The 223534-nt window shown below is 35.9% G+C and overlaps 24 protein-coding genes and 3 pseudogenes across 32 annotated transcripts; 14 read left to right on the top strand and 13 right to left on the bottom strand.

Moving 5' to 3' along the window:
* Positions 1–7995: 7995 nt before the first annotated feature.
* Positions 7996–9599, top strand: MAKR1 (membrane-associated kinase regulator). The gene has a single exon (XM_059598936.2). It carries the CDS (start codon positions 8325–8327, stop codon positions 9300–9302), a length of 978 nt encoding a protein of 325 aa, XP_059454919.1. The 5' UTR covers positions 7996–8324; the 3' UTR covers positions 9303–9599.
* An 11254-nt stretch (positions 9600–20853) lies between these two features.
* LOC132167198 (uncharacterized) lies at positions 20854–21801 on the top strand. The gene has a single exon (XM_059578106.2). It carries the CDS (start codon positions 20882–20884, stop codon positions 21587–21589), a length of 708 nt encoding a protein of 235 aa, XP_059434089.2. The 5' UTR covers positions 20854–20881; the 3' UTR covers positions 21590–21801.
* Positions 21802–22394: 593 nt separating this feature from the next.
* On the bottom strand, positions 22395–29672 carry LOC132168186 (Leucine-rich repeat (LRR) family protein). The gene is made up of 8 exons (XM_059579305.2): positions 28829–29672; positions 27747–28201; positions 27130–27265; positions 26970–27041; positions 26819–26887; positions 26400–26471; positions 23023–23094; positions 22395–22934 (listed from the first exon to the last, which is right to left on the bottom strand). Exons 1-8 carry the CDS (start codon positions 29455–29457, stop codon positions 22886–22888), a joined length of 1554 nt encoding a protein of 517 aa, XP_059435288.2. The 5' UTR covers positions 29458–29672; the 3' UTR covers positions 22395–22885.
* Positions 29673–30632: 960 nt separating this feature from the next.
* ARIA (ARM repeat protein interacting with ABF2) lies at positions 30633–41191 on the top strand. Of its 3 annotated transcripts, none has more exons than XM_059579302.2 (20): positions 30638–30984; positions 31129–31286; positions 33109–33281; positions 33370–33490; positions 33571–33645; positions 33765–33859; positions 34001–34076; positions 34420–34527; positions 36258–36386; positions 36504–36572; positions 36788–36847; positions 37070–37193; positions 37313–37452; positions 38405–38468; positions 38625–38704; positions 38936–39000; positions 39082–39199; positions 39302–39426; positions 40626–40870; positions 40965–41191. In XM_059579302.2, the coding sequence occupies exons 1-19, from the start codon at positions 30744–30746 to the stop codon at positions 40717–40719; spliced, it is 2115 nt and encodes a 704-aa protein (XP_059435285.2). In that variant the 5' UTR covers positions 30638–30743; the 3' UTR covers positions 40720–40870; positions 40965–41191. The 3 variants fall into 3 exon arrangements, with proteins under 3 accessions (XP_088369296.1, XP_059435285.2, XP_088369295.1); XM_088513169.1 differs by having other exon boundaries at positions 40960–41191; XM_088513170.1 differs by lacking the exons at positions 38405–38468; positions 39302–39426; positions 40626–40870; positions 40965–41191 and having other exon boundaries at positions 30633–30984; positions 37313–37456; positions 38629–38704; positions 39082–39172.
* Positions 41192–44027: 2836 nt separating this feature from the next.
* Positions 44028–45064, top strand: LOC132167515 (2-hydroxyisoflavanone dehydratase pseudogene; annotated as a pseudogene).
* A 4694-nt stretch (positions 45065–49758) lies between these two features.
* Positions 49759–50913, top strand: LOC132167247 (2-hydroxyisoflavanone dehydratase-like). The gene has a single exon (XM_059578154.2). It carries the CDS (start codon positions 49925–49927, stop codon positions 50906–50908), a length of 984 nt encoding a protein of 327 aa, XP_059434137.1. The 5' UTR covers positions 49759–49924; the 3' UTR covers positions 50909–50913.
* Positions 50914–53362: 2449 nt separating this feature from the next.
* Positions 53363–54391, top strand: LOC132178550 (2-hydroxyisoflavanone dehydratase pseudogene; annotated as a pseudogene).
* A 7220-nt stretch (positions 54392–61611) lies between these two features.
* On the top strand, positions 61612–63059 carry LOC132167692 (GDSL esterase/lipase 2-like). Its single transcript, XM_059578702.1, has 5 exons — positions 61612–61888; positions 61971–62092; positions 62170–62391; positions 62462–62723; positions 62824–63059. The coding sequence occupies exons 1-5, from the start codon at positions 61618–61620 to the stop codon at positions 63057–63059; spliced, it is 1113 nt and encodes a 370-aa protein (XP_059434685.1). The 5' UTR covers positions 61612–61617.
* Positions 63060–65756: 2697 nt separating this feature from the next.
* LOC132189857 (small ribosomal subunit protein uS9) lies at positions 65757–66546 on the top strand. The gene has a single exon (XM_059604676.2). It carries the CDS (start codon positions 65922–65924, stop codon positions 66360–66362), a length of 441 nt encoding a protein of 146 aa, XP_059460659.1. The 5' UTR covers positions 65757–65921; the 3' UTR covers positions 66363–66546.
* Positions 66547–71106: 4560 nt separating this feature from the next.
* Positions 71107–75828, top strand: RANGAP2 (RAN GTPase activating protein 2). The gene is made up of 2 exons (XM_059602451.2): positions 71107–71356; positions 73927–75828. The coding sequence occupies exon 2, from the start codon at positions 73938–73940 to the stop codon at positions 75561–75563; it is 1626 nt and encodes a 541-aa protein (XP_059458434.2). The 5' UTR covers positions 71107–71356; positions 73927–73937; the 3' UTR covers positions 75564–75828.
* Positions 75829–76061: 233 nt separating this feature from the next.
* On the bottom strand, positions 76062–87101 carry CHR23 (homeotic protein regulator). Its single transcript, XM_059594161.2, has 12 exons — positions 86678–87101; positions 86011–86164; positions 85516–85580; positions 84890–85081; positions 84214–84363; positions 82991–83386; positions 81903–82162; positions 81556–81774; positions 79773–79980; positions 79543–79696; positions 78230–78835; positions 76062–77284 (listed from the first exon to the last, which is right to left on the bottom strand). Exons 1-12 carry the CDS (start codon positions 86912–86914, stop codon positions 76584–76586), a joined length of 3342 nt encoding a protein of 1113 aa, XP_059450144.1. The 5' UTR covers positions 86915–87101; the 3' UTR covers positions 76062–76583.
* Positions 87102–88585: 1484 nt separating this feature from the next.
* Positions 88586–97074, bottom strand: LOC132167496 (methyltransferase C9orf114 protein). The gene is made up of 11 exons (XM_059578491.2): positions 96661–97074; positions 96491–96538; positions 96150–96326; positions 95964–96030; positions 95305–95366; positions 93921–93999; positions 93401–93519; positions 93203–93282; positions 89626–89695; positions 89030–89107; positions 88586–88929 (listed from the first exon to the last, which is right to left on the bottom strand). The coding sequence occupies exons 1-11, from the start codon at positions 96895–96897 to the stop codon at positions 88870–88872; spliced, it is 1077 nt and encodes a 358-aa protein (XP_059434474.2). The 5' UTR covers positions 96898–97074; the 3' UTR covers positions 88586–88869.
* Positions 97075–97816: 742 nt separating this feature from the next.
* On the bottom strand, positions 97817–109885 carry KAPP (kinase associated protein phosphatase). Of its 2 annotated transcripts, none has more exons than XM_059594937.2 (13): positions 109649–109885; positions 108363–108543; positions 108073–108246; positions 107790–107965; positions 107532–107690; positions 106228–106371; positions 106079–106140; positions 104898–105033; positions 100090–100184; positions 99316–99431; positions 99093–99222; positions 98715–98769; positions 97817–98578 (listed from the first exon to the last, which is right to left on the bottom strand). In XM_059594937.2, the coding sequence occupies exons 1-13, from the start codon at positions 109784–109786 to the stop codon at positions 98426–98428; spliced, it is 1719 nt and encodes a 572-aa protein (XP_059450920.2). In that variant the 5' UTR covers positions 109787–109885; the 3' UTR covers positions 97817–98425. The 2 variants fall into 2 exon arrangements, with proteins under 2 accessions (XP_059450920.2, XP_059450924.2); XM_059594941.2 differs by having other exon boundaries at positions 107532–107687.
* A 5156-nt stretch (positions 109886–115041) lies between these two features.
* Positions 115042–120211, top strand: LOC132164960 (Tyrosyl-tRNA synthetase, class Ib, bacterial/mitochondrial). Its single transcript, XM_059575480.2, has 10 exons — positions 115042–115255; positions 115353–115500; positions 115967–116253; positions 116332–116428; positions 118210–118315; positions 118425–118507; positions 118645–118790; positions 119007–119112; positions 119699–119758; positions 119890–120211. The coding sequence occupies exons 1-10, from the start codon at positions 115137–115139 to the stop codon at positions 119908–119910; spliced, it is 1173 nt and encodes a 390-aa protein (XP_059431463.2). The 5' UTR covers positions 115042–115136; the 3' UTR covers positions 119911–120211.
* Positions 120212–121689: 1478 nt separating this feature from the next.
* On the bottom strand, positions 121690–125190 carry LOC132168053 (uncharacterized; annotated as a pseudogene). The gene is made up of 2 exons (XR_015911475.1): positions 125038–125190; positions 121690–123395 (listed from the first exon to the last, which is right to left on the bottom strand). The product of XR_015911475.1 is annotated as an uncharacterized LOC132168053 (transcript).
* A 12385-nt stretch (positions 125191–137575) lies between these two features.
* FAF3 (FANTASTIC four-like protein (DUF3049)) lies at positions 137576–139025 on the top strand. The gene has a single exon (XM_059577782.2). It carries the CDS (start codon positions 137789–137791, stop codon positions 138800–138802), a length of 1014 nt encoding a protein of 337 aa, XP_059433765.2. The 5' UTR covers positions 137576–137788; the 3' UTR covers positions 138803–139025.
* An 11866-nt stretch (positions 139026–150891) lies between these two features.
* Positions 150892–156705, bottom strand: NP3 (NPK1-related protein kinase 3). 3 transcript variants are annotated; one of them, XM_059596255.2, is made up of 17 exons: positions 156266–156705; positions 156147–156188; positions 155920–155985; positions 155720–155830; positions 155557–155637; positions 155386–155463; positions 155217–155299; positions 154554–154635; positions 154328–154428; positions 154173–154212; positions 153906–153977; positions 153788–153834; positions 153464–153692; positions 153139–153375; positions 152661–152998; positions 152499–152566; positions 150892–151264 (listed from the first exon to the last, which is right to left on the bottom strand). In XM_059596255.2, exons 1-17 carry the CDS (start codon positions 156548–156550, stop codon positions 151161–151163), a joined length of 2064 nt encoding a protein of 687 aa, XP_059452238.2. In that variant the 5' UTR covers positions 156551–156705; the 3' UTR covers positions 150892–151160. The 3 variants fall into 3 exon arrangements, 2 of the variants coding, with proteins under 2 accessions (XP_059452238.2, XP_059452246.2); XM_059596263.2 differs by having other exon boundaries at positions 153921–153977; XR_009440338.2 differs by having other exon boundaries at positions 151247–151264; positions 152642–152998.
* Positions 156706–158978: 2273 nt separating this feature from the next.
* Positions 158979–163377, top strand: LOC132165299 (peroxisomal adenine nucleotide carrier 1). Its single transcript, XM_059575800.2, has 5 exons — positions 158979–159361; positions 161011–161242; positions 161832–161978; positions 162525–162685; positions 162885–163377. The coding sequence occupies exons 1-5, from the start codon at positions 159219–159221 to the stop codon at positions 163165–163167; spliced, it is 966 nt and encodes a 321-aa protein (XP_059431783.2). The 5' UTR covers positions 158979–159218; the 3' UTR covers positions 163168–163377.
* A 499-nt stretch (positions 163378–163876) lies between these two features.
* LOC132162245 (bifunctional protein FolD 2) lies at positions 163877–166946 on the bottom strand. 2 transcript variants are annotated; one of them, XM_059572508.2, is made up of 5 exons: positions 166723–166946; positions 166240–166556; positions 165625–165861; positions 165387–165554; positions 163877–164199 (listed from the first exon to the last, which is right to left on the bottom strand). In XM_059572508.2, exons 1-5 carry the CDS (start codon positions 166880–166882, stop codon positions 163993–163995), a joined length of 1089 nt encoding a protein of 362 aa, XP_059428491.2. In that variant the 5' UTR covers positions 166883–166946; the 3' UTR covers positions 163877–163992. The 2 variants fall into 2 exon arrangements, with proteins under 2 accessions (XP_059428491.2, XP_088369535.1); XM_088513409.1 differs by having other exon boundaries at positions 166240–166295.
* Positions 166947–167635: 689 nt separating this feature from the next.
* Positions 167636–171582, bottom strand: LOC132191924 (putative GPI-anchored protein At3g06035). Its single transcript, XM_059607062.2, has 2 exons — positions 171346–171582; positions 167636–168503 (listed from the first exon to the last, which is right to left on the bottom strand). The coding sequence occupies exons 1-2, from the start codon at positions 171428–171430 to the stop codon at positions 168004–168006; spliced, it is 585 nt and encodes a 194-aa protein (XP_059463045.1). The 5' UTR covers positions 171431–171582; the 3' UTR covers positions 167636–168003.
* A 2291-nt stretch (positions 171583–173873) lies between these two features.
* On the top strand, positions 173874–180192 carry APL1 (ADP glucose pyrophosphorylase large subunit 1). Its single transcript, XM_059596276.2, has 15 exons — positions 173874–174191; positions 175044–175157; positions 175278–175451; positions 175640–175732; positions 176867–176950; positions 177047–177102; positions 177268–177361; positions 177548–177660; positions 177874–177946; positions 178126–178206; positions 178822–178908; positions 179066–179170; positions 179470–179576; positions 179680–179740; positions 179915–180192. The coding sequence occupies exons 1-15, from the start codon at positions 173958–173960 to the stop codon at positions 180014–180016; spliced, it is 1578 nt and encodes a 525-aa protein (XP_059452259.2). The 5' UTR covers positions 173874–173957; the 3' UTR covers positions 180017–180192.
* A 6624-nt stretch (positions 180193–186816) lies between these two features.
* LOC132165087 (uncharacterized) lies at positions 186817–187865 on the bottom strand. Its single transcript, XM_059575592.2, has 2 exons — positions 187643–187865; positions 186817–187535 (listed from the first exon to the last, which is right to left on the bottom strand). The coding sequence occupies exons 1-2, from the start codon at positions 187769–187771 to the stop codon at positions 187293–187295; spliced, it is 372 nt and encodes a 123-aa protein (XP_059431575.2). The 5' UTR covers positions 187772–187865; the 3' UTR covers positions 186817–187292.
* A 1351-nt stretch (positions 187866–189216) lies between these two features.
* On the bottom strand, positions 189217–195994 carry ECR1 (E1 C-terminal related 1). Its single transcript, XM_059573454.2, has 9 exons — positions 195744–195994; positions 195475–195638; positions 193351–193553; positions 192871–193103; positions 192715–192777; positions 192571–192627; positions 192201–192322; positions 190912–191029; positions 189217–189899 (listed from the first exon to the last, which is right to left on the bottom strand). The coding sequence occupies exons 1-9, from the start codon at positions 195843–195845 to the stop codon at positions 189612–189614; spliced, it is 1350 nt and encodes a 449-aa protein (XP_059429437.1). The 5' UTR covers positions 195846–195994; the 3' UTR covers positions 189217–189611.
* Positions 195995–197436: 1442 nt separating this feature from the next.
* Positions 197437–202569, bottom strand: TBL11 (TRICHOME BIREFRINGENCE-LIKE 11). Its single transcript, XM_059578320.2, has 4 exons — positions 201617–202569; positions 200035–200424; positions 198299–198457; positions 197437–198198 (listed from the first exon to the last, which is right to left on the bottom strand). The coding sequence occupies exons 1-4, from the start codon at positions 202060–202062 to the stop codon at positions 197838–197840; spliced, it is 1356 nt and encodes a 451-aa protein (XP_059434303.2). The 5' UTR covers positions 202063–202569; the 3' UTR covers positions 197437–197837.
* Positions 202570–207791: 5222 nt separating this feature from the next.
* On the bottom strand, positions 207792–209388 carry LOC132192365 (uncharacterized). The gene is made up of 2 exons (XM_059607686.2): positions 209276–209388; positions 207792–208559 (listed from the first exon to the last, which is right to left on the bottom strand). Exon 2 carries the CDS (start codon positions 208557–208559, stop codon positions 208074–208076), a length of 486 nt encoding a protein of 161 aa, XP_059463669.2. The 5' UTR covers positions 209276–209388; the 3' UTR covers positions 207792–208073.
* Positions 209389–210865: 1477 nt separating this feature from the next.
* LOC132167410 (pfkB-like carbohydrate kinase family protein) lies at positions 210866–216004 on the top strand. The gene is made up of 11 exons (XM_059578378.2): positions 210866–211164; positions 211512–211588; positions 211815–211924; positions 212024–212138; positions 212439–212501; positions 212630–212793; positions 213470–213531; positions 214685–214751; positions 215133–215198; positions 215315–215443; positions 215538–216004. The coding sequence occupies exons 1-11, from the start codon at positions 210924–210926 to the stop codon at positions 215563–215565; spliced, it is 1122 nt and encodes a 373-aa protein (XP_059434361.2). The 5' UTR covers positions 210866–210923; the 3' UTR covers positions 215566–216004.
* A 378-nt stretch (positions 216005–216382) lies between these two features.
* Positions 216383–218883, bottom strand: LOC132184616 (nuclear transcription factor Y subunit C-3). 2 transcript variants are annotated; one of them, XM_059598323.2, is made up of 2 exons: positions 218618–218883; positions 216383–217390 (listed from the first exon to the last, which is right to left on the bottom strand). In XM_059598323.2, the coding sequence occupies exon 2, from the start codon at positions 217293–217295 to the stop codon at positions 216537–216539; it is 759 nt and encodes a 252-aa protein (XP_059454306.1). In that variant the 5' UTR covers positions 217296–217390; positions 218618–218883; the 3' UTR covers positions 216383–216536. The 2 variants fall into 2 exon arrangements, with proteins under 2 accessions (XP_059454306.1, XP_059454297.1); XM_059598314.2 differs by having other exon boundaries at positions 216383–217327; positions 218618–218882.
* Between the last annotated feature and the right edge of the window lie 4651 nt (positions 218884–223534).

Here is a 223534-nt window from a genome sequence, read left to right as displayed (position 1 = left end):
CTTTAGGAATAAATGCAAAATTAGTCATTGTGGTTGGTCAAAATTACAAATTACTCAATGTAATAAATAAAATAATTTAGAAGTCTTTGTAGTTGGCTTAAATTACAAATCATTCACTGTGGTATAAAAATAATTTATAGATCCTTAAGGTATGCAAAAATATCAGTTTACTCCCTTAAATCAATTTTTGTCAAGTAACTTGACAAAATTCATTACTTTCCCACGTCATAACCAATTAAAAACGCAACACGTATTATTATTAATTTATGACTTTCAAAAAATGACAATTAGGATTTTTCACATCGTCTTAGGATGACAGCTAAGATTATACATCAGTCCTCACTCCACGTCATATAACTACAGTAAATTAACATAATATCATCAGCCGCTTCACAGGAATATGAAAACGAGGGAGAGTTATACACGAAGTAAAATTTTGGGGATATAAGAAAATAGGTTAATTTATTGTAGCAGTACAACGTGGAGTGATGACTCATGTATAATCTTAGCTGGTGTCCTAAACTAATATACAAAATCCTAGACTCCTAGTTGTCATTTTTTAAAGTTAGAAATCCACAATAACATGTGTCATATTTTTATTAGGTATGACGTGGCAAAGTAATGGATTTTGTTAAATTATTTAACGTAAATTGATTCAAGGTAGTAAACTGTTATTTTGGCATACCCCAAAGACCTATTAATTATTTTTTATATCACATATAGTGATTTATAATTCAGGCCAACTATAGAGGCTTATAAATTATTTGTTATACCAAAGGGAGTGATTTGTAATTTAGACCAACCATAAAGACCAGTTTTACATTTATCCCTAATCTTTATTTGACTGCTTTGTTGGGCTTTCAAAAAATTTGCCTCTTTGATGTTTGTGAGGACTCAAATGAAGTTGGTATCCCACTTTAAAGGATTCTAGGTTGGGTCCATCTCTACTAAAGGTTGTATATGAGAGGATGGAGCTGATTTTTTTGCTAAGGAGATGGATGAATGAAATTTATGTGTAAACTAAAGTTTCTCCTATAAGCATCAATCGCAACCTCCCTCCAAAAACTCTAATCACTTAAGCATATAAGTATCACTTAGATCTCTAAGCGAAGAATTTTTCTTTTCTCTTTTTTTATATCCATTGGGCTTTATTGCTCTATTACAAAATAGTGATCTCACACTGAATCACTTGAACATATGTTCAAACATATTCTCAAACGACAAAATTAAAAGGTCTTATGAGATTTTAAATATAACTCAAATAGAATCGATTATGTTATTGTTAGGAATTGGGCCATTCGAATGATCCAAATGCCAAAATGGGTTGGATAAAATGAGTAGAGTAAAAAGCTTGAAAGGTCACTAAGAGCCTGTTTGCGTTTGAGGGTCCTAAAAGTGCTTTTAACATTCAAAAAGCCGTTTGAATAAAAAAGTACTCGTTTTGTAAAAAAATTAAAAGTGCTTTTAAGGGTCAAAAAAGCCTAAAAATGACCAAAACGCACTTTTGACAAAAGCTTAAAAATGAAGCTTTTACTCAAAAGTTATTTTTGACTTAAAAACTCTATTTTTTAAACGCAATCCCAAACAGGTTCTAAGACTCAAAAACCAAACCCAATGTTTATACAATGAGTCAGTGTGAATGGCTTGAATCCACACGGATAATTCAGACACGCTGATAATAAAATTCTCGAGAATCATTGCGTTGCTCAAAAATAAGACACAATCTTCTGTTAGTTTTTAACATAATGTCCAACTTCTGGAATTTTTGGGATCATGCCAATCCCGATAATCAGAGGATTTTATCTGATGTTAACTATCACACCTTTCTATATAAAGAGGCCTTCATTCAAGTAAAAGGGATTGACTCTTTGACATTTTTTATTTGAGTTATAGTTCATAAAAGATTACTGGTTTAGGTATCAGAGCTATCCCCTGCCAGTACTTCCCGACAAGCTCTTTTGTCTAATTTCTTAATTGTTTTGCATGTATCCAATGGTATTCACATTATTCGGAAACTGTTCTAACATATTAGCTTATCAATAAAAATAATAATTATAATTACATTGGAGTTCATCGTCACTTATACTATCAAGCACTGTCGAATTGAGCTGAAGTAGCATAAGACCAAGAAAGAAAGAAAGAAAAAAAGAAGAAGCTGAAATAGAGAAACGAGGTGATCAAATAGAGAAACTATACCCAATGAGCAGAGCATGACTTTCAGAATAAAGTGGGCTTTCTTAGAATGGTCATAACGTATGGCCCACTAATTAACAGTAGGATGTGCTGCCACAAGTTGAATTGTGATGGGCTTTTAATTAACCTAAGCCTCATTTATGCCCCGAGTGATTTTTTTTTTTTTTAAACAAAAAACTAAGCAAATGAGGTGAAAGATTAGACGGTGAAAATCACATATACTCCTTCAATGAAAATCAAAGTGATTTACACTAATCAGGCATGAAAATTTCTATTGCGGAATTCGAACTCATATCCGAGTACTGCCGCCGTCCACCGCCTCCGGCTGCCCAACTCCGGCAACACTCCGGCGGCGTTTCCGGCGACCTAAAAAAAATTTTTTTCCCTTTATTTTTTCAACCTCAATTTTATACATTGAGTTTGAGGGGAGATATTATAATATTTGATATTATTTACTTTATTATGTTTCCTTACGACCGTAAGTAAATTGTTTATTTGTTGACTTTATTTTAAGATTATTAGATTAGCTCCCACCTCGATTGCAATGTTTGAGATGCGTTGTTTGTAATTACATCGGAGGAAACTCTCATACTAATTCACTTTGGTCTTGACTGAGCAAACATTTATTTATGCAGAAGCTACATATTTTTTCGTCGAGAAATAACTAGAATTCGGAGACTTTTTGGACGCACACCCAAAATCTAATTGTAATTAGATGATTAAACCTTCAAGTTTCAACTATTGCTGCTGTGCATGTACCCCAAACTCTGTTCTATACAATTAATATGTTACCTCTAAACCAGGTAACCATCTATTGACAGCTCAATAATGATCAACATCAGGCTTTTATAGACTGGATCTTTGGTCAAACATGCACAACAGAATGTACTCATACCAAAATTCTCTAAACATCAAGTCTTAAAAGTATTTTTTGGTGCCATTTTTCTTTCCAAATTTCCACACAAGTTTAAGCTTCTCTCCAAACATTGGCTTTTCAATGCCATGGACAGCTCTTGGCATCTTGATGACATGGTCAGTAGTGTACCACCTACTTAGGGTAGGTCGGTTTGACCAGAATGCTCTCTAGGCTCGTACGTCGTACCGAAAGTTATAAAGGGTCGGTTGGACCAGATGCCCACATGCTTTTACAACAAACTAATTCCCATCAAATCATGTGCTATGCCTTGTCAATTATGCTAATGTCCCGTTTGATTTGTAGAATAGGTTTTTAGATTAGATTAGTTAATACTTGATATAATTAGTTTTTTTTTGTTTAGTAACACTCTTCTTGGTTTATTTTCATAGGATTACTAATCTTATACACACAGGATTAGTTATGCCACTTCATTTGATTCGCGGAATGTCTAGTCCATCATAAAATAATTAGCTACTACAGAGAATAGAAAAGTGTGAAATAGATTAGCTATTCTTATTTATTTATTTGGTTGTAATGCTGGAATAGACTAGCTAATCTTATTCCTTCGTTTGATACAATACAATATGTTGGTGATTTGAATCATATTGTGATCAAATTTCCTAAAATACCCTTATAATACAAATATAATTTATATTATTAAGGACTTTCATTATTTTTTATTTTTTTTTTAAATATAAACAACTTTACTATTTTTTTTTTTAATTATGTCAGGTTTGTAGCCTTTTTTTTTTTTTTTTTTTTTTGCAATTATGCTACAAAATTATTTATATTAAAAAATATATATATAGTTTGAGGAAACAGAATCAAACCCAATCTTGAAATCAAAAAAATATAGTTGGAGAATGTAAAGAGAATCAAAAGAAATCAGAAAGCATATTATATATTTGTATTTTATAAAAATCTTTTAGATTTTGTTTCTCCATCAAAGAAAAAAAAAAACTGAGAAAAAACAGATTCGGAGAAACAAAATTAAAAAAAAGAAAGAAAAAAAAGAAAGAAAGAAGAAGTACGTAAATAAAAAAACAGAGAAACAAAGAGAAGAAAATCAGAGAAAAACAGTACAGAGAATCAAAAGAAATAAAAAAACATAATTAAAAAAAAAAAAAAACTGAGAAACGGTACAGAGAAGGGAGACGACATAGAGAAAAAAAAAAAAAAAAATCCATTTGCACTTGCAGAAAAACTGTACGAGAAGAATTAGAGAGAAAATAGAAAGAGAAATAGAAAAAGAGAGAACGAAATATAGAGATGGAGAAAAGAGAAACGGAGATATATATATATATATATATATATATATATATATATATATATATAGAGAGAGAGAGAGAGAGAGAGAGAGAGAGATAAATATAAAAGAATCAGAGAGAGAGAGAACGAAATTTAATCCTACAAGTGGGGTTTTTTGTGGCAATTTACACAATTAATTTAGGCCCCGTTTGGTTTGCGGAATAGACCTTTGGATTAGACTAGCTAACACTAGGTATAGCTAGTCATTTGTTTGGTAACACTCTATTCCTGGGAATAGTCTATTCCCATGGGACTACTAATCTCATACACACAGAGTTAGCCTATGCCACTCAAATTACTTGTGGGATTAAATTACTTGTGTAAATTGCCACAAAAAACCCCACTTGTGGGATTAAATTTCGTTATCTCTCTGATTCTTCTATATTTCTCTCTCTCTCTCTCTCTATATATATATATATATTTCCGTTTCTCTTTTCTCCGTCTCTTTATATCGTTCTCTCTCTTTCTATTTTCTCTCTGATTCTTCTGGTACAGTTTTTCTGCAAATGCAAACGAAATTTTTTTTTCTCTATGCCGTCTCCCTTCTCATTTTTTTTTTTATTTTTTTTTATAAATTCTGATTTTTTATTTCTTTTGATTATCTGTACCGTTTCTCTATGATTTTCTTCTCTCTGTTTCTCTGTTTTTTTTTTTTTAATTTATGTACCTTTTTTTATTTATTATTATTATGTTTCTCCGAATCTCTTTTTTCTCAGTTTTTTATTTTTTTTCTTTGACGGAAAAGCACAATCTGCAAGGTTTTTATAAAATACAAATATATAATCTGTTTTTTTATTTCTTTTGATTCTCTGTACATTCTCCAACTATATTTTTTTGATTTCAAGATTGAGTTTCCAACTATATATTTTTTTTTTATATAAATAATTTTGTAGCATAATTGCAAAAAAAAAAAAAGAAAAAAAAAAAGGCCACATACCTGACATAATTAAAAACAAAAAAGAAAAAGAAATTATTGTAAAGTTGTTTATGTTTATTTTTTATTTTTTTAAAAAAATGAAAGTCCTTAATAATATAAATTATATTTGTATTATATGGGTATTTTAGGAAATTTGATCACAATATGATTCAATTCACCAACCTATTGCATTGTATCAAACGAAGGAATATGATTAGTTAGTCTATTCCAGCGTTATAACCAAACAAAAGAATATTAATAGTTAATCTATTCCACACTCTTCTATTCCCAGTAGTGGCTAATCCTTTTCCAATGGACTAGACATTCCGTGAACCAAACGAGACCTTAATCCCACAGGAAAGGATTAGCTAAGCCACTCATTTTTTAGTGGCTTAGCTAACCCTGTGTGTATAGAATTAGTAGTCCCATAGGAATAGACTATTCCCAGTAATAGAGTGTTACCAAACAAAGGACTAGCTATACCTAGTATTAGCTAGTCCAATCCAAGGGTCTATTCCGCAAGCCAAACAGGGCCTAAAAAATGAGTGGCTTAGCTAATAATTTTCTATGAGATTAAATTAATTGTGTAAATTGCCACAAAAAATCCCACTTGTGTGATTAAATTCCGTTCTCTCTCTGATTCTTCTCTCTCTCTCTCTCTCTCTCTCTCTATATATATATATATATATATATATATATATATATATATATATATCTATTTCTCTTTTATCCGTCTCTATATTTCGTTCTCTCTCTTTTTCTATATCTCTTTTTATTTTCTCTTTGATTCTTCCGATACAATTTTTCTACAATTGCAAACAATTTTTTTTTTTTTTGTTTCCCTATGCCGTCTCCCTTCTCTATACCATTTCTCAGTTTTTTTTTTTTTTTTTTTTAATTTTTTTAATTTTTTTTTAATTTTTTAATTTTTAATTTTATTTTTAATTCTGTTTTTTGATTTCTTTTGATTCTCTGTACCGCTTCTCTCTGATTTTCTTCTCTCTGTTTCTCTGTTTTTTTATTTATGTACCATTTTTTTTTTCTCCGTCTCTCTTTTTTCTCAATTTTTTTTTATTTGACAGATAAACATAATCTGTAAGGTTTTTATAAAATACAAATATATAATCTGTTTTTTGATTTCTTTTGATTCTTTGTACATTCTCCAACTATATTTTTTTGATTTCAAGATTGAGTTTGATTCTGTTTTCTCTGACTATATTTTTTTTTTTATATATATATAAATAATTTTGTAGCATAATTGCAAAAAAAAAAAAAAAAAAAAAAGGCCACACACTTGACATAATTAAAAACAAAAAAGAAAAAGAAATTATAGTAAAGTTGTTTATGTTTAAAAAAAAAAAAATGAAAGTCCTTAATAATATAAATTGTATTTGAATTATAAAGGTATTTTATGAAATTTGATCATAATATGATATCATTCACCAACATATTGCCGTACCAAACGAAGGAATAGGATTAGCTAGTCTATTTCGACATTACAACCAAACAAATGAACTATTCATCTACACTCTTCTATTCCCAGTAATAACTAATCATTTTCCAATAGACTAGGCATTCTGCGAACCAAATGAAACCTAAAAGGATTTGTGGTTCGATAAATATCCTTTACGCACTTGTGCAAACAATTTATCATTCAATTTATTATATCCTCACTCTCAAGCAAGGGGAAATAAAGTCCCTTAAAGACTTCATGGCCCGCATGCAGCTCCTTCACATGAAAGGGATTTGCCCCAAGAACTCCCTCCAACCTTCAACAATTCATGTATACAATATATATAACAGTTGGCTACTTGATTTCGATGTATTTAAGGTACAAATGATAATTAGTTAACTATTAGATTTTGGATAACTAAAGAGACTGCATGCTTATGTTGGGATTATCGTGAAGGCTTGAGAATCTAATCTCACTTGTAATACAATAACTGTCCCACCTAAATTAATTAATCTTCCTTATTTTTCTTCTCCCTCACGTGAAGTCTTTTTAATTTCCTCGATATATACTGAGATAATTTGCACATCGTTATTTTAGAAGGCTAATTAAAGCTGTACGTAGACTAAATCGATAAAATTCCAAAATTAATATTAAAATAAATTAATTAGTCTCCCTTATATGCAAAGCATCTAAGTTAATGCTGGGGATCCACGGGTGAAAGCATCGATCTGATCTCCCATTTAATTGATTTCACATAAAACCATCCGAAACTTTCTCATCAAGTTCTGTAACGATCTAAAAAAATTATATATATGAAGAACAGTGGAGAATTAAAGAGGCTAATTAGTAATAAACTAGCTAGAAAGTCACGTTGACCCACATCCATGCATGCAATATATATAATAATAAAAGTCACCACTTACTAATTATCAGTAATCATCATAAAAATTCACATTTTGTAGAGCCTAAACAGCTGTGTAAACTGTAAAGTGCCTAAACTCACCAAAAGATTATAAAAAATATTCTTGTTTGATCTGAGCCAGCACATTGCTCACACTAATCAGTAATTAGAGCACCCTCCCCTTGCTTTTGTGCCATATTATCCCTACTTAATTAAATATTAATCTCAACCTTTTTAACCCATGATCTCAGCCCCACCTTTCACGTTTGAGGCACGTGAGACCTAACTCTATGTAATCACGACACATGACTCTATCACACACATAGCACAGCCCACACACACACAGAGGGAGAGAGAGAAACGTTTCAAAATCAATCCCATGTGAATATGTGACCCATTTGAGAACCCAGATCCAAAAATCTCCAAGACCAGCAATATAAAACGTACGAAAGTAACAAAACACGAAGACTGGTGGCACGTCGTGTCCAAGCCCCCACCTCTGCGCGTGGGGCAGCAACAGAGTAGTACGCTACTCAAAACCATTATAAGAAACGCCCATCTGGTCCCTCTCAAACTTTGCTCTCAAAAAATCCATCGTCTCTACAAAACGCAGGCTGATAATGTCGTAGCATCAACGATGGGGAGGAGAACAGAGAGAGTCACGAAATCCCACACTCTCCCACCCTCGCCATCCCACTCTTTCTCGTCCTCATCATCCTCGGACTTCGAGTTCACCATTTCCGTTTCCCCTCGCAAATCCTCCACCGCTCTCTGCCCGGCCGACGAGCTCTTCTACAAGGGCCAACTGTTGCCTCTCCACCTCTCCCCACGCCTCTCCATGGTCCGCACGCTCCTCGCCTCCTCCAGCACGTCCTCCGCCTCCGACACGACGGCCTCGCGCGACTCCACCGGCAGCTCCAACGACTCCCACTCGTCCTTCAACAGCGACCTCGCGTTGCTCGCCGAGTGCGACTCGTCCCGGCCCAGCTCGGCCACCGAGGACGACGAGTTCAAGCGCCTTCACAACAACCACAACACACAGATCAAGAAGAGCAAGTACTTCTCACTCTCGCGATTCTCATCGGTATTCCGAAAAGAACCCAAGAACCGCGACGCCGACAACGTATCCGGATCGTCCGTTAAAAGAGTGAGCTCGACGGCTAAAGAGGTTATTAGGAAGTACTTGAAGAAAGTCAAGCCGTTATATGAAAAGCTGTCGCAAAAGCAGCAGCAGCAGCAAAAACTGGGAGCAGTTACGACGACTACTATGCCTTTGTCAGTGAAAGCGGAGAGATCTGCGAAAGACACGGAAATATCTGGCAAAAGCGCGAGCAAAGAGAATGGCGGTGGGTTTTCTCACTCTTTCTCGGGAAATTTGAGGTACCCACGAAGGAGAAGCTGCGTCTCGAGCTGCCCGTCGTCGATGCGGTCCTCGCCGAGTCACTCCGGCGTGCTTAGTCGGAATGGGTTTATGAGTACGGGTAGGGTCGGAGGGGTGTACCACGCCGACGCGTCGTCGATGGAGGAGTTGCAGAGCGCGATTCAAGGCGCCATTGCTCATTGCAAGAATTCAATGATCCAGAGCAAGACTATGGTGGTCAGTAATGAGATTTGAAATTTGAGAATAAATATTAACTGATATTTAATTCAGGTTCCTTCTTGTATCGGTGTTCAAGAAAAAAAAAAAGAAAAAAAGTATTTAACCTTTTTTCTTTTTCTTTTTCTCTTTCACGCCTGAGACGTAAAAGATGCATGTGAATGTGATGGCACTCTCATTTTGGCATCAAAATCCAAGTCTATGACTGTGACTGACTGTTTGTCATTGGAACTCGAAACCTTTCTAGGTTTTGATTCTCTCTTTTCTTTTCTTTTTTCTTTCTGAGTTTGATAACAACTGCTGAACCTTTTTATTTATTTATTTATTTTTCGAATCTTTTCTTCTTACGGCATAGTTGTTGGGTTGGCTGAAGCTCCAATCTCCAGGCTGAATTTATTTAGATTTATCTGTATGTTAATATAGGATGTGCATATTAAATTTCTCTTCCCTATTAGAAAAAGAAAAAGAAAAAGAAAATCCTTTCCTCTTTGCTCCTTCAGTCCTTTGGAAATGTTCGTGTATTTTGTGTGCCTTTTCTATGTGGATCTTGAATTTCAGAGAGTTTCTGATGCCCTTTTTGAGAAAAAGACAAATGTGGGGTTTCTGGTGCCCGGAAGCAGCCTCCATGTGCTTCAGCATTAATGAACCTTCAGCTTTTCTCGTCGGATAAGACGGTGGTATTATTGTACGGGGGCTGCTGCCATGAACTTTCCATTTATAACATCTTCAACATTGAATTTGAATTTTAAAATAATGTTAGGTATAGAGCGGCGCTATCTGTTAAGGTTGCTACTAGTCCAAATTATTGATCTTTTATATTATCTCCACCACAAGATATATATATATATATATATATATATATAATTTTCCATTAATTTTTTGCTTAATTGCTTGAGTTTAAACTAACAAAAGTATCTTTGCACATTTGTATTTTTTTATTTAGTGTAATGTGAACCTCAATTGACGGTGATGGGTGGGACTAGTGCAAGTCCCAATGTGTTAAGGACAAAATTTTCTTTGAAATTTGTTTGGAAGTAATTCTTGAAAATGCACGTGATATTTGAGAAGTACTACATTATCAAATTTTGTCCTTCAAAGGTTTTTGAAAAATATGTCATCACACTCTTCATGATATAAAATAAATGCATGAAAACAAATAATAAATGATAAAAAATATGATCATGTTATATATTTTATGTCTTCCTGATATAAAATAAATACATGAAAACACATAATAAACACCAAAAAATATGATCGTGTTATATATTTTATGATCTTTGCTTTGCGTTGCGCTTTGCGCCATTAAGTAATGAATCTATACATTAATATAGTGAATAATTATAAATACCTATCTCTTATATTATTTTTAGAAATGGTTATTACTTCTCTAGATTTTTTTTCTTCATTTGTAAGACTACAGTAAATAAAATAATCAGTCACCTCTTGGCACAATCGATCATTTTTTGTCGTTGAGACGCAAAAGAATTTCAACACGTAACCTCTTTGGTCTAACCATTGACGTGTTAGAAGTGCATGATGGGACGTGAATACACGCGCATTTAGGGAAGTGATAATGATGCGGTACTAGTACGGCCAAGTTCATGATTGTGTGTGTATTCTCCAAAAAAAAAAAAAAAAAAAAGTTCATGATTGTGTGACGCAATCGTAACCATTCATTTGGCATTGTCGTTTAGCTGCTCCGATTAGTTTCTGTCGGTTCAGATAATCAGGATGGATAGCCTGAACAAATCATCATCATAAGATCAGATTGATCTGAGACCGGGTCCCGGACAAATGACACAGCGGGGGTTCGGGAAAATGCAGCATTGAAATTTAGCCACGTAATCAGTGGGACGTACTTTCTGCGGTTTGGGTGTTACTTGCGGTGGACCAATCATATGCTGATCTTTCTTGGTCTGTCCACATCCCTGTGCCCCCACCAAACTTTAGTGCGACCCGGGACATTTGTGTCCTTGGCGGGTCTTGACTGGGTAACGTGCTGCGTGTCGCTTTACCTTATCATTATACTGTTTCTTTGGACTGTGTCCTATTAAACGTGACATTTAACCATTCATAATTATATATATATATATATATACTTCAACATATTTTTGTGGAAAAATAGGAAATGCGTAAGATTTTGTTTTACATTGGGGCAAAACCAAGACAGAAATGATTAATTAGAAAAGGAAAAAGGAAATTAATTGTGAGATGTTACAAAACCATAATAAAGGTGGAATTTCTGAACAATTATTTTGTTTAGCAATTAGCAGATGTTAACGTCAAAGTTTGGAAGTCTCTCAGCCAGTTGCGGATGAAAAAGGGGTTCCACATGGAGGAGGCAGAGACAGTTCACATGCCTGCAATTGACGTGGTCCACTGTCTTCTCTGATGGGTTTTCACGTGCTTGAGTAATACTGTATATCGTTAAAAAGCGGCGTTTGAGGACCGTCTGATTTCCTCCAAATCACATGCCACTGGTAAATGCTCTCTCCTCTTACTATGAAGCTTGGCCGGACTGTTTAGTTTATGGAATAGATCTTATAATTGAATAGCTATTTAGCTATTTATTTTTCTAACGAAATACTCAATCTACAAACTAAACGAGGCCTAAAGGTGTTGGGTCTGTTGACAATCGACAGTTAAATTGAATTAATACACAAAAAAAGAAAAAAAAAATCCAATGAAATAATTGACCTATAAACTAGTAATCAACTTATTTCAATGTGCAAATTCATCCAATAAAAAAGTGTAAAAGACATTGTGAAAACCAAAGAAAAGATGTTCGCTGCGATTTTAATTTTAGAATTAGTTACTGCTTTTAATGTAGCATAGATAACAAGTGATAGTCGCTGATTGATTTGACGTGATATACCGTTTAATTATTAAACAAAAAGATCAACCGAGTTTATCATATGTTCACAAGTAATATTTACAATACTTTTTAACTAGAAGAGGCAGTTTAATTTTGCATTAAATCACATGTCCTGTAAAAGGATTTAATGGTTCAAATCTAATTGTCCGACAGAAACCAAAAAGAAAGAGAGGGAGAGATAATGGAACCTGCTTTCTATTAATCGACTTAATTTGGGTTCAAAGAAACCAAAGTTCTCAAACCCAAATCAACCAAATATGGTAATTAAAGTTGATTTTGTTCCCTGGTCACCTGTCACCTGTCACCTATTATAATTGAAGAAATTACCCAATGGCTTAATTGGGTGAGACCAAACATCATAATTAATCTTTCTTTCAAAGGTTTTAATTAGCTCATAATAGTGCAACTCCACAAGTAGACACCAGATGAATTGCTACTCGAGAGTTGCATTAAGATGTTTTAAACTGTCTCCATTTGTCACATTCTTGTCCTAATTTCCCCCCCATAATCATAATCCAGCATTAGAAAAAAGCAGCAATCCAATCAATAATTCTGTCCCTGTGGTAATTGTATTATAACATGTTTGGAAGCATTAGAGATCTTTGGGCGAGACAGCAAGAATGGTCAACTGCTCAAATCCTTGACATTCTTGAAAATGTGCCTGGTTAATGCTAATGGTGATACATTGAGTACGTTGTACAATGAGATTCCTACATTAAGGTTGTTCCAAGGTAATCATGATTGTCCTCTTTTCCAATGGCTCGGATATCTCAGAGACTTGCATTGTATCGAAGGTGCTTGCTTTGTAAAATCTATAATAAATATGTCAGAAACTAGAAAATATATAAATGTACAAGTCAACTTCTTGATTTTGTTGAATCCGGTGTGGTACAAATAATATTATTAGGAGGGACGAAAATATAATTTTTTATTGAAAGATTTGAAATCATTAATGAAAAATATATTAAAATATAGTGACCAAAGTATAAATAAAAAATATATTATAATTGAAAAATAAATTAGTATATAAAAATAAAATTAGTATATATTTAATATTAATAAAAAAATAAAATAATTTTTTCTTAATAAATTTCAATTTTAATTCAAACACTTATCAAAATAGAATCCGACTTTCTGTCATAGCCGTGTCGCTTCAGCTTCTATGTTGCCTCTGATGCGTTAAAAATGACTTCACTCGGCACCGGGAGTCTGTTGGTTATGCTTAACTTTTTTAATGACAAATTTGAATATATTGTTGCTTATGATATATTTTAGTTGCTTAACGTTTGAAGTAATTCTATAAGTCACTCTTGTGTCACTCTAAGAGCCTGTTTGAAATTGCGTTTATGAACCTTAAAAGTACGTTTAACACCTTAAAAACTCGTTTGAAAAAAAAAAATCCGTTTAGTAAAAAAATTCAAAGCGCTTTTGAATGTCAAAAAGCTTAAAAATTGCCAAAACACACTTATGACAAAAACTTAAAAATGAAAATTTTTGCCTAAAAGCGTTTTTTTTTACTTAAAATCTCTATTTATTAAACGCAATCCCAAACAGGTTCTAAAAATGATATGTCTTTTAAAATCACAATTTAATCAAAATTTAATAATGATCAATTATAAGACCAGTGGTGATTTAAAAAGCCTTACCATTCTTAGATTGACACAATAGTGACTTAGAGCATCTCCAGCAATAAGAGGTATTCTACCTAGTCAAAAAGCACAATTATCTATTTTAGCTACTGATTTTTTAATATCAATTCCAACAGATTCTTTATATCATTCTCTATTTTTTTTTTAAATATTATTTTTTAATCTTTATTTTATTTTTTTCACTTTTCTCTCTCTCTCTCTCTCTCTCTCTCACTCTTCCCTCTCAACCCAAACCCAATCCTCCCATGACCAGCTATTCCCTCTCAACCCAAACCCCCCATGGCCAGCTCTGCAATTTTTTTGGGGGAGTTTTTAGTTATTCAAAAGACTTGAATTTATATCATAAATTCGTGAACAGAGAAAAGAGAAGAGAGAGAAACGTTGAGGGTGGAGAGAAGAGAGAAGAGAGAGAAACGTTGAGTGAGAGAGACAAGAGAGAAAATAATGAGGAATAATATTATATTCAACAATCTAGTGTGCTACAGTGAATAACAATATGAAGCTATTCACTGTAGCAGTTAAGGTATAATAGCTAATATGAAGCTATTCTGTTAGAGCAAAAAAAAAAAAAAAGGGCAAAAATAGCTAAATGTAGCTAATATCTTCATTTTAGCTACACTACTGGAGATGCTCTTATAACATTATTTGTTTGGGTGTAAGGTGATTTTTGTTATAATATGGTCAAGGGTGTAGGGTATTTTTTTTAAATGGGTAAGGGCTAAGCTTGATTATTTTGGCCAAAATTTATAGATAATACAATAAATAGGTTTCAACAGGAGAGACTTGGTAGAAGAATTGGACAAAGATTCTGGATCTACTAAGGTTGAAGACAAGCAAGTCGTTTATCAGGCTGCACATGATGTGTGTAATTTAATTATTCTATAGTGGATGAATTATTTGAATTTGGTTGCTCTATAGTAATTTTACCTTTGAAGAGTTATTTAAAGGATCTCTACTTCACACCAAATTGTTGTGTTTGATAGTTTCCTATTTTGGTTGATTATTGTGTGATTGCTAAATTGTTAATTGATTTAATATTTTGAAAAACACATATTCATATTCACCCCTTCTAATTAAGTATTGTTTGAAAAACATAAGGCCTGTTGCGGGCTCACAAGAAGCTCCTATCTCCTTTCATGCTTTAGAATTTGGCCCAAGTATCATTCACATCTACCCATGCTTTGGTATCACCAATGAGGAATTATATAAATATTTTTTAATATTATGATAGATATATCTTTTTTAATATTAAGAATATACGAACTTAAACAAAACCAAAAAAAAAAACAATAAAAAAAAGTTTCACCCCAAAGACTAAAAGAAGGTCTAATTTATTAGGAACTTGGGATTATAGGTGTTAAGTCAACCATGTGGCTTTAAATGAACAATCTTATAGCTGCTAAGTCAACCATTAGGCTTTAAATGAATCGATTGTTCATAAATCGCTAGTAAAAATTTAATAACTCGGGTTTTAATAAAAAAAAAGTCAGCTTTGAACATAAATTTAGGCTCATTTATGAAACAAGACAAATTTGTATAAGTTCGACTCAACTCGTATAACTTATGTGTGTCTAAATTATCACTTTTACCTTTACATTTTTTACCATTTCTTATCATTTAGATATGAGGAATGCTACGATTACAAACATAGTTTACAAAAAAAAATTTACAAACTGATGTGACATAACATGATTGGATATGAGATAAATTCAAATTGTGAGAAACCCAATCATTTTGTGCCACATTAGTTTGTAATTTTTTTTTTTTTTGGTAAATGTATTTGTAAACCTAACATTTTCCTTTAGACATTCATTCAACCTACCTAATACGCTCTTAGATTTTACAAATTTAATGGTAAATATGTTCTAAGTGGTGAATATAGTGTCATGTTATTTAATTTCTTTGGAAATAATATGACACCATTAAAGACAATAAAAAAATTATTGACCATAAAATAGATTATATTGCTACATTAAAAGGTCTCCCAAGAATTCCCTTAATTTATTTTTTCTAAGAAAAAAGGCAAGTGAAGGACCAACTGTAGTTATTCTATCTGAACGCAATCATAATAGTCAGAGGCGGACCCACGCTCGTCCCCCCAAAATTTTACAAATTTTCATAAATGTCCTTCAAATATACCAATTTTATAAATTTGTCTCCCCAAAAATCATATATTTGTCCCCCCAAAATATTATTTGTGTCTATTTTTACTTCTTTTTTTAGTTTTGCCCCCCAAAATAATATTTGTGTCCCTTTTAATTATTATTTTTTAGTTTTCAACCCCCCACCCCCCCCCCCCACCCCAAAAAAAAAAAAAAATTTGCCACCCTCTAATTTTTTTTTTAAAAAAATTTATTATTATTATTATTATTATTATTTTGCCCCTCTTTCAACATAAAAACACCTAAAATACCCAATTCATTTAGTTTCCCTCTATATTCTAGTTCACTTATAATCAAAAACTTAATTTGGTTTGGGATTCTCATTGAATATGTGAAAGACAAAGTTAAATGATTTTGGTTCTTTGAGTAGCTTCTAACTGCTAGCAATCAGTTTTTTGAGTGGTAATTTTGAGTCATTTAAGTTTACAATATTTGTTTTGACAGGACAAGTTAAATGGTTTACTAATTTATAATTGCAAAATTGTTTGGCTCGACTCTTGTCTCTTAGCATTGTTGCTATTTGGGGCTCTGGATGATTGTTATGAAAAAAAGTTCACACTCAAAGATACATTTTTCTTGGACCCTATAGATTGTATTTAGTCTATTTTGCTAGTTTTTTTTTTTTTTTTTTTTTCCTAAGCTATTAATTTGCTAATTGTTTATACTATTGTGTATTTACGATGACATGAGATTAAATGTAAGACTTTTATGCTTTATTTTATATAAACAGGATCAACCACATATAAAAAGATTATATGTATCTATGTGATTTTAAAGTTACATAAGTCGATCTATTTTTTTAAAAAAAAAATCATCCCCCACACTATAAATCCTAATTCTACTCTTAAATAGTAAGAACCGTATGCGTACTTTCAAACCCGATTGAGCTCAATCGCCTGGGCTGCTTTTTTTTCTTTGTAACAAGCCCTGACTTGTTTTAATTAACAAGAAGTTGGGCAATGCATGGTCAAAGCACTCTCTGTCTTGTCTCTGTCTCCATCTCTCTCAACACCAGTACTACACCAGAGAGTTTATTAATGTAATGTTTTAAAGAATAAAATAGTGATAAATTTACCAGCTGGTATTTGCATGAAACCAGACCCACCACTCTCCCCCAAATACGTGTTGAAAATAATAGAATGGGCAATGGTCCCCCACTCTTGTACAGCTGAAGCCACATCAATGTTCCTTGGAGTCTTTCCCAGGTCTCTCAAATTGAGCACAGTTGAGGCTGCTGAGCTATCTTCTTTTCCATCCTCAAAAGATCAAGAGGGGACTCTTTTGTGTTGTCCCCTTCCGCCTAAAAAGTAACAGAATTAGCTCAAACCCCTTACTCTTTTGTCTCTTTAACAAGACCAACTGTTTGCTCATGTCATTGGGGGTACTATGCCTTTCAGTCTCTAGGACACCACAAAACCCACCCCCTCCCCCCCCCCCCCCCCCCCCCAGGGCCCCACCTTATTACTTCATTTCAGAATTGCATTTTGACCGATCCTCAATATTCCTTTCCAGCTCCACTTTACAAACCCTACGGCTGTGTTTGGCAATGGTATGAAAAAAAGGAAGTGAAATGATTTTATAACAGATTTGATTAATATATATATATAAAAAAAGGGTAAAAATATTTTGTATAAAAAAGTAAAAAATTTATTTTGTAATGATTTTTTTATTATTTAAATAGTAATTAAAAGTGATTGATGTAATATAAAAAGTAAGAATGTTAGAGTTGATTTTGAGAATAATTTTTCTTTTAATATATTTTTGAGTCCAATCCAGTCCGACCCTTTGTCAAAACACAGTTTCTTTTATTATGTCACAAACCCTTGTAATTTTATTTATTTATTTTTAAATAGTAGTAGAAATTAAGGGAACCACAACCCCTCAAAGGCTCAAATGCTTTTCTTAAAAGCTTTTTCATAAAGGTTTTGTTAAAGCTATGGTGGCACTTTGTTTTGGGGTGTGCTTTTTTATTTTTTATTTAAAAAAATATTTTGATGTGACTTAAATGTGAAAATGTTTTGTGCATGTTAATGTTTTTAATTAACAACGAACCATGATGCTCTAATGTATACCGCAAACTTTGTTACCAAATACATGCGAAAAAAGTTGAAAAGGTGAATTTTTTCTTTTCAAATAGAGTTATAATATGATCATTACTACTCTTTATCTGGTTGAAAAGGTAATTTTAGTGCCTCAAATATGTAGCTAATACTTTGTAGGCCTATAATTTTATTTCGATTATCCGTTAAAAGATCATTATTTATTTTTCAAGATCTCTAACTCCTCCTAATTACTCTTTTTTTTTGGGGACTTCTCATAATTCCTCCTTTCCAAATTAAAAAGCTATTTTCTTAACAAAAAACTTGTTTTCAATATGGATTTTTGTTTTTTTAAAGGAAGAATATCAGTCTACTGCATCCTTCATGTATGAATCAAGTCTCTCTCTCTCTTAATTTGAGATTAGTGGTATGTTAATCAAGGAGAGGGTTTTTCTTTGGGTATTTTGTATATATATTACATGTTCAATGTTTTTGTTTATTCAAGTTCGTTAATCTCTCTGACATTGTTGTCTTCCTCAATTATTGCATGTAGGATACTGTGCTTGCTACTAAATAATCAAAATACCACCCATTTATAATAATCCAAAGAATTACTCTATGTTTATTAGCTGTCTAGACTTAATTAGTGCTGTCCAAATCTTAATTGGAAGCTTTTCCAGGCAACCAACCAATATGATATCTACCACTTGAAAACATTGTCAATGACACAGAAACCCATCCTAAGATGGTAAAAATAACTTAATGCACCAACATTGATGAAGCTCTTCAAAAGGGCAACTTGGTCAGAAAGAGTATCTTTGCAGATATCATTGATTCAGCTTTCACATGGCAAGAGAAATTACTCTCATGTGCCCACATGCTTAGGCCTCCTACCATGTTATAATCCCTCCAAGCAAGGGAGTCAAACTAACAAAGCTTTTTCTCTTTGACCAATGCAAATTTAATAATCAACTGCCACCTAGCTAAAGGATAACCTAAACTTAAATCTTAGCCACCCTATCAATTAACTCATTTGATGACTTTCTTCCCACTAGATATGGCGTGCCTAATTTTTAGCTCTGATATCACTTGTCACAACATTAACTCTTTCAAACTTATAAACCGTAACACCTTTTTAACGGTCCGTCGTAATAAAGTAAGTTGAAAAAACCCCAAGCAAGAAAATGGATGCACTAACATGCAGTGGCTTTTGTGTAGTAGTAGTAATCTTTAGTAATTTTGCTACTCGAATTGCTAATAATTTAGATTTTCCTTTCTTATATTAGGGTTTTTCCATGAAAACCCAATTCACCAAACAGATCAGGACAACCCACATTGACCTTTTACTGACTCATTCATGCTGCTGTTTGCTTTTTTTCACCCATAATCAGTAAAAGCCTGAGGTGTGTCATTTACTTCTCACAGATTTTAAACCGTATAAACAAGAAACTCCATGCACCTCCTCGACAACATCATATTACCCTCTTTTATTTTTTCCTTTTCTCATTGTATTATACTTCTCCCTTCCCCCGCCCCTTGCCATAAATTAGGGAACTTTCCTTGATGCTCTTTTCTTTTTGGGTTAAATACTAAATTAATCCCTAGGGTTTCACAACTTTATTTTTTTCCCTCTGGGTTTTCATTTTTATCACAGGAGGTCCCTGTGGTTTTGATAAGTGACCAAATTAGTCCATCCGTTAGTTGACCGTTAAACTGGACACGTGGACCAATCAGACGTCGACACGTGGCACATATATTAATTTTTTTTTTTAATTTTTTTTTAATTAAAAAAAATGTTTTTTTTTAAAAAAAAAAAATTAAAAAAAATATATTAAAAAAAAAAAAAAAAAGAAAAAGAAAAATCGGAAAAAACTGGGGGTGGCCGAGCCACCCCCAAATTGCCAAGGGGGTGGCTCGGCCACCCCCAGTTTTTTCCGATTTTTTTTTTTTTTTTTTTAATATATTTTTTTTAATTTTTTTTTTAAAAAAAAACATTTTTTTAATTAAAAAAAAAAATTAATATATGTGCCACGTGTCGACGTCTGATTGGTCCACGTGTCCAGTTTAACGGTCAACTAACGGTCAACTAACGGATGGACTAATTTGGTCACTTATCAAAACCACAGGGACCTCCTGTGATAAAAATGAAAACCCAGGGGGGAAAAAATAAAGTTGTGAAACCCTAGGGACTAATTTAGTATTTAACCCTTTCTTTTTTCCTGGAATCTAGAAAAAAAGAAAAAAAGAACAAAAAAACACTATTTTAAATGGAAAAATGCTAGAGATAAAGACTTTTTTATAATTGTTTTACAATTTTGACACTACATGTAATTAGAAGATGTTGAGGTTGTTAAATGAGTACTGGTAAATGTATTACAGTTTTTACTATAAGTCATTTTACAAACTGATGTGACAGTATATAATTGGTGAAATGATTAAGAAAAAAACTTGACTTGTCAATTATACACTTTTAATTTTTTCCCTAATTATCAACTGGCATATCAATTTGTATGTGAAGAATTATAGTAAAAAAGTTTGTAATAGCATTTAAAATTGCATACAAAAGTAGTGTAAAAACCTCTTTTGTCTTTAGTTCCCAAGGTGTCCATGTGCTGTTCCTATATTCTAAACACAAACTAGCCTCTCTTGTTTCGCCTTCACCGGACCAATTCATTTTTTATAATCTGACCGTCCAAAAATTTTACTACAATTACAAAACAAAGAGATTAAAAATAAAAAGAAGACACAAAAGCATCTCCTTTCCTTTATAAATCACAAATCTCATGCATCTGATCAAACACAACTCACTAGCCAACCACACAAGACACAACAACCTTATTATTCCCCTTCTCCCTGGATCCACACAACCAGGATGGTCTCCTTAGAAACTGTTCAAACCACCTCTACAGCCAATGAACCACATACAAGTCCCCGGATTTCTTTCTCTGCAGAATTCCTCGATGAACAGGATTTCATCTCCTTTAGCCCAAACTCTCAGGGTGAAAAAGCTAAAGAAAAGGAGATGGATAAAGCAAGAAATGCAGAATTTGAGTTCCTGTCAAGCAATGTAAGTAGCCATGCGATGTTGACTGCAGATGAGCTTTTCTTTGAAGGGAAGCTCCTTCCCTTTTGGCAAATGCAGCAGTCAGAAAAGCTCAACAAGATCAGTCTCAAAGGGAAAGACACCGAGGGAGTAAAGGAAGGAACCAAGGAGGAGAGTAACAGGGTAAGTTGGTTTGTTGATGATGACCCATCTCCGAGGCCACCAAAGTGCACCGTTTTGTGGAAAGAGCTATTAAGGTTGAAGAAGCAACGCGCTTCTTCTTTATCACCATCTTCTTCTTCCTCTTCCTCTTCCTCTTCTTCCAGCTCGCTTGCTGATATAGCTGCAAGAGATGAAGGGAAGGAAGGCAAGGGAAACAGAGAGAAGCATGTGAAGAGGATAAAGAAAGGATTGGAGAGGACAAGATCAGCGAGTATTAAAATAAGGCCCATGATTAATGTGCCCATTTGCACACAGATGAAGAGCAGTGGCTTACCACCTTTGTTTCCCCTCAAGAAGGGAAGATTAGAGAGGTGAGGATGAGAAAAGTGGCAGCTAAAGCCTACAGAGTTGTCCCTCTGATCTCTACAGAGTTGTTCTATATGTTCATCACTCTCATTTCTTTTATTTCATTACATATCTATCTCCTTTTGTGCTTAGATTAATGTTAATTATGGTGGGTTATTGTGGATCTGAAGAGTGACAATATGTAAATGCTGACTTCAATTTTTGTGAGAAATTTACATTAATTTTAGTTGCATTCCTTTTTTTTTTTTTTTTGGTTTGGCATGTCCAAACAAAAGGGGAAAGGAGAGAGGAATTCGAACTAGTGACCTCTGCTTTATAAGGCATAGTCTCCAGCCAATTGAGCTACCATTGGAGACATTTTTCTTCTTCTATTGCCTAGAAATAGAAGCACATTTTTCTGTCTCCCATGGATAGGGAACTAAGAAGTGAAAAGTCATCCCAGATGCAGGATACAGGGCCTGTATCAGACACACTGTGTACTTCATAGAAGAAAAGGGTCTAAAGACCATTTGGTCGGATTGTCCTTTATGAAAAATGTTGAACGGAGCTGAAAAAACTATGTTATTGTACATCTAATTATGCAGTTCCGAGTCTCTGTCTGGAATTAGAAATTTGTCTAATTCTTTTCATCCCAGTTATGAATGATTCCCTGATAGAGTCCCACGACTAATAATAGTAAAACGAACATACTGGTGGGATCTGGAAGGGTTTGAGGCGTCAATGTCAAAGTCTCTTCAGAGACATCCAGAATTATTGGAAACAGTTCAGAGATATATAGAAAATGGTCAACGAGCTACAACGCAAAACCTATACAGCAAGGGAATCAAATCATGTCACATTACAAAAACATGAACAAATATTGTTGTTTGTTTAAGTACAGAAACATGAGCCAGTATGGAAAAAAAAGAAAAGAAAAGAAAAAAGAAATCGTAGTGCACTAACAGACACAAGACAAGTATTTATAAATCAAAGAATAAGAAATGACTATTGAGAGACAATCACATAAAATTTTGGAAGCATGATCCAAACTGACAAAAAAAGGAATCAGACCGACTGAATATGAACAACCATTTCGAGTATCCAGTTTGTGGACTCTCCAAATTGCTTCAAAGAGCTGTCTCTGCCCAACTACAGAAGTCTTAAGCATGGAGGGCTTTCAATTTCACAGTGGGACAGCTTGCAATAAAGAACTTCCAGCAAAATTTGTGAAACAAAAGTGAGTTTTTTTTTTTTGAAAGGGAATATATCTATACAGGGATGAATGGTCAGAATCTCCTTTATTGTTGGGTTCATAGATGTACTTGCTCAAGAAGGCGCAGGAGCAGGAGATGCAAAATTATTTCCAGGAGAAATTCTGATAATAAAATTGAAACGATCAGCATAAGCAGCTGTGGATAAGATTAGATAGGGATAATAAAACTAGTGGATGTTCACACACTTACCTAAGGTTCAGTCCAGACTTTCCATCAAGGTTATTTGGAACTAGACCAGTCAGATTATTGTTCTGTAAGAAACTGAAAGACAGAAGGAACAAAGTTAGGTATGTAATACTCGAGAGTTGCCACATTTTCTAATCAAATATTAATATAAACACCAAAAAAACATCCAGTAGCATTGTCAGCAGCACAATTGAAAATTTGATTATCAAAATCTTCAGAAATTGAAGAATAAATTGGTGTAATAATCGATGGAATATTAAGTTTAAAATAGAAAGGTGAATATATACATCAAAAAGCATTGATTCCATGTCGGTAAGCAAGCAAATTGCTCTACCATATAAACCAAGAGCGGACCATAAGATAAAAGGTGATTGCTGCCCTGGAACAAATAGGACAGATCACATGGAAATCCTACAGTGTCTAGATGTAACTTATAGCACAACAAAAAGCACGTGCTTTTTAATTGTGGCTGTTCTCATTCTGATACGGGACAAAGAAATCATGTGAAGTAGATCAAGTACATGGGTCCAACCAAGTTAAGATTGGGCAGCAATTAGATGGTTAATTACAAGATGAATTATATATGCATGCATAAATATTAAATACATATATTAGGGCCAAAAGTTCAAAACTTCCAATACGTATCATATAGACCCATTGTTTTCATAGACTTTTCCATCATAATTTTATTTATTTCCCTCATTTGCAATGTAAGCTATTGATCTCATAAAATGAGATTGTCTCTGTTCAAATTACACAAAGGCATATTCTAAGTTATCTAGTCAAACTGTCCAGTATTCCAAGCACAAACGACAAAGTAAACCAAGATTTTATATATTCTAAAATGAAGAGAAAAACCAATGTTTAAATGTGAGATCCAAGAAGGGAACAATCAATTTTTGGATTGTTTAGGCCGCTGAAGGCTTCCATATCCCTCCTTTTCTCAGTTCATATTTTGCTAAATTTTAATCCACATAATGTATATTTTCAAGCAACCTAAGTAAAGACAAAAGCCTGTGAGATCTTGCGAATGTGTATATTGGTTAGCAGTAGCATCTTTGGTGCCTTGAACAAAGTTAAATTTGTAAGGCAGCAAGTCCTTGTCAATGTCCGGTGCTCAATAACACCCCATAAATATGAAGGTTCAACCCCATTACTTTGCTCTAAAAGGGGAAGATCAGAAGAGATTGTAGGGATGTGGGTAGAAGCACTAAGGAAAAATATGATCAGTAAATACACAGCAGACTATATTGGCTTTAAAACGACTCAGCCAGCTCCAATTAATTTAAAAAAAAGAAAAAGAAAATTTATGTAGTTGAGACTAAGGCTTATTAAGTTGAGTTCTATGACTACATTATATATCAAACTGCATTAATATATTAAAGATGGTTAGTTGGGTCAATGGAAGATAGATAGAGCTGAATTGTAGAAAAGGATTCAGGTAGCTGATCCTAAATAGTTAGACTTAAGGCTTCGTTGAGTTTAATTAGATAGATATCAAAGTACCAAAGAAAATGAGAATCAGTCATTATCCTTGTACCCAACCACAACTAACTTAGTGAGAGACAGATTTCTAATCTAATATTTTACAATCCAAATAATTGCAGTATGATATGCTAGTAGATAATGCTTATCACTCGTATTATTGCAATGACCGAGTGAATAATCCAATGCTTTATAAGAACCTCCTCAGCTTTAGAGACAACTCAATCTGATCAAAGTTAGTTCTCCTATAAAATTTTTATTACAGTACGTCCAAGGACTTTCAGTCATAACTCATAACTGCTCATGATAACTAAGAGCAGGAAAGTTAGTGTTTGACACAATTTGGCTTGGGATGTAGTATGTAGATTGGGCTGTAGGGTATCCTCCATAGCTATGAAGTACCTAGGTATTCACTTGGGTGCTTCGTTTAGTTGGGATGACATCATTGAGAAGGTGGAACGTTGTTTGGCTGGACAGAAGAAGATGTACTTATCAAAGGAGGGGGGGGGGGGGGGGGGGGGGTTGCCTAGAAAGTTACAGTGGGATTTTTTGTGGGGTGGTATGGGTGCAGAGTTCAAATTTTTCTTGTTAGCTCGATCAACATATGTACTCTAATATCTGAAGGAGAGTTGGGGGTTTGAAATTTTCTTGTATTCAATCGGACTCTTTCGGGGAAGTGACTGTGGCATTACCATTCATGAGAGAGAGGCCTTATGGAAGGTGATTCTTTATTTCAAATATAGCAGTACCTGAGGTGGATGGTGTTCTAATGAAGTTCATGAGTCGTTTGGGGTGGGGCCTTGGAAGAATATTTGGACGGACTAGAGGGAGCTTTCTAGACAATCTAGATTTGAGATGGGGGATGACTCCAAAATTCGATTATGGCATGATGTTTTGCGTGGGGATCAAGCTCTTAAGACATATTTTTCAGACTTGTTTAGCATTGCCCGTTTTAAGGATGCTGTTGTAGCAGACCATTTGGAGTTTTCTAGTGCCTCCTATCAGTGGAATACGTACTTTCTCATAGCGGCTCATGATTGGGAGATGAATCTCTTTATCTCTCTCTTTACTTTATTGTATTCCACTAGAGTGAGACGAGGTGGTGAGAATAGACTCTGTTGGATTTCTTCTAGGAATGTTCTTGTTCCCCATGATAACACTCCCTTCCCTTGGAGGAATATTTGGCGGGACAAGGCTCCCTTAAGAGTGGTTTTTTTTGCTTGGTCGGTCGTTTAGGGAAGATTCTCATCACGGATAATCTAAGGAAATGACACATCATTGTGGTTGAGTAGCGTTGCATGTGTAAGGAGAATGGGGAGTTAGTGGACCATCTTGTACTCTACTATGAGACTGTAGGTGCACTTTGGTATATTATCTTCAGCAGTCTAGGGCTAGCTTGGGTAATGCCTAGAAGGGTGGTAGATCTCTTCACCTATTGGAGAGCACTAAGGGGTAGGTTTCAGCTTGATGCAGTTTGGAAGATGATCCCACCTTGCTTTATATGGTGCCTATGTGGAGGGGAAGACACAATCATAGCTTTGAGGACCATGAGAGGGCCTTAATGGAATTAAAGGCTTTATTTTTTAAGATTCTTTCTTTGGATTGCTGCCTTAGATTTTAATATTTCAAACTTTCATGTTTTTTTAGACCCCTTTTCCGCTACTAGCTAGGCTTCTCTCTTGTATACTCCTTGTGTATTTGGGTTGTGCCTTTACACTTTTTAGTGAATTTACGATTACTTATAAACAAAAAACAAAAAAAAAAAGAAAAAAAAGAAAAAGGATGGAACTAAATCAATCACATAAGAAAAATATAGAAATTATAAAAAGAATGTGTAACATTTGATATATCTATAAAAACTAACGCGCATGCCATATCGGAGAAAAAAAACTTACAGTTCACGCAAGCTGTTAATGTTCCCAAGTGATGAGGGAATTTCTCCACTGAACTGATTATCTCCCAAATCCCTTGAAGGAAAATGGAATTGAAATTAGAGAAGGTCAACATTATTATCCACATAAATAGTCACATGAAAAGGTCCCAGGTTCTACTTTTTTGGGATGAATGAGGTTGCAGGTTCTAACCATTCAGATAATACAATGCAAACAATGGAATGGTTAAAGTAAAAGTAACTGCCAGAGGAATATGAATTACTTGATCAGACCATATGCACAATAAGTTTCATGTCATTGAAATACATGATACATTACAGATGAGACCCATGCGGTAATAATTTCCTACGAAATCATGTTTTTAAGCTCAACAACAAATGATAGTAGGCAATAGGGCAAAAATAGAAAATCCCACAACTTACAATGTCTCTAGCCTCTTCAATGAACTGAGATCAGGAATAGGTCCAGTCAAACTGTTATTTCCAAGCCAGCTGCCAGTAGCATTAGATCGTTAATCATTAAATCCCTGCCCCTCAATTTCATTAATCAATAAATTTATCATTGAAAACCTACATGTCAGTTAATGCTGTCATATTGGCAATGCCAGGTGACAGCGATCCCGAGAGACCCATGCTTGTCAGGTTTCTGGAAACAATGGGAAATAGTAAGCTTCCTGTTAAGGAATATAAAAGTATAAAAATTATCATGATATAGTGGGTCAAGTCTCACTCACAAGGTGATCACACGAATCTGGGGGCCTTCAGAGCACGTAATGCCCGTCCATGAGTACTTGCTGGGCAAACAAGGATCACCATTCCAATCAAGTGGAGAATTTTTGAGACTATCTTTTAGGTCATTCAAAGCAATAGCTGAGACAAGAAAAGCAATTCTCCTTTAAAAAAACAAATTCATATAATTGATAATGATCAACATGAAGTGTAATAAACAAATGTTGAAAGAGATTGGGCAGCGGGAGAGAAAGAATCAACTCAACACTTTATCCTGGTTAAAAGACACTTCACTTTTCTCAAAAGAAGCTGTTATTAAGGCTAGATTAGTTTGCTGCCCCATTAACTTGATAGGTCACTGCTTACATGAGCTGTACAGCCATTGCTTTGGGAATAAGTATGTAATGCCATAAGGTAGAGAGACCATGATTAAACTATCAAGTTTCCTCCCATTACTCACAACACATTCCTATATCTTACTTCGGCCATATATGTTTTAATCTAGCTCATCAAAGAAATAGCCACACTAGCAACTAGTAAACCTGGGAGAATATTGGAGATTTCCCACAGATTACTCCAGTTTCATTTCCTTTTTAGAAGATGCAATATGAAAATAACATACCATCTCGAGTAGCAGTTCTTCCTCCAAGAACCAGCAAGTCAAAAACCTCTCCGGCATTTATCAAGGGACCAATGTCTGAACCAGAAGGAGGGGTCAAAGTTATCTTTGTAGGACCAGCAAGAAGCCACCGAGTTGCAAAGACACAAGCACCAGCTGGAGTGACATTCAAATTGCGGTAATATGATATGTTATTTATGGTTATATCAAACACCCTTGAGCTCGAATTACGAGTATCGGCAAAGTATAGAGCAATGTAGTATGTTGAGTTTGGAAGGGACACTGGAGGCCAATTCCACTCTATGGGTTGTATTCCATTAGTTGTCTGAGCTGTCTCAAATATCTTTAAAGGAGGAACATTCCAGAAAGCAGAAACAGATACATTTCTGTTGCCTGCTACTGTAGAAGAAATTCCCACATGTGGCTCCCACAACCGATCAAATTGATCATCAGGATACCTGGTGATAATCCAAACAAAAGAAGATAAAGAATATGCAGCAAAACAGCTTAAAAACTTCAACGTTGTTAATAAGCAAATCCCATTTTATCGACAACTTGAAAGCACCCTTTGTCGCAAATCAATTCAAAAGCACATTCAAGTCTTCTGAAACCGAAGACATATTTCACACACGCACACGCACACTCACACATCAAATCTCTCTATTACAAAATTATTTCTTAGTCATTAAACTATTTATGGGAAACCAGTCCCTTCTAGTTCATGGGTATCTAGTTTTAAATTGTCTCTTCTGTACAGGTTAAATGATTTCTATAAAACAATTTATACATTAAAATTGAATAAATTTTGTTAATTAACACAATAAATAACATTGCCATAGCTTTTAATGGTTGAGAAAGTCAATTAATAAAAAACGAGCACATGACTTACAGATTAAACTTCCTTCTTGGTCTACGATCCCAAAACTCATACAACTTAAACCAAAAACCAGTACACAACCTAGAACAATTGTGTATATACCGTCTAAAAAAAAATTCATGCAAGTTGCTTGACCAACGAATAATCAAAATTCACATAGCGAGCAATTAACAATTCGCAAATGCAAAAGCATAGTAGAATTACATACCGAATGATTGGTCCCGAGTACCCAAAAGCGTGCCTTGCAACCAAGCTGAGGCCAAACTTGCCGAAATCCGTGGAATTGTAGAGCGAATCGGCGACTATCAGGAACTCCAACGCCGATATAAACGGGTCCGAATCCGTATACGTGTTCGCCCCAATACAGACGCTCATGGTCTTCCCCTGAGCGACAAAAACCCCTTCAAAGTAGGACGACATGCCGTTGGCGTAATCCTCCGTGGTGTTCACCACGCTCCAGAAAGTCCCGTCGACCATCTGATCGAACGCAGGCGGCGAATCCCGGCCGTTGATCCCTCCGTAGAAGTAGGTGGTCCGGATCAGGTACTTGGCCCGGCGGAACACCGGCACGACGTAGCAGAACTTCTTGAGGAGGTTGTTGCGGAGAGGAAACGATCGGACGGTGGAAAGGAAGGGAACCAGGACTGGGGTGGTCAGGTTCCTCGGGGTCCCACCGGTCACGAAGTCCTTGTCGGGGAGCCATTTCCGGCCGTCGATTGTAGACTTGGTAGTTGCACCGCAATCAATCAAAAGACCTTTGGGGAATTCGGACTGGGAGAATGAAACGGAGAGGAAGTTGAAGAGGACGAGGAGGAGGAGGGAGAGGAAGGGCAACATGGTTGAGGGCTTGGCATATGAGAATGAGAAGATATGATTTGGACGAAATAAGGATTGGTTTGAATTTTGTTAGACTTAGTTTTGGATTTGAATGGGTCTATTTCTTTGTTGGCTGATGCAAGCAAGGAATAGGAGGGGCCGGGGGGTTGGAGTTGGGGAAGAGAAAGGAATACGATGGGGGTGACGCGGGAAAACTAGGGCCAGGTCAGGGCCCCTGAGGGCGGCACTTGTTTATTCGGCTTTAGTTGGGTGTTAGGTACGGTAACTAAATGGAGCCGTTAGAGATTTTTCTGTTTCTTTTTTTTTTTCGAACCCCGGAAAAAGCTCCGGCATTGGAGTGTGAGATAATCATGGGCCTAGCACTGAAACTTGGGCCAAACCTCTTACCCGGCCCATTCGAACCTCTGCTCTCAAATCTCAAGCTCATCCTTCGTACTTCATAGGATTCTTTTAGTCCTGGTGGCAGACGTTGACAGCAGGGGCACTCCATTCTCTTTCTGTAAATATTTATATTTGGTTTGGGTTGTGAAAGTAATGCGGGCCCCATCCCCGTTGCTCTTTCCAATCGAGATTTTGTGTACCTTACGCAAGTGAACTCGAAGGGACCATAATCAGCATCCGTGTAAAACCAGGTCCTCATATCATCACGTGCACGGCTCCGTCGGTTGGGTTGGTTAGGGCTAATTGATGAGGTTACACCAATAAAAGTCGCGTCAAAAAAAAAAAATTCTAAATCAATTATTACCCGGTCACACCCGACATCAACCTGACCCGACTCCACCCAACTCAGTCTGTTCCATAACCATTTCATCTTTAAATATCAACAAATCAAACTATTCCATTCATTTCCTTACTTGCAAGTTGCCACCACGATGATATGCGCTCCACATTCTCTTATTCCAAACCAAACGTGCAACCAAGCGGACCCCAACGTTCTCGTGGGCCCAGCCCTCCCGCCCAGAGCATGCGGACGTTAGCTAATTTCACTCCCTTTCTTCGCTTCCCGGCGGGAGCGCACGTTAGCCCATTAATCAAATAAGAATAAAGGTGCGCAGTGTTGACCCTCCTCCTACACGTTCCGAAACCGGAAATCATGTGGCCGGTTTTAACCCGACACATTTCACCGAAAAAGAAAAAGAAAAAAAAAAGGGCAAAAGAAAACAAAAGAAGAGAAAACCTGTTTTTTGTTCCCAAAATACCCTCATCTCTCTCTCTCTATCTCTTTGTCTGTCTTCCGCATCTATTCAAATCTTTCATTTCGGATCAGCCTCTCTCTGCTGTTGTTCATGGAGCATCAGAGGCGCCAAGAGGAGGGCCTCCCGGAGAGGAAGGGGCAGAAGAGGAAACTGGAGGAGGATCTCGAAGAGGAGAGACAGATCTCCGTGCCCTCCGGGGACGCTAGGCAAGAGCTACTCGCCGACGTTGGTGCGCAGGTTAATATCCTCAACTCCACCTTCTCTTGGAAGGAAGCCGATCGCGCGGCAGCCAAGCGCGCCACTCACGTCCTCGCCGAGCTCGCCAAGAACGGTATGTATATCCGATCTCGCCGTATTTGCGAGTCCCTTCCCCTTCCGCTTCTCTACTCGCTGGAAGTTTCTGGAGTTCGCTCTTCTTCATAATTATGAATTTCTTTTGCGCTTTTGTTGGTTTTTGACTTTTGTTTTGGTGCAGAGGAAGTGGTGAACGTGATTGTTGAGGGCGGGGCGGTTCCGGCTCTGGTGAAGCATCTTCAGGCGCCGCCGTCGACTGAAGGTGACCGGAGTCCGAAGCCGTACGAGCACGAGGTCGAGAAGGGGAGCGCTTTTGCACTGGGCCTTCTTGCTGTGAAGGTTATTTTTTATTTTTTTTCTTCCAATTTTACTTAATCTTGTTGTTAGTTGTTTGAATTTCTAGCTCTGTGCTTAGTTTGTGATATCCTGGTCTTGATTTTTAGCGATTCAGTGGTTTTGATGCGAATTGAAGTTATTGTTAATGGCTTGCGGCCTCTAGTTTTCCACAAGTTTTGTTAAATTTGAAAAAGATTAGTGTAAGAGTAATTAATATTTGGTAGAGGTTACATAGTTGCAAACACATGAAGATTATCGTGAATGATTTCGTAGGGTTTGAATTACAGTGAGAGTAAATCAGTTAGTGCGAGTCTTCTTACTTCGTAGCATACACCGTCTAGCAGCAGTACTTGTATTTTTATTTCTTGGTTGTGGCATAAGTAAGATTTTTGATGTCTTAAAGATTTTTTTAAGAATCATAGGAAATCAGACGTGACGTGCATAAATTTCATGAAATTAGATTTAAGAATGGCAAGGATTTGAACAATTGAAATATATATTAGGGTGTCTTTGGCAGTTCCGTGGGAAATCTGTGTGTGCATTACTGCATTTAGTTTCATATATTTTTATTTTTATTCTTTTGTATGTTCTACATCTTAAATGGTGCATTTTTTAATTGGCAGCCGTTGAAATACCTTGTGTTAGAAACTTTAGCTGGTGATCTAAATCTCGTGGTAATAGATTTTTTTTTTGTAAGTAATTGAGACGTCATTAAAAGCATAAGCGCCCTCAGGTACATAGGGAGTATTCAAGAGGGAGCCACTTAACTACTAGGAGCAAAAAGAACAAGAAAATCATGGCAACTAATCGTCAAAGGGAAACAAAAGCAGCTGTCCAAAGATACAGGGTGTTGAAAAATAAAGACGTAGTCTCCTCCAAAGTCCTCTCATGGTCCTCAAAACTTCTATCATTTATTTCCATCCAAAACATCTTGTAATAATAGATTTACAGCTTTCATTAGTCAAGATGATGGATTTAAAGCTTCATATCATATTTTAATTTATGAATCCATACAATTTTATTAAATGACGAAGTGTGTTTTTAATCTATTAGTGAACAAAAGTGGTGTAGCTATGTTATATACAGTATTTGTTAATGCATCATAATTGGTGTATGATATGTCTAGGTGTTGTTAAAAATAATTCAATATATATATATTTTTTTCATTTGTTTGTAAATTTATGTAGTGTTCCTTAGATATCTTAGAAAAACAAAAGGAACGCTGCCCTTCATTTTACTGTTGGTCATACTATTAATCAAACATGGAACTCTGAGGCCCCAAAACATTGGTAGAAGGGAGCGCTAATCCTTAAAGATTCTTAATAATATAGAACTTTATGTTAAATGAACTTGTAACACTGCGTTATTTTAGTTTTGCTTCCATGACACATGAAGCATTAATGAGTAGCTGTAAAAAAAAGTAAAAATTGCACATGCTCTGGGAGAATCTACGAACTGCACTTTATTGCGGCAGTCTTCAATAGGGTACATGCACTATAGTGGTTACTTTTTGCCATTGTACTGACCGAAGTTGATGATGCCTGGTCGTGTCTGGACTCAGCCATGTTGTTTCTGTTTTGTAGGATATCTTGAGTGTTGGTTAATTAGGGCTAGTTGAGTTGCCCTTCGGTGACTTCTGCTTCCATTTATGATTTCTGCCATTGATCGACCTGCACCCTCACCTGTCTTCTGTTATCTCTTTGTGTTTGACCTTGCTTGGTTAGTTGTGCTATTGGGCAATTATGATCTAGGATTTATCTTAAAGATAATGCATGCTGTTAGTGTAGTTGCTGACCTGTGGTTGTTTTGTTTTATCTGTTAACAGCCAGAGCATCAACAACTCATAGTTTACACTGGTGCCTTGTCACATCTTGTGGATCTGTTAAAGAGACACAAGGATTGTTCCAGCTCTCGTGCTGTGAATAGTGTCATTCGTAGAGCTGCTGATGCCATCACCAACCTTGCCCATGAGAACAGCAGCATTAAAACCCGTGTCAGGTTTGATTGTTTTATGTGCTTTACTTAAAGTTTGGGATTCAACCACATTTCCTTTATGTGACCATCTAGAGTGGATATGGATATACAGGATGGAAGGTGGAATTCCACCTCTTGTTGAATTGCTTGAATTCACTGATACAAAGGTGCAAAGAGCTGCTGCTGGGGCATTGCGAACCCTGGCATTTAAAAATGATGAAAATAAGAACCAGGTAATGGGCCTTTCTTTCGTTGAAACTTTGGTTTTACGAGGTTGCACATTGTTAAACCATATAACATCATGACTTTGCAGATAGTTGAATGCAATGCGCTTCCTACCCTCATTCTAATGCTTCGATCTGAAGATACTGCTATACATTATGAAGCGGTAGGATATGAAGAGGATGCAATTTATATTATAAACTATTGAAATTTATAGTAGTGTGGAATTTGTTGCTTGCACTTTACATCATCTGCAGCATCAGATCATTTTTTTATGGCTCCCAGGTTGGTGTGATTGGAAATCTGGTGCACTCATCGCCCAACATAAAGAAAGAAGTTCTTCTTGCTGGAGCTTTGCAACCTGTTATTGGACTGCTTAGGTATGCCCCCAACTTTGGATTCTCTTAATTATTGTATTTTTTCTCTTCTTGTTTAGCTTTTATTTATCCACCAGAACTTGTACTGTTAAAATAAAAAGAGAGAGAAAAAAACACTTCTTAAGTTTTTATGCTGTGTAACAGTTCCTTCTGCTCCGAGAGTCAAAGAGAGGCAGCTTTATTACTTGGACAATTTGCTGCAACTGATTCTGATTGCAAGGTAGATTATATATTTGCATTTTGCTTGATTTTCATGTTTAGAGTTAGTTCCTTTGTTTTTTTTGGGCCAAGAAGACAGGGAAGTTGAACTAAATGATGGGCTACTGAATTTTTCTAGCTGAGATGGTTGTTTTATAACTCCAAACTTTTTTGTTCCCTTCTCTCTGTATTCTTAGTTGATAAGCAGAGCATCAGTCTTTCCTTGTTGATTAATTATGGCTTATTATTTTCCTTCTTTGCTCCATACCTTCTCTGATGATGCATCAATTGTTGTTATTTATTATTGGCCCATTTGGTTTCCTTTTTGCTTATCTCTTTTTATTGAAAAACTGAAAATTCTACAGGTTCATATCGTACAGAGGGGTGCTGTCCGACCTTTGATTGAGATGCTTCAATCTCCTGATGTACAGCTTAGGGAAATGTCAGCTTTTGCATTGGGGAGGTTGGCACAGGTTATCATTTGTCTATGCATTTTTTAATTTCTTCAAATCACAATTCATGGATACTATTTGAGTGATTGAGAGGCATTTAAGGTTTTCAAGGGTTTAGGAGAAACTCTTAATTTGACTGGTAAACTAAGGACCTAATAAAATCCCAATAAAGACTAACATGGACACAAAGGAAATAAACCCAAGACACTTAGACATGTATAGGAGTTATAGACTTGACTCAATGATCAAAATGCCCTTAATTTGAATGGCTTAGTAAAAAATTGCAGATCTGCCTCTATTACAAAATTAATCATAACTCATGAAATAGAAACCCAAATTAGGAACCCCGTACCCCTCTCCCCGAAAGCTGGAGCACTTGGGCATCAAAATCCGACATAGCCATACCCCGAGCTATCGGACAAGAAAACTCGTTTATGCACCTGCTTACTAGTGAGCAGAGTCTCTTTGATTTTCATGACCTTTTATTGATGAATTATTATGTTTTGATAGAATATAAGTTGAATTCAAAGGTTATATGTTTGAGCAGATGAATTCACCCTTAAACTGAAAAGCATATGGAAGTTATTATACTCTCTCCTACAGTTACAAGTTCTTCAGGTTTCTAATGGTATTGGAATTTGCTTGTTTATGTTTTCTGTTGCTTTCTAAATTCGGTAACCCCTCCCCCCCCAAAAAAAAGAAAAAGAAAAAGAACTGAAATCCTCTTGGGTTGCGCTCTTGCGCATTGTAATGAAATTCAATTACTTATAAAAATAAGTAAATATGATAATTCGGTAGCATTTTTCGGCCACCTTTTATCCTTGATCCATCGGTGGTTGACATTGCCACCTCTCCTCTAACCAAGTATTCAGATTTGGTAGAGACTTCGAAGGGGGGTGATCAGCAAGAGGGAGAGTCAAGGTTGGATGGGGCAGGTGATGCTGAGAATGGACAGAGGTGGGTGATTTCAGCTACGCCAAGGTTGTGCAATGTTTGAGGGAGATCTTTCCTATTTTGGGGATCTCATGTGGGGGTAATGAGAAAAAGCTTTGGGATCTTTTGACAGTTATTGAAGAGGAACAACGTCATGAGGTTTTGGTTTCTCCTTCAAAACCGAAAGGAAGGAGGGAGCTTAAAAACTTGGAGTGTTCTATAAATTTTGGTGCTAGAGGTGACTGTTCTAGCCGGGGTAAAGGCAAGAGGGTTTTTCATTGTTCTGATGAAGCCCAGGGCTCTTGTGCGGGTGTCAGTTTGTGGGTGTCTTGTTTTAGTTCTGTTGGGACTTAAGAGTCTCTTTGTAGCTCCTTTCTTTTGGGTTTTGTGGGTGTCCTTGGCTGGATTATCTTTGCTCTTTTTGTTTTGCTTTGTTTGTGTTCCTTTTGTATACCTCCCATGTCCAAGGCGCTTTTTATAATATTTGTTGATTACCTATCCAAAAAAAAAATGAAAATCTTCGCATCATGGTGGCAACTAAGTCAAATCATGTATAATGCGTTGAATTTTTATATAGCTTTTAAAATGCATGTGCTGAAGCAAATTGGCTTATGTTGGTTTTCTGCAATATATCATGTGTAACATATGTTGCATTGTTGTCGCTAAATGTATAATTACTAAACTATTTCGATTGTGAGCATTTTTTTTAAATGATAATAATCAAGAGCTTTTTAAGATAATTGCTTCAAGTAAATTTCCTGTTTGCAAGCTTTGATAGGCATAGTTCTTTTTGGCTTGATGGGAGTCTCTACTTTCAGGATGCACACAACCAAGCTGGCATAGCTCACAATGGTGGTTTGGTGCCGTTATTGAAGCTTCTTGATTCCAAAAATGGGTCTTTGCAACATAACGCTGCATTTGCTCTTTATGGCCTTGCAGATAATGAGGTATATTACAACTTATGAATCCTTATATTGTAACGGCTTAGAAAATTGAATTGCTTCAACTTGTCATTAGTAGACACCATTTTAATGTTGTATAGTGTCTATTCATTTCTCCTGTAGGATAATGTGTCCGATTTTATTAGGGTGGGAGGTGTTCAGAAGCTGCAGGATGGAGAGTTTATAGTTCAAGTATGTGTGTGTCTCTATTTATTTACAAACCTGAGCTGTTTTAATTAGGCTTCCTTTAAATGCCTCATGCTACTGATGGCCTATTGCAAACAAGAGCTCAATACGGTTGCTTCTTTATCATAATGATCATAAGAACCTGGGAACATTGCTGTTTTTTTTTTCCTCTTGCCTGGTGGGGCACCTTAACTGTATCGAGTTGATAATTTTATCTGCAGGCAACAAAAGATTGTGTAGCCAAGACATTGAAAAGATTAGAGGAGAAGATTCATGGACGTGTAAGTGTCTTATATTTCACTTTACTTATTTTAACTTCGTTGTTTTGTTCTTCTTCTTGTTGTTATTATTTGCTTTCAGACTACCAGGCATGATAGTGTACCAATTTGTTCATATGTATCCATAAATATCTATGATCAATATGTTTGAGAGGCTGATCCTTAATTTTCTCCATGCGGTTATTCTTTACTTTTTTCTTATCAAAAAAAGATTTCTCCATGCAGGTTTTGAACCATCTGTTATATCTTATGCGTGTGGCAGAGAAGGCTGTCCAAAGAAGAGTTTCTTTGGCTCTTGCCCATCTTTGTTCCCCAGATGATCAGAGAACCATATTTATTGATAACAATGGCATGTCATATCCTCAGTAATCTCCTTTTGTCTATTTTAATCAATTTTTTTCCTTGCACAGAAAGTTCTTTGTAGAATTATGTTCATGGTGTTTCTGATTATACTACACTTTCTTGCAGGGATGGAGTTGCTTCTTGGGCTTCTTGGTTCTACTAGCCTTAAGCAGCAACTTGATGGTGCCATGGCTCTATACAAGTTGGCTAACAAAGCCATGGCTCTTTCTCCTGTTGATGCAGCTCCTCCATCTCCAACCCGGCAGGTAGGTTTCCTTTTTTAAGCTTGACTTGTTCATGCTTTTTTGTCATAACATAAATCATATCAATGTGTTTTGGTCATAATGTAAACGGTAGCATGGCAAGAGAATAGTTTGTCATACAAATTTATATGGATTGTGTTTATTGTTAGAGCAAATAGATGCAGCCCCTTAAAGTTAGGGGCTTCAACTGTTGGTCAGTATGTTTGCTTATTAACTCAACTCAACTCACTAAGCCTTAAATTGGGCTGTTTGCTTATACCATTTTGGTCGCTGATTCTAACTGACCAGTGACTCTACCCCTCTCTATAAAATGCTTGTGGTAGTTTATTACTGTACTAGGACCCATTTGGCATCATGATATTAGTTAAACTGCTATGGAATGCACTTGGGGTTCTGTTTTTAAGGACCCGACCTACAATTTATTTGTTGGCTGAAAATTTATGGAAAGGTTGGTGATTAGTTATGTAGTTTTCTTCTGCTTTCCTTTCTTCTTACACATAATGGTTCACATAATTTATCGACTCACAGTTGCATTTGTATCTCTTATGGTGTATAGTTATTATGATTTTCTTTTTCTTTTTTCTTCTTCTAGCCAGGTATTTTCTCCTGTATAATTCCTGGATACCTTGGTGTGCCTTTTGCTTTTAATGATATCTCGGTTACTTAAAAAAAAAACATAATGGTTGGACAATGAGCTATTAAACTGGATTGAAGATTCATTTTGGGTGTGTAGTATCATTTAGGGGAGTCCATGTCGATCTCCAAGGATATTCCACAAATTGAAAAAGAAAAATATCTTGATGCCTGCTCCCTTGTGCATGTTTGCCTCCTGCATGAGTTCTGGGGCATGGCACCTCCAACTTTTGTACATGCTGTTGTTTCATACTTTTGAGAATTTCTTGAAATTTGACTTTGGTTTGAATTGCCTATGATGACGGACAATACGTTCCTGCAGGTCTACCTAGGGAAGGACTATGTAAACAATCCTACATTGTCTGATGTTACATTTCTAGTTGAAGGTTTGAAAAATTATTATTTTCATGAGTTTGATCTACTTCAAGCTGTGCTGCATAATTTTGGGAAACATTCTGAGTAATGTGATTGCAGTGATAAAACTTTCGTTAGCACTGATGAGCTCATTGAATACTTAGGTGTCTTTGCCTTTTCTGTTGCAGGTAGACGGTTCAATGCTCACAGAATCTGCCTACTTGCTTCTTCAGATGCATTCCGTGCAATGTTTGATGGTGGTTACCGGGTGAGTATCTATATATTGTGTTTGACCATACATTATTCCTTCCCCCCAAAAGAGAGCTGCATTATTGAACTTCCTTTGGTTTCACAAGTGACTTGATGTAAATCCGGATGATTCTGGTTTTTGTGCTCTTTAAGCTTTTAGTCTCTTTCTTAATGTGAATTCGAATGTAAATTTTGATGGATGTGTTGGTTAATACACAATTTAATTTATTCCGTTACATATGTATTACAGGAAAAGGACGCAAGGGACATTGAGATTCCAAATATTAGATGGGAGGTTTTCTACTTGATGATGAGGTTTAATGCACTGTAGTTTCCTTTTTGATAAAACTGTAATTGGTGAGCTTTTTTAGTTTACTGACTTTTCATTTTCTACAGATTCATATACACTGGATCTGTAGATGTTGCATTAGATATAGCACAAGATCTCCTCAGAGCTGCTGATCAGTATCTCTTGGAGGGACTTAAGCGACTTTGTGAGTATACTATTGCACAGGTGAGCTAGGGATGTTGGTTCACACACAGATACACCTATATATATATATGCGTTTTTGGATGGTGAAGTGGCTGTTTTATGACTATTCAATATAAATCTCAGGATATATCATTGGAGAATGTATCAAGCATGTACGAACTTTCAGAAGCCTTCAATGCGATGTCATTGAGACACACATGCATCCTGTTTATCTTGGAGCAGTTTGATAAATTGAGTGCTAGGCCTGGGTATCTACTCCTTTCAACCTGTCTTTTTCCTGCTTTTCTTAAATCTTCCATTGGCAATTTCAAATAAACAAAAAACTATAGTGTTTGCTTCTTGTTTACTATTTAAATCATTGAGAAAAAGTCTGAATAATTTCGGGAACTTTTCCAAGTTTTATGGGAGGTAATCATATAAAGAATAAGATCATTTAATGAACACCTTTAGCGACGTGTGGGTTCTAAGACTGCTTTTCTTCCCACGTACTTGCACATGCACATAGTCCTAGCTACATTATTGCTTGTGACGTTAGCTTGCTCACCGGACATTAGTTTAGATCTTAAATGTCAAATTATATTCCTTGAATATATGTAGGAAGTGGTGAAGCATGCTGATAGATATTGGAACTTTTTGAATTGGTTATGCTTTCTGTTTTGAAACGGAGATCCAATTGAATATATAGGTTTGAGATACATTTCATCCCTTAAAAAGAGAAAAGAGAGAAAAAATTATGTTGCGAAAAAAGATGGGAGAACAATTGGGAGATGGGAAAGAAATAAACACCCATGATGAAAGTTATGGCTAAAGCTTTGTTATAACCCTCATTAGTTTAAAACATAACAGTAAGAGGGTTTGTTTGTTTTAGTATAAATCAAAAAAGAGAGACCGATTAAGAATTCAATAAAGCTGTTTTTATAAATAGTGACAAATTCCCAATATTGTTAAGAATTCTAGCATATGTAGTATCACAGAAGCTAGGATCCTCAACTTTTAGCTGGCAAGCCGTAGATATTTTGAACTTTTCGATTGCATTCCATGTATAGAATGATTGCATAGGGTGTGTTTGACAAACGTTTTTGATGGCATTGGTTTTACACTGTAACAAAAATTGATTGATGTGAAAAAAAAAAAAAAAAAGAAAAAGAAAAAAAAAAAAGTAAGAATGTTTTTTTTAAAAAAAAAATAAAAAAGTAAGAATATTTGGTATGGAAAAATGAAAAAATTTTGTTTAGTAGTGGTTTTTTTATTTGAATAGTAATAAAAAAGTGATTGATGTGACGTAAAAAGGAAGAGAATGTTAGAAAAATAAATAAGTGGGGTTGCCTTTGCCTTGCCAAAACCCTTCATCAAACGGACCTAGAATTTATATTCATCGTCAGCTAAAGCTCTAGACTCAAATTTATTTGGCATCTGCTTAAATTGTCCTTAATGCTGGAATTTGCAGGCACTCTCATCTGATTCAGCGTATAATACCAGAGATTCGTAATTACTTTGCTAAAGCTCTTACTAAGCATAACCTACATGACTTGCGGCTGTAGATTGCTGCCCTTCTATTCTTGATCTCTAACCAAATACGATGTACAGAAATGGTAGTTCTTGTTGACGAGCCAGTCGAAGGTTCTAATTTGTTGATTGTAGTGAGGTTCCTAAACTTTCTGAGGCCAGAGTCCTGTTGCTTGTGAATACGCTGTAAGTTTCTTGTGTGACAATATTACCTTCACGAATATTACTATTTTTATGCACTATGATAGTTATATGACTTAATGTGTTGTCTCAAGTGTAGGGAATTTGGCATCTTTGTGCAATAATAGTAGGCTGCTTAAGTTCACTTTGAAGGCTACCTTTATAGTATTGCCATTGATTTCTTCTGTAAAGATTGAGAGAAATTGTTCGGAGAGAATTATCAATTAAAGCCCCTGCGACGGAGTCTATTAGGTTCCTCAATGCTTGGGATATGATGTATTACGTTAAACATTATGCTTATTCTCCTGAAAGACATTTTTTCTCTGACTCCATTTTTTTTTTTATTGAGAACCAACAAATTAAGAATGTTAAGAGCAGACTAATCCTGCGTCCCAAAGGCACTAGAATCCTTGAAATTGGAGAGCGTACAATTTGATGGTTTTGGGTTTTTATTTTGGAAATAGATTTCTGAGTTTGCATATTGAACTTAGTAACGGGAAATACTGCACTTATTCACTTAACTAGGTTGAAGTGATAGTGTCTATTAAATCTTTTGAATTTTTCTTTTAACAAGTGCTTTTTTAATGGCTAATGAACACTACCACATTAGTTCTAGTTCATGGGATGATGGGATATGAGTAAAATAATTGTGAATTTTTTATTTTAATAAAATTAAGTTCTGCATTTAAGAGGGGATTTTGGTTCCATGGACTCATGGAGTGATCTAACTTACTAAGTTAGAAGGTGCATAATAGAGGTTTTTTATTATTTTTTTGCACCTAATTTTTTATATAAGCTATATATATGTATGATGTTTTGTCATTTATCTTAACCATGTGGCATTATGTACCTAGTTAGATTTGTAAAATATAATCTTAATCATAAAATGACTTATTTTCATTTAACTTCAAATAGAGTGGATCTTATTTACATTCAAAGTAAATGAGTTTCATTTGCTTATATCCAAGAATCAATAAATGGGTTTCTTATGGTCGTCTTGGTAAGTAGAATGTTTTTCACATTGTTGACCACTGTTCGAATTCCTTGGCCCTAGTGAGGAACAGTTTAAATGTTACCCTACAATGAGCTAATTGTAAATCAGGTCTACCACATATACTGATTTTGCATTTTTTGTTTCAAGGTTTATAACCAAAATGATAAAAGGTAAGAATGAAATCCTATAATCATTGTCAAGTTAATTGCATGAATACGAAAAATCAAAATAAGATCCTCCTAACAATACGACTCTTGAGTCAATTTCATTGATTTTGAACAATTTTTTTTGTTAAACCATTCTTTCTTCTTACTTCTATTTTCAAAACAATAATTTTTACAAGCAAGTCAATACACAAAACACTAAAGAAACTACTTTCATTTTTATATCACATTAAAAACAGAAAGTTAAAGAAATTGGCTATCCCTAGCTCTCTCACGACCTCCAACCACCATACTCCACTACCTACTTCCAATGATATGAACCAAATAGTCCACAGCAAGAAAAATGATAAATGGCTATTTGAAGGGATCCTTAACCTATAATATATGAAAAATGTTAGGCTTATAAACACATTTTACAGAAAAAAAAATATATATATATATATTTACAAACTGATTTGGCACAACATGATTAGATATGAGATAAATTCAAATTTTGAGAAACTCAATCGTGTTATACACATCAGTTTGTAAATTTTTTTTTGTAAAATGTTTTTGTAACATTCCTCATAATATATTGGTAAAGGATAATAATATTAATGATGATTTTATTCTAGCACCAACTTTCTTGATTTTCCTTTCTGTTTTCTCCCTATGTAAGAATAGCCAGCTATAGGTTGAATAGATAAATTTTTTCTACTCTCTCAATTTTAATTCTTTTTTGATTTTTCGTTTTGGCCATTTATAAAATAAAAAAGTGAAAGAAATATTTTTATAATTTTTTACTAAATATATTCGATTTTTTGTTTGGGACAAATTTTTAGGTACTAAAAATATTTTTTTAAATTTTAACACAATTCTAAATAGACTCTTAGTAGTGCTTATCTCTACCTACTTCGATGAATTTCCTTTGTGTAAAAAGGAAATATTGAGCAGTAGCCATGCACTAAACCTATAAATCTTACATTCATCCTAGAAAAATTAGGGAGATGGACTGTGCATGAACAACATATTAGTTTGTTGAGGATATAATGATAGGTGAACCCACTCATACACCATACTACTTTGAATATAATTGTGCAATTGATTAAACAACTTCAACCCACCCCATGACAAGTATCTAAAGGCCATATATAGTAGCCTCTCAAGTTAAAAAGGAACACTCTCTTCAAAGAAAGATGAGGCTCAAATACTCTCACCATTGGTTATTTTGTCAAACAATGTATATATTAACTTTAACATCTAAATGTTTTCTGTCCACCTGACAATTGATTAATTTTTAGTGACTATTTTTCCTATTTTGGAAGTGCTCATCACCCACCTGTCCGTCTGTCCAAAAAAAATTTCATCATCACAACTATACCCTTATTTGGCTGGATATTTTATTTATAATTGAACTTTTATATTTTTCTTGTCTATTCTGAACCCTTCTTTTTTCACCTAAAATTAAAATCCCATGCTACCTTAAAAAGGCGATATTTTTTTAGAAGCAAATTAGGAAAATGTTACATGGGATCAAAATAAAATAAAATAAAAAGGAGTTGACTCCTAAATAATAAACCCAAAACAAAACAAAAAATACAATTAAAAAAAAAAATCCAAATATTTAAAAATTGGTAAAAAAATAACCTAGTCCTCTCTAAAAAGACCGCATTACTAGAGCAACGTGAAGGGACACGGGAATTCTGTTGGTCAAAAGTGTCTCAAACTTGTTTTCAATCGAAGACTTTTAGAGTTGACAACTTGACCAACTTCCACCGTCCGGAATCTCGGAGAATTATAAAATTCTAGTACAACAAACTTTCAAGGCCTTGTTTTTTTTCTCTAAAAGGCATCAACTTTCACGTACGGATGCTAAATCTTAAGGAGAATTGGGATATAGGCAGAGAAAGGTAGCTAAGGCTAGAAAATGCCCGCCAGGCGCCAGGCTTTGCACCCCCAGCTATTATATATTGTATAACTGCATACCTTCACATTCCCCGTACTTCAACAGAAATAGAATCAACACCTCTCTCACATGGGTTCCATTCCGAAGGAGCTAGACACAGAGCTTCTCCCTTTCGTCCGTATCTACAAGGACGGCTCGGTTGAGCGACTCATCGGCACTCCTTATGTGCCCCCATCGGCTCAAGACCCACTAACCGGAGTCTCATCCAAGGACATCACCATTTCACACAACCCCTCCATCTCCGCTCGTCTCTACCTCCCTAAACTCGACCAAACGGCTCAAAAGCTCCCCATCTTGGTCTACTACCACGGTGGAGGCTTCTGCATAGAATCCGCCTTCTCCTCCGACCACCAGCAGTTCCTCAACAGTCTGGTCGCCCAAGCTCAAGTTGTTGCTGTCTCGGTGGAGTACAGGCTAGCCCCCGAGCACCGCCTCCCTGTCGCCTTCGAAGACAGCTGGGCTGCCCTCCAATGGGTCGCTTCAGCTTCCGCTTCCAACTCTACTGACGACAACAATGATGTCAATGAAGAGCCGTGGCTGGTTAATCACGGCGACTTTAAACGAGTTTTTATTGGCGGTGACAGTGCAGGAGCCACCATCGCTCACAACACTGTCATGCGAGCCGGCGCGGAGAGCTTGCGTGGAGGTGTTAAGATTTTAGGAGCTTTTCTTACCCACCCTTACTTCTGGGGGTCGGAGCCGGTAGGGTCGGAGCCTAGTGAAGGACATGACAAAGCTTTGCCGCAGGTTGTCTGGAACTTTACTTACGAAGCGGCGCCTGGCGGTATTGATAATCCGATGATCAATCCGACCGGCCCGGGAGCGCCCAGCTTGGCTGGACTTGGGTGTTCACGGCTGCTGGTGGCGGTGGCCGAGAAGGATGAGCTGAGGGATAGAGGTGTTGTTTACTATGATGAAATCAAGAAAAGCAAGTGGGAAGGAGAAGCTGAATTTGTTCAAGTGGACGGGGAAGATCACGCTTTCCATGTCCTGCTATTTGGGAGTGAGAATTCTAAGAATTTGATCAAACGTTTGGCTTCCTTCTTGAAGTAATTGCTATTTTTTTTTGGGGGGAGTTAATTAACTGTGTACTTTTATTTTCTTGTTCATGCCTAGTTTGATTTATCAATATGTGGTTTAAAAGATTACTTATCCATTTGAAGTTATATATATCCTTTAATAATTTTCTTGTCCCAAATTGTCAAAATCTAACTAAAGTTGTGGTTGAAAAATTGGGGGTGTCAACCCGGGTTCTCGATTATTGGCCAAAACTAGGAATTAGAACTAGGGTTAATAAAAAAATCGGAACCGGTTACCCAGTTATACAATAACCGGCCGGTTCCGGTTGGTAACCGGTTATTCAAACCTGGTAACCGGTTTCTTTAAAAAAAAAAAAAAAAAAAAGGCTTATTTTAGGTATTGTGCATAATTTTAGGGCTTATTTGAGGTTGAGTCTAATTTTTGTGCTTAATTTAATAATTTTTTGCCTATTTTTTAAAAACGCAATTAGCATTTTTGTCCCAATAAGGTGGGATTTGTTGTGATTGTTCCCAAAAAAAAAAAAAAAAAAAAAAACCTAAAAAATCCTAAAAGGATCCTTAAAAAATCACTATTTTTGACTTTTTAGGCCTAAAAAAAATAAAAATCCAATGTTTAAAAATGTCCTAAAACTTCATTGTTTAAAAATGCCCTTAAAATCCAATGTTTACAAATGTCATAAAAATTTCAATGTTTAAAAATGCCTTAAAAATTAAAATTAAAAATAAAAAAAATATATTATTTTATATATATACCTGGTTATCCGGTTATAATCGGGTGCCAAAAACTTAAACTAGAACCGATTTTCTAGTTACCCGTTGGTACCTGGTTTCCCAATTGGTACCCAATTTTTTTTTTTTTTTGACACCCCTACTATTGATTGAAAAGTCCACTCAGCTTTGCTGAAAGACTAGAAATGCTTTCTCCTTCCAATGAATGTGTTTCCTATGCCAAGAGCCACTATCATTTTCCAAGGGATTGTATATTGGTTATCACTTTTTAGGTATTCCTACTTGCATTCACATTAGTATAAATGATTATTAACCGCATTTGCACGGTTATTGTAGTTATTGAATGCAGTTATTATTTGCTATCTGCATATTATGAAATGGAATTTGGCTTCTATGCGGTAGTGAAAACTACCGCATAGATGCTGTAGTTCAAAACGGTACAGTTTTGAACTACAACAGTTTTGGATAGTGCGCCTGCAATAAAAACAGTACTACAACATTAATTAAAAATTGAGCTCTTTTCCACGCCGGGAATCACGCCATTACAGTGCAAACGGTAATGTCTTGTGTTATTTTTTTTCGTCCAAAGGCTCTAAAACTGCTCCCAGGCCTTGTGTTTTTTGTTTTTTTAATATGCATATTCAAGGTGAATACAAGCAAAAGAATGGCATCGAGTTTACATTGCTCAGACTCTCTATTTCCAGCTACCCAGCAAAATTACGATGATTTTACGTTTGATGTCATTACAACTGTTTCTCTACAACAAAAATTATGATGATTTTATGTTTAGAGTTAAGTGTGTATAGTTTGTGCCATAAAAAACATTGATAAAATGCAATTGCATTTTTTTCTGTTAAAGTCAAAAACAGAGAGCAAAGTTTTATGGAGGCAAGTAGTAGTTGCCTCTTAGAGATCGAGTGAAAATAACAGAGCAAAGTTCCAGAGGAAGAAACCTGCAAAAAAAAAAAAAAAAAAAAAAAAAAGGCCGACTCTGAAAATTCCTAAAAAAAACTAAAAGAGACCAAAGTGGCAAAGTTCCAGTGAAAATATCAAACGTTTTGCACACATAAGAGGATTCTAAAAGTTCTTAAAAAAAATTAAAAAATGAAAAAAAAAATGAAAAAAGAAGGAGGATTCTAAAACATGGTTTGCCTCTTGTGAGGACTACTGGTAAGCTTAAACATGGTTTTCCGTTTGTAACGGCGTGATTCCAAGCGTGCAGAAGAGCTCCAGGCGTGCAAAAGAGTTATTAATGCTGTAGTGCCGTTTTTATTGCAGGCGCAGTACCCAAAACTGTTGCAGTTCAAAACTGTACCATTTTGAACTACAGCATCTATGCGGTAGTTTTCACTACCGCATAAAAGCCAAATCCTATGAAATGTGGCATTTTGTTTATATTTTAGTCTTTTGAACCTTCTTTGAGTCTCTATTAGGACATATTTTAAGTGATTTTAAAAATAGTTTTGGCATGGTTTTAATGTTTTGAATTAATTTGTTTTAGTTTTTTTAAGTCTTAATGTTATGGCATGGGTATGGGTGTGAGTATGTGAGATGCGAGATGAGAGAAAATAAAAACCTAAACATAGTTCTATACCTAATCCAAAACCATGTCTTTTGATATTAAACACCAAAACAAAGTCATGTTGGTGATTTATTAATGTAAATGTGTGGTGATATGATTATTAACCGCTTTCGCATACAATAAAATCGTTATCCGCATCCGCATATACGAACAATGGATAGCGAATAATTGCGATTAATATCCGCTCGCATGGTTGAAATTGAAACAGTTAAAATGCATTTCATTAGGTTTAGTCATGTCAAAGAAAAATGCTTTCCCGTTATGACAGAGAAATGTTGGTTTTTATTTTGTTCCTATCATTTAATTTATAGGAATATGACTTATGTGAGTTCCACTTTAATAATAATAATAAAAAAAAAAAAAAAAAAGACTAATAATTCGTGGGAGGATGATACCACATCTCATTTATACTTTAATAATGACTTCTATAAAGGTTTGGCACAACCCAAGCCTTTTGCACCCTCCAATGAGAACATAACAAGTCAGGTTGGACAAAAACAATAAAATGTTAACAAAACACCGTAGCACACCAAATCTAACAGGCATCGACTAAAAAATCTCTTCATTTACCTTTTATTCTCTCACCTCTCTTCAGACAATTTCATAGAGAAACCACCTGCCACCTGAGAAAAATCCATCTCCCATGCCAGACCCACCGCTATTATGGGATAGTTTCCAAAATTCACATGATCTTTGGACCATTTGTTTCCTTATTATTACGAGAAATAGTACTAAGCATTCTCAAATATCCATTTTTTTCAGTATTCTTTTTGTTTTTTTTTTTTAATTTTTAAAAAATGAATGTAAATGTGCAACGTAAAAGAGAATGCTAAAAAAAAAAGGATATTTGAAAATAGTGAGTATCATTTCTCTTATTATTATTATTTATTTACTATGTTGGTCCAATTAGAACTTTAGAAGCATCCACGCACCTCACCTTTTAGAAACCTCTTCAAGGCTTTAGAGCACTCTATAGCCTAATGGACCTTACTTGGGCTCATTGGCCTACACATTAATCGTTTGGCCCCTATAAGTCCAATCTCTTGAAACCTTATATTGTTGGGCCAAATTTTATATTTCCAAATCATTCTAGCTCCAAATTTTGCCCTCCAAATCAATTGGACTGTAAATTTAACCGTAAGGCCCCATTTCAATTCCTCTGGCCCAAAATTAATTCCAAAAAGGTATTTCTAGAGAGTGCATCTTCTGTGTGGATAACCCACGGAATGAATGACAACTCAGCATGTAGTAAATTAGAAAATAAGTATGCCTACATCTGATTATATTTTCATCAATTCATTATAAATCAAAACCAACAAAGAACAATCCTTCACGCCTAACCCAGTTCACCGTCCTTCACGCCCAACAGCCACCACACCCAGCCCACTGGCACCCCTCCCAGCCCACGCCTAGCCCGCCCAACCCGCCCAGCAATCAGCACCACGCCCAATCAATCGGTAAGCTCCCGGCGGACAGAGAGGGAGAGAGATCCGGCGGTCTTCTGGGGTGGCGCGTGGCCACCCCCGGCCAAATTTGGATGGCATCATCTAGGGTGGACCGCGTGGCCACCCCAGGCCATTGGGTGGCCGGCAATGCTATGGCTGTTTTGGAGATCCACGATGCCGTGGGTCTAGAGGTTCAGCAGTGCTGCAGCCGTTTGGAGATCAGCAATGCCGCTGGTTTGGAGGTTCGGCGATGCAGCGGGTCGACGATCGGCGATGTAGCGTGGCTGGGGCTCCGGTTGTCTAGGGATTGGTGGCTTTGTGGGCGTGGAGATTGGCGGCGTTGCAGTCCGGTTTGGAGGTTTAATAAGGTGGCTTGGGTCCTTGGCAGTGGTGGATTTTTTCTACTCTCTCTCAATTTTAATTCTCTTTTGATTTTCTGTTTTGGTCGTTTATATAAAAAAAAAAAAGTCAAAAAAAATTTCATCATCACAACTACACCCTTATTTGGCTGAATATTTTATTTATAGTTGAACTTTTTTATTTTTCTTGTCCATTCTGAACCCTTCTTTTTTCACCTAAAATTAAAATCTCATGCTAACTTAAAAAGGCGATATTTTTTTAGAAGCAAATTAGAAAAATGTTACATGGGATCAAAATAAAATAAAATAAAAAGGAGTTGACTCCTACATTATAAACCCAAAACAAAACAAAAAATACAATTAAAAAAAAAATCCAAATATTTAAAAATTGGTAAAAAATAACCTAATCCTCTCTAAAAAGACCGCATTAGTAGAGCAACGTGAGGGACACGGGAATTCTGTTGGTCAAAAGTGTCTCAAGCTTGTTTTCAATCGAAGACTTGTAGAGTTGACCAACTTTCACCGCCCGGAATCTCGGAGAATTATAAAATTCTAGTACAACAAACTTTCAAGGCCTTATCCTTTTTGTTTTTTTTTTTTTTTCTCTAAAAGGCGTCTACTTTCACGTACGGATGCTAAATCTCAAGGAGAATTGGGATATAGGCAGAAAGGTAGCTAAGGCTAGAAAATGCCCGCCAGGCGCCAGGCTTTGCACAATTGCACCCCCAGCTATTATCTAGTATAGCTGCATACCTTTACATTCCCCGTATTTCAACAGAAATAGAATCAACACCTCTCTCACATGGATTCCATTCCGAAGGAGCTAGACACAGAGCTTCTCCCTTTCGTCCGTATCTACAAGGACGGCTCGGTTGAGCGGCTCAAAGGCTCTCCTTATGTGCCCCCATCGGCTCAAGACCCAGAAACCGGAGTCTCATCCAAGGACATCACCATTTCACTCAACCCCTCCATCTCCGCTCGCCTCTACCTCCCTAAACTCGACCAAACGGCCCAAGCCCAACACCAAAAGCTCCCCATCTTGGTCTACTACCACGGCGGAGGCTTCTGCATAGAATCCGCCTTCTCCTCCGACCACCAGCGGTTCCTCAACAGTCTGGTCGCCCAAGCTCAAGTTGTCGCTGTCTCGGTGGAGTACAGGCTAGCCCCCGAGCACCGCCTCCCCGTCGCCTTCGAAGACAGCTGGGCTGCCCTCCAATGGGTCGCTTCTGCTTCCGCTTCCGCTTCCGCTCCCATCAATGAAGAGCCGTGGCTGGTTAATCACGGCGACTTTAAACGAGTTTTTATTGGCGGTGACAGTGCAGGAGCCACCATCGCTCACAACACTGTCATGCGAGCCGGCGCGGAGAGCTTGCGTGGAGGTGTTAAGATTTTAGGAGCTTTTCTTACCCACCCTTACTTCTGGGGGTCGGAGCCGGTAGGGTCGGAGCCTAGTGAAGGACATGACAAAGCTTTGCCGCAGGTTGTCTGGAACTTCACTTACGAAGCGGCGCCTGGCGGTATTGATAATCCGATGATCAATCCGACCGGCCCGGGAGCGCCCAGCTTGGCTGGACTTGGGTGTTCCCGGCTGCTGGTGGTGGTGGCCGAGAAGGATGAGCTGAGGGATAGAGGTGTTGTTTACTATGATGAAGTCAAGAAAAGCAAGTGGGAAGGAGAAGCTGAATTTGTTCAAGTGGACGGGGAGGTTCACGCTTTCCATGTCCTGCTGTTTGGGAGTGAGAATTCCAAGAATTTGATCAAACGTTTGGCTTCCTTCTTGAAGTAATTACATTTTTTTTTTTTTTTGGGAGTTAATTAATTGTGTACTTTTATTTTCTTGTTCATGCCTGAGTTTGATTTATCAATGTGTGGTTTAAAAGATTACTTATCTATTTGAAGTTATATATATATATATATATCCTTTAATAATTGTCTTAGCCCATATTGTCAAAATCTAACTAAAGTTGTGGTTGGGAAACCATATCATTATTGATTGAAAAGTCTGCTCAGCTTTGAGAGTGCTTGAAAGACTAGAAGTGCTTTCTCCTTCCAATGAATGTGTTTCCTATGCTAAGAGCCACTATCATTTTCCTAGGGATGGTCATTTGGGTAGTCATTGTAATTATTATTAGTTATCTGTATATTAAGTAATGTGGCCTTTTGGGTATATTTTAGTCTTTTGAGTCTCTATTAGAACATATTTTAAGCGATTTTAAAAATAGTTTTGACATGTTTTTAATGTTTTGAATTTGTTTTAATTTTTGTTTAAAACCTTATTATTACGGCATAGGTGTGAGTATGTAGATATGAGATGGGAGAAAATAAAAACCTAAACATAGCTCTATACTAGATCCAAAACGATGTCTTTTGATATTAAACACCAAAACGACATCATTTTGGTGAATTTATTAATGCGAATGTGTGGTGATGTGATTATTAACTGCTTCTGCATATAATAAAATCACTATCAGTATAGTAGTTTTTGCTAATTGTGTCCGCATATACGAACAATAGATAGTGAATAATTGTGATTAATATCCGCTCGCATTGGAACAGTTAAAATGCATTTCATTAAGTTTATTCATGTCAAATAAATAATGCTTTACCATAATAAACCGAGAAATGTTTGTTTGTTTTTTTTTTTTTTTTTTTTTTTTCTATCATTTAATTTATAGGAATAGGACTTATGTGAGTTTCACATATGTAATAATAATTTTTTTTTTCCAGGAAAAAAAAAAAAAAAAGACCAGTGATATGTGGCACAACCCAAGCCTTTTTGTCCTCCAATGAGAACTCAACAAGTCAGGTTGGACACAAGAAAATCAAATGTTACGAAGACACCGTATCACACCAAATCTAACAGAGATAGACTAAAAAATCTCTTCATTTACCTTTTATTCTCTCACCTCTCTTCTGACAAGTTAATATAGAAACCAACCTCCAGCTGAGAAAAATCCATCGCCCATGCCTGACCCACCGCCATAGTGGGACTGTGTATTTATAGGCATTTATAGTCCATAGTTTCCAAAATTCACATGATCTTTGGACCATTTGTTTCCGTATTATTACGTTAAATAGTACTAAGCATTCTCAAATATCCATTTTCATTATTCTTTTTGTTCTTTTGTTTTAAGGTTATTATTATTTATTTGCTATGTTGGTCCAATTAGAAGCATCCACCTTACCTTTTAGAAACCTGGCCTCTTCTAGAGCACTAGCCTAATGGGACCTTACTTGGGCTCATTGGCCTACACATTAATCATTAGGCCCCTTTAAGTCCAATCTCTTGAAACCTTATATTGTTGGGCCAAATTTGATGTTTCCAAATCATTCTAACTCCAAATTTAGCCTTCCAAATTTGATATTTCCCATTTCAATTCCTCTGGCCCAAAATTAATCCCAAAAAGGTATTTCTAGATCATTATAAATTCCTCTTAAAACTCTACCTTTCCAAAACTACTAGAATGCCCTTATCCATATCAATATTATACTTATATATTCCCAAAAGGTGTCTTTTTTTTTTTTTTTTTTAATTGTTTAATTCTTCCCATTTCAGGTTTCTCCCACCATCACACGTCCCTTTAATTTCCTCACCAAAAGCACACGGTCCTATCTATCATCTATCGCCTAATATTCCTCTCCTTTTATTCCAAAATATTAGGCTTTCTTTGGCAGTCTTTTTTTTCCTTTGTTATTGTTCACATTTGTTTTATAAAAAAAAATCAAACATCAAAATATTTTACTTTTTTTACTTTTTATATTACATCATTCACTTTTTATTATTATTCAAATAAAAAAATTACTACAAAACAAAACTTTTTCACTTTTCCATACAAAAAATTCTTACTTTTTTTTTTTTTCACATCAATTTACATCAACTATGGTATCTAAGAAAAATGCTTTGCCAAACAAAGCCTTAATTTTACAAGGATTTTGGTAGCTAGTTGAATTTTCCATTGATTCGTTCAAGTGGTCAAGAGTCTTGTGCATAACGTGCATAATTAATGTTTGCTAATTCGAATTTCTATATTCTATCTGCCGAGGGGTAGTTGGGCTCAACGGTGATCCAAGGGGTGGAGTAGGTGCATGTACTTGCGAAACAAGATCACCTAATCTTTGTTGTAAATTCCTTTAAATTTTGTATGAAAAATAGAGAAATAATTAAGACTGGTGGGTAGGAAAGGAAATGCCAGCCAGAATAATAAGAAAAGGACGTACATGATCATCAAGCTCAACAAGCAACCCATTTCTTAATTTCCCCTCTCCCAATTAAACATGGCCTCCATTGACAAGAAGGTGACTGCTGAGTTTCTCCCATTCTTCCGGGTCTACAATGACGGTTCAGTTGAGCGGCTACTGGGCTCCCCAACTGTCCCTCCCACGCCTGAAGACCCTCAAACAGGAGTCTCATCAAAAGACATCACCATTTCCCAAAAACCCGCCATCTCCGCCAGGCTTTACATCCCAAAACTCACCCAACCCAACCAAAAATTTCCCATCTTGGTCTACTTCCACGGCGGAGCCTTTTGTGTCGAATCCGCCTTCTCCTCCGACCACCAGCGGTACCTCAACAGCTTGGTCTCTCAAGCTCAAGTCCTCGCCGTATCAGTGGAGTACAGGCTGGCTCCCGAGCACTCTCTCCCTAATGCTTACGAAGACAGCTGGGCTGCCTTCCAGTGGGTGGCAGCGCACTCGATTTACAATGGCGGGGTCGGTGAAGACGCTAAAGAGAAATGGCTGTCAGATCACGGTGACTTTAAACGAGTTTTTACTGGCGGTGACAGCGCAGGCGCCAACATTGCGCATAATATAACCATGCGAGCCGGGGCTGAGAAGGTGAATAAGATTGGAGGCATCAATATTTTAGGAGCTTTTCTTACCCACCCTTTATTCTTTGGTTCAAAGCCAATCGGATCGGAGTCGTGTGAAGGACATGAGAAGTCATTGGCGTGTTCGCTTTGGGACTATATGTATCCCGGAGCACCCGGCGGCGCCGATAATCCGCTGATGAATCCGGTGGGTCCGGGAGCGGCGAGCTTGGCCGGACTTGGGTGTTCTCGGTTGCTCGTGACGGTGGCTGAAAAGGATGGGCTCAGGGATCGGGGTGTTTTTTACTATAATGCGGTGAAAGAAAGTGGGTGGGGAGGAGAAATGGAATTGATTGAAGTGGAGGGAGAGGATCACGCCTTTCAGATTATCCATTTTGGAACTGAAAATGCTAAGAATTTGATCAAAAGGTTGGCTTCTTTTCTCCTCAAGTAATTAATATTTATATATATATATATATATATATATATATATATATATATATATATATATATATATATGCATGGCTGCAGCCTGCAATATATTCTCTTTTTTGTTTTCTGGCTCTGGTTTTACGACTGCTTGGAAATTCATGCTTTGTGATGCTTGAAAGGCATGCATTATATTTAGGGGTACCTTGTTTGCACGCAACTTTGTGTCAAAGAGGGACTATAGAAGGAAGATTATTGAGTTTTTTCAAATGTGACGTGATTTTAAAATTATCATCGAATTGAAATGATTATTATTATATTTTAATTTATTGATGATTTTAAAAGTAACGTCATATTTGGGATGATACAAAAAGAACTATATATAGTCTTCATTCTATTATTACTCGCATGTTAAGTTGTTTTATGTATGTGTTCTTGTGTGAAGGAGCGATGTTTGGGACTCCTGTAATAATAAGAATGAATATTAATGTTTTGTTCGATTGTTTCAATTTTATAATGCTATTTGATTGAGATCAAGAAGGATATCTGTATCTGAAAAGGAAAATGTTTGAGTACTTTTTGCTATAATTTTTTTATAAACTCACGTAACAGTTTACACATAATATGAGAATAGAATCTTCTTTATTTCAAATTAAATGAATAATTTTCATTTATTAAAGAACCTTATAATATGAGTTTAAAAAATTAATTAACAAAGTTTAATTATTTAGTAACTTCATCAAAGTTTACATGTTTGCCTTTTGAGATGCTGTGTTATAAAAAATGATAGTAACCTAAAACTACTCATATAAAAAACGGCTTGTGGTAATTAGGTTATTTATTTTTGGGTTCTGATTTGTGATAAGAGCATTCTCATTCAACTTTTTAAATTTCTTCTTTATTTTAGATTAAAAAAAAAAATCATTTTTCCAATTTTTGCTACCAATATTTTCGAGGCACATACATTCGATTCCTCAAACCAATAATTCACTTTCACTATTCTATTTAAATATTATTTTTAAAGATTTATTTATTTTTGTGAGGAGAGAGAATGTCAAACAATTAAGGAGAAATAATTGCGAAGAAAGAGAATATCAAACTTTTAATATATATATATATATATATATATATATATATATATATATATTATGATTTGAGGAGTGAATAGTGATCATGGTTCATGCTTCCCAAATCTTCCCCCAAAATAAGGAACCCGTTAGATAGTAAAAAATGAATTTGTGGGGAAACTTCACTTAAACTCCTTAAACTTTCATCATTTTTATATATAATTACCCATAAAGTTAAAAAAAATTCTCAATTTAGTGTATTGGACTTCTAATTTATTGTAATGTCACTTATTCGTTAAGTTTTTTCATTAAATCCTAATGGAGGGGGTGTCAAAATTACCAAAAGAAAAAATGAAAGAAGAAAATTTTCAAATCAAGAGTTGGTCATGATTTAAGAGAATTTGTAAAAATATCAATACCTAAATCTTTGCAACTTTTTTTTTAAAAAAATTATATTAAAAAATAAGGGTATTTTGAAAATTTTCTCATGATTTAACGGAAAAATCTAATTGATGAGCGACATTACAAAAAAAATAAAAGTTTGATACACTAAATTAAGAATTTTTAGACTTTAGAGAGGTAATTATAAAAATAATAAAAGTTCACAAGAATTAAGGCTCCGTTTACTTCGACGTAAAATGGTTTCCTTCATAAAATATTTTCAGGAAAGCTATTTTCCTTGAAAATATTTTTCGTCGAAAACATTTTACGGCATTTACCTTGTACACAGAAAATAATATTTTTTTTAATATATATTTTTTATATATATATTTTTTCCAATAAGGTCCCCGTTGGGACCTGCACCGGACTTGTTCGAAACTCCGCAGGAACCTACCCGGGACTTGACCGGGACTTACCCGGGACCCGCCCGGGACCTAACCGGGACCCGTCCGAGACTTGCCCGGGACATGACCAGGACCTGCCTGGGACCTGACCAGGACTCGCCCAGGACCTGCCCGGGACCTGCCCGAGACCTGACCGGGACCCGTCCGGGACCTGCCCGGGACTTGATCGGGACCCACTTGGGACCTGCTCGGAACCCCGGCGGGACTTGCCCGGGACCCACCCGGGATTTGACCGAGACTTGATCGAGACCTGCTCGGGACCCTCCCGGGACCCAGTGAGGTCCCGGGCAGGTACCGGTCAAGTCCCGAGAGGGTCCCGGTCAGGTCTCGATCAAGTCCTGGGCGGGTCCCGGGCAGGTCCAGGGCGGGTCCCAGTCAAGTTCCGGGTAGGTTCCGGTTAGGTCCCGGGCGGGTCCCAGTCAAGTTCCGAGTGGGTCCCGGTTAGGTCCCGAGCAAGTCCCGGGCAGGTTCAGGGCGGGTCCCAGTCAAGTTCCGGGAGGGTCCCAGTTAGGTCCCGAGCGGGTCCCGGTCAAGTCCCGAGAGGGTCCCGGTCAGCTCTCGTGTTGGTCCCGGGCAGGTCCTAGGCGGTCAGGTCCTGGCAGGTCTCGGGTGGGTCCCAGTTAGGTCCAGTGTGGGTCCCGGGGAGGTCTAGGGCGGGTCCCTGTCAAGTCCCGGGTGGGTCCCGGTTAGGTCCCGGGCAGGTCCCACTAGGGTCCCGGGTAGGTCCCAGTCAAGTCCCGGGCAGGTACCGGTCAAGTCCCGAGAGGGTCCTGGTCAGGTCCCGGGCAGGTCCTGGGCGGGTCTCGGTCAAGTCCCGGGTAAGTCTCGGTCAAGTCCCGGGCAGGTACCGGTCAAGTCCCGAGAGGGTCCTGGTCAGGTCTCGGGCAGGTCCTGGGCGGGTCTCGGTCAAGTCCCGGGTAGGTCTCGGTCAAGTCCCGGCGAGGTTCTGGGCGGGTCTTGGCAAGGTCCATCGATTTAAGAATGAGATGCTTATAGTCGGAAAATGATTTACGGTTTTCAAAATCGTAAACTATTTTCTCAAAATTAAAGAAGAATTTTCGGTCAAAAGGAAAATATTTTCCGTTGACCACTATTTTACGTTGAAGTAAACACCGTAAAATACAGAAATCATTTTAAGTAAACGGAGCCTAAGTGAAATTTTTCCACCATTTAATTATTTCAACATTTTGGCTTCCTAAAGTAGGAATTTTCCTAAAAATAGAGTCTGATGAAAATATTCTAAGTTGGTCAACTATTGTTTTTTAAGTCAAGAAAAAAATTGGTAGGGACCATTCCAAATGGTAGGAGGTTAACTCTCTGTATCAGACGGTCAGACCATCGTGTTCTGAGTTGGGGCCGGTTTGTTCAATGATTGATTCTCCAAGTTTGTGGAGGACCAGCTATTATCCATTACATATAAAGAAAGAAAAGGCTCATCAACTACCTAACATTCTTGGAAACCTAAGATTGGTTGGCTTCCTTACTTTGTACTATGATTAGTTTGGAATTATAATCAGCCTACAATTTAAATAAAAACATTTAGTATACCATCGTTAAAATTTTGCTTTTTTAGAAAATAATATGTACTTAAGACTATGAAAACACTAAAAAAGCACTTAACATTCTCCTTATAACATTGAACAGTGAGTTGTTGGAAAATGATAAAATTGAAGATGAGGAAAAGAATTCAAATTTGAATAATACTTTTTTTTTTAAGGAATATTATAATATTTATTGTCTCAAAAGATCCAACAAAAGATCACACAAGAAAGGTGGTAGGTTGTTCCCTTCGTACAATATCACCTACACTTGGCGGGGCATTCTCCAACCAAATAAACATAGTGACATAGGTGGTAGCCAATTTTGCAAGCATATGTGCCGCAGTATTAGCGTCTCTCATTACATGCTTGAACCTGGTGTTTTCCAATGAGACTTGAACAGTGAAATACAAAGAAAAACAAAATGAAAAGTTAAAAAGAGATTAGTTTACACTACAAAAATGGAGTGAAATTTTAACTGAGTTTTTGACGTGCGCATTTGACGTTTCTCAACAGTTAAAACGGGGGTGTCAAAAATTTCAAGTTTTTGACGTGTCTACAGTGCCACGTCAAAAAATTTTGACGTGCTGAAATTTTTTTTTTTACGTGGCACTGTCGCCACGTCAGAATTTTCTAACGTGGCTGATTTGCCATGTCAAAAATTTTGGCCATCTTTTTTTTTTCAATTAAAATAATATATATATATTATAATTATTTTCACCCCAACCGTTTTTCTCCCTCTCTTCTTTTCTCCATTTTCTCCCCTCTCTCTCCCTCTCTTCTTTTCTTCATTTTCTCTTCTTTTCTCCATTTTCGTTACTTCCCCCTAGCTCTCTCCCTCTCTTCTTTTCTCCATTTTCTCACTCTCTCTCTCTTCTTTCCTCCATTTTCGAAAACCAAAACCCAAAAAATCTTCAAAAAATCAAAAAGCAAATAAAAAAATCAACCTAAACAATCAAAAATCCAAACGTGAAACTCAAAAAATCTTCAAAAACCCAAAAAAATCTTCTTATCTTCTATTCTTCTTCTTCTCTTCTCTATTTTTTTTTTTTTTTTTTTTTTTTTTGCAGATCTGCTTCTCTTCTCCTTTTCTATTTCTTCTTCTTCCTCTTCTTTTTCTCCTTTTTCTTCTTCCCTCTAGAGGGAGCTGGCCGGCTGCAGAGAGAAGAGGCTAGGGAGACTGAGAGAGGAGAGAAAGAGAGTTGAGTCTGAAAATGAAAGAAAAAGGACCAAAAAGATGAATATATAAAAGAATTATAAAGGGAAAAGAAGAGGGAAAGAAGATAGGGAAAAAGCTAAAAATCCCGCTCATTTTTTTTAGTGATGTGCCAACATTTAACACATCAGAAATTTCTGACGTGCTAATTTTAACACGTCAGAATTTTTTTTTTTTTTTTTCCTATATTACTGCATTGAGAATAAAAAAAATTTTGAGCAGAAATAATTTCTGACGTCTCCTTTGCTCACAAGGCGGCGTTACTTTTTTCAGTATCCTGTTTCCAATATCATCCAAGACATCACCTCCTTTTCGTCCAAGACATCACTTTACCATCTGCATGCACACCAACGCCATCACCACCAAATAAACATTTCAAATTAAAACTTCCAAGATAAAAAGTAATGGCAACATATGTTTCATGAATTCATGTCCATAAATCAAAAGTAGGGACCTTGTTTCTTCCCATCTAATTCTCCTGCATTGTCCCCAGACTCATAATTTGGATCCATTCTAGGATCAGTGGAACAGAAATAATTTCTGACGTGCTGGTTTTGGCACGTCAGAAATTTCTGTCGTGTCAAAACCAGCATGTCAGAAACTATGTAGATTTTTAATAATAATAATAATAATAATAATAAATGGAACTTTAATAATTTCTGTCGTGCCAAAACCAGCACATCAGAAACTATGTAGATTTATAATAATAAAAAAAAAAATGGAACATAAATAATTTCTGACGTGCTGGTTTTGGCACGTCAGAAATTTCTGACATGCCAAAACCAACACGTCAGCAACTATATAGATTTATTAAAAAAAAAAATGGAATAGAAATAAGTTCTGACGCGCTGGTTTTGGCACGTCAGAAACTATTTAGATTTAATATATATATATATATACATAAAATACTTAATTATAATTATAATTAATTGTAATTTTTTGACGTGTTAGAAATGACACGTCAAAAATTTTTGACGTGTCATTTCTAAAACGTCAAAACTTTTTGATGTGTTAAAATCTAACACGTCAAAAATGTTTTTTTTGACGTGTCTATTTAGACACGTCAAAATTGATTTACGTGGCAAACATTAGTTACTGTTTGCCACGTCAATAAAGTGCAGGTTTTTTGTAGTGTTATAATTGAATAAAATGCTTGGAGACAATTTCCATATTCTTAACATTTATTTATTTATTTATTTTTTTCTCATTTTGAATGAAGTGTAAAATGTAAAGGAGAATAAAAATTCATTTTTCTTTGCTTTGTTTCAAGAATGGCAAGTGACTCCAATCAATTTTTAATTTTTTTTTTTTTTTGCCTTGTTTCAAGAATGAAACATTTATACCTAAAAAAAATAAAAAGAATGAAACATTCATCTTCTTAGCATTTAATCCAATATTGAAGAATGACTTCAGTATTGTTTGATTCTCTTATTTAATGCTATCAATTTTTTTAAGCCTTGTTTCAAGAATGGAATGTTAGAGAATCAATTTTTAATGCTACTGATTTTTTCCCCATTTTGAACGTGTAAAGGAGATGAATGGGGTTTTTCCATCTTCTTATAGTATTTTAATACAATATTCAAGAATGACTCAAATATCTAATATTGTGTAATTCTCTTATTTAACGTGATCAATTGATTTAAAGCCTTGTTTAAAAGAATGAAAAGTTGAAACTTGGAGAACCAGTTTTTAATGCTACTGAATTGATTTAAGTTTTTAAGAGAATCAAATGATATTAATTCTTTCTCTAGTTACTTATTTATCATAATTAAGGGTCTTAAATAAAGAATATTAATTGTAATTAGCGCATTAATTTTTCCTTTTTATGAAATAAATTTGTTATTTAGTAATCTTAATTACTGGCCTTATAAATGAAATGGAGAGGATCCTAATTCTTACAAATATGCCATGGATCATTACTTTTCCCGAATGAATTCTGGAAAAAGTGGTGATCCTTAGCATTTTTTTTATTTTGTTTTTTGTTTTATTTTTGAAATAGGTGCTCCTTAGCATTAGCCTAGCTAAAAGATCTCTGACAATTTCATTTTACCATAATTTATGATGTAATTTTCTACGTATCATAGGGATTAGAGTATAGAAGGTGCATGTAACCGCAAAAAGAGTTCAAAATTTGAAAGGACATAAACTTATTACCTAGAGGAAATCTTCAAGTTTAAAAGGAAAATGATAAATTTCTTTCCCTGTATAACTAATCATTTTTATAAATTTAAGAAGATATATATATATTTAGCGGCACCCGATTTGATATGCTCTGCAATAAAACATGCAACGTATCTTTCATGCACCGACTATTGGAAATTCCTTCAATGACTTTTCTCTCTTTCCTTATCTTGCTAGGGTTTTTCAAGACTACCCTTCTCTGTGTTTGTTTTCCAAACCGAACACCCAAAAGAATGAACATATAGAAATATATAGTGGTTTCTTTTCTTTTGTTTTTTCTTCTTCTTTTTTTGTTTGCTGGTTGGTTGTTGCCTTTTGTTGTTTTGTTTTTCCGGAGATTTATATACTGCATAATCATGCGGAAAAAACAACCAACCAAACTGACGAGAAGAGTAGTGGAACCAAGTTAACATGGCAAGTTTAATGTTCCAATATTTTTGTTTTTTGGTTTTGTATGCAACCCTTCTCGATCCAACGGCCCACAGCTGCCCGGGTACGCTATACCTGCCACAAAAACATGTTGCCTTATTCATCTTCGGGGATTCATTTTTCGATGCTGGAAACAATAACTATATCAACACCACTACCGCTAGCCAGGCAAATTTTAGTCCCTACGGTGAAACCTTCTTTAAGTACCCCACCGGTAGATTTTCCGATGGCCGTCTAATCCCAGATTTCATTGGTAACATATTGCTATATACGTCTCATTTTCTTTTACATATTGATTATTGTTAATTAAATTAACTCTAAAAGCTTTGTTACAGCTGAGCATGCAAAGTTACCGTTGATTGCACCGTTTCTAGATCCTCGTAATCATCGTTATACTGATGGGGCAAACTTCGCATCAGCCGGAGCTGGTGCTCTCCTTGAAACTCACCAAGGATTTGTATGTGATCTTTCACATTAGCAATGGCTCCTTGCTTCAATTATATATCTTTTCTGAAATAAATTTTCCTTTCCCAGGTGATAGACCTAAAAACTCAACTAAGTCTTTTCAAGGACTTAGCAAGGCTGCTTAGGAGGGAATTGGGCGACAAAAAAGCCAATATGTTATTGGGAAGAGCAGTTTATTTATTACACATTGGAGCAAACGATTATGGAGTCTTTCCCACTACAAATTCCAATGTTCTTTCTCCAGAAGAATATGTAAATATGGTGATCGGCAACGTGACAATTGTGATCAAAGTAATAAAACTATTAAATAATTCTTCTCTTTTCCTTTCCATCTTGGTTCTCATCTTATCTTATGTGCTAGGAAATACATAAGGAAGGAGGAAGGAAATTCGGGTTTCTGAGCATGCAGCCATTGGGTTGTCTCCCATGCAAGCGTGAGATAACCCCAAAAACGGGAAATAATGGTGCATGCGAAAAGGAAATTACAACACTAGCAAAGCTGCATAACAAAGCTTTTTCTGAAGTCCTTGAAAAGCTAGAGCGGCAACTCAATGGATTCAAATATTCAGTAACAAATTGGTACACTGCTTTTAGTGAAAGAATCAATAACCCGTCAAAATATGGTATGTCATGCCAATTTTTATCGTACAGAATAAAATTTATAAATTGGTATTTTATATAATAATTATAAAATCTTTAATTTGCTCTAATTATGTTGTGAAGGGTTCAAGGAAGGGAGGATTGCATGCTGTGGAAGTGGTCCGTACAGAGGAATAAATAGCTGTGGTGGAAAGAGGTCTGTGGAGAGGTTTGAATTATGTGGGAATGCTAGTGAACATGTGTTCTTTGACTTTTCTCATCCATCCGAAAGGGCAAACCAGCAATTAGCTGAGTTGATGTGGAGCGGAACTCCCGATATTACTAAACCTTACAATCTCAAAGCTTTGTTTGAGCTCTGACAAATGTATGTTTATGAATTCAAATAATATAACTAAAAATTAAAAGCATGTTTAAGATTATGTTTGAAAAATAGAGTTTTTAAGTTAATTTTTTTTTTGAAGATTCCGCAAAATCTTCAAAAAGTGTGTTTTAGTCGTTTTTTTTCATTTTTTTTGGATTATTAAAAGCGTTTTCAATTTATTTTTAGAGGAAATTATTTTTTCCCCATGAACTACCATGCGATGACCATTTTCTTTCTATCAACTACCAACTTTACATTACGATCCCATCAAACTACCATTTCGTTACTAAAACCCTCCTTTCGTTAGTCAAGGTCATTAAATCGAATGGTCAACATGTGAATAGTGGCGTAAACAGTACGGTCAACGTATGAATAGTGTCATGAACAGTATGGTCAATGTGTGAACAGTGTCATGAACAGTACCGTTGACCATTCGACTTAACGGCATTGACTGACGGAATGAGAGTTTTGGTAATGAAATTGTAGTTTGATGGAATCGTAATGTAAAATTGGTAGTTGATGGGGAAAATGGTAATCGCGTGGTAGTTTAAGGGAGGAAAAGACAATTTCCCTTTATTTTTACCAAACGAGTACTCTTTTTTTTTTTAAATGGACTTTTTGAGAGTTAAACGCACTTTTAATATACACCCAAACAAACCCTAAGTTGAAGTGGATGTGTTGTTGAGTTTGAGTCAATCCTAACCAAGTTGTTGAAAATAAAATAAACAAAAATCTTCCTCATTTGATCCCACTAGTATTCATTGATGGTCGCTTTTGGGAATCACTCTCAGCCCAGCCCAGATTTGAAATCCATAGGCTCAAAGGAAGCAAGATCAAAGGATTCCCTCCAAATGCATATATGCTGCAAAGCCCGAAGATAAGCACATGCCTAGAAATTTCAATTTATCAGCCCAAAGACCCTTTCTATGTAATTTTTTTTTAGAGAGTAATGTTGAAGATTACATTTTTATCCTTTAATTATCTCATAATGTTGATATAATAATAGTTTCAACCAATTTTTGGATCAGTCTTCAATTAAAAAAAAAGAAATAAAGAAGAAAAAAAAAAAAGTTTATGTATTCCCCTCACACCACTATCCAATTGATAATATCCAAAAAAAAAAAAAAAAAAACTATGACTCTTATCAGGTATGAGTACGGTCATAGTTTTTTTTTTTTTTTTTTTTGGTAAGTACATAAAACAAGGATTATAATAATAAAAAATAAATAAATAAGAGTATTGAGCAATTCAATAGTAAGTCCGAAAACATATAAAGTCAACATATAATATATATCAAATGAATGACGTGGCCCTATGCATTCTTTATATGAAGTTTAAGAATTTTGGCTACCAATAAAGGTAATTAAACAAGGCACAAGCAAAGGCATGATCGTCCAAAGACCCTTTAGCCTTATCAAAACTCAGAGAATGGGACGTAAATAGGGACTTGACCCTCAAGATATCCCTCAACCCTATCTAAACGCTTGTTGGGTAACAACTACAACAGAAACGAAGAAACAGGGGAAGGGAAAGACAATAAGAAAGAAACAAGAAAAATAACAAACAATAACAACATCAACGGAGGGCAAGGTGGAAGAATGTAGTGTGAACATGGTGAAAAGTCACCGCACGTATGAGTCACTTGCCGGCATGTGAAAAGCATGTATCGGCAGTGACCGATGTGAGCCATAAAGCGTCCTTTGGAAACTGACTACAAAGGTGGAAGGTGGTGGATGGGAGGGAAGAGGCGTCACACACAATGGAGAGCTACCCACGTGTCAGCGCATGTAGGACACGCGCTAGCAAGTGAGATATACTTGTAGATGCGTGTGGGACATTCGCTGGTGCGTGGTGGGTGGATGGAAGAGTTTATAGTGGTGACTAGAAGCAGAAAGGCTCGGGAGTAAGGTGGAATTGTGCATGTGGGAGTGAGACTTCCTGAAGTAAGTAGTTTGGTTTTAAAAAAACCAAATCCAAAAACTTGAAAAGGAACTAGATTTGATGATAGGAACAACTAGAGGAGGCGAAGACCAGGTGACCTGGGATAAAGGAAGAGACAACAGAGCTGTTGAGACAGGATAAATTGCCAAGGATAGTGAGTAGGACTTTCGAAGAAGCAAGTAGGGCTTTTAAAAAGACAGTTTGAGCCTCAAAAGAGGCAGGAAAGAAAAGACAAGAAAAAGGAAGAGAGGAGTAGAAGGGAAGGGTGAGACTCCCTCCTCCCATATGGCAACTAGAGTTTTTCACAAAAAGAGAGAGGCGTTAGTGTGTTTAATTTTTCACAAATGGCTCGATAATTAAGAGTCAATTACTTATTTATTTTTTTTGGTAGTTGATAAGATTCACAAGTTTTAATTTTTTTTGGTAGATGTTACTTTGTTACTCTTCATCCCATTAAATGACATCATATTTCACCCTATTTAGGGCCACGTATCATAAATTTAAGAAAAATGTTTAGCTTCATTAAAAAGTTTTTTTTTTTTTGACCATTTTAATTTTAGGTGGTATGACCTATTTTAAAATTAATAGATTTTAATAGGCCATGTCACAATAAAAAAAAAAAAAAAAATCATGCCACTTAAAATTAAAATGACCAAAAAGATAAACCTTTTAATAAAACTAATCATTTCTTTAAATTTAACTCCAGCACCACGGATACCCCATGTGGTACCCAGTCACCCTATCACCAAATTCCGCAACGAATCGCAGCCGTCAATCGACTCCAAATCCCCGCGCTTGAAAACTCTACCACCAAACCCTAAAATACCCCATCACACCCTTCTACGCAGCCCCCAAAGCCTCGCCTTAGTGTTCCAAGAACAACACCACCTAAGCAATCACGCAGAGACCAGCAACAACCATGGCAGCGGCAGCACCAACGGAGTCGGTGCAGTGCTTCGGGCGCAAGAAGACGGCGGTGGCGGTGACGCACTGCAAGCGCGGCCGGGGACTGATAAAGATCAACGGGTGTCCGATCGAGCTGGTGGAGCCGGAGATCCTGAGGTTCAAGGCATACGAGCCAATCCTGCTGCTGGGACGGCACCGTTTCGCGGGTGTGGACATGCGGATCCGCGTGAAGGGCGGGGGTCACACGTCGCAGATCTATGCCATCAGGCAGAGCATCGCGAAGGCCCTGGTGGCCTTCTACCAGAAGTACGTGGACGAGCAGAGCAAGAAGGAGATCAAGGACATCCTTGTCCGCTACGACCGCACCCTACTCGTCGCCGACCCTCGCCGCTGCGAGCCCAAGAAGTTCGGTGGTCGCGGCGCCAGGGCCAGGTTCCAGAAATCCTACCGTTGATTTCGTATGCTTTACTTTTCTACGACTATCCCTGTCTGTCTGTCTTTTGTTTCTGATCGTTCTTTTTTGTTTTAGGGAGATTATGATTATGATTATTACTACGGCTTTGAAATTTTGGCAAGATTTTGGATTCGCTGTTATTTAAGTATTGGGATGTTATTGATAGTCTTTAATTCGCGATGAATTGGTTGCTTTTGGTTATTTATCTTTTATGGTTTATGGTTGTTTTGAGGTGTCTTTATTTTTTGGGGGGAGGGGGAGAAATGCCGGTGTCTCTACGTTGTTTGTTGTATGGTTAGCCTTTCGATTTAAATATACTTGTTCTAAATGCAGATAAAGGACGTTTGTGTTAATTTTATGATATTGTTAACTTGAACACTTTGCCGTTTAGAGACAATTTAGTGTCAGGATATAGCCAAGTCTAGTAGGTTGATCACTGTTGGTGCAATTTATGCTAGAACATAAGAAGTGAAGTATGACCCTGCATCAGACTATTGTCAGATCTAATTTCTCTCAAGGACGAAAATACATCATTCCTGTTTGTTTTGGCTTCTAAAGGCAAAGCATCTGGTTAGGTTTTATGGGTAGGCTTGCTTGTTTCTGTTTTATCAAAACTTATTTTTGTTATGAATTTGAAGTAGAACTTTTGCCGCAAGTTGTTTGAGGTCATGCAGATGTGGTGCAGTGGGTGTCAGGAACTCTTACTAGGTTTGTTAATTTTGGCTTCAAAAGCCATAGCATCTTGTTAGGTTTTATGGGTTGGTGCAGAGATGAGCTTCTCTGGTTAAGGCTTGCTTGTTTCTGTTTTATAAGAACTTATCTTTTGTTATGAATTTGAAGTAGAACTTCTGCTGTAAGTTGTTTGAGGTCATGCAGATGTGGTATTTTGGGAGTCAAGAACTCTTGGGGCATGCTTGGTACGCTAAATGTCTATTCCATTTGAAGGAATGGAATAAAAAAAAAAAAAAAGCTTTTATTATGAAAGGAAGAAGTGCAATATAATAGCTTTTAAGGAATAGTCATTAGTCACTCATGGCTATCTTCTTCTATTCTTAAATATAAGCTAGGGCAGCTTAACCGGCTAGGAAACATGCCTCATGAATTTGAGGTCACTAGTTCAAATCTCTTCTTCTCTTTTCCCTTGGAGACAAAAAAATATTTATCAAAAAAAATAAATAAAATTGCTCAGCATAGTGCCATGTTGCCCATCGAAATGAATGGGTGTCTTAGTTGTATGCATTTCATCAGGTCATCGTCAGTAAAACTAAAATTGGATTGCCAGTGAATCTTGAGATATATGCCATATGCTGGATAAGCTTTCTGCTTCAAAACCTGTTTTATTTTTTGTTCTTTTAAGTACTCTTTGGTTGTGTTGCGTTAATTCTTCAAGATGTGAAGGGTTTATGTGCTTGATTATTAGCCGACATATCTAACACTCTTTTCCACCTAAACAGAACCCCTCTCTCTTTTCGTTTGGGGCTTGTTTATATCTCTTTGCCTCTACTGTTTCTCCCTCACAGTTACATTATGGACGAGACCAAACGCCAGCAGGTTCTCCCTGCGATTAAAACCAATCAACATCACAAGATCAAAATCAGACCAACAATAACCAATGAGTTTGCCTCCAAAAGGCTTAGCTTTGTTTGGTAAACCCCTTGTCAGTGGATAATGTAGTTGAGTGGATTGATGTGAAAAAAAGTAAAAATGTTTGGTATAAAAAAAGTTAAGGAAAAATGTATAATAAGTTCCTGAGTCAACTCTCAAAAATTTATCATTCCATGAGTTTTTTTTTTTTTTTGAAAATTTATTTCCTTGGTCAATTGAAATGACAATAAAATTTTTACCGTCAAAATTTTTTAACAGTTGTTTGGGCCACTCAAAACGCACATTTTTACTTGATTAAAATATTAATTTTTTATTAATTTAATTTAAAAAATTAAATCTAAAAATTAAAAAAAAAAAAAACAAAATTTGAAATGAGTGATTTGTAATTTATAGGTCCTCAAAATAACAATTTGAGGACCTATAAATAATATTTTAAATCACAATGAGTGATTTGTAATTTAGGCTAATTATAGAGACTTATAAATTATTTTTTATATTACATGGAATGATTTGTAATTTATACAAACCACAAGGACCAATTTTACGTTTATCCTTAAAATTTAAAATCAACCAACTTTTAGAAAAACCATCTGATGAGCCAATCTCCCTACACTTCCCATAGAAATCAATAAGTTCGTTCGATTTAGAAACCCAATTTGCATTCATGTGTTTTATGGATGGGATTATGGCCTTTTTGGAGTAGCTGATGTTGTAGACTCGAGCATGGGTGATAAAATTTCGTCTCAAATAATAATAAGACGAAAATCTCTTGAGGGGATCCTAATCCCAGTTTTATGAATTTATGGCACGTACAGCAAGAAAATTAGCTGCTAGTTAACGTGGTTTGACATGGTGTACTAGAGATGACACAACTAGGAGATACAGGAAGGGGTATGAACTTTGAAAGGTCCTGCAACCTTTCCTGAATCCCTTCCTCCCCCCTCCCAAAAAAAAAAGAAAAAAAAAAGAACAAAACGTAAGTGGCATTTTGAAAGACTAACAAAAAGTATCATCAGTTGATAGTAGGCTCTGGCTTGTAAGATCTAAAATTTGGACCCCAAATTTGATGAGGGAGTGACAATTGAAAAATGTGATGTGACAAGTAGACGCCGGTATGTTAGGGAGAAGAGTCACAAAATGGACACAAATAGATCACCAGAGGTGATGTATAGGGACTCAAAAGAGGGGAAAATGTCTAGAGAAAACTAAAAATAAATGGGAGCTTATTTCTCTAAGAAAAGAGAAACTCATTGGTGGAGATTTCATGTAGTAGGGGTGGAGGAGGGAATTACACAAGTTCTTCCCTCCTTTAGCAGAGCAGCTATCTGTGAGCCTTTTTTTTTTTTTTCCTTAATTTTTTTTTTTTCATGGAGCTCAAGGTATTTTTAATCCATCATTGGATCTCTACATAAACACGTGTTTGACATCCATAAAAATATGGGAGGAAACGGAAGGAGAGCCTAATCCTAAGTTGTGTTTACTATTTTTTTTTTTTCTTAATAAGTACAACAAAATAACCAAACTTCATACACTCAACATTATAACAATAAAACTTAAAAAACAAATACTAGCAAATCAACCGAGAAATCCAATCTAATACCTCACTGCTCTAAAGGAAGACCTCCAAAGTAAAAATTGAGTGAAAATGGAGCCAATAAAGCTGATGGTTGTGGGCCTTGTGGCCCACAGGCATCTGCTGTAAAAGTTCGAGATTTACATATCAATTTGAATGTAAATTACTCTCTTACATCCCTTCATAAAATCTCCCAACCACCGATTGGTCCTTGTTGTAGCAACAAGAGATAAAGAGTTAATGTGAGGCCCATATGCACAATTGCACAACCATCCACCTGACACTCTCTCTAGCCTCTGCTCTATAATATTCCCTCAGACTCCCTCAAAGAGGGCTGCTTTCTCATTCTCCTCATCATCGTTAACTCTCAGCTTTTTTTCTTTTTCTTTTTCTTTTTACTTTGTATGTAGATAGTTGGATTTCAGTGTGGTGGGTCCGCCAGCTGACAAAGCTACCTACTAATCTTTTGGTGCACATTCAAAAATGATTGCGATCTTAATGCATCCTCATGTGCACTTTTAGGCGCTTGTCAGTCTCTGTTTTTTTTACAACTTCGTTGTAAGAAGTTATGAATCCGGAGTACATACAATAATTTTCAACTTGTTGTGGGACTTTCAATTTCAGAAATGCAATTCTAACCTCAATTCTTAGAAGTTTTTTTTTTTTCTTCTTTTATTTTGTCCATAACCTCATTGCTGTGAAAAACAAGTATGGGAAATAAATAATTAGATTCATTTTATTGTCACAACAACCATATTTAATGCTCAAAATCTCCACATCCCTTAAGTTACAATTGCCAACAAAAAAAAAAAAAAAAAACTCGATGAATAGCTCAATTAACAGTGAATCATACCTTATGAAATGAAAGTCATTAATTTATTAATTTATTTTTATTTTTGTTTTAACATACATGTCAAAAAAAAAAAAAAGTTAAAAAAACGACAAGAAACAGTCACTTAGAAACCGGACAAAGCGATGTTACAATGTGGTCGGCCCATCCTAAAGTTTTGTTTCTTTTTTCTTTTTTTTTGGGAAAAAAATTCACTTTACTCTTAAAGTTTCAGGAGTTTTTCAATTCGAACCAAAATGTTTAAAAATTGGTAATGTACTCCCTCATGTTTAAAAAAATTTTAATTTAGACATTTCGTTACTAATTTCTGTCTAATTAAACGAAAATCATCCCACGTGCATTTCACGTGAAATTTTGATGCCCTCTATTCCAATTTTGTACTCATTAAAACCTATAAAATTATGTAATTACTCTCAATTTCATAGGTTTTAATGAGGGCAAAATTAGAATAGAGGGTATCAAAATCTCATGTAAGACGTACGTGAGATGATTTATGTATAATTAGACGAAAATTAGTAACAAAGGGTCTAAATTAAAATTTTTTGAAACATTAGGGGGGCATATTACCAATTTTTAAACATTTAAATTCGAATTGAAAAACTTTTAGGGGATAAAGTAAATTTAACATTAAGAGGCTCCTAAAAAGTAAAGTTCCAAAGATGCCAAACAATACTTAAACCAATTCAGTTGCAGCCTGGTACAACTGCGCAGACAGAATTATCTTGCTTCCCAAACAGCGCCTTAAAAAGGGAACGCCCGTACAGGCACATCTCGAAAATATGTAATTCCCATTCCCATTCCCATACCATTTCGCTCTCTTCACTGCCAGTTTCCCTCCACACTTTAACTCGCTCACTCTCTCTCTCGCTATACAATTTGTCTCTGTTTCAGTGAACTGTTTTCATCAAAGTTAAAGCCACCAAGTACAATCTCTCAAGCCAAAATTACCCAAAAGGGGGAAAAAGGGTACCTTTTCTTTATATCCTTCGATTTTTCTTTCATTTCTTGGGTCTGCAATTCTAGGGTTCCATTGTGTTCTTGAGAATCTCTGCCACCTTTTCATGTTCTTTTTGTTAATATAGTAATTCTCTCTGGGTTTGAATTCATTTTCTTTTTGAACAAGTGGGTAATGTCTCATTACGCCTCAGATCTGTAACAATTTGTGTGAAAGATGGATTTTTATGATTGTTTCCGTGATTACTAGGTTGTTTCATGTTTGGTTCTGTTAATGCCGCTACTTATCTAAGATATTGTGTAGGTTCTTTGTGGAATAATATATGGATTTTGGCTTGGTTTGCTTTGTTGGTTATCTTTTCCCTGTTATATTTACCATTTTTTTTCTTCTGTTTTACATGATAGATTCGATTATTTAGGTCATTTGACAAGTCCCGTTTCTGGGTAATAAGAGTTACAATACGAGTTTAGCTCGAAAGTGTACGTAATTCCTGTAAGTGATTTCATATTTATGATTATTTCGAAAGGAAGTTGGGGGATGAAAGGATGGAGAATAAATATAAGAACGTCGTTTTAGTGGGATGGTAGAGACATAGGATATTGAAACGAAAGCTAGATAACAAGAACAATGTGTCTGCAATCCTAGTTACAGCTTTCTTTGTGGAAGGAATTTTTTATTTTGGGTTAAGCTGAGAACCTTGTTTGTGTGGAGGATGTCTTTTCTGATACTATTGTTGGTCTAAGTTCCGATTTGTTGATTTTTTTTATCATGAACAGTTTGATAAGCTACATTGTTCGGCAAGTTTAGAGATACAAACACATTTTCTTTATGTTACTTCAGCGCTGAGTCATGTACTTTGAACAACTTTTCTGGAAATTTAATGTTGTATGCTGGGGTGACAGCAATTTTTCCAATCAGTTTAGTCTTTTTTTTTTCTCACTTGTTTTGTGATTTTTGATGACTTCACCATATTACTCATCAATTGTCTTGAGGTTGCATAGATGATGGAAATTATCATTAATGTGAAAATAGAAGCGCTGTGTATAATGATTGCTGTTTGCTGGTTGTACTTTTGTTTTACGTCGAGATATTTCTGTGAGAGATTATTTCTTCTGCTCCTGTAAGCAATCTACAATTCTAGTGTTTTCATTTTATATGTGCTATATTGTCCTTTACTCTCTTAGGTTATGTATCTTCTCCTCATCAGGCATTAACATGATAATGTTTCTGTCAGTGGAAACTCTTTCCCTGGAGAAAATGGCTTTCTTATAATCATGGATATTCTGCATCATCAGAAACTCAGAGGAAAAATATAATATTTATCTTCATACATAGATATATGCTTGAAAAATTCTGTGTATGCTTCATGGACAGATATGTAAACATTTGTGTCTTTGCTTTTCTGAACTTACTTCCCTTGCCACTGCTTTTTGTTGGTGTCTTTTCATTCTCCTCCAAGGAAATTGGTAAATGTTTCATTTCATAGGAGATGTTCTAGTTTAAGTTATTTGTTTAATGATCCCTTTGATTCTGTATGTATGGATGTATATTCATATATGTTAGAAATCCGACTTCCTATTTTTTAACAATATTGTTCTACTCTGTTTCTTCCCAAACTATTCTTTTCTTTGTCCCCCTGGCAGTTTATACTGTAAGTAATGTTTCTCTTTTGGTCGTCCAAATGTTTTGAGCTTGGACCATAGCATCTTTTAAATATTTGGGTAAATTTAAAACTTAATCTTGAGTAATTGCATCAAAATTTCAATTTGTTTTTCGAATTTTTCATTTCACTTTTTTTGCCCAAAATCGTTTAAAACTGCTGATGTGACATTAACTCTATTAATGCCATGTTAGCATTTTGCCACATCAGTTAAAAAAACACAATTTTCTTTTTTCTTTTTCTTTTTTATTTATTTTATTTATTTTTTACTTTATATATATATATATATATATATATATATATACTATAAAAAATTAAAATCTAAAAAAAAATGGGAGGGAGGCAGCCACCCCAAACAAGCAAAGGGGGTGGCTCGCTCCTTATGGAGATGCATGGTGGCTCCGCCACCCTTCCTTTTTTTGGCCTTTTTTAGATTTATTTTTTTGATAAAATAAAAAACATTTTTTTTAGTTGATTTGGCAAAATTGCAGACGTAGCATTAACAGGGTTAATGCCACGTCAGCAGTTTCAGACAATTTTGGATGGAATGAGTGAAAAATTTGAAAAACTTAAAGGAGTTTAAAAGTCGGATTTAACCCAGGGAGAAAATTGAAATGGCGCGATTACTCGGGGAATAAATTTATATTTACCCTAAATATTTTTCATTAGTAATGATTAGGTTATCCTTTTTCTTGCATGATGACTAGAGGTCTTTTTAGCATATTAGGAGTTGGCTAATGTTCTGTACCGATTGAGTACAATATATTAAGTATTTGATACCAGCTAGACAGTTATATCACACCTATCATTTAATTCTTGAAGATTTTATTTTTAACTGTTTATACTTCTTATCCATCTGCTAATAGCTTTTTTTTAGTAGTCTTTGAAAACGGTTAACATACTTGTGACCTGCATTTGTAGGTTTTGTTGCAATGGATGCCACGACATTGAATTCCGAGCGCAGACAATTTTCAATTAAACTATGGCCTCCTAGCCTAAACACAAGGCAAATGTTGGTGGAGCGGATGACGAACAACCTTACCAGTAAATCCATATTTACCCAGAAGTATGGCAGTCTAAGCAAGGAAGAGGCTGAGGAGAATGCCAAACAAATTGAGGATGCGGCTTTTGCCACTGCAAACAAAAACTATGAAGAAGAGCCAGATGGTGATGGTGGTTCTGCAGTTCAGCTTTATGCTAAGGAATGTAGCAAGCTCCTCCTGGAAGTTCTTAAAAGAGGCCCTAAAAGAGAGGTAGACAAAGAGGTAGTGGCATCTGAGAATATTAGTGCACCTCGTGAAACCTTGTTTGATATATCCACGGGCCAACGAGCCTTTATTGAGGCAGATGAGGCTGAGGAACTATTAAGGCCATTGAAGGAGCCGGGAAACTCTTACACTAAAATGTGCTTCAGCAATAGAAGTTTTGGTTTAGGTGCAGCCCGTGTTGCTGAGCCAATTCTGGTTTCGCTTAAGGATCAGTTGAAAGAAGTAGATCTATCAGATTTCATTGCAGGGAGACCAGAGGTAGAAGCTCTTGAAGTCATGAATATATTCTCAGCTGCACTGGAAGGTAGTGTCTTGAAGTCTCTGAACCTCTCAAACAATGCCTTGGGTGAGAAGGGTGTCAGGGCATTTGGGGCACTCCTGAAATCACAGACTTGCTTGGAGGAGCTCTATTTAATGAATGATGGAATCTCTGTGGAAGCTGCTCAAGCGGTTTGTGAGTTGATTCCCTCCACAGAGAAGCTAAGAATCCTACAATTTCACAATAATATGACAGGAGATCAAGGAGCGCTTGCTATCTCTGAGGTTGTAAAGCGTTCTCCTTTGTTGGAGGACTTTCGATGCTCTTCTACAAGGATAGGCTCTGAAGGGGGAGTTACCTTATCGGAAGCACTCAAGACTTGTACCCATTTGAAGAAGCTTGACCTCCGGGACAACATGTTTGGTGTGGAAGGAGGAGTAGCTCTGAGTAAAGCTCTTTCCAATCATGCAGATTTATCTGAGGTATACCTGAGCTTCCTGAACTTGGAAGATGAGGGTTCAATTGCTATAGCCAACGTTCTCAAGGAAACAGCTCCTTCACTTGAAGTCCTGGAGATGGCTGGAAATGACATAACAGCTGATGCTGCTCCTGTAATTGCCACTTGTATTGTTGCAAAGCAACTTCTTACCAAGTTGAACTTAGCTGAGAATGAACTCAAGGATGAAGGTGCTATCCAGATCAGCAAGGCATTAGAAGGTCATCCCCAGTTAAAGGAAGTTGATTTGAGTTGCAACTTGATAAGAAGGGCCGGGGCTCGGGTTTTAGCTCAGATGGTGGTTCAGAAGCCTGAGTTTAAGTTGCTGAACATCAATGGGAATTTCATCTCTGATGAAGGCATCGATGAAGTGAATGATATATTCAAGAAGTCTCCTGACTTGCTTGGGGCCTTGGATGAGAATGACCCAGAAGGTGAGGAAAATGCTGACGAAACTGGAGAAGATGAAGGTGATGGGGATGGGGATGAACTCGAATCAAAACTGAAGAACCTTGAAGTCGGAACAGAGGATTAGAGGTTCACTAATGCAAGGTGTTTTGCTCTTGGGTTCTGTGCGAGTAGCCTTAATAATTGTAGGACACATTTACAACATTTTGGGTTGACTCTTCTTTTGAATCTCTAATTGTCTGCGTCGAGCAGCAGGCTGTGGCAATTTTTAGATCAGCGGGATGATAGATGGCATCATTAGTGTTCCATCTCTTCCTTTTTCATTTTGTTATGCAGTGCCTTTTAGGTACTTCTCTAGGTTTACTCATCTAATGTAACGGATTCCTGCTCTATTTTGTCGACTCTCTCTCTCTCTCTCTTTTTAGATCAATTCGTAACTGCCAGGTTGCTGCCTTTTTTTGGGGCTATTAATTAATATTTTTCAGGACAATTATGAGGTCCTGAAATCCGATGACAACAAAAAATGCCTGCTTTTAGTTCTTTAAAACAAGAATTAATTTGACAGTTAGTTAGAACTAGGAACTGCCTTCTCATCATTGTAAGATTATTTTAGGATAAAAATGTGATCTTTAACATCACTAAAAAAAATATAATTAAATTCTAAAATCTTGAAGATATGTTCTAATTATCACATTTATCAGATACTTCTTGAAGACATTTGATGGGCACAACCGCAAAAGAGTCGAGCACTAATAATTAATGGATTTGCAACAAGAGCCCTCTTATATTTTTCCCTAACGCGCTCTACGCTACCAATATATCCCTACTCTATCTGCACACTGGTTCAGACGTCTCTCTTGGGTTGGCTATGCAAAACCATGGAGAAATAAAAAACGTAAAAAGTACTTTCCATTAATTGGGATAACTTGGCGTTGCTGCTGATATGTGACATGTTTAAAACTCCCAGAAATGACTGCAATTTGTGGAGTGACTGAGCCCACCGTCATAGCCTGAGCTTGGGACCCTTGTATAAACACACCAGCACTAGCAGGCAGCAGCTAAAATGCAATGAGCCTCCCTCAAGTATTGATCTGGATATATCTAATAATATCCATGTTCAATATTTTTCCTTTTTGAGTGATCTTGATCAAGCCCATCCATTTCCTCTTCCATTGGAATTCTGCCCTCTAGAATCAGATGATGCGCTCTGGACAACAAAGCTTGATCTCTTTTTCTTGTGTGTACTACTCCATGTGAACATTTGCCCACTCCAGTTACTTCCTCCAACACCCTGGTAGTCCTGTTTCTCAGTATTTGCTCCCTCACACTTGGGTCCCTTCGGGGTTGGGGAGGCATCTTCACTTGTTCCCTCACTTGTCATAGGCTTGTTTTCATTCGCCAACTCTGATACCTTTTCCTCTGAACCTGCATTGTTTCTAATTGATGCAGTTGCCTCGGATGCAACATGATCCCTTCTCTTTCTTTTACCGGAAAGCCTTGACATGTCTTCTCCATTTTCCACAGCCTTCATCCACTGTAAATCACTCAGAGTATCAGCATAAACCACCTCCTTTCTTTTCCGCTTTCCAGTGACATTGCCATTATCATTCTCATCTTCCTTGATTTCAGGAGCAGAATATGCCCACTCAGGTACTTCATGTTCTTCCATAAGACGAGTTCTGTATTTCTCCTTCTGTCTTCTCTCCTCATCCATTTTCTCAAACAGCCAGAATTCCTCATCGGAACGGGCAGCGAGGCGGTTGATTTCTCTCTCACTTGGAACGTCTGTCCCAAGTGAACTTGTGCCTCTACGCATGATCTCCTCTAACATCTGCCTGCTGTCCTGAGCTGTACACATAAAAATTCACCATGTCAACAGTCTCTTCAGTAGGGTAAGGACCTTATCAGAGAATGATCAAAACATGAATATGAAGCATGCGACAGACCCGTCTGTAGCAAAACTTAACAGACGAGTAGCTGTACACATAAAAATTCACCATGTCAACAGTCTGTTCAGTAGGAAAAGGACCTCAAGAGAGAATGATCAAAACATGAATATGAAGCATGCGACAGACCCGTCTGTAGCAAAACTTAACAGAAGAGTAGCAAGTTTGAGATAATGCCTGAGGTACTCTCGCTCTCTCTACTTTCACAAGGGGAGGTAATCATCTCCCATCCCAAATACCTTGTTACCTGGTATAGGCGGGTTAGCTGACACCTCGAGGTAGTCTACTTCGCTCCTATTCATGTTTGGGGATTGACATGCACAGACACTTATATCCAGCACTACATTTTCCTGTTGATTAAGGAGGGGCACTCAAATGGCGATTTGGCCCTAAGCCATAAATTTTTCACCAGAATATAGGAATGGTATTCACGGAATAGGTGGCAATTTTTGGATCAGTGATGGCCACCCAGTTTCTCACTGAATATTCTAAAGCAGAGAATGGCAGTACAAAAAATAGAAAAGAAAAAAACGAGAAACATTTTCACCATGTGAATAAATATTCCCTGCCATTGGTTTCTAAAATGCAAATATTAAGGAAAAAGAACCAAGTATGGCAATCTTCCTTTTTTTTTTTTGATAAGTATGACAATCTCCCTTAAATAACCTACACTTTATTAAAAGTAAGTATGCCTTAACGGTAGAGCATACAAAAACAAAGAAATAGGTGCTTCCACTTTTAGAAAGTGGATATTTGTTTTTAGATGTTCCAAAAGGGAAAAGAAGACATTTTGGGATGGAGCAGGTAATGATATTATATGACATTGTATAGAACTTAATTAACAAACCTGTGGAAGTTGTATTGAACAGTCCCGCCTGGATGACCTTTTCATCAATGCCCATCTTCTGTTTTGCACGCTCCAAGATAGCCTCTTCAACTGATCCAACAGTAATCAACACAAATACCCTAACTTCCTTTTTCTGTCCTATTCGATGGGCCCGATCTTCTGCCTGTTGATCATTTTGAGGGTTCCAGTCAATGTCAAAAAGTATTACAGTATCTGCCGTTTGTAAGTTCAAACCAAGGCCTCCAGCACGAGTGCTCAAGAGAAACATGAAGTAAGGAGAGTCTGGGGCATTGAATTGGTCTACTAGAGACCCTCTGTACTCAGTTTTGGTGTTACCATCAAGTCTAAGATAATTATAATCGTGAAGTTGCAGATAAATTTCAACAATGTCAAGGAGCCGAGTCATTTGTGAGAAAAGCAGAACTCTATGCCCGCCTCTGTGGAGTTTTGGCAGTAAACGATCAAGAAGTTCAAATTTCCCAGATGCTCTGACTATTTCCTCCTTGCGCCACATATTATAATTTGCAGCAACAAAAAGGTATGGGTGGTTACAACATTTTCTGAGCTGCATCGTCAGATTCTGTAGACCCTTTGATTTCCCAGCACCTGCAAATTGTTTCTCTTTTGGTAAACTGGCGGCAACTTTTACACAACTTAAAATTTAAACTTATACTTTCAGAAGAAAGAGAAGAATAAACAAATATGGAAGATAAGTGCAATAAATTGATTCCAAAAGTAAAAATACAAATACTCCACAGTTCTTTCTAAGAAAGTTGCAGTTTTGAAGATAAAATACAATATTGGGAGCTTTTAAGCCTCTGGATGGCAATAATAAATTGTAGTTTGCTTCTTGAAACAAGATGGTAACTGTGTGTTGAAAATTTTGAAAAAACCACAAATGCTTTTGAAAGCCAAAAACTAAGAGAGGTTTTGGTAGTTAAAAAAAGAGAGGGGGGGGGGGGGGGGGTTGTGTGTGTGTGTGGAAAGAGAGAGAAAGAAAAAGAAAAAAAAAAGGCCGTTACTCATTGTTGATTCCATGAGAGAAGGTTCTTGGAGGGAATATGGATATATTAAACCTTCAGCATTTAAGAATGCTAAAAAAGGTGAATAGCGGAATAACAAATATATAGAAACTTTGAACACACCTACCAAATTGAGAACTTCTCAAATCAGAAGCATTTGGAAACACAGGATTGTTGTTTTGATGGTTTCTTTTTTTTTTTTTTGGGGGGGGGGGGGGGGGGGGGGGTTTATATATTTTAACTATAGGATGAAATGCAGATGCATGGCATGCAGGTGTAGAAGCAACAAACCATTATCCAGCCCAACTCTTCCCACATCTGTAATTTGTTGATAATATGCTTTCTGCCAAGATGATGTATCACATTTCAAAATGACCTGTGATTTCCCAGGAAGAAATTTCTCCACCTCATCTTTTTTCCTCCTCAATATGAATGGCCTTATAACCTGAAATCAAGAAAATATATCAACAAATAAGTTTTGAAAGAATAATAGAATACTCAAATTAGGAGACAATACCCACCTGATGCAGACGACGAATGATCAGTAGCTCTTCCTCATCAGACAGAGAAACATCACCCTTATCTGCAAAGGGTGCATTAAACCACTCCTCGAAATTCTGAACTGAATTGAAAATGTGTGGCAGAAGAAAATTAAGCAGGGCCCACAATTCCTGCAAACTATTCTGTATAGGGGTACCAGTTAACAGAAGCCTCCGTCGTATCTGATAGCTGCATACAAGTAAAAGTTCACTTAAAGAAACCTTTCACACTTCTGACTTCCATATAAAAACTATTTAAAAACTCAACACAGTTTAACCAAAATAGCTAACGAACAACTTGAGAAAATCAATCACAATCATTCTGGTACCAAAATTATCATCAAAACAGTTACTACAAAAATTTCAAATAGCATAGCTAGGATACCAGAGGTAAGACTGAAAGTGTAAGAGCAGCAACTTCTATGAATTGCATATTTTAGAACCTACATATATGAATTTGTATGGCATTTGTAAATTTATGTGATCAAAAGTGATAAATATAATACAAAGCATAAGATAATTGGCCTAATGGTTCAAAGGTAGATTCTTTGACCTATATGGTCGATTCAATCCTCAGCCATACAACATTCGTGTTTCTTAGATTAAAAGATTATGGTTGCCTAGTGTAAAATACAGTTAAATCCAGTCAAATCTGTGAATTTCAAATTGTGATTTCAGATGGATTTCACTTAGGAGTAAAACCCACAAAATATAAGGACAAGGATTACAACAATTTTCATCCCAAATACATCTATATTTCTTTAGAAATAATAAATTTCATTTAAAAAGCGCTATAAGGGGCACAAGCCTGGTAAACGTAAGTATACAAGAGAAATACCAAAAGTAAAAGCTAACATCTCAAATTCAAAAGAACTAAAAACTACAAGTTCGAAAAAAGAGTCAACTAATAGCCACTGTCCGTTCATAAAGAGACCTTAACAACAAAAGCTTCCATCTCACTTACCAGTATCTCACTCCCTTCATAAGTGTGTGCATTTCTTTTTATCCAAATAACTTCTGAATTCATAATTGTAGATCAAAATTATGCATAGTAAAATAATTGCCCAACTAATTAAACTAATTATGACAGATGTGTGCTTCAAATTATGTCTCAACACCATAATTTTTATGTGGTCTGCAAGCAAAAGCTGATCTTTTTCCATTATGTTTCTTCAGATTGAAAAGTCATAAACTAGATGCCACTTTGCAACCTTAAACTCAAAAAGCTTTGACATGACTAGGCTTTTACAGTTTACATAGCAGCAAGACTGAATTTTGGTTTTCAAAGGTGAAGTATTTCCAAAAGACAAGATTTAAATAAATAGAAAATCTCCACCCGAAAAGCAGGCAATAAGAAGCAAGTTTGTGAAGTACACAACCATCCCACAAGGCATAGCATAATTTATATAGAAATTGGTGAAAGAAAGAGTAATGCTACATACAATAAATATCCTATAAAGCTGATATTGTTATAAAAAAAAAAAAAAAAAATCAATGGCTACTAAACTTTGTCACATCAGCTTTGTGGGATATTTGTGTGGTATGTAGCATTACTCATGAAAGAAACTTCATAGGACAAACATAGATTCATGTCAATGGTCTTAGGACAAAATGACATCTCCTCTCCCCAAAAGAAAGGGTGGAGATTGAGGTCAATGGTTCAACCCCGTTTGGGTGCCTCACTTGTATTTAACAATAAGAAAAAAAATATAATTGATATAAAATGTACATAATAAAACATTGCAAGAAGCAAGGGAAATCATACCCTGAGACAAGAGTCCGTGCAAGAACACTCTCATGATTCTTCAACCGATGCCCTTCATCAACAATCATGTAGTACCAGTGAATTTTCTTCAAAAATGCCTTATCTCTCATGATAAGATCGTAGTGTGTGATCAACACATTAAATTTCCCCTCCCCTAACAAATCTTCTCGCATTATCTTTCTCTCATCTAGACGTCCGTCATAAAGAACAGCGCCAATACTGGACCACAAAGAAAATTGAGGAATGATTTAAAAGTAAATTTTACACAGAGATATAGAGAGAGAAAGTGCGCATGCATACACACACACACACACAGATGTTGGTTTCAAAGAATGCTTCCTGCATACCTAGGAGCCCACATTGAGAATTCATAAATCCAATTTGGTAATACAGCCTTTGGAGCCACTATCAAATGGGGCCCAGTCACACCCTTGTACTCCATGAGATATGCTATTAACGAAATGGTTTGTATTGTCTTTCCCAACCCCATCTCATCAGCTAAAATTCCATTCAAGTTGTTATTGAACAAGGAAAGCATCCACTGAAGCCCCTCTATCTGATACGGTCTTAATTCTCCACCTTGAAGCATGGATGGTTGCTCCGTTACCTGTACAATTCAGACTCTGTTAGATTCTCTGATCCCATTATAAATGATGTTTCCAGTGTTTTTTTTCAAAAAGTGAATCTGAGTTTTATATGATTAGCAACAAAGAAAAAGAAAATGAAATTGGATGGAATCTGTAGTCACTATTTCCACAACATCAAGCATTCTCAAATGAATTGAAGTACTTATCAAGAATTTAGCAATCTTCAGACTATTGCTAATGCTTAACTTAGGAGTTCAACATATTCATTCGCGCGCGCACACCAAAAAAAAAAAAAAAAATGAAAAGGAAAAAGAGAGAAGGAAAACAAAAGGAAAGAAAAGAAAAAGGACATTCAGGCAATATATGTCATGAAGGCCACACTTAAAACAGCACCAAGCAGAGACTCTTGCCCCCCTACAATGGAACCTGTTCAAAAATTATTCCTACCCCTCAAATCTACATTGATTTTAGAAAAATAATAAAATTGCAGAAACATACAAAATTAACCACAGAAGTTTGATAAGATCAAATGTTAGGACTAACAATACGGGCCATTGGATACTTCAGGAGACAACTGTCAAGGAAGGTTCAATCCCCTCACTAGAAGGAAGTAATATGGACCTCAACTTTGTACAAGTACCATACGACATTGTGCCATTCTTGTAAATTATACAACACCCTTGTTCAACATTCAGAATGCAACCAGTAATTAATGTGCAATATGGATTAAATGGAGGAAGAGGAGGGGGGGTTCTCAAACATAGAAACTTGCAAAAAGAACAAAACAAAAAACAAAAACAAAAAAAGCTAGCACAAACATGATGCAGATCATAAATTTTTATCATTACCTTTTCCTGAATTGCATGTATGGCTGAGTTATATTGCCGCTGACCTTCAAGTAAATCACTAGTTTCAACACTACGATTAGGATCAATGATGTCTATCTCTTCCTCAGGAAGTAAATCCTGAGGAGTTCCAATTTTTGAAGCATCCAATTCAGGCGAATCAGCTTCTGAGTCTTTGAAGGCCTCTATCCCATCTGAATCTTTAGCGTCTTTCTGACGCTGAACAGCAGCTCCCAAATTTGCAAGAAGTTTATTTGTTTCTTCCAGAAGCATTGTCAATCGTTCATTCTTGCTCTCTTTCACCATTCTCATGTATGCTTCTTGATCATCAGCCTTCAAGGCTTGAAACCTCAATTTCTCTAACCGTGTAGCACGTTGCCTTTGCCTTCCATGCCAAGCCTGTTAAATACCTATTAATGGTCCCTTTACCAGAAGCTATAGTAGCAATATTATACACTTCAATGTTCCTTACAAGAGTTGCTTTAAGTGGTAACTGATTACTCAATTAACAATAAATTTTAAGTTATAAGTAAAACAATTATTGCCTTCTGAAGAGAATTTCAGAAGATTGCAGTAACTTGTTTCTTCCAAGCATTCTTCATAGAGAGAGAGAGAGAGAGAGAGAGGTAATTTCCTCATCAGCTTGATATATAAATTATCATGTAACTTCTTTTAGGTTATTACATGACACAGATCCCGCGTTTGGTCTACATAATTCAGTTATTCTCATTATCAGGTTGCAAAGTATACCAAAACAAAGTTCTGAGTATATTTTTTCCATTTGATATATGGGTAAATGTTTCCCTGAAATGCTATTCTAAATGAAGGACAAAAACCCCTGGCAACAAAGCAAATATTAAAGTTGCATGGAAGATACCAAGGCTCATATAGCATTATTTTAAAGTTCAAAGTCCTTGGAGAAGTTCCCGAAACCCATGGAAAGCATGCTTACCATAATCAACAAATGGCTTTTTTGTTCTTTTTATATTTCCCCAAACCTTTCCAGCAATGTTTTATTAACAGATCTAAAGGTTCACAATTGCCATCTAACGTATCCACCAATTTCCTGGACATTTTCTAGATGACTCCTACTTAATCAATCAAACTTTCCCAGTAGTTTTTCCTGTAAATTTCCATATAATTTAACAGCAGCATTTCTGACTTCCATTTCCCATTTTAAATATGCATGAAATGTAAAAATGGACGAATAGAAGAAGACAGAATACCTGGACCCCATCATTCCTCTGTTTCCGGCGTTTCATAGATGCTTGAATTTGCAATTGGAATTCACGAACTGCATTGAGTATTTCAGCAAAAAATTTTCTTTTCCTAGTTTCCACTTGATTTTTCTCCTCCTCTTCTAACCTTGACAATCTCTGCATGAAAGGTTTTAACTATGTCAGCAGCATCTAGGTACACAGTACTTCGTTTTTCCACTTTGATGATCCATATTTTGGGTCTTCTGATCTATATCTTATCTGGCCAGGAAAATAAAAAGATTTTTTTTTTTCTTTTATGTCTATAAACTTATACTTTAAACACATGAAGATCAGACTAACTGATTAGTGGCCCTTTCTAGGAGTCTCTCAAGCCAAAACTTGACAAGGTTTAATAATTATAACCTGTTTTCACTTTCATACAGTATTCATCGACTTTTTTCATTTTAGTTTTCTTTTTTGTCTTAATTTCAGACACTAGGTGGCTAAAATTATCAGATAAATCAAAATGAAGTTAGTGACCTCACAGCTGGGATCCCTCAAATAGAGACTGTAGGCATATGCCAGGATTTGAAGCTGCATTCTCTAAAGATGCTATAAAACCTAGATACCCCAGATTCCCAATTTCTGTGTTCTGAGTATGGATAAATAGCTCAAACAAGTAATGCATAAATTAATAAATGACCTCAGCATCCCGTTTCTTCCTGAACTGATCATCGGCATCCATGGCAAAAGCATCTCCCACACCATAAAGTGGACGACGCAATCGCATCATGCCCCAGTCAAATAATTGCCGGTCAGGTTCTGCACAGTTTACACGGAGCCAGTACTCTGAACTCACATTAGACCGAACCTTGCTTTGCAACTCCGCCAGCTGCTAGAGAAAAAGGTAGTAAGAACCTATGTCATCCCTTGGTATCAGAAGTAAAAACAGAAGAACACATGCATATATTACAATTACAAGAACTCCTTTACCAGCATATATCAGTAAACTGCCAACAAGCAACATAGGAATTTATATGTGCAAATCATTGACTCATTATAAGGCCACATTTGGCTATGCTTCACAGGCAACAGTTCGCAAATTTCTCTATTAAACAATTCTCAGAATCAGAATGTTTGTTTTTCTTGTATCTGGAAGACACAAGAAAAATTGATCTTTCCAACCAAAAAAAAAAAAAAAAAAAAAAAAGCAGGTTGCTTGAGAAAAGAATCATTTAAGGAAGTACAACCAAATGCTGCCTAACCTTTATTTCACATAACTGCTATTCTCTGTTAACTAATTGTCATAATTTATCGTATCTAGTTTACCTTTAGCCCATAGAGTTCAAGCAAGCACTTTGTCTGCAGGTCCTCGCCTCTATTTGAAGGCAATTCTGATTCAAAACATTAATGCATAAGTGATCCACTCTGAAAAATTGGCTAGACAATTACTTGATAATAATAAAAATTAATTTGTACAAATACAAAATAGAACCACTTCCGAACATAAATTAACTAATGAAACTTGCAAAATCTATTATTTCCTATATTTTTAACATTTCGAAGCATGCAAATGCTACACGAATGCTTTTTTTTTTTTTTTTTGACATGCAAATGCTACACGAATGCTATTCAACAGTTAACAACAAACCTATCAATTCTACATTAAAAATAAAAAGTACCATCTGAAAATAGTGTGTACAAAGAAAACTGCCGAAAGTTAGCAATCGTGTTTGCTCTTTTACTGTTGGCATAGGTTGGGGGGGCTCACATACACCAAAAATATGATACCCAAGGTGAAGGTTCTTTATAAAATTTAGTCACCTTCAAGCTCAGCCAATCGATGCTGAATGTAACTCTGAAAACGACTTTCCCTTGATACTTTCAATCCAACACCCGACACACAATTCAGGCGTTGCTCCAATAGTGCATCCTCAAACTCGGCCAACAAATCTCCTGTGTAACTGCCATGATCTCCCTGCATAATAATACCAAAACAATACTGTAAGAAACAACTTTTATCACTCACCAAAAAACTAACCCCAAGAATAGAAGAACAAAAGGTGAAATTCAGGAAAGAAAAAATAGCCAAAAAAGTACACAATTTCTATTACAGCAATTCTAAAATTTAGTGGATAAACATGGAGTAACATCAAACAACAAAATGTCCACAGACAGACAAATCAACGAAGAGACGTAATAAACGCTTCAAAAAAAACAACAAAATCTCAAAACCACCCACAAACAATCACAACCACCCTTCAACCCTAGAGAAACTCAATCTCACTAATTCCCTTCCGTCAATAAATTGAATTATAGACTAAGCATACACACAAAAACACAAAATAGGAAATACAGGCAAGAATTTCAAAAGAGGAAAAAAGCCCTAACCAACACAAAACGCACAAATCCCAACCCTAACCCCTGAAACTGCTTCAAATTACCCAAACAGAGACAAAGGCAAGAGAAGGCCATCGCAGAAAATTATTACCAGAGTCTTCTCGGGAACCGCCTTCTGGTCCGAGCCTCCGCCGCCGGCTCCGGTCGCGGAGGCATTGATGGCGGAGTCTTCGGGGGAGAAGCAGATGGAGGAAACGGCGTCGTGGAGGTCGGGAGGGAGGGGGAGGTTGCGGGAGACGAGGTTGAGAGCGCAGATCAGAGACTTGGCGTCGTGGACCGTCGAGGGCTCCAGGGTGGGCTGCTGGGTCTGCCTCTCCAGCTGAGCCATGGCTCGGCCGTGGCGGGAGCCCCGCTTTTGTAACGGATATTTGAAATTAAATATTGTGGGATTAAAAAGCTTTAGAGTAACAAACACAGGCTCTTTCACACACACTCAATAATTCGCTATTTTTTGATTTTGCCTTCGGAAAAAATAAAAGAACCCACCCTCTCTTTCTTCGGTGCTCTCTCAATAAGGAGAAGAATAGCGGGCGTGTGGTAGGGAGGGTCTCTTTCATCATTTTGTTTTGGCCAAACACGGCTTTAGTTTTTCAAAATGACGGAACTGTCCCGTGAAAATTTTGAAGTGACGGCTGGGTCCTTTGCCCATTGGCGCGCACCACCGACCGAGATGCCCTCATTGTTTTTTTTTTTTTTTTTTTGTAAATAAAAGCACGGGACAAATTCATTATGGGATATTAATAAAATCACGCGGGTTAAATTGTCCTAATCATGGAATAGGATCCTCTCCCGTCCATAATGGACTGGAGAATATCTAATTTACAGCTAGAATTATTCTTAGAAATCCTACAACTACAAATAGGACACCTGACCTACTACAGAAAAAAATAATATTTCAAATTAAAAAAAATAAAAAATAAATTAATAAAAAAAAAGAGTGGCTTGTCACCCCATCTTGACCATAAGGGGTGGTCGGACCACCCCCAAGGTTTGGCTCTTAGGGGTAGCCGGACCACCTAACAAAATTTTTTTTTTTAGATCTGACCCTTAGCCACCCCACAAGGGCCATGGGGTGGCTTCGGCCACCCCAGACTGGCGGTCTGGGGAAGCCACCCCCAGCCCCAACTGGGGTGGTCCGGCCACCCCCAATGAGTGACCAGCCACCTCTTAATTTTTTATTATTATTTATATATATATATTATTAATGGGACAAATGTTCTATTTATAGTCTCGAGATCTCTTTAAAAAGATCTTGAACATTAACGAGATATTCTCTAGTCCAAAATGTATTGGAGAGGATCTTGTTCTCCTAATCCTGGGTCTTAATGGCTGATAGAACAAGAAAAGACATTAAAAATTATCTAATACTCTTCTAATAGTTTTAAATATTTAGCAATAATAGATTGTAATGAGTTTGGTTGTTTATAAAAGTTGTTCATTCATTAAAAAAACCAAAAAAAAAAAAGCAATGATATGATGTCTATTGAGTAAATAAAATGCTTTTAGTACATTTTCATGATTTGAATCTTGAAGTTTAACCCACGAGCAAGCCATGGGTCACCCAACTCATACTTAAAAGTTAAATCTTTGCAATTTTTAAAGAGGATTTGAAATTTTGACATCTTCTGATGGATTGATGACATTGCAAATTTTTAAAAGATAGCGACCCAACGTTGATACTTTAAAGTTTTAAGGGTATGATTGTAAAAGTAATAAAGATAGGCAAGTTAAATTTCCCCTATATTAGAAAAGTTAAAATTTTGAATGCAGTAGCATTAAACATATTTTTGGATCGGTTGGCCCCGTAGTGAGCGATCCACACGGACGTGTCACCCACTTGGTAATGAGGCAAAAAATAAAAAATGCGTAATATGTTCCTTACCAAAAGGGATGACCATGAATGAAAGTCTTTTGCATGGCCTGATAACAGGAATCCGAAAGTGTTCTTAAGCCAGCAGTTTTATGTCAAAAAAAAAAAAAAAAAATCCTGTACAGCATATACCAGAGAACATATTGTTATTTAAAATTCGTTCCAAAAAAAAACCCTAAAAAAGGGGCCTCGATTTCCAAGGCTGGAGCCCACTTTGGCTAAAATTGAAATAAGACAGAAGGGGATCATTCCTCTAATGTATGATTTGTAATGTATATTTCCTACTGTCTGCAAGCAGATTCAGATTCTGGAGGATGGTGACTAAATTGAGGACCTCACAAACTAAGACTACAATTACCAAAATTCTGAATTTTTAGCTGTTAGTTGACTTTTGGTAAGTTTAAAGTTCCATTCTATGCCAATGCTCGGGTTATTGGCTCTTGGAAATACTGAAGAGATATAAAAATTGCTTCCTGCACATAAAGAAGCAAATTGATCAAGATCATTTGTAATTAGATAAGAATTTTCCTTTTAAAAAAAAAGGAACCTGGCAAATGGAGAATGCATGATTACCTCTGTTCGAATCGTTCGACTCCCCTGATTTGGACATGTGTTCAAGTATGAATGAAAAACGTTACGCACATCTTTCCCCTGAAACCAAAAAGGAAGGAAGAAACTAACATTAACAATATCCAGTATTCACTTTTTTTCCCCTCCTTTTGGCTGCTAAACTAGCAAATACACTTTCTGGCTCCAAACCATCTAAAATGATGGAATTATACAGACTACCAGCAAGTCCGAAACTCCACCAATACTAAATCTACCAACCAAATGCTCTTTCCTTTTATCATGCTAAATTGACCACAAGTCAGGGTACATGCTTACTGGAAATATACATATAAGAACAGAACAAATGCATAGGGAGAATAATTTTATTCTTTCAAGTCACAAGACACGAGCATAAAAATCTCAGTTGGAAGCATTAAATACATCAAATGATGTTCTCCACTTTCCATTTTCTGTTTTGCAGCTTCTTTCCAAGAAAGATACAACTGAAAACATTGTGTAACCAAAATCTGCTGACATTTTCTGACGACATGTTATGGGAGCGGTTTCCAAAAAATGAAACCAGATAAGTGTCAACAGAAATTATTTGTGTAGTAACATACCTTTAAGTTATTGTCTTCTTCGATGCTCTCTTCCAACCCAGCAAGTCCACCAAAAGCAATCAATAGATGCCTATGAAGTTATACAAACATCATATTAACAAGCATCACGGGTAAATTGAAGTATATATTTATCATGATGTATACAATATATCACAATGCCTCGTACCCAAACTTAGGTTTCTAACCGAAGGTGTAAATACTAGTAAGTTAAGAGTACTAACTTTTTTTTAGCGCAACCTAAGTACACAAGAAGTATATAATAGAAAAGTCTAGCAAGTAGCAGAGAAGAGAATCTAAAAAAGCATGAAAATTCGGAAAACTACAATTTGAGGCACCAGCCCAAACAAAAAGAGTTTTAAAGAATAAATCCTTTAATTCCACTAAGGTTCTCTCGTGGTCTTCAAAACTACGACCGTTTCTTTCCCTCTATAGACACCACATTAGGTAAGGCAAAATCATCTTTCAAACTGCATCAAGCTGAGATCTAGCCCCTAGCACTCCAAGATGCAAAGATCTACCCACCCTTCTAGTCGTCTAGGGCATAATCCAAACCAGCCCTACACTGCTGAAGATGGTATTTCAAAGAGCACTTACGATCTCACAATTGAGTAGAAGATGGTCTATTGACTCTCCATTCTTCTTACAGATACAACACCACTCAACCACAATTATATGCCGTTTCCTTAGATTGTCCATGGTGAGGATTTTCTCAAAGGTGGCCGACCACGCAAAGAAAGCCACTCTTAAGGGAGTCTAATTCCTCCAAATACTCATCATGGGCAAGGATTGACATCATGGGGAACAAGAATAAAAACAAAAAATTAAACTCTAAAAAATATATATATATTAAAAATAAATAAATAAATAAAAAATAAAAGATCCTGGAAATTCTTGGGGGTGGCCGATCTACCCCCTGGGGGTGGTCCAGCCACGACGCCCAAGAACTTTTTTGTGTTGGTATTTTGATTATTTGTTTAATTTCAAAGGTCTTTTATGTAATTTTTGTCTCTAAATTTGGAGTATTTGCTTCATTTTAAGTTTTTTAACGAGGTTGACTAACAGAATGAGTTTTTGTAAGTAAGCTCGCAAGAGAACCCCCTAATCAAGAGAAAAGATGTAAAGAAGTTCCAAAAAAAGACTAGAAAAAAGCAAAGCTATGATATGCTGCTATCCAAGTGTATAAAATATTGAAATTTGAACATAATCCCTTTGTCTCTACCACCAAAGTCCCTAGATCTTCAAAGCTCCGAGCATTCTACTATCTCCAAATACACCACATTGAACACACTAGAGCCAACCTCCAAACTTCTAAAATGTTACCACGCCTTATCTGACCTCCCCAACTCGCCAACAACCTTACTTTTTTCTTGTAACCTGTCATGCACCTACATAGCACTCGTCCTTGCCAACCACATAGCACTTGTCCCCACTAGTCCTTATAAATGGGGGAAGAAAAAAAAAAAAAAAAAAAAAAAAAAGAACCAACACCCCTTGTTTTTTAACACAAGAACACAACACCACTCAAACTAGATAGTTCATATGGGAAATGCCTTTCAACAGAATTTTTCTCAAAATATATTTTTTTGATCTCTAAGATTTGAACCTGAGCATTACCTCCTTCCCACTCCGCCCTTTACCCCCTTAACACTATGTTGTGGGGTGCACCATATAATAAACCTCTTGGGGGTAGGCGTTCTCAAGTTATTAAACCGGCCCACTTTCGCTATAACTGATGTAGCATAACTTAGAGGGCTGCAACGAAGAACATCAATTAACAGCGGATATATATTTCTAGATCTCGAGACTATCAAGTTATCAAAGAAATCTTCTTAAAACAATAGATGCTATCTAAGGTTTAAGGAAAAAACACAAAAGAGACTCAACTCTGAGTATTCTTATTGAGGAAAACCATATAATAATCAAAAGCTAAATTCTAGGGTCTATAAAACATGTATATATAGGCCTCCAAACCCTAAACCTAATAATAGTACGAAATAAAGTCGGAATCAGCAAAACTGTGCAGCGCGTCTGCAACCTCGTCCAGACGGGGTTGCGGACGAGCCTCTCTGTGAATCGCAGTGATCTCTCGTCTGCAATCGCATCCGAACAAGGTTTCGGACGAGCCTCTCTGGTTGCTCATCGGCTGCAATCTCGTCCAAACGAGATTGCACACAAACCATTCTGCCCAGCCTGCTAGTCTTCTCTTTATGGCCCGTTTTGACCTAGTAAACATTAGAATTAGCTAAACCTCATGAAACGTAACCTTTCAGATATTTAAAGTAGCTTTCTAACGCCATCAAGCTTGCTCCAATCTGAGGTCTGGAACTCTAGATATGGTCTTTTTAGTAGGACTCATAGGTGCAAATCATCGCTCTTCTTTGTGAACTCCTTAGCTTTCGGGTCTACATCAATAACCCTAAGCCATACCCACTAGCAACGAAGCCTACAAGCCTGCCGAAAGTCATCTATATTAGGCCAACCCAGCTTGAGCTAATCTAGGCCAGCTAGACCTAACTCAATTACGTTGGCCGGACTAGGTTTAACTTGGATAAACGAGCACATAAGGCATAAAGAGAAGTTGCATCCACAGTATCCTAGACCATCTTTATTTTTAGTTAGAAGGATAGAAGTAGGGAGAGAAAGAGAAGAGGGATGAAATTGATACCTTTAGGCCCACAAAAACCAAACCTCCAAAGTTGGATGGATCTGGAGAAGAAGATATGGTAGTTCCAAGAATGACAAAGGAAATTACATTTTCTCCTCATATTGAACCATCCAAACCAGCGTATGATAGTAAAAGTTTACCTTTCAGTCTTGTCTAAAACTCTATATTGCCCAGTTGCTGGAGAGTTGCAATCCTCAATGTTCTATTTATTCAGAGTACAGTGGGTGATACCTAAGATAGTTTATGAATGGTTTAGTGTTGGAAATATGGATTGCTATTCCATTGTGCCTTAAGTGGACGATTTGGAAGGAATGCAATTGTTGGACTTTTGAGGGGATGGAGCATATGGTTTTGTCAAATCGAATTTCTTTTTTCAGAAGCTGGTATGATTGGATGCATGCTATTTGTAGTGCTTTTTCTTGTGATTCTGCTTATGATTTTATTGATTGTATGAATTCCTGAGATTAATTAAACTTCCAGCACACTAAGATTGTGGTCATTTTGGACAAAAAATAAAAACTACTAATACCAAAAAACAAGTTCAGCTTTACAGTCTCCTTCCTATTCCTTCCAATGTATCAAACAAGAAGAGGGAAAGACCATCTCCTTTATTCCCATTTTCCATCCTTATTATGAAACATATTGTAGTCAAGGCCCAGAGACATTGTTACATACAAATCTCTTCTAGTTCTCACCAATTCTCTTTTTAGCACTTAAAGCTTAGATAGAGATTATCAACTTTTACGTGGCTGAAATTTTGTGGCATTGACATCATGATGCAGTCCACTAATTGAGCAGTAAAGAGCAACATTAGGTCCAGTCACTAGAGAACATCCATCCAAAGGAAGTTATGCTCACAGCATCTGACAAAAACAATCTTACCTGTGATCAAGACATCAAAAAGAAACATACCTGAAGGCCGGTATGGTCAGATCTGATGACTTAACCGTCAGACCATGCTCTGAGGTACCAACCAAATGGTCATAGCCACCCTATGATTAATATAACATAAGTTTATAGAGGGCCTTTAATGAATGGTTTACCAAGAAATAATCAATGGGTCAAATCGAAAAAAGAAAAAGAAGAAAATCAGCATCAAAGAATGAATACCTTGTATGGACAATCCTTCAATACTGAACTCATATTAGAAGCATATCGCACTTTATAGCCCCAGTACATTCCTGCTTCTTCCCTAGGCTTGGAGGATGAGACAACTTCACGTGGTATATCTAGATAAATGCAATTGTTGAATCATAAACCCCATTATGCACAACTATTTTCCGGTTGCAGGAAGATTGCATATGGATGCATGAGGGCATAATAAAAATGGAATGTCACCAAAAAAAGAAATCAGTTTAATGCAATGGCATATGGAACACATGACCAATACTTCATCCTGATGCCACAACAGGTTGGATGAATAAAATGTATGTCAAACCAACTTAACTATCATTTAATGCTCAAAAGCATCAAAGGGATTGCAAAGATGAAGGCAAAAGTTCAGATATGCACAATGAATCAATTGAGCAATAATCAGTGCCCACATGTATCAGCAAACAAATAATGTTTAAGAAACAACTTAGACAAGGCAAAAAAATTCAGAAAACAAAAAGATATGTCTATTCATTACCAGTATCCAGATTGCGGTTGGTTCCCATAGCTACAGTAACTCTCGTTCCAGGTTCCAGTACTTGATCAATAACAAAACTCTGCATAAGTTACCAGTGAACCAATAAATTTTCTCTTTTTCTTTACTGGTAAGTTACAAATGCACCCAGTGGGTCTTGAACCTCACCCTCCTCCCTATTCTTACAAGGGGAGGGAGGAGGTACAATTCAAGTTAGAGCTCATTGACACTAATGAAACCAAATTTCTTGTTGTGCTGTTATTTATCCTTCTGATTTTTATTTATTTTTGCTGTTGGGGTGGGGAGAACAGAATTTATCCAATCATCAAGTGCAGAGTACACATGGAATGGGTAAATAGAAGAAAGAATAAATATCTTCACTTGCCAATTATTATATAGAAGCAATATATGTTCTATACATTTTTTTTGATTAAGTAACTTTGCATACATACTAACAAGCACAATCTATCGTGTTTGTATTGACAACATAAGCATAGATCAACAAGATCTAAAGGGGAGAAAATTTAACATGATGGACCACATCAACAACACTGGGTGAATTATTTCAAGTCCGAATCCCACTAGGTTGTCAGCAGCCCAATGCCAATGGATAATACTGCAAAAAACTAAATGAGACAATGCACCTACAGGCCCTCTTGATTAGTCCCTCATCATAAATCAAACTCCACAAACAATCCAAATAATTGGTGAAAACATAGGGAAAAATAAAAGGTGGGGCTATATACATGTGATGTCTCCCGCAGAACAACGAGGACAACAGCAAGAGCATATGAACCTGTTTACTGAGGTACTTAAATTCCCACTCCCCCCACACACATGAGAGAGAGAGAGAGAGAGAGAGAGAGAGAGAGATAAGTAAGGTCAAATTTACAAAGAGTATATTGAATTTCAAGTAAACTATAATTTACATCCCAATTAAGCAGAACTGATCCCCAGGAATTAGATATAGACAAAGACTAAGGTTACAGGATCACAGAACTGAATAATTGAAAATCATGAGTTCATCATTTGTTTGTCACTGCTGAATTCCTTTGGCATGATAATAAATTAATGAGTTCATAGTTATTTGCCATCAGACTTATCAAAAAATATATATATATTTGCCAGCAGGTGAGTCACATAAGTCATGTGACATCCAGGTACTTTAAGCCTCTGTCCATAAATAAATGAGTGGACACCAACAATATTGCATGCGTCATCTGTCCATACAAACTATTTTGTTGATATCAAACTAGTTGGTATGCTCAGCATGAAAGAAAAGAACTACAAATCTTTAGATAAAAAGAAGAAAGGGAGAGGGGGGAAGAAACTTTTAGTTAATAAAAATGGTAAGAACAGCTTTAGAACTAGAAGAATTCTATTGTACCTTACTTAAACCCACATCAACGAGTGTTCCCGAGTTTGGAGATCTTTCTTTTAGTGTGACACCTATAAAGTTAATACAGGATATAAAAAATTTGGGCACTGGATTAATACAAAGAAACATATTAAAACTAACATTGTCTGTAAATTTGGGCTAGCTATCAATAATATAGACAAAAACAAAGTCATACAACAGAATCCTGTAATACATGATGTTCCCTCAATAAGGGCAAAGATTTTCTTTCTCTTGTTTGTGACTCCAGCCGTTTGTTATGAATACCAATTCAATTCATCTCAAGTAAAAGTCAAGAATTGTAACCACCAATTCCATCCATCTTAGGCCACATCTTCCGCTAAATGAACAGTTCCAAAATCACTTTTTACTACTTAAATCCAAGTTATTTCAAAAATTCATCCTTCTCTTAGATTCTTCGACCCCACTCCTATTCAAAATTTCATATTTCAGACCATCTACGTACAGTACACAATGTCTTTTTACCTCTGCAATCCTGCTTAACATTGAAGATGTTCTAAAGTAGCAGTATAGAGTTGTCAAGCAATGAGGCTATTTCTAGGCATCGAAAGCTAAAGCTCAGTTTCAATCACCAGAAAATTTAACTACCCCACATCAAATTTGTTCAATTTGTTACTATATAGGCATACCTTCTCGATATGGAGCCCACTCATGCTTCCGCAGATGGTGTGGAGCATCAAGTGGGGGCAACAATCCCTGTCAAAATGCAAGATACAAACGACTTTAGCCAACTATGAACCAAAAAATCCAACAAAAGAAATGCACTCACTGCCCACAATCAAATTCAATGAATTTTAGCGAATGGGAATCGGTACCACGAATCTTAAACTGTTGTGCTTTGGGAAGAGGACTTTTCTTAGATATTGCGGTGTCTCAAGATACCGCAAGATCCTTATCAGAAAAGCTGCGCCGCTTTCATTCTCATCTGTACAATTCAATGCTGTAACACCGTGATCGTTCACTGAAACACTCTTATTATCAAATACTACCACCTGTTTATACAAGACAAGTTAATAAAGTAAGATGCCTATGGATTATCAAGTTATTTAGTCACAGAAATACATGCATCATTAACAAATTTAATCACAAATAATCTAATACATAATTTAAGCAATCAAACACAGAATGGAAAAGTTAATAAGGAACAGCAACGGACCTCGTCAATTCGGAAAATGGTAGCGGCACGAGCAACCTGACCAGCTAACTGAGAAAGTAAAAAATTGAAAACAACGCTCCGTTTGGATGCCGAGAAAATGGGGGGAAAAATTAAAAGAAGAAACTCAAATAAACGGAAAATTAATATAGAGTGAGAAGAGAAAGGAGTACTCGTGTGGCGAGCTCGAGAGACTGAGCGTTGTTGATGATGGAACCGGACACGGCTATGCTGACTGTGGGTATTTCCTTTGCTTCGTCGTGTGCTTTGTGCTTTTTCTTCTTTTTCTTCTGCTTCTTATGGGACTCGCCGTTTACGAGCTCCACTTCGTTTAGAGGTTCGGGCTTTTGTGCATTCTGTGCGTCTACTTCTGGTTCCGATTCTGCCTCGTCTCTCTTTTTCTTCGCCATTTCTATGTGAGCTTTCAGGGTACAAGGGTTTTAGCGTTACGCCAGATAGACAAAGGCAAGGGGCCGGAGCTACCGGACTATAACTTTTACTAAAAGTCGTTTACAACTTTTGTTAAAAAGTTATTTCATATAGTCATTTATAAATTGATACGAGAGTTTTATCAACAAAAGGTGGTTTGCATAGACAATTTTCTAAAAATGAAACTACTTACACAACAACAAATACGTCAAACAAAAATACCACTAAATAATGATGAATTGGAGTTGTTGAAGAGAAGCTTCACTAAGGTGTTCAATAAAGGCGATACTCGGCAATGAGAGCTTAGTGGACACCAAAATGGGAACCGTAATTGTATCTATAATTCTCTATAGGCAAAAATAAGGTACCAACTTTGGAGATCTAGTAAGAAGAAGAAGAGAGGGAACCAACGATCTCATGTGTAGACAAAAAAAAAAAAAATGGCAGGGAAGCAGCGGTGCATACTATACATGCACACGGGGGGTGGCGTGTGTTGAATACCCGCTAGAGTAGACAATGCTAACCAGAGTTGAGGACAAAAGAGGGAGTAAAAAATGAGAAGGAAAAAGAAGGGGGAGGGTGTGGGTCACATGAAAAGAAGAGGGCCGGGAGAGATGAGGCTTTCCGGGTTTTTTCTTACCCCGTAGTTTACAGGGGAACACAAGGAAAATGTAGGAAAACATTCACAGGAAAAGGAGAGGGAGAGATGAGGCTGTTCGGGTTTTTTCTTACGCTGTAGTTTACCATACACTTACGTTGTCATTCTTTTCTTTTTTATTTTTTCTTTTTCTATTCAATGCAAGAGAGGGGAGAAAGGGGAACTATGGAGGAGGGTCTTCCTCATAGTTGATCCTAACCGAAGAAAAAAAAAAAGACAAGACATGAAAATACATCCAAATATATGGTTAAAAGCGGCCCATTTAGCAATATAATGTACACTTCTGTTGTCATTCACAAACTTCTATTACAAGTTTCCCTTCGAGTGGCATATCAAGTGAACATAAAATATTCATGTTTCACTATTATATATATATATATATATATACTCTTGTTTCAACTATTAGAACAAGGCAAGGGCTAATGGCTATTCCGACTAAAAGGTCATTCGTCCATATTACTCTCCATCTGACTTGCTTGGTCTGTTTGCGACTCTCAGAGTCGGAGATCTTTGAAAAACGTCTTGCACGCTAGTTTGCAATTGTAAAATCACAGAGTCCATGGAGGAAAAGGTCTCCCACTATACACATCTTGTTGGTCCCTGTGAATGGAGATTCCTCTTCTTAACTCATGACACCAATATCTTTACAGCACAAGGATCCTGCTTGGAAGCCAACCATTCACACTTTCTTCCAAATGCCCATCTGCACCATACATCTTGAAGCAGCTTCTTACTCTTCTTGAACCAATATCGCTTGGAAGAAGCAGAAAAGTGATGGTACAACAACTTCAAATAACAACAGAAAGCAAATATACTCATTCGTATAGCTAAAACCTTTTTTTTTATTCAAATCAAGAGTCAACTTTACATGAGATACTAGTGGTATCAAAATCTAAGAAAATTATAGAGGTGTTATCCTTTGTTCGCAGTGTTCTAGCCTCACTCAACAAAAAATTAGCAATATTCTCTGCTGAATCCGCGCCCGTCGAGTGTCTCTCCCTTGTCTGTCAAGCATAGAAATTTGGAGATACATAAAAATGACTTGGGAGGGAGAATGAGAAAGATCAAATTCATAAAAATAAATAAATAAAACCCTCAGAGTGATCAAAGGGAACTTAAAATTATGTAAATAGATAATACCTGAAGGACTAGTTGTGTTGCCTTCTTCACACTAATGACATCCCAGAACCCATCACTGTGATTTTTGTACGATCCAGAGTTTCATTTATTAAATGTCATAATACAAAATATAATTGAGAAAGCAAAATATAAAAATTCTTCAATTTCTTATAGTCAAGTATTTCTAAATAATAATGGGACTTATTCAAGAGAATGCGACAGCTATTTGATGGTAACTCTCAAATGGAACTTTTAGATATCCAAAATAAGGCCCATCAGTTAGATCAGTCAACATGAGCTGAATCAAGATCTAGATATAAAACTTGTTATAAAGACAATTATGGCTGAAACTGATGCATTACACAAGAACTACAAAGACAAGATCAGAAGCAAAATCACCTTGCCAATAGTGCAAACGCCCCACTTGCTCGATGAATATGCACAACTTGACTTATATAAGGCTCTGAACTGAAGCGGGAATCCTGCTGTTTAAGAAATTTGTCTCCAAGCATCCGAGCAAGGTTCAAACCTGAATTAGGTAAGAAGAAAAAAAAGTGAGCAATTAACCATTATTTAACAATGTATGAAAAACTTGAGGTCATTTTGCCATTAGGCCCATTACCACAGAGACGAGTTTCCCCATCTTTCAGTGGTTCTCCTGTTTCTTCAATTCGGCGTCTTTCAGAATAACTAGTTATCCTATGGTCTTCAGTCATCTTAATCTGTTTCCCATCAACACTGCCACAACAAAATCACATCTACTTGTGATTACAGTATATAAAGTCATAAGGAAATGTGTGGACCCTAGAGCACAACATAACAAAACCACAAGAAAAGAACAAAATTATTTTATATGATTCTTGATTGAAGAACCTAGCTCTTTTAGGAGCCATATAAAAGAAACAGAGTTCTTTTAGTCAAGAACCATATATATAATACCATATGTTCAAAACTACTAGAAAGAAATTCAAGAGCCAAAAACAATAATACAATATGACAAAGCCACAAAGAACAGAAACTGCAGTGCCACATCATCATCTATACTTGTCGACCCTGGAGTTGCTGTAATATAACAAGATAAATACTAACAATAATAACATATGCGATGATATGCAAAATTGATAACCACCAATGTCCTGTCATATTCCACCACATTCAAATCAAACAAAATTCATTTCAGTGAATGGATTCATAAGATGCTACTTGAAAGCTATCATAAAAATAGTAAAAACCACAGTAGCCACACAACGACTATTCTGTAGAAGGTCAGAGCTGAGGACCCTCAAGTTTCCTGCTTGCCTACCAAAAACCCCATCCAATACACTAGAACACAAGTTTTGATGCTATATTATCCTAACGATCATATGAATGAAAGAATGACAACATGAACACATACTTCATAACACAAGCTGAATCCCCAACATTTGCACATTGCACAAAGAAATTTTCATCACCATCAGCCCATACCAGAAGCACCGTCGCAGTACAACCCTGCAAAGAATTGATTATCATAATGCGCAAATCTGCCTTAAATTACTAACAAGACAAACATTTAAAAGGACAAAGGAATAACCCTTTTCACATCAGTTCTTGTCATGAAAAAAAAAAAATATATATATATATATATATATTGGATACTCAAAACAGTCAAAACACTAATACCAAAAACATCAATTGGATAAACTCGCATTTCATCGTGCTGTTCAGAATTACTTCCATGATCCAAGTTCCCACTGATTAAATATCAATTACAAAAATAAATTACGAAACACCATAAAAGAGACAAGCAAATAGCATTTAAATCTAATTAAAAAGGCCCTTTTTTCTTTGTCTTTTATCTGCAGGTTAGTCTGGCACTAGTTAGTGCATAACACCCCTAAGGCGTCACAACTCAAGAATTCACCAAGCTAGCCAGAGATGTGAATACTGAGGAAGCAATTCTCCATCTCTCATATATATCAATAGCATGGTCTGCGAGCATTTTCCATGTGTAGAGCTCTCTCTCCTAGTGAACAAGTTTGTAATTATTTAGGAGCATCCATATGCATACATCCCAGAAGCACAATTAAGGTCCCCCCCTCCCCTTAAGACAAGGGCAAAATTTCTTCTAACTAGTTACCTTGCATCTCTATGACAACTTCCCCCGGATATTGTTAGATTGACAACATTACTTCATAACACCAAAAAACCACCGTCTTTAAAGCAAAAGTCTATTATTAATAAGGGCTGTTGTAGTGTATTATTTTTATTTTGTTTAATAAGTAATCGAAATATCATTAAAAGCGAAAAGCACAACCAGGTACACAGTAAGTATACAAGAGAAATACCTAACTAAAAGGAGAAATAGAACATGATAATTAATTTCCAAATGAGTTACAAACACAGTTGCCCAAATATAAAGAGAATAAAAGGACTTAAGCTCCTCCAATGTCTACTTGCGGTCCTCGAAGATTCGATCATTCCTTTCCCTCCAAAGGCACCACAAAAGGCAAGAAAGCATCATTTTCCACACAACAGCACTCCGAGTGCTACCACCAGTCCATCAACAAGCAAACAAGTCAGCTACCCGACTAGGCATAACCCAGGACAACGTAAAGGGACTAAAAAAAGCATTCCATAAGGCATAAGCAACCTCACAATGGAGTAGATGCTGGTTCACAAACTCCCAATTCCTCTTGCACATACGAGACCTATTGCCCACAATGACATGTCGCTTCCTAAGATTGTCCATGAAAAGGATATTTCCAAAGGCCGCCGACCAAGCCAAAAAAAAAGCTTCTCAAAGGAACCTTGGTCTACCAAATACTCTTTTAGGGAAAAGGAATGCATCATTAATGACATTGTAGAAGGAGCTAACAAAGAATACCCTTTTTTTATGGGACCCACCAAAGCTTGTCTTCACCTTTCGGTCTCTCTCTATAGGAATACAACAAATTGAAAAACAATGCAAGGCATTCGCCTCCTAATTGTGAGCCACTCCAATAAAGCTTGTGTTCCACTGAAAAGAACCACTAGAAAGCACTAAATGTACTGCTACAGAAGCATCCTTCACACAAACGATGCTAAATAAATCCGGAAAAACTTCCTTAAGGGCCTTCTCCCCACACCACACATCATGCCATAATCCAATTTTGAAGCCATCTCCCAATTCAAATCTAGTACGACTAGAGAACAACCTCCATCCCCTCTTGATATTCTTTCATAAACCCACCTCAAATCGCCCAGGGGTTCAATAGAACACCACCCACCCCACAAACGGCCATATTTAGCATCCATAACTCCTCTCGACCGTGCCTCTTTGTCATGCATATAACACCACAACCATTGCCCTAAAAGAGCGTGATTGAACATCCTGAAGTTCCAACTCTCAACCCTCCCTCAAAATTGGAGAGCAAACATTGGACCAGCTCACCAAGTGAAATTTGAATTCTTCACCTATCTCCCCATAAGAAGTCTAGATGGAGCTTCTCTATGCGATTTGCAACACCAATAGACAGGAAAAAAAAAGACATGAAGTACGTAGTTAAATTGGAAAGGGCATTCTTTATAGGGGTAACCTTGCTACCCTTAAACAAATACATCATTTTTCAACTAACCAACCGATGCTTTATCTTTTCAACAACACTGTCTTGAATAGATTTGGCTAGTGTAGGAGGCCCCCAATTGAGGACCACGATACTTCAAAGGCAAAGAAGAAGCCCCACAGCCCAAAATGCTTGCCAAATGATAGGGATAAGATAAGGTCGAGTTGGAATGTAATTCCAACTCATTAGGCTTAGAATGTTAGGATTAGATTAGATTAATAGTTGAGTTAAAATAGGATTTCAATTATTTAGGATTAGTTTTATTTGAATATTTGATATGTTATCTTTTAGCTGTTATCATGTTATCAATTGTAGTCTATTTATAGACCATTTTATTAATGAAGAAAGTAGAGAATGATTTAGATGTATGTCTTTGTGGTTTGTCCAATTGGATTCACTTGTGGTTTGTCTCCAGCCCTAATTGGAGTTCATTATCATTATCAATACCATTTCCAATCTCATTTCCACGTTCATCCACTATTCATCCATTTCATCATAAATTCCCTATCAATTGGTATCAAAACAGTTGAATTCCCCATTCAAAATCGCTCAAAACCACCACCAGCCTTCCACCTCAAAGCCAACAATGTCTGTCAAGGTCCCCTTGAATGCATATCAAATAGAAGCAATTTGGGAAGCACTTCTTGCGCAGATGATCGAGCAAGTGAGTGAGTGTTTCAAGCAATTCCGGCCTGACAGCATTTCAGCACCTGCCGTCCCACTCACCCAACCCAAGACCTACAAACAGCCCCAACCACCAAAAATTAGCAGCACAACCTGTGCCACACCAGCAATTATTGGAGCCCGCGTCCCACGACGCCATCACCACAAACGCCGTTGTTCCTTTCAGCCACCGCCGACAGCCGCACGCCTCATCACTGCTCATCCCGACTGCAAATCCAACCAGACCCATAAGCTCCCACAACGCCAGCCCACAGGCCATAACCCCACGCTGCCACGATTTAGTTCCTCAGATTGTCGCCTACGCAAACGGCCTATTCACGAACTCTATTCAGAACAGTAAAAGAAGAAGAAGAAGACGTTTTGTATTCTTTGTTTGGTCTAGGAAAAAGAAAAAGAAAAAGAATTGTGGTAGAGAAAAAGTCAAAGAAATTTATCCAAAAAATAAAATAAATTGGAAGGATAATTTTCTTTTTAATTTTTTTATAATTCTTTTAATTAAGTGGTATTAGTCAGACCTTGAGGACACAGTCTAAGGGGGTAGGAATGATAGGGATAAGATAAGCTTGAGTTGGAATGTAATTCCAACCTTTCAATGCCTTATCACTATTCATACCTTTCAATGCCTCTAGGACTTCACTCTCCTCAAATGGATGCTCTAACCAAGAGGCCTCCAGCTTATCTATAGAGTCGGAAGCATGGCCATCCTTAGTTCTCTATTACCTTTTTTCCTAAAGTCGAACAAGAACCCAACACCAGCTCAAAATTATACTCACTTCAATGGCCACAAACAAGGCCAGGAGCTCCTCTTCAAATCGCTCACACGAAAGCGCCACAAAATGGCAGATCTTCTTCACTGTCTGCAAAACCCAGGCTGAAGGCAAAGACCCTGCTTTTTCTTATTTGTACTTGCTGGACAGAAGTTCATCGAAGTGAGCTCCTCCTCCGAGAACATTTCCACCTCCAAACAAGGGCATCACTCCTACCCACTCCCCTTACAGCACCCCTAATTAACTCAGAAAACTCAATACCTTTATCCTTTTTTCCCCAACACAGCCCCACTGCACCACCTCTTTGAAGGAAAAGAAGTCCAGCAGAGGGACCCGCTTACCCCCCTTGTCAGAAAAAGCCCACTTTGGGCTAGTAGGCAGAAAGCACAACTTGGAGAGCACCTCCTCAAAAGAATAGTCCACAAAAAAATTAGAGAGCACTTCCTTCACTTCTGAAGCGCCTTCTTGTAAAACCCAATGAGGCTCACCTCCAAGCACGACTTGTAGTGTATTGATTATGGGAGCGAGTAAATGAAAATTCTGGGGACCACAGCAGAAACCATTCTTGCCGAGTAGCAAGACTGTCAGGACCTGAACATCATGGCAGAAGCTGTCTCCAATGGAACAGTGTAACTCCTGCATCCTTGATCAAGGTTTCAGGAGAATAGTTCAGTCAATCCAACTAGGTAACATGTTGTCATCATGTGTTGTGGATCCTCAAATTATTACTTCTTTTACCTCCCACCACCACCCCCCAACACCAAAAAAATAATAATAATTCTGGAAGCTGTTTCTACAATGCTCCCCAACCATTGCTATATTAACAGAGTAGACTACTGAATTCCAAGAGTGAAGACAACCATGACGTACAAACTGGTAAATCATTGTAAAGAATTCTGGAGACTTATAATGGATATTGAGGTACGAATCATTCAATTTCATTGTAGATACAAGGACCCCAGCCCTACGATCCAAAAAGTTTTCCAATTTGTAGCCTGTCAACACTAGAGATGTTACTAGAACTTGATACTGACAAAAAAAACAAATCATTTTGAGATGAACACATCTACCATTTCAATTACAAGCTACAGATAAGAGCATACAAAAGTTGAAGTCAAACAGAAGAAGGAAAAATGCATTTGACTGCAAGTAACAAGAAACTATCATACCTCATAACAATGACTCATGCATGCTTCTGTCTGGGAAAATGCATCCCTCAGAACATCTGAAGCGTCACATAGTGATAAAACCCTCTCCCTTTTTAGAGAATCCGACAAAGTGGCAGCAACCATCTCAGGTAGAATTCTAGAGAAGAAAATTAACTAACTGAGATTACTAAAGTATCAGACAACAACCAAGGACAAAAACACCATAGCAGCTTGATGCACATTTTGGAAAAGCAAGAGCAGGGGCAGAATAATCTAAAAACAAAATGAAGAATAGCATCTCAAATGGGGGATCTGTAAGGGCAAAGAGTTGTTTGAGAATCACAATCTTCAAAACAGTCAATTTTGAACCCAACCTAATTTGACCAACAACCAACTGTTGGAGTATCAAATCAGTTGCCGTTGGTTGCAAATATTTTGCCCAAGTACAAAAGGTATTTAGGAAACACAACTATACAAACACATTCGAGCATACCTATACAAACAAATATTTATATGCAAGTGTATATGCATGTGTGCATGTGTATGAATACTTTAAAAAGATCAACCAATTAATTCTACAGTGATTCAAACAGGTATTAACTGGTTGAATCAGGACAACATAATTCCTATTCACATAAATTACATCATGAGCATTAGGGGATTCTTTCTCATCCAAAATTGAAAATTGTGCCAATTGGATTTACACCATAGAAACCATAGAATTTGATACACAGAGAAGGATATAATAGACCTTTTTTAGATAGTAAATGGAGTTCTTTCATTTTATACTATTTATCGGTATTGATCACTGATATTGGAAAAATCGGTTCTTTTCTTTCGACCCAATCCATACTCTAAGCGAGTCACACATATACCCTAATACATGTTCCTCATTCCTGAGGAAATTCCCCAAGGGATGAACCAAATGCAAACAAGTTCTTGGAGTTCCCATAATCATGTCAATATTAAAGAGAATTTTTCGCTAAAAAAGAGCATTATATGTATTCAATTTTTTCTTTACCAGATGACAAACACAAAGCATGAAATATTAACTTAAAACCATGACTTGTAGGATAAACCCAAATTCACAAAAGAATATAGAAATTCCGTTCTACAATCTTATAACCATCCAATTTTTCAAATAGGCAGAAGACAAAGTCCAGAAACCACAACATGATAGCACATTTAAGTCGAGAACTAACTTGCTAGCATATTTGGCAGCCCCTGCTCCACCATGTCCATCACAGATGCCAAACAAACCAAACTGCAAGGTAGGCATCTAAGTGAGTATAACTCTTTGAGGAGTATGTACAAAGGATCTTCATTAAAATAAACACAATAAATCCAAAACCTGGTCCATCCCAGGAAGAGGCCATTGATAGTAGCACACATCTTCCATTGGAAGCTTCTTTCCTCCTCTACGCAAAGACATTGGATCTGATGCCACGCCAACTCCAAAGGGAATCTGACACTCAGTTTGAGACATAATGCGAACCTGACACAGGATATATCAAATACTGATCAAAATAAGTAGCAATTATGGCATTGATTGCATTTTAAAAATAACTAAACAAAGCATTAGCTATACTTCAAAGATTGAAAAACTGAATTTCCGCATTCATGGTATCATCACACGAGCAATTTAGCATACAATATTATAAAATTAAACAGTGTTCAATCAAGTCATCATCTGCAAGAGTAAATTTCTGCAATCATGTCCTATTTCTTTTATTTTTTAAATGCGTGAATATCCTAAATCACATCATTAGCTAGACTATTTTTTTCTTAATATATGAAGCTCAAAGAATGATTTTAATTTTATATATATATGTATATATAAGTCCTGAAAACTAGAAACATGAACAAACTCATAGGCAACCATCCATGGGTATAGAGTATAGAAAAAGAAGGCCTTTAACTCCATTACCATCCTCTCATTGTCTTTAAAGATTTGATCATTCCTTTCTTTCCAAATACACCACATCAAGTAACGAGGGATCATCTTCCAAACAGCTTCACTTTGAGGACTACCACATTGCCCTCTCCAACTAGCAAAAAGATTTATCACTAGACAGGGAATGACTCATGCTAAACCAAAGAAACCAAAAATAGAGTTTCATAAGGCATTAGCCATCTCATAATGAAGTAAAAGGTGGTCAACAATTTCTCCACTCTTTTCGCACATGCAGCACCAATCTACCACAATGGTCTGCCTCTTTCTCAAGTTGTCCAAAGTGAAGATCTTACCTAAAACGGCCGACCAAGCAAAGAAAGCCACTCTCAAGGGCGCCTTCTTCAATTTGGAAAATCCCTACTATAAATACTAAGACAATGATATTCATCAAAGTATCCAACTATTACTACAAATAGGCAAACCGTTAGCAAGAAAACAGTATAGAATACTAAAGACCACGTAGATTAAAAAATTAAACTGCACATAATACGGAAAAACCTTATCAAAATATGTTTCCTAATGCAAGAACTCCTTGACGCTAGAAAATATTCAATAAACCAAAACAGCATATCAACTATCTCTGTTAATGTACTGTCAAGTTATGAAAACATAGATATATTTATCTAGAAAATCCGTCACTGTTTTGTAGAATCAGAAATGGCACCTATAATTCAATTTGAAACAGAGGTACATTAACTTACATATAACTGTGAGGTCGTGCCGAGAGTTATTATGTCTCCACTTGCAAGCTCAATTGGGTCACCCCAATGTCTACTTCCAGAATCCGGATGGTTGATCGACCGTGAATTTAAAAGCGTTCCATTGAGGCTACCCATATCTACAAGCTCCCACTTCATCTTCTGACAACAATAGTGCATGTATAAAATAATTAGCACCATATATACAGCACAGAAGCATGATGGATATCAAAGTGGTATATAGTTATTATGAAGGTTTACATTCAAATTCCAGTTTATCATCGCATGCTTCCCTGACACCTCTGAATCCTTCAATAGTAAATCACTTGGAGAAACTCTTCCAAGGGTCAGCGGAAGCTTAGAGGTATTTATTGACTGTACAGAACAACGAATCCCACGAGATGGACCAGATATAACCTCCAGGGTGAGGCAGCTTCCTGCAATTCTAACAGAAATGTATGATGACGTATTTTTCATACTCAGCTAATGTGAAGAGATATAGAAAATTAACCTCTTCATACAAGTGAAAGAGATAAGAAATTACTTTGATCTAGAATATCGTTGTGCACAAACTCTTGAAATCTATCATCTTCTAAACTCTGTCTACCATGTTTTAGAACGTCCACTAAGTGGTCAGATGCCAAAGGACGCTTAAGCGTCTGACCAACCAAAACATCTTCTGTAGGATCAGATATTACTTCTACAACCAAGCTATCACCTGGGAAGAGTGAAGAATAAAAACTTTTGCTTAGGACTTAGACCTAGAAGAGCAACAAAAGCATAACTACTAAGTTAATACTGTTAAAAAAATATATAGAAGATAACATTGAATACCTTGAGTTATATGAGGAGATACAGGAGGAAGCCTCTGTTTGTGAATAAGTCTATAATTCCAGGGTGAGTGGAAATGTCCTTCATTCTGAGGACATGCCCCCTCTAGATCATAATCTCTTGGCAATTCATTGATTTCATTTCGGATATCATCCGAAACAAGGGGCCTATCTAGGTCAGCAACCTACAATAGAAGTAATCACAATGAGTGAACATCATGAGCAGTTTTGGGGGGGAATAATCAGAACTACTTTCCCTAAGTTTTCTATTATCCATTGATCTCTGTCCTTAAGCCTTAGTTACTTGTCATTGACATTGAGGGGAACTTTTCTATCCTATAGTATAAAATCCACTAAGCAATCAATCAAGGGGACAACTCAAAAATCCATTAATTGTTACATCATTGATGGGTGTATAATATAAATGTCAAAAATACAATGAAATAATATAAGCTGTGATGTCCTTTACCAACCAAGAAAGAAAAAAATATATATATATATATAAAAAAAAAAACTATTGTAAAATTTTACCACAATGAACTCATTCACATAATCAAAACTCGTATATAAAATAAAATAAAAGACAAAGACTGCTACTTTAAATTCCATTAAACAAAACTAAGAGAGATATAAAAAGCTTGCAATTTTGAACAACTTCAAATTCCCCTACAGCCCTACTCCAAGGTGCAATGAAGTAAGAGATTAAATGAATGGAACAGTCCAATTGACATGAGTTTCTTAAACATCAATCCGAACTGATATTTCCAACAGAACACAAACCCAAATGAGCACACAAAATAACAATAGCTAACATCCACGAACCAAACATTTACAGAATATGAATTCAAAAGATTTTTCAACTCTGATTTTACCAAAATTTTAACACAAAAATAAAAAACCAAAAATCAATCCTTGCCCATAAGACGCTCCTTTCAATCCTAAAATGACACGATCATCACTTATTCAACAAAAAATATCACACCCGTCTATGCATCTCGAAACAAGCACACAACACAGCAATAAAACCCTAAAACGGTGCGTTTCTTTCATACAAATCCAGTGGAATCGAAAATGAGATAATAAAAACGAAATGCATAAACGCTAAACAAATCGAAAAAGCTAAGAAAGCTCTAAATTCTCCAATCTTCTCAGACGATTTGTCAGCAACCAAACGGAGCATTGCATTGCTAAGACAAATATAACGAGATTAAAACCCCGTAGCTTCCAGAGAAAAAAAAAAAAAAAAAAAAAAAAAGAAGCTGGGAAGAAATAGTGAGCAAAAACAGGTACCTTGATGGTGCGGGAACGGGAGGAGGAGGAGGAGGAGGAGAAGAATCGCCATGGCTTGCAGGCGAAGATGACGAAAAGGATGAGGGCAAGAACCAGCATAAGGAGTAGGGCACCGACAATGCTCAATAGCATCGCCATAGTCCTCGCTCTCTCTCCCCCTCCGGACCAACTGATTGGCGTTTGGGGTTTGCGAGAAGGTCGCTAACGCTTTGAAATGGTCGCACTTCTTTTTTTATTATTTTTATTCCAAACCATTTACGGTATTTATTTTTGTTCCTAGCAAAACATTATCGTACATAGGTTGTGAATATGTTTGCAGGAGTTTGGTTCGCAAAAATATATTATTAGTTATTTTTTACTGAAAATACAATTTTTACCATTTATTAATTAGATTAACACTTAAGTAAAAATATAAAATAATGTCGAAAAAAAAGTTGCTTTTATTAAATAAGTATGCTCCAAATTCTTTTTCGCAATAGGTTATTAAATTCTCAGGGCAAAATGATTTGTGTTTATTGAGGCAACTTACGTGTTAATTATTTTTTCAGTTTAAGTGGATAAATATGATCAATATATATATATATATATATATATAGTGATTAAAGCTTTACCTTAGACTTTAAGACACTTCTTAAATTCCAAACAACCCGCACTGACCTTTTACCTGTGGAAGACGTGTGTCGTGTGGATTAATTTTAGAAATTCAGCAATAAAATGAGACTTTTTTCTGATAAACTTGAAGTCGGTTGAGTCAATGTAACGATTTAAGCTCTAATTTTAGACTAATGCTATAAGAAGGACTAGAATCATCTCAAATGTAACGTGGTTTTTAAAATCACTATTAAATTTGAGATAATCTTGATTAAATTTTGATATATTGGTAATTTTAAATATCACATCACATTTTGGAAGATTCTAGTCCTTCTTATACTATTACTCCTAATTTTGACACCGATTTGCAAGTGAAGCAGGTGCGATAAGCACGCAGCTCTCTTCACTTGTTGAGCTACTTTAGATATGGATTTACTTAATTGTCCAAATGATTTGGCTCATTTTAACAAATAGAAGATAAATGTAAAAAAGTAATGCTACTTTATTTTTATTTTATTTTTTTACTAATTAACATGACATTTTTTAAGTAATTTCTTAAGGAAAATGCTAATTGTTCTTCTGGTGTTCTCCCAACTGTAATGTGACTTTTAAAATCACCAATAGATTAAAAGTCAATAATAATAATCTCAAATTCAACGGTAATTTTAAAAGCAACATCACAGTTGGAAGAACATCAAAAAAATACTAAAAGAACACATAATATTTTCCTTTTTTTAATGTGCAATGAACCTGATGTCTTGATGGCTAAACATAGAGTCCATAACCAAACTTAGCCCACGAATCCATATAAACCCGTCCAGCAATGTCAATTGCAAGTGTGCAGACGACAATATGGTGGGCCTATAGTCCATTATCCAAAGCAGGTCAAGGCCCAAAGAGGGGGGTAAGAATTTTCCAATCCTTAGGATCTGTTTGGAATTGCGATTTCAATAAGTGCGATTTTAAATGCGTTTGGTAAAACATGTTAAAAAGTTTTTTTTTTAATTAAATATTTGTTATGATAAATCATAATTTTAGTTTAAATTCGCATTTTTTCAAATAAGCACCCTTTAACCTGCTTATAGAAATCGTAAATTTTTTTTTTTCTATTTTAAATTAAGTACTTTTTAAATCGCAATGTCAAACACCTTATACCTTATATTTTGCGATATCTTTTAAAAACACAAATTATTCTTGTGAAATCACAATCCCAAACGCAACCTTACAAGAATAAGCAAAAAACATGGGGGGAGAAAGTTAACGGGGAATAATGAGTATTTTTATCTCACAATGTTGAATAAAAAAATAAAAAGTTAACGGGAAACGGTGACATCAAAAGTATAAGATAGTTATAAAATAAAAATGCAGTTTCTAACATTTATAGAAAATAATATATAAATGAAAGAGTAGCCACACCTTTATAATAAAGATTCAAAAGAGAGGGATGAAATAAACAAATGAACTCAACCTAACATGCTAAAATGGTAGTAAAACCAATAAAAAAAAAAAAGCGAACAAATCCAAACCCATGCAGTAGACAACTTGTTTATGAAATGAGAAGTTCTCGGCGTTTTAAATTTTTTACTAAGGTGATGTGGAGCTTATTTATTAAAGATGATCAAAACAATTAATAAATAAAAATGCAACGGGTACCAATTAATAAGCTCCAAAGCATCTCGATACTTATTTCTTAGTAAAAAATTTAATACTCCTAACATTTCTCGAAATGAAATTTATCTTACCCGGCAATAGGGATGCAGATGATACCAATGAGCTTTGACCATTGTGTTTCAAATTTGCAGATGAATTTGTCCAAACCTGGGCAGAAGCATGTATGCTTAAGCATAATACCTAAATTGAAGAGAGGTGTATTTATAAGTATGAAGAACAAGGAAAATGGAGTTTTAGTTCTTACATTTGGAAAGGATATTATGGGTGATAATTTGCATAAAACGTCATAGATTTTATTTTTTTATTAGGATTTTTGGTATCCTCTGGATTTGGTAAAATATTTCTTTTGGCAGTTAAAGTTTCTTTCATTTACTTCAAAAGTCAAAAGCTTAACGCATGTAAAGAGATGGATTTTGAAGACTCCCTTAATACATCAACACCTTATTTCATATTATTTGGACTTTCTCTTTGGTAAAAAGAAAATACTTGCAAGTACCAAAGAACGATGAATTCTTTGAACGCAGCCTTGGAATGAGAAATACTTTAATCTAATAAAAACTTCACATTTTGTCCATAAAAGTCTACATAGCAAGATATCACATCATTTTTTTTTTTTTTTTTTTTTTTTTTTGTGAAGGGAAAAATACTAAACAAAAAGAAGATGATGTGGCATCTTGCCACATGAACTTTTATGGGCAAAATATAAAGTTTTTATTAGATTATAATATATTTCCCTTGGAATTGTCAATTTTATGATGTTTATTAATATTAAATATGATTCTTCCACTGAGAATAAAGGTAAAAAATAAATTAAAATAATTATGGTAGGAGAAACTTTAGAATAACTCAGTGAACTTTCACTCTTTTTAAAATTACATTCAAAGTTTAAAAATTCTAAATTTAGGAAATTGAACTTTCAGTTTTTTGCAATATTCCCCTCAGTTATAATTTCTTGTTAAATATTTCCAAAATTCTCAAAATATTCATTTAAAAAAAAAAAAAAAAAAAGCCAAAACAAAACAAAGGAAAAACTTCACCTACTCTCCTTGAATTGTCACCTATTTTGCAATGTTCCTCCATTAAAGTTCAAAACCTCTTAATTTAGTGTATCAAACTTTTAATTTTTTTAATGTCGCCCCTTATTTAAACTTTTTTACAAAGATTGAAGCATGAATATTTTTGCAAATACTATTAAATTCGAACCAACGCCTTAATCTTTGTTTTTGTTTTTTTTTTTTTTTTTTTTCATAAAACAAATGGAGATATTTTGGGAAGTTTGTTGGGATTTAACGAAAATTCTAACGGAGGAGGGACATCGAAAAAAATTCAAAGTTTGATACACTAAATTTGGAGGAATTGAAGGGGAGACATTGTAAAAGCGATGACAATTTAGGGGGTTAAATGAAGTTTTCCCAAAAATAAAATAAAAAATCACAAAGATTCATCCTAACAAATAGGGACATTGCAAAAAAATGAAAGTTTGATACCATAAATTGAGAGTTTTTGAACTTTGAATAAGTGATTTAAAAACACGTAAAAGTTTATGAGAGTTTTATGAAGTCCATGATAAGTTATATGGTCTTTTTGTTGCAAGCTATAAACTATAGTTTGTTCATTTATACTTTTATCTAAGACTGTAAATAAACTAATATATTCAACAACTCACTCGGTTTAACTCGATCCAAACTCTAACTCGATAGTATTCAAACTCGCTCGTTACTTTAGAAACCCGCTCGATTAGTAAATGATACATATCGACTCGTAAGAGAAAACTCGATAAGAGCTCACAAGTTCAACTCGTTTAAAGCTCGACTGACTCGTTAGCTTATTCATATATGTTGTATACAAATATACATTAATATATTACTAGCTTCTTCTTTTTTTTCCTTTTTTTTTTGTTCAAGTATACTTATATACTATACTTGTACTATAGTTAATTAGTGATACATAATATATTATATTTTTAACTTACTCACATTATACATGTACCATAGTTTCTATTATCTAGTTATATATAATAATAATAATATATTGTTAATTTGCTACCTATAAATTATAGTTATGTGCTATATTGTATAATATGTCTTATATAGTTATGTATTATATATTTATACAATATATAGATAAAAATTTATACTATATATAATAATATATTGTTAAAGAAATCAGTATTGAAATCCTAAAACTTGAGTTGGTTCGTAACTATATAAAACATATTATTATTATACTTAAAAAAAAAAAAAAAATTCTATACTTACAAACAAATTTTACAAAATAACGTTGCATAATATAATTGATTTTATCAAAATTTGAATTCAAATTAATTTCCAATCATGGTTGCCACCTCACTTTGTAAAATTTGCTTAGCTCATTGTTTAGTTTATGAGAATAATTTATATAGGGAGGTTGCACAAAATGTGAGTTTTGTGCAACTAATCAGAAGGTGACACTTAAGCCAAACTTACAAAACTTAAGTTAAAAAAAAAAAGAGGAATGATAGGGACCCAACTTTTTTGCCCAACAAAAGTCCAACTTTTGCCTTATTTATTTTTAAAAAATAAAATAAAATAAAAAATGAAAAAAATGTTTAAAGCAACCCTATCTATTTTTTGTCTTTATTTTATTTGGTATTTTAAAAAAAATGAAAAATGGTATTTTTTTTCATAATAATGTCATTTTTTTAAAGAAAATGTCATTATTATGAAGAAAAATACTATTTTTCATTTTAAAAAAAATACTAAATAAAAGAAATGCCAAAAATAGATAGGGTTGCTTCAGACATTTTTTCCATTTTTCATTTTGGTTTTTTTAGAAAAAAAATAAAAGGTAAAAGTTGGACTTTTGTTGGGCAAAAAAGTTGGGCCCTTAGCATTTATCAAAAAAAAAAGTTTAACTATACCAGATTATATTACATATGAAATAAAAAATTAATTGTTTATTTTTTTTTAAAAAAAAGGAATTGGAGCCACCCCTTCAATTCTACTTTTTATTTTATTTTATTTAAAGTATAATTTAGTGTGGTTGAATTTTTATTTTAAATATAAGTTTAATGAAATTGGTTGACGTTTATTGGTGGCATTTTGGACAATGCGCACCCAAGTCGCTCTCTTTAGACATATGTAAACAAAAACAGAAGCCCTAGCTCATCGTTGTTCTTACAAACAAAAACCGTAGCTTTGAATTCCATTTCCAAAAGCTCCCGAGCGTAGCTTGCTTCGTAGCTCGAATGGCGACTGAAGCACCAGACAAAAATGAAACCCCACCCGAGGCCGCCATTCAATCGCTCTCAGTATCCGAATCCCACACGCATGAACTAGCCTCGAGCTCTTCAAATCCAAGCAACCAGTTAGAATCTCTTGCAAAATTTGCTTGATTGAAATGCTCGATTTGTACGGATACACATAGGAATCTGATTTGTTTGTTGGTGAATTTATTGATGCAGGATGAGTTTGGAGGAGAAGTACCAGATTGTTAGGAGTGTAGGAGAGGAGTGTATTCTCGAAGAGGAGCTGCGAAATCTGTTGTCGAACAAGCCCGAACCGGTCTGCTACGACGGGTTTGAGCCCTCTGGCCGAATGCACATCGCTCAGGTATAGCCGCTTATTTGTATATGAAAAGCTTTTCGAGTTATTATAATTTCCACTCCTATTATTTGCTTTGTGTAAGCACATGCATTCTATAAAAATGTTTGTCGTTTCCTGAATAATTTGCGGCTTATAGTGTGTAATTAGTAATTAGCTTAATTTCAGATCAGGTAATCCATTTTTTTTCTGATGTTTAATGAATTATTGTGGTGTGCTCTTTATTGGAATTTGTGGTTTCTTAGTGGAGAAATTTGTGCCATATCTATGAGAAAGCATAAATTTGTCCCCTTTTTTGTTTGTTTTGTTTACATTTTCTGAAATTTTTGTTTTATCATATTTATTATGATTGAATTATGACGGTGGTATCATTGGCTGGAAGGCTCTTGGAATCTTGGGTGTGGGGCATGTTTTACTTGCCATGTGGTTTGTATTATGAGATCCGAAATGGGTTGTTTTCTAACTTGTTGTACAGGGAGTTATGAAGGCAATAAGTGTGAACAAGCTGACATCTGCTGGCTGCAGAGTGAAAATCTGGATTGCTGATTGGTTTGCCCAGCTAAACAATAAGATGGGGGGTGATTTGAAGAAAATCGAGACTGTGGGGCGCTACATGATTGAGATTTGGAAAGCTGTTGGGATGGATGTAGGAGGAAAAGTTGAATTTTTGTGGTCGTCAAAGGAGATCAATTCTAGAGCAGATGAGTACTGGCCTCTTGTTATGGATATAGCTCGAAGGAATAAACTCCCAAGGATAATCAGGTCAAGAATTGTATGATTTTTTGCAATGCACTGGCCATATGGTCCTTTTCGACTTAGATTTTGCTGTTGTTATTACAGGTGTAGTCAAATTATGGGTCGAAGTGAGCAGGATGAGTTGTCTGCAGCCCAAATACTCTACCCATGCATGCAGTGTGCTGATATATTTTTCCTGAAGGTGCTGGCCTTTTGCATCTAGTTTGTGCATAGACTGTTTTGTTGTACTGGTTGGCTTGTGTTGAGACTATACCTTGCACTTCCTCATTTGCTTGAATATTGTTCAGTGTTTCACAAAGGTCTTTTGTTGCTATAACATAATATATGCAATATGCAGTGGATTCGCTCTTCGCATGTTGAGATACCTTTATAAGTTTGTATATGTAACCTCAAGGGGTTGGCTCAAGTGGTGGAGGCTTTGGTGTTTGTTCCCTTCAGGGTCTAAGATTCAACACCTCATGGGTGCAAACAATCTCTTGGGGTCACACCCCTTGATGAAAGCCAGCGATTTAGCCAGTTCCTTGTAGGGAAACTTTTGAGGGTGAGGTGCACGGGATCAGGGTTTACTCTATAGGAGTGGGTCTGAAGGGCCCTGCCTTGGAGAGGTTCCCCGACATAAAACCATAAAAAAAAATTAAAAAAAAAAAAAAATTGCATATGTCCACATTAAGTGGTGAAAATATTAATGGTGGCCATGAAAATGATTTCCTGGGTACTGATTTGTCTTTATTATCCCTATTATTGTGTAATAATTTGAAGGATTCTAGGCAGAGGCAATGCCATATCTTTATACACAGGTCAAAATATGATGATTTCTGTTTGTGATGTGTACCAATCACATTTCAATCTCAATCAGGTACACTGTCATTTCAGTCAGGGTTATAGGAAAGACTCAACTAATATGAGTATCAGATTTTCTTGAGCCTTGTTCAGATAGGGAACCCATATTTGTGCAGAGAGGTGGGGATCAACGCTAGAATGAATATGATTCATTGAGCCATTCTACCTCATTGGTCACATATTTTACCCAAGCTTCATGTGCTCAGTAGTGGCTCAGTTCACTCTCACACACCTATTTTGGGTTTCCGAATGGAAGCTGTAACAATCATTGCATGGTTATGTCATCTACTTGTAAACTGATGACTTAATTTGAAGTTTAGCTGATTTTTTGTTTTTGTTTATATAAGTACTAAGAAATTACTATTTTGTTATTTGGCTCTAAGATTGTTTTCTTCTTTTGTGACACCCTAGAAAGTTAGTTTCATATTGGGAAGATGAATTGTCCATATTGAATTGGTAGGGTAATAAAGGTGCTCATGGGTGCTAAGTCTCATATTGGTTTCTTACTAAGTGAGATCGGGCTTTAGAAGTAATTCTAGGGGTTCCAATTGCAACATGACTAATCCTTTTGAAGTGATAGTGTAGATGTGGCTAGCATTTTTTGTTGAGTTGTTACAAATGGTATAAGACAACCTAGTAACATCATGTGGTGCTTAGGCCTTGCGGTGTGGGCCATGACGAGGACGTCAAGGATTTGGGTGAGGGAGATTATCACACTCCCAAAAAGTTAGTCCCATATTAGGAAAAGACTAATTGCCCACATTGAGTGGGTGAATTATAAAGATGCTTATGGGTGTTAAGTCTCATATTGATTTCTTAATAGGTGAGATTGGACTTTATAAATAATCCTGAAGAACTCCAATTGCAACTTGACTAGTCCCTTTTGGAGTAATAACATGTATGTGGCTAGTGATTTTTCTGGGTCGTTACACCCTTGTTTTGGAGACTTTGATTTTCTTGCAGTATTGTCTTTTGAACAGGGTGCATATGATTGTCAATACAGTGCATAATTTGGAATTGAATTTGGGGGGAAAAAGAAAATTTTGTGTTGATTTTGTGAAAACTCATCATTGTTGACTATATGTAATGTTCTGTTTTTTTTTTTTTTTGGGGTCATAATAGGCTGACATTTGCCAACTCGGAATGGATCAGCGGAAAGTGAATGTACTTGCAAGAGAGTACTGTGATGACATCAAGAGGAAGAACAAGCCCATTATTTTGTCACACCGTATCTTCCTAATTTCTTAAACTATTTCTATCTTTATTTTTCTATCCTATAATGTTTTGTGTGAATAGTTGTGTGGTGTTTATTAGTTTTGCTTAATGGTGATTTACAGATATGTTACCTGGTTTACAGCAAGGGCAGGAGAAGATGTCAAAAAGTGATCCATCGTCCTCCATTTTTATGGAAGATGATGAGGTAGGGTGATAGTAAAGTGGTATCAACTTGCGATTTATGTTGTTGCATTGCTTCTATCAGTTGCACATAAAATACAGGTATAATGAAAGTATCAAATGAGGGTTTTAACCTTACATTTATTTTCCTGAATGTCATAGGCGGAAGTGAATTTGAAGGTAAAGAAAGCTTATTGTCCTCCAAAGATTGTAGAGGGGAATCCTTGCTTAGAGTACGTAAAGTATCTCATTTTACCTTGGTTTAAGGAGTTCATAGTTGAACGCAATGCAGAGAATGGTGGTCATAAGTAAGTTTTGTAGATCTTATGACTGCAGCTTTATTTGTTTCAATTAATTAATCTGGGGACTTCTGTTTTTTCACGGAATTTAATCCTCACATCCTATTGAAAATACTTTATCCTTAATGTAGTACATTTCTCTTGAGTTATTTTCCAGAGCCAACGTTAATCTAGAACATAATTCCTGATTGTTTTCTTCCTATGCATGATGCCCTTTATCCACAGAACCTTCACAAGCTTTGAAGAATTGATTGCTGACTATGAAAGTGGGGAGCTACACCCAGCTGACCTTAAACCGGCTTTATCAAAGGCATTGAATAAGATACTGGAGGTAACATCTTTCCATTTGTATTTAATTGATGCTTCCTGGGTACTAATGGCACAACCTGACTAATGTTAGATAAATGATATTAGATTTCTTTAAGCAATAACTATCTAGTAATCATGCTTGAAGTGTGGGGAACCTTAATTTGATTGGCCCAGTTCATCAAATACTTTTTGTGAGTTCTAAGAACTGCAAAAACCAAGTACTTTGACATTTGCTGATTTTCCCCTGTTGTAAACTGTACTTCCAGTAGTTAACTTGTCTCAGTTTTGTAGTATTTGAGTTGCATCCCTTTGCGTCGCCTAGATCAAATTTGAATTTACTCATAAAAATTTTCTGTAGTATTTTCAAATTTAATTATGCTCGTCTCACATTTATGTCCATCTTTTGGTTGGTGCGCCGGCCCGAGGGAGAGGCTGCTGAGAATGCAGTGTTAGTGGTGGCGATAATGTCGTTGTTAAACTACTATAATTTCTTAAGGGGATAATGAACTGATCCATTGGTACCAATGCAACATCTGCTCAAAAGAGCGCTCAAATTATCAACTTTGTTATTTCTGCAGACTAAAATTTTTTGTTCTGCCTATTTGCAGCCAGTAAGAGAACACTTCAAGAAGGATAGTAATGCAAAAGATCTATTGAAAAGGGTTAAGGTATGCTTATTCAACTCGATTTTTTTTTTTTTAAAAAAAATGTTTTTTTCTAGTTACATTTTATTCGCAATTATCTTCGCATATGTCGTTTGGCTTTAAATAATGAAATATTTTGGTGTCTGCTCTTGTAGGCTTACAGAATCACAAGGTGATGCAAAATAGAGCCTTCGACATTTTGCTCCTTTCGGGTGGATGGAAGGTCTGATGTGTGGGAATTGGTTTGAGCCATTGCACTCAATTAAAACAGTTATAACGATATACTGCCATTTTAGTCCAATTCTATTCTTTCAGATAGAAGCAGATCTTTTTACTGAATTATGTTCCGGATCTAATGAATAAGAGCAATGCAAGTCCTCGGTTTTAGAGTCGTAAAAACAGTTTTGTTTTATATGCTAATATCAAATACTTCTTTCAATTGGTTGAATTCCAAATTTTGGATGGAGTTTCGACGTGCGTTGTTTTGTGTTCAGATATTTCTTGATAAATGTTGAATGTTGCGTAGTTCAGAAGCAGCTTGATGATATTTTGCCTGCAAACGAAAACTACTGCCCCAATCTTCACATTCTCCAATTCTTTAATAGATTTCTCACACCCTCGAATTCACATTGTCATCATCATATTCATTGTTCCTTTCATCATCATACTCATTGAACCACTGCCTAGAGGCAGTGGTTCAAGGGCGAGTATTGAGCTAATTGGATCCATGCTTGGGCTTTTCTATCTAAAGGGTGTTATCGGATCTTTGGGTTAATAAAGAGAAAAGAGGCAAATTTGAAAGATAGTGATGATTCATCTATGTGCAGATTTGGCAGCTAATGGCATCTGATTTGGGCTGCCCAGAGAGGATTGGGCCGGGCCGGCACATGACCTCTTTGTGAAAGCTGAATGAATTGCATGCAATTGAGACAGCAAATTATACTCGATTTGAGTCTCTTATGTGCTAGCTACTTAGTGCTATTCACCATAATACACTTAAACAACTATAATCCATAATAAGATAACATGGATTATAGCTAGGTTGCAGGTCTTGAAACTATGAGTAACATCACATATAGCTCAGTAAGCTTCACGAACAATTATGCTCATGTGAGTCCAAGTTGCCACCAAAGCTTCCATGGCTCACCTAATTGGGAGCTCTGCAACAATTGAGCCATCGTTTGGATAACATCTTTGCGAAGCACCTTTGTAATGCAGTTGAAGAGCATGCCTAATTTTCATTGGCCTGCTAGTTTGCAGAACAGTCTGTGTTGGTCAATAATTACGAAGTATGATATAAGAGAAAGGGAAAAAAAATCACTTTGAGGATATAAATTGTTGGAGAGTATTGTAACTATTGTTGGACAAGGGTCTTAACTATTGGATATTGATTTTGTTGAATTCTTAGTTCTTAAGATCCTAACATTCCACCACTATTATGAATCCGACATCTATGGTGGCCTACTCATTCGGCACTAATCTGATGGTATTTATTTTCTTTTTGGCAGCTTCGTTCGCCTATTAATATAATTCGAAGACATTTTAATCAAACCTATAAGTTGACTAACCGTTCATTTAAAAAACCATAAAACTGTTGGATAGTTATTTAGTTAAACCCTTTTAACCTTTAAGTTGTAAAAGACAATGAGCAGTTTGGTATTTTGTTAAAATATTCATTCCAATATTGTTTTCAAGTTAGGTAGCTTCCTTGGAATCTTAACTCGACACTTGTTTATGTCAACCTGAAGAACCAATTAGCATAAACCCAAAAGTCTAGACAAAAATAGAGAGATTATAATCAAGTTTAATTAGGACAAGTGTCCTCTTCGAACCAGCACTTGCTTTAACTAGAGTTAATTACACCGTGCCTTGCGCATTGTGTTAATTACCATTAACAATTGAATTGTCAAGTTTCAACTGAATTAAAAAAAAATAATAATAAGCAAGGCTTTCCAAACTCAAACAAGGCTAATATTAATAACTCAAAACAACTATGTTGAAGTACATATTCCTCCTTTAGAACATAAACAATCACACTCAAAAACAAATGCTTTAAAGCTTTAATAGCAATGGAAGAACAAACAAGGCTTTTGTGTAAGAGCAAAAACTTCTGATCACTCTCTCATGTCATCACCTTCATCTTCCTCTTCGCTTAGAGCGAGATCAGCAAGCAACTCTTCCACAGGAATAGAAGGTAAATCATCTCCGTCAGCCACAGATGTCATCTCTGATGGCTGGTATTCTCTATTACGGTACAATGATATATTGAACCTCATATCAGGGTTCTCCTCCAGATCTTTCAAGAACTGTTCATACTCGGAATTCATCTTCTCCGGATCACCTCTACCTCTATCATCAACTTCCATGTCAAGGGATTTAAGCTTCCAGGCACGAGGTTTCCCACGCTTCTTCTGGCGCTTCTCTTCATAGCTCTTCTTTATCAAAATTGCATCTGGAAGGATCAGACCCTTGTGCTTCTCTAGTTCGCTGTCATTACCGTTAGCCCCATATAAGTCATAGCCAAGAGCATAATCCCCAGGGCTCAAAAGATGGCCTAGATGCGTTCTTATGGAGAAAATTGTATCATTTTTCCCAAAATCCGATACACGGGCCACTTGTGCATCAGCTAAAACATACTTGGAGCCACCAACATTAACTTCAGAAGAAACAATCTCCACATCTAACACTATATACTCCACTAGCTGCCTGCTAGTGAGTAGAGACTTGAATGACGCCCTCCAATACTGATCAGCATCCAAGAAACAAAGCCTTAAGGTGAACGGATCTAACAAAGCAATGCTGCTGGTCACTTTAGCGCAAATCACAAGAGGCCCCAGATTTCCCAAACTAGCAGCCACTTTTGGAGGCAAACAGATCAAATCCTCACGACATATTGGGCAGATTTCGACTGAGAAAGTGTACTTGTAATTATAGTTATTACTCTTAGAATCATGGGAAACAAGCTGTTTGTCATGGCGACTCTTCACTGGAGCAACCTTACCAATGAACTCCCCAAATTTCACAGCATGACTCCGGTTTGAGAAAAAGAAGTCAATCCCTTGATCCATCTGCTTAATCTTTATGGCAGCGGCAGCAGCACCATGCTTCAGAATCAGCTGCTCCAAATAAAAGAAAGTGCGCCTGTGAGAAACATGCTGGCGCAGTTGCACGGCTGCAACCCACTGGTCTGGATTGGCCTGAACCCTCGAACAAGATTCACACATATTTTCTTGCTGAACAAACTCGACCACATACGATTGTTCAAGTATTGCTCCATTAAGAACCTCTTTTTGAATTTTCAATTTGACCTTGATCCTTTTGGAATGGGGTTCGGTCCAAATGAACTCCGCATTCACCAATCTTACTTTATTCAAATTCTTCAGCCTCTTCACGCAGAAAGTCAAAAGCTCCTTCGATTCCAATTGTGCTTTGACCCAAGTTCTCGGTGGCTGCAAGTAGGTGTCACACTCGGGGCAATGAATTATGATCACATTCTTCTGCAGACCTTCTGTGATGTCAACTTCTGAGCGCAAACACTTGACACACATATTGGCAGAATTTGGTGCCATTGGAATACCACATTTGCAACACAAAACACTGCCAATCGTTTGGGTAACCATAAACATACCTGCTTCTTCAGCCATGGCTGATATTTGTAACACTAAGATTTAATAACAAAAGAAGAAGTAAGTATTAAAATTTGAGGGAAAAAAAAGAACCAAAAAAAAAATCTTTACCAATCAGTTATGGCTCCACAAATTTCCATTGTTACAATAATACATTGCATGATAATACAACCTTAAAAACACATCACAAAACATCAACCAGAAAAAATATAATTGAATCTCCCATATGCCTAATTTAAACAAAATAGTATATACATAGATGACAATAAAAACAAAAAAAGAAAGAACAATTGCAAAACTCCATTGATGATAGAATAAAATTTCAGGACTTAAACTAACCATTAAACCAATGGGTTCGCTGCCATTTTTAAATGGCCAAAGTGCAGCTGAATGTGATATTCTTCAACAGATAAAATGTTAAAAATATCCCAATATTCAAACAATTGGCTGGTTTGTGGACACATCCAATTCCCATTATAAGGCAGTGTTTTTAGACGGCATGATAAGAGGACTAGAAGTAAGTAAATGTGCGTGTGTATGTAACTTAGGGATTAGTATGACAAAGAGATGGGCCTAGGCAATACAACACAATCCTTTAATAGCATACAAAATAGACTTTGCAACCCTTATTTTTTTTTTTTTAAGGAAAAAAGTACTGTAGAGGTTCATGGGGTTTACCATTTTATCAAATCACTATTTAGGGTTAAAAAATTTTCAAATCACTCCTTACAAGATATGCTTTGTAATCAAATCGCTCCCTCCATACATCTACCGTTAGGGTTTTTAATGAAAATTGTGCCGCATAGGTGCAACACCACATTAGATAATCATTCTCACCCAAAACTCAGGGCGCTATAGTTTCCCTCTTCCCCTCTCTAGCATGGCCTACATCCTGAATCATTCGTGTACGAGACATAAGTTGGGGACGTCGCATTAGGGCTTGAGGAAGTATGACATCCACAGCTTGTACAGACACAAAACACAGGACACAAACCAAAACCTTTCCCTCTAAACAATCCTAGACTCCAGTATTTCTTTATTCTACTACTACTATCCTAATAAGATTTAATAACCCCGGATTTATGATTAGATCAAATGGCGGGGAAGGAATACAATTTTACACAAGGAATTTTTGCTCTCTTCTGATGTGCTCCCTTTTACTTCAATTGAAAGTGACGTTATATATACTTTTCATTGAGGACTGCCATGTTACCTGAATCTTCATTGCCTATAAAAATAAATAAATTATAAATTGCATGGAACATCTCTCTCTCTTAAATCAAAATGAACAGGAAATTCTTTATGCTATCGATGTGTATGCCACTCTTGGATAGAGTCAGCAATCTTTTATTCAACCTGGGAGTTGAACAGAAGATAATGACCTACTGCAAATTCAATATGATTCACGGTGTTAGCAATTCTCTAAGGAGAAACATTGTTTCCCGCCACCTCACCAAAACACGAAGTAAAAATAAAAATAAATAACAAATCATAGCTAAACAAACAAAGTCAAATCAAAACGGAAACCCAAAGCATAAACAAGAGCATCACTCCACAAAATTGAACAAAACAAATAGATAAACAGACAAACCCAAACCCAAATCAAAACAAAAACCAAAGCAAACCCATCACAAATAAAGAAAAATCTGATCCTCATATGTAAACACGTACACATACCTTCTTCTTCCGATTTTTTGATGGTGGGCGTTGCCGGTGGTGGCGGAAGTGGTTGGCGGTGGAAGGAGGCCGTGAGCAGAGAGAGAGAGAGAGAGAGCAGCGTGGGAGAGGAGAGGGAAAAGTGAAAAATGAGACTGAACCCGAACCCGAACCCGTACCCTAACCTTTAAAATTACCCACGCGTGATTCGTATGTATACTTGGGATCCGGCTTATATATCTGTGGTTAGGGGTGTAAACGAGCCGAGCTTGAGCGAGCTTCCCTTGTTCAAGCTTGGCTCGTTTAAATTTTATTCGAGCTCGAGCTCGAGTCGAGCTTAAGGGCGAGCCAAAAAAATCGAGCTCGAGCTAATAATAAGTCGAGCCGAGCCAGCTCGCGAGCTGGCTCTTATATTTAATATTTTTGTTTTAAAATTTTTTTTTAACTTCAAGTACTCTTAAACGGCTTAAGAAGTTAGTTTGCATATGAGCATTTGTTTAGCCTGACTAGTCGAGTATGGAGCCTGAGTCAATACAGCAAGACATTTGGCTTCAAAGAGAGAGGATATGCATTATTTTATAGATAAGCAAACTTGGAGATTGATGTTTTCTTAACAATGTGGGACAAGTTAACATGTTGCATTCAAACTGCATTGGGACAACGCCCCCTACAAAAAAATATTTTTTTAACGTTTCTCTCTCAATTCCCCTCACCAGTCACAACGGATCTTCCACCTAAACTCTCGTTTCCCACTCTCTCACTCTCACTCACCAGACAGGTAGTGATAGTGTTTGGGTCTGTTTGATTCTTCAATAATTTATGCCTTTCGCAATCTTCCTCAATAGTTTCTGCTTGATTCTTCTTCCTTTCGTTTGGATATGCTCTAATTAAATCGAGGTCTTTTTAATGATTGCTCTCTCTCTCTCTTTGATCACGAAGGGTCTAGAATTTTTCATTCTCTAATGGTTAAATATAAATGTAATTTTAAGGTTTTAATAATTATGAGATTTATAATTAATTATGTATTACTTAGTTTATATATATATATATATATATATATATATATATATATACACACACTCGAGCTTATACGAGCTGTTCACGAGCTTAGCCGAGTCGAGCCGAGCTTGCTTCGTTTAATATTCGAGCTAGGATTTGTGTTCATGAAGTGCTTCATTTAATATTCGAGTCGAGCACGAGCCGAGCTTATGCGAGCCGAGCCCGAGCTTGCTCGCGAGACGCTTCGCTCACTTAACAGCCCTATCTGTGGTAGAAATAACAACGGCCGAGATTTAAACTATACGACGGCGTAGTGCCTAGCCAAACCGAACGTAAGAGGCATGCAATTGATGCGGTGTGTAAACTCAAGATTCGAACCAACTTTTTCTTCACAAACCAAGCCTTCGTCACAAGCTATTACCTTTGTAGGCATAAACATTACTAATACTTAAAGCCCTAGGGGGGTGTAAAGCCGGCTGGTTAATCAGCTGCCAACAAGTAATTGACTACCAACTAATAATTGAAAACCGGCAAACCGGCCAACTGTTTCTAAAAGCGATTGAAAATAGCCAGGATGGTTACCAGTTTTTGAAAATGCCTAAAGCGGCTATAACCGCTAACCGAGTATGTATATATAATATATATTTATTTATTAAAAAAATAAACGACGTGGTTACGGTTTTACTCTAAGGTTTAAGTTTTAAATTTTACTTTATACAAAAAAAAAAAAAAAGTTTTAAGTTTTACACTTCCAGTCAACCACAACAATAGCTTATTGGGCCAAAAAATTCTTAATTTTTTTTAATGGCAAAAAATGTTTAAATTAAGCCCAAAAAGTAGGCCCAAAAGGCCATATGATCCTTGCCAATTTAAATGAACGGGATAATATCCAGTTAGTTATAATAGAGGGTATTTTTGTCTCTTCAATTTTGAAGAGACAAAAATACCCTCTACTATAACTAATTGAATATTATCCAGTTCAAATGAAATGGAGAGGAACCTAATTCCAAAGGGCCGAATCTTTTGAAGAGACAAAAATACCCTCTACTATAACTAATTGAATATTATCCAGTTCAAATGAAATGGAGAAGAACCTAATTCCAAAGGGCCGAATCTTTTAAAGACCCAATGAGTGGCTTAGTTTTCTAATGACAACAATTTGCTCATTTCACCTTTTTCTTAAATGGCTCACTATCTATCTGGCCCAAATGCACTCCACGACTCTAACACACCAATTTGGTGGGCCTAAAACGATCGCTCAAGGCCCAGAGAGAGAGAGAGACCCAGTAAACGTTTCCCCAATCCTTGCAGGAAAAAAAAAAATGCTGAAATAATCAATCTCAATAAAAAAGACACAGCCTATAAACTTTGGTATGTCTTTTTTGTATAGTGGCCGTGACTTGTGAGGCTTCTGCAAGAAACTACTTCTAGATTAATGGTATCTTTTTTCTTGCATTTGTGCCTTTTAATCTTAACCAACATGTTGATTCTTGCTTCTTTTGATATTTAGTAGCCTATAAAAGTTCTTGATATGAACTGCACCACTTTATAGATATTGGTTTTTATATGATATGATGCTACCATTTGTATAAGTATGATGAATGCCATGGGGAGATGTATAATAATATTATAATATAACATATTGAAATATCAATCGTCGAAAAAGCTTAAAGCCTGTGAGTTAGTGTCAAATTATAATATATTAACACCTCACATCTATCGTATCTTTCTAACGTGGGATTTAACATTTGTACACTTGTACGTATGTACTCAATAATCAAGCTACTTAATTTGTGCATTATAAGTTAGCAGCAAGATATGGTTTGGGAGGAGTACTATTATTTGCTTCCCTTTGATTAAAATAACTCATAATGATCAGTAAAATGAGCTGATCATTTCAATAAAAAAGTGCTGGGATCCTAATTAGGCCTGGGTATCGGTCAAAACGGTCCGGTTAAGGACCTTATCGGTTATTAACCGATAATTTTCGGTTAAACGGTTTATTAACCGATACCGAACCAATAAGAATTTTAACCGATAATTTCGGTTAAAACGGTACACGGTTAAACGGTCCGGTTAAACCGGTTAACCGATTTAACCGAGAGCTTTATATTGATTTATTTTGTTGGGCCAAAAAGCAAAAATGAGTTTTTTTGACTTTTGAGAGCCCAAATACTTTTTGTTGGGATAAAATAATTTATTAAAAATGAGTTGTTTTAGGGACCAAATACTTTTTGTTTGGACCCAAATATTTGTTTTTTGGGCTAAAAATTGAAGCTTTTTTATATTGATCCACTTCAACTTTTTTTTTTTTTTTTTTTAATATTATAAAATACATTTTTCCAAAGCAAATTGACTAATTAACATAATGAATGCTAATTAGACTAGCAAAACTAGTTAATGAAAAATGCTTTTACCAAAGGCAAAGAAATCTCATCAAATGCCATCACTTAAAAAAAAAACATCAAACCTACCCAAACCCAAATTAAAATAAAATTCATTAATGAATAATAAACAAAGTATTAACTAATTAAAGTCACTTAGCAAAAGGAAAATAAGTCATGGGCAACACCATTACACAAATTCGGAAACCTGTGTCACTTGTGGGAATTTGAAAACCTCTCTAAAAGACTAAACGGCGCCGTTTTGGGACTAAGACTTAAAAAAAAAAAAAATAAAAAAAAAATTCCGGTTTCTTATCGGTTAACCGGTTAACCGATAAGAACCGCTTAACCGGACCGGACCGGACCGGACCGAATTCCGGTATACTTTTTTTAACCGATAAGGATATCGGCATATCGGCTACGGTTTATATCGGTTCGGTCGAAGCCGGTAGACGGCCGGTTAAACGGTAACGGTTAATTTGCCCACCCCTCCTAATGGTTAGCTTGTTAGTTACTTACCATTGAATCTAAAGATAAAACATCCGGATAAGCCATTAATGGAACAAAGAGATCTTACAATTAGGGGTGGAAAACTGACGTTAGCCGAAAGCTCTGATACATGAAAAAGCTTATAATTAATGCAATGAAAAATAAAATAGAAAAGCAGAAGGCTTCTCCAGTTGGGAGCCCATCAAAAGTATCTACTGCTATTGGGGTATATTATTTTACCTTTTCTTTTAGTCCCATCTGCCATGACCACTGGAAACCTACTTTGGGAAAGTTCTGATATTATTATGCAAATACTCATCAGCATTCATCTTTGGATGGCTGATCAGCAGCTTGTCCCATCCTATGTCGATTCTCGCGTGCATCCATTAATATCTACAAGCAATGGCAGTTCTTCTATTTGGTAAGCAGCTCACACAGTTCATGGGACTTGACCTTCTGGGGGTGGAGGTGCCATTCGACTGAAAGGCCATTGGCATTTGTCAATAACTTATTGAAATTGCAGATGAACTTCAACAGCTATTATACACAAAGGAATATTTGGTCTCTTGTGATTTGCTCCTTTTTACTTCAATTGAAAGTGACATTGCATATATATATATATATATGTATGTATATTTTATGAGTATTTGTACTTTTCATTGAGGACAGCCATGTTAGCTGAATCTTCATTTCCTATCAAAATGAATAGGAAATTCTTTATGCTATCGATGTGTATGCCACTAGATCTTGGATAGAGTCAGCAATCTTGTACGTTTTCTGCCTGCTGGGATGAGTTGAAAAGAAGACAATGACCTACTGCAACTTCAATATGGTGTCAGCAATTCTCCAAGGAGCAACATTGTTTCCGACCACCTCTACCATTAAAAGGGCAAGAGATGATCATGTGCTGAGGTTTGTTTTGAAAGAGACTTCATTAAAATTTATTGCTAGAATCTAGATTGTTTTGTTCACACTTCAGGTGCATGTCTACGTTAGGAAATAAAGTTATGGGGAAAAAAACATTATAGTACTTTATGCCTTGTTCTTTTAGGAATTACTCTTAATTGAAATCACCAATTATTCTAAAATTAACCCAAAGAAATTAATAAGGTATATATATTGTAATAATGCATCCATGGTTATAGGCACACTGCCAAACTACAGAAAGTTTCCAATATTGTTTACGTTTTATATTTGACTGCTTTAATTTGTCTCATATTATATAACATGTGATAACTATATTTACCTCTCCTTAACTAACACCGTATTTGCAATGTTCTCCCCCCAGTATTTTAATTTTTGCAATGTTCCCCAGTCAAATATTAGAGTTGCACTGTCTTCATTCTGCTATCCAAAATAACAAAAATACTCTGCATGAGATCAAAAAATTCTGATAAAAAAGAAGAAGCTAAAAAGTGAAAAAAAAAAAAAAAAAAAAATTCTGAAAAAAGCAAAAAAAAAAAGAAAAGAAAGTATTTTAATGATCATTTAAAGCATGGAATAGGACATTGCAACCTCGATGGTAGATTGAGGAACATTGCAAAAATTGAAACAATGGGGGATATTGCAAATGGGTTGATATAATTGGAGGGGATAAATGTAGTTTTCCCATGTAACATTTACAAGTTCATGTGTCTCTTGAGCACGTGATAAGTATATATATATATATATATATATATATTAGGAGAAGTTTCATTTTGACCTCCTGAACTTTCACTCGATTTTATAAGCCCTCCCTAAACTTCCAAATCTCTCATTTTGGACCTCTGAACTTTCAATTACTCTCAATGTGGACCCCTCCGTCAGATTTTAAACGTTACATAACGTTTATACCCCTGACTTTTGTATAAAATTTCAACTTCCAAAACTTTTTTTTTATTTAAAAAAATGAAAATCAATGACATTTTGGTCTTTTTTTTTTGTATTTTTAACGGCTAAAATTAACAGAAGGGTTCTAATTGAGAGTAATTGAAAGTTCAGGGATCCAAAATGAGAGATTTGGAAGTTCAGGGGGAATTTGTAAAATCAGGTGGAAGTTCAGGAGGCCAAAGTAAAGTTTTCCCAATATTTTTAAAAAAGGGGAAACTTCAGAAAACCCCCCTGAAGTTCCAGCCGATTTGAAAAGACCCCCCTGAATTTCCAAAGCTCTCACTTAGACCCCCTGAACTTTGGTTTTCTCTCACTTTGGACCCCTTTAACATTAAACTACGTCGTTTTGGATGTTTTATACCCATTTTACCCTTCCTCAAAACTATGTCGTTTTGTGTCCTAAAATCACAACACATATCCAGCTCAAAACGACGTCGTTTTAAGCATAATTTTTTTTAAAAAAAATTAAAAAAGTAAAATATATATATAAAAAAAAAAAAAAAAAAAAAAAAAAAAAAAAAACGGGGTGGCTCCTTGGCCAAAATGGGGTGGCCGGACCACCCCATTTTTGGCCAAGGGGGTGGCTACAGCCACCCCCTGGCCGATCTGGGGGTGGTCGAACCACCCCCATGGCCAAGGGGGTGGTCCGGCCACCCCCTTGGCCAAAAAAAAAAAAGAAAAAAAGGGATGGGGTGTTTTTGGGGGTGGCCGGACCACCCCCAAGGGGCTGGGGTGGTTTCGGCCACCCCATACCGGCCGTATGGGGTGGCCGAAACCACCCCCAGCCCCTTGGGGGTGGTCCGGCCACCCCATATGCACCCCCCCGCCCCCCCTTTTTTTTTTTTTTTTTTTTTTTTTTTTTTTTGCCCTTTTGGGGGTGGCCGGACCACCCCCATGGCTAAGGGGGTGGTCCGGCCACCCCCAGACCGTCCAGGGGGTGGCTCTGCCACCCCCTTGGCCAAAAATGGGGTGGTTCGGCCACCCCATTTTGGCCAAGGGGGTGGCTCCAGTTTTTTTTTTTTTTTTAATTTTAATTTTTTTTAAAAAAATAAAAAATAAAAATTAATGTCTAAAACGACGTCGTTTTAGGCTGGGTAATTTTAGGACACAAAACGACGTAGTTTTGGGGAAGGGTAAAATGGGTATAAAACATTCAAAACGACGTAGTTTAATGTTAAAGGGGTCCAAAGTGAGAGAAAATGGAAGTTCAGAGGGCTTAAATGAGAGTTTTGGAAATTCAGGGGGGTCTTTTCAAATCGGCTGGAACTTCAGGGGGGGTTTTCTGAAGTTTCCCCTTAAAAGGACTATGTGATTAATCATGTGATTCCCACATGCTAATTAAAAAATCATCCTTATAATTAAGTTCTTGAATCTAAATTTTGATTTCAGTAGTGCATACATTTCTTTTTTCAATAAGTTTAATCAGAACCCTCTCTCTTTATACATAAGAAGGTGAAGAATGTCTTTAAGTTTTGGGGGAGAACATAAATAAGCAAAGGTCTACAGTGCAACGTTAGAGAGATTCTTCCACTTTGAGTCCCAGGCATCTTCTTTAATAGGAACTTTGTTACTATGTCTTCTTAAATAGGCATCATATATCTATACTGCTCGTAACCTTTTCCATACTCGGTTATAAATTAAGATTATTCCCTTTGCTTGTTCACTTTCATCAAATAGTACGGTTCTATATCAATAGTGCCACAAAAAGTATCATTGAACCGTCAAAGTGATTGAGATTCCGTGTTACTAAAAAATTCAAACAGTGTAAAAAAGAGGTTGCAGAATCTACCTGTTTTGAACAGTTTAAGATGTATAAACAGCTAGCTTGTTCGATCGAAACAGATGGATGAATCCTGTAACTTTCTTCCCTAGGCTACTCAAAGTTATCTTAATCTGGTAGTAATCATGCAAGCCAGTTGAGATTAAAGTCGAATGTCTTGTCACTGTCTCTAATGCTAACCTAAGACACCAACATTAATTTACAGGCTGCCTTTAATGTTTTTTTTGTTTTTTTTTTCATGGGCTCGATGCATCAAATTTTGGTAATTAACATGTACAAGTAAAGACATATTGCATGGATTACATGGGGTTCATAATTTTTAAGTTGAAAAGGAAAAGAAAAGGTGATGGCAGTGGAAGGGAAAAGGTGGCACTAACATGGTCAAAAAGGTCGGTGAGAGCGCTTGTGTAAGCCATGAACTGGATTCTCTTGTCTTTCTCAACAAAGTCTTGATTAAATATGTAATTATGGGGGAAAAATCCTATCAAAGGCATAACTTTAGGCTTTACTTAAGGCCAAGGAGACATGACGTACTCTTGGCTAAAGATTCTCCATTACTTAATTATCTAAGAAACCTAGCTAGCTTGTTGGATTCTGATGCAACTTTTCTTTCTCTCTCTCAATTGGCACACACAGTTATACTTAGCTCACTGCTGATAAAGAAGCTTTTTAACTAGGGAGAGGAGATGATGAGCATGCTCATTAAGAGCTACCAAAAGTTATTTAAATATATATAAGTTTCTTTTATTTGTGTATGTGGGATTTCCCCGACAGTAAATGTAGAGATTTCTTTTGAAATTTACCTGTCCGAGCAAGTGGGTGGACGGTTCGAGTCCTGTTCGGATTCTCTTATTTGTTGTCCAAATTGTTAACCATCCGAACAACAAAATTGCTGAAAATCTCTACCCTAGTTTAACATATCGACTTGTTGGGTATTTGTTTGTGTCAAGTGTCCATCAGCAAAGACAAGGTAGGTTGTGGTGTCTTTGAAGTCAACACTTCATGGATCAAACAGCCGTAAAGATTGGTAGAAATTTCCTTTTGTCTTTGGGATGACCAAGAAAAATTATGCAAGGAAGTGAATAAGGTCGGCTTTGTTTGGTAAACCCTTGTCCCTAGATACTGTAGTTGAGTAGATTGATATGAAAAAAAAAAATAAGAATGTTTGGTATAAAAAAAGTGAAAAAATTTTATTTTGTAGTAATTTTTTATTTATTTAAATTGTAATAAAAAGTAAATGATGTGATATAAAAAGTAAAAAAAAGTGAATGTCTTGATGTTGATTTAAAAAAAAAAAAAAAAAATTGAAGTGAATAGTATTGAGGGCAGGAGAAGAGGTTTACCAAACGGAGCCGAGTCATGTATTTTTTAGCATACGAGAAGTGTATGTTTTTTTTAATAATTTAGAAGAAACATAGCACTTTTAGAGAAAAGTTTGTAGGAGTGAAAATATCTGATTATCTGTCATTTTAGATATACTTAGGTGGCAGGGGAAGTAGTTATCATAATCTTTGTGATGGACATAAACCCAACTCGATATTCATGAGCTCATGTCGTACATCATCTTAACTGTAAAAATTCTTGGTAGGACACAGGAATCAAATTGGACAGAGTAAATGGTCATGTTTCAATAACATCATTCTTTTCCAGGAATCATGAAATGCAGAATTTGGCACTGAATTTTTTGACCCAGAGGGGTCTGATAGTGATTTACCAACCAATTAATTTTCTTTCTTTTCATTCCCCCCCTGTACCATATCTTAGACTACCATACCATTCATATCTGCTCATTTGTGTCAACAATTATGAGACATCTGCTTCCGTCATGTCTTAGAAAGGGGAAGGAAGACAGGTAGAAAATAGGGAAGGGCCAATTCCATCTGTCTGCTTGACAAAGCCCTGCAGGACAATGGAATCTATGGAAAATGGAAAATAGGTAGAAAAAAATGACCGGTTTTGAAGAATCTTCTCATAAAGATATGTTTTGATTTCCTCCTAATCATATTCCCACCGCTGATCATTAATTAGTTTGATTAAAATGGGATCAGATATTAAGGATGAGGAAATTAAGAATAGAAAAACCTTTTTTTTTTTAAAAAAAACATGGAATTTAGTGGATAAATCTGCATATATTTTAACTGATATACTGCCCCCAGAACCATCTAACATATTTATAGGGGTGCCTGGTTGCGGATTTCAAGGGTCAACTTAGGTTCCAAAGCATTGCGGTTGCCGTTGGTGTTAGGTCCCCTGAATTTCCTCTTGATCTCCTACGCTTTCCACCATTATTTAATTGAAGAAAAAAAAAAAAATTAAGTGACAGATTTGTTCATGCATGTGTAATAATCTCAGAAAGGCAACGTGCAAAAGCTAATGCACAGTACAGTGTATTGTGATGTTCACTGATGCCAGCTGCTCTGTTTTCCTCTACGGGTGGAATCTTTTAAGCTACACTTATGACATTTCTATACTTGGAAATCACAACCTCAATCAAAACCCTTAAAGTAGCAAAAAAATAAAATCTTAATCCAAAGTTTTGTAGGCTAATGAGCTCGATCTGGCATCCTTTAAGCAATTAGGTTCTGTCTTTGGTTGTATCCCCACATGGCTTAGTATATGCAAGTGCGTGTATTTTCAGAGCTTTTCTCCATTACCGATAGAGAGTGTGTGTAACGTTTGGTCGGATATTTGCATTATTTTACAATATTCACGTGGTCCTATATATATATATATATATAAACTTAAATAAACTACACATTATATAAATGTTCTTCACTAGAGCACTCAGTTGAAATACGGAGATGCCATTTGGTTTGAATGGGGCACTTTGTGCGTTCGAATAGTCTCCACACATAGTGACGTGTGGAGACTATTAGGTTTGATTGCTTTCAACTTTTTAATTTTCTGTTTAATTAAATGATTCGAGTTTGTTCTTTAGAGGTAATTTAATTGTCTGGGACCACACCTAATAAAGTAGAGATTATTAATTCAAATCCCACTCCCACTCTTATACGGAGATGTTAAAAAAAAAAAAAAAAAAAAAAAATTCATTCAAGTTTGTTGTATTTTTATAAAAATAAGCCTTTATTTTTATTTTTTATTTATCATTTAATTTCGTTGCGAGTTAGAAAGAGAGAGGGAGATAGAGGTCATAGACTAACAGCTAGCCGACAAGCAAAAGGGTTACTTGATGGTGGAGGATCACTGAATTCTTACCTTTTTCAGAGGGCTTTTTTAAATGTCTTGTCCATATATCCGTACGATTGGGCTAATTGAGAGAGAATGTTTGGGTTAAATGAAAGGCCAAACCAAAATTAAAACAACTCTTGATGTCAAAAAAACGAAGCCAATAGTATTGTATTCTGTCAAATTAAAAGTTTAATAAAAAAAAAAAAAATTGACTTATTAATTGTTGTTTTCATAAATTGGATTAATAACATACCATAAAAGTATATAGTTTTTAATTAACTAAATTAATAAGTTAAATTTTTTTATTTAATTTATTAAAAAAATTTGTAAGAGCACTAACATAAGTTTTTCTTCACTTCAAAAAAAAAAAAAAAATCAGTTTTTCTTTAATTTTCTTTAAATTTAGGGCACAAAAACACTTTTTGTTTCCCTTTAAAAATATATTTCACAATAATTTTTCTTACTTTTCTCTGTAATATTAAAATATTATATTTTTACAAAATACAAATTTCCTACCTACTTACATGTTTTTTACAAAATTTTAACACAATTCCTAATTAAAGACACTTAATAGGCTTTTGTGATTTTCTTTTTAATTTTTTTTAAAATATTAAAAAAAAATAATATATGAAATATCTGCTGCTAGTGGTCTAATACCGTTACCGCTCATCATGGCTATATTTGAATAGCGGGCGACAGGGATATAATGCAGGCCTCATGGGGTGGGACTCACAATGGCACCGGCTTTGTTTGAAATTCATGGCCGGAGATACGACCATTGGATTCTGTCACTCTGACAAAAATATTTTCCCCAAACATAATCATTATTCTCATGCAGCATGCAGTGTGGAGTAGTCTCTCTGCTAATAAAACCAAACATTAATGTTTGAAAAACATCTACTTCGGAGTTTGACTAAACTACCCTTCTCTTAGCTGTCGAGGCTGCTAAATATGTTTTTAGTGAGGTTCACGACCGGAGTGGATAGGATAAATTATAAAACGATGGGAAATGTGGTCAATTCTCTTCTTTGGTTGGCATGAAGAATGTGGCAATTGAGGAAACTGACTTGCTAGACAGAAATTTCAAAGGGCGTGGGCTGATGTAACTTTTTTTTCTTTTTATTCCCTTTGAAAAAACATAAGAAAAGAACAGCGTTGTTCTGACTATTAGGGCATATGAATATAAATATGGACCGTGTTAGTTATATATTTTAATAAATATAATAAAATAACGAAGAAAGAGGCAATCACTGTCGAGAAATATTTGTGAGAATCCTTCTGGTTCGTGGCCTTTTTTTGTTGGCTTTCTTTTTGGATGGGCTTCATAATTTTGTGGCAATTATGAACCCCATCTTTAATCCCATCTGTCTCTCCCTTCCAGGACATTATTGCCCACATAATAACATTTTTTCCAAGAGACCCAAATTCTGCCCACATGAAATGTGGAGGGAAATTTCTCTCAGATTGGGTGGTACGACAATTCTTCGAGCCAATTTCTACAAGTATCATGTCGTGTGTTTTTAGAAATGTCAAAAACACATGCTTGAAGAACACTTGACACTTTTAGAGATTGAAATTTATATTAATGTGGAATTTTTGTTCAATTTTTTTTTTTCTTGGTGAGAAAAGAATGTTGAAATTCAAAATCTGAAAATTGTGTTAAAAAAAAACAATGAATAGTTTTGATTTATTTATATCCCATTTGGGGGTTTGAGGAAGTATGTAGAATTGTATAATTCAAGTGGTGTCAAAAGGGCCCCTACCCACCTCTATACAGTGTAGGTCAGGCACTTTTGGGGACTACAAATTCACACCCCACCTTCACTTATCCGTCATGCTCAATATTCAACATCTTCCATCTCCCTAGCTTTCTCCATCTCTCTGCCTACAATACGTGAGAGTCTTTCATTGAATCCAAAAGCCCAACTCCTCCTCCGTCTTTGTTCTGCCTCTCCTTATAAAACAAAGAGCCTTTTTTTTTTTCCCTTTGTAATTTAGCACACCAACTCCTCTGTTCTTCCTCTGCCTCCCCCATTAAGCAGAGGAGATAAATTATATTGTTATGGCAACGATTGTGTGCCAAGGTTTGCAGTCATGTCTAGACTCCCATCTTGCCGAGCCAACATCAGTGAGGCTCAAGCTCTCTTCACCAAGACCACAATTCCCTCAACCACATGAATTAGCCTTAAAATCTTGCCTTTTGGATTCCAACGCCAAAGAAGATGAAGACGCTTGCCACATTCAGGAGACTTGCAACAAGTCCTATAATCATGGCTCCTCAAATCCTGACATGGGTGGCTGGAGTTTCCTCCAAGCTATCTCCGTAGACGCAATGGAGAAAGAAAACGCCTATGTGCATCCTCTTGTGAAGCGTTCTTCAGCCATGCTCAGCGAGAAAAGCTTGGAATTGTGCACTGAAAATTTGGGCAACGAGACGGGCACCGACATCAACGAAGGCAGCATTTTCTCATTGCCTTCATCGGACTTCAAGGGCGGGAATTCTCCGACAAGGGAACAAGCCAAACCGCGCCAACTTTTTGGAGCTAAGAAAGCGAATCCTCATAAATTTCCACCTCCCTTGACAACGATAAGCGGGTCGGATTCTCTTCGAGTTAGGCCCCACCGTGAAGGGGGGCGGCTAATAATCAAGGCTGTCAAGGCCCCAGCAACAAACAGTTACTTCCAAGCTGAAAGAAGCCATGGCCGCCTTCGAATATGCTTTTTCAAAAACTGGGTCGACTCGGAAGAACTGGCTGAGAATGAAGAAAATGAAGCAAGCGATGAAGAAGAAGAAGAAGAAGAAGCCTTTGAAAATGACACCTATGAAGAAAAGCCACAAGAAGAGGAAGACGAAGAGGAAGAAGAAGAAGAAGAAGAAGAAGAAGAAGGCCTAGATGATGATGGAGAGAGTGATGTTTACTTGGGTCAAGAGATGATGGATGGTAATTATGTGAATTATGATGAGGCCGAAATGGGAATTATGGAAAAGTTTGAGAGGCCAACAAGGTGCAAAGAAGGTGATCAGCATGAGAAAAAGAGATTGTTAGATTGCAAGCCCTTGTGGGTGGCTACTTAATTAACTCCTTAAGCTTTATTTTGGATCTCTATGTAACTATATTCCACAATTTTTGTGTTTTGTCCCCCCCTTCTCTTCCATGGATCCCCTATTTCCTTCAAACATGCTTGTGGTAGGTAGTTATTATCGTTACATGGAGGGACACTCAAATAGTCAATCTTATTTATATTATGTAAGAGCAGCAACATTAGCAAGTAATTAAGAACTGACCATTTTGAGACAATGATGTTTGGTCTTGTGTTTTACCTTCATGTCAAGACATCTTCTGGTTTGAATAGAATCATATTCAAGATGATTGTTTAGTGCTGCAATTAATTACCTAGTTGAGGTCCCAAAAATGCCAAAATCTATATGTCTAAATGAAGGACTATATGCTCCATCTACCAATACTTTTTTGAGGCTACTTGCACAAAAGCTAACTGCATTGAAGAAACTTTTCTGAGGATTCCTAACCATTCAAACAAAAGTCTCTACCACCTTTGCATTTGAAATGAATGGTGAATTAACTTCTTATCTTATATAGATATATTGAATCTAGTCATCCAGCTTGTGTTCATGGTTACCCTCTCGAACTTAAAATACCCTTTTTTTTTCTTCTTCTTATTTTATGGATATTAGTGTTTCACTGTTAAAATATTAATTAAATAATTCAATTCACCCTTTCTAATTTCAATTTTTTCCTCTGTAAAAATGAAATGGAAAGTACTGTGGCATCCCACATCGTCTGAGTATAAAGATAGAGATACACGTATATGTATACTTTGACCCTTCATGACAACAACGTGTTTTAAAGCCGTGATGGTCATAATCCAATCAGAATTTCGTAGTTAAGCGAGCTTATGTGAAAGTAGTACGCGGATGAGTGACCTCTTAAAAAGTCTAATTCGAAGGAGCCAAAAGTGAACAATATTGTATATTAATAGGATGTGATATTACAATTACCCAGCTAGTGATGTTTTTGACTACTAGACTATAGCCATCTAGGGTTCGGCACTTTACCACTGAATTGTTCTTAGCAAACAGTACGAGTTGTAAAGTACGTATTGCCCACACTTATTAAGGATGAGTTTGAACTTAACACGTTGATCAAATAAGGTTCAATTTCACTGCAGGCGTGGCTCCAAGAAACTATTTGTACACCCACTCATCAAAAGCGGACAATATTATGTATTAATGGGGTAGGATATTACAAGTACCTAGCTAGTGATGCTTTTAACTACTAGACTATAGCCATCTAGGATTCGGCACTTCACCGCTGAATTGTTATTAGCAAACAGTACAAGCTGTAAAGTACGTATTGGCCCCCACTTATTAAGGATGCATTTGAACTTAACACATTGATCAAATGAGGTTCAATTTCACTCCAGGCGTCGCTCCAAAAGAACTGTTTGCACATGCATCACTCATCAAAGAGATTCGAACATTAGATTTTAAGAGAAATGCCATCAAGTTCGATACCTTTGCCACTTGCATGAATTACCATATTAAAACAAATAAGTATTTCATGCATGCAGCCGCAATTCCATTACATTACATCCATCCAAGTGTGATCTGATCCCAATTAAAACAAAAAGATTGGTTTTACCTTAGTATTTTTTTTGTATGGTGATGACTCATGATCATAGATGAACAGTAGCAAAACCTGTAACTATTGTAATTGACGATATAAAAAAAAGATAGTGCAGAGTGGGGACAGAGTATTTAAGAAGAAGGAGCAATAGGTATCTTGTTCCGTACAAGATTGGGGCCTACGGATCCATGGGTTTGGAACAAAATCGACCACAATTATTCAGACTAGGCATCAACTCCGTACTGAGTATTTTGTTCACAGCTTTCAACAATTTAGATTGCAGAAAAAGATGAAGCGGCAGTGCAAGTTGGTGCGTACGAAAAATTACCCGACCACGTGTGTTGATAGCTGTATCTACATCATGCACCGACCAACTTGGATCTCCGTACTCCCCCACCTACGTGCTACTTTTACGACCACTAACTACTTTCTAACAGTTATCAACTACTTGCAGTCATTTCCAAATTTAACTTAAATCTACCTGTATATATATACACACACGTGATTTTATTATTATTATTATTATTATTATTATTCTCTTTTTGCCTCTTCTTTAATTACATAATCAAGCTAGATTAGAAAGTGTTTTTTTTTTGCTATTAATGAGCACGTTATTTTACATATTATTTATTAACATGTTAAATTTGGATAAAAAAATTTGGATCTCCCCTGTAATTCTTGAAATTATATTTTAAACCATTTTAGATTAATTTGTCAACAAAAACAATTTACTCTGATCTACCCTTATCATTGACAAAATAATTTGGAATAAATCTTAGAGCACTATCAGTAACTTTTCTTTGATTTTTTCTAATTAAGTTTAGGAAATAGAACTATTTTTTGTTTTCCTACCAAAATATACTTCATAATAACTTTCATTACATTTCCCTATACTATTAAAATATTATTTCTTTACAAAATATAAGTTTTATACTTACCCTCTAATTTTTTACAAAATCTCAACATAGTCTCCAATAAAAGACAAAAAAGATGAAAGATGAGAGAGAAAAATGAAATATTTATATTAAAATAATGTATAGAGAGCCACTTTTGGTTCCCTACACATTGGGCAGCACTGTAGCATTCCCAATGTTTAGGGAATAGGGAAGCTGATATGACTTTTTGTGGGTTTTTTTTTTTGAAAATTTTCCTATAAATAACGAAGGGAATGAGTTATAGGTGTTTGTTGCTAGTGCTCTTAGTTTGAAAAAAAAAAAAAAAAAAAAAAAAAAAAAACCCATAAAATCAAGATATATAACACGTACATGTGCCTGGCTGGCGGTGACAGATTTAATTGCTAAGAGTTTTAAAGCAAAAAACATAAGTTTATAGGTATATTATAATTGCCAAAATTTGTAAGGGTGAGCTTAGGCATTTCACACCATATATTTTAATATTGTAGCTCAAGATTTTTGACTATGTTAAATATTGATAGATTAGACGGGATTAAAGTGTATGCTAGGTTTGAAACGTTGTGGGGGAGACAAAGACATACATATTTTTTAATGTACAAGGAAGATCTATATATATTTTTATAAAATTGTAGCAGTTTTATTAAAAAAAAAAAAAAAAAGAAGCTGTACATTCATACATACATACATGTGTGCAATATACACATATATATGAAATAAAGAATATCTATACACATACACTAGCATTGCAGTTAGCTAGGTGGTGTATCTCTCCTCGATCTCTCTATTGCCTCCCGCTCATGAGGAGCTTACCAATTAATTTGATAGAGTAATGTTACGTATTACGTTTTAATAAATGTTATTTAATACATTGTTATAAGATTACTGTTATGACATGGTAGTGAAAAGCAGTCATGATTTTTCTTTTTTACAAGTAATTATTGATCCAAATTAGACTGATTTTTACGGTCACATTATCTTAGTTTTATGACATTGTATAGTAGTCTACTAAATAACATTACTCATTTTTATCCCACAATGCTAATGTGACAATTCTAAATAACTTCCTCAGTCAACTTACAGTCCAATTAATTAATTTATGGTATGTCAAACCAATCAACTAATAGTACTACATGATTCTTGTTTGATATGTCATGTGCTAATTGTATGTGTGACATGGCACAAGTACATTAAATTACAAATATATTATAAATAAAAAATAAAAAAGTTAAAAGCAATTAATTAATTAATTAATTAATTTTTTTTTTTTTTAAAAAAAAAAAAGATAGGTGGCTGATCGAACAACTACAAATAGCACATAGTGTGTCAAACGAGAGCCACATAACATTAATTAATTGGTTTGATATGACATATCATTAATTAATTGAACGGTAAGTTAACAAGGGAATCTATATATATATTTGAAATAAGAGAAAAACCTACGAACCTAATTATCAAAATTGAAATGGCACAAAATTTTTTAATTTTTCCCAAAAATACAATTCCACAATGATAACAATATACGATTGTTATGAAATTGATAGCTTATATCCGCATTGAATGCTTAAGATGAAAAAGTGAGGAGTACAATAACAGCAAGAACAAGAACATAAAACTTTGTTGAAAATGACCAAACACATGTACGTGCATATTCAAGCAAACATGTTGCAACATTATAAATTAATAGACCCTACAAACTTTTACTCATGACTAGTAGCAGTAGGTGCATAGTCTTATTACTAAGATGAAAGCATGCCCCTGATTAATTTGGGACTCTATTTATTCCATCTCACCGGCCATAAGTTTTTCTATATTCCAGACGAGAAGCACGTGTTGAGTGTTCAACCTTTCTATCCACAAAACTCGTCATGAGGAAATGAAAAAACTGCGAATTGCAAAAGCTAGCACCGTCGCAGACTCATTTGTTTTGTTCTCTTTTTGTAATAAATATATTGGTTTTTTTATTTTTTATTTTTTATTTTTTTTTATTTTTATTTATTTTTTGGTGATAACACGCTTTTACAAATGTTTGCTTCGGTTTTAAAAAACATTATAGGTAGTACTAAATACTAATACTACTAGCAAGTACTTGTCTTGACCCTAAATACCAATATGACACTTTAAAAAAAAAATAATAATAAGAACTTTAAAAACACTATGTTTTGCAAAAATAGAGTGATCACTCACCGATCACTTCTATTTTGGCCAAGAAGTGGCTTGACCCACCTACTATATATGACAAGCCGGGCGTAATTATTGAACCACCCCAAGGCCATTTGGGCAGTCCCGCTTAGTAAGGGACTGGTTTACCTCCAAAAGGAAAATAATAATAATAATAATAAAATTAAAAAAAAAAAGAAAAAAAAAAAGTGAAGAATGTTTATTTATTTTTTTTTTTTTTTTGCCACCCCTAAGGTCATGGGGTGGTTTGGTCATCCTCATATCAGCCATAGGAGGTGGCCAAAACCACTCTTTTGCCAAACGAGGCTGCTAGCTCGGTTACCTTTAGCCTTGTCATAAGATGTGGCCGAAGCTCACAGAATTTGTAGTTTTTTACTTTTTAAAATTTTAAATATTGTTTGATGTGGCATGCCGTTAAATATTGAATGGAACATGGACAAAAGGACTATCTCTATTTTTAGGCTTGAGACAAGAACCTCCTAAGATGCTTTTTGAAACCAAGACCGACAACCGTTTGATATAAGCCTTACCTCAGGGAGTGAGAAACATTTAACCCTAAAAATATAAACATACGAACACTTTTAAACCCATAAAAACAGTTTCCACCTTTTTATTTCACATGACAATACTTTTTAAATAATAATAAATAAATAAATAAAACAGTATTTAAAATACATGAGCAAACTTTTTTATATCACACGATCGAGAACAGTTTTTGTCACTTAATTCCCTCAAAAACAAAATTTGACCCTAAGAAAACCACTTAATTGCATGTTTGTATCTTTCTTGGCGATTAAGGATTTGAAAAGCTCCAAGTCTCATCGGTGCATCCACAAAATAGAGCTCCCACTTTCTTGCTTGTAGTTGTACGTAGAACATAAGTTTTGAAAAACCAATTGTTTCTTTAACACGTGTCATGGCAACTTGCTATAACTTTTCCAACTCTCTTAGCCAGCTGGCATGAGATTTTTCATACGTGGCTAGCTTTCATAATGGGCTTGTCGCATTTTGACAATTCAAATCGACCTAACAATAATGCTCGTAAGCAAAAAAAATATAATTTAAAATTGTTTTCAGAAATATTTGTCGATTTCAATGGAAACACAAATATAGGTGAACTACATTTTCTCAGTGCTCTTTTATAACCATAAAAATTGTCGTGGTTTGGAACAAGTCATGCAAAGAAAAGGAGATGAGGTACACGTACCTAACATTTTGGTACTCATCTATCTCACAAAATAAGAAATTATTAATTTCATCGGATAAATAAACAAATAAACGGAGAAATGATAGATACTATAATTCTATTCAATATTTATTCAATAAGATTGACATGATACTGCCAACTAACCATATATTGCATTAATCATTGTTAAATAAAAAAATATATATCCAATAATTAATTTAAAGTGTCATGTCAACAATATTAGATAATTGTAAAAAAAACATATATTTAGCAATACTCATGAAAAAATTCAGGTAAGTAGCCATGTAGTTGTCTCTAATTTATGCCTACTACATTCTAGTAGGTACATCCTTAACATTTGCAAGTGTAAACTAATTAAATTTGTTAATGTGTTTTGACTATGCAAGTGTAATTAAGGCTATTAAGCTAAGGATTAAGAATTTAAGATAGTGAACCGAACATCGAGGCCATTTTTTTTTTTTTTTGACATGTTCACAGCCGATTGAGCTAGTGACCTCTGCTTCATTAGACGTGGTCTACGGTCGATTGAGTTATTCCTTGGAGACAAACCATTTGTTCTTTTAATTAGGGTAAAGGATGTTTTTTTTTTTTTTTTTTTTGGTGGGTGGCTTTGGAGTTGGGCGGGATTCTTTTTTCTTTATGGGTAGAACCCAGAAATGGCGTCACCAACAAAAGCAACGACCTTTTGTAGAAAAGCTATCGATAATACTCGTAAAGCCCCACCACCACATCCACATCCACCCAAGCTTGAATATATATACATCTAAAGAAATAAAAACAGAGCCCATTGGACAACTCGGAAAAATTGACCAATCTCCTGGCTCTGCTTATGGATAATGCATGCAAGTAGCTCGGCCCCTGATAATTTATTATCATATAAAAAAAAAAAATAATAATAATAATTAATAATTTTATTAAATATTGAAAAAAGTGGTGGATCCAATTAAGCCAAAAGATTTTAAAGAGGAAAAGACGAAAAACGAAAGAATGTGATTTATAACTGACAATTATGGAGACAAAAAGTTGGTTCCTTAATTAATAGGAATTTTTATGGAAATATAAAATATATATATATATATGCATTATCAATTAGTGATGGCTTCTTTCTCTTTCCTACACACCTGTTCCAACTTCCACGCGTATATGGATAAGCACAGCCCATGGATGGATGATGGATCCTCCTTGGTCAATTGGCTTCAGCTCTGTAATAATGATCAACAGCACCACAGCGCTTTCCGACAATGCCAACAAGGAAAACCTATATCGGTTCGTTTGACGAAACTTTTTAGACGATGTTTTTATTTTTATTTTTTATTTTGTTGTGTTGACGTGGAGATAAAAGTAGTTTTTGAGTATATTTATGTTGAGTTATTGTTTTTATTACGTTTTTTTAATCAAATAAGAAAAGGGTTACAAGTGATTAAAATATTTAAAATGGGTGAGTTTTCATACAGCAAACTCAAAAATAAAAATCAATCATACAAGTAAAAAAACCATACAAATGACTCAGTCCTTTCCAAGGGACAGCGCAAATTAAAGCAGTTACTAAAGCAAAAAGAGTAGAGTAATTTTGAGTATGTTGTATGTTGAGTTATTATTTTTACTTTTTTTTAATCAAATTAAAAAAGGGTTACAAGTGATTAAAATGTCTAAAATGGGCGAGCTCTCATACAACATACTCAAAAATGAAAATTAACTGTACAAGTAAAAAAACCAAACAAATAATTCGTCTTTTTTAAGAGATAGCACAAAGCAGTTACTAAAGCAAAAAGAGTATCGAATCTCAAGAGGTTCATCAACTTTAATTATAGGTAAAAGAACCACAAGAGGTCCAAATCGATCAGCACTCCAGCCATGGAACACCTTGAACCCATCTGAACCTCAAGAGTTATTTATTAATACTTTTGTTTTGTTTTGTTTTTTGTTTTTGTTTTGCTAAAAAAACAGAACATTATCTTAAAAAGTGTTGCCAAATGAGCCTGTCCCATACATTTTTCATTCAAAAAAGAGTTAAAAAAAAAAAACCGCAACCATGCGTACGTACATACTGTGCAGGTTGAAAGAGTAAGTTGGTTTAATTTCAGGTGAGATGCAAATTCTGACAACTATTGTGGTTGCAACTTGCAAATAAAAACACGTGATGAAATCTGTGATGTGCGGTGAGGGTGCTTTACTCCACATAAAAAGCCATTGAACCTGCTTCGACAATAGGTACGATCCTTCCATAACTGGCCATCCATGTCGTCCACACAAATCGAGTAGCCTTAGTCGTGAAGGCTGTTACTTGTTTATGGTTTGAAAGGACAAAGGCTTCATAAAGTTGCGATTACCAAAAGAAGCAAAAGATAGAAGGTTGGCCTACAATCCAAAAGCTCCTAAATTATCCACAATTTTTTTTTTTAAATATTCCATACAATAGCCAGCCCTTAAAAAAATAATAATAATAAAATTATGCCTATAAATTCAATGGTGAATTTGCAAAAATTGGACGAGAAGAGGATTCCGATAACATATCTTGTAAGTTGTAACATTTATCTTTCCGTTTTCTCTTTTTGTATCTCAATTTTTTTAAAAAATTTTTATGTGCGGACAATAAATGAAAAGACCTGAAAGATTCATATCAAAGATGACTTAAACCTAGAGTGCTCCTCCTACAATTCTTTTTGTTTTGTCCTTTGAATTAATCTCATTGTTCTATTGTATTATGTCTAAATTGACCGACAACACAAAACTTACTAAATTGTTAGTACTTAATTATTTTGGTATAAGTAAAGGCAAACGTCAAGTATCATTTATGATGTTAATTTCTTTTTTCTATGAGAAACATGATGTTGATTATCTACACAATGATTTTATTATTTTTCCTTTCATTTTTTCGATTACTCATTCAATTTTTTTTTTTTTTTAGCAAATTAAAACAGAATGGTTACTTGTTTAATTGTTTGTCAAAGATAAAATTATGACATTTAATTAAGTTCATATTTTTTCGCTTTAACTTATGCACAGACTTCCGTCAACAAACAGAAAAAAAATAAGTTATATCAATTAAGTGAAATATATATATATATATATTATTTTATTAATTCAGTCAGACAAAGAAAAATCATGGTGCTACCACTATATAAGATATGAATTGAGAAACATATTTAATGTTTTTCCTTTTTAAATGTTTGATTTTTTCCTTTCCCTTTTTCCTGTCTTTTCAGTTGTATTGGCAGGAAAAGGAAATCAAAGACAGACGAGCCTTTACTGCAACCACCAGGGACCAAATCTTTGAACACTTGTCTATGGAAGATCTCAAAAGATCCCTCACTCTGTCGAATGGGATCCTCTCTATCTCAAAGTAATTAGAGACTATCTGGTTAGTACAATTTATGAGGGTAAAATGGTCTTTTCAATTATTCTCTGATTTGATTTTACTCCATTTTTATTTTTTTTGAAGTAGAGGTGAATTTATGAGGGTAAAATGGTCTTTTTAATTGTCCTCTGATTTGATTTCACTCTATTTTTTTTTTTTTAAATAGAGATGATCATTTTGACACTCTGTCATTCATATATATATATATATATATATATATATAACAACAAAGTTCTAAAGAAACATATGAAATCACATTCAAAGATTAATCATAAATCATGAGAGACTCATGATTGTAGTCACACAAAAATGGAATCATTGAATTCCTTCGTACTCATTAACGGGAATACACTTCTCCCCCATAATTTGATTACCTCTATAATCATAGATTTGTCTTTAATTTTACTTGTTCTTAGATTTGATTTTATATTTCCACTTTTAAATCATGAAAGATGAATTTGTACTCTAGGAGTAGCTCAATTGGTTAGAGATTATGCCTTATGAAGCGAATGTCACTAGTTCGAATTTTACTCTCCATTTTTTCTCTCGTTGTGCGGACATATAAACCAAAAAAAAAAAGTGAATTTTTATATAAAAAAAAAAAAAAAAAAACTATATGGTATTTGTTGCTAGTGCTCTTAGAATAGAAATAGAGAAAACAAAAGACTTAGGTGAAGTCGGTTTAAGTTTAAACACCTTGAGGCTATTCCATTCACACGAGTTTCAATCAAGGTTGCAATTACGGCCTTCCGAGGTCCTTTATTTTGAGCAAGCTTCGAATTAGAAACAAGGCTTTCTATACCAAATTTTCATACTTTTTATACATCCCGTTTTAAATTTACTAACATCATCAAACTTGCTTTCATCTGATGTCGGAATCAAAAGATATTAGGTCTTTGTTGAACAACATTCATAAACTTGAATTTTTCATGTCTTGAACAGACTTTTATACCAACTTAATCATTAACTCAAACTTAAATATTAAAACTTAGAAACCATGTTTTGACACCCAAAAAAAAAAATTAAAAAAATTAATTTGCCAACACACAATCTTATCGTATCATGTTAGATTCTTGCTTTTTCTTCTTCTTTGTAGATATTTTTACTGTATGTGTGTTACTTCTAACAGTAGTATTAGAGCCAATCATTGAAGATAGCATCTGTATGGTGGACTCAAAATACTTGTATCTATAATTGTGAGTGTCGGGATATATCTTGGTGATGATGTGTCAACATTTGGTAAAAGACTTTTGCTTTTGAATTGAGTGATGTTTGAATGTGTTTTATATATAATGTTGGCACCGAAAAATTCACCAAAGAGTCAAATCTCTGTCTCTGTTTCTGCATTGTCATTCATCTTTTTCATGATCATGCATGTGGATCTCCCAGAATCCGGGTCTCTTACGTCAAGAACTTGTCCTTTTAAATACAAAAAAGCTAAAAAAAAAATACAAAAATACAAAAATACCCACCTCATCCAACACCAACATCTTTTCCATGCACTTTAGTCCCTTCCTATCACTCAAAACTCAGCCCCTTATTCAAAATAATTTTGCTTTTTTCCATCATTCATTCTCTTTCTGTTTTCCAGAAAACTTTGAATTCAAAAATGGGATGATCGAGATTAAAGGTTTAGCTTTTGCTTTGTTTGACCTTACGTACCCACCAGGCACCAACAAGATAATAGCGCCAGGAGGTTAGCCTGATATTTTTGCAAGGGGAACATGAAGAATTTTTTGGAGATTCTTTGTAATCTTTTTGATGTAAGACCAATTGCCCGCCATGTACGTGCAGTAGGAGACATGTGGGAGAATCAACGAGGCCCATGAGAAACATTTGGGTGGCTTCAACAGCTCCCTGTTCTTGGCCTGCCTACACTAATCATTCCTTAACCAAACTCATGCTTCTTTGACTTTCAACCATTTATAATCGTCGGTGCCGTTTCAAGAAGCATGACAACAACAAAACAAAAACAGAGTAAAAGAACACGCAAACACTTTTTTTTCTTTTTTTGAAAAAATAAAGGGAGAGAAACACGTAAGGCACGTGTCTGTAAAAAGTGGCTATATGTCCATCCATCCCCATGGGTCACGGGCTGATTTTCTAAGTACTACTAATTCCAAGCAGACAGATACTATACTTGCTATCTGCACATACACAAGTGAATTGCAAAATATGGATATGCAAAGGCGGATAATATTCGCATTTACATACTTCTATATCGTTTAGTGAAAGAAGGCAACCGGTGTGTCTTATTAACAAATTACATGTATACAACATAAAGGCATATTTGGTTGTACTTTGCCGTCGCTAACACCTGTGCTTTGAGGAAACTCAGAGAGAACCCCAGAATTATAACAAGTAGCAATTTTAACATCAAGTGTATTTAGTTCAAAAATTAGATTAAGCCCATCAGAAAAAGCTCATTAAAAAAAAAGAAGCAAATGTCATGGGCAGTTAGTATAAAAAAATCGTCCATACATGTGTAATTATTGGCAAATTCTGCAAAGTGATGAGATTACTAAAATCCACTCTCAACAAAGTACAGATGTAGATGTAAAATAAAGGTTTTATTCGCCCTTGTATGTGTGGTTTACAACCCTACTAAGATTGTTCGGGGCAAGGGAATTACTTAAAAATCAGCTTAAATTGAATAAATAAAACAAAACAAATAAATAATGAGAGATTTCCATCATTTTGGAGGATTTTATGTCAGTCATCACAAGCTACTTTGTGTTGCAAGTATGAGAATTATAGAGATTGAAAAGCATTTGTCAAATTCCTAAAACCTAATGTAGAAACTACTACATTAGTCTTTCTTCTTCATACCAATAGTAAATAATATATTTTAAATATAAGCTCAAAAAGTAATGTGATTCATATCCCGCAATATCATACACAAGAAAAAGGAGCATATGAGGATCTTGTTCATGAGATATTTTCTGCTGAATCACCATGACTGCTCTGGAAGATTGCAGTGCCTGCTATTCACGCAAATTTTGCAATGTGACCAATATGAGTTGGCACCATTGCACTAATAATGATACTACATACATGACCACTCCCAATGGAAAACCACAAAATTTTTTTCCCATTGAACAGTGGCATAGATACAGGTGAGATATATGGCATCATTTGCCTGAGAATGCAAAACGTAGCCGTTCTCTCTGCCGATTAAGAATCCGATGATTTGGAGATGGTGTCTTCCCTCCTGCACCTGCCTGGCGCATCATCTCTGCAATATGCACTTTCCATTGTCATGAACAAATAGTTTTATAACTTCAATGTCAAAAACAATGTCCCAAAAACTTGAGTTGTTCGGAAATACGACAAAAATGCATGTCAAGCTCATAAACACATTAATACAACCTGCAGTTCTCACAAGAGACAAGTGTCAATAGAATTTTGTAACATCTCTATCGCCTAGTCGAGAAGAATGAGATGGGATTGGTTTTTTCTAACTTGGTAATGAGAGGTTTCAGAAACCAGATCTATGAGATGGCTATTGCCCATTGCAACACCTCCACCTCTCAAATTTTCTCATTCCTAGAAATTATAGCGGATCTTGAATCATGAGAACCATCAATTTGAAAAGGTTCTCTAATCTCACTCTTGAAGCACCAATACGCAAACAAGTTAAATTTAAGGGAAAATATGCCACAATTTTCCTGAACTTTCGTGCTTTGACTTTGAAACCCTAATTTTCAATTTGATGAATTTAAGACGTGTTTTAAACATTTGTAAATCAAGACCTCTATTAGGCTTTCCATCAAATATATATATATATATATATATATATATAAACTCCATACTCCATGCCGGTCAACTTCCATGGCCAACGATCCGTAACTATGAGTCTCCTCAAACATGACCATGGTCTCAGGTATGAGGAGACCCATGACTTCTCCTGACCATGGAGACCAATGGCCATGGATCTCCTCAGAATGGCCAGTCCCTCTATGGCCATGAAGTTGACAGGCCATAGGGTATGGATATTTTTTTTTTTAATTATCTAAGGGGTATAATTATATTTTCACGTTCATTTTTGTTTTTTTTGGTTGACAAAACACCTAATAGAGGTCTTGATTTACAAATGTTCAAAACATTGGTCTTAAATTCATTAAATTGGAATCCGGAGTCTCAAAATCAAGCAGCACGAAAGTATCAGGGGATTGTGACATATTTTCCCTAAATTTAGATAGTGTAGACTGTAGAGTACAACAGACTAAATCTCAAAACCCTTTTCAGCTTAAAAGGAGCTTGGATTTTCTTGGTTTCAAAAGCGCATTCATTGACAGAAGCCCCCTTATACCTTATTTAATTACAAGTATAATATCAGTACCTAGAATCCAAGGTGGTTAATTCTAAAGTTGAACACAACATTGGTCCTCAAGGTCAATGGATCCAACTAAAACCACAAAACACAGTGCAGTTTAGATTTAAACCATATGCAGAAAATGTAAACTTGCCTCGCTTCCTCTGAAGCTCTTCATCGAGCTCTTCTCTCCATTTCCTTTGTATCTCAGAGAAGCTAGCACTGCAGACATTTCAATCTTTGGTTACAAGATGGGAGAAGATAAGTCTGTCAGGAAATGTAAGCTAACACATTCACCTAACAACATATACTGAACCTTGGACCAAATGATGCCTGCTGAGCATCAAGAAAAACCCCTTTCCATTCACTAGCCTGAGGTGGCTGAATTTCTTGTAGAGCTCGATGGTGCACACCACTTGCATTTGATAGATTTTTGGTATGGCTCCCGTGTCCCGCACCATTTGCAGCATCAATAACTGCTGAGAGTCTTCTGCTAGGTGCTCGATTGGGTGACCTGCTTTTAGGAGGTAAACTCGAGTTATTCAAAACTTTTTCACCATTTGCCATTTGAACCGCACCAGGAGGACCAGCTGCATTCATTGTGTTGTAGAACTCTTCATATAGAGGAGACTGCAGCTTCTTCAAATCTAAAGCCTAATTTAATTTTATAAAGCAAGTAACCATGTCATATTTTTATCATATAAAAATTCAAGATTCTCAGAAAATATAAGAGAAAATAACAAAATGATGCCATCAATTCATTCACAAAAGAATGATCTCTACGGACAAGGTACCTTTTCATCCAGGAAGGCTCTAATTTTTGATTCTGTAACTTCATCATCATCCTCAGCCCCCATCGGCCCACATGGAAATGTGAAGTCATTCTCCCCCTTATCTGATACTCCAGGGCTGCCAGCAGCCTTATGGATTGTTGCACTAGGAGACAAGTCTACTCCACTTCTCTCCAACTCAATCCTTTCATCAAACTTGCAGGGCCAGTCGTCGGTAGGCTCGCACATGGGATTAAAACTCTGGTTCAAATGAAAGAGATCTGCCAGTGTTATTGGAGCTCATTATAACCACCTAAAGCACACAAAGGGCATGACAACAGTTATTTACCTTATTTACATCATCCGAACTTAAAATGGATTTGAGCTTTATGGATGCATCAACCAAAAGTTCATCGTCATAATCCATCTGGCACATGTCATCATCATCATGATTGCTTGCTCCCCAAGATTCCACTCTTAAGGACTTTGGAGGATAAGCTGTTGAGCACCTCAGGCTACCCATTTCACAGACATCCTTTAAGCCTGTGCAGGTTGACCTTCTAATCACGGTGTTCATGCTGCAGCAGCAATTTAGTTTCCATAGTCAACATTTCCAACAACCAATAATCAAAATTCGTCAAATGTTCCACAATCATCAGAGTAAAACACTTACGAGTTCTTAAGATTCATCCCAGGTGTTACCATCTGGTTTCCAGATTCCTGACGTAACAAGAACTAGAGTATAGGATAAGTTAATCAAAAGAACAAGAATTCAAACTAGTATAGCTTACTGCAAATGTACGGACCATAACTGAACTACCAACTGCATGAGATTCCCAATATTCCCCAGTGACAAATGGATGCTGCAGATTAGCAAAAAACAGTATCATAAGTAAAATGATGTCTGCTTCTGTGCATGTATATATGTGAACGAAAACATTCAGATTGGAAGGCAATAGTTCACACACACTTGTGTTTAGGCATGTATTTATCCATGATGTTTGTATTACTACCGCTTAATCAATGAATAATTGATATGGAACATCTCTAGAGATTACCTGCAGCAAATCTGATCCAGTAGGCCTTAAGTCAGGTTCCCTGCCGCCATAATTTGATGTGTGTGAGAGTTACAAAGAAGAAAAATTGACTAATAGAAATCATAAAGTATGTTGGAAACATAATGACAGAAGAAAAGTAGAAACAATGGATGTACTTCTGTAAACATTTTAACAGAAAATCCTTTGCCTCGGTGGAGAGATGCTCAGGGATGGGTGGATGAGATTTAGTTGTCCCAATATGGAAGAGGGCAGCAACCTGAGAGAAACACCGGTTCTTACTTTCAAAATTTTTAGAACGCACACTGACATTTATAAAATTACAGTCAAATTCTTACAAAAAAAATGAAGTAGTAAGTTTAACAAGTAGCATCAAGTGCGTACCTCCTGATACTGTTGACTCCATGGAGGCTTTCCTGTAGCCATCTCAATCACAGTACACCCAACACTCCATATATCAGCAGAGCTAAGAAACCACTTTCCAAAATTAATGAGGTCCAAAGATCATAATTAAGGACTACAGCCATATTTTACTTTTCTCCATTTTAGAAAAAGAGTGGCACAGATTCACTAAAGCATAAACTGCATGAGATCGAGCACAGTGATTTCCTCAAAATGAAGTTTAGAACAAGAAGGTTTTCAAAGGATTTTCTCATCTTACTTAGATACTAGGTGTTCTCATTAAAAATACTTCATAAGCTTTATCTCAAAACAATTTAAAAAATAAAAACAAATGAAGAAGTAAAAAACAAATTAATCAAATAAGACATGCTGGTTTCAGCAGTGTGCTACCTGTTATTTTATTTAAACATTACATGGAGGTCATCAACGCAATATACATGCTTTGTTACAACTACCAGTTGTCCCAATAGCCAAACCTTGTTCTTCTATTTCAAACTGTCAAAAAGGCTCTTAATATTTATTTTAAAAAGGTGAATTGATTGTAAACTAACCTTTTTAATCTACATATTTCATGCCAAGAAAAAAAAAAAAAAAACAGATAAATGTGGTCACATTTTTGCAAAAAAGGTTTATATTTGTTCTTACAAGCTATGCCCAGTCTGAAGAATAACTTCAGGAGCCATCCAATATGGAGTACCCTTCATCGACTTGGCACCATTTATAGTAGCCTGTATAGTTACATAACCTCTTTAGCTATGCATATAAAAAAAAGTCACTAAAAAGACTGGCTGATTATTTGGAGACAATCGCATACCAGCTCAACAACTTTCTTGGATGCACCAAAGTCCGCAAGCTTAATGCATCCCTTATTATCGACAAGAATGTTTGCACCCTACATGAATCATGCCCATTATGGCCCATTATGATAAGAGAAAGAGAGAAGCTCCAAAACAATATGGACCTATTAAAAGGAAGTGTGAGGTACCTTGATGTCCCTATGCATAATTCCATTCTTGTGAAGGTATTCAAGACCCAGTAACAATTGTTTTGTATACATTCGTATAACCTGTTTAGCGAACGATTTCAAGAAGCAATATTAGCAAATTAAACCCCGGAAACCTTCAAATGACAATGTAATATTCACTTACAGACTCGGGGAAGGATCCAAATTTCCCTAATAGTGATGATATAGATCCACCCGGGACAAATTCCAACAAAATATTCAACGATTCGTCCTCTCTAGCAGTTCCCAAATATCTCTAAGCAACAACAAAAACAAAAACAAAAACAATGAGAAAATTAAAAACCCATCATCATTTCCACCAAAAGATCGCAACCCCATACTCACAACAATATTTGGATGTGACAGATTCTTCAGCAGCTTCACTTCCTCCTCCAATTCCCTAATGTTAGCCTATTTTAAAGGGATTAAAATACAAAAAACTTACAAATCAGTATATTGCAAAGCAGAAATCTGTTCGTCTCAGAATCCAATCTATTTCAAATAAAAAAAACTAATTTTCACATACGTAGAATTAAGTTGGGTAATTAACAGCTGCATATTCATATCCTAACCTGTATTTTCTCCTTTGAAGCATTATTCGCCGCAATCGAAACCTACTAAGTAGAACCACCAAAACTTCAATATCAAATCCATAAACGAATCAACGCAGAGATATAGATACGTAATCAACCTGTTTCACGGCGAGCAGCTCTCCGGAGTCGAGGTTCATCCCCATGTAGACCCGACCGAACGCGCCGCAGCCGATCAACTCACCCTTGCGCCACCGGATCGGCGACGAGTCGTCCTTGGGGACCGGAGGCAGCGCTCGGACCGGAGACTTCGAGAAAAGTCCGATTCGCGATTTCCGGATGGAGGAGCCGATCCTCTCGACCAGGCCACTGGCAAACCCTCCGTCGTCGCCGCCTGGGGTCCGGAACACCAGGGATCGGCGAACCGATCCGAAAATGTCCTGCATCGCTGTATAAGGGGTTTGGTTCCTGAGTTGTTGCTGTTCGAACAGAGAGATTAGAGTTCAGTGAGGTTCATTTTCGGTGTGAGCCAGAGTGAGAGCGAGAAAGAGTGGAGATTTGAAGGAGGGAAAAGGTAGGGGGATCTGTTTTCAAACATAAATAATTGGGTAAAATGCTTAATTCCTTAATAATACCTTTAATATTTATATGACTTTTTTTCTTTCTTTTCTCTTTTCTCTTTTTTTTTAAAATATTTATTAAAAATAAAATAAAAAAGTTATTGTAAATTTTATTTAAATAAATAAAATAACTTAATTCTCTAAATTTAAAAAAAAAAAAAAAACTACTTGTGCATCCGCAATCAATGAGCACTCCTTGCTTGAGTGAGGGGATCTCATCTAGAATTACTACTTGGGCATCATTACCCCATGCTTGTTCTTTGATGCCTTGGTCATGAAAAAAAATTAAATAAAAAAAAATTTGTTAGCGTATTATATTTTTATTTCATAACTATTTTATAATATTAGCGTAGCAGTTTTAACTAATTTTAACGGATAAAGAAAAATTGTTATTATAATAGAGGCAATGAAGGGGATTGCGTTTAATAAAACATTAGTAGTAGAGATGAAAAAGTCATAATCAATGGTCTCGCAGTGGATAAAGACGTGATTCATCGAAATTTGCTATATATTTGAAAGTGATTGAGATAATGACATTTCATAGATATTGTCTTGTAATAGCTTAAGAGGCTATTGTGTGTCATAGATAATGTTTGGATTGTCAATATTATACGTTGTATTTTTTTTTTGCATTGTACGGAACATTTTGCCCAATTTGATTCTTAAATCGATGAAGAGATATACCATAAACAAATATATGGGTGTGGGCTTCATTGTGAGGGATCACAAAGGATTAATACATGATGCACTGAGCAAAACAATAAACTGCTTAGACCCCCCCAGTCATGCTGGAAGCTGTGGGAGCATTACGGGCTGCTGAATTTTGCTACGATCTGGGAGCCTGCATGACATGGTGTTAGAGGGTGATTCTTTGATTGTGGTCAAAGATATTCTTGCCTTGGTTTCAAATTGGTGCGCTCATGGGCAAATTGTAGCAGATATTAGAGTGGTTCTTAACTCTCGGAGGAGCTGGATGATCAAGCATACTAAAAGGGATGCGAACCAAGCGGCACATGGACTAGCCAAGCAAGTAGTTATGAATTAAATGGATTAGATTTGGATAGAGAAAATTCCAAACTGTATTTCAGATATTGTTCATTTAGAGCATTATGCTCTTTCTATTTACTATTTAGAGTGTTATAACTCTAGATGTTTTATTGGTATTATAATGAGATGAGGTTTTATTCCAAGGGGGGGGGGGGGGGGGGGGGGTATATGTGAGAGGGATAAAAATATAATTTATAATAGGGTATTTGTATAATAAGTCCCTGAGTTAACCCTTCAAAAATTTTAAATCCCAAGTTTTTTTTTGAAAATTTACTCTCTGGGTTAATTAAAATGATACTAAAATTTTTGCCGTCAAAAATTTTGAACAGTTATTAGTCAAATTCAAAACGCACCGTTTCACCTCATTAAAATATTAAATTTTTATTAATTTGATTTTAAAATAAAAAATTGAAGGGGTGGCCAGATGTGGCAGCGCCACCCTTCAACCCCTATGGGGTAGCCGTAAGCCACCCTAGGGGGTTTGGGGTGGCCTGCGAGCCACCCCTAAGCCCTAGGGGTGGCTCCGCCACCCCATGGTTGGTTAAGGGTGGCCGCAAGCCACCTTAAACCCACCATGGGGTGGCTCGAGCCACCCCTAGGGCTTAGGGGTGGCTCGCAAACAACCCAAGGGGTGGCCGCGAGCCACCCCTAGGGCTCAGGGGTGGCCTACGGGCCAACCCAAACCCCTTGAGGATGGCCGCAAGCCACCTCAAGGGTGGGTACTGGGGTGGTCGCAAGCCACCGCATAGGGGTTTGCACCCCTTCAATTTTTTTTATTTTTTTTAGATTTATTTTTAAATTAAATTAATAAAAATATTAATATTTTAATGAGATAAAACGGTGCGTTTTAAATTTGACTAATGACTGTTCAAAATTTTTGATGTCAGGAATTTTATTGTCATTTCCATTAAATTTTCAAAAAAAAAAAAAAAACAGGATTTAAAAATTTTGGAGGGTTAACTCGGTGTCTTATTATACAAATACCCTTTATAATATAAAAATAAAGAGAAATGTTTGTATATCTGCTTTTTTTTTTTTTTTTTTTTTTACAAATTAACTATTAAATTTGAAACAATTCCAATAATTACTTTGCAAATATGGTTAGAGATGTAAATATACCAAACACCGTCAAATCCAAATACCAAACACTTTGCAAATATCTCGAAAGTAAAAACCAAATACCAAACGGACCGTCAAATCCAAGCCGTAGAGAGAGACAGAGAGAGAAACCCCATACGTTCACGTTTCCGATTCCCAAAGAGATACACAACTGTGGAAAGTAACCCATTGTGTATGCCACTGCGTCACTTTTAGTTGCTCTCCCGATCCTCTTCTCTTCTGGACTCTTATTATCATACGCAGCTCCTAAATTCATGGATGCCTCGACCTCCTCGATCTTCTAGCCGTTCTTTTCATTTCTCCAATACCCAATTTTTCATTCTTTAAGATGGACGCTGATCTGGAGTCCCTGTCAGAGGCCACTTCAGGGGCCATTGGAGCTCTGGTTAGCACCACCATCTTGTACCCTCTTGATACTTGTAAGACCAAATATCAAGCTGAAGTTCGAGATCACCATAAGCAGAAGTACAGGTTGGTTTATATTTCCTCTACAAGGGCTTTTGCTAATTATTTTCATTTGTTCTTTTCTGGGATTGATTATAATTCTCCAACAAGTTTAGAACTTTGTCTCACAATTATATGTGGGTTATGTGAGTCTGTGACATCAATTTATACTTATAAATAGGATATTGTAAGACTATGCTGAGGACATTTATAGGACTTGGTAGCTATATTCACTGAATCTTGCTGATATTCGCAATGGGAGAGCACAGGTGTTATTGCGCTGCAGAGTGATTAAGAAGCAACACCTAGCAAGTTTGGATCTTATTTTCCTAGAAGAAAAAAAGTTTGAATCTTATTTCTGGACATAAGCCGTTACAAATGACACAAATTTCCTGGTAAAAAGTTTATAAATGAAATGCACTTTAATGAAACACTCTTTCACAAATACCATTAGATGGCTTAAGAAAGAGAGCTCAAATTTTAAAAAATGTAGTTCAAATTTAAGGGTAATGTAAGAAGTTAAATGCGACAGGAGGAGCAAATTACAACAATAGCAACTGGGTTTTTGTTTGGTCATCTATCTCTCACGGGAATACCCATTTTTTGTCTACTGGCCCATAAATTTCTAGTTTTGGCATGGAATAGTTTGATAAAGAAATGTTACAGCAGCAGCTGTGAGTTTATAATTAGAGAAATCATGTTGTATTAATTGTGTATGGAGTTACAATTCTCTAAAGGCTCTGGTAAAACTAAGTTAGTGTTACTCAGTCAATCTGCTGATATTGTCACTAATATTGTAGTTGCTGGGGTTGGATTATACTGATTCAGGCCAATCAAAGTATTTTAAATGAGAATGCTTGAGGATTTTGTTTGTTTCTAATTGTTAAATTTGTTAAATTAATCTTTGTTCTTTTGGGGGTGGGGGAGGCTTGGGCGAGAGAGTGTGGGAGTGGTTGTTGGGATGAAGAAGTCCTTATTGCAAGTTTCTGTATTTAGTTGTAGTAAAGGTAGGGGAAAGGAGAATTAAAATTGGTCAATTTCAAATTAGATTGATTTGTTGGAAGATTTCTGTAAACCATTAATTTTCCTTTTTTAATAATCTAACCGACCATCAGCATATCCAGGAAACCAAAAGGCTGTTGTATTAGTGGACACTTGTTTTTGTCTGAATAACTGGTTCGATATTATAATTACATTGTAGAGAAGCTAAATTTAAGTATATTCAAAGGGAGTTTGATGATGCTTAGATTGAGTTCCTTTTACATGATTATTCTGTAATGCTTGATGTTTTCCTTTAGAGTCTTTTATCTTGAAAACGGTTAGCTTCCACAGTGTTATAATGAGATAAACATATTTTATATCAACCATGGATAATTTCATTGCCAGTTAGAAACAATAGCTGTTGTCATCCAAAGTAGCTTCACTTTCTAAACAACAGAAAAAAGGATAGTTGACTCCATGTGGGTGCTTATGCTTTTATAATTAATTTCTTCATGCAATGCTCATAATATATGAATTGCTGTCTTCTCTGCTTGACCTTTTTCAACAGTGTACTTATTGTATATCTAATCGAATGTGGCCTAAAAGTCAAATAAGCTGCTTTGTGTGACACAGATTTTTAAGGTAGGAATCACTTATGAATATGTTTATATAATTTATTGCTCTGGCTTTTGCAGGAACATTTCTGATGTTTTATGGGAAGCAATTGCTACCCGGCAGGTGCTTTCACTGTACCAGGGGCTTGGGACAAAGAACCTGCAGTCCTTTATTTCACAGTTTGTTTACTTCTATGGATACAGCTTCTTCAAAAGGCTGTACCTGGAGAAGAGTGGAAACAAAACCATTGGAACAAAAGCAAACTTGATTATTGCTGCTGCTGCCGGGGCTTGTACAGTCTTAGTGACACAGGCGAGTCATATATTGACATGTTTTCTTGATTAGGAAACATCTTTTAGTTGTGCTTTCTTGATTTAAGTTGTCTAGTGTGGGGTTCTTACGAATTACGTGGTGCTTGAACTCTGTTCATTGAGCTCTCAAAAGGATTCAGATTAATATCCTCGCAGATATATGATGATAATATCATGATATGCATGTCGAGCATCGATTGAAATGGTTCTGTTTAAACAATACATGGGAAGTAAAATATTTCATTGTGCTTTTCCTTAAAATTGGGTGAGTGCATGTGAAAGGGGAGTCATTACAAGAAAATGACCGGCCAAAAGAAGTCAGTAAAATAAAAGTAAAGAGGCATGGCAATGTTGACTATAAAAATTTGACAGTACACTATTCCTTGAGATCCTGAAAGTGATTCTATGCATTCAATTGCACAGACAACTGTAAAGTCCTGTTAGTAACAACATAGACCATTTTGTGATTCCTAAACTATTAAAAATGGTTCGAGGAAAAGAAAGAGCTATTAATGACAAAATAGACCCTTTTGTAGTTTCAATGCTCATTGTCTGGATATTCTAATCTCTGGGTTTTTTTAACCTTACAGCCCTTGGATACAGCATCCTCAAGGATGCAGACGAGTGAGTTTGGGAAATCCAAAGGACTTTGGAAGACTCTGTCGGAGGGCACTTGGGGTGAGGCATTTGATGGTCTTGGCATATCTCTTCTTTTGACATCAAACCCATCTATCCAGGTACTCAGTGTGCAAGTATATAGGTTGTGGTCTGTTTCAACAACCGGGCGGCCATTTTCTTAGATTTTTATCCAAGATCCAGTGGACTGGGTCATTTTTTTGACCAATTTCCATTTATTTGTTGTTTTTTTTTTCATTACATCACTGTATTTTCTGTTTGCATTTTGTTGTTGGGGCGCCCACCTTGTCTTGTTCTTTGTTTTCTTGTAACCCTTTCCCATTATATATATATATATATATAGAGAGAGAGAGAGAGAGAGAGAGAGAGGTTGTGTGTAGAGTGTGGTTGGTTTCACTAGTCCCATTTCAGTTTCTTGAGGTTGTATTTAGACGCAAATGACTTTTATTTCTGAATTTTTTTGATGGAGTGGACCAATGACCTTGACATCCTAGCCATATGTGTAATTGATGATGGTAACTGCTAGCTATGGTCTTTTCTAATCCCATGGATTTTTTTCACCTTCCAATTTGATGAGTAGTTAGAATAGTTGATTTAAGGTGCAAGAGAAGACCAATTAAGCTGAAATTAGAACGTGTATTGTACAGTACACCGTATTTGATCAGCTGAAACAGAGACTACTGAATCGGAAGCTGAGCCAAAAAACAGGTACAGAGTCGTCCCCGGAAGCTCTTTCTGCTTTTTCTGCTTTCGTGTTGGGTGCAGTTTCAAAGTGTGTCGCTACCTGCTTGACTTACCCAGCTATCAGGTGGATGGTCAATTCAATCATTCTTCCTCATGCATTGCATGGATTATATTTAGGAGGCTTTTTAACCTCATGCTGATGAATTCATTCATGTTTGTACTGTTAAGAATATATTCAATGTAAAACTCATAGTTTCTGCAAGTTTGCATGAAAATATGGCGTATCTCAACTTGATTAAAAGATCCAAGTTAATTGCCAACAGGTGCAAGGTCATGATTCAGGCTGCAGAATCAGATGAAAATGGGAGCCAAGAAGCTGAGCAAAAAGCCCAGAAGACAGTTTCAGGTGCACTCTACGCCATTTGGAAAAGAGAAGGCCTACTGGGTTTCTTCAAAGGTTTACATGCCCAGATACTAAAGACTGTGCTAAGCTCGGCATTGCTTTTGATGATAAAGGAGAAGATCACGAAGACAACATGGGTCCTAATGCTTGCACTGAAAAGGTATCTGTTTATCACTCACAACAGACTAAAGAAGAGCACCTGAATTAGTGATGAGAGTGAGACACACATGCATGGAAACCTCACAGATGAAGAGACTAGTGAATTTCTCCAAGGTGGTGGCCGGAATAATGTGGCAGCATCCAATAAACATTTGTGGATGTCAAGAAGGAAAATACATATATGTAGAACAGGGGATTTTTTTTTTCTTCGAATATCCCACTCAATAAATATTATCAAGTTTTTCTTTTTTTGGCCTGCTAGCAGCATGTTATTCGTTTGAGCAATGTGCTTAGTTTTATATGGGATAGCTAGATTTCTTTTGGTTTCACTTTTCGGTCAAGGATAGCTAGATATTTAGCTGAAAGCCTGAAATGAAATTGGTGTGCCTTATTATAGGAAGAATGCTTTCTTGTTGACCACATGTAGATATTCATCTTTTAGCCTCTAGGCTCTGGGCTGGATTTGACCTATGAGGAACAAAGGAGCAAGACTGCCGTGTCTCTAAACGGTGGGCAAAATGGGACATTGTTTGGCCCAAAAGTCATGTCGTCTCAACATCGCATCATTGTTTATAACGATAGTTTGTTAAAGCCGTGAAGAAGATGGAAGAATAGTATTATGATGTAGTTTTTCTAACGGTTTAGATTTAATTTCAAGTTTTTCATGCCAAAAAACAAAAAAAAAAAGAAGAAAAGAAAGTGAAATTAAATCTATTTCATTGAAAAAACTAAAGTACAATTTTTTTACAGCATGTAAGCCAAATCATTCTATAAGAGCAATGAACATTGCTCAATAGATTCTAAATTTTCAATTAAATGATACTAATGATTTCATATATTTTGGATTTCTGTGCATTGGGTTAAAGTTACTATAAAACTAAATTTAAGAAACAACCGCTTAATGTTGAAGAGAATCCAAATGCACGTTTAGCAGAGTCAAGCGTGTTAGATAGGAGCATTGAGATTGTTACAGGTCCCACCCCTCCAGGCACGGGGGTGATTGCCGACGCCACCTTGATTGCCTCTTCATAGCAAACATCTCCAGTGACTCGAAATCCACGACGACTATTTGGGTCCTGCAAATCATCATATAGAGTAGCAACATGAGAAATCACTTCACGGAGAGGGACTAGTGAATTAGTGAATGGAGACACCAGCTCCACCAAGTGTAAGGCAAGTTATTTTTCTCCCTAATGCCTATATATAACGATTAAGAGAAACCGCTAACTGCATCTGGCACTTATCACTTTGTGGGCTTACTCATCTTTATAATGTGGCTCTTATCACTTTGTGGGCTTACTTATCTTTATAATGTGGCTCTGATACTATTTGTAACGACTCAGAAAAAGTGGTAACTACATTTGCACTATCACTTCGAAAGTACTGCTCCCTTATAATCATTTATAAAAATCTAGTTTCACCTAATAAGAAATCAATGTGAAACTTAACACGCATAAGTGTCTTTATAATATACTCATTCTATATAAATTACTCATATTTTCAATGTTTGACTAGAGTGTTACACTATATATCGGTTGTTCCAACTATATATGTATATACCTATACTAATATAGAAGGACAAAAGGCAAATGTTTGTCTACTTTTCAGTGTCTGAATACTCTCATAAGACATGTGCATGTCTTTTGGCTCTCTTTTTAAAGCACAATACTTGGCTCCGTCAATCCATCTGGATATTGCAGATGTTCAAGTAAATTTAATGCAGTTATCTTATCTTGGTCATGATAAGTGACTAAGCAATCAACACATTTACTCTGCTAACCAAGATCCTGAAAGAGAGCATTGACTGTAATGCTATTCCAATGAGGATTGGTTTGATCGTCATTGAGTATACAATCAGGGCTACTACTGTTAATCAGAAGATGCATTTCCAGATACTTGCGCAAGAGCCTTATTAGTAAACTGATATCCATCAAAAGTTCAACACTGATATGGTAAGATTATATGCACTTTATTTGTTTTCTCATCTATTCACTCTCAGGTAGGTGCTATTGAATTTAAGTCTTTTTCCTCTTTCCCTTTGTCAGCCTTTCTTTATAGCAACAACCACAATTTCATGTCACTACTCACTTAATAGCAATAAAGAAAATCATACTACTTGTCAAAGTGAAAAAAGTTTTTAATCTGGCTAAATCAGCAGTAGTTTCTTCTTTATTTATTCCATATAAGTTGAGATTGAGACTGATAAAAACCTTCAAGAATCAAGATTTTGAGACAAGGTTAAGGTAAGATTTTGACTGCTTACCTTTACTAAATTTGTTCCCATATCGATTACAACTGCTCCCGGCTTTAGCCAATTGCCTCGGACTATGTTTGGGATCCCAACATCTGTGACTACAATGTCAGCTTGAGAAGTTATCTGTTCCGGGTTTTTGGTGAATGCATGTACGGTGCTGACCGTTGCGTGGTGCCTCTGCCAACCAACAATATATCACACAACCGGACACAAAAATATTATGTATCAGCAGAAAAGTAGAGATTACCTGCAACAGAAAAGAAGTAGGCAAACCAACAATCTTGCTTCTCCCGATCACCACGGATTTTTTCCCAATAATCTCAACACCAAACCTAAGCAATAACTCAATGCAACCCTTAGAGGCACAAGGGATGAACAAGGGCTCCCTTCCTCTCATGGCAAGATTCCCCATATTGAGGGGATGGAAGCCATCCACATCCTTTTCTGGACTCACAACAGTCATAATCTTTTCCTCGTCCAAATGCTGTGTCAAGCATTTCAATTAGGATATGTTACCAGTCTTAACACTTCCTTATTTCCAACGAAAATCAAAGTGTGCAAAACACATGCATATTAGAGAGCTTAGGACCCAGTGCCCTGTAGATGCAAACAAAAGTCCATCCATGTGAACGAAGGAAAAATTTGACTAGAGCTATATATATATGTTGTCTAGATGGGATATCAATAGAATTTGTCGAGCTGTTTTGGAAATTCACATCCTTATTATCACCAGCCAACAGCACAATTGACGGCAACAACCGGCCATAGCATTAAGAAAGCTAGACAACATAGTAAATGGCAAAAAAAAAAAAAAAAAAAAAGAAAAAAAAAAGGAAGAAGCAAAAACAGTTGTAGAAATTACTTGTGGCAAAGGAAGTTGCACAATAATGCCATGTACAGATGGGTCCTCGTTAAAACCTGAGACAACATCAAGAAGTTCAGTTTCTGCACAGTTTTCAGGCAGCTCTGCAATCAGAGTTGCAATTCCAACTTCATCACAAGCTCTTAACTTGATATTGATGTAAGCCTCGGAGTCCCTCCTTTTACCCACCAAAACGACAGCCAATCCGGGGGATTTCCCAATGGCAGCCTTCGCTCTACGTATTTCACTAGCTATTCTGAATCGTATATCTCGTGCAATCGATTTCCCATCAATTATTGCAGCAGTGTGACCACTAGCTGGTTTGCATGCCATTACCAATAATAATTTTCAGTGCTTTTATAGATGTAAAAAAACATGTCACTCCAAAACGTATATGCAGACCAAAAGAATTGGGCAACCCGGGAAAGACAGAAAACCAAGCAAATAAAAATTAAAAATGGTGTCAATTCGACAATTACTTACGGAAAATTCCAGAGGATTGAGGACGGTGGTGTTTGGTGCTGGGAATCCAAGCGTCGGGGAGGACAGTAGGATACTTTGGAGGGCTTGAGTACGATGAATACGAGGTTTTCTTTCTCAGTCCGCGCCAAAACACACCCGCCCAGCTGCTACCACCTCGCATGTTGTCCCCCTAAGCTGCCTGGCGGCCCTGGCCGTGTCTTACACTTGGTTATATGGTTATGCCCTTCTCATCTTTTATCAATATTCTTTATCCCATAATAAATGGGAACATCGTTAAGAGGAGGAAAATCTGCCGTAAGGCCTTGCGTTTGGTTATAAAGAAAGTGCATAAAGATTTCATGCAACTGGGGTATGTGTCGGGAGTTTGTGCTTCCATGTTTTTTGAAGTACTTGATTGTCACTTGAATAGTGAAGTCTTATGAACAAGTTGTGCACGACCGGGTCGGGTGCAAGCCTGGTGCAACCGTGCAAGAGACTTTATCTTACTTATCCCGGAATTCGGATAGTCCAAGACTAATTTGCTCGAACGGGTCGGATGCAAACCTGGTGTAAGGACTCTACACTAGTATTTGGATATATAGTTCAAGACTTATTTGCTCGAACTATTCAGACACCTATCCAATCCGGTGAGACCCGAGTGACCTCTCACGCAATAGACAGTCTCATTGAACAAGATCTGGATGCTGTCATAATCACTTTATCACTCACTTCCTCTTTCAAATTTTCGGATTGAGAAAATAGTCAGCTCACAGTTTCAATTTGCTGAAAATACTGAAAAAAAAAAATGAAAAAGAAAAAATAAGAACGGGGAATGTGTATATCAGTGGCCAGACTCATAGTCCCTAAATGCCAGCTAATATGACCTTGTGATCAATCGGTGGCCCAGTAAGGCACCTAGGAACTACATAGGATAACCTGAGAAAAAACATTATAAGTTGATACTTTCATAAAACGCTTGGAGGTTCAAATAACATCACGCCGAATTATATTGATAAAATGAAATGAATGGAACAGTTATAGATTCTTGCTTCCGATTCTCATCTCATGAAACCAAGAAGTGCAGAACAAAACAATGTCAACAATGATGATAACAAGACATATCCTTGCATAACCTGCTCCGTTCTCACCATGAAAGCAGCTCTGTATTCCGTTATCTTTTTTTGATATAAATATGTTGGAAAAGTGGAAAAACTCCTGTGCCGCAAGCTTGTAACATGGCCAATGGACTAGTAATCCTCCAAAAACTGTCAAGAAAACAAAGGGTCTGGCCATCGTCTTAGTTTACAACAGGAAGATAGAACCCATCAGCAAAAACAGCAAATGGAAGATCAAACCAATTCTGGAAACTACGCTGGCAGCGTTGAAAGGGACAAAGCTTCCAGTGGATGTATTTGTGGTCAGAACAACGACAATCCAATTATCTTTAGAGCCAATCCCAGCTCCTACGAACTTGGTGTCATTGAGATTACCCGAGTACTGAGACCCTGTAAAGTTGGTGAGGACCAGACTTGGCTCCAGTTTGGGTACACAAGCAGGCATTATGACCCCATCCTGCGTGTTGGAGACATTCAAATGGCATTTGGTTAAAAGGTTCGGGTAATCGGCAAATTGCGGCTCGGTGCCCGGTACCGTGTTGGACCCTGTGGTGTTTGTGCAGGGTTGATCCTTGAATTGGTCAGCTATTTCACCAGCAAGGCACGCTGCATTGTCATTCTTTGATAGAGCTGCCAAGTTCAAGGATGCTCGATAGCTGTTGATGCCTTGAAGAAGATCATCCTCATCTGCAGCAACAAAATGGTGGGGATAGGATGTTCAGTGTCCAGATATCAACACACACACACAGATAGAGTAGGACAGAGAGAGGCAAAGATTCAAGCATTATGCATGGAATAACCATTCAGTTATGTACTATTTGCACTAAAGCATGTTATATTTCTACCATTCCCAACATGCCTACATTGCAGCAAGCTTGAAACTTACAATTCTATGAATTTCATAAAATGCACTGAACTTTTCAAGCTATAGATCTCTGATATTCTCAACATTAACTCTTCCAAGTATGTTTCATTTGCCATAAATGGTCACAGCGAAATCGATTAATGAATGTTTGCCAATTTTCTTTGCTAAATGTAAATGTTGTGGCATACCATCATGGCAAATGAAACTTAGAAGACCAAGGCTTTGAAAGACCTAAAAACTGACGCCTGATCAATGAAAGCTTAATCTTGTTCCCATTCGACCTCATTTTTATATTATATTAAGAGTATCATCAAGAAGGGGGCTGAAAACAAAAAAACAGGTATGAGAGACACAAAATTTTTCTTGAAGTTCTTCACTAACTAGACTCCCATGTTTGACAGATTTGTTATGAAATATGAATGTTAAAGAAAGACATGCGCCAATCCTGTTTCAAGTCATGAATCTTCCTAGATCTTTCTCGTTACATTTGGAATGTACATCTGACAGATTGAAATGGCAAAAGGGGTTAAAAAGGGCTTTTAGCTACATGAAAGGAAGTAATTAGAGTAATTACTAAAGAGGTGGATGGCTGATATACCTAAAGAGGAGCAATTACCAAAACAAACAGAGGTGTCTCTTGAGCAGAACAGTAATAACAGGCAAGATTAAGTAAGCCCAGCTAATAACAGATTTAACTTAACTTGCATTAATATCTTTTTCGTAAGGCTATACTTATGAGTTTTCAGACCCTCACCACAAGATTAGGCAGCACTTTGACCAACTTAAGTTTGGATATCATTTCAGGTTCTCCAACCAGGGCCTAAATTGCATCTAAACCAATAATATTCTGGGTCAGTCAAAGCAAGTATTGTCCCATTTTGTCCTTTAAAGAGGCAGTTACATAATTTACTCCACAGACATGTGCCAGAGAGCAAGGAAACTGTATTACATAATTTATGTCGAAACAAAGTATACAGAATACGAATTTGCATGCCTCACTAATCAAATCTTGGTTCCAAGATTTGATTACCATAGTATTCCCTCACCTACCACAGTTTTCTTATAAATAAGGACATTTGTATTATAAATACAATCGAGTTAATGAGAGTACAATGTAGGCTTTGAGACAATTCATAGTGATGGACGTAGATGTGTAACACCAAACTACCCAAATTTTCTTGCGTCTTTTCTCTCTCTTTGCTTCCTCTTTTCCTCTCCATATTTTATGTTTCCCATAAATTTCTACATAGTATCAGAGCTACTTTCCTGGTGACTCCTCCACAGTTCTTGTCGGCCCATTCATCTATTGCTCTCCTTGAATCTCAGCCTTCCAGACCTTCTGTCAAACTGTTCGGCACATGAATTGCAAGTTTGGAAGTCGATCTACACAACATCGCCAAAATTAGCCAAAAAGGATCTCTCACACGCCCTCACACTTCACTTTCAGGTTCTGTCCAGCCAGCCCATGCACTGCCAAATGCCCTCACACTCCCCCCCGGAGTGTTCCACATGCCTGCACGCACCTCCTTTGACTTTCACACGAGTCACGTGCGAATCAAATCCGGTAACCCAGATTAGATAATTGACCCAAGTGGGTCCTCATGCGTGCAACACCGAATCTGGTAACCGGCCCAAGTGGGCTCAGCACGTGTGACATGCACGAATTGGATCTAGGTTGCCGGATCCGATAACCAACCCAAGTGGGTTCTGCCAAGCTCGAATCTTGCCCTAATGGGCCCAATTCGAGACGGATCCAGGTCACTCGATCCATCAACTAACCTAGTGGGCCAACTCACATGCTCTAAACATGTGTTTGATCCGAGTCAATGAGCGCACAATGCAGCCTTTGGGCAATTCACAGTGGTAGACGTAAATATCTAATACTGAACCATTCCAAAATTCCTTGTATCTTTTCTCTCTATTTGTTTCCATCTGTGTCTTTTCTCTGATACCGAATCAATAAAAAGGGGGGATCATAGCATTGTCCTATGGATTACGGCAAAGGCCCTCAACTGTCAAGTAACTTTCTCCTTTTGCCTTTCTTGGGGCTTGGCATCTAATTTTATGATTCTAAGGTTCTTAAATTACCACTTGTCTCAAAAGTTTATGGGCTCAAATTCCCTTTTATTAAGTAATATCCAACACGTGACATATTTAATTTTAACGGGAGTGAATTGATGGAGTCAGGGTTCGAATTCATAACCTCTGACTCTGATACCATGTTAAAATACCAGTTATTCCAAACGTTTAAGCCAAAAATAATTAAATTTAATTATTTAATCAATATTTTAAAGGACACAATCCATCAGTAAAAGAACATTTAATCTAAATCTCCGTAGATCTCCAGCACAGGTGAGCATAAATCTCCGCTAAACAAGTTCTACTGTTGCAAAGACTTATTGAAGCATGTAAGTCAAAGATTTCACAAAACATCAAGCAAAGCATACAAATTACAAACACTCATTTGCAAAAAAGCAAAATACTTTAAGATCAGTACCCAAACCCAGATCCATAACAAAAAAAAAAATCAGATCTTATCTGAAGTGGGTTTAGGATACTACAGGAAATCAATGACAGAACATTAAAGAAGCTCCCCAATCCCAAATGAGCACATGTAAGGAAGAGTTTAACAAAACAGAAAAGAGTCATAAAAGAAGTGCTTACCATCACATTTGACTGGGTGATTCAGCAAGAGAATGGAAGAAAGAAGCAGTGGGAGGAGGAGGGGGAAAAGAGGTGAGGACGCCATTGTTGAAGAAGGCACAAAGAAGTAGTAGAAGGTTGCCTTCTATAACTCTATTATACGATCCTTTCTTCCCTGTTTCTTTAAGTAGAAGCTAAGCTAGGGAACGCTCGTTGATGAAGACGTTCTAACTGAATGAGACGACGACGTCTTGGTGTAGTTTTCTTTCTTTTCTTGTTGAATAATGAATATGCGTGTGGTTTAGGTAAGAGTGGTTTGCCGCTTGATCCCATCAGCTACCTCAAAAGTGTCATTTTACATCTTCTAAATGTCTCTCGTCTAAAAAAGTAACGGTAAAAATAATGATTATTTGTTTTTCTTTTTTATTTTTGGCTTACTATTTTTACATCTTCACAAAAAAAAAAAAAGGAAAAAAAAAATTAAATTAGTGACCTCCGCTTCAACGTAGTCCACAACCGATTAAACTACCACTTAAATTACTATTATATTGTATTATATTTTATTATTTTTTTTGATACATCCCAAAAAAAATAAGAAATAAATTCAAATTAATAATTTCTCAGCCAATTAACTGAGCTAGGAGGGTCTTTGGCTCTGTGTGTTGCCTGTGGAAGTCAGCTTTGTCTATAATTAATAATTTGCAGTGGGTGAGTGGCGGCCAGAGAAGCAATCGGTGGTTGCTTGTCGGCAAAGTCTGTGCTCGTAAGCAAAGGATTGAAGATGAAAAATATTTGTTTGGTTGCAGGGATATCTTACTCCTATCTAGCTAGGATAAGGATTGTTTTAATTCTTTCTCCAGCATAGACTATTATCTTATCCCACCTTCTTATTTTTATATTGGGCCAAGTCTATATTTTCTAAACTCAACCCACCTTAACCCAAAATAAAAAAAAAACCCAAGCCCAAGCTCACAAAACACAGATTTTCAGTTTTAAAATCTAGCTTGATGGATTGAATACATATTTCATAACCCAGCTCTAGCCAAGTAAGCCCAGTTTGACCCAATAAACATATCTTATCTAACCAACTAGTTTTGGCATTTTCCTGACCCTTTGGTGTTCTTTCAAAGAGGGCTCTTATGCTCTTTGGTATACCTTCTAGCCAAATGACTAGGGAATGGACATGGTTATAACATTTTTTTTCAGGAAATTAAATTTTTAGTTCTTACACATGTAACACCTCGCATTAAGATTAGGGTTAAGACACCTTATTTTTAAGCCTAAGTGTGTTTCGTATAGTCCTAAGTCTCAAAGGGGGGGAAATGAGATTTTTTTTTTTTACACGGGAAATTTTATGCAAACCGATCGAATGTTCTCAAGGAACGATTGAACTGTGCAACTTAGCCCATAACGATCGATTGTTGCTTTTAAACGATCGAACAGTACAAACTTGAGCAAAACAAGTGACTGTTGCTTTTAACAATCAAACAATGACAATGTGCATGCAAATAAGAATTGGCAATTTTAGTATACACTTGGTGTTTCATCAAAAGTTGTTTCTTTAAAGGAAGGAAACAACGGACAATGGTTGATTATGAATAAGGGTCTTAATCTATCTATAAATAAGCATATGATTTTCTACCATATATAACTTTAACGTGAGAAAATGATGGGTCAAAAACTCTATCTATCACTCTCCATTTAGACATATTGTGAAGGTTTCAAGATTCTGCAAATTCATTAATATTCAAATCTTAGTTCTTCAATTCAAGTACTTAAGCAACAATGACTAAAGCCTAAAGGTAAGTATTTTTGTTCTTCTCCTTTATATTTGCGAGTTACTTTTCTTCCAAAAATTTACATAGTTTGCTTGTTTTTAACCTTCTTACTAAAAATCATACTTGAAGGCCAAACAAAAGCACAATGAATTATCATCAGGGGTGGTGGGTCAGTAGATTCAAAATGGTTGGACATGTAATAGGGTGAGCGTTTGATTCTCGAAATGAGAATCTTCAATCCTATTAGTATTAACCGCCTTGAATCTTACTGATATCATGATGGGTCTAGGTCAAACAATTGCTCAATCAAACTTGCGAGAGTGTTTGTGGTTTCTATCATTTAAGCGGACTTGTAGGAGCGCTTGCGGTTTCTATCGTCTAAACCTCACCAATGCTGGGACTTGTAGGAGCGCTTGCGGTTTCCATCATCTAAGCCTCACCAATGCTATTCTTAGCAAACAGATGCTATTATGATCATGGTCAAAGTAGAATAGCTACTATTGATCTCTTCGGCCCGACTTTACTTATGAAAAAAAAAAAGCATAAAGAATCATACCATCCAAACAAGGCCAAAAATCTCAAGGCGGCGCCTATAGAATAGTCCTTATTCGTAATTTAACGCCGAGTGTGAGGATAACCCCGTATTTGCACAATTTGGCCCGGAGGGCTTAAAAAACACACAGGAAAATTGGTGGATGCAATTGATTTTGGATAGCGTGGCCCAATCCTCCAATAGCATGCATGTCATGGCAAGCGAGTCTCACTCACCGATAGCTTTAGGCTCCCTTTGTAGTTCTTCACACACGGCCTCCTCATTGAAGACAATTCCAATTTTCTCCTCAAGTCCTGGAGAAAATGGCAGTGGCGGGCGATGGCCGGATTTCCCTCTCAGCTGCTGCCCGGCTGCGTGGCGCGACAGGGTTGGCTGGGAGGAACTGGGGCCTTGTAAAGTTTTGTAATGGAGAAATGATGGGGAAGAAGATGAAGGTGAAGCTGACACAGTTTCAGAAAGGAAGTGGTAGTGGCAGTAACAACGTTAAGCAACATGTTTGCATGTCTCTGACCGCTAATGTAGCAGGCGAGTCGAAGGTGAGCTTCCTCAAACACTCACACACAGGCGTGCGGTCTAGCCACATACCTCATACAAAGAAAACATAACGTTTTTGGGTGTTTAAATTCCACCATGGGAAAACAAAATAATGTTACTCGGATTATTTGTTGTTGCCATTGCAATGTTCTGTATTGAACAGGGCCTACTTTTTTGTTTTTACAATTTTGAACGTGACAAATTTGAATTGTGATCCACGCCAATTACCTGTTCGAATTATTAACTAGCTCAGCAAAGAATTTATATGAAACTTATTTGCCCAAATAAATTTTAGACTGCTCGGCCGCCTACCACCGAACTGTTGGTAGTTTATAACTTTATCGGTCCAAATTACCAACAATTCAACCAAGTAGTTGCCGTGTGTATAATCAACTGTTATTCAAGGATTTATATCCAAAAAACTAGAACCTCTAAAGAGTCGAGATCCTCCTGTGTCCAAAACAGAGCGATGCACTGGGCCGATGTCTATGACAGCACTTTTCTGTTGTGCTTTTGGGCTTGAGATTTCTTTGGGTTTGAATATTTAAACACAAGCCCATTTCCACTCCATCATCCAAAACATCCTCCATCTGTTTACTTTTACTAACCTCCCTTCTAGAGGAAAAGTTTTAAGTAGAGCACCCAAATGACGATCGTCCCGTTTCAAGTAAAATGGTGAAGAACAATTCTGTTTTCCAGATTTTATTTTGTTATGTTTAACGTATATATGATAGCATTTTATGTAGCAACATATACGTCATTAAATTTACAAAATTTAATCTAAACCATTAAAATGCAGTACATATTGCATTACTCTTTTAATCAAGGGTTCACATTGTGGGGGTCCGTTGCAGTTGAGGGACCTAGAGATGGAAAAGCGGGACGCACGGACCGTTGTGGCAATTATACTGGGAGGAGGAGCAGGCACCCGCCTTTTCCCACTCACCAAGCGCCGTGCAAAACCTGCTGTAAGTCTTCCTTTTGCACACTTTTCATGTTCATCATGGCTTGATTTGTGCTTATGAACATATTCATATATATACTTGTTGGTTAGTCATGATTTGCATTACCGTTTCCTATCAATGTAGGTTCCCATTGGAGGATCATACAGGCTGATTGATGTGCCTATGAGCAACTGCATCAACTGTGGGATCAAAAAAGTCTACATTCTCACTCAGTTCAACTCAGCATCACTCAACAGGCATATTTCGCGCGCTTACAACTTTGGCAGTGGAGTCACCTTCGGAGACGGCTTTTGTGAGGTACATTTCAAACTTATAAACATGCTTACTTCTGCTGCACCTGGGTATGTTCATTCTTCAGTTTCAGATGGTAAATACACCCACACAAATTAGCTTCGTCTTGTTTAGAATGAACATGGTTGCATGTGAAATAAAAAGGAAGGTCTAGAGGAGACATAAAAGGCTGTTTTGTTTCCATTCCGTGGCAGGTTCTCGCTGCCACTCAAACTCCAGGGGAGGCTGGTAAAAAGTGGTTTCAGGGCACTGCAGATGCTGTACGACAGTTCCATTGGCTTTTTGAGGTAATTCATATTTATGTTTAGTTACACTAACAAACTTTTAGAATTGCTCTTCTATGAATGATGTGTTAAATCACTAGTTATCCCAAAGCTTAAAATAGTAGGAATGAATAAATTTAATCATTCAATTTATATTCTAACAATATATTCGGACAACTTTACTATTGCAAATTTGCAAATGTATAATGGGTTGGCTATAAAGATCAGATCAATTGGAAGATGCACAAATATCCAAATTTGTCATGTAGAATATTCAACTTTCAGTCATCTACAATTAAGCACCTGGAGCTTTAGTTTAAAACCTTTTTTTTTTTTTTTCTTTTTTGTGATGAATTTAGTTGAAAACTCAAACAGCATAGAATGCGTGTAAGGCATTCCTTTACTCACAGTCTGCGAAGGGAAATTAGGGTGATTAACCTCATCAGGGAACCCTTGAGTCTCCAAGCATAGTCCTGCCTGAGGGTTATAAGCGTATCCACCTTTTCCCTTCACATCCTTCAGCCCATTACCCGTGTAGAATTGCATGCCTGGAGCATCTGTTGACACCTTCAATACTCTTCCTGACTCCTTATGCTGCAACACTGCTGCCTGCGTGACTGCGCTACCATCAAGCACATAGTTAATATCATAAATATCAGGCTGCTTCTTGATCCTGTTGCCAGTGGGAACATGCTGGCTATCAACTAGGTTTTGGAGGTTATATAGGTAGAGAGACAAAAGTTTTGGTTAAGTAAAGAACTTAGGAGTTTCTCTACTTCTGTATTATGATGGAAATTTATGTTGCATGAATGCCTTATTATCCCCCTTTTCAATGGGATCTTGTAGATCACCTCTTGTTCATATATTGCTAGAAACCTTAGATCTATGTATAGAAACATTTTTAACCAGTACAACTACATATAGGGCTGCATTTAAACGTCCAATTGCAATTGGATGGCAACTTTGCCATTTATATTGCATCTGTAAGTGAAAAAAATTTGTACCCCAGCTGAGAATAAGTAAAAAGTTGAGCCTGTCGTCACAAATATGTTTCATGGCTTCTTTTTACGTCATGGTCCTATTGTAATGTAAGATCTGTATTAAAAAGACAAAAAAAAAATCCCTTATAAAGTACTGAATGTGCTTTCTGTGCTATAGGATGCAAGGAGTAAGGAGATTGAGGATGTGCTGATCCTTTCAGGGGATCACTTATATAGGATGGATTACATGGACTTTGTTCAAGTAAGGCAATGCAAGAAGTTCACATAAACAGTGTTTTAGTTCACTCATGTCAGTTGATACATTCTTACACATTATGATTCATCTCTTCCTTTGCAGAATCATCGGCAGAGTGGTGCAGATATCTCCATCTCTTCTCTACCAATGGATAACAGGTATGTTATGTTTTATCAAAGTTTCCCCAGTGGCGCTACTTATACATTTATAGCAAACCGCATAACCCTCATAAAATTGGCTTGGCTGGTCATTTCCAATTAATATAATACTCAGCTAGTGTAGATGCCTTGCCCTTTCAATAATTTCCTCTGCTTTGTTGATAGCCGTGCTTCAGATTTTGGTCTAATGAAGATAGACAACAAAGGAAGGATCCTTTCATTCAGTGAAAAGCCTAAAGGAGACGACCTCAAGGCAATGGTAATCCCTTTTTTTCCTCTGCTTTTAGATCTTGTCTTTTCACCACGTAAAAAGTATATTGTTGCGCGTATCTGTTTTTTTTCGAAGATTTTAGGCTAGATGGCAATGATTAAAATCATGATATCATGCCAAATTTTAATTTTTTAGGAACTTGATTAACTATGCTGACTCCACTATATTAATCAGGAAGTGGATACAACGGTTTTGGGACTGTCAAAGGAAGAGGCCCAAAAGAAACCATACATTGCCTCCATGGGAGTGTATCTCTTCAAGAAGGAGATTCTTCTGAATCTTTTGAGGTATCAAATACTAGAAAGTCTCGAATATTGATGAATTGCGTAAAAGAAAAATAAGAAACCGACTCCTTAGTATTTCTTAGTGTCACCTCAAGAAGTTGATATAAGACCGGAATTGTGCTTCATCAAGTAAATTCTCTCTCTAAACACACACACAAAAGACGCCATGGAAAACAAATTCAGAAATATTAATGGCTATAATTATTCTTGAGTCAGATGGCGATTTCCCACTGCAAATGACTTTGGTTCAGAGATAATCCCTGCCTCAGCCAGAGAGTTCTTCATAAAGGTCATCGTGCTTTCTGAATGCTGAAAATCTGTCTTCTACAAACTATTTGCGTCATGGATAGTGTGTCATGCATACACACCGAACAAATGAACATTATGATGTACTTCATATTCTGATGCTGGCGGAGAGCTCATCCTTCCTTCTAACTATGTTTAACATTCTTCTTCATATTTTTCCAGGCTTATCTTTTCAATGATTATTGGGAAGACATAGGGACCATCAGATCCTTCTTTGAGGCAAATCTTGCCCTCACAAAGCATGTAAGCACTATATCTCACTGCTATTAAACTAGCTTCTAGAGCTCATGTAGGCTGGTTTAGGAATGAGGGGGACATGGTTCCTATAGAACTATGCAGTCTGCATGAACCTAAGTAATATATTACATTGAGTAATGCTATTTAGTATATTGTTATACGACTTTCATATATCTTGATGATATGATAGTGAAAATCATCAACCCTTAGATCAGTACTTGTAAAAATGAAATGACTAATTTTCAATGTCACGTTATCTTAGTTGTATGATAGTCTACTAAATACTATTATTCACAATGATTTAGTGCTTTATGCTACAACTAATATTAGATTACTCAACCCGGCAAAGCACACAACAGTAACTGATCAATGTGGAATTATGTGCTTCTTGATATCTTGCTCATTTATTTCATCCTGGTTATCAAAATAAATACAGAAATGTATCATTAAATTAATGTTCAATACTAAGTTACAGATTCCATGTAGTAATGACAAATTCTCGAAGAACGCTGCTCTTTCTGATTGTTTTCATGTTACTTGCACAGAAGTCATGATTGATGCTCTCATGTTTCAACAGAAGGGCTTCGAGTGTCACATAACATCTTTCTTTGTACTTTTCAGCCACCAAGGTTTAGTTTTTATGATGCAGCAAAGCCGATGTTTACATCAAGAAGAAACTTACCGCCAACAAAAATTGATAGTAGCAAGGTAAGTATATCTCGTTTTTTAATTTGCTCTCGAAGCTTTTGAGTTTTATGAGCCAAACTTTCAAAGCTGCAATAAGACTCAAAGTCAATCTGTAATAAACCAGCATATCCCCTGCGTTGAGTTCTTGAAGTAAAACACTTGTGCTCTTTCTCATCAGATAGTTGACTCGATCATATCACATGGAAGTTTCTTAACCAACTGCTTCATTGAGCATAGTGTTGTTGGTATCAGATCCCGAATAAACTCTAATGTTCATTTGAAGGTATGTCAGAAATTTCCATCATTACATTACTCGATAGCATGTTCTTGCAGAATTGCATAATAAAACTGTACAGCACTAATTTCCTTACTTGTGATAGCTATCTTTAAAATGTTCAAAAGAACTCTGAATTGTGTTTTTTGCTTATTGGTTGTAGATTTTGTTGATTAAGATATCTAAAAATACAGCTATTTCCTCAATTTACAATTGATTTCATGTAGAAAAACAAGTATCATTTCTATGCTTCTTCTATATATTCTTGTTTCTGAGATACAACTTTTACTGTGGCCAAATACATGCAGGATACAGTGATGCTTGGAGCTGACTTCTATGAAACGGATTCTGAAGTGGCATCACTTTTAGCTGAAGGAAGAGTTCCAGTGGGAATAGGAGAAAATGCAAAAATCAAGTATAAACAGCTTGAACCCTTTTAGCACAAACACATACAAATGTAGTAAATATCTTTTACCATTTCTTTTATTTCATACATCTCTTCTGACAATGATGTGCAGAGACTGCATCATTGACAAAAACGCCAGAATTGGGAAGAATGTTGTTATTGCAAACTCAGAGGTAGGATTCTGCATACCCTTTCAATCACAAGGATAACCTTGGAACTTTGAAACAATCATTTCAATCAGCCATCCTCTCAGCCACATTAATAAGCACAGAAGATATTAATATTCCAGTTAAGCCTTCAACCAATGAGCTTAACTATACTTAGTTTCTGTTTATGTGTAATTGCAGGGCATAAAAGAGGCTGATAGATCTTCTGAAGGGTTTTACATCCGTTCTGGTATTACTATCATATCAAAAAATTCAGTAATCACAGACGGTTTTGTGATATAATATATCTGTCAATTTTCTAAGTCTTTTTTTTTGAGTGATCAGGATGGTAATCATGAAAAATGATAACAAAATGAGTCATTATGTTTACTGTATCAATGTAACGAAGACGAAGATCAAATTTATGTATGATGCGGATGTGCACAATCCTTTACTGTGATAGCCATCCATTTGTGATATTTTTGTCTTTTTCCTCCATTATTTATTTTACCATAGGCAGAGAACCACCGAAAATGAGAAAAACAAAGTGCCTTTATTTTGGCACTATCTTCCGCATAATTGATAACTAATAGAAAGAACAAATTAAATGATTCTCCACAAATGCATATAATGTTAGGAAATTTGTGCTATTTTTCCGATCCGTGAGATGCAAAAAATAAGAAAAACATTTTTTTAAAAAAAAAACCATAAACACAGAGATTTATCTGGTTTACCACTACTGACTACGTCCACAGAGTTTTTAGTAATGTTACACTATTTTTGAGAGAAATAATATAGGAAGCGTCAATAATACATTCGTACAAAACCCTAGTCCAAAATAACTATAAATATTACCCTCTACTCAATGGACTAAGTCTCAAAAAAAAATCTCATTTAAACCATAGGACTTCTAACATCGGACTTGATCGTATGCAAACTAGGTCTAATACAAACTAGGCTCATATAAAATTTAACTAATTATTAGTTACCAAAGCATTACTCATATCGGTCCTTTTATCCACATAAAATGGATATTTGCAAGTAGCTAGTGTAAAGAATATAAACAAGTTGAGGGTATCAATCCTCTTGAGGTTGGATGGATCATTTTTATAGAATTTTTACTATTTTGTTTTGTTTTGTTTTTTTTTTTTTCTTCTACTATTTACTATTTTGTTTTACGTGCCACTTTTCTAAGCTTATGCAGCAATGGAAGTTTAGAGAATTGGAGTTATTTATTTGATGTATTGCCTTTTAATTTATGTTTACTTGCTCTGTTAAGATGGTTTAGGGTCTTTTTATTTGGGTTGCCCAGCCCTTTGAAAAGAAATGAAGGAAGAAAAGACCATAAATGTTTGTGCTTGTATGTCAAGACACATGTTCTGTTTGTTTTCAAGTAAAATGATTATTCAAAAGATATTTTTTGTATTTTTTTTGGTGTTTGGTGCGATGAAAAATATTAGTTAACGGAAAATATTTTCAGTTTGATAAAAAAAAACTTCATTAATTTTCATAAAATAGTAAGTCATTTTTTAAATTTAAGCTTCTCATTTTCAAACAGCTAGGATATTGTATGTTGGGCCACTGCCAAAAATCCCTCTGACCACAGCCAAAAACACCACAAGAACCCCACAGGACCACTGTCGAAACCTCCGCCAAACTTCTGCCAAACCTTCTCTAGAAACCTGTCGGACTACCGCTATTTTTTTACGCAGAAACAAATCGAGCCTTACTATTTTTCTTTTGCTTTTTTAATTAATAATTCTCTAATATTTCGGCCCTCGAGAAAAAAAGTTATGTTTATAGAAATTGCATTAAAGAGATGACAACAACAACAATTCCATATTCTCTCCTTATGCAAACAAGCAATTCTTTTGAATAGACTATATATTTCACATTTTCACGTGTCATATTCTTTGACAAAACATCAGTTATGGCTAACTTCATCCATAAAAATATCTACCACTTTCTTCTTCTTCTTCTTCATTTTTTTTTTTCGATAGTCTTGGGTTCATCGATTATATATTTAGCTTTTTGCATATCTCATTCTTAACCAATGACTTAATGCGATAACCTTCGTATTAATTCTTTACTAAATGAAACTGAATTTTATAAATAATTATAAAAAGGTTTAATTTACCCTCTATTAGTTCTTTCCCTGCTCGTTACAACCACGCTGCATGATCTTAGATGTATAGTAAGTTATCTATGTCGCCTGACATCTCTGGATCCATGCTCTTCCACCATCTTTCACTGCTGCCTTTTTTTTTAAAAAAAAATGGTGTTTTATTATCTTTCTGCCTTTTGTTGTGTTTTGCTGTCTTTGTTGTTCTTTGTGGGTTACTGTATCCATGCTTTGGCTTGGATTGATTTCGTGGAAGAGACTTTTGTGGCTGGTGTTCGGCTTTCAACAACTCCCATCCGGTTTACTGCAGTACCTCTCCTGCAACAATTACTTTCCTGTGGTTGCTTCTTTTACCGCTGGAGACTCTTAACTGAGTCATTTTGCTATTCGTCACCGCTTTGTGCGGCCCTTGGAAAGGCTCAGCTTATTTATGGTTCCTCAAGGATCATAAATGAAATCATTGTCTATACTTTGTTATTGTTTCTAACTATGTACTGTATTTTCTGTTTTGGCTTTATTGTTGGGGTGCCCACCCCTTTTGTTATTGTTCGATCCCATGAAACCCGTTTTCCCTTATTTGAATAAATAATAATAATAATAAAAAGTATAGATATAGTTTTTTTTCCTTTTTTCTAAGTAAATTGGAACAACGTACATGGATTCAAAATACTGAGAAATTGGTGGGCTCTTTTGACAACAAACTCATAGCGAAAAATACAATACAAAAAATACAACCAAATAATAAAAAATAAGTCGAAAATGATCTTGACCAAAGCAAAGTCACGAGATCGATTAGCAAGCAACTAAAATAACAACCAAGCAGATGCCAATGAAGAATGAACACTAATGAAATATGAAATGAATTTGACAAAGAGAAGAACAGATCTCCAGTAACCCGTGTTTGGCAACAACCACAAATTTGAACAAGGATAGTTAATATTCATCAAACAATAATTAAATTTCTAGCATTTTTATTTTTTACATCACATCAATTATTTTTTATTATTATTCAAATAAAAAAAAAATTTACAAAATAATTTTTTTTTATTTAATTTTTTCATATCAAACTTTTTTTTTTTTTTTTTTCACATTAATCAATTTTTGCTAGCCTCTAAACAATAACAATCTAATGCCAAACGGACCCTATCGTTGAAGGTTGTGGCTTCAAATCTCCCGTTGAAAAGGTGATTAGACATGGTGATGTGAAGGTATAGATTATTACGTGGGTAGGGTTTAGTCCGACAAAGTGAGTTCAAAGGCTTCATCAGTAGTATTTGCCAACTGCCTATTGTTGTTCCTGAAAGCTATTTCTTACCAATTAATTGCGCTCACAAAAATAAAAAATTGTCTCTTATCAAAGTAAGTGTGATCATTAGGATTGAAGGTAATTAGTTGTCAAAATTATTTATATAGAATTTATTTGTGGAAAAAAAATTTAGATTGTTGAGTTACGTACTTTTATATACTTATCCGAATCTCTCTTGTGTTATTTGTTCAAATTATATATTAATAAGTTGGGTAGGTAATTGAACTTAATCCTTGACACCCACGAGATTAGGAGTGGGTATTAACCGCTTATCGCCTACTGACTGCCACCAAATCGTCACCAATCGGCAACTAACTTTTGGCGGTTGGTAGGCAGAATAAAAATACTATTTCGACATCGGTTCAATTGGTTTGATAGGCGGTATAATTTTTTTTGTGGGTTAACCGACTTAACTAATTTTTTCAAGTGAATTTTGAATTTTATCTAATAGGTTTCTTTATTGTGTTTGTCCAACTGATTTGTGGTTGTCCTTTAGGTTAGTGTTCCATGAATTTACCTTTTCTTTTCATTTATAAAATATATACTTTACTGATTCTGTAGTTACAAGGAAGTTGAGATAAATCTTTAACATAAAAACTTATAACTAACAATTAATCAATTTAACCGACCACCTATTAATCGACTAACCGATTAACCTAAAAAATCGAAACTACTCATTATCGGTATAAAATCGGTTAATTAATCGACTTTCACGAATCAACAGTAGACAAAAATCACCGTATTGACACCAACCAAACTGATGCCCAACTGTACACGAAATTCAATTTCTTCATTAAATGATTAGCAATCATTGAAGAATGGTTACCAAAATAAGGGCCCTAGCCATATCTTTATCTGTAAACAAAGAAAAGCTATTTTTCCTTTTCTCTTTTATGTGATATTAGGGATCCCTTTATAATGACTTCACTAGTTTAGTTTGAAAAAAATTACTCATTTTTTTTTAAAAAAAAAAATTGGGGGCCCGAGTTGACATGAAGGGTGTCCAACAGGGGAAATGAATTGAAAATTAGGGGGAGACATGGGAATGAGAAGGATGGCCCAAAGAACATGGAAAACATGCATGGTGGCAGAAAAAAGCTTGAAGATGACTGCAGAAATGAATGAAAGGAAAGCTCATGAGATACACTGCAGGAAAGAAAGATACCTTCACCGAAAAGCCTGAAGTTTTCCTGGCCTGTGACACATGATGAGTAGATATTGACAGCTTTTTATTTATTTTATTTTATTCGAAATAAGTATGGGGAAATTAGAAATAAAAATAAAAGGACGGACAACCCAAACGAGCGTTTCACTACAATTAAAAATCAGTAGAATAAAACCTAGGACTATTAAGATTGGGCAATCCAAACAAGATATTAACAGCTTTTTGCTGTTTTTAATGTCATTTCCACAAGTACTAGGGGAGATTTTTGTGATGGAGCAAGTGAGCAGAATGTTACCAATCAAATTGAATGTAGTGGTCCATATAGCGAGATGTTGCAAGTGCAGCTGAAAGCACTAGTGTCTATTTTGATTTTGTTGACCAACTTTTGAAGAAGACAACGAGACTAAGAGAAAACAGAACTAACAATAATGGAGTACTCCTATTCAATAATTGAATGGAAAATATCAAGAACAACATTGAGTGTGATCTGGATCTAGATATGAAAGTTTCCATACGCCAAAAGGTCACCAATCAGAGACGGATTCAACTTTTAATTTGAGGAGGGATCAAAGGGCCAAATTTTTTTTGAGAGGGACCAATTGGTAAACACAATAATGCCATGCAAACTGCCACTACGTGACAACTTACATTTTAATAACGTATGTAATAAGCATTACGTGGACAGACCCACTAGGGTATACCAACTATGATCTTCGTCTTTTTATGGATATTTATTGGAGTAACGTTACAAGTCTCTTTCGTGCCCATCTTGAGTCCCTTCAAGAATGATGTGACTATTAAAATCACTATTGGGTTTGTAATTGATCATTATTAAATTTTGATCAAATGGTGATTTTAATAGGCACATCATTCTTGGAGGGACTTAAAATGAACACAAGAAAGGCTTCTAAAATATCATACTTTGTCCGTAGATGTAGGCTTTCAATCCGAAACTAATAAATCTTGGTGCTTTATGTTGCTCTGATCAACTCTATTTTGTGTTATTATTGTCTTTAAATAGGGCTGGCTCAATTGGGTAGGCCATTTAAGCCATTACCTAAGGCCATAAATAAAAAGATTTTTTTTTTTTTAAAAAAAAAAAAAAAACCCTCAAGAAAAAGTAGAAGAAGTTCTAAATATTAGTTAATGAAAATTGTGAATATATTTTTTTCCCTCCTTATATAACAAATATTATTTGATTCATTTTTAAATATTAGAAAACAAATGTCTTACTTAAAATTATCACCTTATCCGTCAAAATTTATTGCACATATCAAGCATTTCCACGTACTTTCATGGGAGAGAAATGAAGTGTAATGCTAAGGACCATCTTTTTATCCTCTTAAAACTGATGTAGCTTTCAAAATCATCATTAGATCAAAATTCAAGTATGATTCATTTAAAATTTAATAGTAATTTTAAAAGTTAAATCAGAATTCCACATGTAGTTTACTGTTGGCTTTCAATCAAAGGTAAGCTCACCTACTCATATCACAATAGGGGGGTAAAAGTAGAGAAAAAGGTTAATAAATTATCATGACTAATTAATGGTAAATTTGAAAGTTGATGGCCTGCCGACGGAACTAAATCTTATGGAATCCAATAATTAACAGGAGCCTAGTTTTGAATATCTTAATAATAATATCTTTTTCTTTTTAACTTTGGCCCTTTACAACCAGCAAATTAAATTGCCCCTAAAAGAAAAAGATAATTAAGAATCTTTGATTTCCTTTTTCCAATTGAAAGCATAAAATCTCCTCCTCCCTCCTTTGACATTCAAAAAGCCAGTGGATTCTCAAGGGTTGCTTCTAAATCTTTACCTCAAGGAGAATATATGATTCCCCCGATCTCTGCCCAGCCAAAACAAGAAGAGAAAACAAAAAAGGACACCCTGATATAGGAAAGAGTAATGATGTTTAATAGATCGTTTATATGATTGCTATTTGGTAGATTACTATAAGACTATCATACAATTTGATGACATATATATATGATAGTGAAAATTCAAAATCTGTTGGGGGAGAAAAACGGTTTGGGAGTTAATATACATATTTGAACACCACTCTAGCCCAAGAGCCTAAGCGAATAGGCTTGGGTCCACTTAAGTATATTAACTTTTTTTTTTTTTTTTTCCTTGATATGGGACTCAACACTCACAAACTCACAAGTACATTCATAATAAAATCAACCATTGAATGATCAATACTTGTAAAAAAAAAAATCAATAGTTAATTTTCACTGCCATATCATTTCAGTTGTATGATAGTCGTATAATAGTCTACTAAATAATATTACTATTTCACTCACATCCAACTGGGCTGACGTTGCCCACAAACCCATATATATATATTTTTAACAAGAGTTGGTCTAAAAGCTGATAGACACTTTTTCGTTACAACAGTCCAGTGGGATTTACGAGGATGTAATATATAGCATTACTCTTTTTATTTAATTTTTTTTTTCTTACAAATATTGGTATAAGAGCTAAGTTTTACTGCTACATCATCAAATTATATAGCAATAGTATAACAATCTACTAATTAGGTAGAGAAGATGCTATTATTCAGCTCTATTCAAATTAAGATCGATATCCCATTAGATATTTTGGACAACTAGAGTTGCATTTACAACTAAAACAATTAAACAGAAAAAATAAATTACATAAATAGAAAATAAATTAAATTAACTAATATCCTTAGATTAACAATACAAAAGCTTATCCTACACCAAACTAATTAAATAACAGCCATACGTGTCCACAAATATTGGAGGGGTTGAAACCTTTGGTGAACCTCTCCATGGCCATTACATTAATATACATATATATATATATAACACAGCTTTTCCATGTACATGATGATCACCATGATATATAAATATATATAAAAATGACTAAAATATCCTTATAATCTTCAGATCCTTGCCTTGGCAAAGAATTAATTAGTAGAAATTATTGGAATAAAACCTCATAATTAAGGATCTATGCTCAAACTTTTTTGGGTTTAAAAGAATAGTTGGAAGATGCTCGAGAAACCATCCTCGTATTATGATCAGCTGGCTGTCTATGGGATATTGTGTTGTAAGAAGCAAATCTCCCCTGCCTTTGCTTCCTCCTCGGCTGTGACAACTGGGGGATGAAAACTCCGGTTCCTTTGCTTTCCCGCCGGCAAGCTTGCTCATGGAGAGCCGGAGGTAATCGTGCAGGTGGGTTGATTGCTCCGGCGAAATCCTGAACAATATTCAACCACGTACATGCATGCTAATTAAGTAAGTAGTTTAGAAAAAAGAAAGAAAGATTTTATAGTTGTAATAAGAGTTTGAAGAGATTATAAGAACCTGGAGAGAAACTGGAGGGCAGTTTGGAAACTTAAGGGGGTCGTCGACGTCCTCGTCATCCTCCATGATTAGAAGAGAGATCTGCTTGCTTAAATCTGCGAAGAACAAGTCATCTTCAGCAACTTCCATGGCTATAGCTACTGAAAAAACTAGAGCTTGCTTAAAGAGCTTGTTTGTTTAGTATCATATTTTTCTTATTATTTTTTTTTATTTTTTTATTTTCTTGTGTTTCTTCTGAAACTGGATGGAATAAATAGGTATAAATAGGGAAAGGGGTTGGGGGGATGGGTGAGTTGAAGTATATGGTGTAGCTAGCTAGGAGGAATGTGCATGTGGGGAGGTGGGGCCATGGGGTCTAGTTGGCCAATCTGGCCAAGACCCACTAGCCCCACAAGAATCATGGAAGTGCGTTATGATGATATTATCCAGTTTGGAGAAAGGGATGAGGAGCAGCCGGCATGAGGGTGTGCCAGATATCTCATCCAAGATAGACTAAATCTCTACCACGCACCACAAAGGTATACGGTTCATAATTCATAGTCCACTATATGATAAATTTCATTTGGAGCCATATATATATATAGGAACTGTATATATATATATATACAGTTCCTTGTCTCATATGTATCTAAATATATCTAAATACAAAGAATGCTTTTTTGTTTAAACTGAAAAAATTGGGATGAAAAGAAACAAATTTAAATTAAAAAGACGTGTGCTAGTAAACAGAATGCATCTTTATCGAACAGTGATGGACAAGTAGTCATAATTAAGAGGATAGAGACCTCTATGGAGGGTGGAGCATCAAGCTGTGGTTGTGAGCGGTCCTACGCTGGAAAGATGAGTAATTTACGTAAGATTTTTAGTTTTTAAAGATATTAACGAGTATTAAGTCCTATATTGCTTTCTTTCTTTTTTCGTCTTTCACAGGACAGAGAAGACGGGTCAATTACATGCATTAAGTGGTTAACATGCTTCATAAAAACTCTTTCTCCGGTTGTAGTTTAAACGTCATATAAGCCTCAGCTACGACGTCTTTACTCCTCTCCGGAAAGCAAATGAGTGAATTATGGGTGTCAGTGTGGTCCACATTTTACAGTGTTCCTCTGGCAGCTGGCTAAGGGACCCGCCCATTTGCAACATTATGGTGAATGGATCTTCAGGGCCCTCCATATGATGCATGATTATTCTTAATCATAGCATCAAACAACAAACATCTTCCTCATTTATTCTACAAAACCTTTTCATTTTAAAGACACCGTATGTGTTGGGCCGCATTTATTCCTAAACCAACTTCTTTCTTCCTCATCTGATGTTTATCTTGTTTTACTTACTTGCAGGATGATCATGCTTTGAGCTTCATACATATATATTCAAAAGGCTTTTGCAGTTTCCCACTCTGCCTCCCATGTGAATCTAGTCTCCACCAAAGGACTTGTCGGCCGTACTTCAATCTTTTCATTCTACTGCTTACTGCTTAGTTATACATGGACCCCAAGCCCATTCCCTCAAGCTGTCCTAAGTCCTCGTGGGAAAGACTTTTTTTTTTAGGCAAGATGCAAGACACACAAATATGCTAAAAAAGCAGGAAAATTAAATAAAATCAAGGGTGACTTTACTTACCCACATGAATTATCAGGGGTTTCGCAATCATAATCTCGAAAATTATTCATTTTTGCAATATCGGTATCCTATGTTTCGGCCTATTTTAATTTGATCCAATCAGAGCAAGTCATCAAGTGAAAGCTTAGGGAAGTGTGTAAATTATCACTATTCTCTGGGTAAGAAATGCATCGCAGGAAATGTTCTACAGAACAGTCATCCATGGAAAAATTTTACACAATCAAATGGAATTCAACCTAGCCTCACCAACTGATCTTTCGCTGCACTAACTTGAGAGAGAGAGAAAGGGTCTTAAATGCTTCAACAAGTTGTGGCTTCAAAAGTAAACCAAGACGCGTTATGGACGTTATGCTCCACCAGCTGTATCCATATCTGTAACCCCATCAACTCCCTTAAAAACAACACGCAATTTTCTCAGAACAGAGGTCTTCTTGTCGTTCTTGGTAGTTGTACCAGTCACATGGAGAGCACTCTTGGCAGTTTTACCCATTAGCTCAAAAAGTGGTAAACTTAGGTTTGATCGGGTCATCTCTTCCAGAACCGGAGGTGCCTGCATATACAGATTGTTTCCTTGGTGTGTGACACTAGCTTTTGATAGTAGCAGCTTTGGGTGCTCTTCAAGTAGATCAATGAACTGTTGCCACAAAAAGTCAATTAGGACAGGCATAAAATAAGCAAAGGTTCCTCAAAATCAAAATGCTATTATCATGCTTATTATTGTCTTATATAAACACTCACTTTGTTTTGATAAATAATGCTCTAATTTTGATGATTAATAATATGAGATGCGCCCCATTTGGGTTGTCTACCAACCTCTCTGTGTATTGACTTTGTCCAATGAAAATTTGTAGTGTTCAACAGTAAAATGTACAAGGCTCAAAGCATTTCAGTGTTGGAAAATTAAAGATTTCAGGAACAAAAGAAAAAACAAAGGTGTGTCAATTCTTGGGAGTTAAAGGACTTGTTTCTGCCAAAGGACTATTCTAATACACACAGCACAAAGTACACATGACACAACTCTTTTGGTGTTACACCTGGCTAATAGTAGAATTGGCAAATATTTGTCTAATTTGAAGTCAATGAGTTATGTAACATTGCAAATGGATACAGGCTGTTACTTGAAGCCAGCAAATTAATGTATAAATCTAGAGAGAGAGAGAAATAAACAAATGTCCACTGGCTACTAAAATATGTTATGGTGGCATCCTCATTGAAAGAATCATGAGTGGAGACAAAATATAAAAAAATTATGCAAAAGCTCCACAACATACTTTCAAACATCTCCCTAAGAGAAACAAGTACTGCAGCTTTTAGAAATAATTTCAGCTGAAAACCTCAAAGTTATAATTTTATTTTATCAACAAATCGTTGCTCTGCTTTTACTCAGCAGGTTCAAGTGATAATTGTGTTTATTTGGGGCTATATTCTAGGATCAACCTGCTTTACTGGAGGTATCAACCCAAAACTAAATAAACCTGACTTGGTTTTCCTTCTCAAGCTATGGCATAAGAAGAAATGTATGACTCAGATTAAAACAGGTGAAATCATGTCTGAACATGAACATGGAAAAGCAAGAACTGGGAATGAAGCACAAAGAACCATTGTTGTGTCCATTAAAAAATTTATACAATATAAATTAGGATCACCTTTTGCAAAGTAACCGAAGTTTCCAGCTCAATAAGAACACCTGGACCACATACGAGACAGTCCTTGTCCCTTACAAATTCAGTTACTTTGGTGTGAAGACCTTCTACCCCATTATACCTACAAAGATTAAGATCAGTTTGTAATGCTTTCCAAATGGTTGATTAAAGAAATTACAACCACCACCCAAAAAAAAAAACAAAAAATCATGAAGTTTATTTTTCAACATTCAAAATTGGACTACCAGGTTCACACAAAATTTGCTAACTTATTAACATAAGGTGCCATTGGTAGTTCTGACAACATGTAGTACTTCAATTTGGCCAAAAAAACATTCTCTAAAGTTCAAATATAAAACAAGAAATAGAAGGTATATTAAGCTTCAGTAGGAAATAAAAAGATAATAAGTTTCACAGCAAAAAAGACAGGACGAAAAAGTTAGAGCAATCAATATATCCGAGACTAGAGTTGACGAGGAAATAAAAATCTCAAAAGTTTGGGTAATGTAACTTTAACTAAAATAGGAGTAAGAGGGATTTAACATCACTAGGAGAGACACAAAACTGACCAGTACAATTATATTGGCTCAATTATCCACAAGGAAGGATCATAGAGGAGGCGGTACATGGATTGTAGAGAAAATAGATGAAGTATCAAATAGTTTACAGATTGCAATGTTACAAGCAAATACCTATCAAGTGAAAAAATATATCTCACGAGAAAGCTTTAGGGACATCCACGCTTTACAGTACTAATGCTGTGAGGAAAGAAACAAATGTTCGTTGCTGAAATGTTGAAAAAAAAAAAATGGTGGTCATACAAGAATGCGGGCAACTTTCACAAGACACGTTGTTGATTCTAAGAAGTCAGACAATGATACAGAGACCAGAAACATTTTCAGATAAAAATACGAAATTTAAGGGACAAATTTTAATTCTAAAATATAGAAGACGCATCTAACTGAGATTTTTCTACTTTCAAACTGTGCTTTGTGTGAGTATATTTTCTACTTCCACACATGTGGATAGTACATTTATGTTCGTAGAAAAGAAAATTAGTAACCAAGTATATTAAAATGAAACATGATGTTATGTCCACCCTCCAAACATATACAAGTTAAGACATATAACCTTTCATGTACCTAAAAGCGCTTATCATGATCCAATAATTATGAATGCAACCATAATTGTTCTTACACAATATCCTTTATCATCAACTGGTGTCACCACAACAAGGACAAGATTCAACCAACTTATTTGCTAAGAAAAAAGAGAGAAAAATTATAACCCACGTTAAATAGTTGGATAGAGTTTTGCTGCATCCCGATGTAATCTTCAATGTTTCAAGTGCACATGCAGCTGATATAATTGCATTGGTGGAAGCAATAGCTGGAATAATATTCTTCACCACCCCCTGTAAACATCAAGTTGAAGCTATTTATATAAGAATTTAGATATCTGAAACTTCTATCCCTGATTTTTTTTTAATGAACTCTTGAAAATATACAGTAGCAAAGAGCACAAAAGCTTAAATATTTTTAAATGGCTTTTTGAAATATATGGTAGTCAAAGAACACCTAAGCCAAACAACACAGTAATCGGGCAGAAACGCAAATAAAAATTAAGCTTTTGAGATTTTGACATCCCTGACAACACAAATACCTGAGTAAGAGAATATGTGACTCCTGGAATGCCAAAAAGCTCAGCTCTCTTGACAGCCTATGAGAAATGGGTACCATAAGCGAGATGACCCACAATGGAAATCAATATTAAGAAACTTTCACTAAATAACAGCATTTTATTAACCTCATCATAGACCCATTTCATATGTTTTGGGTCATCAGGATCGAAAGACTTTCCACTATGTACCTACAAATAAGATGCATGTTTAGATAACACACAAACCAGTTTAAAATCCCCACTTTGGAAAAGGGGAAAGAACAAACATGAGTAATTTATTACCTCATCCCACTTGATTAAGTGGGCATATTCAATACAATGAGCAGCAGTTCTAGGAGTTTCAGCAAGGGTGCATAAGGGAAACTTTACTTGAGGGGGGAAAAGCCAGATGGTGCACTCAAAGCATGGTGTGACCCCTGGCACAATAACCCTAGCATGGCCCTTGAAACCTTCAGTCCCACCATCTACCATAGGTTTAAACGTCTCTTCTCGAGGGTTATCATCAGAATCGTACTCTAAATTTCCAAACAACAATGAAACACCGCAGATGAGCAACAGGCAGAGTTCAGTAACGACAAGTCACTTTGAGAATGACACGTTAAGCTGCCAGTCAACTGTTCATGTATGCCTTTTGGCATTTGCTTTTACATATTAGTTTATAAGAAGACTCAATAACAGAGTGTAGCAATGGAGAAGCCCAAGAGTGAGTTGCACCTAATTACAGTAAGAAGTTACAAAATTAGATGAGTTATAGATACATACCTAGGAAGCTACAAGCTACAGAATTGATGTAGCTCCGAGCCTCAATTGAATCCAGACCAAGAACAATAATATTGAAATCGCTATAAAAATCAATTTCTTTGTCCTCGATCCGGCAATAATGTGGCTTGATACTCACCCCACTAACTCTTTCCATGACACGCTTTGCAGCAACCTCAGCTTTTGGTTTACCAACATCTTCAAGTCTTAAATGGAGAAGCCAATATCAAAAAAAAAAAAAAAAAAAAACTTCCAAACTAGAAATTGAAAACCAAATCGGCATATAGTAACACACAAAAACCAAAGGATTGTTGGAGTTATAAGTGCACAGTAGGATATGTAGTAAACATCAACTGAGATGATGCCATAGCAAATACGTTGTAAAGATTGCATGTTAATTTGGATTATAATCGTTTGCAAATACTAAACAACAGGAGATAAAAGTATTAAAATTTTAACTGTCAAACAAGATCTTAGCATGCTCATCTCTAGATGTTTTGAATATGTCGTTGCAGTTTTAGAAAAAAACTATATCTATGACTAGCCACCCCACTCAAATAAAGCAGGTCGACCAGCAACATATGACGGAATATCGGGCAAATAGGAGGGTTTGCCGTTTGCCCATTTACTAGATCCTCCATGGTTTTTATTGTCTTCAAAACCCATAATTATCAGTGTAAATTGGCAGAGATACAACACATAGCCGGCATAAGAGGTCAGCCCATTAGATCCACTACATCCAAGACATGTAAAGGCCGAATAAGCCAAACAATGCCCGCAATCAGGTCCAATGAAGTGATCCCACAGTGCCATGCAAAGTAGGAGATCTGCTCCAACAATGAAGCCGCAACAGATGCCCCAACGGTCAAGTCAGGAATACTATAAAAGATAAACTCAAACCAGGTAGAGGGGAATTTTTGGTTCTCAGCTCAAAACACTGCCTCATTGATTACTTTACTTTCCCTCTTCAAACATATTTCTAACTTAAGCATCGGAGCCAATGACGGAACTAGGGGAGGGCCCATGGGGGCCATATCCCCCTCCCCCTCCCCCTCCCCAGGTTCTGGAATTTAGAAGGATTTGGATGCCATCAAAACACAAGTCAAATCGTTAAAAAAAATAAAAATCCAAGAAATCATATATAGAAATAAGGAATAGAAAACATAGAAGTAGGTTAAAGGGAAAGAGGACGGTGAGAAGAGGAATGAGCGACAAAGAATCAGTGGAGGAAAGGCTAATAAGGAGGAGCTTTGTAACCCATTCTACAGTATACCATTACCTTTTGTCCTATGTTGATTGTTATTATTCAGATTTTTACTTTCATATTTCTGTACTTAATACAAACATTACAATTTCATTTAGATACAAAAGAGATATTCGAACGCACAACTTTAGCACATGACATAAAAGAGACCTTCTAGCTTAGTGCTCTAAAGCATACTCCCTAGAGGTAAAAAAGAATGCTCCCTTTCACCTACTTATATATATACTTAACAATTAGACTTGGTCTTGTTAAAATTAGGTTTAGTCTCTTATTCATGCTTTGGCCTCCTCTCATAAAAAATTTTGATTCCGTCCTTGATTGGAGCTATCCCCCCGGTACACACCGGCAAGCACCTGTGCTCACAATTTCTCCTTTTTTGCAGATATAACTTGGCTCAGGATTCACCGTTCAGAAACTGTTCCAACACTTGACAATATACACTAATGATCTCTAACTCAAATGGCAGCTCCTCCCCATGAAAATGAGTTGAAGGGTGAGGTCGTGGTTTCATAACTCATTGAGTGCCAATGTATCAAACCATTCAATACTTCCACACATACATACGTATACACGGATAGATATCCATTGACCAATTAATATATCTGATTGAACGATGAATACATGTGATAACCTCAACATACAAAGCGACACGCAATTGCAACATAAACAAAATCCACCTACTTTGCCCGAGTGTTTTACCATCTTCTAAATAACCCATGAAATGTGTCTGCTTCATTTAGTCTTTCTTAAGAGTAAAAATTAAAACTATTGGGCAATAACAAACTTCGATTCAACAAAAACCAAAAGAAAAAATATAAAGAAATTGGAAAAAATAAAATAAAATAAAATGAATAAGAAAGTACCTGAAGAGAAATTGGCGATTGAGATTGGTGACCTCGATTCTGTCCATGTCTATGACCTCTAGATTTTTGAAACCCGAGAGAGCCAAGTCTTTTAGCAGCTCACAGCCCAATCCACCAGCCCCTACCACTAACACTTTAGCATATTGTGCAAGATCATCTCTCAACTGCAAAAACCCAAAAGAGGAAAAATGAAGAAAAAACACATAGTAAAAGAAACTGCAAACACAATGTTTGTGAAAATGACACAGAGAGAGTGATAGAGAGTTTACGTCTTGGCCCGGTTCGAAGTTAGCGCCGACGAGATGGCCCGGTCGGAGGAGAAGCTTATCGAGGTCCCTTGATTGGCTTGGTTGCGCCTCGGCGTCCGCCATTACAATCACTCGGACTGGGATTCTGCTCGGCTATAAAGCCTGGAAGTTCAAGCCCCAAAAGTACGTATTCGGAATTTCACACAAATGGGCACTGTTGTGTCATTTGTGATACAACTGCAGCGGTAGCTTGGCTTTTACGCTTGGCTTGTGAAGCCTTTTTTTTTTTTTTTTTTTTTTAACACGGCTTGCGAAGCTTTTGTACATTCCTCACACACCCAACTTATACTTAATTTGTCCAAAGAGCTAGTTCAATTGGTTAGGATTATGCCTAATAAAGCAAAAATCACTAGTTTAAATCTCCATCCGACTCTTGTGCGGACATGTCAAAAAAAAAAAAAAGCTTATACTTAATTTCAATGGAAAAAAAAATAATAATAATAATAATAATAACTTATACTTAAATGAGAAGTTGGAACCTCTAAATGAGAAGTTGCCTTGTAAAAGGATTAGGGCCTCCAAACACATCAATACTCCTTTTTGTTTTCAATCTTTTGTTTTCTCTTCTCAAAACAAAAACACTAACTAACAACTTAAACACAAAACACTCTTAAAAACACAAAAACACACCCCAAAAAAAAAAAAAAGGTGATCTTTATGTCACAACAAAATATAGTTTTAAACCAAAAGCAAAAAGAGTAATGCTACGCATCAACTTTTCATTGGGATGAAAAGTTTTTTCTTTTACAAAAAGTGGACGACGGGCTGCTCCCATAGTATTACTCAACTTTTTGTAAAGAAAAACCATTTCCATCCCGATTGAAAGTTAGTACATTTCATTACTCATACAAAAACAACTTATCAAAACACATTAACAAGCAAAGCCTAATCTTCGTTTAATCTTTTTAAACTATTGGGTTATATACAAAATTGGTTCTTGTGCTTTTTGACAATGTGAAATCAATCATTCTGTATACTTTCGTTAACAAACTATTTTTTTCTTGGGCAATTTTTGGTTGGTTATAAGTAAAGAATAACGATGCTTAGGTAATGACAACAAGTTAAGCGTGGAAGAAAACCCACGATTTGATAATGGGCCTAGTGCAATTTTGTTTATGGTGATATGGCGGGACAAACATGGGGCGGGGAGATCAAATGGAGAACTGACTTGGCAGTATCTAATGATCGACATGCAATGATTATGTGAAAATGGTACACATGGCTCAACATGATTGAACCAATTAACTTTCTTTTTTTTTACAAGTGTGAAACGACTCACTAACAAAAATAGATGGAATGATTGAATTTAAATTGTCAAAAAGTACAAAGACTAATTTTATCATTTTTGAAAACTCAAAGATTGTTCTATACATGGGCCACTTTTGTATTTAACCCTAAAATATTATGAAATGATTAATATGTGCCTAAATTTTAGCTCGGGATCTAATTGCTGTAATCCCACCAAGGTTGGAGGTACTATGGGTTGGGTAGAGTCCATTGAGAAAAAAGAAATAAGAGTAACTTTTCATCCATAGCTGTTTAATGTTTATAGTTGAAGTGCTTTTTCCTTGTAAAACTCTCTCAATTGATAAGCACCAAGCACAGTTGGAAATTATAAGATTTATTTTTTAAAAAAAAATGTTTAGTCCTTTGATACAAATCATAAAATATCGACAAAAATTTGTAAATTATATATCTTTTCCTCAAATGAACTATACCACCTGATATAAATCACAATGAATACCCAATGGTTGAATGTTTTTCTTTACAGTATTAACTCTTTTATTCCAGAAATCCTTGCTCACCCATCTGAGCCTTAAATTGGACTTCTATTCTCTACCTAAAAATCTGGTTTCCTCAGAATCCCATCTATCTATCAACATCAAAATCTGAGGCCGAATTGCAGCCCTCACTGCAAAACTCTTGCATCTAACAAACTATCTGTTGTTTTCTGTAGCCATTTTTTGTTGGGAAATTTGCACAATCTCTGTGCATTAATGCCCACTTCTTGGCATATAAATAAGAGGCTTTCTTCATCTATCTACCTACACCTGATTACTTTGATGAGTTCCAGGAGTGAGTAGCCTGACGCTTAAGGAAAATCGCATAGAGTAGCTCATTCCATGCATCTGGGACTCCAGGCAGGCACCAATGGCTGCAATCCTGACGATGGAGAGGTGCAGGGCCTATTTCAGGACCCAGATAATATAGAGATGAATGCCCATCTTTTCTCCTTGCAGACATATGGGTTATATTCAATACCTCAAACTTCACTGCTTCTGATGTGTTTATGTGAGCTGATAACATGGCATTGGCTATCTTGAATTGCGCCCATGAATCAGAAGGCACCAATGAAGATCCCAGCTCTGGAAGTGTTTCCAAGTGACAGTTTCCCCCAGTCCTCCAATCCCCTCCTCTGCATAATACATAATATAGCAAATTACCTCCCCAAATAGACCACAGAATACAAACTTTGAATACAGGAAACAACAATTGCTTTAAGAAACGAAGCAAACCTGAAATGTACAGGGGCATACGTGCGAAAAAAAACTTGGGTCTTGCTTGAATTCAACTTAGTTTCTATCCAATGCACCACAGTCTCTATGGACTTCCTATATGCATGTTCAACTTTCATATCCATCTTTACCTCTCCGCCTTCCTGGAAGTAACAACCCCTGAACAAAATATATGGATTTTTAATCTTTTCTCTACCTAAGAGAGAGAGGCAGGAGAGAAAAAGAGAGAATTATGATAGTAACATCAACCAACTAAGCCACACTACCTAACAATTAGATTTCTCCTTCAAGGCATCTATTCAGTCCCACAATCAAAAATGATAAAAGTGCAAAAGTTACATCCGAGATTTATTGAAAGGACTTATATCTAGGAAATCTCCTTGCAATTAGAATTAGAAAAAATAATAGGATGTAGGGTCCATTTGCTATTGAAGTCAGTCGAGGAGACCCACCATCAGTAGGTTCAAGCACCTATACCATCATGTGTTAGATAAAATTCATAATTGAAAGGGCCCATTTATCCAGCCATAGCACACATTAGTTATCAAGCATCTCAATCTTTTCCACAACAGCCCCTTGAATTGAGAGATCTTTTATTGGTAAGTATATTGAAAGATCAAACATAACAAATAAGTTAGACTCCTGGACAAGAAAAGCAAAGCACAATCACAAACATCCACGTGGGACGGCAAAAGCGAAAGACTTCTCTCAGAAGTAATTTTGTTATAAGCATACAATATGTCATTTATCACTTAATGTTTTTTTGTTTTTCTATAATTGATTAACCATCCAGAATTTCACATTCTTTTGCATCACCCACAAAAAGGTGATCAACTATCCAAATCTCTAAACTTCTATGCGTCATGTATCAAATAAAGTATTTACAGTTTTAGATAATCTTATATTCCTATTAGGAGGCCATTTGATCATGCAATTAGTGTAACGATTCAAGGAAAGCACTAGACGTATGTGCTCTTCACCTCAAAATGACTAGTCAATTTATAATATTTATAGAATTATTTATAAAGCTAAGTTTCACCTAATAAGTAAATAATGTGGGACTTAACACCATGAGTGTCTTTATCTACTCATCTTCCCAATGCAAAATCGGGGTGCTACAGTTTCTCTCCCTTAAAACCTTGACATCCTCGTTAAGGCCACATCATACAGTGTGCCAGTACCACATGGCATTACTAGGTGAATCTAATACCATTTGTAATAACCTAAAAAAAGCGCTAGCCACATTTACGCTATCACCCAAAAAAGACTAATCAATTTAAAACCTCCTTAAAATCAATGAATAAAGTCTATTTTCACCTAGTAAGTAAATAATGTGAGACTTAATACCCATGAGTTATTTATAAACCACCCACTCCATGTAGATTACTTATCTTCTTAATGTAGGACCGGTGTGTTATAGTTAGTCACCAGTCACCATGAGATAATAGCATATTATTAGCCTTCAATTAGGTATAGATTTTACCTCAACCACTTATTTGAGAAGCAAAGTCAAAAGAAATGGTTAGGCTATCCAATTTAACTTTAAAATGCCTCTTGGAATTGTAATTATATTCAATGGAATTTTAATTATTTTCAAAACCAGCCCAGTGAAAATTCATACTCATTTATTTGAAAAATAAAAACAAAAGAAATGAGAAAAAAAAAGAAGCTCATGCCAAATGCAAATGACCTTTGTAAACAAAAATTAAAAGAGAACTTGTAGTGTATTAAGTTACCCTCTTATGGTCTTCTCATAATTCCACCAGTGCCCTGTATTTAAGACCAGCACATCTGCATCTCTCCAATTCACACTGTTCCAATCCATTTGATCCAATTTCAAAGTTGTCCTCACCGTTTGCAGAGCCCCTGCAGGTGGCCGGCTCTGCAATACAAGAAACGGAGACCGGTAGTACTCCACCGTGCAGTTGAAATCTTTGAACCTAAACACCAAGAACCCCTTGTGCTTTGTAATCGGACTGCCATTTACTTCATAGATTGAATCCTTGTTAGGAACTGCAGATGAGAGCATGCAGAGGAGGGACTCCCATTGGTTTCTCCCAATTGAGTCACCAACAAACACTAGCCTTTTGTTTCGCAGTTTTTCCAACATCAATTTTGCATCAAACCTGTTTTCATTGGTAACAAGAAAAACGACATCCAAATCAGTATTACTTTAACTTTAACTTTTTTTTTTCCTCTTTGGAATCAAAACTGAGAGGTACAAGACTAGAAATGAAAAGACAAAAAGAGTAAAGGTATCATATAGTTAATCATTTAACATCACAACTTTATTAACAAAAGAAGCTATACAACAAGATTGAGCAAAATAATTTCAAATTCCAGAACGAAATGGAATTTGTCTTTGTTGCAAAATCTTAATTATCATCATCCAAAGGTTCACGGGCAAAGCTAGCATACAGAGGAAACATTCCAAATCTAGGAAACCAACAATTATTAGACAACCAAAAAGAAGAAAATGGTGGGAAGCAGAAAAGGAAAAGACAAAAAATTTATAAATAATGGAATAATATATAGTTTAAATGGCATTGGAAAATCCAACCATGAATATCCGCTTATAGAAGAAATTTAATACTAAGGTGAAACAAAAATAGGGTGTCATTTTCATAGAGCAGTGCATTACTTTCGCTTGTTAATTACGTCCATCAGAACTTACAGAGAATCAAACTAAAATAACAGTAACAGACACAAAGGACAACTATTAGAATTAATCAAATGATTAAACCATAAGCTTAAGCTTGGGATCAGTAGTTATTTATCAATAGCCAATGAAAATTTCTGAACTGGAACAGTCCGTATGTTTGGTTGCCAAGAAAAGTCAAGAAAATAATAGAAAATGAAAATTTTCAAAGTATTTTCTTAACGTTTTCCGTCTCTGCATGTCCACATGTAGAGGTTTAAGGTGAAGCCAACAAGGTAATCACTTGCAGAGATTCACGAAATTAGAACGAAAGTCGACAATTTCTAGGAGGACTGACGGAGAAATCAAATTAAGTAAATAGCTACAGACATAACACATATCCAATCAAAAATACCAAGTAAAATAATCATATCCTTGACGTAATAGAGAAGACAATTTCAAAGTGTATTCATTTTCTTTTTTCCAACATACGAAAGGCTCAATTGAAATAATCAATAGAAAACCGAACAAGAATGATTCAACCATCTAGTTGCCGAGAGTAAAATTTCAATTTCTTTCCTCTTTTAGGCCCAAGATTAAAATTCATTCCCTTCTTCCCTCATTTTCTCAGTAACCAAACAGTGCTAAAAGCAATGGAAAATTAATATTTTAATAAGAACCTGGGCAAGTTGCAATCTGTAGGTTGCCATCTCCACTTGGTGTAATACAAATCAGGTCTCCCGTTCTCAAAACACCGAAATCCTTCATCTAAAAATCTGCAATCTTTGGACTGATACAAAGGGTAGTTCTCATCCCACACCCAATCCCCTTCAAATACATCACAGCGGTCACCCTTTTGTTCAAGAAACTCAACCCTTGGTTGCTCACCGGACCCCCTGATCTTCAACCACACGAACCTCTCCGACTGCGACTGACCGGGAAATAGGAATCCCTTAGCCACTGCTCTGAAATCCAAGTAGAAGAAGCAGCAAATCACGCTGACAGCAACAATTACGAATCCCAGAACACCCACGGAGGGCTCAAAGAGTCTCAAGCGCTTAAACTTCTTAAAAAGTTCAGAAACTGCCATGGCTTCAGGGTCTGGCACAGATGGTTTCTCAGACATTTGAGCTCGAGACCGAAATTTGGAATATGGGTATTGTTGCTCTGGTGGGAAGGATCAAAAATTGAGTTAAACAGAAAAAAACAAAGGCCTAAAAGTTCGTGGGGCAAATAAGGCAACAATGTAGAGTAGAAGCAACATAAGAACTCATGGATAGTGGGAGTTGAACCCTGTCCTGAACTCCTTTGCTTGGCAGGTCAGTTTCGTTTAGGCTATGAATGGCCGCTCAAAAAGAGCAAGGGAGATGGGTGTCGCTGAAGCAAGGAAGCATTCATGGCAGAATAATTCTCATCATCCCCTTTCTTCTTTTTTCGGTTACTTTATCTACATAAATAAATAGAGAGAGAGATAATGGTTTGGTTAATTGAATAACGGTTGGATACTCGTGGGTATGCTAATGGTCACGAGAAGGATTTTCAAATCCTTTCCATGATTATGAGTATTTATTCATCAGAAATAACGAAGAAGAGAGAGAGAGCTCTGAAGTAGACAAACGTGGGTATTGATGTGGGTGGGTTCGGGTTTAGTTTAGTCGTGGCCTCGTGCGAAAGTGGTTTAAATGGTGAAAGTGGATAACGGCTAGGAGAGGGAAATCCCAATGTTTCCATTAGAACGTGGACAAATATTATTGGATAAGAATTAGTTTTGTGACCTCTCATTGGGTCGTCGAATGCACGTAGAAGCAATAGAGCGTGGGAAGATGCTTCTCTAACGACGGCCCCGACAACGTTGCGGCTGTAAAGCAATTTCGAAATAATTAGCGTTGTTCCGAAAGTACCCTTTCGTATTCCGAACTATCTCTGTTGTCCTTTGCGATTGACTCAGCCCAGGCCCTAGAGCGTGCAAGGGAACTGGTCCAACTGGGCCTATTTTTGACTGCCAAGGGGCTCACTACATATACCGATGGTTTGACTTTGTATTTATTGCTCCCCACGTTATAAAATTGACAAATTCTTGTGCTGGTAATATATGAAACATTCTACAAGTGATAATAACTGATGCAATAAAGTATAATTAGGGATGTTTAAGACCCGCCAACTAATCGATTATAACTGCAAATAACCGGTTATAACCGATTATAAATCGTTTATTGATAACCGATAGCTGATTATGACAGCAAATAACCGATTATAAATCGGTTATTGAAACCGATTTATCAATAACTGATTATAATTTGGTAATTGGTTATTAAAAACCATTAACTGACTATGGCGGTTGTGGTTAACGGTTTTAGAGGTAAGAAAAGACGGTTATAACCAATAACCACATTATATAATAATATAAATATATATTAAATATTTATATTAATAAATATAAATATTTATTATATTTATATTTGCTTTCCTTCCATTTGGTTTGTATTTTGTAATATGTATCCAAATTTGAGATTTTTCTTTTTAATTTTTTCATTTGAACTTGGATTAATGGATTTGGGCTATGTTTTTTTAGCCATATTTTTTGGGCTAGAATTTATTTGGCCATGTTTTTTTAATATATATATATTTTTGAACATTTTGGCCTTAAATCCTTAAAATAAGACAAAAAAAAATAGCAAATTAAATGCTCAAAATACTTAAAAAGCCCAAAAGCCATTTTTTTTTTTTTAAAAAAAAAAAAAACCGGTTATAACCACGCGGTTATTGGATTGAATAACCGCTAACCGTCGATTATAAAATAACCGAGTAATTCTAGGTGGCCTACTTGTATCTTATTTGTGTCACACTAAGAATGATGTGGCTATTAAAATCACTCTTTGATCAAAATTCAATAATGATCAATCACAAGCCCAGTTGTGATTTTAATAGCCACATCATTTTTAGTATAACACAAATAAGCCACCTAAAATTACTCAAAATAACCCGCCTAGACGGTTGCGATTATTAAAAACCAATAACCACCCAAGTCGGTTGTGGTTGCGCTTATAGTCAATAACCAACGGTTATAACCTAAGTATGATAGTGCCTGTCATGTTAAGTTTGAGTCATATTAAAAAATTGTATCAAAAAAATTCAGTTCTTATGTTGTTTAAGGGTTCAAATCATGTCAAAGTATGAGTATAAGATTAAATATGTCAACTCTAATCAAACCTATTTAAACAAATGAATTAAATCTTTTAATTTTAACACTAATTTTATATTAGGTTCATATTAAATTTGTATATTGTATTAAAAATTGTAAAAGAATGCGACATTATTATAGTCTTTTTTTTTTTTTTTTAATATATCTGCATAAGAGCGAGAAAGAAGATTCAAACTAGTAAATCAATTTTATTAAACATAGTCTCAACGGATTAAGCTACGGATAGTCTTACCAACAAATTCTAATATGTTTTTAGAAATATTAATGGGTCAAAGTTTTGAAGCGTGTACACGTACTGACGTACATTAATTGAGAACCTGAGATCTTACCAAGAGCATTAAATAAAATAAAAATGCTAGTACGTACCTGACATGACAACTTATTAGTTATTATTAGTCTAGAATTGTTCGAAAATAAAAAAATAAATAAAAACTTTATTATTATTATTATTTTTGTTCAAATAAGAAAGCGGTTAGAATTTTCTTTGGATTTTGTTTTCAACAAATTAAACCATAAAAATATCCTTAAAAAATATTATTTATCCAGTAATATTTTATAAATTTAACCACATATTGTTGTCAGAGTTGGTCAAACCTTACATCTTTGCACGAAACTATTTAGTAAATGATTTTTTAGAATGAATAATAATCTAGATTAGCACGCTCCCACGAATATATCAATTGATTGGATAATAAATTCCATTAACAAATTAAAGCTTGACTTCTTCCTTCAAGTCAATCTCTGCGTGTTTTTGTTTTCTTCATATTAATCATGCTGATTAACGCGTAATCAAAACGAGAGAGACTTTATCAAGCATAAGTAGTTGGACAACATCTTCTTCCACCCAATTTATAAGAAACACATAATTTTTTTTAATAGAAATTGTTCAGAACAATTTTATGGAACGTATTTGACACGATGGGTATAGAATAAAATGATATTATGGGTCCACATACCAATATCTAGGAGGGTGAAATCACATGTCATTTGTGTGGGGCAAAAAAATTTAGGCATAAACAGCATAACGTACCCGTAATGCCGAGATTAATGGTTTTGCCTTCTTGGGATGTACAAGTTCAGTTGCATAGGCCCCTGAAATGGAGGAACATATACATCACAAGGTTAACTGGCAATGGCTATTTTACTTGAACGTCATAGTAGCATCTACCCGTTAAGAATCGCGCAGGAGAAGTCTAGACAGCACTAAGAATCGTAGACACTCCCTCAAGTTTAACAGATATCAATAAAAACTAATATGATTTACATTAATCAAACATGAAAATTTTCATTAGGGTATTCAAACCCATTTGTTAATGTGTACTTAACTGTTTAAAAAAATTTATTGGGCCATTGAACTAACGTCTTTACGTGTTTTAAAATTGTTATTAAATGAGATCCATAGAGGCCAGAGTTTGTCATCCAAGTAGTTGATTGATTCCAACAAGACAATTCAAGTTGATAATTGGTATTTAGTAGAATAGTAGTCAATTTTGTTGGTTGTATTATTTGTGAAAGATAATAAATGGACCAAAAGAAGATATTCTAACGATCATAATTGCAGCCCTTATGCCTTCAAAGTTTGTTTGCTTTCGAAGACGTTTGTACTTTGTTGGCGAGGGATCCAGGGTCCCGACTCCCATACATTCCTTTCTGATTTGACTTGGCTGGCTTGAAATAGATAAGATCTTATCCTTACACCCACAGGGCTCCCAAATTTGCTAAGGGAGAAAAGCCTCTTTACTTGGGCTTTGTTGAAGCCCAATTAAAATCACATATCCTTTGGATAAATTGTCAGGAAAGTAGGCCCATTCATAAAGCTAGGCCTATTAGACTTTTACCACCTCTAGCAATAAATGGGCGCCCATCAGTGGCCAGCACAATTGAAGGAAAATCAACTGGTCTCCATCTTCAGTTTGCATGAAGGGCGAAGATAAGCACGCCGGCAATTTTTATTTATTTTTTGTTTTTTTAATTAAAATATTAAAAAAAAAAATTTGCTGCCTAACGTGCTTAGCACGCAGCGTGCTCTGAATTACGGCTCTTGCATGAAACATTGTATGGGTCATTTTATTTTATTTATTTCTTTTTGGGAAGCCCACCTCTTGTTATTTTGTGTCCTTGCGACCTTTTTGACGGATTGAATAGAAGAAAAGAAAAGAAAAAAATAAGGTTGCTACGGGAAAATGCTAAGTATTTTTCTATTATTCTTTTAGTGTTCTCTCAACTGTAATCTAGCTTTTAAAATCACCAATAGATTAAAAGTCAATAATAATAATATCAAATTTAACAGTAATTTTAAAAGTCATATCAAAATTTGGAGATCACCAAAAACGCACCTAACATTTCCCTTTGCTATATAATTATCAATGTGTGCAAATGGTTTAGAGTTTATGCATAAAAAACTTGCACCAACACCATGTGAGATTGAGAATATATGAACGAAAGAAAAATCTGTATATATCATTTTCTCGAGTCTGAGGCATTTAAACTGTAGAGTTTGAGGGTATTGCTCTTGCTGTTGTTGCGTTGAAGATTCAAGGGTCAAAACGCGTGGAACAACTCAGCCATATTCAGTTTCGGTGCATGAAAGATACCGAATATTTTATTCTACTGTGTTATTTTTCTAACACCACTAATATATTCAAATGATATGCAGAATCAACAATACATGTATAAGGATCCCATGTTGGCAAAACACAAAAAATTGGCTAGCCTAAGAGGGGGGATAACATAGCCTACATGCCCCGGGCAGTCTAAAATGCAGGGGCTACTTGCCCAAAACAAGTAAACCCCGCAGTCCCCTCTTGGTAGGTTGCCTAAATTTCCATGTTATTCAAACAGTCTAATAATAGGAGATTCCAAAAGCAACCAACATATGCAAGTCAATGGTTAAGAATCATGTAGAAGTGAGAAACAAGAAACCAAATAATCAAGATCTCTACTCCAACGTCCAGAAGTTAGCCCTAAACCAAAATCGAAAGTACATTGCACATGTATTAGCAGTTCAGTGAATTAGTAAAACCTATTTAGTGCAATAGAGGGACAATACACCCAATAATCGACAAAATGGGGCACATCTGAGAGCAGTATAAGCATTTGCAAAAGTGCAAATAATGCATCTGGGAACTTTTTGCACCTATATGAAGCAGTTCTTCAAAGGTTATATATATACGAAGTTTACTACCGCCGATGTTTCAAATTCTGGCGCCATCAACTCCAGCCACCTCCCTCGACCGCCATTGCCTCCAATGAGTTTCCGGCTACCATCTCGACCTCCGTCAACGATCAAGAAACAAACTTAAGATTTTACATGTCTCCACCTTGAGTTTGAGGGAGAATGTTAGAGAATATATGTGCGTGTCCCACATTACTTGTGTATGAGAGTCTCTCTCCCTTTGACTTTTATATAATGAAGCTTTTTATGTACTATCAAATCAATTAATAGAAGCAAGATATAGCCTATAGAGCTTTAGTGTGTGGATGTAGACATATTGCCGAACCACCTTAATCTTGTCTCTTTCTCTTCTCTTGTTTATTATTTCCGCTTTATATTTCCACATTATGAATTCTATCATAAAGCACATATGACATTCACAATCTTTAATAGACAAATAAAACAATATTCTATCAAAGAGTCTGATATTGTTTAAAACTCATTGAAACAACAAATAATATTGCTTTCAAAATCTTTAGCTTTGTGGGATGTACTACTTTCTCGAGGGTCTACGAATATTGATTAATACACAATCGATTTGCCACGTTAGCTTTGTGGGATGTGGGATGTTTAAGTAGCATGTAGCATTAGTAAAAAAAAAAAAATATCCTCCCAACCCAACAACTAAAAAAAAAAACACACCTAATCATTCACAAAAGAAACAACTACAAAACATCACAAACAAGTTGCATCTTGTCTCACTCACCATAACACAGGCTCATCAAGGATCCAGGGGACAGCACATCATTTGTAGCAAAAACTTCTTGCGCTCATCAATTGGGCAACCAAAGAAAGCCCTCACTCTTGCAGCATCTTCAGTAAGGAAAGTGTAGGCCCTGTAGCGTAAGTTCTGTTCAACACCCATGTTCACCAATTCAGAAAAGACTTCTTCCTCCGAGTAAACACGAGCTTGGCCTTTCTTTATAATAGCATTTCCCTCCCGGAATGCTTCTGCAACTTCTTTAATTGCAGCCCTTATGCCTTCAAACTCTCTTATACAAAAATCATCCCCTGAACCCTTGCGTTTTTTGCTGTTCAAAGATGCTGCAGGCCGATCAATGAGATATTTATGGCAGTACACATGACTCATGTACATTGCATATGCAACCAAACAAAGAACTTGAGCCACAGCCATTCGTCTTCTTCGATCCCAATTCAGTAACCAATTTTCATCTTCATCATCTTCCAAATTTTCTTGCCAATCCATCTAACACAGATTTCAAAACAGTTACATGATATACAAAATATAACATATCTTTTTGTGAGCTCTATTTACACAAATAGCATCCAAAGTGACAAACATTTCAAACCAATAATAATGCTGTGGTTTTTCATCACCCCTAGAGCTCAACCATTAATCTGTATCCAGAAATACATATCAATGAAATGGGGTTTGAAGAAACTGTTACAATTTATGTCAACTACGAGAGATACAGTTTGAAAAGGTGCACAAATGTTAATGTGTAAGATGCATCTTTACCAATAACATATATGAATAACGATCATAATGAAACTTAAATATGAAATCAGTCAGGAAGCAAACTCAAACTGAATTTAGTAAGAAACCATGCATGATAGACCAGAAAAAAGTAGACTTAAAGGGGGTTAATATCTCAGTGCCTTTCCCTTCACCGGGAGATCAAGCTGGTTTAAACTGCTAAAAGACGATAAAGGCAACACATTGCAGTCCAAATGGCTTTGCAAATCATTTCATGGAGTGACCAAGTCTCCAAAATCTTATTAACCCTTTAACCGAGAGTGGCTCCCACAAAGTTCTAATCTTTTTTCGCACCCAATGAGTATCATAGTTTTCAAAAACAAAAAAAAATTAAATTAAATTGACCCTGAATTGAAAATGAGAGTCAGTGATCCAGTTCAATTGCAAATTCCACAGAAATAAGAAAGCAAAGGGATCAACCATACCTTTCTCTCCCCTTGTCTCTTAATCCAAACAGACCGTGGCTCAGTTCAGTAAAACCCAGACAAAAACAGGAAACAAACCCAACAGAAAAATAGGATCTAAAAGAGAGCAAGAGTTTGGTGTGTCTATTGGGAGGGCGGAGAGGGGTCAGATTTTTTGAGGTTTTCTTGAGCTTTCTCGAGAAAGGGCTTGAACCCCAGCTGTAGGGTCAGGTATCCGAATGCCAAAGTTCCCACCACCACTATCCCCGACCTTATCGCATTCATCTTCGTCTTTTGATCCATCTTTCTTTCTCTACCTCCGTCTCATTCCCTCTTCGCGAGCAGCGAACTATCGAAGCCGGATCAGAGCGAGAGGAATATTAGGAGACGCTTTACTAAACAAAAAATGTCCATTTTTTTTTTGCGAAGACCTCTTTCACTTCCATCTTTTGTATTTTCTCAATTACGCTCTCGGTTAGAAATTGAGAGTAAATATTACAAAAAAAAAAAGAAAAAAAAAAAGAGTAAATCAGACGAAAAAAAAAGTTAAATACTTTAATCTCCCTTAGTTTAACTTTTTTTTTTTTTTTTTTTTGCCTTATAGGACTTACTTTTTATCACAACAGATACTCTGCTCGATTGCCTAAAGATGGTGTAGTACTTCCGTCTAAATTTCATTCAAAATTAGACGAAACGCCACGTCACACCAATAACAAAATGACATGTATCTATATAATTAATTATTTTTTTTTTAAAAAAAAGGTTTGGTGATGGCTATGCCATTTGGGGTGGCTTGGCCACCCCCATGGGCCAGCCATCGTCATTTAGCTCCTTGGGGGTGGCCGAACCACTCCCATGGCTCGTGAAGGTGGCTTGCCACCCCAATCCGGATAAATAGCCACCCCCAAACTATTTTTTTAAAAATAAATATAATTTTTAACGTTTTTAATTTTTTTTAAAAAAAAATTATTTTTAATTAATTATATGGACATGTATCAATTTATTATTAGTGCTGACGTAGCGTTCTGACAAATTTTGAACGGATTTAGACGGAAGTACCATCTTTATTTTTATGTAAATCAAATGTACCTGCTGTGATAAAAAGTAAACCTTAGTGGACAAAAAATAAAGAAGTTAAACTATATTGGGAATAAGGTATTTAACCCAAAAATTAAAATGATTTTTATTCTCCTAAAACTTTTAAAAATTTGAATTTTATCTTTTATTACAAATAAAATATTATTATTAATTTTTGACAAAACCAAAAAATAAAAAAGGCGACCTGCAGTGGTGAGTCACCATGGCATGTCACCTTGATAATATCATTTTAGAACATGATGCCTTTTCCAAAGATCCTTCCAAATTTCACCTGTCCTCTTGAAATGTTACTTTATTATTAGATTAGTATCTATAATTGTCCAAACAAATGAAGTTCTAAAATGATATTATCAAGTCTCCCTAAACGACATCTTTCATTCTCTGGGCCAGTCCGCCAGGCCCCCATATGTTTAGCAAATAGCCCCGAGCCCAGTTAGGCCTGTTATACAAACCCGTGAACCCCAGATGGCACCGAGTGGGCTCACTTCTCTCACAGCCGAAAACCGTCACATTTTTCAAGTCTCTGGATTTAAATATTTAATTGCGTTCGTCTCCGTGTGCAGTTTGGCTTATGTTTGTCAAACATGGCATGAATTCTCAGTTCGCCTTACTGGGTGTGTTGGGTTCCTCGGCTGTTTTCAGAAGGCAACAGTTCTTGATAAGTACTCTTGGGGGCTACACTAATCAAACCCATCAGAACAGAATTCAACAAACTAAGGCGATGAGTGGGATTGCCTTGGAGGCCGATGCTGAGCACATTTTGCGAGCAATTACTCCGACCCTTGATCCCACTAAACATAAAGGCCAAGCTGGTAAGCTCGCTAAATCCAGCTCCCTTTTGAGTCTTAACTCCTTTTCTTTTTTCCTTTTTTGCTTTTTAATTCTATGTCTTGTGGGTACTGCATATTTATTTGAGAATTGATGATGTCTGATAATTGACACCCACTTTTGTTTCTTTGATTTATACTGATTTTTGTGATTCAAGGAGGATTGTGTTAATATAAAAACGATCATTATTGTTGTTGATGCTTTGTGCTAAAGGCAATAATTAATTAAAAGGGCGGAGGTTTCATTTTGCCATGTTTAATTTACCCCATTGCTTTGGATAAGATGATGAGAAATTTCATTTAATCCTTAATCACTTTACGTTTTCTTTCAGGAAACATAGCTATTATTGGTGGGTGTCGTGAATACACAGGTGCTCCATATTTTGCGGCTATTTCAGCTCTAAAAATTGTAATTGTTCTTCCTCCTATTTCTTTTCTTTTTTTTTTTGGGGGGGGGGGGGGGGGGGGTGTGGTTGGGGGTGGTGTGGTGTTCCTAGCTAGATTCAATTTAAGCATGTAGTATTGTAGTTTATTGAAATTTTTTATTTTTCATTTTTTTTTCAAAGCGTTTTTGTTGTGTCATTTATTTATGATCTTCCAATTTGGATAAACTTAATTATCTTATTTCCTTTCAGGGTGCAGATTTGTCTCATGTTTTTTGTACAAAAGATGCCGCTTCAGTCATCAAAAGCTATAGTCCTGAGTTAATTGTGCACCCTGTTTTAGAAGAATCCTACAGTGTTAGGTGAGTTTTTGTTGTTTTTGTTTCGATCTGCGTATCCCTTTCAATGTGCAAACTTTATCATTGAGTGGGATGATGAATTTCATACAAGTCTATTTTCAGGGATGAGGACAAACTATCCACATTGGGCAAGGTTCTGGCAGAGGTTGATAAGTGGATGGAAAGATTTGACTGTCTTGTTGTTGGTCCCGGCCTGGGAAGGGACCCATTTCTTCTGGTTTGTTTTTCTTGAATCTTGCCATAGTTTATTGAGTCTTGAGAGTTTACTTGAGGAGGTCGACTTATGCTATGAAGTTTACAGCCTTTACTTTTGACATAGATACTGTTACTACATCTCTTTTTGATTGTTGGGTGCATTTATTTGATGCGTATGTAGTATCCACGTGGTTGTGATGGGGAAAACTTTTCACTTTTACTCTCAGTTTTGCATTTTGTATAATGATCTTCCTTCTTAGTATACAGTGTTTTCTGTCAAATGTCATTGTAAAATATTTTCTGACTCATGAATCATGTCCAGGGCTGTGTTAGTGAAATCATGAAGCATGCAAGACAGTTCAATGTCCCGATTGTCGTAGATGGGGTATGTAATCTGCAAGTGTATGCATGATTGGGTTCAGATTTATACTTGATAATTCTTTTTCCTGCTTGTAGCCTTTACAGTATGGCAACTGATTTGGCCTTTCAGCTGACAATATGGGTCTTTTCCAGGATGGACTTTTTCTTGTTACAAACAGTCTCGATCTTGTTAGTGGTTATCCCTTAGCTGTCCTTACCCCAAACATAAATGAATATAAGCGCCTTGTTCAGAAAGTGCTGAATTGTGAAGTTACTGATCAAGATGCTCATGAGCAATTACTGTCTCTTGCCAAAGGGTAAAGATATGTTTCAAATTTCTTTATTGTTATAGAGGCATTGGAGATGTTTTGCTGATGCATAACATACAAGTCTTATGCATGTAAATGCACTCACACACAGAAATAGAGAAGGAGGGGGTTGGTTGGGTGAGTATTTCTAGAGAGAGAGAGAGAGGGCGAGAGAGGGTGTTTGCTACATGGAACGCTGCCATTACACGAAACTTCATGCAGCTAAATTAATGGAAGTAGGTTGGGCAAGGGGGCTGCCTTCTTGAATTCAGATCTATCAGCAGCACAGCTGCACTCTTTGGGTGATTGCCTTGTATACAGGATTGGTTGCATTAGCAGATCAATTCCGCAAACTGAATCCAGAAAATCAATAAAGTATTTCTGCAGCAATGGAACATAGATATATTATGTAAATGGAGAGTGGTTATTCCAGTATCTTGAACCGTCTAAAAATAGATGTAGACAAGTGTGGCTGAGCACCATTTACAGGGTAGTTAAGTCCACTTCAAGTCCCCTAAACCCTCCTGGACAATTTCCATAATACTAAATACTTATACTTCCTTAAGTTCCTCTCTCTGAAAATACATATAAACTTCACATTATATTTGGTTTGGTATACTTCTTTTTCCTCTGACTTAATTCGGTAGTCGTTGGAAACTTGCTGAAGTGTGTGCCTCCTTGTCAGGATTGGTGGCGTAACCATCCTACGGAAAGGAAAATCTGACCTCATTAGTGATAGTGAGACAGGTAATGAATCAGATGATTTTGTAATAATATATTTTCATGTCTCTTTATATATTAATCTGCAAACTTTATGCTTAAATAATATGTGGTTACCTTTCTGTGAATGTATGTCTAACTATAAATTTGTCTGAAAAATGCGGTTTAATCATTTGAGAAGCGTGTATTATCAACTGTGGTAGTGCAGTTGATTTGACACAGTAGCATGATGGTAGAAATATGATGGTAGAAACCACACGTTGATTGATTCCCTGCAGATCTTGCAATGTAGGATAAGGCATGTTATGTTCTGGTTTTCAATGTTATGGATTGGATGATTATAGTGCTTCCGATGCTTTATTTTTAGCAGCATTGAAGTCATAATCTCAAGACATTCCCATTATTTACATTAATATTATATTTCAATTTTGAAAGGTGAGCTTGGCTAATTAGTCAAATTGGTCAACTCAGGGCCAATCATTGAGCAGGTTGGATCAACTTCCATGTAAATAGAGCTTAAATCCAGGAATATTTGGTCTTGTACATTCTTGAAGATGTCTTTATCATTAAATGTATGCAAAAAAGAAAATCAAATATATTAGTGGAAAAAAAAGTAAGGGGTTTTCTTAGTTGTCACCAGCCTTTAACCAATTACAGTTAGAGAAGAAAAAGATAGAACTGAATTTAAATAAGACTGAACTAAGAAACCAAAATTTAAGTTGGAAGACCACATATTTTTCCTGCCCCTTGAGGAAATCTAATAAAAGCAACTTTGTGAAAGAAAAAAAAGGTTTAAGAAAGAAACTCTTGCGAGGGGAAAAAGAAGGCAAGCCATAAGGACCACCAAACTAGGTAGTCTTAGTATTTTTGAAAGTCTTTTGGAGGCGTGGGTCGGAAGGGCCCTGCCTTAGTGAGGTTCCATGTCATCAAAAAAGTATTACCTAACAAATGTTTTGTCACGATTCGTGCTTGAATATTATATAGTTTGTAATTCGAGTAATTTGCAAGTCACGTGATTTGGCAGCTGTCTAACCGTGTGAGCCAAATTGAAGTAGTTTGCACATACTTTGTTGACTAAAGTTTGGTTTCTGAGGCAGTGCTACTATTTTTATTTTATTTTATTAAAAGTGTGTGATTCTGGAACTTGGGTTGTTTAGTTATAATAAGATGCTTTGTGCAGTCAAATCAGTGAGCATCTATGGTTCTCCTCGACGCTGTGGTGGGCAGGGTGATATACTTTCTGGAAGGCAAGCGACTATTTATGATTTTGTGCACATATTCTACTAGAGCAAATTTTTTGCTGGTGTTTAGATGATTTCTAATTTTGGGATTAAGAGGTGGTTAAGTTGAGTACTTCAGATGGCTTATTTTTATATCTGATGCGTTTCTTTCTCTTTACTCCTATTTTTCTTTCATCTTTTACACCTTACCTCTTTACATTATTTTCTGAACCCTTTTTTGGGATATTTGTAAAGAAATGAGAGGAAGAAGATTGAAACTGTATCATGAGGTAAAGAATGATACAAACTGATGCGTATCTAGAACTCAAACATTGGGACCTTACAAAGTCTTCTATCCATTGGAGTTCTGAGATTTAATAATAAATATTTCCTTTTTGTTGGTTTCAGTGTTGCAGTATTTTTATCATGGGCTCGTCAACGTCTTGCTGCTGCAGAAGGAGATTCGAGCATCAGGTTTGCAGTTTAATTTATCTATTATTATATAGTTGCTTACAGTTCTTAATTTTCGTTCCATATAGTCTTGCACTTGTTTGAAATTGGTTCTTTCCTTAAATTTATGATGGTTTCAGCAAAATTAATCCTACAATGTTGGGGTGCATTGCTGGGTCTGCTTTGATGAGGAAAGCTGCATCACTTGCTTTTCAGAATAAGAAAAGGTCTACCCTCACTAGTGATATAATCGAGTGCTTGGGAAGAAGGTATTTTCTGCTTTGAGAATGGTCTTCAAGTGGAAAACAAGAGTCGAGTCTAACTCACTTTTTTTTTTTCTTTCTATTTTTTTGGGAGTCACAGTTTGGAGGATATCTGCCCTGCGAGTTGATGCTGAGTTAATAGGATGTTCCCATTTCATGGCTAAGATTTAAAGTTGGTGCATCTAGCGGTGTACATGATGTCAATATTGGCACAACTTTTAAAAAGTTTAAATAATGTGTTATCATGTACTTTGTTAGATGTACTAATTGTAAATCCTGACCATGGAATGGATATTATCAAATGGAGACGATCCTTGTCCAAAGTTCATGGGCTTGGCCTCAAGAAAGACATTGCTGGACTGAACCTCTTTCTCCTTCTCTTTCTTTTTCTTCTTCTTCTTTTCCTCCTAATCATGTAAACTTTTATCTTGTAAAGAATGGCTGAAGCTTTGACTTGCTCTTCCCCCATTTTTGTCCTTTTCTTTCTGTTGCAATTTTGATGTATTTTCAACATTGGCCCGTTTACTACAAATGTAATGATCACTCTCATGCTCGTCTTTCATTTTTTTTTTTTTTTTTTTTGAGGGTACTTTTGCCCAAGTGAAATGGTATCGTTTGTGAATTCAGATTACACAAATGCAATAATATCAAAGCCAACGCTTTAAGGCAGCCATTCATTCAATCGGGCGGCAATAATGCTTTCATGTAAGAGATAGGACAGAAACTAGCATTTTGTAAAGCATCTGTATTTCATAAATTCTGATATGCTTTTCAGAATAAGAAAAGGATGGAAAAAGAGCGTAGATGATATCAAGCTGATCAGGAAACCGACATGATAGAGAAAACTTTATATTTCACATACTGATTACTGAGGATGAGAATCTATGAAATCCAACTCTGCAGGTACAAGAGACCACACCTTTTACCAAATTGGAGAAAACGATATGATATAGCCCAAAACAAGCACTTCTTAAACTGTAATAAATAGATATTAAGCAAAGTAATTAACTTTCTACTGCTTATTTTCAAATTACAACCCCCAAAGTATCATGATTAACTCACAAACATTGTTCCTTAATTCATGTTTATTAATCTTCACTCAAGAATCTGTTGGCGGCTGCTCCTGTTGAAGCTGTGGCCACATTGTCTGAGTCATGTAAGGGCGAGTCTGCTGGGCATAAAGATTTTGATCCATTACAGGCTTGCCCACCATCATCCCTGGAGCACCAACCTGTGAAGCATGCTGCGATGGTACATAATAATAAGGAACACCATCACCTCCTCCAACAGGAAGATTCCCTCCTCCTCTTGGGATGGAAGCAAGCACTTCATCTTTCAAATCCTCCCTTGGGACAATATCAACCAGAAAATCAAATATATCAGTCCTTGTAATTGCCGCTGCAATGTCATTTTTCTGGAGTGTCCTCCTTTTGTTCTCCTCTGTATGGTTCCAAGACCGCAGCGTCAATTCTAGAATAAACATTTCACAGGCCCTGGCAAATATCACAGGAGCTTCAGCTGATATCATCCTTACATCCTCATCAGCCTTCATAATCTTCTTGATTCTAGCCAATGGCAGGCTGTGGTTCTTGAAATCAGCAGTCTGCTCAATCTCTTGGTACTGATTTGCCCAGAAATTTTGGAGTTGCTGCTGCAGTTGCTGCTGCTGCTGCTGGTGGATGTGCTGATAAGCAAGTTGGTTTTGTGCAATCTGAGATGAAGAGGCTGTCTGAGTAGGAGACTGCATAGATCCGACTGCCGATCCTGGTTGGGAGGACCCAATCATTTGGTTTGGTTGATATGGGTTGATGCCATATGGCATTTGAGCTGGAGGCTGTCCATGCCCTTGGTGATCCATTTGCTTGGAAGAAATACTTTATGCTACCACTTCTGATGCCAAGTTAAGCATCAAGAAAAGGTACTGTCATTGATTTTATATAAAAGACTGCAAGACTTCAAATATAAACATTGAAATAAACATCATACAAACGCAGATAGAAGTAGGCCAACAATTTTTGACACGATAAACAAATTCAACACGACACAACATGAAATTAGGATGTTAGGATTGAAAGGTCTAATCCGTTTAATTAAATGAGTTAGATTATGGTTGATCTATATAGTGTTATATTCATATCTCAATACGAGTTAAACTCAACACGCGACACTAGGACTAGTAATTTTTTACATGAACTGTGAATTCGATACAAACCCAATAAAAAATTAGTGAGTTAAGATTGAGGTGTCTGATTAGGGTTGACTTATATATTTTTATACTCATATATCGACACGATCCGAACCCGACACGCAAATACGAATTGACACCCTTATGTAAAAGGTTCAAACCAATACATATCAAAACCTTTGTAGTCCAACCCAGTGAATTAAATAGTCCAAACCTAAGTAAAAGCATATCAATTGAGAAGACCTCTATAAAATTAGTGAAAACTACTTTATAATCTGAAATCTAATCTTTGGTCCTGCAAAAATTAAATCTGTTGAACCGAATTGCTGAGAAAGAAAATCAGTTCAAGCCATTTGGATCAAGTAAGTTCTTCTACTCTTCATACATAAAAACTTTATTCCAAAAGACCCATCAATCTCATTGGGATTAACACCATGTCTCAGACATGATCTCCCCCAGATAGCCAACCACCACAAAAAGCTACTGTCTCATTCAGACTCGCTAAGAAATTATCAGCCTAAGGTGGGAAAGAAAATTAACTAGCATAAAAAAATGATAACATATATACTAAAATAGTTCTATCGATTGAAGGAATTTTTTTTTTAATAAAAAAAAAGAAAAAAAGAAGAAGAAGGAAAAACTAAATATCATACTTCCGCAGGTTCATGGAACCAAACTAAACAAATAGAGAGTGGACCAACTACTCCCAACAACAAGAACAGCAACCGACAGTCCGACACATCACAACTGGATCTTACACAAACCATGTACGACAACAACAACATCGTATTAAAACGTCAAAATCGAATTCCATGGTTTCTGCAACCCCGACGAACAATTCAACCACCATCTACAACACCAAGCCACACCAAAATCCCAGAAAAATTTCAACCAAGAAATCACAGACAAAAGAACAAACGCTATGACTACAATCAAAAAACAAAACATGATCATCCATTAACCAGTAACCACCGCGTAGAAAAACAAAAGGGTACCTTATTCGCTGCGTTTTGGTCCGATTCCTCGCTCGCTGAAACCCCAAAAGAGAAGACTCCGAGTCTCCGATATAACAGAAGCAAAAGAGAACAATTGGAAACGAAGAAAAGCAACAAAGACCAACAGAGGAGTATGTATCTTTATACTATATATATAGTACACAACTCTATGTCAAATAATTCAGAAAAATAAACCCTTTTACAATTTGTTTAGTAATTTAAAATGGAATTAAAAAATTAAAAGAGTTAAGGTATCGAAGTGGAGAAGGGAGTGGAAGGTTGACTATGAAAAAGCGCCAGTTCGGTTCGTCGTCCAACTATAACTTTCGGTTTGACCCTTTTCCCTCTGACTGTTTTGCCCCTTTCGTTTAGTTTATTGGCCTGCCACCTCTCACATGCTGATGGGTCGCATGTGTGGATTCTAGAATAATCATCCAATCGTTTTGCAACGAAGATTTCAATAAAATAATAAAATAGAATAAAAAAAACCTTTAAAAAAAAAAAAAATTCTAAAAAAGCCCTAGTCATAAAAAAGTGCTCTTGTTTTCTGAATTTTGAAAAAAAAATTACCTTAGATCAATATTTGTTAAAAAAAATTCAAAAATTCAAAAATTAATTGAAACTGTCACACTAATTTTATAAGATAATTGTGAGATAAAAATGTAATATATATTATATAATAATACTCTTTTGACTTTATTATTGGTCGATAGTGTTTAGAAGCAACTAGACGTCTATTTTATTATATTTTTTCTTTCAACAAGAAATAATATAGGGTTGGTTAGGATGACCTTGTCAGTAATTTAGGGGTGTTCAAGTGGGTCGGTAGGGTTGGTTAGGATGACCTTGTCAGTAATTTAGGGGTGTTTAAGTGGGTCGGTAGAACCGACCCTCCAACCGATAATTAATTATAACCGCAAACTGATTTGGTAGTTGGTTATTAAAAACCGTTAACCGATTAGGGCGGTTGCGGTTAACGGTTTTAGGGGTAGAAAAATGCGGTTATAACTGATAACCGCCTTTATATATATAAACTATTAAATAAAACATCCAAAACCATGCTGTTTTAGTGTTCCATAGGAATAGGATTTGGGATTTGTCTTTTTAATTTTTGTATTTGAATTTGGATTAATGGATTTGGGCTATGTTTTTTTAGCCATGTTTTTGGGATAGAATTTATTTGGCCTTTTTTTTTCCATTTTTTTTTTAAGAATATTTTGGCCTTAAACCCTTAAAATAAGACCAAAAAATAGCAAATTAAAGACCCAAAATACTTAAAAAGCCAAAAAGCTCATTTAAAAAAAAAAAAAAAAAAAAGCAGTTATAACCGCGCGGTTATTGGATTGAATAACCGCTAACCGTTGGTTATAAAATAACCGATAAACCCCTAGGCGGTTGCGGTTATTAAAAACCAATGTCTGCCCAAGTCGGTTGCGGTTGTAGTATAACTGACGGTTATAATATTTTGAACACCCTTAGTTAAGATAATTGTCGAATAATAGTTTCTAGCATTACTTGTACATTTAAGCTAATGATAACTCTTGAGCTTAAAAAAATTGGTGGGTTTTATGTTTTATATCAAAACATAATTTCATGAAAAGAAAAAAGAATAAAGAAAATTCACGAAGTAAAAATGAGAAGAATTATTAAAAATACAAGTTATCGTTTTCTCTCCCATAATAAAAATTCTAATGCCGGTTTTGTGGTCGGTTAAATCAACCATCAATGAACCTGTTAATGATAATATTAAAACATAAGATATTAAAAAAAAAAATGCATTGACTACCCCAAAGTAGATATAATAACTTATAATTACAAACTTTGATCTCTATCTTTATTACTCATCGAATTATCGTAACATTGTTGCTGCCAATTCAAGTTCTGTAGCTTCTTCTTCTTTTTCTGTAAAAAAAAAAAAAAAAAAAAAAAAAAAAAAAAAAAATGAAGTGTATTACTCATTGACTAATTAAATACTTTAAGTTCATGATGATGCAGCTTTAAGTAAAAGGGAAAAGGTGGTTCATGATACCGAAGATGCTGAGCTTGTGATCCATAAAATTTTTTCATTCTCTTTTTTGTTTTTTTTTCTTTTTAAAATAAAAATATCAAAAAAAAAAACATAAAACATAAAACATTCATAAAATACTCAAAACTACTTTGACTTATACTTCACGTTAAAAACATCTAAAAAAACATTAACAATTGGAGGGTATTTGCAAGAAATGTAGGAGACTTTGTAACGCGGTGTAAGGCCTGAATTAATTAACTCATTGAATTCAAACGCACAAAAAATTACAAGAAATCGAAAGGTGACTTAAAGAGAATTAAATACTTCATTAAATATATTCAGAAGCATTAAATGTCTTAATAAATTTCTAACTTAAAAATTGAACTGTAACAACAAACACGTCAAAGTAAAAATGTTTCCATAAATAATTACGTGCTACAACTTCACATATTAAAAAATAAAATAAAAATGAGAAACTATATCTACCATTTTCATACTATCTCTCAATTTGTAATGCTTTTCTTAATTTTTTTTTTTTTTTTACATGTTCACACAAGAGGGGGAGAGGGGATTCGAACTAGTGATTTCCGCTTCATGAGACGTAGTCTCCAGCCGATTGAGCTTTTCTTAAATTTTAAAAAGTTACAATGTTCCCCAAAAACTACTAAAGCCATTTCACTTACCTCTGTCCTTTCATTGGGATTTTCTGTTAATTTGAATTGCAAATGCATAGACGTGGGTCTCCTTATTTTATTGTATTTATTTTTATCTAAAGGGGTATTATTGTCATTTTGGATTATGTGTATTGGCAGTATTGCACATGACCTATATTGCGTCGGATTTAACCAAAAAACCTTAATGGAGGGACTAGGGAGGGGCTAAGTGAAAGGGTTTGGCAGTTTGTAGGAGAGGACTGCAATTTTTAAAAGTTTACGAAGGACATTACAAATTGTGTAATAGTTTGAAGAGGAAAAGTATAGTTAGTTTCTCCTTAAAATAAATATGACTTGTAAAAATTTCTTCTTGAACCCCTCCCCGGCCCATAGCTTTAAGGATACGTTTGGGATTGCGATTTCACAAGAATAATCTGCGTTTTTAAAAGATATCGCAAAATGTAAGACTTTTGACATTGAGATTTAAAAAGTACTTAATCTAAAATAGGAGGAAAAAAAAAAAGTTATTTATATAAGCAAGCTAGGGGTGATTATTTGAAAAAAAAAAAATCATGATTTCGCATGACAAATATTTGATAAAAAAAAAAAAAAAAAATTTAACGTGCTTTACTAAATGCCTTTGTGATTTTAAAAAATAATTTTTAAAATCACATTTATTAAAACTATAATTCCAAACATACCCTAAGCATTCCGTCATCCAAACTTGTTCACATCAACATTTATAGAGAAGGAAAACAAAACAATGAGCGAAAAACTTAGTAAGGATTAAGGAACCTACCCAACTAATTTTATAACGGTAATTTAAAAACATTTAATAATATTTTTTTTTTAAAAAAAAAACATAAATAACGTTTCTTCTCATATTTTCTAAAAATCCGAGATTGTTACATAGTGAAGGTTTCTTGAAGAGTACCTATGGGTACATGCCTATAAGACAAATTTATATTCTCACGGTTTTTTTTTTTGTTTTTCTAACCAATTAACTCTAGAAGAAAATGTCTTCACTTCAAGAAATAGGCACCGAACCCTAGGGATCGGAGACAAAAACCAAAGACCAACACAACAAAGCCACAAACAACCACATAACAACTCCGGTGCGGAGGAGGACGGTGTGGAGGCAAGTGAGGCACACGCGGGGGAGGAGAGGTAAGAACGGTATGGTAGGGATGTCGGTGGTGGCTTGTTGGAGGCACATTGATTTATTGAATGAGGCAAAAGACAGAGGAAACCATATATGAATTGAAAAAACTCGGATCTACTTTTCGTTGATGGCGCCTGGGGCACACTCTTGGCTAGTAGAAAATGGACGACGATGACGAATGGAATGTTAAATCACCAGTTTTATCATAAGCTTAAGCTGATAAGAAGTGGTAAATTTAATCACTTAACCGTTACTTTAACAATGTCCTTCACGTGTGGGCTCAAACTCCCTTTTAATAGGTGAGGCCTAACACGTAGAATATTTAATTTAAATGGGGGGTGAATTGACAGAGTCAATGTTCGATCCCAGGACCTTTGGCTTTGATACAATGTTAAATCACCAGTTATCCCAAAGCTTAAGCTGATTGGTTAAAGTAATGGTTAAGTGATTAAATTTACTTCTTCCTATCAGTTTAAGCTTTTAGGACAAGTGGTGATTTAACAGTTAGAGATGGTAGAGAGTAGTCGAGTTTTAGGCGATGGAGGCTGTGAGGTTGTTGTTTAGGAAGGAATGCAAACGAAAAAAACTAAGGAACAAAAACAACAAAACTAGAGAGAAGAAATGGAGAAAGAAGAGAGGATGAAGGGAGGAGGGAAGAGACAAAGTCACAAAGCTCATCCATTCTCCCTTGGGAGTCGGAATAGCCGTAAAGAAACCTAACAAGAAGGTGGTGAAGGATTTTCAAAAGAAGGGTTTGAGAGCTTTGGTAAACCCCTTCCCCTCCCTTCAATACTATTTACTTCTTTTTTTTTAAAAAAAAAAAAAAATCAACATAAAAACATTTTCACTTTTTTCACTTTTTATATCACATAATTTACTTTTTACTACTATTTAAAAAAAAAAATCACTACAAAACAAAACTTTTTCACTTTTATATATCTTTTTTTTTTACTAAACATTCTTACTTTATTTTTATTTTTTCACATCAATCCACTCAACTACAGTATACATGGACAAAGGGTTTACCAAACAAATCTTTATTGAAAATAAAGAGAATCATTCCAATATTCACAAACTTCTTCAGATTTCCAAGG

Source organism: Corylus avellana, chromosome 2 (genome assembly GCF_965113065.1).
Source record: "Corylus avellana chromosome 2, dhCorAvel1.hap1.2, whole genome shotgun sequence".
NCBI classification, from domain to species: domain Eukaryota; kingdom Viridiplantae; phylum Streptophyta; class Magnoliopsida; order Fagales; family Betulaceae; genus Corylus; species Corylus avellana.
The sequence above is the reverse complement of the archived record's forward strand: the minus strand, read 5'-3'. Positions and strand labels throughout refer to the sequence as shown.

Excerpts from the sequence above, each read along its gene's own strand:
- LOC132184616 (XM_059598323.2), bottom strand. The coding sequence starts at position 217,295 with ATGGATCACCAAGGGCATGGACAGCCTCCAGCTCAAATGCCATATGGC.
- LOC132167410 (XM_059578378.2), top strand. The coding sequence starts at position 210,924 with ATGTTTGTCAAACATGGCATGAATTCTCAGTTCGCCTTACTGGGTGTG. Across the intron at positions 212,502-212,629 it reads TCCCGATTGTCGTAGATGGG|GATGGACTTTTTCTTGTTAC; the intron begins GTATGTAATCTG and ends GGTCTTTTCCAG. Across the intron at positions 215,199-215,314 it reads GAAGGAGATTCGAGCATCAG|CAAAATTAATCCTACAATGT; the intron begins GTTTGCAGTTTA and ends TGATGGTTTCAG.
- LOC132167692 (XM_059578702.1), top strand. The coding sequence starts at position 61,618 with ATGGCAAGTTTAATGTTCCAATATTTTTGTTTTTTGGTTTTGTATGCA. Across the intron at positions 61,889-61,970 it reads TCTAATCCCAGATTTCATTG|CTGAGCATGCAAAGTTACCG; the intron begins GTAACATATTGC and ends GCTTTGTTACAG. Across the intron at positions 62,724-62,823 it reads CAATAACCCGTCAAAATATG|GGTTCAAGGAAGGGAGGATT; the intron begins GTATGTCATGCC and ends TATGTTGTGAAG.
- LOC132164960 (XM_059575480.2), top strand. The coding sequence starts at position 115,137 with ATGGCGACTGAAGCACCAGACAAAAATGAAACCCCACCCGAGGCCGCC. Across the intron at positions 119,113-119,698 it reads CATTGAATAAGATACTGGAG|CCAGTAAGAGAACACTTCAA; the intron begins GTAACATCTTTC and ends GCCTATTTGCAG. Across the intron at positions 119,759-119,889 it reads ATCTATTGAAAAGGGTTAAG|GCTTACAGAATCACAAGGTG; the intron begins GTATGCTTATTC and ends CTGCTCTTGTAG.
- LOC132192365 (XM_059607686.2), bottom strand. The coding sequence starts at position 208,559 with ATGGATTGGCAAGAAAATTTGGAAGATGATGAAGATGAAAATTGGTTA.
- LOC132162245 (XM_059572508.2), bottom strand. The coding sequence starts at position 166,882 with ATGCGAGGTGGTAGCAGCTGGGCGGGTGTGTTTTGGCGCGGACTGAGA. Across the intron at positions 166,557-166,722 it reads TCAATCCTCTGGAATTTTCC|CTAGTGGTCACACTGCTGCA; the intron begins GTAAGTAATTGT and ends CATGCAAACCAG. Across the intron at positions 164,200-165,386 it reads TGGGAACAAATTTAGTAAAG|GACCCAAATAGTCGTCGTGG; the intron begins GTAAGCAGTCAA and ends GATGATTTGCAG.
- APL1 (XM_059596276.2), top strand. The coding sequence starts at position 173,958 with ATGGCAGTGGCGGGCGATGGCCGGATTTCCCTCTCAGCTGCTGCCCGG. Across the intron at positions 177,947-178,125 it reads CCAGAGAGTTCTTCATAAAG|GCTTATCTTTTCAATGATTA; the intron begins GTCATCGTGCTT and ends ATATTTTTCCAG. Across the intron at positions 179,741-179,914 it reads TTGTTATTGCAAACTCAGAG|GGCATAAAAGAGGCTGATAG; the intron begins GTAGGATTCTGC and ends GTGTAATTGCAG.
- LOC132167496 (XM_059578491.2), bottom strand. The coding sequence starts at position 96,897 with ATGGCGAAGAAAAAGAGAGACGAGGCAGAATCGGAACCAGAAGTAGAC. Across the intron at positions 94,000-95,304 it reads TTGATGTGGGTTTAAGTAAG|AGTTTTGTTATTGATCAAGT; the intron begins GTACAATAGAAT and ends TAACTTATGCAG. Across the intron at positions 93,520-93,920 it reads CAACCGCAATCTGGATACTG|ATATACCACGTGAAGTTGTC; the intron begins GTAATGAATAGA and ends GCATTTATCTAG.
- LOC132189857 (XM_059604676.2), top strand. The coding sequence starts at position 65,922 with ATGGCAGCGGCAGCACCAACGGAGTCGGTGCAGTGCTTCGGGCGCAAG.
- LOC132167198 (XM_059578106.2), top strand. The coding sequence starts at position 20,882 with ATGGTCTCCTTAGAAACTGTTCAAACCACCTCTACAGCCAATGAACCA.
- RANGAP2 (XM_059602451.2), top strand. The coding sequence starts at position 73,938 with ATGGATGCCACGACATTGAATTCCGAGCGCAGACAATTTTCAATTAAA.
- LOC132168186 (XM_059579305.2), bottom strand. The coding sequence starts at position 29,457 with ATGTTGCCCTTCCTCTCCCTCCTCCTCCTCGTCCTCTTCAACTTCCTC. Across the intron at positions 27,042-27,129 it reads CAGATTCGTGTGATCACCTT|AAACCTGACAAGCATGGGTC; the intron begins GTGAGTGAGACT and ends CATTGTTTCCAG. Across the intron at positions 23,095-26,399 it reads ATTAACAGCTTGCGTGAACT|TTTCTTACAGAACAATAATC; the intron begins GTAAGTTTTTTT and ends TCTGTCTTTCAG.
- FAF3 (XM_059577782.2), top strand. The coding sequence starts at position 137,789 with ATGGCAACGATTGTGTGCCAAGGTTTGCAGTCATGTCTAGACTCCCAT.
- ARIA (XM_059579302.2), top strand. The coding sequence starts at position 30,744 with ATGGAGCATCAGAGGCGCCAAGAGGAGGGCCTCCCGGAGAGGAAGGGG. Across the intron at positions 36,848-37,069 it reads AGGAGAAGATTCATGGACGT|GTTTTGAACCATCTGTTATA; the intron begins GTAAGTGTCTTA and ends TTCTCCATGCAG. Across the intron at positions 39,427-40,625 it reads AAATTGAGTGCTAGGCCTGG|GCACTCTCATCTGATTCAGC; the intron begins GTATCTACTCCT and ends TGGAATTTGCAG.
- KAPP (XM_059594937.2), bottom strand. The coding sequence starts at position 109,786 with ATGGCGATGCTATTGAGCATTGTCGGTGCCCTACTCCTTATGCTGGTT. Across the intron at positions 99,223-99,315 it reads TGGGGAAACTCGTCTCTGTG|GTTTGAACCTTGCTCGGATG; the intron begins GTAATGGGCCTA and ends TACCTAATTCAG. Across the intron at positions 98,770-99,092 it reads GCGTTTGCACTATTGGCAAG|TGATGGGTTCTGGGATGTCA; the intron begins GTGATTTTGCTT and ends CAAAAATCACAG.
- NP3 (XM_059596255.2), bottom strand. The coding sequence starts at position 156,550 with ATGCAGGACATTTTCGGATCGGTTCGCCGATCCCTGGTGTTCCGGACC. Across the intron at positions 154,213-154,327 it reads CTGTTAAAATGTTTACAGAA|GGAACCTGACTTAAGGCCTA; the intron begins GTACATCCATTG and ends TTATGGCGGCAG. Across the intron at positions 153,978-154,172 it reads CTGGATCAGATTTGCTGCAG|CATCCATTTGTCACTGGGGA; the intron begins GTAATCTCTAGA and ends GCTAATCTGCAG.
- ECR1 (XM_059573454.2), bottom strand. The coding sequence starts at position 195,845 with ATGGCGGACGCCGAGGCGCAACCAAGCCAATCAAGGGACCTCGATAAG. Across the intron at positions 192,628-192,714 it reads TGAAATGGGTCTATGATGAG|GCTGTCAAGAGAGCTGAGCT; the intron begins GTTAATAAAATG and ends CATTTCTCATAG. Across the intron at positions 189,900-190,911 it reads CTTCGGTTACTTTGCAAAAG|TTCATTGATCTACTTGAAGA; the intron begins GTGATCCTAATT and ends TTGTGGCAACAG.
- LOC132165299 (XM_059575800.2), top strand. The coding sequence starts at position 159,219 with ATGGACGCTGATCTGGAGTCCCTGTCAGAGGCCACTTCAGGGGCCATT. Across the intron at positions 161,243-161,831 it reads GTACAGTCTTAGTGACACAG|CCCTTGGATACAGCATCCTC; the intron begins GCGAGTCATATA and ends TTAACCTTACAG. Across the intron at positions 162,686-162,884 it reads TTGACTTACCCAGCTATCAG|GTGCAAGGTCATGATTCAGG; the intron begins GTGGATGGTCAA and ends AATTGCCAACAG.
- MAKR1 (XM_059598936.2), top strand. The coding sequence starts at position 8,325 with ATGGGGAGGAGAACAGAGAGAGTCACGAAATCCCACACTCTCCCACCC.
- CHR23 (XM_059594161.2), bottom strand. The coding sequence starts at position 86,914 with ATGGCTCAGCTGGAGAGGCAGACCCAGCAGCCCACCCTGGAGCCCTCG. Across the intron at positions 85,581-86,010 it reads TCGATTGGCTGAGCTTGAAG|AATTGCCTTCAAATAGAGGC; the intron begins GTGACTAAATTT and ends GTTTTGAATCAG. Across the intron at positions 84,364-84,889 it reads GGAAGAAACGGGATGCTGAG|AGATTGTCAAGGTTAGAAGA; the intron begins GTCATTTATTAA and ends CCTTTCATGCAG.
- LOC132165087 (XM_059575592.2), bottom strand. The coding sequence starts at position 187,771 with ATGGAAGTTGCTGAAGATGACTTGTTCTTCGCAGATTTAAGCAAGCAG. Across the intron at positions 187,536-187,642 it reads GCCCTCCAGTTTCTCTCCAG|GATTTCGCCGGAGCAATCAA; the intron begins GTTCTTATAATC and ends AATATTGTTCAG.
- TBL11 (XM_059578320.2), bottom strand. The coding sequence starts at position 202,062 with ATGTCTGAGAAACCATCTGTGCCAGACCCTGAAGCCATGGCAGTTTCT. Across the intron at positions 200,425-201,616 it reads ACAGATTGCAACTTGCCCAG|GTTTGATGCAAAATTGATGT; the intron begins GTTCTTATTAAA and ends CAATGAAAACAG. Across the intron at positions 198,458-200,034 it reads TATGAGAAGACCATAAGAGG|GGGTTGTTACTTCCAGGAAG; the intron begins GTAACTTAATAC and ends TATTTTGTTCAG.
- LOC132191924 (XM_059607062.2), bottom strand. The coding sequence starts at position 171,430 with ATGGCGTCCTCACCTCTTTTCCCCCTCCTCCTCCCACTGCTTCTTTCT. Across the intron at positions 168,504-171,345 it reads TCACCCAGTCAAATGTGATG|ATGAGGATGATCTTCTTCAA; the intron begins GTAAGCACTTCT and ends TTGTTGCTGCAG.
- LOC132167247 (XM_059578154.2), top strand. The coding sequence starts at position 49,925 with ATGGATTCCATTCCGAAGGAGCTAGACACAGAGCTTCTCCCTTTCGTC.